This window comes from Leiobunum rupestre, chromosome 1 (genome assembly GCF_980474605.1).
Source record: "Leiobunum rupestre chromosome 1, qqLeiRupe1.1.hap1, whole genome shotgun sequence".
Lineage (NCBI taxonomy): Eukaryota > Metazoa > Arthropoda > Arachnida > Opiliones > Sclerosomatidae > Leiobunum > Leiobunum rupestre.
The window spans coordinates 1,881,794-2,170,151 of record NC_143384.1 but is presented as its reverse complement, the minus strand read 5'-3'; the positions used below and the strand labels follow the sequence as shown (position 1 = coordinate 2,170,151).

The window sequence follows — 288,358 nt, the reverse complement described above, 5'->3', positions numbered from 1 at the left end:
TGATTATTCGCTATTCGAAATATAATTCGCTATTCCAAATATTATTCGTTATTCTAAATATTATTAGCTATTCGAAATGCTATTTGGTATTCGATTGTTCAAATCTAACTATTTTGTCACCTTAAAATTTGGATGTTTAGATGTTTCGACGTTTAACGTATTCGAAATACTATTCGCTATTCGAAAAACTACTCGCTATTCGAAATACTATTCGCTATTCGAAATACTACTCGCTATTCGAAATACTACTCGCTATTCGAAATCCTACTCGCTATTCGAAATACTATTCGCTATTCGAAACACTATTCGCTATTTGAAATATTATTCGCTATTTGAAATACTATTCGCTATTCGAAATACTGTTCGCTATTCGAAATACTATTCGCTATTCGAAATACTATTCGCTATTCGAAATACTTTTCGCTATTCGAAATATTATTCGCTATTCGAAATATTATTCGCTATTCGAAATACTATTCGCTATTTGAAATAATATTCCTTATTCGAAATAATATTCGCTATTCGAAATACTATTTGGTATTCGATCGGTGAAATGTAACTATTTTATCACCTGAAATATTCGATTCTTCGACGTTTTACGTATTCGATTTGATTTTTGATATTGCTAGAAAAATTTATATATGATTCGGTCCCCAAAAAATGGTATTTGCACATCTCTATTAATTTACTTAAAATCACTAGAGGTGTGCCAATACCATTTTTTTTAAATAAATAACTATAAAATAAAAAACGATCCAATAAAAAACCATAACGTCAATAACTATTAAACAAATACTATAATTAAGGGGGAAGACTACAGTGGCCATTGTCTACTTTCGCGCTATTTCAAGCTGAACTCTTTAAAATTTGTATTTTAACTTATAAAATTAATGTTTAAGTGTAGAACAGCCTCTTGTTTAGTTCTTAAAATAATTTTGACAGTTTTAAACTTAAATCGACTTTTGAAAAAGCCTTATTTTGGTTAAAATTGTACCTTTGAGTGCTTATTACAGAGCTTCTGTTCAACCAAATTTATTGAAATTTTAAAATTTACGTTCAACTTAAGTCTATACATTCAGTGAAAAAGTAATTTACCGAAATTCCGAGAGGCGAACGTTTGGCCCACTGGTGGCAGTTACAAGAATATAAGCTATATATTCCTATAGAGCTAATGAATCTGATCAAAAATATACACACATTTAATATATTTTATCATGAATATATCTAGCTATGAATATCCAACCCTACGATATAGCCCTTCTATCATGTCGATTTGATTTGGGTGGCAACTTTCGAGACCAGTGAAGCGTTTTCAGCCAATCAGGAGACTGAAGGAAATGACGGCATGCTCCTCACTCGGTCGGAGAAGATGTGATTGATCACGTGACTAGATAAGACCAACCCAAATTTTAGCGGGAGGTTAGAGAGGCTATTGCTATTGTATATTCATAGCTAGATATATTCATGATTTTATTCATATTTACTTTTGTCCCAAAAAAGTCGATTTCGAAACACTGTGCAAAGACCGTTCCTAGGAAAAACCTGTTAACACCTCTGTAGCACTGTGCTGGGGTAATATTTGGACCCGTGGTAATGGTTAGAAGCGCCACTAGTAACGCAGCTCAAGCTCGGGAAAATTTTGGGCCAGCGTCGAGATGGAGCCACAATCGGTACGAAGTTGAGTCATAGAACACGCCGGTCTAGTAAGCGAAGCTTTATATAGTTTTTGCACAACACGAAGGCATTTTTGAGGACATAAAATTAGAATTACAACTTTAAATAATAATTAAAAATGGAATAAATATCTTTTTACTTTAATCAAATACCATTCAGCGTAACTGATCATCAAGTGTTCGAATTTCCCGCCGCGAAAATGGTTTAAAAAAATTTAAATCCGACAAGGCTTAACTCTTCAGATAAACTATTTTGCAATTAACTATGTACTGAAGTATTTGAGGGGTTATATATGGAGATTATGATATAAATTGTAACCTAAGTATAAAATAACTATAATTTTGCGATTTTTAAATAACTTTCATTACTACGTACTCATCATATTCGAGTTTCGCGCCATAGAAAACCATGTAAAAGTAGATACGTTCAGTGAAGCTCAACGCTCTCAACGTTGACAACTTTTTACCTCTCCGAGGGGACAAAGTCCCCTAGGAGCGGTTATACAACCACCGTGTCTGTCTGTGGGTCAGTGGGTCTGTGAGGCCTGCGAACGCGTTCGCATTTTTGGTGCAAAGTGTAATCACTGCGTACGCAGTTTCTCGAAGGGTTGGCAAAACCACCGTGTGACGGTGAGCGTTAACGGATTAATTTGCGGTTTGGTTTGGATGGTGTTTTTTCGCTCACCGTCATGACGGTTTAGTGTATTACGTTTTTGTAATGTTTATGCGTAGGTTGTGAGTGTTGAGTTTGTGTTCTGAGGGTTGTGCATGTTGAGTCTGTTGTGTTTGTATGGGCGTTTTCTCTCCAACTTTTTCTTAATGACTTTGGGACGGACCGAGTGCTGAGTGTAATGCTACCTCTCAACGTCCAATGGCAGGGTTTCCACCAGTTGTACACGGTATTCGTCTTAGTATCAATTTGCGATCGTATCGGGCGGGATTTGAACCCGAGACCTCCTGCTTGACAGGCGGACGTTCTACCACAGAACCACCGACACTTGTTACGCTTCATTGAAAATTAGACCTTCAGCTTTACCGGAAGCGTATTTAATAGAGTACGAAATTTTGGTTTAATTGAAATAGAATTGAAATTGAAATTATTGCATCGAAGAAATTCTAATTTAACGTTTCTCTATTAATTAAAAACAAATGCGCCACCCAGGTTTCGAACCCAGGCCATTCGACAGAACCACCGATAGCTGCTTAGGTTCACTGAAATTAAGACACGCATCGTAAGCATAATAGGTAATAAAGTCTTTTTTTATTAATGAATTTATGAAGGCCTAATCTGGTTTTTTTACGAATGAAATTTTAAAGGTTAAATCTTGTTTTAGCGCAGTCAGCCGAGATTAGAGGGTTAAAGGGTAGACCCTGTGGGTGGTCCACTTTGTTATTTTTTTTGGTATTATTTACGGGTATTCTTAACGACCTATATATAGTTGTGTTAATTCAAAGGAGATAATTTAACGTTAATTGCTTTAAGAGCTGGCGGTTAGTCAAGTGGCTCTCTGTGCTTTGTTGGTGGTAAGGTTTTTGCTTCTTGTAAATATATTTGGTGTGGATATTTGGATATCTACGATTTCTAAGGCAGTCAATGATTTCCTGGGTGTGCGAGTCATTATATGATATCGGAAATTGGACGGCATTGGTCTTTTTCATGCGGCATGTGTCACAACGTCAACTGGAAGTCTACGAGCGTTGAAATAAAATGAGCGTTAAAGATGCGGCAAGTATTTCGTAAGCGAGAAAAATACAAATACCATCTGTAGATATTTCTTTCATTAAAATTTGCTTAGTATTATATTCAACTGATAAACATGTACTGTAAAAAGGGTTAAATTCAATTGTGCATTGTTTTAGTAAGTCTAACTCGCTGTTGTAACTACTTAATTTATAATATTCTGAATAAATTAAACTCGATCGTTTCGTCTCAATTATTTAAATTAAAATTAAAATTTTACACCGGGCCGGGTTTGAACCGAGAATACGTTTTTCGTAAATAACTCTGAATTGCGGAGACATCTTTGGGGGTCGTGTCGAGAAATTAATACTACTAGGGACCATTCTTCCGAGGAGAGGTATATTTTGGCTTGCCAACTTGTTTTAAATTACCTTGCTCAGAAAACTGTGATGATTTTTGAAAATTTTTATGATATAGATGAATACCTCTTTCGTTAGAAGTATTTTATCTATTTCTGATTTCTTCACTTTTAATTTATTGGTAGTTGACCACTAATTGCTGCCTCAATACGTTTAAATAAATAAAAAATCCTTATTTAATGGTTATTATTAAATAATACAATGTATTTTCCTTAGCCACTCCTCGTGAAGCGAACAGTAGCCTTTTGAAATCTTTGGTGGTTTTGTGGTGCTTGTCAGTCTTAGGTAAGATAAGTATGTTGTGATTATTTTAAATATTTCTTCGTGGTAATTATCACATGGGGAAAAGGGGGAGGAAGGGTCTTACGGGGGGTACCCCGGTAATTATCACATAGGAAACAAGATGTCCCGTACATTTAAGTACACACAATCCCACTGATGTATTAACTTTATTTGAAATATTAAATTTAAATTTGAACAAATTTCCAATCATCTTGAATATGAACTTAATAAACCCAAGAGGAATGTTACAGGAAAAGAATTATTCGAGTTACCTGGTTTTGGAAATAAGGTGGCGAAACGCAAACACGTTCATTTAAATTAATTTGTATAAAAACCAAGCGTTTCGAGATACCGGGTTTTGGAAATAAGGTAGCGAAACGCGAACACGTTCATTTAAATAAATTTCTATAAAAACCAAGCGTTTATCCCAAAAATAATAGTGCCTACTGATTGAGATATCAATCGCCTTTGTACCACTAACGTACCGCAAGCAATCGTGTGTACGGCAGCTGGTCCAAAAAATATTTAGTGGCACACTTATTCTTAACTTCTGGGCATAACAAATATTTAGGGTCACACTTATTTTTTACCCACCTGTTCATACGTGATTCTTATTTCAGACAGGCTTTCAATGGAATGCGAATATAGCTTCAGCGCGTAAAGAATTCAGGTACGACGCGAAATGGCTAATTAACTCGCTTAAAATTAACTTTTTCCAACGCGGCTGCAACCTAAGCTGGAATGGGCCTAGAAGTAACAAAACTGGTGGTTTTTGATCAAATCTTACTTATCTACTTCCTGTCGTACGACGTGCGTAAAAAGGGCGTTAAACGTGCGTAAAACGTTGGGGGTCACACTTATTGTTACTTCTGGGAACACGTTGAAAGCTCGGCGCGAACGGCCTTGAAAAATGCGAGAGGGAAACTGGCGTTTAGAACTCTATAGACACGCGGATTTACGATGTCGGAAGTTGCGGGGGTCCGTATACCAGTGGCGCTGATCGCTTTTTTTCCCAATGGGGGCCGAAGCTCACTAATAAACTTGGAATGAGGCTGCTGGCAACACTTTCTTGCTTAAAAGTAAATGGCCTTTAACATCGGCGGTTTTACCGATTTTTCCCAATGGGGGCTTCGGCCACGCCCCCCCCCCCCCCATGGGATCGGCGCCACTGCCGTATACGCTGTCCAAAAAACCTCACTTAGAATTAAAATTAAGCAACGTAATTGCAAATCTAGGTTTAAGGGAAACCACCGCTATTCAAAAATATAACTCTCATGAAAATCGGACTTAAATTATGGAACGTTATGTAGACTTTTATGCGAAAATATAAAACCGCGAAAATTAACCAGGAAACTATACTCAGAGAGGGTAAAGTCGCTTCGCTACTGAAAGGCGTCTCTCGTTCAAAAATCCGTATTTAATTTTTTCGGCGAAAATGCCCATAGGATCCGAACGTTTGATGGCGCTGCAAGAGTATCCGGAAGTCCTAGCGCGCGATTCAATATTCAGTTTAGGACGACGCAAAAATTTATTAGTTTTTAATTTACATTTTAAGTAGTTTTTAAATGTTTTAAATATGTTCCGCCGTAAATTGTTCTAATACGAAAAATAAGAATTCTCGATTATCATTTTTTAAGTTTCCAAGGGAAAAAGAACGGTAAATACGCGTTTTTACGTAGGTTTATTCTTACTTTAACACTCATATTGAAATTTCAGTTCCCTTTCATAGTTGAATAATGTAAAAAACGAGAAACTGACAAATAAAACAACGGAATACCTACACTTTAACAATAGGTTTTGCTCTAATCATTTCACTGACGATAGTTTTATGAATATTAAAACTAAAAATAGTCTAATACCATCAGCTGTGCCAACAATATTTTATGAACACTACTCATTTTCCAGTACAGTTAGTGAAGTATAAAGAAAAACATCTAAGGGCTCTTAATGTGGTTTAAAAAATTTACTGACAATTAATATACTAAAATGTATAGCATATCCATACGCGACATAAGAACATGGGTTGGAAGAAAGCGCGTTGGTCACAAACGCATCACAACCAATTACAGAGGAAAACACATTGAATGTTCTAGATGAACATAATTATACTTTGTCCAACAGTATTTCATGCGAAAATTCAGAAAATGGTAATTGAAATTTGAAACTGTCTATCTCAATAATAAATAATTTTAATAAATTACATTACTTTAGTTGTTTATCACAATGGTAAAAGAACTTTAGATTTAAACACGCAATTGTCATCATCTTCTAAACACATTCGAACAGAACATATGCAATTCAATTGAGAGTCCAAATCTACTTAAACAAAATGTTCCTAGCTATATATCAGGATATTTAATACATCGCTGTTTTTCAAACCACCAATGCTCCTCTTGCCTCAGCCAACTCAAAAAGAATGATCCAATTATTGATCCTACAAATGTGCTCTTCTTCTTCAAGTTTTTCAAAACAACAAAGAACTCTTCTTTCGGTAGCCTTATAGTACCTACTGACAATTTTTTAAAGTTTATTACAGAAACAAATAAGGTATTTGATACTAGCTTTAAACTACTATCTCACATGACAAATGTCAAAGAGCGTATGGAAAAATTTATTACACGTCGAATTGACAAGACTTGGTTTCAAGCTTCAATAGATTCAACATGTCCGACCGTATTTCAAAACATGGTAAGTTTCTTCGTTGAGTTTTGCATACACAGTGCCCTGAAAACACAAGATCTTGATCATGATTACAAAAAGACACAGAAAAGACTGGACAGGAAATTGATGAAGATACAGCACTAAACACATACCTCATATTCGTCTTTTTTTAACTAATAATAATAATAATAATCAGCTAGGCTAATACCCAAGGCACCACCTTAGGCCTAAGTCATCAAGCGACTTTTGAAGCCTTTAATTCAGGTGGCCGGGTTACAATGCGTAGGAGCGTGGTGGCAAGCCCTGCATGCCACGCGATCGAGCCAACAGCTCCCTACACTAACTATTACCGTTAACCTCGACAAGTTTTTATGGAAGGGGAAACCGAAGCTTTATCTTATATATTTATTTCTTATTTATTTTCATTAAGTTATTTGATCTTATTTCATTTCCAATATATTAATTTCTATTGTTATTGTTTTTAGGCCTTGGCTATTTATGTTTCCCATTATTTTAGGCTTCAATATTCAAATATAATATTTAAAAATAGTTAGTTGTACTTACTTGCGTCATAAATTCACATGAAACAACCATTCCAAATTTTATTTAAATTTTTTAGTATCAGAAATAAGAAAATAATCGGTGCCATATTTCGGATGTAAGCATGTAACAAAAATCTTCTAAAAAAATTTAACACCCTATAGCACCCTGCTAGTGGGATCCTGAACTTCATTTTTAATTTCTTCTATTCGCGCGTGCGTCAAAAACTGGTAACGAAATTTTAACATTGCGGGAATAGGAAGAGACGCCTCTCAGTAGCGAAGCGACCGAGGGGCTGATAACTCCGCGTAATCGGTGTATAGAGCCGTACCTTTGACTGTACTAATGGGATTACGCGTAATCTTTGAAGTCCCTGCCTTTGGTAGTGCTAATCTAAGCGTAGTCCGGTGTACAGACTTTCTAAGAGTGGTTAGCCCCTCGGAAGCGACTTTACCCTCTCTGCTATACTTAAATTTAATATTTACTGATATAACTGAAGATGTAGATCCACTGAATTCTAACCTTACCAAAAATATTTTTTTGACGTTATCAGACTTAATTTTAAATTAAATATCTACCACACAAAGCGAAACCACAAAAAATGGTAAATTTGCGCATTTTCCCAACTTTTCGGGCTCCGATCCCGAAACTACGAAAATCCCGTCGAGGCTATAATAGTGCCTACCGATTGAGATATCAATCGCCTTTGTACCACTAATGTACCGCGAGCAATCGTGTGTACGGCAGCGGCGGCGGCGGCTACACAGTAGGTGATCGTAATACACACAAATCCCTAAGGATTGTGTGTAAAAAGGGGAGGAAGGGCCTTACTGGGGTGGTTCTACTTTGGGGAAAAGGGTACCATGGAAGTTATCGCATAGGAGAAGGGGGAGGGAGCCTTACGGGGGGAGGTCGACTAGGGGGTTTAGGTTGACACGGAAATTCACGCATGGGTAAAAGGGGTTGGGGGGGTGTACTGGGGTGGAGTGCCTCGAAACACCCCACTGGCTAGTTGTAAATACGCGTGTTTATAGAGGTCTACGCACCCGTTTCCCTCTAGCGTTTTTCAAGGCCGTTCAGAGTGCGCAGCGCTTTCAACGTATGACCAGAAGTAACAATTAAGTATGACACTGATCAACCTAGTCTTCGGCGTATGACCATTGACCAGAAGTAATAAGTGTGATCAGAAGTAACAAATAAGTATGAAACTGATCGAACTAGTCTCTGCCTAAGGTGGTGCCTTGGGTATTAGCCTAGCTGATTATTATTATTAATATTATTATTATTAACCAGAAAAAATAAGTGTGACATCCAACGGCTGACTATTAGTAGCAAATAATATTAGAAGTAAAAAATAAGAGTGACACTGATCGAAGAAATCTTCGATGCTTTCAAAGTGTGACTAGAAGTAACAAATAAGTGTAAATATGTATATATGTGTGAGTGTGGATATGTTTTGGTTGTGATACCGGCGTTGCAGGTTGCTGTGAATAGCTCAAACAAACTTAACACATTAGAAGGATTGTGTGTATTCTGACCGTCGTACGCCTTGTTTAAATTCTTTTATGGTCCTCGCCCTCTTCCACACAACAATATATTTTATTCGGAGAGCCAGGCGCTCCTATAACCCTTTGGCGGTCGACTCGCCTTCGGGGAAAAAACGCTCGCAGCTATAGAACAGTAGCTATTATATGTATAAAGCGCAAAAATGTTTTTTTTTATCCCAAAGCCTTGTAAAAATAGCGGAAGAAGCAGGTTCGGTAAATTGGAACTTTAGCCCCGCCACTCCCTTTGCTGGCCTTTCCCGACCCCCCATAAAGTACTTTTTAATGAGATTCCAATGGTGCAAAAACTATTGATGAAAAAATGTGAATCGAAATTCATTGGGGATGAACATTTTAAGTTTGGGATTGAACGGGAATGGTAACTTTTTCGCGTAAATTGTAGCTCTCTTATCAACATTACCAGAGTCTAGCTGATATACCTGTACGGTATTATCCTATTTAAATATTTTTATAATTAAGTTATATTCAAACAAAAACGTATAATGGCCAATTTCACAAATTCGTTGTTTTTTTTTTTAGATTTCCCCACCATTTACCAGCTTTTGATCGAAGCAAGGGATTGAAGAGGTTTCACTTTCTCGGATATTTTCGCGTTTTCTAACATAAGAAAGTTAGTCCCACTTTCGTTTTGGCTATAACTAGCCAAAACTTCAAACTAAAAGCTGTTGGATTACAAAATTTTGCCCACTTATACTTTTTGCCTTCATTTGTTTATTATTATTTGTATTAGTGTTCTATGCGGCTTATTGAACAATATTTTTCTTAAAAGAATGAATAAATAAATAAATATTTGATCCCTTCAGGATATAGCTTGATCCAAATTATGTATTATTTATTTTTTGCAGTAATCTGCAACAAAAAATAAAATAATAATAATAATAAATTTTAAAATTTTAATGTTAATTAGTTAATTAATTTAATTTTAATGACATATTAATAAACAATAAAAATAATATATGTCCCTTTAAGGCTGCACCTATAACGAGCTCTAAACTCTTTTTTCAGTTCGAAGAACTGTTTTTGTTATAACATATGCCCATTTATGAGAAGTGTTGCTTTACAAGAATTACAACCCAATTTTATAATTATTTAAAAATTGGTGCTTTCTAAAACTAAAAATTAAATGTTTGTAGTGTCTCTAATAAAGTTAATACAAATGTGTGGATACTTGAGCCAGTTCTAACGTTCGCAAAAAAGTAAAACAACCTCACTAAAACCTTTTCATAAAGGTAGGCTTCGAACTCACAATTTCTCGGGCACACTTGACAAAAGGATGACCTTCTAGGAAAAAACCCCTGGCTATTTTTGGGGTCTCCAACGATACTGGTTGCCCCACTGCCCAAAACTTCGAAAGGAGGACTCCTCGTCGCAGCGGGACATCAGCAACCAAATATTTCCACAAAAATAGGCCTTCGCTCGCTAACTAAGGCTTCGCTTGAAAATGACAGAAATCACAAGTTTATAAAATTCACTTTTCGCTACAGTCCAGGGATCATGCTACCTTTTAAAACCGTGCGCGCCCGAAGAGACAGAGAGAAACGGGGTCGCTAGCCGCCTACCAAGCAGCTACCGCTCTCTTCGTAATTTTCGATGTTTTAAATACTTAATTTAATTTTTTGACGGTGTTAATAATTAGTAAAATGTTAACATCGATCCTAATGCTCCGCAATGCAAGGAATCCAAATTAAAATCCGTCGAGTGGTTGATTTTATAATCGTGCACAACAAATACACGAATGAGAAATAGGGGGGGCATGAAATGCACAGCCATTTTAAAGTTTTGGGTCGTTTCCGGCGCATATTTCCGGTAGAGTAAACAGTCCATTCCGGAGTGTATTCGTTAGTCTTTGAAATTTTTAGTTGATATCGGAGTAGAGTTCCAGCCGCCCAAAACGCGTATTTCATATTTCTTTAAATTTTGAAAAATAAAAAGATGTCGAGAGTATGTTTTGTTGCGCGATGTCAAGTAAAGTCTAGCTTTGATGAAAACGGCAAAAAAGTAAGTGTTTGCAATTGAAATATGTTAAGTTTTGGTGTGAAAACGATATGTTTATCTTAAGCCTTGGTTTTGTAGGTTTCATTTCACTGTTTGCCCAAAGAGGAACACCTAAGGGCAAAGTGGTTGAGAAATATTCATCGTGATACTAAATATTGTAAAATAACAAAATCTTCGAAAGTTTGTTCACGACATTTCAAGCCTTCCGATTTCCTATCGTTAGAGTCTGACAGATCACGATTGAAAGCAAGTGCTATACCAACAGTTTTTGATTGGGATAGTTCGATTAATGTTTCGCATATCAGTTTAGTGGCTAGTTTAGATTCCCAAGCCTCAGGTAGTAACTTGGTATCAGATTTTGAATCTGTTACCCACGTAAATTCTAAAACCTCAAATGATAGCGGAAATAATAATGATAACGAAACAAGTGATATAATTTTTGATGAAGATAAAATTAATGCAAGTTTAAATACAACTTGTTCTGAAAGTGATACTAGCTTCAAATTAACCTCAACACCTATTACGTCGTTAAAGTGCAAATCTAGGGTTAACGGAAATAAGTTAAATTCCAGTGAGCGTAATACCTCTGGTGAACGTAACCCCTCCGTTGATATCTCTACAACTGAAAAAGCCAACCCAGATACTGTAAAATGTGGTAAATGTCAATCACTCGAAGATAAAGTAAAGGCTCTTTCACTAGAAAACACTCTACTTAAAAAAGAAGTTAATTTAAAACAAGAGGAGATTAACGCTTTTATTAAAACAATTGAAAGTGAAAAAGCCAAAAATTTACATCTCTCTGTGGAGTTGAACAATAAAGTTTTGAATGTAACTTCTATAAAAGACAGTGACAAGGATATCTATTTCTATACTGGTTTACCAAACTATGGTCGATTTCAAAGCTTGTTAACATTCCTAAATCCTGGAGACGATGGAGAAAACATAAAGTTGTGGTATGCGAATAAGAGGAATAAACAAACTGAAAGTGGCTGCGGAAGACCGCGAAAATTATCCGCTGAAAATCAATTATTTTTAGTCCTGATGCGGTTAAGGCTCGGACTATTCACAAGATATCTTGCTCATCGATTTGGCATTTCTGCCAACACTGTGTCCAGAATAACTATTACATGGGTTAGTTACATGTACCTACAGTTGGGCCAGTTATCTATTTGGACTCCTAGATTTAGAGGAAATAAGTGTGCCTATTGATATGCCTGTGAATTGCGATGAAATGTCGCAGTCTATGGATGAAACCATGAGTGATAGCAGCTGCCTGAAATTAAATCAAAGCTTTATGTCAGAAAGGTTACGTTCATTAACTAGGTTACTAGGTAAAGTCAACGCTGAGCATCAGCAATTTTGAACCCTCCAACGCTGACAATTGGCTCTGTTTCCTAGTTACGTGAACGTGCTCAAAATAAAAAATTATTTCAATTTACCATAATTATTTTGTACTGCTCTTCTGGGAGTGGAAAAAAATTACTTGTCAAATCCCAATCCGAGTTGTTGTTCTGACTAGGTATAGTGAAATGGATATTTGCCTTGTGAAAGTTATTCAGATTAATTTCCATTGAGTATTGAAACGCAAAGCCATATTCAACCAATGGCACTTGTAAATTTAACGTTGACGAGCTTGGAGCCCTACCAAACTGTGTTGAGTCCCATTGTATCGTAGTGTAATTTTGCTCAAAACTGCTAGCAAAAGAACTATTTCCACTAGCGCATAAATCAGCTTGGAGTTTTTTCACCGCATCGTTTAATTCAGATTCAGATCTCTCCCCATACCTGCGAGCTTCATAGAGTCTGCTAGTTACGTTGGGTGCCGAACCATGCTCTTTAGGAGCTCCCCAGTTGATATCGTGTAATTTGAGTGGTTTTACGCTCTTTCCTCTTGGACGATTCCACTGCTGCGGTAACTCAGTACACGATAGCGCAGGTGGTGCAATGTTATACCCATTTTCTTTCAAATGAGACAACACCCTTAGCAAAGCTAAAACATGATTACACGTGCCCAGCTTTCCAGCTTTACACTCACAAGCTCCATCAGTTATGTTGAAAGGCTGAGTTTTTATTGCAACCATTGGAGTGTATGGCTCGAGTCGTTTCCTTTGGCTACGGAAGCACTTCGCTTTTCCGTAGACTACCTTTGTCACACTAAAATTAAAGAAATTTAATTAAAGTTCAGAAACTATAATAAATTTTAGAAAAGAATATACATACCTGTTGAATGAGGTTTCAACTGATCCACTGCTTATATAGCTTTCGGTAGCGAACTTGTAGCTTCTTTCAAACTGGCGTTTGGCTTTCGATTTTTTTTGGTAAAAAGCTAAAATGTTATCTAAACTAAATTTTGGTACATTTTCTACAGATTTAGTGTAGCCCAAAATAGGGAAAATTAACCTGTTTTCTATAGAGCCAGGAACTTGTTCATTTAAAATACTAGTTAAGCCTTGGGTAGCCCTCGACGTTAAGCTCGCGTTTTCGTTCGCCGCCATCATTCTTTGAAACACCGGATGTGAAGTTTGCCAGGCAAATTTTGAAAGACGGAAGTCGTTCAAAACTTTAAGATGGCGCTCATAAATTTCGAGCCCCATTTTCTCATTCGTGTATATCGGGTGAATAAGTTTCAATTCGCGGGTCCGTCCCGATCGTGTCTACGTTAAGTTGACGTGTCGCGGATTCCCCCGTTTCGGGCAGTGCTGAAAAGCATCCTATACAATTCAGCGGGTTTTTAAGGCGGAGGGAAAAGTTATTCGTGTTATTCGTGTTATTTCACTCGCATACATTGTTTTATTAACAGAATTTAAGTAATTAAGACGTCAAAAATATATTGTACATCGAGAGAGATAAAATTATCGACCTTCGGAATATCAAGCATTTAAACATTAAAACATACCAACGTCAAAAATCAATTACTTATCATGGGAAGAAATACGAACTGCTTGCGAGCATGCGCGAAATACCCGGCGCGTAATTTCTGTTCAATAAAGGATGTGACTTCGGAACATAATTCTTCGAATCACAGAACGGATTTTGGGGGAAAATGTACTTTTCGATCTTCCGCTTAGTGCGCCATCTAAGTAACATATCTTCTTCCTTTTTTAAGATTAAATCCGGAAATACAAAGCCCTTGAAAACCGCGTTAATGTCGCTTTCAATAGAGGGCAATTCGGAGAAAGCAGCTGTTTTGGTGCTGAAATTAGACCACATATTAATTAAAAAACTGTCAACGGACTCCAAAAAGTTCACATGCCAAAAATATCAAAACGTATAAATTTTTTTTAAACGTATTAAAAACGATTAAATAAATGCAAAACGTATTTTTCGTAAAACTTTTTTTAAAGCGTATTAAAATTTAAATTTCTTTAATAACTTAACAATCACAAATGCGAATTGAAAACTGAAACCAGATGATGTTTCCGAATATGATGACGCTTCGACCACTGGTAGACACGACACATTTTAACCATTTTTTCATGACGTCATTTGGGGTTTGGATATTTTCGGCTTTGCTCGTGCCCTAATGGTGGTAAGGCATTAATTTTCGCCCATATTGTTTTCGTGAGGGTTTTTTTTTCATAGAAGTCCTCATTCAGCTGGGAGTAGTGGCTCACTCCTGTAATCCCAGGCGTTCGGGAGGCAGAGTTTGTGGATGGTCGTGTGAGCACGACTACCAATTCCCCAACGGGTGGTCGGAATACTTCCGCCACGGGTATCCCCACCCCTGTCCCCACGTATCCCCCCGTTGGCGTGGCCGTTACACATATCTCGTCCTGATTAATCAGATGGTGTTTCGCCGGGCTCGCGGTCTTCTCAGACTCAATCAGCCCTTTCTTCCTTGAATAAAAAAAAAAAAGTCTTCATTCGGCTCTCTACCTAAAATAGAAACAAAATGGCTGCCAAGAGAAAACGGCAAGAAACGTTTAATCGCGACTGTACATGGAATTTCCGTCCACGAGAAAGGTTCCCTAGAGGGACCTCGGAACTAGCTGATAATTCGCTCGTTCCGATAAAACACTTCAATCGCATTCTCAGAAACGCTTTAGAATGTTTGTTTGATGATAAAATGTCGCGGCGAAATAAAACTGCTGTTGGCATCGCCGTAGAGGCATGTGGAATCTTTGGTGACCACTTGAAATAAATTTATCAAAATAATTACAAAAAATTACTAATTTCCAAACTCAATTTGCGCGATGGAAAAAGGAGTGTTTAAGCACTTTTCATGCCGAAGATTCTGCATTATTCAAGCTACTAGCATTATTCTTACTGACAACTATCTATACGTCACAAAAACGGACATTAACAGAATTTTAAACAAGGAAACAAACGCTTATAGCGTATACACACTTCAACTTAACTTTAATGGAAATGTTTAATACTTGAAGTTACAAGGTTTTATTTGTTCCTAATTTTTATGGAGGTAAAAATCTATTTATTGAGTATCTATGATGCAAACACTCAAGACACAGCCTATCCCACGAGTAATAATGTTAGGTTTAAACGTTTTCCTGGGATACATCCGACACGTGTAACAAAGGAAACCACGGTTTATAGAATCTACACACGTTGGAGCTCCCTGTACCTTCGTACAAGCTAGCGATTAGGTCCCCTTATTTTCTACTGCCTGCCAACCCTGTTCCAGACTTAGCTATCTATGCGCCACCTGTATGTTAAAAGAGTACTTATGTACTTTATATACAATTTGTTAAAAATTAATTTGAAATATAAATACAACAAAAGCTTCACTTGTTTTTTTATTTAATTTATGTATTTAAAATTTTAATTTAAAACCAAGATTATAGAGAAAAATCCACGTGTCTATCTACGCTAAGGCCTAATAATAATATCATATTTTTAAACAGGAAGCTTAAAACATATTCCAAAAATACTATTTGAAAATTATAAGGCGTTTTAGGATTAAATAATATGAAAAATAAAGAATTAGTATAAACATTATATTTACCTTAGTTAAATATGAAATTCAGAAAACGTCCCGAAGCATTCAGTAAAATGAAATCACTAGTTTTCTCGGGATGACGCTTTCGGCGCCTTAGCCTGCTGATTTCAAACTTGTAAACCCGGGAGTAGCGAGTAAGTGGACCCTCCCATAGCCCAAGCGCTCCGACCTGTACAGATTCTATAAACCGTGGTCTGGTTTTGAAGTACAAAATCACAAAACGTAATCCTAGATGGGTAATTCCACGTCAAATCGTCCGTTTTTGGAAAAAGTCCCCCTCGGCACCACAACCAATTTTGATGAAAATTTACAGGCTATTAACATATATAATTTTTAGTGAGAAAACTAAATTTTTAGCTCTTAATTCCTTGTAGTTTTTAAAATATGATTAAAAAAAAAGCATGTGCAAGGAACGACAATTTTTTTCAATCGAAAATGCCATATTTAGGTCTAAATAACTGTATAACAAATAAAGATAGTCCCGTGAAGTTAAACACAGGTAAACAATATGTGATCGAGAGTCCTCGTGGGAAGTTTGAGCCAAATCAAATAAACAGGTAATTAATTTTAAAATTTTTAAAATGGAGATTTTTGCTCAATTTTCGTTTCGCGAGGTAAATTCAATGGTATGCTTTTCCAAAACTATTGATAAGATATAAGATATGGGATTATATATGCGGTAAAACATACGCAATTAACACGAAAATACCGATAAAAAATATCGTAGAAGTGTAGTTTCTGGGTTATAGTTGCGTGAGTCGACCTGTTTTTGTGAAAAATGAGAATACATGGTACTTTTTCAAGCGAAATTACGGAGTGGCGCCAAATGATTATTATTATTTGATTCTATTATATTACCTTTCAAACTTTTAGTTCTAAACTGTGGCTGCAAAATGTCAACAATGACAAACTATTACATAAAATGAGTATTTTTACACAAACCATACATTTTGTTCTCTCTATTTTTTTGACGATTTTTCATGAATGATAAAACCAGAAATAGACTAACAACTATTTTTTGCAATAATGAATATCAAATTTCAGTTTCCCCTACGCCTATTAAAAGTAGAAAAACATCTACCAGGAGAACTTTCTTCTTAATAATTATTAATAATTCATTATTCCAATAAGAAAACACGTTGGCTACACACAGGGCCAGAGCTAACGGGACATAACAAATTATCCAATTGCCAAACTACGCTTGCCCTAATGAATCGAATTAAAAAATGGTAATTTAAATTTTAAGTCCAGATTTTCTAGAAAATTACTTTTGGTTATATTCCTCAAAGAGGAGGCAATAGAGATCATCTGAATTCTCAACAATTTTGGGCAACATACAAAGCTGCATCAGTCAATAATCTTTTAAAACCTGCAGATTCAAATTACATCGATGATTTGGATAAATTCATTTTAAACAGAGTCCTTTAAGATATCAGCTCCATTACCACAAGAGGATTCATCTGGTTTTGATAAATATGGAGTCTTACAAGTCTTATTAAAAGTCCTAACCTGCTCAAAGAAAATGTCCACTCCTTAGTGATATATTTAGATACCTAATCCATCGCTGCTTTTCAAATAACCAATGTTCTTCTTGCATCAGTCAACTAAGGCAGGACAATCCAATTCTTGAACCAACTAATTTGCTTGCTTATTTTAAGGCATTCAAATGCAAAAAAAACCTTCTTTTGGTAGCATCATTTTACCAACTGCCAATTTCTTGGAATTCGTAACAAAGGTAAATGAGATATTTGACACCAGTTTCCAACTATTATCACACATGACAAATGTGAAAGGACGCTTACAAAGTTTCAAAGCTGAGAAAATTAACAGGAAATGGTTCCCGGCTCCTGAAGATTCAACACGCGCAACTGTGTTTCAAAACATGATGTCTTTTTCTGTGGAGTTCTGCATAAACAGTACCCTTAAAAAACAAGATCTTGATCACCGATATACAAAAGCACAGAAAAGATTTGACAGAAAACTATTAAAAATACCACACTGAACGTTATTTATTCATCCACAGATATTCGTATTGAATAACTATTTAGTTCACATTTACATTACTTATAAAAATTAATTATTTTATTTTAAATTGCATTATTATTATAATTTATTTCACTTCACCCTAATTTATAAAATTACTTGTTAGAATTCTTCAGTTACTGTTCATCTAAGACTTTGCCTCCCTTACAATTTCTCATGATTTTGTTTAATTATTAAAAATATTAGAGTTTTTATTAATGAAATATTGTAATTAGTAAAATGTTTTGTACTTGCATCTCACATTTCTAATGATATCCACCATTATTTTTGAAGAATTCAAAATAACGAGAAGCAAAATTTGTTGCAGCTGTTTGGATTTTTTTTAATAATTGATATTTCCTGGGGCGCCATCGAACGTCTAAGACTATCTTAACGGGTCGTCTGCTTCTTCTTGGCGCTCATGCTTCAAAAACGTACGACAAAATTATAACATTACGAGAATAGGAAGAGGCACCCTCTATACTATACACTCTCTGGTCAAATATGCATTTAGATACGTTATGTTTCGTATTATTGGGGGTTTACTTTAGAGGTTGTAAATATTATGGGTGATCTTTGGGTTTATCTTTTTTTTGGGTTCCTAACGTAAGGCCGACATTTACACAATCAAAACGGGAGGGGCAATTGTTTTAACAATGTCCCTCAACATATTTTTGGTTTATTGGGCTACGGCTTGTTTTGATTCAGGTGATGGGGTTTAGGATTGGTTTTCTCCGTTAAATCTTGGTTAAATGATGGCGAACGCTCCTTGTAATAAGAAACAAATAACGAAATACGTTCTAAGCTTATTTAACGCCAAAAATTCCACGTATTTCGTTATTTGTATCGTATTAAAAATATCATATTATTAATCCAAGATTTAACGATAGTAATCGGGTTTTTCCGTTTCAAAATACGCCGTAGATTAAACCGAGGCTTAAGACTGGGAAAGATTCACCGTCTTCAAATTTCCGTCTACTTTAAAAAATAATTCTGAACGAACCAATGGATGAAAAGTTATGAATCTAGTTTTTAAATACACCTTGAAACTTATTTCAAGTCATATTTATAATTCACTGATGACCAAATTCGTGAAAAGTATTAATATCGTTCCGAATTAGAAACTACTTTCTAAAATCTCATTTTGCTTTCTAATACGCCCGTTGACAACGCAAACTTTACCTAGACGAGCAGTGTTCGATTATCTACATGGCGCATTAAAAATATTATTTTTGAATGTTATAAAGTAATAAACGATATTTCAAGACGATTTTATATTACATTAAAGTTCATATAAACGGGTAAATTTGTATGTTGAATATTTCTTATATCATTTGGTAGGTTGATTCGCTCGCGTTCTACATGTCGAAAAGTCTCATCGGTGTCGTGTTTTCTTTTCAAAGCATTGATACTGGTCTTTTGGATTGATTCCTTACGGCAGTCAATATGAACTTAAATTGACCCATTATTTCGACATTCCCACCATTTTGTCTCACACAACTTTCCCAATAGCTTCGTTTTCAAGCGATTTATTGCAAAAATAACAAGAGTTAGCTGGGTGGTAAATTTTAAACGCGGTTACATGAAGAGCGGCGGATGCGTTTTAAGTCAACGAAGGCGCAAAGTTGTAAGACGCGTTTCGGGTACAACGTTAAAACCGCGAATACGACACCACGATTGCTCGTATGTAAAATGTTCATAGAACATTTTTTGTGGGAAATAGCCAGACCCTAATGTTCATAATTGAGTTAATAGCCGTACATACAATACTAACGTAGATATTCACGATAAACCATTACTGTACACCGGTTTCCCCCATAACCATTGCTCGTAAAACCACTATTTCTAACAGTAACCTGTTAAAAGATATGTTTTTGTTTGAGTAATTTCTCCTAAAATATTTAATTACGGAATTTTGAACCATTCTTAATTTTTTATTTAAAAATATATCTTTCTATGATTTGAGAGAAACGCGTTTTCTAGTGCGTTTTTAGCGATTGGAAATTATGGTAAAAAGAAAACTATTTTTAACACTAACCTGTGAAAAGATATGTTTTCTTTTGAGTATGTACTCTTACACGATTTGATTACGCAGTTTTGAGCCTTTCTTCAACTTTAATTAAACATAAGTTACTTTAAAGATTTAAAAAAAAACCGCTTTAGCGTCGAGCTAAAGTCGGCCATTTAATTGTAGGCAAAATAGAGTTTTAGTTCACCAGTTTGGCAACGATGGCGTCACTTTCGTGGCCAGCCAAACGAAAAGCATGGGCCAAAGGCAGGTTTCTTTAAAAGTTCTAATCGGAACCCACGACCAAATTTCAAAAATCATTCTAGTTTGTTATCCGATTTCTATGATTATAAATAGAAACAGATGAGAGGAGGAACTAACGCCTAAGCTTCTTTTAACTTCTTATCGCCCAAATGGAAATGAAAGTAGGCCTGTGTTTACCAGCGAGTTTGCTGGCCAAGAAATCAAGAATAAAACATTTTTTACACAGAATTGGCTGAGGGGCTAACCACTCTTAGAAAGTCTGATTACACCGGATCACGCTTAGATTAGCACTGCCAAACGCAGGGACTTCAAAGATTACGCGTAATCCCATTAGTACAGTCAAAGGTACGGCTCTGTACACCGAGTACGCGGAGTGATCTGCCCCTCGGAATTGGCAACGATATTATTGTAATTTCCAAAAGGAGCCCAATCAGGCGGCAAAATTTCTTAACTGGCAGCGCTGACTAACAACCCTACACTGTGTATTTTTCTCGACGGACCTTGAACTACCGAACCCGTAAAAGTTTGAAGGAAACGAAACCACTTTCTGACGCCAGATGTCCCCCCCCCTCAAAAAAAACTTTTACCTCTGGGTCACTTTTGCAAACTCCAGCCCATGGAGGATCCTCCCCTCACAGATCCCCCAATATGTCCCCACCCAGCCTAAGCTAGGGGGGGGGGGTTGGGGCAAGTAAATAAATATTTTCTCTCGTTCTCTCTCGGAAAGGGAATCTTGCCGCATTTACCAAACGGGGCTGTTGCTGACTAGTTTCGTTGTGGAGGTACTCAATTTGTCGACGCTTTTTCCAAAATAAGCTCAACAATTGCTCTACAATTTCAAAAGCATTTGTCTTCGACTGTTGCTGTTATCTTAGATAGATTGAAGCTAACACGTCTTCTGTTGGTGAGTATTTTCTGCTTCTCAATTTCACGCCTTCCTGTGAATAGTTTTATTCTAGTTAAAGTATTGTTGATGGAGCTGGCGTAATCGTGTTCGATGTAGTTCCAACAATTGATATTACGCGCTTATTCCGTCCTGACAATTGAGATCGCTTAGCGTATTTGTTCTAGTTGAGGAGGGATGTAGTAGCTTTGCCGAAATTCCGCGGCTGTGCCGAATATCAAATAACGCTAATAAATAATAATTTCTTATTAACTCTACATAGAATCGTCGCCTGAAAGCAAAAACCACGTTACTTTATACTAATTAAACGTATAGTTCAAGTTACGTAGATTTTGTTTTTAGGCGACGAAATATTAAGCCCAAGTTCAAGTGTTGCCAGATCACTCGATAGTCAATATCATAAAGTACGGAATAGTTGATTTTATAGAATGTCTTTACGCTTGCCCAATTCGTTGAAATGTTGCCCTGGAATAGTTCAGCCAATCCCTAAGAATGAGTTCATAAACTCTTTAGTGGGAGAGAAAACGGATCCACAGCTGAAGCGGGGAGGCAACATTTCAACAAGATGTCCAAGGTTATTTTATAAAAAGAACTATTTCTAATCGGCACGCTTTCTATGGCCGATACTGACTACATCCACTCCCCAACAACTTCTAATTAAATGTAATTCATAATATTTTAATATGATATTGCATCCTTTAAGACTTTGAAGGGAACGCTGAACTGGTCTTTCAGTTCGTAGAACTGTTTTTGTTTTGAGAGACGTTCTCGCTGCAGAGAATAGACAAGGAAAATGACGGCCACGTCTTCGACACTCGTCAGTGTGGAATCTGTGATTGCGAAGCGCGTTCACATATCGTGGGAATACAAATATAGGTAATCAATTTTAACCCCTCTCAACATGTACTTATTTTTTTTGACGAGTGACAACTCGGTCGGCGGGTTTGGCAACTCGGTATTAAGTATTAATAATAATAATAATAATAATTAAGTATTTTTAAATATTTGAATATCGGAATTGTATTTTGTTGCATTAAACGTATTGAACTTAGAGTATATACATATATATTTGTACATCGGAATGTAATTTAACGTTTTCGTATAGCCATTTGAAATGAGCTAGTCGAGAGCTTTTTTATTTTCATTAACCCCTCACACGTCTTGTAACCAAAAATGGACCAAAACGGACCGAAAGTACCCTTAAAGCGACCAAAGTCACCATTACCGGCCCTATGTACCCTATTTCGGACCATAAGTACCCTAAAATGGACCTATTAGCTTTCTTGTAATGTTAAACTTCCATAGAGATTCACCTAAAAGAAAAAAAAACTTGCGGTCCAATTTTGGGTACATGAACCACTTACGCGCTAATGATATTAAAATGAAGTTTAAAAATATTCCCATTCTACGTCACTTTAACGAATATTCCATGACGTCAAAATCCGCGCCCCAGGAAATCCACGCACGCGTGCTATCTCCTAGGTAATCACTTTTTACATCATTTTAACTTATTCCGTACGATAAAACGTGATAAGATATACGTTCAAGTGTCACTCGCGATAAGCGGAGATATATGAACAAGCTGGCCTGAACACAATATGTTGATATACGAAAAAACCCCATTTCACCCCTTAAATCCCGGATCCCGACGATCCCGATCCCGGGATCGATGCCACACCCTCACTTTCCTTCTACTGGGCTAAACTAATTTGGGATGAAATGCCAAAAATAGCAAACTTAGAAATTCCTAGAAACTATTTTGGGGACAACGAAAAGGTAGTTTCGCAAGAGCTTCACTGTTTTTGTGACGCGAGTTTGGGAGCTTACGTGTGCGTCCTATATGTCAGATATAGGACCGCTTCTCAAGGGGTGGGGGTATCACTTATCACCACTAAAACTCGGGTTGCCCCCCTCAAAGGCGAACAAACCCTGCCCAGACTAGAATTGATGGGGTGTTATTTAGGCGCGAAGCTTACAGACTATATAAAAGACACATTTAAAGAAAGCCTAACGGGGACATTCTATTGGTCTGACTCGACCATAGCCCTTAGTTGGATACAATATGAAAGGGACAATTTCACTCCTTTTGTATCAAACCGAACTAAAGAGATTAAAAAATTGGCGAACTCCAAAGACTGGGCTCACTGCCCAGGCACCCGAAATCCCGCGGACCTACCTACCCGTGGTCTGTCCGTAGACAAACTAGCAATGAGCGAAATGTGGTTTGTCGGGCCGCCCTAGTTAGCTTTGGATAAATCAAAATGGCCTAACCAAAAACTAACCAATTTAGATTTAAACCAAACAGAAGTCAACAAAGAAAGGCGAAAGGTCACAACCTTAGCGGAAAAAGTTAAACCAATAAGGAGTTTAGAAAACTTAATTAACATAAGCGACTATAGTTCAATCGGGCGCCTGTTACGAGTAACGGCGTACATATTTAGATACTACGAACTAAAAATGGGGATTAAAAATTGGAAAGGCCCGATCACGGCGGAAGAAATGGGCCGTGCCGAACTTAGGTGGATTAAGCACACCCAAGAAAGTGAATTTATTCCCGAGCGAGCGTTAAAAAATGGGCAACCAATAAGCGAAAAATCCAAAATAGTTACTCTGAACCCTTATTTGAACGAAGATGGGATAATGTGTGTTGGTGGGAGACTACAAAAGTCGTTAATGACCTACGCGGAAAAGCACCCCATCATCCTACCTAAAAATAAACTATCAGAGTTAATTATTAACCGAAGTCACTGGCAAATGATGCACGGGGAGTACAAACTACATTGGCACAAACTCGCGAACAATATTGGGTAATCGCGGGTAGGCAATTGACCAAAACGGTCATCTCCCGTTGTATGGTTTGTAGGAAGCCAAAGGCCAAACCTGGTGAAGCTCCAACAGCTCCTCTACCATTAGAAAGAATAAAAGAAGCGCCTCCTTTCCAAGTAACAGCCATCGACTTTGCTGGGCCGCTATACATTAAACGGGGGGAAGACAGATTAAAATGTTACATTTGCTTACTTACCTGTGGGGTAACGAGGGCGCTGCATTTAGAACTAGCACACTCTATGACTACGGGGGATTTCCTTCTGGCATTCAGACGTATGGTAGGCAGAAGAGGCCTACCGCGTACAATTTTTAGTGACAACGCGCTTACTTTTAAGCGCGGGGACCAAGACCTCCGCTCAATTTGGAAAAATTTAAAAACAAATCAATTGAAAGAATTTTTCGGACAAAGGGGAATATCTTGGCTATTTATTGTAGAACGCGGAAGCTGGTGGGGTGGAACGTGGGAAATAATGGTAAAATCAACAAAAACTATTTTGAAAAGGGCGTTGGGCCAAACTACCCTAAACTTTTCTGAAATGGAAACAGTGTTAATTGAAACTGAAGCCGCGATCAATTCCCGCCCCATTAGTAACATATATAATGATACCAAAGAACCTTCCCCCATTACACCCGCACATTTTTTAACTGGAAATAGGCTTACGCGCGTACCACCGCACAAAATAGCGGATATTAGACTCCCAGCTACTAGAGCCGAAATGGCAAAAAGACTAGCTTGCCGTCAATCATTGACCGACCGGTTATTCAAAAAATGGAAAACCGAATACTTGTTAAATTTAAGATCGGCACACCACAATTGCGCTCCAAACAAAGACTCCACACTAAAATTAAATGACGTGGTATTGATCCACCAAGACAATGTGCCTAAGCACATGTGGAAGTTAGGTATAATTACCGAATTAAAAGAAGGTCGAGACGGCAAGATTAGATCTTGTGAACTTAGAGCTAACAACTTTTGTATAATTTACAAATAAGTAATGACTAGAAAACTACTACTTTTTTATTGTATAACTTAGAAATTGAATGGATTGTTATTTGATTAATATTGTAGCGGGGTCATTCCACGTCAAATCGACAACTCATGCAACCATGGGTCGGCCGATCCAAATGAAATTTTTACCACGTAAATAAGGACAAATTAATGAGCAAATACAAAGTTTTAGCAAAAAATATTAAACTGTTGCAAAACTAGAGCAATATGAACAGAAGTCACTTTTTCGAAGTGACGTAAAGCTCATTTTGGTACCCCCAAAGGAATCGTTGAATAAAATATAATATACAAATACGTTTTAAGCAAAATATTCGGTTTTAGTGTAATAAATACTGTAGATTTCAAAAAACACCATAGAAAGTTTATATCTTTAACCGTTTGTTTAATAATAATAGTTTTCTTAGAATTTTTCTGAAATGGGGGGTCACCTTCGACGGCGTATAAAGTCCCAACTTCGATTTTCAAATTCAAGTTATTTTTAAACCAAAAGCTCAAAATAGATAGTCGAACCAATTCAATAACGAAGCGCAAGGCAGTCTCGGTTTCCCTCTGTGCCGCGGGTCGGTTTAACCTCGCCGGCCCGCCTTCGCCTTCGTTACTGACTAACCAAAAGTTCAAAATAGATAGTCGAACCACTTCAGTAACGAAGCGCAAGGCAGTCTCGGTTTCCCTCTGTGCCGCGGGTCGGTTTTACCTCGCCGGCCCGCCTTCGCCTTCGTTACTGACTAACCAAAAGCTCAAAATAGATAGTCGAACCACCTCAGTAACGAAGCGGAAGGCAGTCTCGGTTTCCCTCTGTGCCGCGTGTCGGTTTTACCTCGCCGGCCCGCCTTCGCCTTCGTTACTGACTTACCAAAAGCTCAAAATAGATAGTCGAACCACCATGACACTAAGCGCTGTAGATCGGTTTGTAGGGCTTGACAGTCCTCTCGTTTTGATATAAAATTGTAGATTTTATTATCGTCTTCAAATTGTTTTAATTTAGAAGATCCGATACTGTTTTTCGTATTTTCGCTTTGTGCATTACATACTTTATTCAAAATTAAGTTTAATATATTTGGTAAGGTGAGGATTATTTCAACTTAAACCTGTGGTTATAGCTAAACGGACCCCCATTTTCTTGTAAAACTCTACATTTAGTTTCTTAAATTAAGTCTGATTTTCTCGAAAGTAATATTTATATATTAGCTGGGGCTAAATTTAACCTAGATTTGTTAATGCGTAACTGAATTTTTATGGAGAACTACGGTTTTTTGGACAGCGTATACGAACCCCGGCGTATAAATTGAATGTTATCATAAGTAAGGTATTAATAATTATAGCTACACGTATGTTCATTGGTGAGGTAGGGTAAATTATATTTTTAGTTAGTTCTGATTATTTCTGAACTACATTTTCGGTTGTATTAACTATATTTATTTTTAAGAGAGATTTCTGGCCAATTCGCTAAAAAAAGGGATGCATTGTTATTGTACGTTTTGTAACAGGGCGGCTCAACTATAACAGTCGTGTTAATATTAGCATCTCCGTCGCGAAACGTATTTGGCACTTGAAAAAGCTATTCTAAGCTATACTGAACATTTTCTAACTTGAGTGTTCTCTATTTGTTTTCTTTAGAAATCAACCAGTGATGGGCTTGTTCAAGGCAATCGGAGACGGTCGAGAAGATATGGCGCTGCGGTTCATTCGAAATGGAGTCGACGTTAATGAGCCAGATGAAGCCGGATGTAGTGCCTTGCAGCGGGCGGCTCGGAATGGTCAATACGACGTTTGCAAGGCCCTCCTGGAAAATGGGGCCAAATTAAATAAGGTGGACGACACACAGTTTTCTCCTTTAATAGAAGCTTTCTTTAACGATCACCTTAACGTGATCCGTCTACTACTTCACAACGGAGCTAGTCTGGAAGTTAAGTATAATGGCAAGCTTAGCCCTGTGGACAGGGCTAAGAAATGCAAACAACCTGAAATAATGGAGTTGATCGAACAAGAATTCCCGCTTTCGCTTCGACTCTACCACGCAGCGCGTGAAGGGAACTACGACGAATGCGTGGCGCTTCTGGAACAAAAGGCACTACACGAAACAAGTCGGGATGGTCTCTACTGCCCGATGACCGCGGCTACGGAAAATGGACATGCGCAAATTGTAAAACTCTTACTGCAGAAAGGCGCCAAGATCAACTACGAACACGAGAATAACGAAAGGAATCCGCTGTTTTTCGCTACAAAGAAAGGTCACAAGGACATGGTTATTCTGCTGTTGGAGAGAGGAGGCAATGGAAACTTAAAGGTCAATGGTGAAACCTTGCTCCACGTGGCGACGCGAAACAACCACGAAGATCTGGTGCGCCTCTTTCTCTTAAACCAGGTCCACCCAAATGTAAAAAACAATGACGGGAACACACCTTTGCACATCGCCATTATAAATGGTAATGTAGACATTGTAAATCAGCTAATTCAACCCAGAGCTGATGTCAATCTTGCTACAAACAGAGAAGAGACACCCTTGCATTTGGCCCGCGAAGGTGGTTATAAAGATATTGTAGAAATGCTACTGAAAAATGGAGCTAACGCGGATACCCTTAATGAAGAAATAAATAAACCGATAGATATTCTGGACAGAAAATGCTCAGAAATCGAGGTCGACGCTCAAGTAAAAATAAAAATCCTGGATAATATAAAAGCTCCGTTGATACATCCAGAAGCAGCCAATTCAACAGCAGTTGCAAAGGATGCCACCAGTGAAGGAGGTACAGAAGTCAGACGTGATTCGTCTCAAGGTAAACACGTTATTTCTGATGAAGATTCGGACAACGTCGCCGCGGACGAGTACCCGCTGTCCACGTTTGGCTCAATGAAACCAGATTTCAGCAGTGGAATCTTGGACACTACCGACATTGAAGAGCTGAACATCAAAATGGCCGAACTGTCGGCCGTTGTTTTGGAACTCAACGAGAAGACGTTGAACGTCAAAATAGTGAAATCCGATTTGGCCCTAGAAAGAGGCTCTCTGAAGATCTTGAATCGGAAAATGGACAACGCTAGAATTTTGAAACGATTGAAAGCCAAAGAATCAAAATACGAAGACGCTCTGGAACAATTGACGCGAACATTGGACGAAAGCGAGGGGAAACAGGTGGAACTCAAAGAGGAATTGGAAAAATTACAGTCGGAGATTCCTCTAATGAAAACTAAATTTAAGGACCTTTATCGAGAAATAACTCGAATTCTGAATATATTAGAAGTTCTTTGTAATTGTCAGTAACGATTTAAGTTTGTGTAAATATTACAGAACGTAAATTTTAATGAAAATAGACCCTTAAGTCGGTCTGCAAACGCCATTATTAATTATAAGAAATGTTAACAATTTGATGTCTAATCCATTGGTGTTCCGCTTGCCTACTGCAAATGTTAGAATTAATTTCCAGGGGAAAAGAAATACTCTTTTATTAACGAATTGAGAAGAGCTTTAGTTTTAGATGTATACCAATCTTCATAAATTTATTTTATTAATTAAAGTAAAATATCTTGAACGGAACTGTTCAAATTAAGCCTAAAGTTTTTTGCGTAATTAAAATAACGCAAGCCGCTTTCTTGAAAAACAGAAAATGCGGAGTTTCTGTCTGACTTATTACTTTTAAGCGTCTGTTATAATTTTCATATTAAACCAATTATTACTTTAAGGTATAAATTAAACGCGCCTTATTTTTCAGAATTCTTATATTTGAATAGACCTTTCCATAAAATGTTCGTTACGGTAAAAGGGCGAAGAAAAACGTTTTGCAAGGATGATGTAGATTAACGTATTATTTATTACTCCGTGTTTTAACCCTCGCCGGCTCGCTCGACCAGAGCAACCTCGCTGAGCGAGGTGGGCAGCTCTCATGAGCGGCTTAGTTATTTTGAGCGGAGATGAGCGGTTAAATGTCTTTTTTACATTAGCGCTCAAATACCGCTCAAAAATGCCCATGTATGCCTCGCTCCATAGCGACCAGCCCATTCGTTGGAGTTTCTACGTTCACCTAAAAACCAAAAAAATAACTTGGCGTCGAGCGCCCCTAGCGGAAAATTATTTTTAGAATAGTGTTTGTTTTGAAGCCAATATATAAATATAAAACCGAGCGTGGCTGAACGGCAATAGTTTATAGCGGGAAAATTCTTGTTCATGGAATTTCGGCAAATGGGTTGGCCGCTATTGCGCGCGCGTCGACTCTTGAGCTCGGTATGTCGTTTGCTACGGAGTGTTAAAATTTACAAAACACGGCGGATTAAAATTAATCCAGTTTGAGACGAATAAAAATATTACACATCAGCAGACTGGATTCCGTAAAAACAGATCTGGCTTGGAACATCATTCGCGCATTAAAGAGCGGGCTGCCACAGCCCTACGTAATAAACAGCTTATGAGTTTTGTCTTTCTAGACCTTCAAGATGCATTTGGCAGCATCGGTAGTTCGGTACAGCCAACCTTCTCGAGAAACTACATAGCGCAGGATATTATGGCAATCTATATTATTGGATAAAAAATTTACTCTCCAATCGACGAATTCAAATCTTGGTAAATGGCAGTCTCTCTAAGGAGGTGCTCTTTAACAAGGGTTTACCTCGAGGCAACCCTATGAGCCCTAAAGTATTTAACTTCGCTGTCGATGGTGTATGTGCGGATATAACTGAAGGAGTTTAACAAGGCCTCCATGCAGACGACATTGCTTTGTGGGCTGTTTGTCCCACTTTCCAATCGGTCAAAAGAACAAGATACACTTAATATAGTTGCTCATAATCTAGAATTAATGGAACTGCACCTCCAGTATAATAAATGCAATTATTTAATATTTACACTAAAACGTCGAAAATATACAAATATGACACTTCATATTGATGGAAATGTTATAACAGAAGTTCTATGATATAAAAACCTTGGCATTTGGTTCGATCCGAAATTAACTATACATATCAACAATGTTGCGACGGAATGCAGACGACGCTTAAACCTCCTCAAAGCTATTACTGGTCAGCGATGGGGGGCCAGTAGGAAAGCCCAAACAAAATTATTTACAATATATAAGGTCGAAATTGGAATATGGATCGCTAGTTTTCTCCAGTACCAGTGTCACCAATATTCAAAAACTACAAAAATTTCAAAACGCTGCGCTCCGGATAATTCTTGGTGCTCCTCAATCTACTCCAATCTCAATTACGCATGATAAATGTGGTATTCTTTCCTTGGTCGATCGTTTCCAAGAGAAGGAACTACTATATTTAGCCAATCAAAGACATCACAAGCCACTACATACGTATGAAGAGATATATCTCAAGAATCGGTGATCAGCGATATCTAGATACACGATATCTAGATACGGGTCTAGCTACGTTTTTAGGTACTATTTTTTAGGTACAAGATACAATTGTGGGTAAAAGATTCTACCTTTTTTCAGGCGAACACAGATGAATAAAAAACTCTTACACATACTTTTTTCCGTATCTGTTTGCAAAGAATGTATCTTATGTATCTAAATTATGGCCCTTTGGTATCTTTTTTTTTGAGGGGCTATATCTGCGACGTTCCTTATCTGTATCTTTCTTGTTTTGGAAGTTATATTTTAATGCATCGATAAAAAGATATACCAGGTACAAAGAGTGAAAACGAACGTGATTATGAATTTAGTTTGAATAAGCATTATCTGGGTTTCTTTCAGGCATATCTCTGGGGGGAAAGTCTACCTCCCGGGCGTTAAGAGCTTGCCAATGGACATCACACACACGTTTGTCTGGTAAAAACCACCCTGAGCCTAGTTACCTTCCCCCGAGGAAACGTTTCTGAGAGAAACACTGAGCATGATTAACTTTTGTAGCGTACAAGAGGCATACTCAGGGGCGGACAGGCGCCTTTTTCGTGACGTGGTTACTGCAATAATAATCAATAAAAATCAGGAAGACGACGAAGCAGTCGACGATATGACGTAGGGGAAGTAAGGTCGGCGCTAGGGCATGGCAACAAAGGTGACCACCTAGAGCCCCGCACTCAGCGGCACTTATTGGGGGCCAGCATAAATCCGTCAAGGGGGTGGCCGAAGTCTGGACATAGAACACCCCTCGTCTACGCCACTTGCCCGCACTTAGCGACATGTTTTGGATCTCGCAGTTAGCGACACTTATTGGTGCGCCCCCTCTTTTTTCCTTCAATTGCATTGAGCGAAGGGGCCCCTTCTCACTACTTAGGGCCCCGCACTCTCTAATGCCGGGCCTGAGGGGGAAAATTGGACTTCACTTCATGCAAATTTTCACCCACTGGCTTTCTAAATCTACCTATCGGTCGATTTAACGTCTTGAATTAGCTTTGTTGATGCCTTCTCTTCTTTGAAAAATGTTCGGTTAAATTTCGTGTCGCTACTCACAGTACATAGGAATCGTTATGTATATCTAAGCCTTACCTATTACCTAGATACAGATATTTTTACCTTCAGATAAATTCACTTTTTACTGGGTTCTATAGTTTAAGTTAAGTGTTCGCGGAAATATCCGATACGCGAATATAACTCTCAAATACGTATCAGAAGATAAACAGTGTAGCACGTTTAGATAATTATAGCCGAACTAGATAAAAGTATCTTTCCACTAACAATTAACAGATACGCTACATACTTTAACCTTAGATACAATTATCTTTTAACTAGTATCTTTAATCTGTTACCTAGATACCAAATAGCTGAACACTGCTGATTTGACCGAAGATGAACTCGCCGATATTCCTAATGACGAAACAAATTTGAAAACCATTAAATGTGTCAAACTTAAAACGAAATTGAACACCTACTCATCTTTCCATATCAGCTGTGATGAATGCGAATTTGATGGACTCAAGGACCTCAACCAACTGTCTGAACAACTATCTAATCATGGAATACCGTGGCCAGCGTCTTGACGATAAAAAATTTAACTTCAAACCTCCCAGTAATAATGATGACTAAAAATATTCGCATTGGCTATCAAAATGTTCAAGGACTACGTACAAAATTGCTTTACCGTGATAAGGCGTACTGACTTGGAAAACATCGCGGAATCAATTTTCTTAGAAATTAAAATTAATCATTTAAGATCTCTTTTACTCGGTAATATATACCTCTCTTCAAACTGAAGCGTCAAATTGAACGATGATCTCCACACCCACTGGCAAAAACAAGCGACAGTTTTAGAAACTGACATTATTGTCGTTGGTGATTTCAACCTACCCAAGGTAGACTCTAATTGCCTCTTTTACCCGCGGAAGAAGGCTAGTTACATATTTGACATCTGTGGCGCTAGCAATCTACGTCAAATTAATTTTAAAAAATCACTGTAATAACACTCTCGACCTATGCCTGCGTTTGGATAAAAATTAACCGTTTATTTGGATAATATCCATAAACAAAAATTATCCAACAAATAATCAGTTATTTTTGGATTTTTCCCATATTAAATCGTTTCTATCCGTGGATAATATCCATGGATAAACGGTTAACCGCAATTTTTTTGATTAATTGAAATTTTGCCAGTTAATTTATCTGTTACGCCGATCTCTATGCCTGACGAATGTGAATGACGCTATTGTTCCCCCCCCCCCTCTTGACCCGCTTGTTCCTGCTCATGTTTCTCACCCGCCTTTTAAATGCAAGTACGCCCCTTTAATCGATAAAAACACATCTTCTAGCACTACAAAATGTAATTTTTCTATCTCCGCGATTTTGATTGGTCCGTCTTAAATAACCAAACCGACGTTGATGTGTGTTGAATTAATTACTTGCAAACTTGAATCGGCCATGAATTTAATCATTCCCCAAAAATTGGAAAAGGGCTCGAAACGTTTTCCAGAATGGTACTAGCCAGAGTTAATTGCCGCTTTAAAGCGTAAAAATCACAAAAACTTTAAGCGCGCGGGTAATCCTTCTGATCGGGCGCAATACCGCGATCAAAGTATAAATTATGAATTCAAAGAGATAAAACTATTATGAACAAAAATGTACACCTATGGACATCAGGTTGAAACGAAGGAACACTTTCTTAAGCTCCGCCAAGGATCTGGCCGAATCCTTCCTGGAAAACTTTTCTAATATATGATATTAGATATATATGATACTTCGAAATTTTACTCTAATACATTTAGCAAAGTTACGTGCACCGGTCTCGACATTAAAACCGCAATCATTAAATTAAAACTAACTTTTTCTACCAGAGTCGATAACATTCCTCCTTTTATCGTCAAGGGCTGTGGTGATATTTTTCGGCCTCTACTCTTACATATTTTTAACCTGTCAATTAAAAGTAAAAATTTTCCAACTGGAGCCATGGAAATCGGTGATCGTCAGCGCAATTTTAAAAAGTGGATCGCTGGAGATTCCAAAAACTACCGTCCAATATCTTTGCTCTGTGTGTTTGAAAGATATTTGACAGTATAACGCACGCTCATTTATCAAATTGGTTCGCCTCTTTTCCGAACCTATGTCAACACGGATTTATTAAAAGAAAGAGCGTAGCAACTAACCACGCGACGTTTTTAAATACCGTAGCTCCCGAAGTTGAAAATCTACAGTGGGTAGACGTGATATATTTAGATCTGGCACAAGCTTTTGACCGGGTATCGCGTCACTACCTACCCAAAAAATTCGATCGGTATGGTATTCATAGTGACTTACTGGATTGGGTCGCTGATTATTTAAGACACCGTAACAACATCCTAAAATGTAACGGAGTGGTAACAGACGTGACTTACCCCGTCACTCGCGGGGTCCCTCGGGGCTCCTCCCTCCCTTTTCACATCTATATTTATGATTCAATTCAAGCAGACCCAATTATACCAAATCGCCGACGACAATAGGTTATGTCGAGTAGTGAGCGAGGTTAGTGATTGCGACGCTCTTCAAAATGACTTACTTAAAGTTAACTCATGGTGTAATACTAATAATGTACCTATAAATCCCGCAAAGTCAGCTGCTATTTCATTTAATAAAAAAACTAATTTCATACAATATAATTACGAAATTAAAAATGACGAAATCATTTGGAAAACTAGCGCTAAAGACTTGGGAGGAATCATGTCAAAAAACTACACTACAAAGCACCTATATTTCATGTAATAGGTTATTAGGCGTGACTTTAAACATTAGCAGAAATATTAATTCCAGCCACCCTTTTGTTTTACGTTTAATTGCCTTAGTTAGATCCAAAGCAATGTACGGTTCATTAGCCTGGGGTGGCTGCGATAATTATTTACAATCATAAATAGAAACTAGTCAACGAAAATTTGTCAATCACCTGTATCCATCCTTTTTAAAAAAACCATTGCATGTATAACTAGCTAACCATTCTTAAAGAAATACAATTAAACACTTTATCGAATTTTCGAAAACAAAAAAAAAATAATTTTCCAATATAAATTAGAAAAAAATATAACCTCCTGTTCAAATCTTTTACCCAATATAACTTTGTGTGCCTAATTAAACACTGCAAATACATATAGCAAAAAAAACGATCTTTACAATTGCTCAATTTCCATTTTAAAACAAATGCAATGTTAAAACTGTCCTTTATATTTATAATTCCCTGGAACAGGGCCATTTTTACGCACAGGCTATCTAGGCCGCAGCCTAGGGGCCCGCACCACAAAATGAAAATGTTAAAAAAATATTATTAAAAAAGAAATACGGAAGTGGACGAGTCGAATACATTCGCAAAATTTGTTTAAATAATCGAATATTTCGAATAGGATTATTCGAATTGGCGCATCACTAGGAGGGAGTGAGCGAGACGAGATAGGAGTAAAAGAGCACCGCTTTAAGTTTCCACAACTAAATTTCAAAGATGGAAACAGGGCTCTATACAGTATTTTGGGATGATATTGTTCGTCCGTCTGATAAAACAATATAAATGTAAATAACCGTTTAGGCAAAAATACAAATTGTTCTTTTGAACTTCATATATATACTGTATACATTAGTCGTTATATGCATTCACTTTTCTCTTGTTTCTAATAAACATGTTACGTTGAAATGACTCTCTTCATTCATAGGACTAGTTTGGTCGTCTATTTTCTATCAGATATCTTGGGTCAAGTGAACAAAACTAGTGAAATTCACTCTGCAGAACACTAGATTGGACGTAAATACAGCCACCTCGGCACTGATATCACTAACAAGCTTCATAGGAACCAACCGGGAGAAATTTCAAAAATATGAGGAGAAAGCAGCTGAGTTAGTTGATTACACTGACGAGGAGACCACCCGAGGTGTAACTCACCGATTTGTTCAAACTCGGGGGTTTGATAGACCATCGTGTAACTTGAAAAACGTAAAAGGGAAATGTCTCTATAAGCAACCGTGTTGCCATGGCAACCAAAAATGTTTTTGAAAACACAAAATGGAAATTTACCCATTAAATATAACATGGGAATCTAACCAATTTTAAGGGTACCCCTGTAAAAATTTTAATCAATTTTGAACTTTTTCATCATTTTTTATTTATATTTTCGATTTTTAGCATTTTAAAAAATTCACCAATATAATAATATCGTTTTATATTATAAATAAGTATTATAATAAATATATAAATATAATGATATAATTTGAATTATAAACAAATATAATTATTATGATATAAGTATAGTAAAATAATTTTATTTACAGATAAATATAATAATAATAAATATATAAATATAATGATATAATTTTAATTATAAATAAATATAATTATTATGATATAAGTATAATAAAATAATTTTATTTACTGATAAATATAATAATAATAAATATATAAATATAATGATATAATTTTAATTATAAATAAATATAATTATTATGATATAAGTATAATAAAATAATTTTATTTACAGATAAATATAATAATAATAATTCTATCACAATGACCATTTGGGTCCTCAGGGTCGCTTAACTTTGTGCCTTTGATTTCTGAGGCGACAAATAAGATCGATACGTCCATTAATGGGGCATGAAAAACTCTCAAGGGCGTGGTATATCTTTCGTCGATTTTTGGATATTTACAAATTAAGTTTAAATATATTTCTTATACGCATTTGGAAATATTTATAATTTAGTGACAAAATCTTATTTTCTTGTTATTTTAAATTATATATTTATTTGGTCATTAAATTGTAATAAAACGTTCAAAGTTTATAAATAATAATTAGTATGGTTTAAGAAATCGATTTCTTTCGTGACTCCAGCTGTACTAGAATTGGTTTATCCGCTTTTTGCACTATTTCTGTCTTGGGCAAAACAGAGTCTTCTCTATCCACGGATTCCACGGTGTATTTAGAAAAAATATGCGCCAGAATGGGCATTATACTCCTATACGCAAATGTAGAACCTAAATTGAAAATAAGGCACATTTTGTTATTTTATAGACATACTGATTAGAAGAGTTATTTTAAAACAAGACTAGGCTTAGGCTTTAGAATTTAATATAACCCCTAAAAAATTCCACTCTCAAATATAGTAGAAAAATAAAGCTACTACCAGGGAAATGAAATATTAAAGGAGATCGCACTTGAAATGGCTGTAAAATTGTCCATAGCCAATTTCCCCTAGCTCCCACAGTTTGTCCAGTATGAACTTTCAAAGTTGGAGAAAACTAACAATAGTCCTGTGTGTTAAAACCAATGGTAAATGGGTTCGCGTTGTACTCTCGTGCGTCGCGAGTTCAGGTACACTACCTACTTATTGAGTTTCATCTGCGTAACCGTGACTTTGGTTCATTCCTATCAGTGAATTTCCGAAACGGTTTCCTATTATCACACATATTTGGATTAATTTAGTATATCCTTTTGCGTTGAGTTTACAAGTTATCCCCCCACTGGTTAAAGAGATTTTCCCTGAGTTCTTCGGCTTTTCCTTCCCACACAAACTTGTAGAGGTTAACGGTGATCGACGGTGATAGTAAGCAGCGGCGTAGGAACCGGGGGGGGGGGGGGCAGGGGGGCACACCCCCCCTGGAATTTTGCCTGGGGGGCAACCCATGTAAATGCCCCCCCCCCTGGAAATTTCTTTTATTCATACCATAGTCCATCGGGCGGGGACGTCGTACCTTGGTCAAAATCCAAAAATATACATAATATCATTTAGTATTTTAGTAGCCTACTAAGTCTACTTACTTTTCGTAAAATTATTTCAAAACATAACTTAGACAATGTGGGAGTTTTAAGTCTTTTTCTAAACTAGTATTAGATTAGTTTCATGATATACTTTTTCATATGTGTCAGGTACCCGGTTTTACTACTAATATCAACACTATTATGTAAACAAACGGTTTTATGTATAAGATTTGCTATTTGTGCGATAATGTTTCCCGCTTCAATGAGGTAGCAAAATTATCGCACAAATAACCTCACCTTCGCATAGCAATACAGGTTGCTAACCCCTTTAAATCGGCCAGTTTTAATTAATTGGAGTCGTGAATAGGGTTTAGCGTCGGTACACCAGCGCCACCGCAACATCGCACTGTTCTCGTAATATTGTTAAATAAAACAGGCGCTCTCGAGTCCTGTCTCTCCGGGATTTATACTGTCAGAACTGTCTATGGTCTCTCCTCTGCACCTTGGGAAATATCAAAATTGCGTCACATTTTGTGGAACGGTTTATTTTTAAGTCATACCGACAACGCCTGTGACGTCACGCCACCAAAATTTATCTCTTCTTTCTGGTTTTAGTGGTGGGCATTATGACGTCAAAACCGGAAACGGAAAACGTAGCGCAGCAGAAAAGATGACATCGGTTAACCCAGATGAATAAATGTGGAAATACATTATAAACGGATTACGTCACATATTGGACGTGATAAATTAAAACGGAATAGGCCTATAAATAAACTCAATGTATCGCGGAAGCTACGCGAAAGAGAGATATCTAAAGTGATTATAATTAGTCACGAGAATGCCGATAATGGTTCGTCTCGCGCTAGGAAAGCGATTTAACGAAGACCCGTATACCAAGTGCCTTTCGAGTTATTCGCGATGGTTTTCCGAGATTTTAATCTGTTTTCGAGAAAAACCATTTGTACAAGTTCTGTACTTGAAAGTAATAGGCCTAGCGTAGAACTATTAAAAAGGCTACTTATCGGGTCCATTTGACAATACGGAGCTGCTATTGTCCAATCAACCCGAAATTTTCAGTATAACAGTTTTGGGTGACATAATGCGAAGCACTGACGCGTGTTCCCACTCGGAAGTTTCTTTGAAAATATATCCCCATCCGATTTTACTTCCGCGGATCATTTAAAGTACCTTGAAGTACTGGCACCGACTGAATTGAGCTAAACAAAACAATGGAAGAAGTTGATCTTCAGTTTAGAAGGCTCCGAGTTGCTTAAAAGGCCAAAGATGATAATTAACCGAGCCACTGATACGTCTATTTTCAATATCATTTAAAAATGGAAAAATAAAAATTAGTTACATAAGGGATTGTAAACTAATTAATTTTCGTACACACACACTCACCCACACCAGCGCGCGAGAGTAATTAGGTAAAACAAAAGTTCGAAATGAAACGGGTAAAAAGTACTACATTTTTGAGCGTTAAAAATACAAATTATCTACAACACTGCGTTTAAAGGCTAGCTGCGTTGTCCTTGCGTTTTTTGCTCCTAGAGCGAAATTCTTGATTTGTTAGATTTATTAAAAACCAAACCAATAAAAACAATCGAATTTAATACAAAGGGAATAAATAGCTAAATTATAACTGCTCTAACCACCCGTGTAATGTATTATATAAAAAAAATTCTGAATAACTTATTTCAATAAAATTTACGCTTTTAACATCTCTACCGCCGAATTTAAATAAAATAAATAAATAAATAAATAATCAGATAGGATATAAAGTATTTGGGCATGAAATAACACTGATACGAGGAAGGTGAGGAATATCACGTTTTTTGAATCGGATTCCGACCCCTGACACCTCCTTTGAAAGTCCCTTTAAGAAATGTAAATGATACATCAATCGACTAGAAATCCTAATCCCTCGATATCAATTTACGCAATAAGAATTTCTAAAATATTCAATAAAGACCCGGCCATATGAAAAAGGGCGCCAGAAATCTAAAGATTGTTTGTTAAACGATGCCAAAATGGTATTTCGTATTTAATACATCATAACATATAAACTTGCTTAACATTATTTTAAATAATGTAGTAATTACGTGACTATTTATAACGCGTCAAAGTTCAATTTAACGATATTTACAGAATAGAACATACGTGTCCCACTTCACATAGTATGTAACTTTTACCATTAGACTTTCAAAGTATTAAAAAAAGGGCATGATTTTTCAGCCTCGGAAACCGGAATTAACGTTTGAAAGCTATCTAGAGAGAAAAGTCTTTACAATACAAGGTGCTCACCTAGCTCGCATAGGGCATTTTGTCAGAAAAAAAACGGATTGTTTGATAAAAATTAAGGTTGTAACTTAATTTGTAATTTCACGACGTTTGTAAGAAAAATATTTTTGAAAATTTAAAACATAAACCTGAAATATTTAATGTCAAAAATACAATGATTGAGAAAATATGCACACCCTGTTTACGGTTCCGTCCAGCCCTAAATATTTTTCTGTGCATTAGGAGACTAGAAAACGAGATAAGATTGAATTGCTGGAAGTAATTATCTCGTGAAAAGAGGTGAGTTTTGGGCCCAGTTTATACCTCTTTCACGATAGAAAACTCTTTTCAAGAAGGAATGGACGGAATTATTTTGAACGGTTTCTACACTTTCGCTCGCTTCCAAGAGCCTGTTCACATTGACTGAAACTGTATATCTATTTTAGAATGGGCTCGAGTTTTTTGGGTGACGTTGGACGAGTCTACTGTTTGTTTGCTCTCTAACCTCGTCGAAAAAATTGGTTGGCCATTCGTCCTCGAGTTTTGAAACGGGTAAAATAGAAATGCCAAAATCCCAACAATCAGCGAGCAGTTCGCGGTATGTCCCGTACCAGAACCCGCATAGAAAAAAATGTGGTAATTACTTTTAATTTCGTTTTTTATATAACTTGGATGTGATAAAAATTATGAAAAATTTGGTTTACTTTTTAACGAAAGTCGAAACTACTTCCGATTGCCATTCTTTCTAATATTAGTGCACATAACAAAACTAATTTAAAATTTACAGACATTGGCGAATTAATTTATAAAATATTGGGCTCTCTACACTCATTAATAATAGTAAAACTTTATTTAAAAAAGCCAACATGTGACTACTTTCTTTTTGTTAAATTACTTTTATTAACAAAAGTAATTTATTTGAATTGTGCAAATCTAAAATGATGGGGATTTACAGTATATAAGGTAGCTAATGTTAGCATTCAAACGTGATGAGGGTCCAAACTTTAAAAAAATTTAAAACGCTTAAAACTAAGGTGCACGGTTTATAGTGTAATATTGCTCCATAGCTTTGACTATGGCTGGTATCTGCCGCGCTATTTATCTACAGGGTGTTTCAGAAGTCAGTGCAATAAATTTGAGGTGTTATAGGGGTTGAGTAAAGATGTTTGACTGTCTTTGTCGCGATCCTCCGAGACGAATAGGAAAAGCGCTAGAGAGCGTTAAAGTTTGGCCTAAAAACGCCTAAATGTAAGCTTTCAGCGAACATAAGAACCTAGATAGAAAACCGGTTTCAAAGGGGAGTAGGAAAATTTACTACTACCCCTTTAAAACCGGTTTTCTATCTAGGTTCTTATGTTCGTTGAAAGCTTACATTTAGGCGTTTTTAGGCCAAACTTTAACGCTCTCTAGCGCTTTTCCTATTCGTCTCGGAGGATCGCGATAAAGACAGTCAAACATCTTTACTCAACCCCTATAACACCTCAAATTTATTGCACTGACTTCTGAAACACCCTGTATATTGCAGAAATAGTGTTAGTATTCAACTTGGAGGTAGTTTATGGCCAAAACCGATTAACGCAGGAAGTAGTATTAATTTAATAATTATACTTATATTATTTTTATAATTACGTTATATTTTATACTCTAGAAGCGGAGTCAATTTCTTCCAGTGGTCTATCTAGGTTACGTTACGCGCGCGCGAAAAATTTAGAATGGTGCCACATTTCTGGATAAAACGTTTCAACAGAAATTTACCGCATTTTTTGTTCGACAAAAAGTACTCAGATAGGTTTTCGCCCTCTGCCCCCCGGTCGGTATGATTTACGTGGTCATTTAAAAAATTTGCATAGGGAGAATAGGACGCGTCATATGTAAAGCTTTTTTGTTAAATGTTTTATCTTAGTTAGCGAGGTTAGCCAACCATATGAAGTCGCTGTAAATTAAAGCGAACAAAATTCATTTTCCTTAGTATCTTCGGATGAATCAACCTCCAGCACACCCAGAATCGACACCAAAAACGTTCCAGGTACTGTTTTTCATAATTATATAGTAATTTCTATAAGTTATCAATAATCAATTTGATACGATTTTCTTGGCGGTGAGCCTGAAGAATAGAAGGTGGTGCCTTGGGTATTAGCCTAGCTGATTATTATTATTATTATTATTATTATTATTAACTTATTACTGCGCTTTATCATAAGGAATAGGTTCCGTTTTTCTTACGAGAGGGCCACCCACATGGAAAAAATATGCTTAAATATCAAGTGATAGCAGATATAGACAAACATATTCGAGGATCTTTAGTAACGGTTCAAAAAGAGCTCGCCCTGTTGCGGACTGTCCTTACAATCATAATTAGAAATCGTCTTTTAATCATTTTTAGTCGTTATACATCAAAAACTACAAAATATATTTTAATCGGATTTAATCACGCGAAGGTGTCCTAATACTCTAGAGGTTATTTGCCCATCGGTATACTCTTGATAACAATATTAACATGCCTTATTCGGTGCTATCAGATAAGTCCCCTTCGTGGGGAAGTATCCGACTACCTAAAAATCGTAAAACGTCTTGGTTTCGCCGTGGAGGCATTTGATAAAGTCGCAGGTTTTTACGGCGAACTGAGCAAATTAAAATTTTACGCGCTTAAAAAAGTTTTGATGTACAAAAATGTAATTATTCGTATTTTACAGTAGAAATAACCATATTACTAAAATATAATTAAAGATTTGAGGCGGCGACCTTCTACTAAGATGATAGACACCGCTCACGACATTGCTAGTTCAAACCCGCTCTATTATTTTCTTAAATCAACGGTGAAGGGAAGACGTTTGGAAAATTGAACATTGCGGATACGGCTAGTTAGATACTTCTCCTTGAAGGAGCTCTATTATAAACTTATGGTGCTATATTTTTTAAGTTATTAATGTTGGACCATTTTTGTTTTTTTTTCAGTAAAATGGTATAACCACGCGTTTATTGGTGACAATAATCTCATGGAGATAGTAGGAGCTTATGAAAAGTTTCAAATTCCTAGTATGTATATTCCATGTATATCAAAAGTGTTCTATACGAATATCTTTTTTATAATATAATATCATATGTAACATAATTACTCATAAGTATGCCTCTGTGTAACAAAAAATTCAATGAGACCTTGTTTCACGCGGAACATACATTAAGCGGACCCAAAAATGCAAAAATGCTTATAATCCTTGCGCTATTGAAAATGTTACCAAGGAAACAAAATCTCGTGATCGCGAGACATGAGCTAAACTTGAAATGGGCAAAGCCAGAAACGCGCGAGGAATTCTCACTAACTTCCGTTTCCAATCAGTAAAGTTGATGACGCGTATTTCGTCACGGGATTGTAAGTGACGTAATTTACGTCAAATCCCGTGAACAAGGTTTCATTAACGAAAATACTTTTATGGCATACTTATGAGTGATTATGTTACATATATGATAATATACAACGGAAGACGCAAAGACAAACTGTTTAATACCGATGGGAGCTTTCGCATTTCGCTATCTGATAGCGTTTTCCATTGGGAACCTCCGAGTGTGATCCGGATTTGTTGAATAACGTCAATGCTCTCTGTAGGAGCCGCTCAGAGGATTCGCCCTGGTAACTCCCAATGAAATACGAAACATTTTCGGAGCACTCTTTTGTTTCCCTCTGACTCTTGAGTTGGGGCAGCTGGGGCACTCCGGGAGCACTCTGGGAGGGAGTAGCTTGGTCAATGGAAGACGATCCTCCCTCTCGGAGTTTCCCCTTTTTTCCCAATGGAATACGATTTTGATTTTGGAGCACTCCGGGAGCACTCCGGGAGGGAGTACCTTGGTCAATGGAAGACGATCCTCCCTCTCGGAGTTTCCCCTTTTTTCCCAATGGAATACGATTTTGATTTTGGAGCACTCCGGGAGTGCTCGGAGGTTCCCAATGGAAAACGCTATGAGTGCCAAGGTCAAACAAATTAAAAACCCATTTTGATAAAAAATGTTTTTTGTGTCATATCTATAATAATTGCAATACTAATCGAATAATTAGCCTTTCTATAAAGTCATTACGCTTGCCGAACTTGTTTTAATGTATCGCTTTCGTCACGAAATACGTAGGAGTTTCAGTTCAGTTTTGAAAGTTAGATCTTAATAAAAAGGGCGACTCGTCGAATTTTTATTCGTGTCTTGTTCAACTTGTTAAAATGTTTCACGTGCTCTTTAATATTTTAGCGTAAAAGGCTCGCGCATTTTTTTATTTTATTTCAGGTTGCACGCGCGAAATCGCTCGAGCCCGTTTACGCTAAAATATCAAGACGCGCGTGGAACGTTTTAACAAGTTGAATAAGACATAAAATGCTGGTCACATAGATCTTAAAAGAAATTGATTTGAAAAAATTCAACGGTTATATTGTGTAAATTGGCGCGTGCTTGCTCGGAAGGGATAATCTTATTGGCTAAGACAAATGCCGATAAATATTGCTAAGCCCACGTGATTCTATTTTATTATCAGAATAAATAATTACACGTACGACGAAAAAATGGGCGATATCATCGAGATTCACGCGTTTTTAATTTAAAAACCCTTCCTTTTGACGGTTTTTATTTTGGAGCGAATAATTTCTTTTAGCGTCTATTGAGTCCGATGTGAGAATAACTATTTTTGATCCTTTAAACTTATTTTGTAGTTATATGTACGTAATTTTTATATAATTTAGCGAATTACTCAACTTTTAATACTTATATTTGGAAGCTAGGTTGTTCCCGTTATTTTGTTTATTTGAGATAAGTCAAGCAGTGGCAATAATTTATGGAAAAATCTATTAACTACATGTAGGAATATGATATTCGGATGAAAAATCGTTCTTTTATAAGCATTTTACTCGCGTAAATGTAGGTTCGAGGAACGAAAGACATTTTGGTCTGTTGAAATCGTCTGGAGCTTTAAGAAGTACGAAAAATTTCTTACTAAAAATGGTCGAAAACAAGGACGAGAGGTTTGTATTATCTTTTATTAAAATATTTTCTAAAACTAAAAATATTGATTCTTTTTGCATAAAGTAAATATACAATATTTAAGACGCCTTCATTCTTTCTAGTCTCCCACCTTTGATTTGCCATTTCTACGTTATAGATAAAGCTTTCCTCTAACGCGAATTATTGTTTCGGTAATTTCCAGTTAAATAGCTGATGAAATATGACTCTTAGTTTCTTTAGCTTTGTTGTTTTATAAGTGCTTGAATATTTCAAGCAATTGAAAATTGCCATTTCCAATTTTAGACATAAAAGGGAACACTGCGCCGAAAATATTGTTCAAATATTATTAATATTAATTAATATTATTAATAAGGTATGATTGGTACCTTTCACCCTTAACATAGAAAATTTCAAATTGGCTGTAAAATGATTATTAGAGGCGTTTTTAAAAGTGGGCAAAATAAAGGAACGTACAGCGACGTACCATTTAATGGGGAGCCTCCCCCTATTCATTTTGGTTAGTTCATTTTCCAAATTACGTTTCGTAACTAAACAATGTTAAAAATGTTACAAATTTTAAAAATTAACATTTTTAAATTGGATTTATTAATTTAATTGATCGAAATGTTCGTCTTTGGTACCCGCCCATGAAACTTGTTTTTTCCCGAGATCATTTAAAGGCTTGACACAGTGGTGCCTTAAGAAGGCTGGGTCCCCGGGGCGGCCGTGTTTTGTGACACTCCCCAGGACCGTGCAGAAGTTTTCACGGGTCCGTCTACTTCAACTTTAATCGTTCTGACTTGCACCCCCCCCCCCTCGAGCTTCTACGATGGCACCCCTGGCTACCCTGGTACCCGGGGCGGACCGCCCCCCTCGCCCCCCCTCCCTTACGCCGCCACTGGCTTGACGGTTAAGTCGGGACCCGAAAACGTGTAGGGGGAAATTTCAGGGGTGTGCTCAGCCTGCACCTCGTATGAAATGTTTATGAACCTTGGCCTGCACCTACTACAAGCTCCCCAGCTACACGATTTCGGGTAATTTTCTGTTGCGGGCTTCACCTGTCTATTCTTAATTTCTTACACCGTCGGATGTTCGTTGAAGAGTTTCTATTATTTCATTTAATGAATAGAATCAAAAGTAATGAAGACTACATTTTGTGGACAGGATCAAACGATGTGTTCAAAATTGTAAGCTTTTAAAATAATAATACACTTTAAATAGAGAAAGCGTTTAAACGGATATAGATATAATATTTAGATATTTATGTTTTTATTTAAAAAACGTTTTACAGTTTAACGACGGAAATGAAAGCAATAAACGGGCGTGGAAGAATTTGATCGCGGATATAAGGGACTTCAAGGTGGCGGTCAAAACACTTCCAACAGATAGTAACATCGTTCTGATTACACCATTACCACCCAAAATGAAAACCAAACCAGAAATAATCGTCAATATTGAACAAATCTTTGAAGATGAATTTGAAGATTGTGGTAAGTATTTGAGTAAATGGCTTTAAGACAACTTTTTGAACCCCATATATCTTATCCATGGACCATAGACAATGTCGATGTCATAAAATGTTCATCATATATATATATGACAAACAAAACAAATACATTGAAAACTCGTTGAAAACGTAAGTAATTACTGCCGTATTTCTGCTGTTGATTTTCGTGGTAAGTTAACGCTTTATTCAAAAATTTACCCTACCAGTATTCCTTTCATCTTACCAAAATGCGGCACAAGAACGGCGTCAAAGAACGTCTGGAGTCAAATTAAAAAAAGAGTAGTCAAAATGACATCGGACAGAATAGGGAGGCACAGACTATCTAAATTAATGAGCGGAGAATACGATCTAGAGAAGATATTGTTGGAAATGGAAATTCGAGAATCCGATCAAGAGGACGAAGTAGGAGAACAAGAAAAGCGGTTGTCTGTAGAAATGGAGGGAAAGAAGAAAGCGGAGATTGCCGAAGAGTAAAACTTGTAGCTCTTAGTATAAATCCATATCTGTACATCAATCGATACGTGTCGAAAAAACCAACTGGGGTAAGTAAAGTATTTTAAGGGGGTGTAATTACAATTTGAGTATAAGTAACAGCCAGTAGTATAGGAATCTTCATTTTTCTCCTAAAACTTGGTTTAATGATCGTCGGTTTTGTTTTACCCAAGGGCCCATATAAATCTTTACGCGGCGAAGGACTAAAAAAGCTTTGAGAATTTTTCCCAGTCATTGGAATTGTCATTGTCATGGAATGATGCCCGCGTTTATGACGGATCAGTCGGAGCTTATTAAAAAATGAAATATTTTTAAAAGCAAAAATTACGCTTACTTTGGTAAGATAATTAAGAACTATTAAATTGGAATTTAAATTTGATTAATTTAAACACTAGTTTCGTCTCTAACATACATTATTTTTAAATTTGAAACCTAAAGGCATTCTGGTTCATATTATCGCCATCGAACTAACCTGGTGGAAATTTGGTCAATTAAGAGTAGTTAGGAATGAGATTCTTGTTCCAAAACTTTCGGTCACGCCATAGATCCTATCCTATCATTAACCGAAATCGTACTTCTGGTTACTACGTTACTTATGCTGAAACTAATAATTACATAAATATCTAAATAAGATAGCGCGGTGATGGCGGGAAATGATTCTAGGAGGTGGAGGAGTGGTTACCGCTCTCAGCTCGTGGCTGTCGGTTTTGTAAGCTCTCCGCACAGAGTAAAAGGGGTTTTCACAGAGATCTTCGGTAAAAGTAAATGAATGGAGCTGTTCGCATGAAGGGCTTACTACCACTTAATCAACAACAATGCTAAAAGGATACCGTTATATAATAGAAATAGCGCGGTACTTCGATACATATGCCTTCAGGGCCACGATAAAGCTATTCTTAAAAATGGTATTTTTTACCATGTCGTTATTTGTAATATTTTGATTGTTGGTGGCTCTCCAAAGTTCGATTTTGCTACCACCCTTCTACTCATTGTAAGCCAGCCACCTGGAATGATGTCATCGAACTACATAATTATTCTAAATGTTCGATTTAATCGGTCTTTTAATTGGAAATAGTCTTAACTGAACCGAACAGCCTTAATAGATGGAAATTATGTATAAAAAGAATTATATATGTAATACGCTATAGGAAAATTTATAAAAATCCTCTTAAGCAGAAACAAATTAAAAAATAGATTCTTTACAGCTATATAAAACACTGAACGAAAGATTTCCATCGCGATTCCCCGATGGAGGCAACGAAGGCTAGTCTTGCAGACAGAATTTCATGAATATTACAATTTATCTTTTGCCATATTATTATAATGATATGTCATTGTTATACTCAGTTATACTTAACATTTATCTATTTCCATTCTAATATTATGTAACCGACAAATAACGTGTTGCTCTTAATTTAGTGTTGTTGACTAAATAAAAAAATCACTAAGCACATTCGACTATAGGCGCAATTCTTTCCCATACTATTTAAATAATGAATAAAGTATCCTTCAAATATAAACCCTATATTATAATTGAACAAAGAAACTTTTTTATAACTACACATTATCATTTCCAATTCTCAACACACTAATTGTTAAATGAGTCCGTTTTTACAAAAACCATATATATTCATTACGCAGCAACACTCAGCGAATTGATAGAAGGCTTTGAAACTGCCTTTTAACACTGCCTTAATAATCTCCAATTGAAAACGCATTAAGCGAAATTGGTAAATTACCAATAATCTCCCCTGGAGGTTAGTTTAGCCCGGCATACCAGGGAAACAAATGGCTCAAAGGCACCGGCCACATTAGAACTCTTGATATGGAAAGCATTTGTACCGGTATTTGGTGGTACAATAAAATAAATCGAGGATAACGGTCCATTGATAAGGCTTTAAGCGAAGTTGGTAAATTACGAATAATCGCCGCTGGAGGTTAGTATACCCCGGCATACCAGGGAAACAAATGGCTCAAAGGCACCGGCCATATGGTTAGTCCTGGTATGGAAAGCATTTGTACCGGTATTCGGTCGTACAATAAAATAAATCGAGGAAGGCTTTAAGCGAAGTTGGTAAATTACCAATAATCTCCCCTGGAGGTTAGTATACCCCGGCATACCAGGGAAACAAATGGCTCAAAGGCACCGGCCATATGGTTAGTCCTGGTATGGAAAGCATTTGTACCGGTATTCGGTCGTACAATAAAATAAATCGAGGAAGGCTTTAAGCGAAGTTGGTAAATTACCAATAATCGCCCCTGGAGGTTAGTTTACCCGGCATACCAGGGGAAAAAATGGCTCAAAGGCACCGGCCACATTAGAACTCTTGATATGGAAAGCATTTGTACCGGTATTTGGTGGTACAATAAAATAAATCGAGGATAACGGTCCATTGATAAGGCTTTAAGCGAAGTTGGTAAATTACCAATAATCGCCCCTGGAGGTTAGTATACCCCGGCATACCAGGGAAACAAATGGCTCAAAGGCACCGGCCTCATGATAACTCTTGATATGGAAAGCATTTGTACCGGTATTTGGTGGTACAATAAAATAAATCGAGGATAACGGTCCAATGATAAGGCTTTAAGCGAAGTTGGTAAATTACGAATAATCGCCCCTGGAGGTTAGTATACCCCGGCATACCAGGGAAACAAATGGCTCAAAGGCACCGGCCACATGATAACTCTTGATATGGAAAGCATTTGTACCGGTATTTGGTGGTACAATAAAATAAATCGAGGATAACGGTCCATTGATAAGGCTTTAAGCGAAGTTGGTAAATTACCAATAATCTACCCTGGAGGTTAGTTTACCCCGGCATACCAGGGAAACAAATGGCTCAAAGGCACCAGCCATATGGTTAGTCTTGGTATGGAAAGCATTTGTACCGGTATTTGGAGGTACAATAAAATAAATCAAGGATAACGGTCCATTGATAAGGCTTTAAGCGAAGTTGGTAAATTACCAATATTTGCCCGTGGAGGTTAGTATACCCCGGCATACCAGGGAAACAAATGGCTCAAAGGCACCGGCCATATGGTTAGTCCTGGTATGGAAAGCATTTGTACCGGTATTCGGTCGTACAATAAAATAAATCGAGGAAGGCTTTAAGCGAAGTTGGTAAATTACCAATAATCTACCCTGGAGGTTAGTTTACCCCGGCATACCAGGGAAACAAATGGCTCAAAGGCACCGGCCATATGGTTAGTCCTGGTTTGGAAAGAATGTGTACCGGTATTCGGTGGTACAATAAAATAAATCGAGGATAACGGTCCATTGATAAGGCTTTAAGCGAAGTTGGTAAATTACCAATAATCTACCCTGGAGGTTAGTTTACCCCGGCATACCAGGGAAACAAATGGCTCAAAGGCACCAGCCATATGGTTAGTTTTGGTATGGAAAGCATTTGTACCGGTATTTGGAGGTACAATAAAATAAATCAAGGATAACGGTCCATTGATAAGGCTTTAAGCGAAGTTGGTAAATTACCAATATTTGCCCGTGGAGGTTAGTATACCCCGGCATACCAGGGAAACAAATGGCTCAAAGGCACCGGCCATATGGTTAGTCCTGGTATGGAAAGCATTTGTACCGGTATTCGGTCGTACAATAAAATAAATCGAGGAAGGCTTTAAGCGAAGTTGGTAAATTACCAATAATCTACCCTGGAGGTTAGTTTACCCCGGCATACCAGGGAAACAAATGGCTCAAAGGCACCGGCCATATGGTTAGTCCTGGTTTGGAAAGCATTTGTACCGGTTATCGGTGGTACATTAAAATAAATCGAGGATTAAAACGATCCATTAAAAAGGCTTTAAGCGAAGTTGGTAAATTACCAATAATCGCCCCTGGAGGTTAGTTTACCCGGCATACCAGGGAAAAAACGGCTCAAAGGCACCGGCCACATTAGAACTCTTGATATGGAAAGCATTTTTACCGGTATTTGGTGGTACAATAAAATAAATCGAGGATAACGGTCCATTGATAAGGCTTTAAGCGAAGTTGGTAAATTACCAATATTTGCCCCTTGAGGTTAGTATACCCCGGCATACCAGGGAAACAAATGGCTCAAAGGCACCGGCCTTATGGTTAGTCTTGGTATGGAAAGCATTTGTACCGGTATTTCCTGTTACAGACGAAATATACACACTAAATTTAATAAGACAAATTCGCCCCATTGAAAACGCATTTAGCGAAGTTGGTAACTTACCAAATAACGTAGGGCTCGGCGTTCAGATAATAAATTTTTTGTTTCATTTTTTTATAACCATATACCAAAATTATCCGAATTAAAGTTTATTTGTAGCGTATTAAATCGTATAATAGTGGCGAAAGATATCCATAAATAAACAGTTAATCAAATTTTTTATGATTAATGGAAATTTTGTCGGTTGATTTATCCGTTTCCCCGAGCTCTAAATAAACACTGCTGTTTGTTTGGTATATGTTTGTATTATTAATTGCGATTAAAATTGCATTTATTAATTTATAATTAATATTGAAGTACGTTAAGTAGTATAAATATTAGGTTACTTATGTTAATAAAATTTTGTTTATTACTTATATTAATAAAATTTTGTTTTTTAATTATGGTAATAAAATATTGTAAAATATTGGTTATTACTTAAGGTAATAAAATTTTGTAAAATTTTGTTTATTACTTTGGTATTAAAATTTGTTTATTACTTATGGTAATAAAATTTGGTTTATTTCTATTAGTGTTTCTTACTACTATACATTCTCATCTATTGGAAATCAAAATAATATATGATAAATTTCTCTTCTTATAACTTTACTTATGGTATTACATTCATTTGTAATCATTCTGAAAAAATTAAATTTTGTTGTTCAACCTGGGTGTATCAAAATATAGGTGATTGCTTAAAGGAATGACGCAAAGTCCACATGCGCCAGAGAGAAATTGGAGTTGGTAAAGTATGTTTTCGTATGATCTTGGCAAATTAGGTTTGTCCGCAAGTAGTAGTTTAGTTGGAAACACAAAACTGCAGAATCCAATTACGACAGCATAGCAGACGTCTATACAGGGCTTCCACATTTGATATCTAAAATTTTCCTCTTGCGATAATTTCATTTTCGCGTTTTCGACCTAGTAATTCCCATTTTTTATCCCTCGCTCTTAATACAAAATTTATATAGATATTCAGATTAATTCTTAAAATTATTGAAAATTTAAGGTTTTATTTATTACAAAATTACTTACATTTTAATAATTTTGTAAAAACCTATATTTAGATTGTGACTTTCATTACTTTTATAATGACCCGGCCTTTGTTAAATTTCCATCGCTTTGCCCGTTTCCCCTTTTAAATTTCATTATTCCCTTTCAGCGTTTTTAAAGGTTGAAAAATTCTGGAAAAAGGAAAAATTCCCCGCATATGGAAGCACTGCGTCTATAGCATTGAAAATCAATGCCAGAAATAAGCGTTTCAAAAATATTGTGTCTTATCAAGCAAAATAACTCAGCTCGTAGTATGTCTTTTCTTTAGAATTTTTTATCCCACAGCCTTATTTTATATCCATGGCGGCCGATTTTAAAATTCATTTTAAATATTTCCATTAGAATATACATAATTCTGAACTAAACACGCGTACTCCTTTACAATTTAAAATTTTCTCAGTTTACTGTTACAGTTTCAAGGTTCAAATTTAAGGAAATGGTTTTAAAATATATAAAAGGTGAGGGAAAATTTATGGAAATTATTTTAGAAATATATTTTGCTTTTTAAAATAATTCCAAAAAATAACTATTTAATCTAAAACATTTCAAATATCTGTGCCTTCATAGATCCGAACTACCCCTTAAATCAAACTTCCAACTGCTTTCATAAAAGCATTTTTTATTTATAGTTAAGTGAAGTGAGACGCGTTTTGGCGAAACGAACTTTTTTAAGAAAGTTATTCGTGTAATTCGTGTTATTTCACTCGCAGAAATGGATTTATTAAACATAATTTAAGTAATTAAGACGTCAAAAACCAACTAGTGATCATTGGTAGAAATACGAACTGCTTGCGAGCATGCGCGTAATTCCCCCCATCATCCCCCTAAAAAGGATGTGACGTAGCTCCTCAATTTCGTTCTAACGACAAACATCGTTAAAAGATGGCGCCAGTGAACATCGCCAATTCTTTTGACACGTTTTTCTCGAAGTGCAATAGCCAATATCCATTACTTTCTACATCCATGGTGACGCAGTGTTGTTCCGAGCGACTTAAGAACGTGCTTTTTCCAATCACAGAACGTATTTTCGCGAAATAATTTCGGGGAAAATGTACTTTTCGATTTTCCGTTTAGTGCGCCATCTATGTAACAAATTTTCTTCCTTTTTAAAGATTAAATCCGAAAATTACAAAGCCCTTGGAAACAGCTTTCAATTAGCCTTTTAGGTTTACATAGAGCCATGTAGCGGCCAAAGCGAGAACCTCATAAACTACTGGATTTTCGTCTGCTATGCAGACTATTTTCCTTGAATAAAGACCAAAGCGTCTGCTTAGCAGACGAAAATCCAGTAGTTTTTAAGCTTCTCACTTTGGCCACTACGAGACTCTATGTAAACCTAAAAGGCTAATAGAGGACCATACGAGAGGAATTCGGAAAAAGCCAGCTGCTTTGGTGGTGAAATTATAACACATGCTATTTATAAAACTCCAAAAAGTTCCAACGTACCAAATATATGCCAAAAAATATCAAAAGGTATTTCCATATCATAAATTGTTAGTGTGTGTTACTATTAATATAACGAATGCCTGTTATGTTGTTTGAATATGCCGCCAAAACCAATATTATAGATGGCGACACCTTACCATTGTTTTATTTTGGTTTCTATTTATGTACGTCTACCGTGACGCCAATAAAAACTTTAGCTCGTCCATTTTTGTTCTAACTCGAGCCTCGTTATTTCTACTCATAAATAATTCTAACATAAATTTTTTAAAGGATGATAAAATTCGAGAATTAGTAGTTAAGTCCATAAAAAATGGACTTAACTACTAATTCTCTAATTTTATCATCCTTTGCATACAGTCCATAGGTGGTTCCTTTTAACCATAAATTTTTTAAACGTACTAAATACGGTTTAATAAATCCAAAAACGTCATTTCGTAAAAACAATTTTAAAGCGTATTAAAAAAGTGTTAATGAACCGCTCGGAACAACAATGCTGTGGCATTCTGAATAGCTGGCACCTGGATTGGGGATTATCAATCCAACCAAGCCCGTATTTTAAAATTTCGTCTATACGGGACCATTAATATGAATTTAATGGCTGTTGGTAGCGAAAAGGCAGTCGTCCTTTTGGCGCCTTAAGTAATGACAAAGGCGACCTGCAACCTGACCCCTAGCGGTCGGCGTTTGGATAAAAATTAACCGTTTATTTGGATAATATCCATAAACAAAAATTATCCAACAAATAATCAGTTATTTTTGGCTTTTTCCCATATTAAATCGTTTCTATCCATGGATTAAATCCACGGATAAACGGTTAACCGCAATTTTTATGATTAATTGAAATTTTGCCAGTTAATTTATCTGTTACGCCGATCTCTACTGACACCTGCGCCCAATCGGCCCACGCAATTACTGAAACTGACATCACCTATTTATGATTAGTCTTTACCTAACTAATTTGATAAACATTACAAGAGCTTGGATGCGCAAAACACTTATTATGTGGTCTTTGCAGCTTCTGTTAAATTTGGGCGAGAAAAAAACTGCTTTCGGAAAGGGCTAGAACGCAGCGACGGCGAGCCTCGACGCAAAACCATTTTGTTAACCTCCAACGCGCATCGAAATCCAAGATTAATAATCCTTCACCAAATATATTAAACAGGAATAGACTCGCCTTGAAAACGTGTACGGGAAACTTGTAGGAGTGAAGACGGAGCCTTATCCCGTACTGTCGTACAAACTGCAATCCTACAAATTCAGGGAATCTTTACCTCTCTATTACTTAAGCCTATAACACACATACGTAAAAATCGAACGGAAAACCAAACTGAAACGTAAACGCAAAAAAATACGCAAAATTGGGACGGAATCGCGACGGGAAAGAGAGTTGAACGATGTTCAACTTTTTGGGCCCAAAATATTGTACGTTATCAGCCAGTCAATAGGCAGTCGGTCTCATACACCGTCGCTCTCCGTGATAAAATAAAGCCGAATCAAAGAAAGCTCTGAATAGAAAAAAAAATTAGAACACTTTATAGAAAAATAAAGAACTACCCTTGCCTTTTTTACAAAAAAATCCTTATTATAAGGATACAATATATACAAATAAACCAGTTGGCAAGCCATTGGATCCACTTTTATTATAGGAGGTAAGCGCCTTCTACTCGTAGCATTTAAGCCTTGGCTTAAAGACTGCTAAATGTTTTTTGGACGCCATTATCAAATCATTTATTGTCGTTTGAAGTTTAGCATTTGAGATGGCGCCACGGTGGCCGAAAAAAAAACCAAAATACGTTTTCAAGTGTGTGCCAAAACTGGAAACGTAAACAGAAACGCAACATAATTAAATTTTGCGTTTATGTTTCAGTTTGGTTTTCCGTTAGATTTTGACGTATGTGTGTTCTAGGCTTTAATATCACGTAAGGACGTTGTAAATTGTTTTCGCCAAATCTCCGAATGTTCCATCGGCTGGAAGCAAAATCGACGTAACGTTTTTACACTCATTAAGATAAATATTGATTTAAAAATTTGAAATTTCAATTCCTAAGGTACGCGCATTTTACAACGTGTATATCTCGGCAATCATTTACGAGAAAAGACTGCGCTTGTCGCCATAGATAACAGAAACCATATTAGTATGTAAATAACTTTTTGATACAAAAACCACGTAATTCAAGTTGCGTGTATTTGCTTTCAGCCGACGGTTTGCACTCGGACGGAGCACATGGAATTTCAAAGGTTCCCTGTTGAGACCTCGGAACTAACTGATAACTCGCTTGTACCGATAAAACACTTTAACAACATTCCCCGAAACGTTTTAGATAGAATGTTTGTTTTGTGATAAAATGTCGCAGCGAAATAAACTGCTGTTGGCATCGCTGTAGAGGTATGTGGAATCTTTGGTGACCACTTGAAATAAATTTATCAAAATAAAATACAAAAAATTACTAATTTCCAAATTCAATTTGCGCGATGGAAAAACGAATGTTTAGGCACTTTTCATGCCGAAGATTCTGCATTATCAAAGCAACCAGCATTGTTCTTACTGAAAACTACACCTGTCAAGCCTTTGTATTTTAATTCAATGAAACCAGCGTTGATTTACAGCTCTAATCGTTATTAGTGCTGTAAATCAAAGCTGGTTTAACAGTTGACTTCGGTTAAATTGACCCCCTCCTAATGCCCTGTTACAAATATTCATTAGTTGATGAAAATGCACCCATTATGCACCATCAATGCCCCTTTACGGAAGGAAATGACGATTTTAAAAAGGGGGTCAGATTTATCCGTGCCCCCCATTTCCACTTTTCATGAAACCTTGTTAACCAAACAAACGCACCCATTGCGCACCATTATGCACCACAGTCGAAAGATTACGCACCATTATCTCTAAAGAATTTACTTAAATACTAAATAGGGGGGAGCAGATTAACCCCAGCCAGCCCTTTCACTATTCGCCACGAAAATGGTGCCATTCAAACCAACCCATTTCGCACCATGGTCATTATAGGTTTATTTAAAATACTAAATGGGGCTAGATACACCGTAGCCCCCCCCCTCTTTTAATCTATCCAATTACAAAGGGTGCCATTCAAACGCACCTATTGCGCACCATTATGCACCACAGATAAATTATTACGCACCATTCTTGTTAACGAATTTAAAATTCATTTTAAAATTTTGTCATTTGTGAATTTTTAAAATGAAGCCTGGGGGCTAGATTAACCTCAACCCCGGAGTTATTATCCATGATGCATTTCGCGGTGACGCTCGTGGAAATCCCGCCACTGCAAGTTGTTTATTGAATACACTGGATGCCGGTGCTAAAGTCGTTTCACGTATTTGACCCCACATACGGTTTGGAACTGCCGCGCCACCTAGACCCGTTTTGGCTCCGAATTATTTTTGAGGTAATATTGTATGAAAAATCCAAAGGTTTTTATTTTAGTTATTGTTGAAAATGTATATTTGAAACTTATACGCGAGTAAAGGTCCTTTTCGCGGGCTGGTGTCAAAACACAGGGTGGTCGTCAATGGTATGCAACCGCTTTAGACCTTTAAACAAGGAAAACTACAAAGTGCAGAGGGTGGTGGCGTACGAGCTGCACGCAGTTTGTTAATACGACCTTAATTTAAAAACGACATTGTTTACGATTTTAACCGACTATATAAAATATCCCCGTTTTCTCACTTAACTGAAACCAAACGCGTGTCCCTGTTTTTGCATTTTATGATCACGTGATATTTCCGCTACTAAATTATCGAGAGTTCCCCAAAAACATTAATTTGAACAAAATTTTGAAAGAGACGGTCCTAGCCCCTAATGCGGTAATTTTACTTAACAATTTATTTTCCGAAGTTTGCGATTAAGTTGAATTAACGCGATTAAAATGGAACCCAAGGCCAAATGCAAAGAGGAAATCGATAGAATATTAGACGCCCTGTCTAAATTTAAAGAGGAAACTGGTCAACACAATAGTGTCACGGGCAATTCATTTCCTGTATGGAAAGACGTGAGTGCGGAAATAGGTGGTCTTGCATATATGTCGAAGCTCGGCTTGTACACATTTGTAATGAAAAAGGATAAAGAAACTGATGTAGAATTGTGCTAAGCCTTGGGAATTGATTTAAAAATTGGTGACGAAAGTGCAAGCACTTGGTATTTAGAATCTGAACGTATTTGCCAGAAAGCTCCCCTGCAAGTGCACTCTTCCAGTGATGATTCAAACTCAATTCGTTGCTCATTGGCAAATACAACAAACGACTATTCGAAAATGGCACCAAAAGAAACCGCGTATAGATGTCGGGATAGTTATAAATTGAGCACACATCGTCAATACGTCATATTTCAGCCAAACGTGTGGACGCACGAAGTCCTAAAATATACTTTTGAGAACATGAAACTACCTCGCGTGTTATCTTTCAAGTAGGAGGCGATTTCTATTCAAAAATTGGCGGACATTTTTTGGATTGTGATTTGTGAAGCGGAGTTGTTCGGCTGTGTGAAGGATTAATCAAACTCTTTCAATGCTATGAAAATAGAATGCATGCTGAGGGCTCATTTAAATTATTCTCATGGTAAGGGAATAAAAGAGCTTTGTCTTGGAAAAAGAGAAAGGAATTTGTCGAGAAAATGGTTGAAGAGTGACAAACCCCGGGCATGATTAGATTTACAATGGCCAACTGGCGAAATGATGGAACTAGGTGATAACGAGCCTTGTTTCATTCCATCGGCCAAAGCTTCATAAGTAGCTAAACATCAGCATTTCAAATCACTCCACCTAGAAGATAATCCATTCAATGATGTCCATATCTATTCAGGGACGTACCCCCCCCCCCAAAGCTTTGTAGAGTTGGCAAATTGAGGTGGACTTGGCAAAATGAAAAATATGAAACATGTTTGTTAATTAAAAAACTACTAAATCGATTGTAAACGATGTTGCAACAAATCATTTAGAATTTCCCAGCAATTTTCTTCCTTAAAGTCATTAACTATGTTTGAGATTTCTATGTAGTTGCTTCTCCTTATGTATAACTTACAAGACCTGATTTCTATGCTAGGCAGATAGTGTGTCGGAACTTTAGTTCAGCCTTGTGGAAAAAGCTTTTTAAATAGTCGTTTTTCCTTCAGCACCTTATAAAATTCAAAGGCAGATAGACGCGTGATAGAGAATATCGGTTGTACGTTATTATTTCATTGTTAATTTTCTACGTTACATTTGGCAACCTGTATCAAATTTATAAAAATACATAGTTTTAATTTCTATAGGAGATATAACAATTTTTTTGGCCAATGTGAAGAATAGCCCCCCCCCCCCCCTATTATTTTTCGTTTTTTATTCGATTTATTGGTAGCATTTTTTAATTTAATGGTGTATTAATTATTATCCGCAAACATATAAATTAAAAGTTATCGGGAATGGGATTTTTCAATTTTCACGGGTATTATCCTAAGATTTCACTGGCTGTTCTACCCCGAGATAGAGTAGGGCACATGAAAACAAACTTTTATTTTGGTCTATACTAATTGAATATCAATTAATGATTTGGGCCAATGTGAAGAATTGAACATCAATTAACTATTTTACTTTTCCGCGTATTTGGACAATACTTGATGCGTTGAACATCAATTAATTATTTGGGCCAATGTGAAGCATTGAACACCAATTAACTATTTTAGTTTTCCGCGTATTTGGACAATACTTGATGCGTTATGGCTAGATAATGTCCTCTAGGTCGCGTTATAGACGGCCCATCGTGATAGCAAGAATGGGGTTGGGGTGGCGCCGTCAGACGCCAATATTCTGTTTTCGATTGCACAAGTTGAAATTCAGTCGATAAGAACTTTTCTTACCCTCGCAAATGCTTTGAAATTGTAGATTTTTCACACGTGTTAACGAAGTCCTTTGGGCTATTTTTAACAATAGGTACTTTTTTATGTTTTGTTTATTGTTTTCGGGTTTACGATACTTGATGCGTCAGGCTTGGTGCTGTCCTCTAGGTTGCGTTATAGTTGGCCCATAGCTTTTTTTAGTATGGGGTTGGGGAGGCGCTGCGCGCCCCCAGCGCTCGAGCGAAGTGAGTGCGCGGCGCCGTTAGGCGCCAATACTTAGAGTACATTCGACGTTGTATAAGTCAACATCACACAGAAGTCATAGTATGGTTAAAAAAAACCTTAAGTGCGTTGAAATACGAGAAAAATTCCCAACCCTTAAAAGTTAGTACTGTTCTGCATTTCAGCCTTTTCCTTTTTCGTCATCAGTCCTACGTTCTCCAAAACGTATTAAAATCTAGACATTTAAAGAATCGTCCTCCTCATCAGTCCTACGTCATCAAATAAACAAACAAATCTCGAAATATGTCGTATTTCCCGTTGTAAAAATTGCTGGCAAGTAACAATTTTACATTGATCTGTTTTTGATCATATCTTTTTAAACAATAAATTGCGGTTAAAACTTTTTGCAATGTTAAAAAAATCCTGTTCTTTGAGGTACATATCATTAACATATTCAGTTCCCTCCCAAATCCCTTATTTGTAAGAGTTAAGTACTCCTTAGTACACACCAAACATAAAGTATAGAACTCAACTATTGTCGAAAATGCATTAAAATTGACGGTTTTAAAAACGCGTTAACTTAACTAATTCTCATTTGCGGTTACTAAATAAAATACCTTCGTACTCCTTACACACTGGGCTTTCATCTAAGAAAATAAAAAACCAATAAAAGGATGGGGGGCTGTTCTTCACCCCGATCAGCACGAATGTGTTGGCTAATATGTTGGCCAACAGTTGGCCAGTTGGCTAAGAGTCGGAATATTTGGCCAACCCTGGGCCAACCTTGGGCTAACCAATAGTCGGAACACCTATTTTGGCTCGACAGATATGCCAACTTGTTTTCGGCGTTATGGCCGACGGTGACGTAACAGATGCGCAGTCGAGTTCGCGCAGCTCTTACATGGCGGAACGAAGAAGACGATCGAGGAGAGAATCCGAGAGAGACGGTTAAAACATGTACGTTGTTGTTTCATCGGCGTTGTTGTTCCCGAGGCGTTCTTTGGTCGCCTTTTTTGACTGTGCGCGCGTTGTTGTTGTGGCTACGTTATCGATTTAGTCATTTTACGTCGATTGAATAATCCAGTTTCAAATGAAAAGTAAGCCTTGTTTTAAGGTTTAATAAGATAAAGTGGATGAAAGTGACAGTGACCAGGAATTGAGTGAGAGGCAAATTTATAGAATTAAAAGGGCATATTTAGGTAATGTTGTAGAACAGGTAGCTGAGGCTAGGCCTTTGTCCAAAGATTCTGCTATTCACGTACCAGATATGCCGCATCTAGATGCAACTATTAGCGGTGTAAACCTAAGGCAAAATCCTGTCTTTGTGGAAAATATTGCCATGTGTAATTTAATTAGTGACGCGAGTGAAGACGATGGGGAAACTGACTCAAACATTTCTGACTCAAGCGTATATTTAGTTCAGACAGTTCTCTAGAAAATGATCAGGAATGTTTAAATATTCAATCTGATATAAGAAAATGGGCTCTTGATCACAATGTGACTTTCTCTAGTTTGAATGAATTATTACGTATCCTTACTAAACACGGTCTGGAATTACCTAAAGATGGAAGAACCCTTTTGAATACCCAAAGACAAACTGAAGTAAAATTAATCAGTGGTGGGGAATACTACCACATCGGTTTCGAGAATGGATTGAACCAGCATTTAGAAAGTTATCCTGAATATGAAGAAGACATATCATTTGCGATTAATATTGATGGGTTGCCACTACACAAAAGCTCAGGCAAGAGTTTTTGGCCATTTTTGGTATGCGTGTTTAATTTCACAAATGGTATGATTGGTAAGCCTGTTCCAGTAGGAATATTTTTCGGAGAATCTAAACCCTTATCTCTTAAAGAATATTTAGGGCCTGTCATTAATGAGCTCAAAGAAATACTACGAAGTGGCTTTGTCTTCCAAGGCAGAACTTATAAATGTTTGTTAAATGGTCCATTTATAATGGATACACCCGCTAAGGCGTTGGTCAAAAATACAAAAGGCCATACTGGATTTTCATCTTGTGATAAATGCCTAGTCCATGGAGAACGTCCTGAAAATACAACAATATTTTTGGACCTAAATTGCTCAATATCCGGAACTGCGGGCTTCCCAACAACCAGAACAGCGGGTTATTAAATATCAAGAACTGCGGGCTTCCCCACAACTAGAACCGCGAGCTAACCACTATCCGGAACTGCGGGCTTCCTCACAACCAGAACAGCGGGCTAACCAATATTCGGAACTGCAGGCTTCCCAACATCCAGAACCAAGTTTTCCAGTGTTGTTACAGGTAATAAGTAACGATTTTTTCTCTCAAAAAAAATAAAAATTCCTTATGAATATTAATTTAAGCTATGAAGAATATTTATTTATACTCTTAATGTATTTGTCTCTAAGAACTAATTCTTAAAATTCGATAAATAATATTAATGAATGGACAAGAAGCTTAGGAGTCTACTATATTAAATAAGTTTATTTTAATAGTGCAAATATTGTTTATGGACAATCATCTCATCATCTGAATATCTTCATTAGCTATTTTGCACTTTCGATGTCATGACTAATTTAATTATTTAATAATAAAGTATTAATCTGAAGAGATTTTATTTAAAATTCTTTAAGGCCTTGATGAAGTATCATTCAGGAAATCAGTTCTCTCTTTTTTATGTGAAATCAAAGTTCAACTAAACCAAATCCAAAAAAAAGGTATTGCCAAGAGTAATGTTGTCAATAACGATGACAGTGACGAGTGGGATAAGTTGGAGGGTTGTCCAATGTTTCCTTTAAAAACACATGATGATTTAAAAGCTATATAACCTCTTCTTCTCGTTTTCGTTTATGTTTAACCAATTAACGATCTCAACGATACTTTCTCCAAGGCTAAGGGAAGATGATGGTAATTGCAAGTCGTGGCCTTTGGTGGGGTGAAAGATATCGGAGCGAGAGAATGATTATAAAATTAGGGAAGGGGGAAAAAAGAGGGAGGTTCGGATTTCAGTCTGGTAACACTTTGCCTGCGATTAAATTCCAAAAATCTTTATTTACGTATTAAAATATATATACATACAATGAACAAATATCAGACTGTAAGGATATTATAGCGCGGGAATTAAAATGCAATACAGTAAATTAGGGCGTGGGTTAATATTATACACTCTACGGAACACAAAATAATAAATGAAAGGGAAATGGAAATCTAATTCTGATTTCCTGTCATTAGCGCGGGACATTCAAATGCTCTGACCACAATTTTTAACATTAAATATTTAGATTACTCACAATTATTTATGGGATCAGTCCCAATTTCTCGGGCGAAAGCCATCGGTTTGTTTAGGCGAGGGAAATGCAAATACTAAATACACTATTCTTAAATAAAACTACAATTAAAAATGCTACAATTAACTTCACTACAATTAAGACTTATATAACAAAAAGAAAATACACCACACTGCGAAAAAAGATTTATACATATATATGGGACAGAAAACTATTCGGAACGACCATGAAAATAGTGGGACCTCCTAAGGTATAATCTACGGATAAAATGAGCTCTCAAACTCGGGCCTGATTTTATCCTCTTCGGACCATGGCGAGGGAAAAACCCTTTTTTGCTTCTTTGTATTTTGGGAATTCTTCCAGTCTTACTGGCTACTACAGATTCTGACCCTAGGTATCTACGGGGGGAGGGAAGGAACGGAAAATTGTACTCATCACTGGTTATTTTCGGCTCGTCAAGTTTGATTTTCTCGGGGACGTTGTAGCACTTCGTTACGGTACGATTTGGGTCCGGATTGCGCAAGATGCTCACACACGTGGTTTCGGTTTCGCGGGCGTGGGATTTGACAGTTCGATTCGATTACGGCACGGGACACGGATTACGGCAAGACATGGACCGGATTACGGCAAGGACGTCCGGATTTCTACGTCGAACTTCAAGACGGGGGCGTTGGCGGGCATGTAGATACGTCAAGGGTTTTGATTCTGGAGTTTCCGGCTAGGCGTTGGAAAGGATCTTTGATGTCGGATGGCTTTGGATGGAATCAGCTGATTGGTTTTCATGGGCAATTTGGTTTATCGCCATGGAATTGCGAGGGCCTGGTCCGGTGAGGCGAGGGTGATCTGGGTCCCTTTCTTTCCGGACTTCTAGCGGCGGTACATCATGAGTCCCGCTGGACTTCCGGGTAGCTTATTCGTCTTGTTCCTTTTTCATTCTGGTTCGCAATTCACAATGTCTTTTTTCGGTCTTGTTCCTCGGTTTTGTTTAACGGATATGGGGCGGAGTTCAAATAAAAATAATTGGTGACTTCCCTTTTTCCAGTGGTCATTGGCTGGTTGGTTTCACGTGGTTGCGGGGGTTTCACAGGTCTTTCCATTACTTTTGTTTTTGAAGAAAACATCCGGGGTTGAAATTCGGCCCTTGACAACGGATATAAGCGGGGGTATCGGTTTCTATCTTGGAGTAGGCCAAACTCGCTTCTCTGGTCTCTTTAGGGTTACCTGGTAGCCTGAACGGAGAATAGCCACTCGGAAATATCTCCATGGAGTCGCGGTCCGCTGAGGGTATTGAGAAGTTAAAGTAGACCTTGCCCGGGCGCACCTCGTGATTGTTGAAGGTCTTTTTTGCGTCCGCGCCAGCGAGTCTACGTACGTTGGGAAATACTGAGCCACGAAGAGGAAAGCTTTTAATTAGCACCACCTTGGCGACGGATTAAATATTAGCCTTGTGGAAGGCGGGGATTTAGTTTATAATTTATTTGACCTATACGATTTAAATGATCGACTTAAATTTATGTTTAAGGGCGAGGGTAGATCATTTGCTATGATCCGTATAAATTTCACTTAATTCCAACAGATCGTTCCGAAGTTATTTAATTTTAAGTTTAATGTTAATTGTAAATTAATTTAGTCAATTTAGGATAATTTTTATCGGTTGGGGTGACGATTTCCGTTCTTTTGATGTATCGAGCGTATTGATTAATTAACCATTACTATAAAAAAAGGGGGCTTTTAACATAAATATTGTAACAAGATGGTCAAAACCAGTAATTTTTTAGAAGGCGGGGATTTTTATATATCAGCAATTATGCAGCGTAAGTAAATACCACTAGTAACAAAAGGAAATAAAAAAAAATAGGTATGTCTGAGGAGAAGGTGAGCCTGAAGGGTTACAGCTACTGAATTGCTCCTCTTAGACCTCTAGAAGAGACAATTGGCCGTTAGTAATTTATTTTATTTTAATTTGGGGATAGCACTTTTACTAATTTACTCACCTTAATTGTATTTTGAAAATAGTTGTACAAATTGGCCTCATTTGGCTCCAAAAGCTTGTTGGGGAGTACAAAGAGGATTTTAAATAATACTCTTAAGTCATTCGTTGTCGCTTCAAATGAATTGGTCTGGGGCAAATTCCAAAATATCGTTCAAAGAACTAGAGCTGAAGCAGGTTTTTATTGGTAAGTATCTTAAATTATTCAACTGTTATAATTCAATTATACATGCTGTTCGTCTAAGCACAAACAGTAGGCTTGTGATTGATATGGAAATTGAGGAAGTCATTAAGAAGTGGTTAAAATATAAGAAAGACAGAAATGGTGGACGACAAGAGAGAAGACAAACCTACCTGGATAAAAATAAACGTCAGGAAAGCCAACCAGTGCCATAAGTTTGAATAGTTTACAGGGAAGAAAATTGATATATTTAAATTGAAATTAAATTTAATTTCCAATCTTTTTAAAAAATGTTAGTTTTCTAAAATTTGTTAGTGTAAACTATAGGACTGTGATGAAGTTATAATTTTTTTGAAGGCGTTATACTGTTAAGCTAAGCGTATAAAAGATACCTAGTGACCTAGTCTAAATAATTTTAAAAGACCAAAGACTTTAAGTTACAACAATTTAATTTCTATTTTCTTAATTAGTTACGTTAAAAAATGTTAATTACAAATAGTTTAAAACTAAATTTTAACCTTTATATTACAGTAATTAACTTTATTTAGATCTCCTAAGTTTACTAAAATTGTGATAAATCTTGCTCATTAATGTTTCAAACATTTAAATTTAACCAACCAGGAGAATACCCGAGGTGTTAATTGCCAATTTTGTTCAAAATTGGGCGTAATGTAGACCCATATAAGATATGAAATTTCCCAAAAAGATTCGTTTTGGTTGTTATGGCAAATCGCGTGGGTAGTGCAACTTCTCCTATTGGGAAATTTCATATCTCATATAGGTCTACATTACGCCCAACTTTGAACAAAATTGGCAATAAACACCTCAAGTAAGTGTTAATTATAAATAGTTTCACCATAATAAATTTAGGGTAACTTTCCTTGGATCTCATAAGTGTACACAAGGAGTGTATAACTAAAAAAAAACAAAGAATTGGCCAATTAAGTTCCTAATACAACAATTTATTATTTTGTTTTATTGGATACTTTAAAACAATTGACAAATATTTAGTGTTCCTGTATCATCATTTCTTAGATCTCATAAATACACAAGAAGTGTATTACTAAAATTTTAACAAATCTTAGATTTTGATTATTGTTAGGTTTTATACTGCTAAGATAAGCATACTAAGGCTAAATAATTTTTAAAGACCAAAGAATTGGCCAAATTCCTAAGTGGCAAATATTGAGAGTTAATTACAATTAATATAGCTAAATTTTAAACCTATAACTATAGCAACTTTTCTTAGATCTCCTGATTAAGTTTACACAAAGTGTTTTACTAAAACTGTGATAAATCCTGCTCATTGTTTGAATTGAATTGGTGTAAAATAAAATTACCTAGAACTTACTTTGTATGTTAAATTTTTATAATCCGATAAACTAGGCCTATTTATAATTAGACATAAAACTCCAGCGAATCCAACTCCTAGGCCAACTCTAGGTATGTAAAAAGCGACTGCTGCGCCAACGGAAAAAACTTACTTCTTTTGCAGGTGAGCCAACTGTTTTCCCAACGTCGGCCAACGGCTGGCCATTTGATAAACTTTTACCAGCGGGGCCGACTACTTTTCGGAACAGTAGGTGGTTACTGACATGGGCAACGCGAAAACAGTCACTTTTCCGACTGTCGGACCCAACTGTTGGCCGACTCCGTCGTGGCCGACGTCATCGTGCTGATCGGGACTTTGGCCATTTTTTTGACTTAGGGTAAATTAGGTAAGTCGTGAATATTTTAGTGATATTCTTTAGGAAAATGAAAATTTTACAAGCCAATATTCCTAAAGTTGCGTTGGGTAAAGATAACGTGTGGTACAGTGTCGGTTGTTCTTAAGTTAATATTTCAGTTATAAGTGTTTGAATTGTTTATGTTATATTTGGGTATGAATAATTACAGTTATTCAAAGCAGTTCAGTTAAACAACAACTAGTATTCGTCAGGATGAAATGTATCTATTTTTTACTACAGCGGGATACACGACGAGAAAATAGTAAGCGGGTTCGATGGGATTTTTAAATTGGTGTACATCGTTCAATCTCTTTTTCCTCCTTCGTGTATCTCGCCCCCCATTTTACCCTAAACGTTGAAGGAGAAGAGCCGCGGCGCGAGCAAAGAACTCCCTTTAGAAATGTGAGTTTCAACCCTCCGCCTCCGCCCGCGTCTGAAAGAATTTCACACCGCGAAGATCCCAGTTATTTTAGACGGTAGAGCCAGAGATACTGACAATATAGAGATATGAAACTCCGCCTAAAAAGCGACCCCCAGAATTTTAAAAAATCCTGAGCGGAGCGACGCCTAACGGCCAAGAGAAAGCGTATTTTTCGAAATCCCAAACAGCGGATTTCAGACGCAAAAATTTATATACGCGTTTTGTCTTAGAAATTATCATCTTGAGGGTTTGTATCAATAAAGAAATATGCCTGGAAGTAATTGTTCTGTAAAATTTTGTAACAGTTCCAGAGAAAAGCAAAGGATATTCTTGTTTAAGTTTCCAAAAGATAAAGAACGGTAGGAAAAATTAATTAATAGCTTTTGTTAGGCCTATCTTTAATATGTGGTTTTTCAATAAACTTAGCTTCTTCCGACATTATCAGCCATTTCTCAGAGCTATCTTTATTAAACACGTTTTAAGTATTGTTTATTTATATTTCCCAACGGAATGATAATTTAGCTAGTTGCTCAAACGTAAAGGTTCCGGAGAACTTAGTAGAAAATGATATCAAGGACTATCATAAAACAACTGGTACGATGAAATTTATACATTGGTAACGGGATCATAAGTTAAAACTCAATTTTCAAATAGAATCTAGTAAACGGTCTGTAGAAATGGTGGAAGAGCTTAGGAACCAGAGGGGGGGGGGGCAAGGGAGGCAATGCCCCTCCCTAGAATTTTACTGGGAGGGGCAACTAATGTTATTGCCCCCTCCAACATTTTTGTCAGTTGAAATCTTCGCAAGGCTCAAATTATCATTTTAAAAGCATATAAAGCTTAAAGAACCTCAACTGTGTTTAAATTTCAGTCTTTTCCCGCCAATGTACATAGTAGAAAAATGTACAATTGCATTCGGAAAAGCTACACTCCATTAAAATTTCAAAACCATTCTCCAGACCCCTTTGGGTTTCACTTTGCCCCCTCCAACTTCTAGAACGTTCCTACGCCCCTGAAGAGCGCAATAGTAGACCTACAAAAAGGACCTGTGTTTCAGTTGCAGCAAGTTCCAGCGAAACTATATCTACAGAACAGGATTGTAAACAGTTTCATTCAAAACAACTATTAAGTTTTAACATGATTTTCTTTATCTATGGAAATTCCTACAATTGAAATTCAGCAGGCTACTAAACCTAATATCGAGACAAATTCCTTCTTAACATTGACTTATATAAGACCCATATAATAATTCCAGATGATTATGATGAAAGTCTTCCATCAGCAAATAATTATTATCCCAGCGCATGTTCGGAGGAAGACTTTCAAATTTGTAAAGGTTCACTTGAAAGCCAAGGGCCTGGAAAACAAAACACACTATCTTACATTTCAGGATATGTCTTATCTCGTTGTAATAAAAACCACAATTGTGAATCATGCAAAACCAAACTTGTAGATGAAAAACAAACACTCAACCAGTGAAATATATTAGCATCATTTAAGTCTCGTGATACATCAACATTCAGTGGCTTGACAATACCAACTGAAAGATTCCAGAGCTACGTATCTGAGATCAAGGACATGTTTGATACACTTTTCCTAATGGTAATACAAATGAATAAAGTCAAAGAGAGGATTACCAGAATTATTTCAGAAATAATCGATCAATCTTGGTTTATTTCAAAAGATGAGATGCATCTGCATATTCCATGTGTTGATTACTTGAAAGAAATAATCAATTTTTTTGTACAACTTTCCATTCGTAGTACATTGGAAAAACATAATTTAAACCACAAGTATGACAAAACGCCCGAAACATCTAGATCGCAAATTACTTAAGGTTCAACATTAAAAAATACTTACCAAACATTTTAGTCGTTAACCATTTCGATAATATATACTTGGATTAATAATATTCCAATTATTTATCCCAGAAATACCCTTGAACTAATGATCATTAATTTAACCTCTGGTCCCGATTCAAGTAACAAAGGTCTAAAATAACATAAAAAATAGATAATATATGAACTTTCTTAAAATAATTAAATATAATTAATTAAAAACTTACTTTTTATCTTATCTTAATAAATTATATTGAAAATCCTCTAAGCAATCGTATTTCTTTATTAAAGCTGCACATATGATTCATTGAATTTCATTCAAAACGTAAACCTACTACAAATAAACACGGGAAGAAAAAGCTTTCTCCCAGCTGATAGATGGCGCCGACGTTAACGGAAAAAAAAAAGGGGTCGCAGCGATGTATAGGGAGTTTCATATCTCTATATGGTCAGTATCTCTGGTAGAGCTCTCTAAAACTCCCCGCGATAAAAGTCCGATTTAACGGCAGCGACGGAAGCGACTCCATAGATTTCTTAAAAACCCTATATGAATACGGGATCGCGGCCCACGCTTCAGCCGATGAGTTATTAACCCACCTCCCCATAGTGTTAGAAGGGAAAGCGAAATTATGGTATCGGGAAAGCTATAGCCAATTCCAAACCTGGGAACAGTTTGAAACTCTTTTTAAAGAAACCTTTATGGATGAAACTTATGCCCGTATAATTGGTAGGGATATTTAAAACAGAAAACATAGCCCCAATGAAAATCCCGTAACCTATATAGAGCATATGATGCAATTATATGCCCAATTACCCCACCCACCACCGGGAAAGATAAAGTTACAACAGATAGTGTTTGGATTACGAACCGAATATGAAGCCCTTCTGAACCTTAAAACATGCGAGACCGTAAGATAATTAATGTTAGTTATGACGCAATTACAACCGGTAATGGGAGTCTTAGAAAAAATCCCCAATATCAGGGCCGTCTTTAACTTATTGGGGGCCCTGGGCACATTAGGATGATGGGGCCCCTATGACCTTGACAGAGCACTATTTTGTTAGAATAAATTTTTTTGAATTAATATGTTTTTCGGTAATAAATATCGGTTATCGTTTGATGATCTGGCAGGAACTAGGGGGTCTCTATCGATCGCGGGGCCCTGGGCACGAGCCCAGAGTGCCCAGTGGGAAAGAGGGGCCTGCCCAATATAGAAGTATTCTTATTCTGTAATTATTGTAAAGTAGAGGGCGATCATGTGTTAGAATGTCCAAATAGGAAACCCCGACATCAACCGACAAATCGGCCAGATATTCCAAGACCCCCTTTTCAACCGAGATATACCCCCCTGACCAAGCTAATAGAGGCCCACCACCAAATTTAATAACGTTCAACCCAACCCGTAATTGTTTTTCACGCAACTCTCCTGATCATTATGCCCGAGAATGCCCCACTTATTTAAGTAGATTCCAGACCCTAACCGGAAATCAAAATTTAAGCGACCCCCTTTTCAATTCAGCTTCAGGTCAGAGCGTAAGACCAAAAACCATAGTAGAATTACAGCCTAGCGAAACGAATATCCACATAGTCCAATATCATATCCCCGGTACGACTAGCCTGGCCATTTACTACCCCCAGGGCCGTATTTCGGCGATGATAGATACGGGAGCGGCATGCTCATTCGTAATGTTAGAAGTAGCCCGGAAGTTTTATCCCCCGCACGATATTCGCTCCGCGTCGTATGGCAACCCTGTAAAAGCAAGAGGTCCCATAATGTTACATCTCCAATTGCAAGCTATCATAGAAGAACATGTAAATCAAATGTTAGAAAGCGGGATAATCCAAGAATCCTACGGTATCTGGGCCAGCCCTGTAGTATTAGTCCCCAAGAAAACCGGAGATACTCGTTCCTGCGTAGATTATCGCAAATTAAATAAGATTACCACGAAAAGAACATACCCCTACCCAGATGTAGATGAAATCTTAGATGCCATTGGGAATCCCCTTTATATTACCTCACTCGATCTCCTTAGCGGATTTTGGCAAGTGGGAATGGAATCAAAATCAATAGAAAAAACCGCCTTTATCACCCACTCAGGAAAATATAAGTTTCGCGTTATGCCCTTTGGTTTGGTCGAAAGTCCTTCTACTTTTGCCCATTTAATGGATCAGGTTTTTCCCAACTCCGAAAGAAATAGATTGAATACCAGCGTCTATAGAGATGATATCAATACAGCCTCCCCCTCTTGGGTAAGACACCTAATTGACATAGAATAAGTTTTTACCCGCCTTCAAGCAGCAGGCCTAACTTTACGTTAAGATAAATGCAAATTTGCCCAAATCGAAGTCAGAATTTTGGGAAATATGGTAGGAAGAGACGGAATTAAGCCCGATCCGGATAAAATAAAAGCATTGTTGAAATACCACGCCCCCACAAACGTGGATGAATTGGCTCGTTTCTTAGGTGTAGTCGGATGGTTCCGAAGATATATAAAAAACTTCGCGGATATTGCAGCCCCCCCTTAATGTATTACGTAAGAAAGATACCCCGTGGGAATGGAAAGAGCCCCAAGAAGGAGCGTCCACGCGCCTCAAAGAATACCTCATGGAACCAGTCGGGAGGGAAAATATCAAGTCTTTTGTGACGCTTCAGCCACGGGACTCGGATGCGTTCTCGTTCAAGAACAAGACGGCCACGACCCGCGCTATTTACTACGCAAGTAAAACTCTCCTCCATCGCGAGAGAAACTATTCGAACTATTCGATAACCGAAAGGGAATGTTACGCGGTAGTTTTCGGGATTTACAAATTTCGCTCGTATTTCGAAGGGACCCATTTTACGGTCGTAACGGATCATGCCGCCCTACAGTACCTACTGAATTTAAAAGACCCCCACGGTAGATTAGCCCGATGGGCTTTAAGTTTGCAAAACTTCTCTTTTTACATAGTGTATCGGCCTGGTAGAAAACATACCTTAGCAGACCCGTTTTCCCGAATTCAAATTGAAGATGTAAACGAAAACCCAACCCCCGACTCCGAAGAAATCGCGGATGACCGATTTTTAATAGATGAAGTTCCCCATAGTACAGATCCCGACTTATTTCCGGAACACCTCTTAGCGATACAAACCGACCCCCCCACAAGAGGCAATAATTAGGGTTTTAGATCACGAACAATGGGAAATTAAACAGAACGAAGACCTTGAGTTAACCAATCTCTATAACGACCCTGAGTTAGTTGCGCAACACCCCAAATACGTAAAATCAAACGGATTAATTTATACGAAACCCACCGAGAACGATTTTTATCCCCGACTAGTAGTACCTCCCTCCGCAAAGAAAAATGAGTTCGACACCTATCACGACGCCCGATACGCGGGACATATGGGGATGGATAAAACCTACCATCGAATTAAAGCGAAATATTACTGGGAAGGGATGAGATAGGAAATAGAGGAGTATGTTCGCACATGCGCAATATGCCAGAGAACCAAAACCGAGAGAAGAAAAAAGGCAGGTTTAATGATGAGCTGTATCCTGCATAAGCCGTGGGAATTAGTTAGGTTAGATCTAATTGGACCACTTCCCCCCTCCCCTACCGGTAACACCCAATTATTAGTTATGGTAGACTACTTTACGAAAGCCGTCGAAATTGTACCCCTAGTTCAGGCAAAAGATTTCCTAGATTACGTAATTTGCAGGTACGGAATGCCCCTCCGCATAATTTCCGACAATGGACCCCAATTTATCAGCGATATTTTTGGAGAAGTCAATACCCTATTAGGAATTAAATGTAGTTTTACCAGCCTTTATCATCCCCAAAGTAACGCCACAGAGCGCTACAATCAAGTGGTCGGTCGTTTGTTAGCCACCTATATTGGTAGCGATCACCGTGACTGGATCAAAATATACCCTTATTACGCTTAGCTATGAACAGTAGCCCCAAAGATGGCAGCGGTTTCTCCCCTTGTATTTAAATTTTGGCCGAGAAGCGCGGTTACCTGGTGACCCCCTCCCATTTTAATGAGATGAAACAAACAATACGCGAGAATTGCATGCCGCGTATAAACAAGTTAAAAACAGAGTGAAAAATGCCCAAGATAAAAGTAAAGCGCACTATGACGAAAGAAGACGTCCCCTTACTCTCAATATAATAATAATAATAATCAGCTAGGCTAATACCCAAGGCACCACCTTAGGCCTAAGTCATCAAGCGACTTTTGAAGCCTTTAATTCAGGTGGCCGGGTTACAATGCGTAGGAGGGTGGTGGCAAGCCCTGCATGCCACACGATCGAGCCAACAGCTCCCTACACTAACTATTACCGTTAACCTTGACAAGTTTTTATGGAAGGGGAAACCGAAGAGCTCGGGGAAAAACCCCTTAAACAATTAGTATGGGTAAGAACCCATATACAATCCGTAGCGCGAGCCCATACGTCCCGTAAATTATCTCCAAAATTTGAAGGACCGTATATTGTCGCGACTAGACTCAATAACTTGGCGTAGGTAGTATCAAACCCCGAATCAAAAGAAGAAATTGGGACCTAGAATGATATAGGCGCGTTCGGTAGTCGTGGTTTCGCGAAACCAATTCTGAAATTTCGAGTCGGCGCACTCAGCCGTCAACTCTATCATTATACTGGTGGCGCCATCTATAACTTTCAAAGTACATTAGTACTTTTAATTCAATTGTATAGTATATAGTTCCCGCCGCTAAAAACGGATGGCGCCACCGTTTTTAATTCTAATAAAACATTTAAATTGAAATCTACCGTAACAATCCAAACTTAGACGACTTGAAAACACTTTGTTTTTTACTTGGCAAATTTAAGTTACCTCCCCCCAAACGTACTCTCTTCGATACGCCCCGGTATCTATTTATCAGGGAATTATTAAAGATTCAGTCTCATTTAAATTTCGAGCTGTTTATTGGGTCATTACTCAATTACACGTTTATAAAGCATATTGCCCAACAGATTGCGAACTTACAATCGACGCCACTGGTTTTGATGTAAAACAATCGCGGAGATTAAATGGAAAAGGGGGACATATATTTCTTTGTGAAGCCACGGTGAATGATCTGTCCAGTAAGAAGCGATACTAGGGTGTTTAAAAAAAATGCAAATATCGAAATGTTTTGGTGCACATTGATTTTCTTGTTCATTTTGGTCGGAAAATGACACAGGAAAAATTTTACGTAAATTCATTAATACTTAGGACTGCCTCAACGAGCTAAAGTTTTACCATTATAAACAAACCCATTTAAAAGCAAAAAATAATTATGTCACTCAAATACTTTAACTGATGAAATATTGAATATTTATTACTTACTTAAGTTTACACAGGGTTTATTATAGTAATAAGTACCGGTACACAATAAAATAATTGGCAGAAATCCCCACAAAACCAGGTCCTAACTTGTGATTTTCAGCAGATATGACCTGGTTTAGTGGGGCTTTCTGCGAAATATTTGATTGTGTACCGGTACTTATTTCTATAATAAACCTTATAAAAACTTAAATAAGTAATAAATATTAAATTTTTGGTTCAAGTAAAGTATTTAAGTGACATAACTGATTTTTGCTTAAAAACGGGTTAGTTCATAGTGGTAAAACTTAACCTCGTTGAGGCAGTCCTAAATATTAATTAATTAACTTAAAATATTTCGTGGGTCATGTTCTCATCAAAATGAACAAGAAAATCCATGTGCCCCAAAACATTTCGATATTTGCATTTTTTGAACCACCCTAAGCGATACGCAGTAACTCAAATGTTATCCGAGGCACATGATTCGACGTCTATTTATCTTTGGTTGCAAATGTGGATTAATTCGGGAGCAATGAAACCGAAGGAGTGCGTGACGGATATGTCACAAGCCCTTTTTTACGCTGTGTGTAAAGCCTTCGCTAATTGCCTTCGCTAATTGCCGGTCGCTTTCCGATTATGTCTCGCGTAACTCGGATATTTTGATTTCAAATAAGTCGGAAGTTATTTTGCCGGCCTGTTAAACTTGATGCGACGTTGAGCGTACCATGAAACTCATCGCGAGTTGGCCTTATCTAAAAACCGAAAAGATTAGAACCAGAAAAATATTTCTTCATTCTATTGGTCAAGTTATCCAAAGTGAATCATTGAACGATTTGGAAAAACTTCTATAAGCTATTTTGCCTGTTTCGCAAAGTGAAGGTAAAATTGTCATTTCCAAAAGAGAAATGATATTTGTAGTTAGGAAAATATGGCTTCCAAGAAGAATTTCTTCTCTTTAAGCGCTTAACGTTGATGATCTAGCCACGCCGGAGCCAAGAACCTGGAATGTTTTACACGGAGAAAGTGGAACCGGAGCCGCTTTTGAAAACTGGGTGTCCGATATTATTCGTTAATGTGAGCTCGAAGTGTTTCAATCGGAATTTTCAGAAATTAATACTGAGAAAACCATGGTAACAAAACACTAATGCCAAATTTAAAAGAAATTTGTTAAAATTAGCCAAACTTCTTCCACTTTGGATCGGGCTATTGAGTTCAATGTTTAAAATGGGACTTATCGTGGCTAGTAGTGCGGGAGTAGAAAGCAGCTTCAACGACTTAAAGGCACTATATCACCGAAACAAATCGGTATTGACCACACTTGTTTTCTAAAAAGTATGAGTCCATATTTACGTTCTGCATAGTGGCGACCTCGTATTTTTGCGGGAGTTTTCAAATTACTTTCAAGGTTAGGCAGGGTGTGGAGTTCGGCCGATTTTGTAAAGGGGACCGTGTGAAGATACAGGAACCGAGATACCGAGTAGAGTCCCATCCAAAGGGGGGAGAACTACTGGACGAAAGTTGGGATATGAAAGTTTCCTGGACCGAACAAAGAGCAACTCTTCCCTCGTCCAAATTCATTTCGAGGAATTTTTAAAATTAGCTTATCGCCTATAGAGTAAGAATGGTTCCGCAAATGAGAGATATATCATGGACTAACAAAACGTTTTGTTAGTCCATGCCCAATACCAACTTACGGGGCCGGGGGCCTTGATAGTCTAATGATCACGTCGATCGAAATATTTCTGAATTCATTCGTTTTAACAAAATGTTGCTCGCATTTACCCAAAATGACCCGATTTTAACCAATAATTGAGTTTTCTTAAGAGCCAAAATTTTAAAATTTAAATAAATTATTATCCCGTTAAATCAAAGATTTTCCCATGTTAAATCCCGTAAAGAAATTTTTAAATTGAGTTCTCAAAACAATTCCAGTTGCCATGGCGAAACGGAAGCCTATTGAAAATACTCACGAAACAAAAGGAAGATTTGTTAACCCTCAATCCATCTTAAGATAACAGCAGCAGTCGCAGACCAATGCATTTGAAATTTTAGTGGAATTCTTGAGCTTATTTTCGAAAAAGCGGCGACAAAATGAGAATTTGGGTTAATAGAAGGATCACCTTCAACACGGAACTACTAATATTTTCAATATTACTTTAAATTAAATTTAGTTTTTTAAGACTTTTAGTTGAAAAAATGTTATACTCTTCTACTTGTGTTTAGAGATTTTATGCCCAAAATAAAAGTTTCGGAACTTTTTTCCTAACTGGCAAACCGGTTTCATATTTTGGTATTTTGTAGTCTGCTTATCATATTACATGCTGGGAGCATTTTGTATTTTTGCTAATAATTTGAGAGTTCAAAACTTTAATCTGGAGAAACCCTTTTAAATTTGCAGTGTAAAATTTTGGTAAAATAATTTCTGGATTATAAGACAACATTTAATATATTTTTTTTATGTAAACCTACATAAAAATGAAAGGTTAAGCTCAAGCTTGCTATATAAGCATCAGGGTTCTTTAGTTTAAAAAGATGTTATTTTAGAGCTACGAAAAAATATAGCTTTATTGGAACACCATATTTAACCTCTGTATGTAATGGCGATTGGTCAAGGATTTCACGTGATCCCAAATACCCTACCCCTACACACTGGCCCTGCATTTTGGGGGTAAGTGTGATCAGAAATAGAGTGTGTAGGATTTTAATTTTACCAATTCTTAAGAGGGTGATATTTTTAGCTTAGGAGTAATTTCAAGTGAACTACAAAACAAAATAATTTATCTCACTTACTTCCATTGACCAAATTTAGTCAAAAATAAATAGTTAAAAATAATTTTTTTTTATTTCACTGTAGGTTATTTTTAAACGCAACTCATTTCTGATTGTCTAATTTTTTTCTCTTTATATTAAATGAGAACAGAGCGAATTTCCACCCCTCTTCTCATGAACCCAATTTTTAACGAGTGACAGCTTATCGACATCTGTGACAACTTGATTGTCAGCTCTGACACCTTGAGTGACCAAAGGGTTTTGTATCGACCGACGCAATATTCACAATTGAGCGACCGCAAAAAAAATAGTTTTTCTTTCTACTCCTTTCGATTTTTTATGGAAGCGTTTTAATATATTTTAGGTTAGGTTAGGTTAGGTACCACTGCATGCTGTTCTGGCAGATAAAACCGACTGCTACACCCGGAGAAGTGCGGGTTTATCGGTCGAATGGGATTCGGCGCAATGGAACAGATTCTTAATTTCGACAATATTCCTCTTGGTTATTACGTTTATGTACAATGTGATTTAAATTTAAGTTTAGTGCCCAAAACCTATTTATGACGTTTCGCTAGTTTTTCCGTGCGTTTGATTTTAATTTTATTACATACTTATTATACATTTATTATTTATATAATTTCGCGGAAATTTAAAATGCACAGATTGTTGAGATGAAGACTTTATCTTTTGATGTTAACTAAATAGACGAATTAGAAGTAAACGCTCTTTTAGATGGAAAACGTCAGAGGAACCAGAGCACCGTCAAAATGGTAACTGTAAAATTTCATTTAGCCGCGAAAATTTCGCGGTCCTGGGAATAGTTTAGACTGAAATAAAATTATAATTTGAATACCAAACAACAAAAGAGAGCAAAGAACGTCTGGGAATGGTGCAATAAACAGCAAATTCCACGACGAGATGCACCGTGTAATTGGTCCAATAAAGCCGAGTCGAATGCGAACCGCATCAGTTCCAGAAGGTTAGCAGTTTGATATTATAGAACATCGAGATTTCGAGTGATTTTAAAGATAATTCTTAAGTTCAGCCAGAAACCGTGTCGGAAGAGATCGGGGTTTGGATTAATCTGTAACCCCGAGCTCTACGTGTAGTGGCGGACCCATTTGCTTAAGAGGCTCCAATATATAACTAAAAATTGTTCTTTTGACCAGTCAGGGCCTAAAAACGAGATTCGAGGGTGGGCCCCTGGATCTTTAGTTACAGCAGTGTTCGTAGGAGTGCAGACTATCTATTTAATTCGGTATCACCTAACGCGATGTAACCCGTGCTTTTGAAGACAAATACAAGCCATTTTAATTTATCGATACGATATTAATTATTAAATTTAAAGATACAAATATCATAAAAATTCTAAAGGAATGGTTTTAAAATTGTCTAATTCGCTCTGTAGCTAATATGGCACATGGGTCCAGGAACGCTTATTGCAGATTCCTAAAAGACTGGTGTCAGATCGACTGGCGTTGAGTCTGTTGTTAGATGGCTAAAAGAAATACAAGAAATTTGTATCTTTAAATTTAATAATTAAAATCGAATCAATAAATTAAAATGGCTTGCATTTGTCTTCAAACTAATTTTTCTTCTAAAAGGACATTAATGAACTTTTGCCACTTGTTATTAAAGTTTCTCGCCTCACGGATAAAAAACAATTGATAGTTTAATGAAAACAAAATGGTTCAAGGAAGAATATTGTTTGCCAGATTTAAGGCTGTGTCCGGTTTTTTGGGGTAGTTTTTTGGGAGCCCATATCTCTGAAAAGAAGCTATTTAGGACCCCTGTTTATTGGAGATTTTTTACTCATAGAGACCCATAGAATGCATATAGAAAGTTTCGGTACTCTTATCCTTAACACCCTGTATATTAGTTCTAATTAATTGAAAAACTAAGCGAGGGGCTGTACAATCAAACTTGGTAGGTGATCTATTACGCGCCCTCTCATTATTTTTAATTTGTCTTTACCGAGCGCTAGTTGGTGGTCTTTACCGCTCTCATTGTTCGGTTTTAAAAATCCCTTTAACGCACGCATTGTTTGACCTTGGATGTACAATAGTAGTGCCTACCTGGATATATCACTTGGAAAAACCTGACCAACAAATGGCTTTTGCGTCAGCAGCGCCGCTTCGGCAAAGTTAACGGCGAATTTCCAAAACTCACGTAACACGTAGCCTTCTACAAGGCAGAACCCGTAACAAACACTTAGGAAATGCACGCGGGACGCTAGAGTGATATATCCAGGTAGGCACTACTTTTGTTAATCCAAGGTTTGACTATCGTTTTTACCAGGCCATTAAAAAATAATGCTTTGGATTACCAATGGCTGAATTTGGGTATTAAAATTTACCCAAAATTAATGTCGGATAAATTAAGTGATTCGTTTTAATTCTTTATATCAGAATAAAACATTATTTACGTAAATTAAAATTTCAAATATTTTTTCGCTTATCATAAAATGTCTTGCATTTTGATCGCGCGATAAAGACTCAGTTATATTCATTGAGTTGGGAATATTAATCTAGATATCCAATCAAATCTGCTCCTCGCGAAACAAGTTTTTGAAAATTACGAATGTGCCGTCTCCTCTAAAATGACGAGAAAACTTTCTCATATGACCCGTGGCGCCATCCATTCTTTTGGCCGGAAAACGCGTCTTATTTGAACGAACCATTGACAGATAGACGGCGCCACGGGTAGAATGACCAATTTTTCTCGTCATTTGGGTTCAGACGGCAGTATTCTTATCTTTTATAAACTTGTTTCGCGATATACTGAAATCCGACGTTTTGATTGGACCTCTAGATTAATATTCCCAACTCAATGTTTATATTATTCCCGCGCGGTATCGACCCACAATCCTAAATTTGCCTGTACACCGATTACGTTTTCTGGAATTACGCAAAGATTACGCCGATTACGCTACGACTAAGCGGAGATTTTGCGGATTACGCAGAGATTACGCGGGTTACGTTAAAATTACGCGGATATTATTTGGAGTACGCCAAGATTACGCGGATTACGTTAAAAGTACGCGGATATTATTTGGAGTACGCCAAGATTACGCGGATTACGTTAAAAGTACGCGGATATTATTTGGAGTACGCCAAGATTACGCGGATTACGTTAAAAGTACGCGGATATTATTTGAAGTACGCCAAGATTACGCGGATTACGTTAAAAGTACGCGGATATTATTTGGAGTACACCAAGATTACGCGGATTACGTTAAAAGTACGCGGATATTATTTGGAGTACGCCAAGATTACGCGGATTACGTTAAAAGTACGCGGACATTATTTGGAGTACGCCAAGGTTTCGCGGATTACGTTAAAAGTACGTGGATATTATTTGGAGTACGCCAAGATTACGCGGATTACGTTAAAAGTACGCGGATATTATTTGAAGTACGCCAAGATTACGCGGATTACGTTAAAAGTACGCGGATATTATTTGGAGTACACCAAGATTACGCGGATTACGTTAAAAGTACGCGGATATTATTTGGAGTACGCCAAGATTACGCGGATTACGTTAAAAGTACGCGGATATTATTTGGAGTACGCCAAGATTACGCGGATTACGTTAAAAGTACGTGGATATTATTTGGAGTACGCCAAGATTACGCGGATTACGTTAAAAGTACGTGGATATTATTTGAAGTACGCCAAGATTACGCGGATTACGTTAAAAGTACGCGGATATTATTTGGAGTACGCCAAGATTACGCGGATTACGTTAAAAGTACGTGGATATTATTTGAAGTACGCCAAGATTACGCGGATTACGTTAAAAGTACGCGGATATTATTTGGAGTACGCCAAGATTACGCGGATTACGTTAAAAGTACGTGGATATTATTTGAAGTACGCCAAGATTACGCGGATTGCGTTAAAAGTACGCGGATATTATTTGGAGTACGCCAAGATTACGCGGATTACGTTAAAAGTACGCGGATATTATTTGGAGTACGCCAAGATTACGCGGATTACGTTGAAAGTACGCGGATATTATTTGGAGTACGCCAAAATTACGCGGATTACGTTGAAAGTACGTTGATATTATTTGAAGTACGCCAAGATTACGCGCATTACGTTGAAAGTACGCGGATATTATTTGGAGTACGCCAAGATTACGCGGATTACGTTGAAAGTACGCGGATATTATTTGGAGTACGCCAAGATTACGCGGATTACGTTAAAAGCACGCGGATATTATTTGGAGTACGCCAAGATTACGCGGATTACGTTAAAAGTACGCGGATATTATTTGGAGTACGCCAAGATTACGCGGATTACGATAAAAGTACGCCGATATTATTTGGAGTACGCCGAGATTACGCGGATTACGTTAAAAGTACGCCGATATTATTTGGAGTACGCCAAGATTACGCGGATTACGATAAAAGTACGCGGATATTATTTGAAGTACGCCAAGATTACGCGGATTACGTTAAAAGTACGCGGATATTATTTGGAGTACGCCAAGATTACGCGGATTACGTTAAAAGTACGTGGATATTATTTGAAGTACGCCAAGATTACGCGGATTGCGTTAAAAGTACGCGGATATTATTTGGAGTACGCCAAGATTACGCGGATTACGTTAAAAGTACGCGGATATTATTTGAAGTACGCCAAGATTACGCGGATTACGTTAAAAGTACGCGGATATTATTTGGAGTACACCAAGATTACGCGGATTACGTTAAAAGTACGCGGATATTATTTGGAGTACGCCAAGATTACGCGGATTACGTTAAAAGTACGCGGACATTATTTGGAGTACGCCAAGGTTTCGCGGATTACGTTAAAAGTACGTGGATATTATTTGGAGTACGCCAAGATTACGCGGATTACGTTAAAAGTACGCGGATATTATTTGAAGTACGCCAAGATTACGCGGATTACGTTAAAAGTACGCGGATATTATTTGGAGTACGCCAAGATTACGCGGATTACGTTAAAAGTACGCGGATATTATTTGGAGTACGCCAAGATTACGCGGATTACGTTAAAAGTACGCGGATATTATTTGGAGTACGCCAAGATTACGCGGATTACGTTAAAAGTACGTGGATATTATTTGGAGTACGCCAAGATTACGCGGATTACGTTAAAAGTACGTGGATATTATTTGAAGTACGCCAAGATTACGCGGATTACGTTAAAAGTACGCGGATATTATTTGGAGTACGCCAAGATTACGCGGATTACGTTAAAAGTACGTGGATATTATTTGAAGTACGCCAAGATTACGCGGATTACGTTAAAAGTACGCGGATATTATTTGGAGTACGCCAAGATTACGCGGATTACGTTAAAAGTACGTGGATATTATTTGAAGTACGCCAAGATTACGCGGATTGCGTTAAAAGTACGCGGATATTATTTGGAGTACGCCAAGATTACGCGGATTACGTTAAAAGTACGCGGATATAGTTTGGAGTACGCCAAGATTACGCGGATTACGTTGAAAGTACGCGGATATTATTTGGAGTACGCCAAAATTACGCGGATTACGTTGAAAGTACGTTGATATTATTTGAAGTACGCCAAGATTACGCGCATTACGTTGAAAGTACGCGGATATTATTTGGAGTACGCCAAGATTACGCGGATTACGTTGAAAGTACGCGGATATTATTTGGAGTACGCCAAGATTACGCGGATTACGTTAAAAGCACGCGGATATTATTTGGAGTACGCCAAGATTACGCGGATTACGTTAAAAGTACGCGGATATTATTTGGAGTACGCCAAGATTACGCGGATTACGATAAAAGTACGCCGATATTATTTGGAGTACGCCGAGATTACGCGGATTACGTTAAAAGTACGCCGATATTATTTGGAGTACGCCAAGATTACGCGGATTACGATAAAAGTACGCGGATATTATTTGAAGTACGCCAAGATTACGCGGATTACGTTAAAAGTACGCGGATATTATTTGGAGTACGCCAAGATTACGCGGATTACGTTAAAAGTACGTGGATATTATTTGAAGTACGCCAAGATTACGCGGATTGCGTTAAAAGTACGCGGATATTATTTGGAGTACGCCAATATTACGCGGATTACGTTAAAAGTACGCGGATATTATTTGGAGTACGCCAAGATTACGCGGATTACGTTGAAAGTACGCGGATATTATTTGGAGTACGCCAAAATTACGCGGATTACGTTGAAAGTACGTTGATATTATTTGAAGTACGCCAAGATTACGCGCATTACGTTGAAAGTACGCGGATATTATTTGGAGTACGCCAAGATTACGCGGATTACGTTGAAAGTACGCGGATATTATTTGGAGTACGCCAAGATTACGCGGATTACGTTAAAAGCACGCGGATATTATTTGGAGTACGCCAAGATTACGCGGATTACGTTAAAAGTACGCGGATATTATTTGGAGTACGCCAAGATTACGCGGATTACGATAAAAGTACGCCGATATTATTTGGAGTACGCCGAGATTACGCGGATTACGTTAAAAGTACGCCGATATTATTTGGAGTACGCCAAGATTACGCGGATTACGATAAAAGTACGCGGATATTATTTGGAGTACGCCAAGTTTACGCGGATTACGATAAAAGTACGCGGATATTATTTGGAGTACGCCAAGATTACGCGGATTACGTTAAAGGTACGCGGATATTATTTGGAGTATGCCAAGATTACGCGGATTACGTTGAAAGTACGCGGATATTATTTGGAGTACGCCAAGATTACGCGGATTACGTTGAAAGTACGCGGATATTATTTGGAGTACGCCAAGATTACGCGGATTACGTTAAAAGTACGCGGATATTATTTAGAGTACGCCAAGATTACGCGGATTACGTTAAAAGTAAACGGATATTATTTGGAGTACGCCAAAATTACGCGGATTACGTTAAAAGTACGCCGATATTATTTGGAGTACGCCAAGATTACGTGGATTACGTTAAAAGTACGCGGATATTATTTGGAGTACGCCAAGATTACGCGGATTACGTTGAAAGTACGCGGATATTATTTGGAGTACGCCAAAATTACGCGGATTACGTTGAAAGTACGTTGATATTATTTGGAGTACGCCAAGATTACGCGGATTACGTTAAAAGTACGTGGATATTATTTGAAGTACGCCAAGATTACGCGGATTGCGTTAAAAGTACGTGGATATTATTTGAAGTACGCCAAGATTACGCGGATTGCGTTAAAAGTACGCGGATATTATTTGGAGTACGCCAAGATTACGCGGATTACGTTGAAAGTACGCGGATATTATTTGGAGTACGCCAAAATTACGCGGATTACGTTGAAAGTACGTTGATATTATTTGAAGTACGCCAAGATTACGCGCATTACGTTGAAAGTACGCGGATATTATTTGGAGTACGCCAAGATTACGCGGATTACGTTGAAAGTACGCGGATATTATTTGGAGTACGCCAAGATTACGCGGATTACGTTAAAAGCACGCGGATATTATTTGGAGTACGCCAAGATTACGCGGATTACGTTAAAAGTACGCGGATATTATTTGGAGTACGCCAAGATTACGCGGATTACGATAAAAGTACGCCGATATTATTTGGAGTACGCCGAGATTACGCGGATTACGTTAAAAGTACGCCGATATTATTTGGAGTACGCCAAGATTACGCGGATTACGATAAAAGTACGCGGATATTATTTGGAGTACGCCAAGATTACGCGGATTACGATAAAAGTACGCGGATATTATTTGGAGTACGCCAAGATTACGCGGATTACGATAAAAGTACGCGGATATTATTTGGAGTACGCCAAGATTACGCGGATTACGTTAAAAGTACGCGGATATTATTTGGAGTATGCCAAGATTACGCGGATTACGTTGAAAGTACGCGGATATTATTTGGAGTACGCCAAGATTACGCGGATTACGTTGAAAGTACGCGGATATTATTTGGAGTACGCCAAGATTACGCGGATTACGTTAAAAGTACGCGGATATTATTTGGAGTACGCCAAGATTACGCGGATTACGTTAAAAGTAAACGGATATTATTTGGAGTACGCCAAAATTACGCGGATTACGTTAAAAGTACGCCGATATTATTTGGAGTACGCCAAGATTACGTGCATTACGTTAAAAGTACGCGGATATTATTTGGAGTACGCCAAGATTACGCGGATTACGTTAAAAGTACGCGGATATTATTTGGAGTACGCCAAGATTACGCGGATTACGTTAAAAGTACGCGGATATTATTTGGAGTACGCCAAGATTACGCGGATTACGTTGAAAGTACGCGGATATTATTTGGAGTACGCCAAAATTACGCGGATTACGTTGAAAGTACGCGGATATTATTTGGAGTACGCCAAAATTACGCGGATTACGTTAAAAGTACGCGGATATTATTTGGAGTACGCCAAGATTACGCGGATTACGTTAAAAGTACGTGGATATTATTTGAAGTACGCCAAGATTACGCGCATTACGTTGAAAGTACGCGGATATTATTTGGAGTACGCCAAGATTACGCGGATTACGTTAAAAGTACGTGGATATTATTTGAAGTACGCCAAGATTACGCGGATTGCGTTAAAAGTACGTGGATATTATTTGAAGTACGCCAAGATTACGCGGATTGCGTTAAAAGTACGCGGATATTATTTGGAGTACGCCAAGATTACGCGGATTACGTTGAAAGTACGCGGATATTATTTGGAGTACGCCAAAATTACGCGGATTACGTTGAAAGTACGTTGATATTATTTGAAGTACGCCAAGATTACGCGCATTACGTTGAAAGTACGCGGATATTATTTGGAGTACGCCAAGATTACGCGGATTACGTTGAAAGTACGCGGATATTATTTGGAGTACGCCAAGATTACGCGGATTACGTTAAAAGCACGCGGATATTATTTGGAGTACGCCAAGATTACGCGGATTACGTTAAAAGTACGCGGATATTATTTGGAGTACGCCAAGATTACGCGGATTACGATAAAAGTACGCCGATATTATTTGGAGTACGCCGAGATTACGCGGATTACGTTAAAAGTACGCCGATATTATTTGGAGTACGCCAAGATTACGCGGATTACGATAAAAGTACGCGGATATTATTTGGAGTACGCCAAGATTACGCGGATTACGATAAAAGTACGCGGATATTATTTGGAGTACGCCAAGATTACGCGGATTACGATAAAAGTACGCGGATATTATTTGGAGTACGCCAAGATTACGCGGATTACGTTAAAAGTACGCGGATATTATTTGGAGTATGCCAAGATTACGCGGATTACGTTGAAAGTACGCGGATATTATTTGGAGTACGCCAAGATTACGCGGATTACGTTGAAAGTACGCGGATATTATTTGGAGTACGCCAAGATTACGCGGATTACGTTAAAAGTACGCGGATATTATTTGGAGTACGCCAAGATTACGCGGATTACGTTAAAAGTAAACGGATATTATTTGGAGTACGCCAAAATTACGCGGATTACGTTAAAAGTACGCCGATATTATTTGGAGTACGCCAAGATTACGTGCATTACGTTAAAAGTACGCGGATATTATTTGGAGTACGCCAAGATTACTCGGATTACGTTAAAAGTACGCGGATATTATTTGGAGTACGCCAAGATTACGCGGATTACGTTAAAAGTACGCGGATATTATTTGGAGTACGCCAAGATTACGCGGATTACGTTGAAAGTACGCGGATATTATTTGGAGTACGCCAAAATTACGCGGATTACGTTGAAAGTACGCGGATATTATTTGGAGTACGCCAAGATTACGCGGATTACGTTAAAAGTACGCGGATATTATTTGGAGTACGCCAAGATTACGCGGATTACGTTAAAAGTACGCGGATATTATTTGGAGTACGCCAAGATTACTCGGATTACGTTAAAAGTACGCGGATATTATTTGGAGTACGCCAAGATTACGCGGATTACGTTAAAAGTACGCGGATATTATTTGGAGTACGCCAAGATTACGCGGATTACGTTAAAAGTACGCGGATATTATTTGGAGTACGCCAAGATTACGCGGATTACGTTAAAAGCACGCGGATATTATTTGGAGTACGCCAAGATTACGCGGATTACGATAAAAGTACGCCGATATTATTTGGAGTACGCCGAGATTACGCGGATTACGTTAAAAGTACGCCGATATTATTTGGAGTACGCCAAGATTACGCGGATTACGTTAAAAGTACGCGGATATTATTTGGAGTACGCCAAGATTACGCGGATTACGTTAAAAGTACGCCGATATTATTCGGAGTACGCCAAGATTACGCGGATTACGTTGAAAGTACGCGGATATTATTTGGAGTACGCCAAAATTACGCGGATTACGTTGAAAGTACGTTGATATTATTTGAAGTACGCCAAAATTACGCGGATTACGTTGAAAGTACGTTGATATTATTTGAAGTACGCCAAGATTACGCGGATTACGTTGAAAGTACGCGGATATTATTTGGAGTACGCCAAGATTACGCGGATTACGTTAAAAGCACGCGGATATTATTTGGAGTACGCCAAGATTACGCGGATTACGTTAAAAGTACGCGGATATTATTTGGAGTACGCCAAGATTACGCGGATTACGATAAAAGTACGCCGATATTATTTGGAGTACGCCGAGATTACGCGGATTACGTTGAAAGTACGTTGATATTATTTGGAGTACGCCAAGATTACGCGGATTACGTTAAAAGTACGCGGATATTATTTGGAGTACGCCAAAATTACGCGGATTACGTTAAAAGTACGCCGATATTATTTGGAGTACGCCAAGATTACGCGGATTACGTTAAAAGTACGCGGATATTATTTGGAGTACGCCAAGATTACGCGGATTACGTTAAAAGTACGCGGATATTATTTGGAGTACGCCAAGATTACGCGGATTACGTTAAAAGTACGCGGATATTATTTGGAGTAGGCCAAGATTACGCGGATAACGTTAAAAGTACGCGGATATTATTTGGAGTACGTCAAGATTACGCGCATTACGTTACAAGTACGCGGCTATTATTTGGAGTACGCCAAGATTACGCGGATTACGTTAAAAGTACGCGGATATTATTTGGAGTACGCCAAAATTACGCGCATTACGTTAAAAGTACGCGGATATTATTTGGAGTACGCCAAGATTACGCGCATTACGTTACAAGTACGCGGATATTATTTGGAGTACGCCAAGATTACGCGGATTACGTTAAAAGTACGCCGATATTATTTGGAGTATGCCAAGATTACGCGGATTACGTTAAAAGTACGCGGATATTATTTGGAGTACGCCAAAATTACGCGGATTACGTTAAAAGTACGCGGATATTATTTGGAGTACGCCAAGATTACGCGGATAACGTTAAAAGTACGCGGATATTATTTGGAGTACGTCAAGATTACGCGCATTACGTTACAAGTACGCGGCTATTATTTGGAGTACGCCAAGATTACGCGGATTACGTTAAAAGTACGCGGATATTATTTGGAGTACGCCAAAATTACGCGCATTACGTTAAAAGTACGCGGATATTATTTGGAGTACGCCAAGATTACGCGCATTACGTTACAAGTACGCGGATATTATTTGGAGTACGCCAAGATTACGCGGATTACGTTAAAAGTACGCCGATATTATTTGGAGTACGCCAAGATTACGCGGATTACGTTAAAAGTACGCGGATATTATTTGGAGTACGCCAAAATTACGCGGATTACGTTAAAAGTACGCCGATATTATTTGGAGTACGCCAAGATTACGCGGATTACGTTAAAAGTACGCGGATATTATTTGGAGTACGCCAAAATTACGCGGATTACGTTAAAAGTACGCCGATATTATTTGGAGTACGCCAAGATTACGCGGATTACGTTAAAAGTACGCGGATATTATTTGGAGTACGCCAAGATTACGCGGATTACGTTAAAAGTACGCGGATATTATTTGGAGTACGCCAAAATTACGCGCATTACGTTAAAAGTACGCGGATATTATTTGGAGTACGCCAAGATTACGCGCATTACGTTAAAAGTACGCGGATATTATTTGGAGTACGCCAAGATTACGCGGATTACGTTAAAAGTACGCGGATATTATTTGGAGTACGCCAAAATTACGCGGATTACGTTAAAAGTACGCCGATATTAGTTGGAGTACGCCAAGATTACGCGGATTACGTTAAAAGTACGCGGATATTATTTGGAGTACGCCAAGATTACGCGGTTTACGTTAAAATACGCGGATATTATTTGGAGTACGCCAAGATTACGCGGATTACGTTAAAAGTACGCGGATATTATTTGGAGTACGCCAAGATTACGCGGATAACGTTAAAAGTACGCGGATATTATTTGGAGTACGTCAAGATTACGCGCATTACGTTACAAGTACGCGGCTATTATTTGGAGTACGCCAAGATTACGCGGATTACGTTAAAAGTACGCGGATATTATTTGGAGTACGCCAAAATTACGCGCATTACGTTAAAAGTACGCGGATATTATTTGGAGTACGCCAAGATTACGCGCATTACGTTACAAGTACGCGGATATTATTTGGAGTACGCCAAGATTACGCGGATTACGTTAAAAGTACGCGGATATTATTTGGAGTACGCCAAAATTACGCGGATTACGTTAAAAGTACGCCGATATTATTTGGAGTACGCCAAGATTACGCGGATTACGTTAAAAGTACGCGGATATTATTTGGAGTACGCCAAGATTACGCGCATTCCGTTACAAGTACGCGGCTATTATTTGGAGTACGCCAAGATTACGCGGATTACGTTAAAAGTACGCGGATATTATTTGGAGTACGCCAAGATTACGCGGATTACGTTAAAAGTACGTGGATATTATTTGAAGTACGCCAAGATTACGCGCATTACGTTGAAAGTACACGGATTTTATTTGGAGTACGCCAAAATTACGCGGATTACGTTGAAAGTACGCGGATATTATTTGGAGTACGCCAAGATTACGCGGATTACGTTAAAAGCACGCGGATATTATTTGGAGTACATCAAGATTACGCGCATTACGTTACAAGTACGCGGATATTATTTGGAGTACGCCAAGATTACGCGGATTACGTTAAAAGTACGCCGATATTATTTGGAGTACGCCAAGATTACGCGGATTACGTTAAAAGTACGCGGATATTATTTGGAGTACGCCAAAATTACGCGGATTACGTTAAAAGTACGCCGATATTATTTGGAGTACGCCAAGATTACGCGGATTACGTTAAAAGTACGCGGATATTATTTGGAGTACGCCAAAATTACGCGGATTACGTTAAAAGTACGCCGATATTATTTGGAGTACGCCAAGATTACGCGGATTACGTTAAAAGTACGCGGATATTATTTGGAGTACGCCAAGATTACGCGGATTACGTTAAAAGTACGCGGATATTATTTGGAGTACGCCAAAATTACGCGCATTACGTTAAAAGTACGCGGATATTATTTGGAGTACGCCAAGATTACGCGCATTACGTTAAAAGTACGCGGATATTATTTGGAGTACGCCAAGATTACGCGGATTACGTTAAAAGTACGCGGATATTATTTGGAGTACGCCAAAATTACGCGGATTACGTTAAAAGTACGCCGATATTATTTGGAGTACGCCAAGATTACGCGGATTACGTTAAAAGTACGCGGATATTATTTGGAGTACGCCAAGATTACGCGGATTACGTTAAAATACGCGGATATTATTTGGAGTACGCCAAGATTACGCGGATTACGTTAAAAGTACGCGGATATTATTTGGAGTACGCCAAGATTACGCGGATAACGTTAAAAGTACGCGGATATTATTTGGAGTACGTCAAGATTACGCGCATTACGTTACAAGTACGCGGCTATTATTTGGAGTACGCCAAGATTACGCGGATTACGTTAAAAGTACGCGGATATTATTTGGAGTACGCCAAAATTACGCGCATTACGTTAAAAGTACGCGGATATTATTTGGAGTACGCCAAGATTACGCGCATTACGTTACAAGTACGCGGATATTATTTGGAGTACGCCAAGATTACGCGGATTACGTTAAAAGTACGCCGATATTATTTGGAGTACGCCAAGATTACGCGGATTACGTTAAAAGTACGCGGATATTATTTGGAGTACGCCAAAATTACGCGGATTACGTTAAAAGTACGCCGATATTATTTGGAGTACGCCAAGATTACGCGGATTACGTTAAAAGTACGCGGATATTATTTGGAGTACGCCAAAATTACGCGGATTACGTTAAAAGTACGCCGATATTATTTGGAGTACGCCAAGATTACGCGGATTACGTTAAAAGTACGCGGATATTATTTGGAGTACGCCAAGATTACGCGGATTACGTTAAAAGTACGCGGATATTATTTGGAGTACGCCAAAATTACGCGCATTACGTTAAAAGTACGCGGATATTATTTGGAGTACGCCAAGATTACGCGCATTACGTTAAAAGTACGCGGATATTATTTGGAGTACGCCAAGATTACGCGCATTCCGTTACAAGTACGCGGCTATTATTTGGAGTACGCCAAGATTACGCGGATTACGTTAAAAGTACGCGGATATTATTTGGAGTACGCCAAGATTACGCGGATTACGTTAAAAGTACGTGGATATTATTTGAAGTACGCCAAGATTACGCGCATTACGTTGAAAGTACACGGATTTTATTTGGAGTACGCCAAAATTACGCGGATTACGTTGAAAGTACGCGGATATTATTTGGAGTACGCCAAGATTACGCGGATTACGTTAAAAGCACGCGGATATTATTTGGAGTACGTCAAGATTACGCGCATTACGTTACAAGTACGCGGCTATTATTTGGAGTACGACAAGATTACGCGGATTACGTTAAAAGTACGCGGATATTATTTGGAGTACGCCAAGATTACGCGCTTTACGTTAAAAGTACGCGGATATTATTTGGAGTACGCCAAGATTACGCGGATTACGTTAAAAGTACGCGGATATTATTTGGAGTACTCCAAGATCTTACGGACAATAACTTGGTCTGAGATAAAAAAAAATCATTACTTTTTCAAATCGACGACGCCAGGTGAACAATATAATTTAATTTATTTGTCTTTTAATAAACTAAATACACTTCTTTGATAAGGAAGTCGTTGATGGCAACCAGTATGGCAAAGCCTTTTCGGAGCTGTGATCAAAGACTAAACAAACACCAATTAACAGCTTGGCTAAAAATTAAACACTTAATTAAAAAGATAAGCGTATTTCAATATGAAATAATTTAACTAAACTGAAAATGAGATTGCCATGCATTTAGTCAATCGTGGCTTCAAAAATGCATTTTAATTATATTTCACTTTCTGGAGGGTTATTTGCAGGAATCCTGACCAGGGCACCATACATTTTTTCTGATCCTTTTGTGTCATCTTTTTTAACAGCAATCTCCGTGATTTCATTCTCAACAAATATTTTAACTCGAACATAAGCCTGTAGTCACGCAAAAATTCAAATTTAAGCTATATACGTGAAGGTTCCTAACTTCCTAATATAGTCGTAATTTTCCCAGTAAAGGCATTAGAAATAGCCTCAAGATCCAGAGTTAAAAATACTGCCTCAAAAATCCAATTAGAGGAAATTATTTGAAACCTTCAATTTGAAAATATTTAAGTTCATTGTTAGACAATTTCTGCAGTGTGTTTATTCAAAATACCAATATAGTTCATTGACAAAGCATACTACAAACCTAAAGGCCTTTCTGTAAAATATTAGATTCCACGATAGTGGAATCTTTATAAGGGGCCAACATGCTTCTCCATAGACTTTGAAAGCACTATTAATGCTATCAAAAACGTAAGCTTTTTTGTTCACTTTTAAATTTTAAGCGATTTTCATGCCCAAGATTCAGTATTAGGGAGCTAGCGATAGCTTGACGAGTTTGTTATTACTGTCTACTTAAAATATAAAACACTTCATTATCGCAATACATTGCATGGTTTACTCGACAGTAGGTAAAATCCTACCGAAGGCTTTGCTTTATTGAAACATTTTTGACATGACGGCTTTACTTATCGGCTGAGAAGTTCATGAGCAACCCTGTTCCAAAGTTAGAAAATAAAATTTTTGGTCGGTACCGCCTTAAAAGTTTTAAATCTTCTCAGTGTTAATAAACGTATTATTTGTAATTAAATTTGGTTGTGGTGCATTAAATTATACATAAAGAATTATTTAAAAAAATAAAATAACCATAATCTTGTGTAAATTAATTGTAATCAACATTTAAAAACTTAAGCCTTTGCACCCCTGTACGTATAGGGTAATAGCTAAATTATACAACTTTCTTATATAATAATTAACCATTCTGGATCGATTAGTTTTTACATATTTAATGTTAGCTATCACATAGTACTAACTATTATTACTAAACATTTCTATTAAAGTTGATGGTTTATTTGGTTGAGCTGCTTTGAAAGGAATAGATGATTCGCTGTTTTCAAAGTACATTTTGGCCAATAACTTTTTATTATTTTGCTTTTAGGTTGTATTATTGTTCACTCTCATTCAAGGGTTCACTTAAAGCCCTAATTTATAAAGCAGTAGTTTATTTAGTGAAATTGTAACTCCAAAAGTAAGTTTTGCGGTGGTCTCCTTGAAAAGTAGCGGAACAATCACTGTTTTCAAAGTAAATTTGGGCAATAACTTTTTATTATTTTGCTTTTAGGTTGTATTATTGTTCACTCTCATTCAAGGGTTCACTTAAAGCCCTAATTTATAAAGCAGTAGTTTATTTAGTGAAATTGTAACTCCAAAAGTAAGTTTTGCAGTGGTCTCCTTGAAAAGTAGCGGAACAATCACTGTTTTCAAAGTAAATTTGGGCAATAACTTTTTATTATTTTGCTTTTAGGTTGTATTATTGTTCACTCTCATTCAAGGGTTCACTTAAAGCCCTAATTTATAAAGCAGTAGTTTATATAGTGAAATTGTAACTCCAAAAGTAAGTTTTGCAGTGGTGTCTTTGAAAGGAACGGATGATTCGCTGCTTTCAAAGTACATTTTGGCCATAAATTTTTATTATTTTGCTTTTAGGTTATATAATAATAATAATTCTTTATTTGTTCTCCGTGCGAGGTATACAGTTCTTCATATCCACGGCCAAGTCACAGATGACTTTTAGGCCACAACCACAGACAGGCGGATGTTTAATATATTTTACATATCATAGATAAATAAGTAAAAATATGAGTAATTGTAAAAAGAAAAAAAAAAACCAAAAAAAAAAACAATGACAATAAAAACATATACAGTACTGATCATTATGGCAATGTATATTTGCACTAATTGTTATGGGATACCATACGTTTGATTATTTACTCGTTCTTTTGCCAGTTTCTTAAATTGAGTTACTGTTTTAGTCTCCATAGTTATACATTCATTGAATAGTTTTACTCCTTTATAAAAAATTGAATTTAGTTTTTTGGAAGTTTTTACTTGTGGTACTGTTAATAAATTTTTGCGTCTAATATACGTTTTGTTAACATTATTTAAAGGAAAATTGTTATGATTATAAATTGTTATCGATTTGAATATGTGTATCAAACAACAGTAGTCGTAAATTTGGTGAACGTTTAGGAATTTTAAAATAGAAAATAGCAGTTTTGATGGCGTTATATAATCTTTACGAGCTATTGTTCTTACAATTCTTTTTTGTAATAAAAAAATATGCTTTAAATTAGTTTGAGTTGTGTTACCCCATATGGTGATACAATAGGCAATACGCGAATAGATAAGAGCATAATACAGTTGTTTACAAATATTATCCGTTAATATGGTACGATTTTTTGCTATTGTATATATACTGTGGGAGATTTCATTGGCTAAATTAGCAACATGGTTATTCCAATTTAATTGACTATCAAAGTGTAGACCTAAATATTTATAGTTAGTTACTTTTTCTAGGTTTATATTATTTATCGTTAAATTAACGTTATTTTGTATATTCTTATTTTTATTTACAAATATCATGTACACTGTTTTATCTATATTTAGTTCTAAGTCATTACTTGAGAGCCATATATGGATGTCTTTTAATTTTAAGTTTAAGGAGCTAATTATTGCGTCTAAGTTCGGTCCACCCATTAACCCCAGTGTATCGTCTGCGTATAAGTAAAAGTCTTCTTCCATAGATTATTATTATGGTTCAATCTCATTCAAGGGTTTAAATAAAGTCCTAATTCATAAAGCAGTAGTTTATTTAGTCAAATTGTAACTCCTAAAGTAAGTTTTGGGGTGGTTCACTTTGGCCCATTACATTTTATTATTTTTCACTCTCAGTCAAGGGTTCACTTAAAGCTCAAATTTATAAAGCGATAATTTATTGAAATGCATTAATGAATATATAGCTTTCAAAATTAAAATAGCAGAAAATATGTATGGTTTGCAATATTTTTTGTAATTCACAATTGTATGTATTTCATATTTTAAATTATTAAATAAAGTTTCACTGAAAATTTTAAATTTACTGTGAATAAATTATTTTTAACATTAAATAGTAATTAACGTCCCTAAGACGTCGTAGCTGGCGCAAAATTAATCCAAAATAAAACCCCAGAGGAACTATAGTCTTATACCATGTTCGCACGGAGAAGCTAGGGTAACCTAGGAGGGTCAAAGGACGATTTTGTGTTTGCTGGGTAGACAATTTGGGTTTAAGAAACAGCGTTGCCAGATCTAAAATTCTCGTACATTTCTTTTTAGAAGTCAATTTGACATAAAACAATTATACATTGTTTAGTATAACATATTTAAAACTATTTTAAATACCGTTAATTACATCCAAAAATATCTGTTCTATTTAAAATATTTTTATAAATTAAACTTTTTTTTCCAACTTATGGCTTTCTTTTACAAACATTAATTATAGGCAAAATATGCCCGTTGAGGCAGAGCAAAGGGACAGCTATTAAATTAAAAATGCTTTTATCAAAGCAGTTGAACGGTTGAATTAAGGGGGAGTAGTTGAGATCTATGAAGGCGCAGATATTGAAAATGTTTTAGGTTTAAAGAGTTAAGTTTTTGGAATTTTCAAAAGCGAAATATATTTCTAAAATAATTTCCATCGATTTTCCTCACCTTTTATATATTTTAAAACCCTTCCCTTAAATTTGAGCCTTGAAACTGTAACAGTAAACTGATAAAATTTTAAATTGTAAATGAGTACGCGAGTTTAGTTCTGAATTTTTTCTATTCTAATCGAAATATTTAAACCAATTTTAAAATCACACGCATTTAGCCATGGATAAATTAATAGGGCTGTATGACCAAAATCTAGAAAGAAAAAGACAAAAATACGAGGTAGGCTACATTGCTTGATAGTTGATACGGCACCATTTTTTCAAATTAAAAGCTTATTTCTCACGTTGATTTTCAATCCGATAGACGTCTGCTTCGTTGTTGTAACTAGCTCGTGCAGATTTATTTTGCAAATTAGTACTCGTAATGAGTTATAACCTAATTAATTTACTTTTTTATGTTAAATTAAAAATATTTTATGAATATAAAAGAAATTAAACGGTTAAAGGAGTTGGCAACGTTCTATGTTAGCTAATTATCTTGATGAATTAAATTGATGTTATATATGTCATATACTTATTTCTATCTATCATAGTCTGCATTTTTAAACTTTTAGTTTAAAGTAGAATCATGAATAGAGTAATATCGGCGTGACGTATGTCGACGTCACCCATGCTTTTTCCTATAGATAAAAAACTGTCCTCAAAATGGCGGCCATAGCCCAAAGCTACAGAGCGATACTACTCTATTAATTAACCTCATTAATCCATGGTAGAATTACACATAACAACACGGAGCTTTATACAGTTTTGGCATGCCTAATGAAAATCTGAAGCTCCAAACAAGTCGAGTAAGCGCTGGTAGTAAAAAAAGAGACTTAAGAGGTACATTAAAACGCCATGTTTCTTTCAAGAAAGGCCTATTAGAATTTATTGTTATTGGAAGAAAAACAATGACTTATCTTTTCTAAGCCACAGGGCAAGACACACGGCTCTCTTCGCACTTGCAGGCTCTCTATAGGAAGATAATGTCATCTGTTGATTGTGAAAATAGAAGCTATAGTTACATCAAAATTTTCTCTGTTAACTTGAACACCGTCTTGATTAAAATTATTGCAAATCTCTTTTATTTATGACTTTTTCTAGTTCAGTTTCTGTTATATATGTATTTAGACAGTGATTTCAGTGTCATGTGATACGACGTCACCCATGCTTTTTGAGTTAAACTACTCTATATGTGTATATAGAAAATAAATGTTGTCATTTTACACGTAATCCTTCACAATTAAAAATTTTCTCAGTTTACTGTTACAGTTTCAAGGCTCAAATTTAAGGGAAGGGTTTTAAAATATATAAAAGGTGAGGAAAATCGATGGAAATTATTTTAGAAATATATTTCGCTTTTGAAAATTCCAAAAACAAAACTCTTTAAACCTAAAACATTTTCAATATCTGCGCCTTCATAGATCTCAACTACTCCCCCTTAATTCAACCTTTCAACTGCTTTGATAAAAGCATTTTTTATTTAATTTCTACGTGCTTTAGGTTTTTTCTACGTCACCTAAGCAATAAACAAAAAGTGTTTTTGCATTTCCCGGTAACATTTCCCCAACATTTTGCACGGAGCTCAGTTGATACTGATTTTAATTTATTTTCGAAGCTAATTAAATCAATTATTATTGCAAAACTCTGTGAAAGTATTGCTAATGCTTATATATTTACTAGCTGGTATTTTATGATAAACTACAATCTTAACCTGATACACTACTGTGGCTGTCAATGAAATGTTAAGCCTAAGGATATAAACTGTTTAACATCATCGGAACCGTACTGAATTTTTCAATCTTCTCCTTTTATGACTAGTTAAGTAAATTAAATGCTTTTATACTTTAAATATTTGATATAAAAAATTTATTAATAACACTGGGATTATTTTTTTTATTTATTCGGGACACAGGAGTGGGTGGGCCACAAAAGTCCGCTCACTCGTACATTATTCATAAATAGTGTGTTAAATATAGATCATATCTTGTGATCCACTAAATTGTTAGAAAATATACATATTTGCTTTGATTTCACATAATACAGAATATTAGTTTATTTATTTATTTACTTTTTTTTGTTTTGTTGACGAAATATCTAAATCATGTTCCTGATGAACCGAAGCCACTTGCACCACGAACTGTAGAGGGTACTTCCTCAATTTCCACAACACAGTCTTGTTTGATAATTGGGGTGCATATTATTTGAGCAATTGGGTATGCTATGGCGCAGTAGTTATATTAAAGATCACTCCGGCTCCTATCAGTAGTCCTTGGTTAAGTAGGGCTTGCTTCGCAGAGATATGTCCCGGGAGGGAAAACCATACAGAGATCCAGATTTATAAATGAGCGCATTCGGGGCAAGATTGTATTTGCCTTTGTACTTAACAGATCATATCCGGCGGCATCTAGGCTTCGCTTGATAGGCATCCTCGCGTCCGGTGATGATATGGCTTTGTTAAGTTCGGCTATATTACATGGAGTATTGCGTTTCAGTGTAGTCTGTAATAGGGAGCGTGGCACTGTCAACGTTGGACAGTCAAATACTTTATGATGAGTATCTTCTGTAACATTACAGGTATCGCAGTTAGGTGAAGTTGATTGTGAGACAAACTAATGTAGTATATAATTCGTAGGAAAGCGGCGACACAAAAAGAGGTTTAGTAGTACAGTTTCCATTCTTTTTAGGGAGGAGAGAGTCACTGGATCCTGAATGAAGGTGTAGCAGCCGTCTATAGGTATATCGTCATAACGAGTGCGCCACAAGTGGGGATAGTAGGTTCTATATGAAGATATATACAGTCTTTTAAGGTTTAAACTATTAAAGGCGAGCCAAATGTCTACTTGAGGTTTATGCGCTGCCTTTTTAGCGAGGGCGTTCGCCTGTTCATTGGCAGCAATCTTGAAATGTGATGGTCACCAAATGTAATGCACACTGTGAAATTGTTCCGCACCTTTCTTAATCGCTACTGCAAGGGGATCTTGAGTGGTAAATGACCGCAGAGTAGCTAACGCACTTTTTGAATCTGTACAGATGATAATATCTTTATGGTCCTGTTGTGGTAACTTGCAGAGAGCCAAATATATGGCTAGTAGCTCTAGGCGGGAGATATCATGTGCAGGATTAATAGAGATATCAAGAGTGCACTCAAGGGCCAGGATTACTATTCCGATTTCAACAGAGTCGGTAGCTGCGAGGAATGAAGCGTCAGTTTACACCAGAAGGGGATCTTTTTTTAGGCATATGCTATCCTAAGTCAAAAAGAATCTTTGTTGTAGTTCAGCATTTGATACGTGGGATTTAGAATTCGGAATCGAACGGTCTAGAATGTAGTATGGGACATCCCGAACGTACCATGGAGGTAGGGTGAAAGAGAGAGCCAAAGGTACATTGGACTCACCCATGTCCCATTTGGATAAGGCTAATGTAGATATTAAATGGCGAAGTCTGTTGTTTAGCTGTTGTTTGGATAGCAGTGGTAGATTTTTTAGGTTTATCACTTCATATGTATGTAGTTGCTTGTGATGTCTTTGATTGGCTAAATGTCGTTCCTTCTCTTGGAAACGATCGACCAAGGGAAGAATGCCACATATATCATGCGTAATTGAGATTGGAGTAGATTGAGGAACACCAATTATCCGGAGCGCAGCGTTTTTAATTTTTTGTAGTTTTTGAATATTGGTGACACAGGTACTGGAGAAAACTAGCGATACATATTCCAATTTCGACCTTATATATTGTAAATAATTTTGTTTGGGCTTTCCTACTGGCCCCCCAACGCTGACCAGTTTTAGCGTCGTCTGTATTCCGTCGCAACATTGTTGATTTGCATAGACCAAGTTAATTTCGGATCGAACCAAATGCCAAGGTATTTATACATTAGAACTTCTGTTATAATATTTCCATCAATATGAAGTGTCATATTTTTTTCTTTTCGACGTTTTAGTGTAAATATTAAATAATAGAGCGTTCTATAAAATCGGCCCAAAACCGGACAAACCTTTCATAGATTATAGAGCTAGTTCAGCAGGACTATGAACTTTTTATATTCCTTGGTTTAAGATAATTCGGCTTATGTCCTGTCTTTATATGAATTTTTTACAGACGTACCTTTTAGGAATTGTAGGAGGGGCCCTAGGTGTTGAAGTATGTTTGGGGTTAAGAATATTTTCATGAATGATCTAGGTTTTTTTGAAACCCGTGGATTAGGGACTAGTATTTTGCTTATTTCCCATCATAAATGTATCACAAAAATCATTTAAAATAAGAAAAACTGCGCGGAAAGCCGGAAATTAGTGAAGCCTAGGCTAGCAACTACGCTACTCCAAAAAATCAACTGCTCTCAATTTCTTACGGGTTTGTCAGATAAATATTTTTCTCTCACGCGAAAAACCGGTCAAGCCATCACCTCCTCCGAACTCAAAAGGGGGAAAGCACACCACACCGAATTTATAGAACGCTCTATTGCATCTTTATAATTATTCTAGGTTATAGTGTATCTTGTAGAGTTCTTTGGACTGATTGGAAAGTGGGACAAACAGCCCACAAAGCAATGTCGTCTGCATGGAGGCCTTGTTGAACTCCTTCAGGTATATCCGCACATACACCATCGACAGCGAAGTTAAAAAGTATAGGGCTCATATGGTTGCTTCGAGGTAAACCCTTGTTAAAGAGCACCTCCTTAGAGAGACTGCCATTTACCAAGATTTGAATTCGTCGAAGTAAATTTTTTATCCAATATAGATTGCCATAATATCCTGCGCTATCTAGTTTCTCGAGAAGGTTGGCTGTACCGATGCTGCCAATTGCATCTTGAAGGTCAGGAAGACAATACTCATAAGCTGTTTACTACGTAGGGGTGGGGCAGCCTGCTCTTTAATCCGCAAAGGATGTTCCAAGCCAGATCTGCTGATATGTAATTAAGAATGACCGGTAGGCCATTCTTATTTAATTGGTCAGCGCGATTTCCTATGGATAAAATTAATACAGCCAAGCGCAGGAGAATCAATAGTCGGATCGCTAAAAATTTTAAGACTTTATTTTAAGCTATTTTCATGCCCAAGATTCAGTATTGTGGATGCCTAGCGGGATTATTCTTACTGTCAACAATTATTGTCTGCCAGTACTAGGCTCCCCGCCAGCAATAGGCACAAGTACGCACGTGCCTACGTTGAAAAACTGTAGGCCTACTTTGGGGGCCTCTAAATTTTTGAAACGGTGCCTATTATAACCCTCAATATTTTTAGTTACTAGTTTGTAAAATAAGATTTGATATTTAGCCTTCTGAGAGTAATATAACCGATTGGAAACGAAGAAAATCGAAAGTTAATTTTATCGAAATGTACTATAATTAGAGTACGGTTGGCAACGCTGTCCGTGATTATAGATTTTCCCCTTGAAAAAACTTTTTCTTTTGAATTGACTGATAAGAGATGGTGACGCCGGGAGGGGGAAATACGTCATGCTAGGCCGAAAAGTGCAGGGACACCTGTCTTTCTGCCTCATTGTCAGTGAGAAGCTACAATACACACGACAAAGACGTTTAGTTTCTTGGAATTTGACGACGTCGGTGAAGAGGACCGGAGGGGGGGATTGCCAAAACTGGATTTCTCTCTTTCTCGTCCCAGCAGAGGTAAAGCCCAAGCCTATTGCTTTGATAGGAAGGGGTTATTCTTTCAAATATTGAGGAATTTGGGTTTCCCCTTTTTCCCTCTTTTGCGAAATCACGTGATTTCAGTGACCATCGAACGGGGTCCGTCAGTGATTAGGGCCTCGCGTTTCGTCAATCGTCATTTTGTTTTCGTCTCCTGAGCAAGATAGTTCTCAATTTCGAGTCTCTTTTGGCCAGAATTTAACTAGATTTAATAGTTGATTTTTCAACAGCCTTTTTCAAGGCTAATAAGCTATTGTAGCTTAATTTTCCAAACAGCCTTTTTCAAGGCTAATAAGCTATTTGTAGCTTAATTTTCCAAACAGCCTTTTTCAAGGCTAATAAGCTATTGTAGCTTAATTTTCCAAACAGCCTTTTTCAAGGCTAACAAGCTATTGTAGCTTAATTTTCCAAACAGCCCTTTTCAAGGCTAATAAGCTATTGTAGCTTAATTTTCCAAACAGCCTTTTTCAAGGCTAATAAGCTATTGTAGCTTAATTTTCCAAACAGCCTTTTTCAAGGCTAATTTGCTATTTATAGCTGATTTTCCCACTGCCTTTTTGGTACACTAGATCTGTTCAAAAAGTCTTGACGCGTTGTATTTTTGACCAATTATTGAAATTATTGTAATTTCTAGAAATCATAGAAAAATGGCGTTAAGTGTTTCAGAAAGAGAAAATTGAGGCCTACAAAGTGAATATTTTCGTTTTCTGTAATATGCACGTTTGGACCTATTTTCGTTTACTGATCTATATAACAACTTCTCTATTTTGAGATTCATCACATTTTTAATGCGATTTTCATATTCCTTGGGGTCGATTTATATTGTAAAAGTGTTGGAATATTTGATTTTGGATCAATATTTAAAAAAATACAGCCATATGAAAATTCCACAGATTTTCGGAATTAACTAGTTAACGAAATTAAGAAAATCGGCATATTTTTGTAATTGGTTACAAATGCGACGTAATAGTTTTCTTTTCACAACCCATAAATGTTAAAACATCTAACCTTTGATATCAAATTTATTTTTGTAGCAGTCTATGATGCAGCAGATAACCCATAATTGATATAAACCTTAATTTTCGGTTACGTAAAAATGTCTGGTCCAAAAAACAAATAAGATATTTTTCAATTCGAATTTGGTAGAATGGTAGTAGCTATTATTAATAAAAATAAAACCATTTTGTCGCATTGGCAACGCTACGAGATTTAAACTGGTTATACATTTATTATACTGTATTTTTGTTTTTAAATAAATTTGTTTAGTTTGTATAAGATATTATGGCACTATAAACTATAGCGCTAATTATTTAGTAAATCCAGTATTTTGTTGAAATAAAAAGGCGTAGAAATGCTATTTTCTTACAGATATTGTCGGAAGATGGGCCTTTGTTCTCTCAAAATATTATTTAAATAAACATGCATTCAGTTTGCTGGAAATTGTAAACGGGAGGAGGCATATAGTGACGTCGCGCCGCTCCTCCTCTACTAGTGTTCATCGTTATCGTGGGGTGGCGGAGTGGTTACCACTTTCGCAGCAGGAGGAGCTGGGTTCGATCCCAGCTTGTGGCACTGTTCCTTCTGCGTTGAGTTTGCAAGTTCTCTCCCCACTGGTTTAAGGGGTTTTCCCCGAGTTCTTCAGTGTCCCCTTCCATAAATACTTGTGGAGGTTAACGGTAATAATTTGCTGTTGGTTTTTATGGCGTAAAGGTGTGGCCACCACCCTGATACGCATTGTTACCCGGCCAACAAAATTAATGGCTTTAAAAGTCGCTTGATTACTAAGGCCTAAGGTGGTGCCTTGGGTATAAGCCTAGCTGATTATTATGATTGCCGTCGCTAGGGATATCGCTTGTTTCGTCTTACTCTAGCGCCAATTAGTTTCATTGGACGTAATAAAATATGGAGTACGACACATTTGAACTTAGCGCTAGAATGTGACCGAACAAGTTATACCCCTATTGACGGTAAGCAGAACCATTATGATGCCTATTAGTAGAGGAGTAGGAGTTAAAATGACGTCAAATCGGTTCTTCTGTGTTTATTCGGTCTATTTTCTCTGGACAAGATGCGTCACTCTGCGATGTATCGCGCAATAAATATATCTATAATAGCGGGAAAATCTGTTATAAATACGGTGTATGTTTTAGTTTCGAAGTAATCGAGCAAATATTCTTTTAAAGAAAGTTACAATGCCAGGTCTCTTAAGCGAACAACAACGTTTGCAGGTGATTCAGTTAAGAGAGCGAGGAGAAACATGGGCGAATATAGCAAATATAGTTGGATGTTCCAAACGAGGTGCGCAGCGAACTATGCAAAGATTTCAGGAGCATGGAACTGTAAAGGTAAACAAAAAGTATATTTTTTATTAAAACTTTCAGCATTTAATACGTGATAATTGATATATCTCTATTTTAATTCTTCTCGGAAAAATAGATTTTTTCACTATATCTTTCTTTTGTATTTACCAAGAGGTGGTTGACCCTCCATTTCAAACGCACGTGAAAATCTTCTTGCGATAGACGCAATGGCAAATAAACATCAGTCATTAAGGACGCTTAAGCAACGATGGTTAACTAACTACGGATTAATACTGTCTACAAGTAGTGTTTGGAATAGGTTGAAAATATCTGGATTAAGAAGATACCGTTCATTATGCAAACCCGTTCTTATCAGAGAACAACGGCAATTACGTCTCGAAATGTGCCGCGACCTTCTTCGCTGGCCTTGGGAGCATTTGACACGATTCATTTTATTTTAGGATGAAAAAGTAAGCTTTTTTAAATTGGTATTTTTCTGCAACTTATGTTATGTATGTTAGACTTTCCAAAGTTCTTCATCATCCCCGACCGTTTAGGTAACAAGAAAGCGCGGATATAGAACCGCTGGGAACAAGTTACACAGAAGCAAGACCGATTTTCTGTGAATGTCTGGGCATGCATTGGCGATGGTCAAGCGGGAATTTTACAACGCGTCCAAGGGAGGTTGACCTCTGAAAACTATATTCGAATCCTAGAGGAATCGATGCTACCATCAGCAGCAGAAATTTATGGAGTTCAAAATGGCGGCCGGTAAACATTATTTGCTTTATTTTTATTAAATTTCACTACTTTTTTTAACAATTTTCTGAATGATTTTCATGCGAGGCAATTGCCCTAGTCACAAAGCCAGAGTCGTTGGTGAATTCCTGGAAGAACAAGGCATAGATGTTTTAGATTGGTCGGCCCGCTCTCCAGACTTAAACCCTGTGGAGAACCTTTGGGCTTTCATGACCACAATCATCGAAAAAAGAATACCGGTGTCGCGAGAAGATTTGGCAAATATGGTTCAGCGTGCTTACGAACAGATTCCAGCAGACTGCGTAAGAAATCTAACCAATTCCTTTCGTCGACGATTGATAGAATGTGTAAGGAGGAGGGGAGACGCCACACCGTATTAACGTCTAATATATAAAATCTGTATTTGTTCAAAATAAACATTCTGTCAAATGTCATGTATGATCACTAGTAAAACATAACTAAATTTCATCGTCGGTGTTTAACTAAGCAATATTTGGGGAAACTTTTAAAATATGACACCTTAAATTAACTTTTAAAAACTTCAATGATAAAGTTATAATAAAACATAAATGAACTAAAATATTTTATTTTACTTAAGAATTTTTTTCTTTAAAATCGCATAATATTGGACTTTAGAAGTTCTTGAAAAATTACATGCAAAATCCGTAAACGTGATAATTATTTGAAGTAAAACAAAACAAGTGCAAGGATTTAAGAAAACAATGGGGCACAGTGATCTTCGAGATCACCACGACACCTAGAAGTGGAACCCTATGTGTTACATTCTGTGAAGAATTGAATAATCTCGTTACGGCAGCAGGCATTTGTTCGTAAATACCACCGTTCAAATTAAATTGTTCCCGACGTGGTCAAGTTAAAAACCAATTGTTGTGAAATAAATTAATCGCCCTAAACACCAGTAGGACTCTAAACGTAGCTTTAAAGTGCGCAGTCGACAATCCTAGACGATTTCCGAGAATCCTATTTTTATTAACTGTCGCTAACAATGAGACTACCCGAGGTGGTTATCACCGATTTTGTTGAAACTCGGAGGTTAGGTAGACCTTAGGGTAGTATGAAAATTGCCAAAAGGAAAAGTTGCAATGGACTTTAGTTTTCCCATGGCAACCGAAAATGTTTTTGATCTCTCAAAACAAAAAACTTTCTCGGTTTCACAGGGTACTTACTTACTCAAAAAAATATTTTCAAAACTTACCCAAAAAGATAAATTTGACCTATTTTGGGTAAAATTGATCAAGGATTTTGGGTAAAATTTATCATTTTTGATTAAATTTTAACAAAATTTGGGTAATCGAGAAAATCCCATGCTTTTTTAAATGGAGAGGTCAAAACATTTTCGGTTGCTATAGGAAAACTAAAGCCCATTGCAACTTTTCCCTTTGGAAATTTTCATACTACCATAAGGTCTACTTAACCCCCGAGTTTCATCAAAATCGGTGATAACCACTTCGGGTAGTCTCCTTGTAAGTTTCTATATACATGTTTTATACCAGAACCGTCATTGTATGTCATTAATTGTTTCATCGGTTAAAACAATACAGAACTACAATTATTTTTTCAATTTGCCATATAAGCTTTAAAGCTTATAGGGCCCGTTCCAGAGACGAAAATTTCTCGTTAACTAACGAAAAAGGGGGCGTGTCTTGTTAATTAACGAAACTTTTTCAAAAACGCGTTCCAGAGACATTTGAACGAGACAAAAAGTTTTGTTTTTCAACGAGAGCTAGACGAGAGCTCCGGAGCTCTCGTTTACGCGTTCGGAGGCGAAAATAGTGAAAAAATGGCGGCGGAGTTTCTTCGAGCTAACATGATAAAACAAGGTGTCAACAATATCGAAACAGATGTCCCGCTGAAAATAATGTATCGCGAGTGACCCAATACTATGTATTGAATATATAAAAAGGATTTTTGGCACTACCAATCAAACATTTACCTGAAACCGCGTTTATTGAGCTACAAATGGGAATGGCCAAGGCCCGAATTGAAGACACCCCATAGATTAGATTTTGCTACGCAGGTAAGAATTCGTTTATCATTATTTTTATTTAATATCAAAACGAAAAGAAGAAAGAAATATCTTTTCGTTTTGGTATATTTAAAATGTGACTCTGGGAGCAATTGTATTATAAAATAATCTTATTATAGATCATCATAATCATCTGCTGTATTTGTTTTGGAAAGACGGAAAATTGTTATCGATTCAAAACTGTCAAGTTGAGTGTTTGTCGAATCATTCACAACATCAGTCAAATTATTTTTTTGTACACATTATATAAATAAAAATTATTTCAATTCTTAAAATAGAAGTATTTATTTATTATTGTAGCTATCATTTAAAGAGAATGGGGAACACATCTCCCTTTTGACCTGATACCCAATGATAAAAACTGCCTAATATACTGAATAAAATGTTTATTGAGCCCCTAACTACTTTTATGGGTAAAAAATTACCGGAAGGTGATAACCACCTTTGAAAAATATCCAAATGAAATTCAAATCTACCGCCAAACTGATATTAAGTGAAAAAACCTGCTTGAAGATGGAGACAGCTCCGTTGGACGATGGGTCAGCTGACAACAATAAAGAAATAAGTTTCATTGTCGTGGGAAGTGTTACATCTGAAAGCTAGAGAAAAGGTAATAAGTAATATTCATTAAATTAATTTAAAAGTAGTAGACATACTGCTGGTAAATGTAATTATGTTTCAGGGTTATTAATTATTCGTTCATAAGGCGAGGTCACTGAAATAAAATTTTCAATTTCCTTTTCAGCCCGAACAAAGAGTTGAGTATGGTAACCAGAATTTTATTGGTATTGTACAAATGACTGGAAAAGGAGAGAGAAAATTGCGCATTTCGTTTAGAATAATTTCCTAAAACCCATTCAATCGTTCTTGATTATTTACTACAGACAGAGCAACGTGGTCTAATGTTTCAGCACTGCTAGCAGCAATAGGTTCGGAGGGCACAGGTATGATGTTTTTAGAGCTTCTTTTGTCACCTTTAACAGGTATACCAAATTATTACTTATATCTTAATTAATGTCAATCTATTTTTCAGAGAATGTAGGAAAAGAGCAACGTTAACAATACATAAAACACTTTTGGATTTTTCCTTTACCATTGGCCTAGGCGGATTTTGAAGTGGGTTTTCAGCCCTTGCGTCTATTTAAAAAATGTAACTGAGCTATATCTGCTAGTAAGTAATACATCTAAACTGAGCGTTTCTAAATATACCCATTTTATAGAAAATATCTTGCATTGTCAATCTTTGTTGCCGTTGTTTTGTCATCAATATTGAAATCCTAATTAATTTTCAATTAAATTATGATAGCCTCTACTTAATAGAAATATTTTACCACGTCTCTTTCCAGCCAAATTAAGGGGAGCATTACCGACCTCGCTCAGAGGAGTACTCATAGGAGTAATTTGAAAACGCCCCGTACTTGGCGTACCAATAAAAAAAACACTCGAGGTATGTGAAACTGCTAGCGCTTGTAGAAGGTACGGGGCTTTATTTATATTGTTTCAAATTGTAATGTATATTTAACAATTCAAATTTTATATTTAAAGTACATAAGGTAGAGTTTAATGTACTTGTTTCTTCATTGCTGTACTACCAATGCGATTTTCAACACCTGCTATACCACGAATCATAGTTTCGCCAATTAGTTTCACCACTCTATTCTCAAGTGGTGTCAGCTAATCTCCAGTTGATTTTCTGATCATTATGATATCTTGGGCCAGTGTCTTTGATTTTTAACAAAGACCATTTTGTTCTAATTTGTAGGAGAGTTCTTTTTGTCCCCTTACCAACGGCTGACACTTCTTTTGCCATCTCTTTCCACGCTTTTACTATTTTTTTGTAGGCTTTCACTACTCCCATAACTCTTTTGACCAAACCCATTCTAGCTTCAAGCCCAGCAACAATTGCTTCCATTTGCCTTTCATTCAACCTGAGTTAAACTTCGCCCTTAGCTAACCCCATTTTTAAATAAATAAATAAATGCAAATATTATATAAAAACAAATGTAAATAACCATCAAAAATTGTAATTTTATAAATAAAATTTAATAAATATAATGAAATAACTGATAAATAGCCGAGATTACGTAGTCGAAACTCGAAAATTGCCACTGTTTACAAGAAAGAAATCACAGACAACGCCAAGGCTTAACTGAGCGATTGAAGTGACCCGCTTACCGCCGATATTTTCCGGCGTTTTTATTGGCTACGGACGGGGGCGGAGCTTATTAAAAAAAAGCGAAATAACGAGAGCGGGAGTTTACGAAGTCTCATTAAAATTTCTCTGGAACGCGTTTTTATAACTCTAGTCTAGGTCTCGTTCAATCGGTTTCGTTAAATCGCGAGTCTTGTTTTTAAACGAGACTTTTGAAAACGTCTCTGGAACGGGCCCTAAGTTTCTAACCCTTCTCGTCTAGTAAATTTTGACGATAATTTTTTCCAATTGATTAAAACAAACAGCAGTTTAACGACCGGCATCTGGATACCCACTCTCCACCAGATTTGACCATGCGAATCCCTCTAGTGCTGAAAAAATGAACCTTATTGAGTCAGGCATTGCCTATAGCACCGAACGTTGCACCGTTTTTTAGCAGCCAGAAGAAAAGCCTCCGCTCCCTCCGCGGATCAAATTTTATTCGGTTTTCTCTCACAAGATAACGATAAAGAACAGACCTGGCTTATAATTCAACGGCCTATTCTCGTTTACAAAGAATTATTGTTCGTTTCAAAGTTTGGGAGGACTTCATAGTCTTATGGTAACCCTGTCTGCCTTCTCCCATACAATTTCCACGTTGATTAAATGTAAATTATATTCTGAGAGACCGAAGGCTCATCTTCCGACATTATCTGTAAGAAAATTGCATTTCTACGCCCTTTTATTTCAACAAAATACTGGATTTACTAAAGAATAACTTATACAAACTAAACGTATTATATTTTATAGTGCCATAATATCTTATACAAACTAAACAAATTTATTTAAAAATAAAAATACAGTATAATAAATGTATAACCAGTTTAAATCTCGTAGCGTTGCCAATGAAGACGAAAAGGTTTTATTTTTATTAATAATACCTACTACCATTCTACCAAATTCGAATTGAAAAATATCTTATTTGTCGTATTTTTATTGGACCAGACATTTTTACGTAACCGAAAATTAAAGTTTATATCAATTATGGGTTATCTGCTGCATCATAGACTGCTACAAAAATAAATTTGATATCATAGGTTAGATGTTTTAACATTGATGGGTTGTGAAAAGAAAACTATTACGTCGCATTTGTAACCAATTATAAAAATATGCCGATTTTCTTAATTTCGTTAACTAGTTAATTCCGAAAATCTGTGGAATTTTCAAAATGGGTGTATTTTTTTAAATATTGATCCAAAATCAAATATTCCAACACTTTTACAATATAAATCGACCCCAAGGAATATAAAAATCGCATTATAAATGTGATGAATCTCAAAATAGAGAAGTTGTTATATAGATCAGTAGACGAAAATAGGTTCAAACGTGCATATTACAGGAAACGAAAATATTCACTTTGTAGGCCTCAATTTTCTCTTTCTGAAACACTTAACACCATTTTTATTACAATAATTTCAATAATTGGGCAAAAATACAACGCGTCAATACTTTTTGAACAGAGTGTACAATCTCGACGCTACCTAAAATTAATCTTTTCTTATGTTATGTACATAAAATTCATGTTTTCGAAATAGTTATCGAAATAGGAAATGAGGATTCATAAGAGCCCTTTTAACATGACGAAGAAACTTCAAAAAGCTTTTTAATAATCGCATTTCCCATAATGTAACGTTTTTTAAATTATAGACATGGAACCTTTTGCTTGGATCTTTTGTACTGAAGGTAGCTTTTAGTTGGCACAAATTAGGTTTTTTAAGTATTAAGAATTGTAATTTATTTTTATTTATAATGCTAATTTTATTTTATATATTTTTATTTTTTTATCGTGTATTTCAATCAATCAATCAATTTTAATATTTTATTCAATACATCTTACAGGTGGCCCCAAAAATTGCAAAATTTGCCAGATTTATTTGAAATTGTTTCCAACTTAATTCATATCCTATCATAAATGAAATGTGATTGGAGATACTTTTTCACTGGATTCAAAGTTTTGTTTCTATGAGTGACCGAGTAAAAGATGTAATTGTGCATAGTTTCAATTCTACCCGATTCCTGCTTAACTTTGGATTTCACTTCGACATAACACGAGGAAGATTCTTAAGAAATATAAGTAACAGTAAAGCGTAACCTCACGATTTTCTGATTTAAAAACCTAATTCCCCCGTATCCCTTTCATTGTCAGCTCTTATTAGCCAGAACTATCGAACAGATTGGCTATGGAATCGTTTTTTTATCTTTTAAACTAAAGGTCGTTCTATTTAAAATTTTGTTCTTTGGTTGTTGGTCACATAGTCAAAAATTCAAGTCAGGTATTCCAGCCGAAAAAGTGTTTATCCGGAACATAAAAATAATAGATCAAAGGCGCTACTTCACGTGGTTTTGTCTCCAGGGCTACGTTCAGCAGCAGTCAACGGAAAAAAATCCGATGGATTTGATATTTTCAAACGATGAGCTTTTTCGTAAGTTGCTGAACGCTTTTATTCTGCCATCGGTGTTTTTTAAAATGCCGTAGTTTTTATAGTAGTTTTACGTCAGAAATGACGTCAGTCATCGGAAAAACCGACTCTTCCAGCCGATGACTTCGGTGAGTAACCGATGACTATCGTGACGTCAAAACCGGAAACGCGACAAAGCGTACAGAAGGAAACCGATGTCACCAATTACTAATCGGTGAATCCGATGAGCTCTGCTGAACGTACCCCAGCACTCTCCCGGTGAAGAAAATCCTCCTGCTTGATAAATAGCGGTCGTAATAAATACAAATACTTCAAACTTTGGTTTTGTTTATCGGATATATAAGAATTGTCTCTCGTCTTTTATGGGTTTTTATCGGACACCAAACCGGTTGTCTGAGATCAGGGCCCGAAAAGTCTAATTTAGGAAATCTTTGGATATCCGCGACAAGCGTTATAACAATTATCCCATTTTGAATGACGATAGATTCAAAGGAGCTCTTTCACGTGAGAAAGTCAGCCATCTTGGAAAATGTCTGCAAAAATCATTTTAATTGTAAATTAATAAGTAGTTAACATACTATAACAAGAAATAGCTTAAATGTAGTGTGCTAATTGAAGAATGCACCATTTGCCTTTTTACTAAAAGAAATATGAACTGAATAGAATAAAGTTTGCTAACACACGTTACTACCCCTTTGCATTGTTACTAGCGCCAATCAACCTAGCTTCTGTTAGACCTAGCGGCCAAAATGTAAAATATCTTGATCCCTCAAAAATATTAGAAGTTCATACTCCCTTTAAGAAATAAGCACAACCGTTTTGAGTTTGTATTATTTAATAAAAATGAACTTTCAACCATTATTCACTAGCTTATCAGATATTCTAAATAATTGGATTGAACTTTCAAAGAAAATAAATGAGCCACTGTTTCTTACGTTTGAGAACTGAAACAAGGCATATGATAGTGCCATACGATATTTTTTACTTTAAATATTTAAGGGCTTTCCTTAGTATATGGATAAGCTGATTTTCTTTTGGAATTCGTACCTTATAAAATTTATCTATTTTTACGTTAATTTTGTGTTATTTACCGATGGCCTTCCACCTGATATTGATAACGTACTCCTGCTAAGTATCCACCTGCCTTTGAAGAATATTAGCCTTTTACACGCTGATTACATTGTCCTGTTGGCCAACTTTATTCGGGGGTTTGGGATTCAATACGGAAAAATCCAATGTTACGGTATTTACTGTTCGGTTCCAGCCTGTGAGGGTTACGAGCTCCGCTTGGCGTTAAAGTCATCTCAGTCACAAATAAATTTACTTTTTTAGGAGTGATAATTTCATGGTGCCTACTATTTTTCAGTGAGATGGTTAAGCAGACCCAGGGGATCTAACCAATGGTAACTATCCTAAACAGTGCAAGAGAGGGGTTGATAATGATCCTGTTGCGTTATTTTTCTTACCAGTTAGCCACGTTAATTTATTCATTGCGTGTATTTAATTTTCTTAAGTTTCTTCTTTCGTGCGGATCGAATTAGAATTATTTATTTAAAAAAATGGTTTGTAACAGTAAAAAAAACTTCTTTATATGAAAAAGTTATTTCTCTTCAGCTGGAATTTAATTGAAGCAACATAGCAAAAAAAAGATCAAACATCATAATTGAAAATCAATTTTTAGTTTTGTTTCTGCATACAGTTCTTTCGCTTAATTAACATTTTGAAATATCTGTACGAACTGAAGTCGCTACTGGAAAATACAAACCACTTCAATTTTATTCAGAATTCGACTTATTTCTCGATAAATGTTTTTTAATTTAGTTTTCAAAATTAGAATCTCCGTTTGGAATTTATCCACTTCATCTCCGAGTTCCGTCTGTTTCCGCTCGCTTTCAGCCAATTTTTGCGTCAACTGCTCCAGAGCACCTTCGTAAGCGAGCTGTGATTTTAAATCTTTGGCTTTAAACCGTTTCAAAATTCGATTATGGTCCATTATTCGATTCAAATTCCCAACAGTGTCTCTTCCTAGGGCCAAATTGGATTCGGCAATTACCAAGTTCACCGTCTTCTCGTTGAGTTCCAAAACTACGGCCGACAGTTCCGACACTTTGGCGTTTAACTCTTCCACGTCAGTGTCTTCCAAGATTCGACTACTTAAGTCTTGTTTCACGGAGCCAATTGTGCACAACGGGTACTCAACCGTTGCGTCACTGTCCGAATCGTCACGTTTATTAACTGTCGAATCACCACCTTTTTCTGAGCGTCCTTCATTGGTGGCACCCTTTACAACTGGTTTTGAATTGGCTGCTTCGGGAGGTAACAACAGATCTTTTATCTTACCTCCGATCTCTTGAGTGTCAAAACATTTTCTGTTCACAATGTCCATCGGTGTATTGCTTTCCTCATTAAAGGCATCCTTGTTAGCTCCATTCTTCAGAAGAATCTCTACAATCTGTAGATGACCACCTTCGCAGGCCAAGTGCAATGGTGTCTCTAATTTCATTGTAGTCAGATTTGTATTAGCGCCGTAATGAATAAGCTGATTAACCACGTCTTCATTACCATTGATGATGGCGTAGTGCAATGGCGAGAACCCTTTGCTGTCTTTTGAGTTTGAGTTTAGCCCTGTTTGGAGTAGAAGACGTACCAAATCTTCGTAATTATTTCGCGTCGCCACGTGGAGCAGGGTGTCACCATGGATCTTAAGGTCGGCGTTGCCTCCTTTGTCCAACAGCAGAGTGACAAGGTCTGTGTGACCTTTTTTTGTACCGAGATACAACGAATTTCCTTCGTCATTGTCTTTGTAGATTATCTTCGGGCCTTTCTCTAGTAATAGCCTTACAATTTGAGTATGTCCTTTCTTCGTAGCTGCGGTCATCGGGCAGTAGAGACCATCCCGACTTGTTTCGTGAAGCGCCTTTTGCTCCAGAAGCGCCACGCATTCGTCGTAGTTCCCTTGACGCGCTGCGTGGTAGAGTCGAAGCGAAAGTGGGAATTCCTTTTCGATAACATCCACGATGTGAGGGAGTTCCCATTCCTTAGCAATGTCCATAGGTCTTCTATTGTACGTATCCTTAGCTTCTAGACTAGCTCCGTTGTGTAGTAGTAGACGGACCAGGTTTACGTGATTATAAACGATTGCTTGCATTAAAGGAGTAAAATGACTGGAGTTCAAGACATTGACATTCGCTTTGTTTTTAAGAAGAGCCTTGCAAACGTTGAAATGACCTTTTTCAACCGCCCATTGCAAGGGACTATATCCAGATAAATCTATCTCATTGACGTCGGCACCATTTCGAATTAACTGCAGCACCTTATCTAGATTTTCTGTACCCTTCCAAGTGGACTCTGTCAAGCTCATCTTAAGTAGATTTCTAGAGAAAACAAAAAGGAAAAACTAAATAACACCGCTTAATTTTTTGCCAATGGTTGGGTTCATATTTTATCTCATTTCGAAATTTGTACATAAAGCAAACAAATCCGTGTTTCAGACCGATCACTGGCGTTTTACCAACCCTTTTTATTTCACTTATACATGATCTTTGAGTCTTGGACTGCTTTGATATTAGTTAGAAAAATGAGCCATACTTGTCAAATTTAATTTACCGTGCCGTCTTTCCTGCGCCCATGACCCCGAATTCAAGTGGGGCCCCCTCCAATATAACACAAAACCATTCATTTTTAAATATTGAACATTGCAATAATTACTAAGCGCAGGTTAATCTTTGCCCCTTTTTTTATTTCACTTGGACGTTATATTGCGATGGGCGGACGTTGTCGCATATTTAGTCTGAGCTGATTTCTATTTTCGATAATTTGTTTTTTAATACCAACCGTTTTCCATAAACCCCATACTTTTTAGGGTGACTTTGTGTAAAGCTTAAAGTCAACGTTTAATTTTACTTAAAGAGTGCTTGGCGGGTTATGTTATTTGTAATGCATTTTCTTACTATTTTCATGATAAACTAGGGAACAAACCAAGAGAACTCGAAAATCTCGGTTTGCCTGAAAATTAATTTAAATTAACGTGTTCACGTTTTTCTACCTTTTTTTTCCAAAAACGGGTAAGTCGAAAAATTTATTTTCGATAAAATTACTCGTGAGTTTATTGACTGAATGTACAAGATGATGAAAATGTAAATTTAATATTGTATATATCTTTTTACATCAGGGGATTGTGTGCACTTAAATATCAGTGGCATTGTTTTTAATTTAACATGGATTGCAATGCCATTTAAGTATTGTTAACTATCGCTAACGTTTAACGTGTCAGTAACAAGATAAGGCATTACTATAAAACGTCACCGCAGTAATAGTCAGAGGGTCATTCAGCTTCTGCATTTTCAATAGTAATGTCGCTCACTTATTAACATAATTATATTGTAAATAATTTTGAACATAATGTTTTTAACTTCAATAATAAATTACTAGTTGGAATTGTATTACGTCGTCAGTTTATTCACTCTTCAGTGGCTCTGCTCAGTGTGCGTTGACACAAAACTCAACAGGTTATGGGCCCAGCACGCTCCCACTGCGTCCTGAAGATGTGGATCCGTTTCTGTCGCCGCTGAACTACTGATTTCTGTCGCTGTTTGTTCCTGGTTTTCCGAGTCAGTTCCTGTTCACGAGAGTTCCAGCACCTACCATCGAGAATGGATAGTATACTACGCCATGACGTGGAGAAGTTGACTGGTCCTGAGAACTGGAGGAGCTGGAAGAGGCAATTCATCGACGTCCTTACAATACGAGACGTATTCGAGATTGTGACTGGAGAATGGAACGATCCAGCGTCATCCATAGCAGAGACGACTGCAACTGCAGCTGAGATAAAGAAGTACAGGGTCGCATTCAGTAGTGCCCGCTCAGCACTCTGGACGTCATTAACGAAGCAGGTCCAGAATATGATTATGGATTGCGACACGCCGGAAGAGATGTGGAGGAAGCTACTGGAGATCTTCGAGCAGAAGTCGTCCAACCGCCTGAGGAAGCTGCTCGCCGTACTCATGCGAACAACGAAGTCACCAGAGGTAGATATGGCAACACATCTTGCTCAGATGCGTTCACTCTGGTCGGACATTCTCACGACAGCCCGCAAAGAGAAAGATGTAGTTTTTCACGAGTGTCTCCTGGTCACATGCATATTCGAATAACTGCCGCAAGACGAGTACAAGGAGTTTGGTACCTTATGGGACACATTGCCCGAAGAAAAACAGACCGTCGCTGAACTCGATCGTCTTCTAATTGGTCGAGCAACTAGGGAGAGTAACGCCTTCGAGGAGTCCTCTGGATTTATGGCCCGTCGAAAAACGAAGAAAGCTTCTGCCGGTAACCGACCAACCGAGAAGGAGCCGAATTGTTACAACTGTAACAAGGTCGGTCACTTCTCTCGGGACTGTAAAGCGCCTAAGAAGAAGAACTCGGCCACCAATAAAGCTGGAGAGACGTCGAAGTCAGCCAGTAACGCTCTAGGAGAAGGTCTCTTTGCATCCGGCAGTTTCCTTGCAAATACAACACCTTCGACTGCGTGGTATTTCGATTCCGGAGCAACCCAACTCATCACAAACGATGCTACGAACTTAATCAGTTACCAGAAGTTCGAGAAGCCAGAGAGGCTCCAGGTTGGAAACAAAGCCGAGATGCTAGCAGATGGTGAAGGGGATGTCCAGATTGCCTTCAGAATCGGAAAGCGAACTGTGAGAGACGTCATACATCATGTTTGGTACATCAGCGAGTTTGCCTGAAATGTCTTCTCTCTGAAAGCATCGATGAGTTGTAATACGAAGCTAAAGTTTGAAGCGACATCATCATCGTGTGGTCTCTATGAGGTCATCAAGAGAGGGCGTAGAAGACTACGGGTTCCTGGCAAAGTCGAAAAACTTTATCGCTTAGATGTCAAGATCGAGAAGCCTGGAGACTCAATCCTCGTGGCCGCTGATCGAAACAACGACAAGAAAGCCGATCTGCAGACATGGCACGAACGTCTGGGACATCAGGATCGTCGTCATGTCGCATCAACCTTGAAGAGACTCGGCTACGAAGTCGTTGATCACTCCGCTGGCCGTCAATGCGAAGGGTGCATATACGGAAAGATGTCTCGTCATACGTTTGGCACTCGCCTCGATAAAGCAACGATTCATTCGGATCTATGGGGACCGTCGCCGACTCCGTCATTGAGTGGACAGAGATACTACGTACTGTTCAAGGACGAGTACTCAGGCTTTCGCATCGCGTATTTTCTAAAGCAGAAGTCAGAAACCGTCGATCGATTGAAGGACTTCCTGGCAAGGTGCAAAACCTATGAGCATACCGTCAAGGAACGTGTCACTGATAATGGCACCGAGTATGTTAATCACGATTTCCATCAAGTAACACGAGAAGCCGGTCTCAATCATCGAACGTCGATGCCGTATACGCCTGAGCAGAATGGAGTGGCGGAGCGAGACAATCGGACGATAATGGAAGCCGTCAGAGCGATGTTGTTGTCGAAGCCAGATCTTCCGCCAAAACTTTGGGCTGAAGCCGTCTGGGGTGGCGGAGTGGTTAGCACTTTCGCCTCGCAGCAAGAGGAGCCGGGTTCGATCCCAACTTGTGGCACTGGGTGAAAACTCTTTGGTTTCCCCTTCCATAAAAACTTGTTGAGGTTAACGGTAATAGTTAATGTAGGGAGCTGTAGGCTCGAACGCGTGGCATGCAGGGCTTGCCACCACCCTCCTACGCATTGTAACCCGGCCACCTGAATTAATGGCTTCAAAAGTCGCATGATGACTTAGGCCTAAGGTGGTGCCTTGGGTATTAGCCTAGCTGATTATTATTATTAACACTACGACGTATGTCTTGAATCGCACAGCACCTACCCGAGTTAAAGGGAAATCACCTTTCGAACTCTGGACTGGCAAGCCCCAGCCATCGATAGCGCACCTTCGAGTCTTCGGCACCGAATGCTACGTCCATATTCCAAAAGAGAAGAGACGATAACTGTCAAGGAATAGTGCGTGGCGTTATGTTTCTCGTGTGCACGTAAGTGAAAGAGTATGGTGGGTGGTACCCAAATTTTCAGAAAAATGAGGAGAATCCGAATATCGATGGTACAACTTTGGGGGGCGCGTCTGGGGGGCGGTAGCCCACTCAATAGCTTTGTAGGGATTAATAATTAGTAATTAATTAAGTAATTAATTAATTATTATTGAAATGCTTTAGAACTTACATATATACCCTAATAACCACCCTAGTTAAGCAAAACCTAATATATGTTAGGTATTTTAGATAGGGGGCGCTATATACTCCGCCCCCTTCGCACATTTGAAGTTAACTCAGTGATTGAAATAAACCACGTGATGTAGGGTATCAAATGAAAGCTTATAACCTCAAGACTAACACTATGTAAACTAGAATAACCCTGGGTGTATTTATGCAAAGTATTAAATATAGGTGGCGCGTCAAACCATAACCCCAGATACTTTGATGTCGCCGTTTGGAATATAACCGCACGGTGTAGGGTATCAAATGAAAGCTTTTACGTCAAAAAATATAATATATAGAGAGCAGGCTAAGAGCGCATTAGTTAAGGCAATTTTTCAGGTTATAAAAGGGTTTTTTATTACAGAAAGATAAATATTTATTAAGCTATTTTAATACAACAATAATGGATAAATATATTTGATATCACATTTTTAAAGAAATGAACATTTTTAAAAGGGAATGCACCTTTTAAAAAGAAAGTTCCGTTTCACTGTCATCATCTTCACTATAATCTTCAAGGTCTTCGACATTTTCATTTTCTATGTACGAATTGTCACAGTTTTCTGAGTCGCCCCCACACGCGCACATTTCAGTACATTTAATTCGAGGAGCGTGGGAAGCACATTTACAGGGGGGTTTGCAACGGCCACGTCCACAATTGCACTTAATAAAATCCAAAACGTCCTCTGGAGCGCAAGGAAGGTCGCACAGAACTGGTTGATAGGTACCATCTCGAACGAACCACCCGTAATTCTCTGGTGGTGGTAATCGGGGATGCGGTGTTATATCTCTTGGCCATTCCATGCTTTGATAATGCGCCCTGCGTATTGCAGGTCTCATTGCTGCGGATGTAGGTGGTAGCATTTCTCCTTGCAAACCTTTTTTTGAAAAAAGCCACCAACGAAGCTCGCCCGGTGTTGTTTTCGATACATTCTTCGTAGATTTTAGATATACGAAGCAAACAAACTTCTCCAATAAACTGAATATTTCTTCTGTAATGTTTTCGCCTTCTCCAAGTGACGCTAACGCGTGCAGAATGTCCTCATCCGCGTCCAAAAATGCTTTCCAAAATGACGTTTTAGCTTTTCCCGCGAACCAGCCAGTCACATCAGAACCGGATACGGCGTGAAATCCTGGAAAAGCCGACGACCTCAGTGGCCCTAGTGCATTGTAATAGTCTTTCAAGCTTATTACAATTTTTTTTACACCGGTTCGAATAAATGTGCTTTGAGGACAAAGTAAAGGGTAGCGACGTATAGCCAAAATTAGAACATCGGTGTCCGGAGAGAATATGGACAATCTAGTAGCACCTCTCCTCGAAGAATATATAGCGTGGAGTATTAATTTAGTGTCTGTCTCTTCGTGAGAGCTTTTTAAATCGGAGACATCAATGTTTGTAGATTTGGCTTCTTCTTTGTACGACACTATTACGTTTTTGTTTAAGATTTTTCCTTCTTGTATTAAGGCATTTCCAATGAAAACTGTAAGTTCGTATTTGGTTTTAACGTGAGACAAAAGTTTCTTTAAAGAAATATTTCGAATTTGGGTGTTGTTTTCAATTTTATATTGCACAGGCGTTGTTACTTTTTGTCTCCTCAAATGTGTAGCGTTTTTTAACGAGTTCTCTAAGTAAGTGTCGAATACTACTTGAATCTCTGAGAATGTTCCATATTTAGTAAAGATACGATGGCAGAACTCTCTGGCTAGGTCAGCGCAAGTGTTCAGATTTTTGGAAGTTAATGATTGAACTTCGGCCATTCCATCTACTATCGCTTACTCAAATACTTCCATAATATTTGTAGCGATATTTAGCTCGACTTCAGGACAATCACTCTGACTTTCACTCGATTTGACTAGTGATTGGAGGAGGTTAACTACTTTGGCTTTATCACCACTGTGGCTTAAAGAACCATCCGCTCCAAACAATGCCCGTGGGACCACAGTCAATTCAAAAGTACTGACTACATCTTCTAGTTTTAGATCTTGTCGAGACCGACACAACAGAATCAGCCGCTGAAATAGACTTCGGTCTTCTTTTAGTACTACCTCTCCAGCTTTTGTTTTCAACTTTACGCTCTTGGCCGTTGTTTTCCAGAGTTTCAGGTTGATGTTGCGTAACGGATCCCAGAGGTTTTTACTTCCATCTATAATGCGTTCCTTTGCGAATTTCTGATATTCTTTCGAACCAATATCTAACATATCGCAGACATCTTTGCATACGACTTTGGGTGCAACAGATTTGGTGACAAGATTGATTAGATCACTACCTTCGTATCTAAAGGGGTTAGTGAATGTCTCAACGGTAGATATAAGCTTTGTCACGTTCTTCAATTTCCGGGACGATACTGATTCTTTATTTTCGTGGTGTATCGTTTCTTTTTGACAAGTAATCAAATTAGTTACAACCATGGCTTTAGCTTCTTCTGAGAGTCTCGAAAGGTGTGGAGCAACTAAGAAGAATTTCGTAATACCAACTAAACCACCAAGAACTTTCATCTTCCTATTCTCCTGTTCGAGAGCTTCATCGCCACCTAAATTGCAAAATGGAGCAACACTTTTGTTCGGGCTCCATTCACCTCTCTTAAGCTCGTTCCAAGTCTGACTGTCGTTATGTTTTAATTCGTTCATTTCTGCCAAATGCCACGCGGACATCGCCGAATAGTTTCGCAGATCCATCGAGAAAAAATATTTCGTAAAATTGTCTAGCGCTGACAATCTAAGCTCCCGGTCAGCACTACGAATGGCTCGAATGAATGCGAGCAAGGAATGAACCATATTCATTTACTGTTTCACGAATTTGAATGTTGGATTTTTAAATGAAAACTTATCGCAAAACGATTCTATTTTTTCGGCCAATTTCATCGATTCTAACTTTTTACTGAACTTTTCGGCTTCGAAGGCGACATTTTCCGGAATATTACTTTTCCAGGAGTCCGAGAGCTGTTTGCGCAGTGTTCTACATTCTTCTTCTTCCGCTGGGTGGTGTTTGAAAAAGACTTCGGTGAGTAATTTTGTTAGAGCTTGAAGAGTTGTTAAATGAGCGTCAATTGATCTCCCTAGAGGTTTTCCTTCCAGAATACGATTGACAGTGTGCGGTCCATACAGTCCAGATTCTACCCATAGCTCTGAAATACCAGAAAGTTCGAGGAATTTTCCAATAGCCCTTAATTCCGCCATTTCGATGTGAAGTTCGCCGGGCAAAAATACCCATCCTTTCGTATTTATCGCCATTTCTAGTTGTTTGATTGGACGGTAAAGCCCCATATCTAAAGAAACGATACGCTTTGTTTCGGAGCCACGTAGAAGATTGCTTGTTTTTCCTAGAATGTCTAACACAGTCACTTGAACTGATCGTTCGGTAGGAGAGAATCCAAGTAGTGGTAGAACAGCGATGCGTGTAATTTCTTTGGTATTATACACAAGGGAATTGTGTGCTGACCAAGTGAGTCCATGGTATAAACCATCTTGTTTTCCACTACCTATTCTTGAAAGAATCCACATGAAATCGTGATTGAAAGCTTTTTCCATTTGACTTGAAACTCCAACACCTTGGGTATAAGTGGGAAATACTGCGCTTTTAGGGCGTATTGACTTCGAAACTGAGCATGTAATTTGAAAATTGACGGTGGAATTTCTATATTTTGTGCCTCTTCTTTAAAGAGAAATGATTCGTTTGCATCAGATGACTTGACTTTTTGGTAAATAACCATAACTGTTCCGTGCATAGTACGTTGACCATCAGGGGTATCCTCTTGGAAGTCTAAGTTGTCAAAAGCGAGCGATATTGCTCTTCCAAATATGAAATTCGGTGGAAGATAGATACCACCGTTTTCGTTTATTCTACAAAGCACATTTTTAGCTATTAAATTCTCAACGTCTTTTACTCTTGAATAATTGACGCTCATTCCTAAATGACTTAGTATTTCAACTAGTTTTGAGCTTCGTGACTCCTTGTGAATGGATAGTCCGACCCCCAACTGCAAAGGCATTTCTCGGGTTCTTCTTATACTTTGCGATTTCGTGACAGATGCTTGACGAGGAAATAAACATTCAAAAATTAGCGTCTGAGCCAATCTTAATGATCGTTGGTCGATTTCGCTTTCGCGTTTTTCATTTGAACTAAGAGTAGCTTTCCCGATCATACACCATTTAAAAAAAAAGTAATATTTATTACGTCACTCTCCATGTCAAGAGACCCATTAAAACACCACTTTTCTGACGACAAAATCAACTTCCGTATTACTGATGACACTTTGAACAGACTCCTGACCTGAGACTCTTGGTTATCTTCGTCTTTCAAAGTGGTTAAAGCCGCGTCTTTAGTGCCTCTCAAAGACACTAATTCCGAGGAGCACTTTTGTTTTGGTTGAGAAAACTCGATTCCGAGTACTTCATCTTTTAAAAAATCTTTCAGTTGCCTTCTTGACATAATTTCGTCTTTAGTTTGGTCAAGACCATTTGAAATACAAATATTTAAGTACAAGGCATGAAGTTCAGCCATAGATATGACTTTCATTGTATTCTTTGCAAAGTCCTCTTCAACTAGATTAAGGAACTCGATGCCCGAAGCTACCACTGCCGCCTTTTTAACTTTCTGTGGAGCTGCCATTAACGTCTTGGATCGTAAAGCGTTAGTTACGTTTTTTAACCAACACTGCAAGTGATACATAATATCTACTGCGTGTGCGTCCGTTTCATTTATACATTCATTTAATCGTACCCTCCATGTGTCGTTCCCACTTAATTCAACTGCTTCTCTTAAAGATGCACCGCTTGAATCATAAGATATAATATGTAAAGGGTGCCGTTTAGTTTCTTTGTTATCACAAAAGAAGCAAAGAAGTTTAGAGTACTTTGGGGTTTTGCTTCTCGTAAAGGGCAATGGTACACTCTCAGTCTGACCCCTGCTAGTAGAAGCGGCTAGCTCTAAAGACTCTTTGCTAGCTTCAGATTTCAATTTTTCTCGATAACGTTTTTTAATTTGACTTCCACGAGACTTCAGAGAATTTTTTTTATAACAGGTCAAATGCCACTTTACCTTTCGCTTCTTTAAGTTTTCAACTGTTACATTTCCATCCAGGAAATTTAGAAGTTCTTGGCTGTCAATGTCTTCTTGATCTGCATATTTCGTCAATAAAGAAGATAGATATAGTCTCGTAAGTAGAATTTGCTGGATTTTCCACGAGGTTTACTCTGGTATCCTTTTTACAAAACACACAGCTATCACGTTTAGGCGCCCGTGACATCTTAAAAGTAAATTTCAATTCCCAGAAAACGAACGTTTCCTTAGCTGACCGAAACTCTTTGCTAAATAAATCGAGGTTCTCGAAGTCAACAAACGCTATCGATCTGCCCATCCACATGACTCTAAATAATAGCCCTGAAATTTGGTTTTTCATTCGTGTAACAGTTAGGTGTTATAACCGGAGACCTTTGCCTTATTCGCCCGCTTATCTCTCTCCCGTTCTATGCGAGCCCGCTAATTACGCATGGTTTCATTTAACCTTTCTAACTTTATGGCTCTGGAAACTTTTTATTTTGGTTAATTATACCCCTTGAAACTACAATTTTAAAAAAATAATACTTTTTGACGTAAAAGCTTTCATTTGATACCCTACACCGTGCGGTTATATTCCAAACGGCGACATCAAAGTATCTGGGGTTATGGTTTGACGCGCCACCTATATTTAATACTTTGCATAAATACACCCAGGGTTATTCTAGTTTACATAGTGTTAGTCTTGAGGTTATAAGCTTTAATTTGATACCCTACATCACGTGGTTTATTTCAAAAACTGATTTAACTTCAAATGTGCGAAGGGGGCGGAGTATATAGCGCCCCCTATCTAAAATACCTAACATATATTAGGTTTTGCTTAACCAGGGTGGTAATTAGTGTATATATATAAGTTCTAAAGCATTTCAATAATAATTAATTAATTACTTAATTAATTACTAATTATTAATCCCTGAAAAGCTATTGGGTGGGCTACCGCCCCCCAGACGCGCCCTCAAAAGTTGTACCATCAATATTCGGATTCTCCTCATTTTTCTGAAAATTTGGGTACCACCGACCATACTCTTTCATTTACGTGCACACGAGAAGGTTTTTTTTTACATAACACCACGCACTAGAAAGCTCGCAAGGGGTTTCTTGTTGGATATGAAGAAGATGGCGATGGGTACCGAGTTTACATATTTTTTAATCATTTTCCGAAATATTAACCTTTAAATTTCTTTGTTTACATGTTTTACCGAAAAAATCAATTTAAACATGGATAATGATTAACCGTCCCCGACCTCTAAACTGATAAGTTACTCACTTATGACCGATTAAACACAACAATAGAATTATTCGATGGAGTGTTTGTTTTGTGATAAAATTTTCGCTACGCTGCGAAACAAAACTCCTGTTATCTTAGCGCTGTAGACTGTAACCCTTCAGGTTCACCTTCCCCCGCACACTTTTTTATTTTCTTTTGATATTAATTTTTTTCCTGTACTCTTGACCAATATTTAATAAGCCCTCGAAGAGTAGAATCGAACTGGTTTTGACCATTTTGTAGAGTGTATACAGGGTGTCTTCTTTTGATCGGCCCAGGCATTTTTCTCAAAAACTATACCTTCAAGAAATGTGCAATTTTCAGTATGTACTCTTTCGGGGGAGATCGTTGTTATTTGTGAATTTCAGAAAAATCGTGAAATATTTCACGGTTTTAGACTTTGTAGTTTTTGAACGTTAGATGGTAGACGAAAAGTTTCAATGAGTAAGTGGTAGAGCATACTCGAAAACCTTTAATGGAGTTGGTATGGTCAAAATCGTACATTTTGTCACTGAAATAATAGGTCATGGAAAATAACAAGTTGGTACTACCCAAATGTTTTTACGCCTCATGTTATGGTAATGATTGTCTGTGAAAAATGTTTTGAGCCAAATCATTGTTTTATTTTTACAAATTAAGTGATAGAACAAGTGCAATTATAATAAAAAGGAATTACAGAAAGTTTTTTTACAAATAACGTTCAATAATGCCACCGTCCGCTGCTATACAAATCCGTACACGATGATGCATATTCTGGAACGAACCACGGACCATATCTGTAGAAACGAGTTGGCCCGCTGCAATGATTATCTGGCGCAAGTCGTCTTCGCTAGTGATGGCGTATTGTATTCTTCCTCCTTGACGAATCCCCACAGGTAAAAGTCCAGCGGGGTCAAATCTGGGGACCTAGGAGGCCATCGCACTGGACCATTCTCCCCAATCCAACGCTCAGGGAACTCGGTGTTAAGGTATTGCACCACATGTCGTTCCTGGTGAAGAGGTGCACCGTCATCCAAGAACCAAAGGCGTGGCAGGTCGACTAAAGGGACATCTTCCAATGCTTCTGCTTCTTCATTTCGTAGAAACGCCAAGTAGATCACCCCATTAAGCCGATTCGGAAGAAAAAAAAGGCCCAATGTCGCGATCTCCTAGTAGACCTGCCCAGACGTTTAAGCGGAATTGTACTTGATTGTGATGTGGAAATCCCTAGTGCGGATTTACATCTTTCCACATATGGTTATTCGGGTGGTTAAATGGGCCATCCCTTCCAAATGAACACTCGTCGGACGCCAGGATCAAATGGAGGAAATCTTCGTTGGCATCCGCCATGGTACTGAACTAGTTTCCGAAATCCAAACTAGGACGCTGATGACCATCGTGAAGTGCTTGGTGGAGTGTGGCACGAAATGGGTGAAATTTATGGTGGTTAAGGACACTCCAGACATAATATTTTGACAAGTCCAAATCGGAGCATGCCATTCTTATACTTGATCGAGGGTAAGCGCCAAAGAAGCCGATGACTGTGTCTTCCATATTAGTGTTATGACGTCCAGGTCTGCGGAATCTGGGATTCACATTGCCGTCTCCTTCGAAGTCGGCAACAGCTCGGAGATTAGTGTGGTGATTTGATTGACTGTCAGGATATAACATTTGAAACAATCGACCATCACCGTAGTATAATTCAAACCATGCTGGAACGCTGTTCACGAGTATAACGATTCATACTTTTTTACCGGATTACGTAGAGATAATGTTTTTCAAACAAAGCGGTGGCACTTTAAATACTAAAAAGGACCCACATTTTAAACGAATCAGAACATGTTCATTTTTCACAGACAAGCATTACAATAACATCAGGCGTAAAAACATTTGGGTAGTACCAACTTGTTATTTTTCGTGACCTATTATTTCAGTGACAAAATGTATGATTTTGACCATACTAACTCTATTAAAGATTTTCGAGTATGCTCTACAACTTACTCAATAGAACTTTTCAACTACCACCTAGCGTTCAAAAACTACAAATTCTAAAACCGGGAAAAATTTTACGATTTTTCTGAAATTCACAAATAACAAGGATCACCACCGAGAGAGTACATACTGAAGCTATAGTTATTGAGAAAAATGCATGGGCCGATCAAATGAAGACACCCTGTATAAGGTACTAATTTAGCTATTTATTGATAGTTATTATTAACCATTCTTAAAGTTTGATATATCCAATGTCTAGTAAATAAAAATAATCAAACTTGTTAAATAATAATTACAATTAACTTGAAATAAAACCTTAAATCGATTTCGAATACCATACAAATTAAATATAGTTTATAAAGATTATAGAAAGTGTTCTACCCTCATTATCTAATATATAAAGATGAGTTTGTTTGTATGTATATATCATAAATATAAAAAAATACTTGAATTAATTGAGTTACTTTAATAATTATTTATATACAAGTACTTCTCTTAGATCTTAGCCTAAAGACCGAGTTTTTTAGTTCTTAAAGCAAACAAACGAAAAAAGCTTAAATTATTGCAATTTCTTTAAAACCTTCTTCTATAGACACTAGGCCGTACCGTATAATAAAAGGCAAATTATTATGCAATCAACGACATAATTGGTTAATATTGTCATTAACCAGTTGGTTATATTGGGTACGGTGCTGTGCGTGGAGACAGTTATTGCTGCTTTCTATTTTCGTGTGTAATGTATCGCTTTTAACTTGGTTATACAAAGAGGTATATTTCCCCGGGACATACCGGGTACCTCAGCTAGTAAAATCTAATATTAAATTAATTTTTAAAGCTGTGTTCGTAAAAGAAATGATAAACTAAATCCCGGTCTAAAATTAAATCCCACCCAATATAGTGCTAATTAAAGTGTTTTTCTCTCAGTCATATGACCGTGGTATAATACTCCCCCCCCCTCTTCCAAAAACTTTTCCGAGGTATGCGCTGGATAAAAGACAAATTTTAATCAGTAACATTCCCTCACAGCGATCCCATAGAAAACAATTTTCATGTTCGCGGGCCTCAGACCTACTACCATGATTGCTAGCCTCATTCCTTCTAGTGATAGAGGGATTGTTAGCCTCATTCCTTCTAGTGATAGAGGGATTGTTAGCCTCATCCCTTCTAGTGATAGATGGATTGTTAGACTCATCCCTTCTAGTGATAGAGGGATTGTTAGACTCATCCCTTCTAGTGATAGAGGGATTGTTAGACTCATCCCTTCTAGTGATAGAGGGATTGTTAGACTCATCCCTTCTAGTGATAGAGGGATTGTTAGCCTCATCTCTTCTAGTGATAGAGGGATTGTTAGCCTCATCCCTTCTAGTGATAGAGGGAATGTTAGCCTCATCCCTTCTAGTGATAGAGGAATTGTTAGCCTCATCCTTTCTAGTGATAGAGGGATTGTTAGACTCATCCCTTCTAGTGATAGAGGGATTGTAAGACTCATCCCTTCTAGTTATAGAGGGATTGTTAGACTCATCCATTCTAGTGATAGAGGGATTGTTAGCCTCATCCCTTCTAGTGATAGAGGGATTGTTAGCCTCATCCCTTCTAGTGATAGAGGAATTGTATACTTGGAAGGGTCATGGCTTATACGGGACATTGGCTATTACCTAGAGCCTTGGCTAATGAGACCCATCCCTCATACATAAAATCAGGCTCAAGAGAGGTTCAACCATTGCCTCAGTAAGACTAGGAGTTGCATTGTAAGGTTTAATGGCTTATTCTATTCAACTTGGCGTCCGTTGAGTGATTGCGGAGGCAATTTGGTAAATGCCCTAGGTAAGTTTTGCAAATTTGTATTCGCTTGTGCCATCTTGTACAATTTGTACCTTGACGAGGGTGTTGAAATTCCCGAACCAGTAGTAGAAGAATGGGATGGCCCAAGGGAACCGGATCCTCCATGTCAACCCACTAATGCTCAATTACACGCTCGGGCTAATCAAATTTAAATCAATTGGTAGAAAACTTGAATCGACAAAGAAATTTACATCAAGAATAATTTCAGTTTTCTACGAATTGATTTGATTTGATTTTTAAAATTAAAACCACTTTCTCCCATTATTAACTTTAACCTTGGGGACTAAACTTGTAGAACAAACGTGCTTATAATGTAATCACTGGACTGGTCTTTCGTGGTCAAGGATTCTCTTTTTGGAAATTCGGAATTTATTAGAAACTCTAGTTTATCTAATAGCATTTTGTTATCTTGTGATATTATTCTTGTTTATTAAGATTCCACGATAGTGATTTTCATGCCCAAGATTCAGTATTGGGGAGGCTAGCGATAGCTTAACGGGTGTGTTATTACTGTCAACTTAAAATATAAAACACTTCATAATCGCAATACATTGCATGGTTTACTCGGCAGTAGGTAAAATCCTATAGAGAGAGCCTGCAAGTGCAAAGAGAGCCGTGTGTCTTGCCCTGTGGCTTAGAAAAGATAAGTCATTGTTTTTCTCCCAATAACAATAAATTCTAATAGGCCTTTCTAGAAAGAAACATGGCGTTTTAATGTAACTCTTAAGTCTCTTTTTTACTAGCAGCGCTTACTCGACTTGTGTGGAGCTCCGTGTTGTTATGTGTAATTCTACCATCGATTAATGAGGTTTATTAATTCATGATTCTAGTTAAACGTAAAGTTTAAAATTGCAGACTATGATAGATAGAAATTAGTATATGACTTATATAACATCTATTTTATTCATCAAGATAATTAGCTTACATTGAACGTTGCCAACTCCTTTAACCGTTTAATTTCTTTTATATTCATACATTTTTAATTTAACATAAAAAAGTAAATTAATTAGGTTATAACTCATTACGAGTACTAATTTGCAAAATAAATCTGCACGAGCCAGTGTGAGAAATAAGGCACTATCACAGGCCAATCGCCATTTTAAAAATTAGCGGGGCCAGTTTAAAAATTAAATGCTTGGGGTGTTAGTGGCCCTAGTGACCACTTCCCTAGTAACACAGGCCTGTAGGCTAAGTGCCGGGCGCGAGCCGCATAGTTGGCAAACTGCCGTGAGTTGGCAAAGTGCCGCATATTAACTTCATACCGGCACATGAAAAATATGCCCTCAACAAACCTACAGTTCCCCACCGTTAGCTGGCCAACTTCCGCATATCTGCTTCTAACCGGCAGGTAAAACAATTTTCGGCAGTTAACCTACATTTATCCACCACTAAAGGACCGCGAATCTACTTTAAATCATCTTCTTAAATTATGAAATATTTTAAATGAAGCTGTTAAAAAGATAAGCCCATGATGAATTGCGGTAGAAATTATTGGTAAAATAGGTGTTGGTCGTGAAAACGTCTTTTTACGGAATAAAACAAAAGGAAAATATTAATTGAAATTCTTAGCCACTTGTTTTAATTTAGTCGCACATACCTTAAAAAAATTGAAAATGGCGGCATTTCTTTACAGCGAGTATAAAAATATTATTTTTAAAAACTTGAAAAGTAAAATTTTTTCTTAAATTAATTTTTTTTTTTTAGAGGCTCGTTATGAGCGATTGTAACGGGTGGGACAATTCAGTCCGCTCGTCCATTTGATTAATCAGGTGCGAGATATGTGTTACGGCCACGCCAACGGGGGGATACTTGGGGATAGGGTTGGGACACCCGTGGCGGAAGTATGACAACCACCCGTTGGGGGATTAGTGGTCGTCCTCACACGACCATCCACAAACTCTGCCTCCCGGACGCCTGGGATTACAGGAATGAGCCACTACTCCCGGCTTAAATTAATTTTATTTTAGTTAATTATATAATCATATTGAATGAAAAATAATTTTGATAAATGATTGTTGTCAATGCCAACTTAAACTCCAAGTATTCGGACACTCGATAACGTTGAGTTGGCTGCTGATACGGGTTTTTACAAAAGCAGAAGAAAACTGACGCCGTTTTCATAAAGAAGCAAGCATCGTGGTCACAAACTCAACTCACTCAGCTACCGTGTATTCATTTCATATTTTATTTAAAACGTTTAAAGTCAAGGTGTTCGTTTCCAAGAATCTTAAAGTACTAGTAAGTTATATTAATAATAAGCTTTTAAAATATTACATGAAATTAGCATACGTTAAAATATTAGACGGAAGAATCTATGTTGATAATAATAAATAAGGAAAACCAAACCAAAGCTTAGCAACTTCTATCAAATTCATTAAAATTCATAACTATTATAGGGAATTTGGAACGAATTAAAATTTCCCGCCTTAAATTTCAAGTTTTCCGCAAAGAATATGAGTGAAATTATTGACCTTGACTACTCTCAGTCTTTGAGGAAGAGTGAACTCGGCGGGTGCGAAAAGCGAATGTGGGAAAGAGCGAAGATTTTTATTTGGTGGCACTGTCACTTTTGAGTGAGAGTGGAACTTCTAAAATCACGCGATTTTGCCCATGTCTGCGTGTGTATCACATTTATTTTAGCTCGAACTGGCCAAGATATTTTTGGATAACCATAGATTAACGCCAAAATACTAGAATTTATTTAAAACAATTATTGTTTATTGAACAAATAGGGCACCCTGGATGTATTAGTTTTACTGATAACAGCAGATTCCCTAGGACAACCAGAGTTCCTACATAGTATTTTTGACCTCTCTGGCCTAATTTTAGCTTTTGATAAACAATGATTTAATAAAATACCTCCCTTCTACGAAAATGGGAGAGCTACTAAAAGGCCAACTGGCCAACTCGGCCAACTTGGCCCACTAAATAGCTAAGGTATGTGGGAACTTGGCCAACTTCGAAAACTTTGTTTATATATGATTTTCACGCGACATTTAAATGTTTTTCGTCATAAATGAATTTTTACCTCTCCGAGGGGACTAGGAGGGGTTATACAACCACCGTGTCTGTCTGTCTGTCTGTCAGGCCTGCGAACGCGTTCGCATTTTCGGGGCAAAGGGTAATCGCTGCGTAAGCAGTTTCTTAGAATTAGGGAAAAGGTTTTTCCAAAAGGGCCTGTTTTTGTTGTCATTGGGTGTAGTATAAAAAATTTTCAATTAGCGTTAGTACCGGGCGGGATTCGAACCCGAGCCTTCCTGCACGTCAGGTGAGCATTCTACCACAGAACCACGGATACATTGTACACTTCACTGAAAATTAGAAACTCTTCCGAGGAGAGGTATATTTTGGCTTGCCAACTTGTTTATTATAATTTCATTTAAATTATACGTATTTCAATAACTTTTTATCGTTTGGGAAACTTTTTTGTACCTTTTGGGTAAAAGACTACCTTCCAGTTGGCCTTTTAGTAGAGAAATGGCCCACCCTCTGTTTACGTCCCTTTCGGACGTTTTAGGAAAAAGCCAACCGCGCCATACCATGGACTAATTAACAAAAGGGACGGCCCAGATCTATAACATTTCCCTATAAAGACTCAAATAAAAGTGTTAACGCGTTCAGCAGCGTTGCCAGGCAAATATTTTTATATTTATATTTTTCCCGGGCCGGACCGTCCCTGTTGTTAATTAGTCCATGGCCATACCTAGTTAATAACGCGAAATACGTTTTTAGTCCTTTTTGGACGATTGAAGAAATGGCCAACCCGGAGTTTACGAGCCTTCCGGACGTTTTGTGAAAAAGACAACGACGTCCATTCGCCGAAATAGTTTACAAAAGAGATATCTCTGAGATACGGTTAACGGTAATAGTTAGTGTAGGACACTGTAGGGAGCTGTTGGCTCGCGTGGCACGAAGGGCTTGCCACCACCCTCCTACGCATTGTAACCCGGCCACCTGAATTCATGGCTTTAAAAGTCGCTTGATGACTTAGGCCTAAGGTGGTGCCTAGGGTATTAGCCTAGCTGATTAACTCGCGACGGAGGAAATACATAAGTTTAAACTGTTGCACATAACCTTCCTATATTAAATAGTTATAAATTGCAATAACTTATTTAAATTATTTTTTATATTATAAATATTGTTGATTCATATTGAATTTTATATTAGAAATGTTGTTGATGAATTTTGTATTAGCCAACCGCGTTTTGACATATCAAGAAATGGCCTACCCGGTGTTTACGTCCATTTTGAACGCTTTCGGAAAAAGCCAACCGCGCCATACCGAGTGAATATTACTTCCATGTCCTTTTTCGACGACTCAAGATATGGCCATGTTTACTAGAGGTGGGAACCCGTAGTCCGAATACTGGGTACCCCCAAAAAAACCCACCCGTTCGTGGGTGGGTGTGGGTAGGTAGGAAAAATTTAGGGTAGGTATTACGGGTTTTTTAGACCAATTTGTACTGCGGGTACGGGTAGGGTGGGTGGGTATCGAGGGTACCCGCCAAAACCCGATATTTGATCTACAATTTTTTTCCTAAATTAAAACGTATTGAATTTTTGCATTCATGTTTTAATATTTTTAGGATTGCTTTTTTAATGTTGAGTCACGTACGAGCGAGAAACTTAATATTATTTCCAGCAGTTGATCGCTGTGCGAGGACACTTGATTCTATATGTACGGTACAAGACTGATTATATAATATATTTATTATCACTTGTTATTATTTATGGCTACAGCTTGTTCTTTGGACGTTTTCAATTGGGCCAAGAAGGAACTTAGGGAATTAATCAGGAATAACTCCGTAACTGATCGCGTTTCGTTTCATTCTAACGTAAGTGGAAAATCTCTAGTTTGGCGAAGCTTCCTAATTATTTCTGTCGATGGAAAAGAAACAAGCTACGTTTAGTGTAAGACGTGTTTGAATATTTTATCGTGGGAGGAAAAGAATGGCACGCATTCCTTGTTGAACCATTTAGAATCATGCGGAAAAAATCGCGCTACCGTTATAGCCGAGTCCAATTCAACCAGTGCAATCGGAATTGATGTACCGCAGAAATCCGTATCGGAAAGTGCCGTTGATGAGTTGAATAAGACCATTCTGATCGGGTTGGCGGAAGACTTACGACCATTATACAGTGTTCAAGGAAAAGGATTTCAACGTATTGCGCAGGCGTTTACGAATTTTGGGGCTCACCATGGAACCATAGACGTTTTGCAACATCGTAAGACTTTAAAGGAGAAACATCTTTGTGATGTGGTTAGGGATTGCAATCCAGCAGGGTTTTCAATCCAGCTGGATTTTTGCTGGACCGACATCTATCCAGCTGGATCCAACCTACTGGTTAGCTATATATTGTATAGTACTTTTGTTTAATTAATATTAGCTATTTTTACCATTAACTGTTAATAAAATAAAGCAAAATACAAATCAACGAAAACTTTAATTCTTAAAAAAGGTTGCTTTATAATGTAGTAGTATTTAAATGATTTTTAAAATACGTGTTTGCGCGGGAATTTCTACCTCAACATTATGGAGTTTAAATAACCTGCAGTTTATACACTGAAATGGCGACGTGCTTCACGTGAAACATTAGTTTTTATACCTCAATAGCTCTTTCATTAATGGAAATATTAAGTTTAGTCAATTTTAGTGCAAAATTTTTTAAAATAGTAAACTAGCAATTGCTATAAATAATATAAATTCGCAAAAAAGAAAATTAAATAATGATAAATGAACACTTTAAAAATATATGTTGCTAACACAAGAAAAAATAAACTAGTAATGTGAGACGCAATTGATACTTCAATAAATAAATTCAAACGCTGTTTAGACTTTATAAGCGACCTGGATCAAGCCACGCTTTCACAAGACCAGTTTCCAATTGTACGTTTATATATCTGCGATGTAGTCGATTACTAGTATCGTAGGCCACCGAAAGCTAGTGGTTTCTCTACTCGGTCGATTTCAGCTTCCACTGAAAACTGGAATCTTCGTAGAGTTTGTAAATCACTTTAATGCTCCCAGGCTTCACCACAATCGAAAAAGGAAAGGTACAGTTGTCAATAACTAGAATCATTAGTCCACCGAAAACTAGTTATTTTTCATCTTGGACGAATGTAGTTTCTGCTGAAAACGTAATATTGTACAGGTGTCGGTAACTAGATTCAAAGGCACTTTAAAGCCACGAGGCTTCGCTACAATTTGCATTCGTTCGTTTACGTCGAAGTTGACTTAAATGCTTTCGGTTCAATAGCTGACTCGCTTATATCCCCAAAAAAACGCATTTATCGAGTCGGGAGCGTCAGTGTACGTATAGTCATAATCGCCACGTTTTGGGGTTTTCCTTCCTGTTCGATGTTTGTTTTTTTCGAAGTTCGGAAAGATGATACTCTGGAATCTTCAGTTTCGCTGGAGGCCGGTTGTCTAATAATATTTCCACGGCCTGAATGTGGTCACAATTTTGTCCACCATTACATCCGCACCTAGCGATAGTAAGTCTCAGATTTTTTTATACGGATTTCTAACGATGTAACACTGCGCGTCCGCCGAATAGAAAACATCTCCGTTATTGAAACAGATTGATGCTATAGAGCGCGGTCAGATAGAATTTTATTTGGTTGGTCATTTTCTTCTTGCTCCAACACGCATTGAAATTATCCTTTTCGAACAGAGTCAACAATATCGCTTTCTGCGCGTAGCTTGATATCCGGTAGTTTTAACCCGGAAGCGTTTTTATACGCGGGCTTTACTTAGTAATTACCCAAATTTCGGTAACCCCTGTTAAATTCATTTAAAAGGTATATTTGATATATTACGAAAACCAGGACTAGTTGATCTTCCTTCAACTTGTAATCCCACCTGGCGTCTTTAAGTTGTTTATATACTTTCTAGTAAATTAATTGTACATAGGTACTTGTTTACCATCTCGGAAAATTGCAAATTTTTTAAACTTTGCAAGTATAGGTCTTTCCTTTAAATCAGTTTTCAAATGCTTGTCAGCGTTAGTAAGAAATGGCTCTAACCAGGAATCCCGAAATTCTTCGTATTGCGCGTCAAATTCTTCGTCCGACTCGCACTTTAATACCAACGGTGCAGTGGCGGCTTAAGATGGCTGGGTCCCCGGGGCGGCAATGTTTTGTGACACCCAGGACCGTGCAGAAGTTTTCACGGGTCCTTCGTTTTCCACCCCCATCCCCTCGAGCCCAAAAACATTCTTCAAGTTTAATCGTTCTGATTTGCACCCCTTTCCTTCGAGCTTCTCCGGTGGCACCCCTGGTACCGGGGACGGACCGCCCCCCTTACGCCGCCACTGCAACGGTGGAGACGTAGAAGTTTCCCAGTTCGAAAGTCGAATCGTAACTGATCAATTGTTCGATATCTGGGTCTTCATTTGATTCAATTAGAAGACGTCTCGCCAAAGCTATAGCTTCCGGGTGACCAAAAACTACATAGAATTCATTCCAGTATTGAATGTTGTCAATTGTTCCATTTAGAGGACCTTGAGCCAAAGTCATAAGGTTGTATAAACCATCTTTGCTGATTATCCTCTGTTGATCAGCCACGTATTTGAGCTTGTTTGCTGTTTCGAGGGCATATATCTTCGACTTCGGAATATGGCGGAATTTTATCATTGGGACCATCAAACTCCTTTGTTCTTTGAATTATGTTTTCTCTGCAAGCTGATTGAGGTCGTGTATTCTTTCCGATTGTACCTTTCAATTCACTCGTGACAGATGGGAGAGTTCGAAACCATAAACGGTCGTGCATTTTGTCATTACCGTGTGGTCTTTTTCCCCATAAGGTCTCGTCACCCAAATATTGAACGAAGCTCACTATTTTATTACGATCCGCAGGATTTCTTACTACTTGAGTAATTTTTCGGAATGACTTGCAGAATTTGCCGTCGGACGTTTTCATGTATCTATAGTACTTTATAACAGGCGTATCGATAGCGGATTTGGTATTTTTTCCAACCTTCCACCTGATTCGATCGCATTCAGTATTCCTTAAAGGCCGAGAACAGAGATTCCATTTTCTCGTGCGCGAATTTAGACCCCCGCTAAATTGAGTGACAGCGTCGACAGCTTGACCGATGGCTCTGACTGGTTTTGAATAGAATATATACAATGGGCATAAAAAAAGAACTAAGCTACAATACATGGAATTGTCCAGGTGGTCACTCAAGCTGTCAGAGCTGTCACTTAAGTTGTCAGAAATGTCAATCAGTTGTCACTCGTCAAAAAATTAAGTACAGGATAAGAGGGCTGGAAATTCGCTCTGGTCTCGGTCTTTAATTTTTTTCGGAAACGCAATACACAAAAACATCGCCACCGTGAATTTCATCAAGTAAAGGGGGTATTTCTTAAATTTGACCTTCAAAGGTATTATTTTCTACTTTTGCTATAATTTCTAGCACTCTTTCCAGTGGCAACGATTCATTTATATTTTTCTTGTAAGCCTTTCCCGTACCGGTTTCACTTAACGTTACATCCATTTGATCGTCCATTTTTGTAGAAAAAAATATTATTACTATTATTGTTACATTAGTAGTTTTAGTATTTGTAAATTAACCTTAGATATCGCCGAGGGGCAGATCACTCTATTGAGGAGTGTCATAATAAAGCTACAGATTTAATTTCAATCGGATTTAATTATGATTTAAACACGCGAGAGGGCAATAAATAATCAAATCTGCCAGTCGGATATTTTGCAAACAAAAACCTATAATTATTAATTTTGGGAAGAACCTATCGCAAATAGGCTTGACGCATCCGAAAAAATCTTTCGCAAGACCATCGCTCGCGCACGTAGCCTTAAAGGGCTTCACCGACGTTTAAATAATTATTTAAACCACTGAAAACCCCCAAACCATTTATAGGTATTTAGGAAATTCAACAGTCGATTTTTAGGTGAATATAGGAGTATTTTATTTGATAATATAGGAACATATAGTAGTATTAACATATGGGAAAATTTGCATTAATTAAATTTAAATTTGTTTTAATATAGAAGGAACTTTTATTAATACCATGAATCTATTTAACCCATGAATATTCAACTCTACCATTAGCCACAGTATACTCTGAGGGAACGCGGGGCGGGGCCTATTTTCTCGCCGTACGAGTTATTTACTTTTTTTAAGCCAATAAGAATGAATTTAGAAATGATGTCATTTTTGGTCTAGAATAGATAGTTTACAAAAAGCAGAGGAACCGCGAACTGATTTCTTATGTACGAAGTTCGCGTTATTTTGCTAAAAATAAGTTTTAAGTAATAATTAATTTCTAGAATAAAAACGCAAAATGAAGGACTGTAACTCCAATCTTTTGAAAGCGATTCTATCGAGTGCCTGCGAAGGTTTTTAACAATTTAAAAATGGAAACTATCTTTGAAAAGCTAAGCCTCGGTGATACTTTGGAAGAAAACCTGAGTTTGACAACTTTTGTTTTCAGTGTTTGCCATATTTATTATTGTTAAATAAATACAACTATTTCTGCATAAAGGAAAGCTAACCATAACCCACTAATGCTTAATCTGTTTATAAATAACAGCTTTTTCCTCCGTCACTATAAATTGGCTCCGCCCCACGCGTCGCCGGAGGTGACCTAGGGTATTCAAGTTGAATATTCATGGCTTAAATATCTTCATGTTAATACTTTAAATACAACACCGATTCGTGCATTAGGGACTAGTTAGACATTTTCAATGGACCGAAAAAAATTACCCTGTAAATGTCTCTTCTCTTCTACAAACTGGGATTTTAAAAAGGGGGAGATTAGTCACGTGTTCGTTGCTGCTAGCACCATCTAATTGAATTCCAGTCTAAAACGTTCAGCTTGATTTTCGTTGGCTCGATAGGTCGGTTTACATTTCGTTCGACGCAGAGTTCGCTTTACAGGGGTAAGCAAAAACTCTGATTTTTTTAGCTTCTTTCAATCGAGAGATGGCGCCAATAGTTCCTAAATTGTAGCGAAAACGTACTAGTGGAGCCATCTCAAGAACCTCTGAAATTAAAAACAAAATCCTAACATCGACCTGCCCCTGTGACTTACTACCCAGTTATACATCAGTAAACCCACCTATAAATACATATACCTAGGCCTAGGTTAGGCCCGAATCGTATTAACAAGACCAGAAAACTGTCTGCTATAAACAACAAATTTCTAAGAGTTCGTTGCGCCATTACGGCAATTCTCTAAAACTAAATAGAGGTGGGAACTCGCATATCAAAAAGATACCATTACCCACCCGCAATATAAAAACCCGTTAAAAATACCCACCCGACCCGTCAATAAAAATACCCTACCCAAACCCGACTGGGTATACCCGCTAAAACAACACCCAGCAGCGGGTTACCCTTGGGTACCCACGAGTAATTTTTTCAATGTTATTGTATAGAGTAGTTCTACACCCCCACGCAATTAAAGTAATTTTTACAAATTGGTGACTATGAACAAAAGCTATTTAATAATAGGTCGTTGCATAAGTAACAAAATAGTCATAAGTATGACAAAGAACTTTATCAGTAAGTGAAAGTCCGTCGGAGGTAATTGGAGGATTCGGAACCAGAAAGTTCAACCAGCGCAGAGTTAGCCACATATCAATATATAGTCGTTGGCGATACAGATTATCAAAACACAATAGCGTTTGGAGAATAGGAAGTCCCATACTGCCATACTTATTTATTATGTTACTTATGATCGTTGTATATTGGAAACCAACGAAAAAGAAATGTAAACAATTTTATGAAATTAATTTATTTTTAAACCTTTGGGTAATTAGCGATGTTTTTATGTACAAATGTTAAATCGGACAATGTACCAAATCGCTACAATATTAATTGTCGGACTTTTCTCGGCGTTCAATTTCTCCGAACAGGTTCGAAAGGGACTTAAAAGTTTAATTAATTCATCAAACAGATTATCATTGATATCGGTAATTCTTGGCAGTTGGTTCATTTTCAATAGAGTTTCCTTTACCGGTTGCGAATTTTTCTGGTAAGACTGGAGCGTAATTAACTCGCTGTTCTAGCGGGTAGTGACGTCTTGTTTCAAGGTATAAGGAAGCTTGGAATTTAAACCCGATTTTTTAAAATAGGTAGCTAGTGACTTTAGACTGTCGATAGTACTTTTAATAGTTGCAAACTTTTCAGCAAGTAAGTTATCCTTAAATGAATGTTCCAGGACCAAATCAAGTTTATGGCATGGACAGGGTAAACGTCGTGGGAAACACTGATCATATTTGAACCTCCGTCGGTGACTGCTACGGATTGACTCATTACTTCAGACACGTCATCCGACGGAAAATAACTTTGCAAAATCTTCGTACATTGACCTCTATTATTTACCATTGTTTTTTCTCATCAGGAAACTCTTCCACTGTTAGAAGATTGTTATTAACCGAAAAATCGTTGACAATAAAGTTAATATTTAATGATAAAAAATGGCGTTGTTTATATTTTTCAGTCCACATGTCCGTTGTATACGCAAATCTTGGGTAAGATAGCAGCCCCTCTAACGATTCCACGAGTTGACTCTTAATATTCTTAACCACATCTAGGGATTGCAATTGCTGGATCCCTCATCCACCAATCCAGCTGGATCCAGCACATTTTTCGGTCTGCAAGTAATTAACTTTTAAATAATTGGCACGTGAATCACGATTCGCGTGACGCGAATGGCACAAAAGTGAACGTTTCCGCTTTGCTAGGGGCGCCAGGGCCGTGCATGAGACAAGGCCATCAATACCATTTGTTTCTTAAAAGTAAAAAAAAGCCTCTTGTATTTATGTATGTGGTTTAATAATTAATAAAATGTAGCTGTTGCCAGTATTTACAGTATGGTTTATTTGTAATCGTCTGCCTTATTCTTCCAAGATGTCAACAAGAATCTAATTAACTAGTTGGTGTAAAGAGATACCTCCAACCCACGTGCGTTACAAATTATACAAACGTGATTGATTTAATCCTTTAAAATACTTCAAGACTAATATTTTATAACTCCTACTTCTAATAAGAATTTTCCATAACAGAGCTCTCACGAGGGGTTTTAAAATTGTTTGGTGTGTCTGTTGGCAAAGTGTATTCACCGCGTCGGTAGTTTCATGAACTTTGGAAAAGGTTCACCAGGGCTAAACCGGTGTAACGGCTAAACTCCCCGTTACGTCTGATATTTTTTTAACTTTAACGCCCACCGTAAAGACGGTTTTGATTTACTAGTTAGTGTAAACCAACTTTCGAACGTTTGTATTCAAATTCGTGTTTTTTTAATGTTTTGTGTACTGTGTGTTTGTGTTCAGACATGGGTGAATGTTGTGTGTTTTCTGTATGTATGGGGCTTCTTCTCTCTTTTTACTTTTGGGACGGGCCGAGTGCTTAGGGTTACGGTAAATTATGTTGCAACGATATTTATACAAACAACTTTGGGAAAAGTCCGTCTTCCTTTACGCTGAGCCAATGACTGCCACGTCTACTAATTGAATATAAATAATATCATAGACATACCATGGAGGAATAACAGGATAAGTTTAATTTGGTCACGCTATTTAGTACAGTACTACAGCCATGTGATGCTAGCATCGCCTTTCAAAAAAACGCCTGTCCGTTCTCCATGCAAAACTTCCGAGGAGAGGTATATTTTGGATTTCCAACTTGTTGGTCATTTTTGATAAAATTGTTTGGTTTTTTGAAAAATATAACAATTGCTGGATCCGCGTTGGATCCAGCTGGATAGATGTCGGTCCAGCAAAAATCCAGCTGGATTGAAAACCCTGCTGGATTGCAATCCCTAACCACATCACAAAGATGTTTCTCCTTTAAAGTCTTACGATGTTGCAAAACGTCTTTTATGTCTATGGTTCCATGGTGAGCCCCAAAATTCGTAAAAGCCTGCGCAATACGTTGAAATCCTTTTCCTTGAACACTGTATAATGGTCGTAAGTCTTCCGCCAACCCGACCAGAATGGTCTTATTCAACTCATCAACGGCACTTTCCGATACGGATTTCTGCGGTACATCAATTCCGATTGCACTGGTTGAATTGGACTCGGCTATAACGGTAGCGCGATTTTTTCCGCATGATTCTAAATGTTTCAACAAGGAATGCGTGCGATTCTTTTCCTTCCACGATAAAATATTCAAACACGTCTTACACTAAACGTAGCTTGTTTCTTTTCCATCGACAGAAATAATTAGGAAGCTTCGCCAAACTAGAGATTTTCCACTTACGTTAGAATGAAACGAAACGCGATCAGTTACGGAGTTATTCCTGATTAATTCCCTAAGTTCCTTCTTGGCCCAATTGAAAACGTCCAAAGAACAAGCTGTAGCCATAAATAATAACAAGTGATAATAAATATATTATATAATCAGTCTTGTACCGTACATATAGAACCAAGTGTCCTCGCACAGCGATCAACTGCTGGAAATAATATTAAGTTTCTCGCTCGTACGTGACTCAACATTAAAAAAGCAATCCTAAAAATATTAAAACATGAATGCAAAAATTCAATACGTTTTAATTTAGGAAAAAAATTGTAGATCAAATATCGGGTTTTGACGGGTACCCGCGATACCCACCCACCCTACCCGTACCCGCAGTACAAATTGGTCTAAAAAAAACCCGTAATACCTACCCTAAATTTTTCCTACCTACCCACACCCACCCACGAACGGGTGGGTTTTTTTGGGGGTACCCAGTATTCGGACTATGGGTTCCCACCTCTTAAACTAAAGGCTAATCGCGCCGCGAAAAAGGTGGCCGTTGACTCCCGTAATAAACAAAAAATAATAATAAGCAATCAGAGTGATCCAGTCTTTTTGAGTTTTAGGGAGGGGGAGTATAAATGAGAAGTGGCGATTTAGGATAATATTTTTATCGGTCTATTGCTTATTTTCGAACTTATTTAAGGTGGGTTCTGTGGCACCTCTGATGACACGAAACACACCGCGCGAAATCAGTAACGGATACAGAAAAAGCTCAAGGAGTGGGGGTGGCGCTACCATGTTATGGGTGTAATAACAAATCATCAAGTCGCATTCAAAGCTAAAGAAAACCACGCGTCAAGGGAGGCACAGAGGCACCACTGCGCGGAATACAAAATAAAATCTAATTATAGGACAATATAGGAAAAAATGTAGAAATTAAAGGGAAAGCATTGAAATATATGAGATATTTCAAAATAAAGGAAGAATGGTCACCCTGAATAATCCATCCCTAAAATCAAGTAGCAGAGGACTTTTCGTTATTTTCCCTTTACCCGAAATTCACGTGGGAACGTGACGAAATTGAAACGACGGTGGGACCCTTTAAGGATGTATAAACTAGCGACTTTGGAGAGCCGCTAAAACAATAAGGCGACGTAACCCCCTTTAATTTCTACTTCTAGAAAGGCTTATTGTCAGTGGCGACGTCAGCAATAGGCCGGAGTAGGCCCAGGCTTACCTGACATTTTGGTTTTAGCACTAAGAAATGATTTACGAGGCTTTAGCATTAAGTAATGAGTTACGTGATTTTGCCCGAGGGGTTACCCACTAGAATAATCAGGTGTACAAACATTCAAGTAATGGATTATTTAAATTCGGTAATCATTGAATTTTTGGCAGAAAATCAAAAATCAATAGAATTCCCCGGTAATCACTGGTAATCACTGGTATTCGAAAATAATCACTAATAATCATGTGGTATTCAAGCATAATCACTAATAATCATCTATTAGCAAATGTAGTTATTATTATAGGCGACTTCTTAATCTATAACATAATTGTATCGCTCGTGTTTTCTACCAAAATACAAAGCAAACCAGAGTTGTATCCAAAGTGAGAGCACGTTCCCCCGAACAAAGTTTTATATTCCCTTTTTGCCCCCTTCAAAACAAAACCGTGGCTACGCTATTGACTCAAAAAGGGGTGTAATTAAAAGGTCTGTAGCGCTGTCTAGCCCCCGAAGAAAACTTGGTAACTGTAATAAGAAAAGACAGTAAACCGACTGACGAGCGCTAACATTAAGTTTAAAATGTTTTTGGAAAATAAATAGCATGAAAAAAACATGCAGCCTTAGTTCCAAACAAGTTGGCAAGCCAAAATATACCTCTCCTCGGAAGAATTGTCTCTAGTGGTATTAATTTTTCGAGATAACCCTTAAAGATATATCTCCGCAATTCAGAGTTATTTGCTAAAAATGTTATCCCAGTTCTATCCCGCCCGGTATAAAATTTTAATTATAATTAAAATAATTGAGACGAAACGACCAATTTTAATTTATTCAGAATATCATAAGTTAAGTAGTTACAATAGTGAGTTAGACGTACTATAACAATGCACAATTAAATTAAACCCTTTTTACAGTAAACGTTTATCAGTTGAATATAATACGAAGCAAATTTTAATGAAAGAAATATCTACAGAGGGTATTTGTATTTTAACGCTCATTTTATTTCAACACTTGCCCTTGATGAAGATACCGTAGAATAGCCATTTTCGACATCTGGTAGTGGACGACTCGTAGACTTCCAGTTGACGTTGTGACACATACCGCATGAAAAAGACCAATGCCGTCCAATTTCCAATATCATTTATTGACTCGCAAACCCAGGAAACCAATGACTGTATAATGAATCGTAGATATCCAAATATCCACACAAGAAGCAAAAACCTTACCATCAACAAAGCACAAAGAGCCACTTGGCTAAACGCAACCTCGAATATCAATAAACGTTAAATGAACGCCTTCGCTGTATAGCAACTATATTTAAGACGATTAGAAAACCCGTAAATAAATAACAAAAAACTAACAAAGTGGATCACCCTTTAACCCTCTTATCTCTGCTGACTGCACTAAAACAAGATTTGACCTTTAAAATTTCATACTTAAAAAATGTAGACTTTAAAAACCATTAATATACTGTTCCGCTAAGCTGAGTTTATAATTTTCAAAAAACGTAATGTGTAACGGTGGTTCTGTGGTAGTACATTCGCCTCTCATATAGATGGGCTCGGGTTCGAAACCTGGGCGGCGCATACTTTTTAATCAACAGAGAAGACGTTACATTAGAATATCTTCGATGCAATAATTTAAATGGAACACGAAATTTCGTTCTATTTCAAAAACCGAAATTTAATACTCTGTTAATTTGCAATAAACGCTTCCGCTTAAGCTGAGATTATAATTTTCTTTGAACCGTAACATGTCATGCAGGAGGGCTCGGGTTCGAGTCCCGCCCGATGCAACCGCAAATTGATACTAAGACGAACTAGCTTACAGGCGGGCCCTCAGCTAGTGGTGTGTTTTGAGGCACTCTTTTCCCCATATTCGAACCACCGCAGTAAGGCCCCCGACCCTTTTTTCACGCGATAATTTCCGTGGTACCCTTTACCCCATAGTCGAACCTCCCCCCCCAGTAAGGCCTCATCCCCCTTTTTCTCAGGGGATAATTTCCATGGTACTCTTTTCCCCATAGTAGAACCACCCCAGCAAGGCCCTTCCTCCCTTTTTCCCCATGTGATAATTACCGTGGTACTCACCTCTCCCTTTTTCCCAGGGGATAATTTCCATGGTACTCTTTTCCCCATAGTAGAACCACCCCAGTAAGGCCCTTCCTCCCTTTTTCCCCATGTGATAATTACCGTGGTACTCACCTCTCCCTTTTTCCCAGGGGATAATTTCCATGGTACTCTTTTCCCCATAGTAGAACCACCCCAGTAAGGCCCTTCCTTACCTTTTTCCCCATGTGATAATTACCGTGGTACCCCCTCCCCCCTTTTCAAATGTGATAATTTCGTTAGTACCCCCTCCCCCCTAGAGGTCGGTAACGGTTAATCATTATCCATGATTAAATTTATTTTTTTTTGGGAAAAAATCTAAACAAAGAAATTTACCGGTTAATATTTCGGAAAATGTTTAAAAATATGTATTATTCGTAAAATTTGAGCTTTTTATCGAAAAAAACGTCGTTTTTCCGATTAATTTTACAAATTTATCAAAACATTAATCAGATAATACAGAAATATAATATTACTTGATCAAAACGTTTTACGAATAATTTTGAGAGCTTTATCTATTGAATAAAAGTTAACCATCCCCGACCTCTACTCCCCCCTTTTCCCATGTGATAACTCCCGTGGTACCCGCTCCCCTCTTTTCCCATATGATAATTACCTTGGTACTCCCTCCCCCCTTTTCCCATGTGATAACTACCGTGGTACCCGCTCCCCTCTTTTCCCATGTGATAATTACCTTGTGCGACGCTAATTTCAGACACTTCTACTATAAGTGTATTTAATTATTATATATTTAATTTCGGTTCTAGGGTTTCCCTAGCGTCAGCAAAAGCAAGAAGGATTCTCGTTTTGGTCGTTTAACGTTATTCCTGGTATAAGAATGTCTAGGGGTATGATTACACGTTAAAGAAATAAATAAACAAATGATCGGGTGTCAAAGTAATATAATATAAAACCAATGCTAACGAATACACTAAAATAAAAATATCAACACTTCAAATAAAAATATACACCACACTAAAATAAAAACAACATGCAAATTAAGTTCGTTTCGCGGAATCACGAGGGGGGACAACGCGGGCTCTCTCTCTCTCTCTTGGCAATATTAAATGGAAACCGTTCTACCAATTTTGTGGTTAGTCTGTTGGCTCAAACTTGAGATGGCTGCTCGAGTCTTTGGATGGGTACTAATGTAGTTGGGCCTTTGGTCATACTCCGTTGGATAACTTCCTTACTTGTTAAATTAAACTTGGCCTAATACTGGGCCTGAACTCTTTAGTGTAATTCCGAACTCCTCGCTTTATCCCGGGACTAACTGTCTCCGGACTCTTCCTTCTACTTGAGGGGAAAAACTTCAACCCATTTGGTGCAATAATCTATTACCACCAACATTTGCGTATGACCCCTTTTACTTGTGGGGTAAGGACCTTTCAAATCTATTCCTATAACTTCCCAAGGTTTGGAAGGCGCGGCGGGTTTCATTAGCCCGGGTGGCTTGGTTTGGGGATTTTTAAATCTCTGGCAAACCTGACAAGACTTAATATAACGGGTAATGTCGGTGTTCATACCGTCCCACGTATACATTTCTTTGATTCGCTTGTTTGTTTTGAACCTACCCAAATGTCCTGACGTTTTGCTGTCGTGGCAACAATGCATAACTACCGGGCGTAGGAATTGAGGTACAAGAACTCCATAACCACTGTAGGCTTTATCCTCGTATTTTGGGATAAAACGGCAAACCAGTCCATTTTCTAAGGCGTAGCTAGAAGCTAATCTTTTTAACCAAGCTTCCGGTGTTGCTAGGGGCTTATGATCAGTTAAGTACTTTTTAAAGAGGGAAATCTTTTCATCTTTGTCCTGTTCCCGAACAATCGTATCTAAATCTAATACAGCGATGGAATTTTCCTTAATTGAGGGAACCATTGCGGCCGACAAGGTAACCTCGATAGGTAAACTAGTATTAGACTCGTCTTTATTTTCCGGAATGCGTGAAAGCGCATCGGCTACCAAATTAGATCTACCGGGGATATATTATATTTGAAAGGGTTCGAAAGCCTGCAATCTAAGCATCCACCTCGTGAGTTTACCGGTGGGGTCTTTGGCTCGGTGTAACCATTCCAAACTCTTATGGTCGCAGTAAACTTTAAAATTAAAGCCTTGAATGTAAGGTCGGAAATGTTCAATGGTTTCCACAATCGCGAGACATTCCCTCTCAGTGGTAGGATATTTTCGCTCTCCCGTGCTTAGAGCTCGACTAAAATATTGAATCACCCCTTCCTTTCCGTCGATTTTCTGACTCAAAACTCCCGCTATCCCGACGTCGGACGCGTCCGTCCTAACCGTGAAGGGAAGATCGTGTCTAGGGGTAATCAGAAGAGGGGTCGAAGATAGGGCATGTTTCAATTGATCGAAGGCCAGCTCCTGGTCAGCTTCCCAAGCCCACCTTCTAATCCTCTCCTTGTGTAGAAGTCGGGTGATTGGCTCTGCGATTTTAGCGAAGTTTGGTATGAATTTTCTATAATAGGACGCCATTCCCAAAAATCTCCTAACTTGCTTTACATTTCTGGGGCGGGGGTATTCTCTAATTGATTTTACTTTGTCGGGGTCTACTTCTATTCCCGCTTTAGATATTATATGCCCTAGGATACGGGTTTTACTTTGACAGAAACGGGCCTTAGAGGCTTTACCGGTTAAGCCATGTTTGCCAAGAATACCCAGAACCTCATCCAATAGTCTTAAATGGTCTTCAAAGGATTCTGTGGCAATTATTAAATCGTCTAAATAGGCGAATACACCTTGTTTTCTTAATTTAATAAACAATTTATTAATTAGCCGTTGGAAAGTTCGAGGGGCATTGGTCAGCCCAAACATGAGAACTTTGGGGCGGAATAAACCTTTGTCAGTAACAAAATGCGGGGGCACACCAATCACTATCACAGGGTTCGATAGAGCCTTTTTCCACCATATCTTCAACGATGGCGTTCACTTTATTTCGAATTGGGGGGGGGGGCATAGCGATAAGGTTAGCAAGCAATGGGGAGACTAACACCTGTATCACATGTTGGGATAATAAAAACTTTCGCTAACGAGAAAACACCTTTTGTAAAAATAATACACTAATGATAAACATTTGGGCTTGGACACCCGTACGGGGAAAGAAAATATAAAGGGGCTTAAAGTAAAATAGCTAATGGATAACGAGAATGCTTTCCGCGTGTGAAAACGAAAAGATAAGAAATTTTACAAAGAGCGAAATAAAGTGCTGCCAGATGTTTTAAGAAATGAATGGTAACTTTAAGAATATAGGATAATTAAAAATTATTGTAATAAAGTAAGGATTATAAAAATTAAGCGTCGCACTTGGTACTCCCTCCCCCCTTTTCCCATGTGATAACTACCGTGGTACCCGCTCCCCCCTTTTCCCATGTGATAACTAAGGTGGTACCCCCTCCCCCTTTGTCGCATGCGATAATTACCGTGGTACCCCCTCCCCCCTTTGTCGCATGCGATAATTACCGTGGTACCCCCTCCCCCCTTTTCCAATGCGATAGTTACCGTGGTACTCCCCTCCCCTTTTCCCATGTGAGAATTTCCGTGGTACCCTTTTTCCCGGAAAAATAACTCAAAAACTCGCCGCCGTCCCAAACCCCTCTGTACTCCTTTAAACCCCCTGTGTCCAATGGCTGATTTATTCTCATGACGAACAAATAAAAATACGCTCGTCCTTGAGTCCCGATTTACAGTGCGAAATTCGAGCCAGTGCGAAATCCGATCTGAAATTCCAAAAACAAACTTAATGACCAAAATATACCTTCAGCGACGCCACGTTAGAGGCGCGAATTAAAGTCAGAAAAAATTATGTAGATGACCTAGTATTAAGGCGAAGCGCTAGGCATACCTTCGGTGTGTACCTCCGTGTACCCGCGGCGATGCCACGTTAGAGTCGCGAATGAAAGTCAGAAAAAAATGCGACGAAAGGGGCTTAGAGTTTTATTATACAGGGTCTTTTTTTTTGCTCGGAAAAATGTTTTTTTTTCAAAAACTATTTATAGTACCGATTTCAAATTTGGAAGGTCAATTCTCTATACCGGGGGACATCAGTTTGAGAAATTTGAGCGTTTTCGGTAATGTTTTTCACCAATTTTGAAAAATTATTTTTCGACCACTAGGTGCGAGATAAAAAATTTCTATTATAAAGTTGTAGGCCGTCATCGAAAACCCTTAAAAATTGTTCACTCGACGAAAAACAACTTATTTATCAGTGAAAATTCGAGCTTGAAAAATTTACAAGTTGGTGAAGCCAAATTACGATTGTTTGAAACGATAATTGAAAAGGGAACAAGTCTAATACAAACGTAGTAGAGTTTTCACACTTGAAAAAATGTACACGTTTGGTTTTTAAATGCAGATATTTTATTCACATAAATTTTTACAAAACATTTTCAATAATATCACCATTGGCTGCAACACAGGTTTGTGCGCGGACAATTAAGTTCTCAAACGCTTTCTCTACCATTTCTGGTGTGACGTCTCGGCAAGCACTGATTATTCGTCTAATGAGTTCCTCCCTAGTTTCAATGGGCGTGGCGTATACCTTTGCTTTAACGAATCACCAGAGAAAATAATCCAGCGGTGTTAGGTCAGGTGACCTTGCTGGCCAATGCACTGGACCATTTCTCCCTATCCACCTTTCAGGAAACTCGTTGTTGAGGTGCTCAGTTACTTGCCGGGAAAAATGCGGAGGGGCGCCATCTTGCTGAAACCACAACTGACGTCTTTCAGCCAATGGAAGGTCGTCGATTGCGTCACTCAGTTCGTTCTGTAGAAAATGTAAATACCTTTGGCCGTTGAGGTTCGTCGGCAGGAAAAAGGGACCAATCAAACGGTTTCCAACAAGTCCAATCCAAACATTGACCCGTTCAAATTGAACCTGGTGATGATATTCAAAACCCCAATGTGGGTTGATGTCAGACCAAAGATGGCTGTTTTGATGATTAAAGGGCCCATCTCTAGAAAATGACGCTTCGTCGGAGAACAAAACATGGCACAAAAATTGTCTATCTTCTTGGACAGCATTTAGTAACCAGTTGCTAAATTCATAACGTCTTTGATGGTCTCCGTCAATTAGTCCTTGGTGGAGCGTAGCTCTGTATGGGTGATAGCGATTCTTACGAAGAATTTTCCACACACGATTTGCAGAACAACCCAAATCAGCAGCGGCGTTAGCGCAACTGTGACGAGGATATGCCACAAAGTACGCGAGTACATTGTTCTCGAAGTCTAAATCCGGTTGACCCAATCCGCGAAACCTAGGTTGCAAGTTACCAAATTGATTGAAATCGTGAATTGCTCGTCTTACTGTATTTACAGATGGTGCTCCATTTGGATGTCTTTCTGCGAAGATTTCAGTCACTCTTCTAAGGTTTTGCGCTGCTTCTCCATAGTAAATGGCAACTATCTCGGTACGCTCAGCTACTGAATAACGAGGCATTGTTCGAAATATTATCAAACACTGATAAAAATCTCCCAAAGTTTTCCTTTAAATACCCAATGCATGTTTAGGATTGACCTATAGCCTCGTGTTTTTTAAATCCGGTCGTTTTTTTAACCAAAGTTTCAACTGGATTAGGTAATTCGGTTTCAATTATCGTTTCAAACAATCGTAATTTGGCTTCACCAACTTGTAAATTTTTCAAGCTCGAATTTTCACTGATAAATAAATTGTTTTTCGTCGAGTGAACAATTTTTAAGGGTTTTCGATGACGGCCTACAACTTTATAATAGAAATTTTTTATCTCGCACCTAGTGGTCGAAAAATAATTTTTCAAAATTGGTGAAAAACATTACCGAAAACGCTCAAATTTCTCAAACTGATGTCCCCCGGTATAGAGAATTGATCTTCCAAATTTGAAATCGGTACTATAAATAGTTTTTGAAAAAAAAACACTTTTCCGAGCAAAAAAAAAGACCCTGTATAGATACCGTAAACAATTGGTGGAAACCCTGTCATTTGGACGTTGAGACGTTTATCGTAACCCTCAGCACTCGGTCCGTCCCAAAAGTCAATAAGAAGAGAGTAAACACCCATACATACAAAACGCAAACACAACAAACTCATCACCCACAACCACCATAACACAAACTCAACATTCCCACACTACACATAAACATTACAATAATAAAATTTCCAATGGAACTGAGTTGAAAACCGTCACGACGGTGAGCGTTAACGAAAAAAACAACCGCACCAAACGCACATTTATCCGTTAACGCTCACCGTCTGACGGTGGTTTTTCCAACCTTTAAACTGAAAAAACGATTTTTCAACTTTGCTCCGGTAACGCGTTTTGGACTTTGCCCCCGGTAACGCGTTTACAGAATACACACACACACACACACACACACATACGGCCATTACATACAGCACTGGGACCCAACACGTCGTCGGTTTTCAGACGATTTTGTCGGGACTAACTTTGACAGTTGATATCTTCTTTAATAATCAATGAAAAATAATTTGAAAAAACACCTATATAGATAAACCTCTTCCAATAACGGAAACCAAAAAAAAACATCAAAATTTAAACCTTTTTAAAAATCGAAACTTACTATACATATGAGGACATTAGGTCAAATGACGTAGTTCCGTTTTAACTACTTTACCACTCTGCCAGTTTTCCGCAGCAATTGCCGGGACCAAATGACACTTTTACGATATTAACCATCCTTATGACGAACAATTAACACTCGGTACGTTCCGCACCTTAATTATAGGGACCTTATTTATAGACCATAATTATGGGGACTGAACAAAAAATTTGAAATAAAAAATCTAAAGAGAAAAAAAACCGATATAAGATAACGTTTGTGTAATATCGTTTAGGGCACAAGGTTCTCAGAAGTATTTTAGAGACATACGTAAGGTTCTCACAAGTGTTTTAGAGACATACGTAAGTTTCTCACAACGTCGTTTGACACACGATTAGAAAATAAAAGTTAAGGACCTCATATGTATAGTTCGTTCCAGACACTCGAAAGGTACTAACAACGTCGATTAAAGACCATTTCACATACTATATGAAAATCAAAGTTAAAGACCTCATATGTGTAGTTCGTTGTAGACACTCGTAAAGTACCCACAACGTCGTTTAACACACGATTATAAAATCAGAGTTAAGAACCTCATATGTATAGTTCGTTGTAGACACTCGAAAGGTACTCACAACGTCGTTTAACAAACGATAAGATAATCAAAGTTTAGGACCTTATATGTATAGTTTGTTCTAGGCACTCGAAAGGTACTCACAACGTCGATTAAAGACCAAAATTACACACTAATTTAAAATTTAAGTGTAGGACCTCATATGTATAGTTCGTTGTAGACACTCGAAAGGTACTCACAACGTCGATTAAAGACCAAAATTACACACTAATTTAAAATTTAAGTGTAGGACCTCATATGTATAGTTCGTTCTAGACACTCGAAAGGTACTCAAAATGTCGATTGAAAACCAATGTTACACACTATATGAAAATCTAAGAGTAGGACCTCATATGTATAGTTCGTCGAAGACAAACGAAAGGTACTCACAACGTCGATTAAAGACCAATATTACACAATATATGAAAATCTAAGTGTAAGACCTCATATGTATAGTTCGTTGTAAATACTCGAAAGGTACTCACAACGTCGTTTAACACACGATTAGAAAGTCAAAATTAAGGACCTCATATGTAAAGTTTGTTCTAGACACTCGAAAGGTACTCACAACGTCGATTAAAGACCAATATTACACACTTTATGAAAATCTAAGTGTAGGACCTCATATGTATAGTTCGTTGTAGACACTCGAAAGGTTCTCACAACGTCGATTAAAGACCAAAATTACACACTAATTTAAAATTTAAGTGAAAGACCTCATATGTTTAGTTCGTTGTAGACCCTCGAAAGGTACTCACAAGGTTGTTTAACACTCGATTAGAAAATCAATGTTTAGGACCTCATATGTATAGTTCGTTATAGACACTCGAAAGGTACTCACAACGTCGATTAAAGACCCATATTACACACTATATGAAAATCTAAGTGTAGGACCTCATATGTATAGTTCGTTGTAGACACTCGAAAGGTTCTCATAACGTCGATTAAAGACCAAAATTACACACACACTTATTTAAAATTTAAGTGTAGGACCTCATATGTATAGTTCGTTCTAGACACTCGAAAGGTTCTCACAACGTCGTTTGACACACGATTAGAAAATCAAAGTGTAGGACCTCATATGTATAGTTCGTTGTAAACCCTCGAAAGGTACTCACAACGTCGATTAAAGACCAATATTACACACTATATGAAAATCTAAGTGTAGGACCTCATATGTATAGTTCGTTGTAGACACTCGAAAGGTTCTCACAACGTCGATTAAAGACCAAAATTACACACACACTTATTTAAAATTTAAGTGTAGGACCTCATATGTATAGTTCGTTCTAGACACTCGAAAGGTTCTCACAACGTCGTTTGACACACGATTAGAAAATCAAAGTGTAGGACCTCATATGTATAGTTCGTTGTAAACCCTCGAAAGGTACTCACAACGTCGATTAAAGACCAATATTACACACTATATGAAAATCTAAGTGTAGGACCTCATATGTATAGTTCGTTGTAGACACTCGAAAGGTACTCACAACGTCGATTAAAGACCAAAATTACACAATAATTTAAAATTTAAGTGTAGGACCTCATATGTATAGTTCGTTGTAGACACTCGAAAGGTACTCACAAGGTTGTTTAACACTCGATTAGAAAATCAATGTTTAGGACCTCATATGTATAGTTCGTTGTAGACACTCGAAAGGTACTCACAACGTCGATTAAAGACCAATATTACACACTATATGAAAATCTAAGTGTAGGACCTCATATGTATAGTTCGTTCTAGACACTCGAAAGGTTCTCACAACGTCGATTAAGGACCAATATTACACACTATATGAAAATCTAAGTGTAGGACCTCATATGTATAGTTCGTTGTAAACACTCGAAAGGTACTCACAACGTCGTTTAACACACGATTAGATAGTCAAAATTAAGGACCTCATATGTATAGTTTGTTCTAGACACTCGAAAGGTACTCACAACGTCGATTAAAGACCAAATTTACACACTAATTTAAAATTTAAGTGTAGGACCTCATATGTATAGTTCGTTGTAAACACTCGAAAGGTACTCACAACGTCGATTAAAGACCAATATTACACACTATATGAAAATCTAAGTGTAGGACCTCATATGTATAGTTCGTTGTAGACACTCGAAAGGTACTCACAACGTCGATTAAAGACCAATATTACACACTATATGAAAATCTAAGTGTAGGACCTCATATGTATAGTTCGTTGTAGACACTCGAAAGGTACTCACAAGGTTGTTTAACACTCGATTAGAAAATCAATGTTTAGGACCTCATATGTATAGTTCGTTGTAGACACTCGAAAGGTACTCACAACGTCGATTAAAGACCAATATTACACACTATATGAAAATCTAAGTGTAGGACCTCATATGTATAGTTCGTTGTAGACACTCGAAAGGTTCTCACAACGTCGATTAAAGACCAAAATTACACACACACTAATTTAAAATTTAAGTGTAGGATCTCATATGTATAGTTCGTTCTAGACACTCGAAAGGTTCTCACAACGTCGTTTGACACACGATTAGATAATCAAAGTGTAGGACCTCATATGTATAGTTCGTTGTAAACCCTCGAAAGGTACTCACAACGTCGATTAAAGACCAATATTACACACTATATGAAAATCTAAGTGTAGGACCTCATATGTATAGTTCGTTCTAGACACTCGAAAGGTTCTCACAACGTCGTTTGACACACGATTAGAAAATTAAAGTGTAGGATCTCATACGTATAGTTCATTGTAGACACTCGAGAGGTACTCACAACGTCGATTAAAGACCAATATTACACACTATATGAAAATCTAAGTATAGGACCTCATATGTATAGTTCGTTGTAGACACTCGAAAGGTACTCACAACGTCGATTAAAGACCAATATTACACACTTTATGAAAATCTAAGTGTAGGACCTCATATGTATAGTTCGTTCTAGACACTCGAAAGGTTCTCACAACGTCGATTAAAGACCAAAATTACACGCTAATTTAAAATTTAAGTGTAAGACCTCATATGTATAGTACGTTGTAAATCCTCGAAAGGTACTCACAACGTCGATTAAAGACCAATATTGCACACTATATGAAAATCTAAGTTTAGGACCTCATATGTATAGTTCGTTGTAGACACTCGAAAGTTACTCACAACGTCGATTAAAGACCAATATTACACCCTATATGAAAATCTAAGTGTAGGACCTCATATGTATAGTTCGTTGTAGACACTCGAAAGGTACTCACAACGTCGATTAAAGACCAAAATTACACACTAATTTAAAATTTAAGTGTAGGACCTCATATGTATAGTTCGTTGTAAACACTCGAAAGGTACTCACAACGTCGATTGAAGACCAATATTACACACTATATGAACATCTAAGTGTAGGACCTCATATGTATAGTTCGTTGTAGACACTCGAAAAGTACTCACAACGTCGATTAAAGACCAAAATTACACACTAATTTAAAATTTAAGTGTAGGACCTCATATGTATAGTTCGTTGTAGACACTCGAGAGGTACTCACAACGTCGATTAAAGACCAATATTACACACTATATGAAAATCTAAGTGTAGGACCTCATATGTATAGTTCGTTGTAGACACTCGAAAGGTACTCACAACGTCGATTAAAGACCAATATTACACACTATATGAAAATCTAAGTGTAGGACCTCATATGTATAGTTCGTTGTAGACACTCGAAAGGTACTCACAACGTCGATTAAAGACCAATATTACACACTATATGAAAATCTAAGTGTAGGACCTCATATGTATAGTTCGTTCTAGACACTCGAAAGGTACTCACAAGGTTGTTTAACACTCGATTAGAAAATCAATGTTTAGGACCTCATATGTATAGTTCGTTATAGACACTCGAAAGGTACTCACAACGTCGATTAAAGACCAATATTACACACTATATGAAAATCTAAGTGTAGGACCTCATATGTATAGTTCGTTGTAGACACTCGAAAGGTTCTCACAACGTCGATTAAAGACCAAAATTACACACACACTAATTTAAAATTTAAGTGTAGGACCTCATATGTATAGTTCGTTCTAGACACTCGAAAGGTTCTCACAACGTCGTTTGACACACGATTAGAAAATCAAAGTGTAGGACCTCATATGTGTAGTTCGTTGTAGACACTCGAAAGGTACTCACAAGGTTGTTTAACACTCGATTAGAAAATCAATGTTTAGGACCTCATATGTATAGTTCGTTGTAGACACTCGAAAGGTACTCACAACGTCGATTAAAGACCAATATTACACACTATATGAAAATCTTAGTGTAGGACCTCATATGTATAGTTCGTTGTAGACACTCGAAAGGTACTCACAACAACGATTAAAGACCAATATTACACACTATATGAAAATCTAAGTGTAGGACCTCATATGTATAGTTCGTTCTAGACACTCGAAAGGTTCTCACAACGTCGTTTGACACACGATTAGAAAATCAAAGTGTAGGACCTCATATGTATAGTTGTTGTAAACACTCGAAAGGTACTCACAACGTCGTTTAACACACGATTAGATCGTCAAAATTAAGGACCTCATATGTATAGTTTGTTCTAGACACTCGAAAGGTACTCACAACGTCGATTAAAGACCAAAATTACACACTAATTTAAAATTTAAGTGTAGGACCTCATATGTATAGTTCGTTGTAGACACTCGAAAGGTACTCACAACGTCGATTAAAGACCAATATTACACACTTTATGAAAATCTAAGTGTAGGACCTCATATGTATAGTTCGTTCTAGACACTCGAAAGGTTCTCACAACGTCGATTAAAGACCAAAATTACACGCTAATTTAAAATTTAAGTGTAAGACCTCATATGTATAGTTCGTTGTAAACCCTCGAAAGGTACTCACAACGTCGATTAAAGACCAATATTGCACACTATATGAAAATCTAAGTTTAGGACCTCATATGTATAGTTCGTTGTAGACACTCGAAAGGTACTCACAACGTCGATTAAAGACCAATATTACACCCTATATGAAAATCTAAATGTAGGACCTCATATGTATAGTTCGTTCTAGACACTCGAAAGGTTCTCACAACGTCGTTTGACACACGATTAGAAAATTAAAGTGTAGGACCTCATATGTAGAGTTCGTTCTAGACACTCGAAAGGTTCTCACAACGTCGATTAAAGACCAAAATTACACACTATATGAAAATCTAAGTGTAGGACCTCATATGTATAGTTCGTTGTAGACACTCAAAAGGTACTAACAACGTCGATTAAAGACCAAAATTACACACTAATTTAAAATTTAAGTGTAGGACCTCATATGTATAGTTCGTTGTAAACACTCGAAAGGTACTCACAACGTCGATTGAAGACCAATATTACACACTATATGAACATCTAAGTGTAGGACCTCATATGTATAGTTCGTTGTAGACACTCGAAAGGTACTCACAACGTCGATTAAAGACCAAAATTACACACTAATTTAAAATTTAAGTGTAGGACCTCATATGTTTAGTTCGTTGTAGACACTCGAGAGGTACTCACAACGTCGATTAAAGACCAATATTACACACTATATGAAAATCTAAGTGTAGGACCTCATATGTATAGTTCGTTGTAGACACTCGAAAGGTACTCACAACGTCGATTAAAGACCAATATTACACACTATATGAAAATCTAAGTGTAGGACCTCATATGTATAGTTCGTTCTAGACACTCGAAAGGTACTCACAACGTCGATTAAAGACCAATATTACACACTTTATGAAAATCTAAGTGTAGGACCTCATATGTATAGTTCGTTCTAGACACTCGAAAGGTACTCACAAGGTTGTTTAACACTCGATTAGAAAATCAATGTTTAGGACCTCATATGTATAGTTCGTTATAGACACTCGAAAGGTACTCACAACGTCGTTTAAAGACCAATATTACACACTATATGAAAATCTAAGTGTAGGACCTCATATGTATAGTTCGTTGTAGACACTCGAAAGGTTCTCACAACGTCGATTAAAGACCAAAATTACACACACACTAATTTAAAATTTAAGTGTAGGACCTCATATGTATAGTTCGTTCTAGACACTCGAAAGGTTCTCACAACGTCGTTTGACACACGATTAGAAAATCAAAGTGTAGGACCTCATATGTATAGTTCGTTGTAAACCCTCGAAAGGTACTCACAACGTCGATTAAAGACCAATATTACACACTATATGAAAATCTAAGTGTAGGACCTCATATGTATAGTTCGTTGTAGACACTCGAAAGGTACTCACAACGTCGATTAAAGACCAATATTACACACTATATGAAAATCTAAGTGTAGGACCTCATATGTATAGTTCGTTCTAGACACTCGAACGGTACTCACAAGGTTGTTTAACACTCGATTAGAAAATCAATGTTTAGGACCTCATATGTATAGTTCGTTGTAGACACTCGAAAGGTACTCACAACGTCGATTAAAGACCAATATTACACACTATATGAAAATCTTAGTGTAGGACCTCATATGTATAGTTCGTTGTAGACACTCGAAAGGTACTCACAACAACGATTAAAGACCAATATTACACACTATATGAAAATCTAAGTGTAGGACCTCATATGTATAGTTCGTTCTAGACACTCGAAAGGTTCTCACAACGTCGTTTGACACACGATTAGAAAATCAAAGTGTAGGACCTCATATGTATAGTTGTTGTAAACACTCGAAAGGTACTCACAACGTCGTTTAACACACGATTAGATCGTCAAAATTAAGGACCTCATATGTATAGTTTGTTCTAGACACTCGAAAGGTACTCACAACGTCGATTAAAGACCAAAATTACACACTAATTTAAAATTTAAGTGTAGGACCTCATATGTATAGTTCGTTGTAGACACTCGAAAGGTACTCACAACGTCGATTAAAGACCAATATTACACACTTTATGAAAATCTAAGTGTAGGACCTCATATGTATAGTTCGTTCCAGACACTCGAAAGGTTCTCACAACGTCGTTTGACACACGATTAGAAAATCAAAGTGTAGGACCTCATATGTATAGTTGTTGTAAACACTCGAAAGGTACTCACAACGTCGTTTAACACACGATTAGATAGTCAAAATTAAGGACCTCATATGGATAGTTTGTTCTAGACACTCGAAAGGTACTCACAACGTCGATTAAAGACCAAAATTACACACTAATTTAAAATTTAAGTGTAGGACCTCATATGTATAGTTCGTTGTAGACACTCGAAAGGTTCTCACAACGTCGATAAAAGACCAAAATTACACACTATATGAAAATCTTAGTGTAGGACCTCATATGTATAGTTCGTTGTAGACACTCGAAAGGTACTCACAACGTCGATTAAAGACCAAAATTACACACTAATTTAAAATTTAAGTGTAGGACCTCATATGTATAGTTCGTTGTAAACACTCGAAAGGTACTCACAACGTCGATTGAAGACCAATATTACACACTTTATGAAAATCTAAGTGTAGGACCTCATTTGTATAGTTCGTTTTAGACACTCGTAAGGTACTCACAAGGTTGTTTAACACTTGATTAGAAAATCAATGTTTAAGACCTCATATGTATAGAACGTTATAGACACTCGAAAGGTACTCACAACGTCGATTAAAGACCAATATTATACACTATATGAAAATCTAAGTGTAGGACCTCATATGTATAGTTCGTTGTAAATCCTCGAAAGGTACTCACAACGTCGATTAAAGACCAATATTGCACACTATATGAAAATCTAAGTTTAGGACCTCATATGTATAGTTCGTTGTAGACACTCGAAAGGTACTCACAACGTCGATTAAAGACCAATATTACACCCTATATGAAAATCTAAGTGTAGGACCTCATATGTATAGTTCGTTGTAGACACTCGAAAGGTACTCACAACGTCGATTAAAGACCAAAATTACACACTAATTTAAAATTTAAGTGTAGGACCTCATATGTATAGTTCGTTGTAAACACTCGAAAGGTACTCACAACGTCGATTGAAGACCAATATTACACACTATATGAACATCTAAGTGTAGGAACTCATATGTATAGTTCGTTGTAGACACTCGAAAGGTACTCACAACGTCGATTAAAGACCAAAATTACACACTAATTTAAAATTTAAGTGTAGGACCTCATATGTATAGTTTGTTCTAGACACTAGAAAGGTACTCACAACGTCGATTGAAGACCAATATTACACACTATATGAAAATCTAAGTGTAGGACCTCATATGTAGAGTTCGTTCTAGACACTCGAAAGGTTCTCACAACGTCGATTAAAGACCAAAATTACACACGATTAGAAAATTAAAGTGTAGGACCTCATATGTATAGTTTGTTCTAGACACTAGAAAGGTACTCACAACGTCGATTGAAGACCAATATTACACACTATATGAAAATCTAAGTGTAGGACCTCATATGTAGAGTTCGTTCTAAACACTCGAAAGGTTCTCACAACGTCGATTAAAGACCAAAATTACACACTATATGAAAATCTAAGTGTAGGACCTCATATGTATAGTTCGTTGTAGACACTCGAAAGGTACTCACAACGTCGATTAAAGACCAAAATTACACACTAATTTAAAATTTAAGTGTAGGACCTCATATGTATAGTTCGTTGTAAACACTCGAAAGGTACTCACAACGTCGATTGAAGACCAATATTACACACTATATGAACATCTAAGTGTAGGACCTCATATGTATAGTTCGTTGTAGACACTCGAAAGGTACTCACAACGTCGATTAAAGACCAAAATTACACACTAATTTAAAATTTAAGTGTAGGACCTCATATGTATAGTTCGTTCTAGACACTCGAGAGGTACTCACAACGTCGATTAAAGACCAATATTACACACTATATGAAAATCTAAGTGTAGGACCTCATATGTATAGTTCGTTGTAGACACTCGAAAGGTACTCACAACGTCGATTAAAGACCAATATTACACACTATATGAAAATCTAAGTGTAGGACCTCATATGTATAGTTCGTTCTAGACACTCGAAAGGTACTCACAACGTTGATTAAAGACCAATATTACACACTTTATGAAAATCTAAGTGTAGGACCTCATATGTATAGTTCGTTCTAGACACTCGAAAGGTACTCACAAGGTTGTTTAACACTCGATTAGAAAATCAATGTTTAGGACCTCATATGTATAGTTCGTTATAGACACTCGAAAGGTACTCACAACGTCGTTTAAAGACCAATATTACACACTATATGAAAATCTAAGTGTAGGACCTCATATGTATAGTTCGTTGTAGACACTCGAAAGGTTCTCACAACGTCGATTAAAGACCAAAATTACACACACACTAATTTAAAATTTAAGTGTAGGACCTCATATGTATAGTTCGTTCTAGACACTCGAAAGGTTCTCACAACGTCGTTTGACACACGATTAGAAAATCAAAGTGTAGGACCTCATATGTATAGTTCGTTGTAAACCCTCGAAAGGTACTCACAACGTCGATTGAAGACCAATATTACACACTATATGAAAATCTAAGTGTAGGACCTCATATGTAGAGTTCGTTCTAGACACTCGAAAGGTTCTCACAACGTCGATTAAAGACCAAAATTACACACGATTAGAAAATTAAAGTGTAGGACCTCATATGTATAGTTTGTTCTAGACACTAGAAAGGTACTCACAACGTCGATTGAAGACCAATATTACACACTATATGAAAATCTAAGTGTAGGACCTCATATGTAGAGTTCGTTCTAAACACTCGAAAGGTTCTCACAACGTCGATTAAAGACCAAAATTACACACTATATGAAAATCTAAGTGTAGGACCTCATATGTATAGTTCGTTGTAGACACTCGAAAGGTACTCACAACGTCGATTAAAGACCAAAATTACACACTAATTTAAAATTTAAGTGTAGGACCTCATATGTATAGTTCGTTGTAAACACTCGAAAGGTACTCACAACGTCGATTGAAGACCAATATTACACACTATATGAACATCTAAGTGTAGGACCTCATATGTATAGTTCGTTGTAGACACTCGAAAGGTACTCACAACGTCGATTAAAGACCAAAATTACACACTAATTTAAAATTTAAGTGTAGGACCTCATATGTATAGTTCGTTGTAGACACTCGAGAGGTACTCACAACGTCGATTAAAGACCAATATTACACACTATATGAAAATCTAAGTGTAGGACCTCATATGTATAGTTCGTTGTAGACACTCGAAAGGTACTCACAACGTCGATTAAAGACCAATATTACACACTATATGAAAATCTAAGTGTAGGACCTCATATGTATAGTTCGTTCTAGACACTCGAAAGGTACTCACAACGTTGATTAAAGACCAATATTACACACTTTATGAAAATCTAAGTGTAGGACCTCATATGTATAGTTCGTTCTAGACACTCGAAAGGTACTCACAAGGTTGTTTAACACTCGATTAGAAAATCAATGTTTAGGACCTCATATGTATAGTTCGTTATAGACACTCGAAAGGTACTCACAACGTCGTTTAAAGACCAATATTACACACTATATGAAAATCTAAGTGTAGGACCTCATATGTATAGTTCGTTGTAGACACTCGAAAGGTTCTCACAACGTCGATTAAAGACCAAAATTACACACACACTAATTTAAAATTTAAGTGTAGGACCTCATATGTATAGTTCGTTCTAGACACTCGAAAGGTTCTCACAACGTCGTTTGACACACGATTAGAAAATCAAAGTGTAGGACCTCATATGTATAGTTCGTTGTAAACCCTCGAAAGGTACTCACAACGTCGATTAAAAACCAATATTACACACTATATGAAAATCTAAGTGTAGGACCTCATATGTATAGTTCGTTGTAGACACTCGAAAGGTACTCACAACGTCGATTAAAGACCAATATTACACACTATATGAAAATCTAAGTGTAGGACCTCATATGTATAGTTCGTTCTAGACACTCGAAAGGTACTCACAAGGTTGTTTAACACTCGATTAGAAAATCAATGTTTAGGACCTCATATGTATAGTTCGTTATAGACACTCGAAAGGTACTCACAACGTCGATTAAAGACCAATATTACACACTATATGAAAATCTAAGTGTAGGACCTCATATGTATAGTTCGTTGTAGACACTCGAAAGGTTCTCACAACGTCGATTAAAGACCAAAATTACACACACACTAATTTAAAATTTAAGTGTAGGACCTCATATGTATAGTTCGTTCTAGACACTCGAAAGGTTCTCACAACGTCGTTTGACACACGATTAGAAAATCAAAGTGTAGGACCTCATATGTGTAGTTCGTTGTAGACACTCGAAAGGTACTCACAAGGTTGTTTAACACTCGATTAGAAAATCAATGTTTAGGACCTCATATGTATAGTTCGTTGTAGACACTCGAAAGGTACTCACAACGTCGATTAAAGACCAATATTACACACTATATGAAAATCTTAGTGTAGGACCTCATATGTATAGTTCGTTGTAGACACTCGAAAGGTACTCACAACAACGATTAAAGACCAATATTACACACTATATGAAAATCTAAGTGTAGGACCTCATATGTATAGTTCGTTCTAGACACTCGAAAGGTTCTCACAACGTCGTTTGACACACGATTAGAAAATCAAAGTGTAGGACCTCATATGTATAGTTGTTGTAAACACTCGAAAGGTACTCACAACGTCGTTTAACACACGATTAGATCGTCAAAATTAAGGACCTCATATGTATAGTTTGTTCTAGACACTCGAAAGGTACTCACAACGTCGATTAAAGACCAATATTACACACTTTATGAAAATCTAAGTGTAGGACCTCATATGTATAGTTCGTTCTAGACACTCGAAAGGTTCTCACAACGTCGATTAAAGACCAAAATTACACGCTAATTTAAAATTTAAGTGTAAGACCTCATATGTATAGTTCGTTGTAAACCCTCAAAAGGTACTCACAACGTCGATTAAAGACCAATATTGCACACTATATGAAAATCTAAGTTTAGGACCTCATATGTATAGTTCGTTGTAGACACTCGAAAGGTACTCACAACGTCGATTAAAGACCAATATTACACCCTATATGAAAATCTAAATGTAGGACCTCATATGTATAGTTCGTTCTAGACACTCGAAAGGTTCTCACAACGTCGTTTGACACACGATTAGAAAATTAAAGTGTAGGACCTCATATGTATAGTTTGTTCTAGACACTAGAAAGGTACTCACAACGTCGATTGAAGACCAATATTACACACTATTTGAAAATCTAAGTGTAGGACCTCATATGTAGAGTTCGTTCTAGACACTCGAAAGGTTCTCACAACGTCGATTAAAGACCAATATTACACCCTATATGAAAATCTAAATGTAGGACCTCATATGTATAGTTCGTTCTAGACACTCGAAAGGGTCTCACAACGTCGTTTGACACACGATTAGAAAATTAAAGTGTAGGACCTCATATGTATAGTTTGTTCTAGACACTAGAAAGGTACTCACAACGTCGATTGAAGACCAATATTACACACTATATGAAAATCTAAGTGTAGGACCTCATATGTATAGTTCGTTGTAGACACTCGAAAGGTACTAACAACGTCGATTAAAGACCAAAATTACACACTAATTTAAAATTTAAGTGTAGGACCTCATATGTATAGTTCGTTGTAAACACTCGAAAGGTACTCACAACGTCGATTGAAGACCAATATTACACACTATATGAACATCTAAGTGTAGGACCTCATATGTATAGTTCGTTGTAGACACTCGAAAGGTACTCACAACGTCGATTAAAGACCAAAATTACACACTAATTTAAAATTTAAGTGTAGGACCTCATATGTATAGTTCGTTGTAGACACTCGAAAGGTACTCACAACGTCGATTAAAGACCAATATTACACACTTTATGAAAATCTAAGTGTAGGACCTCATATGTATAGATCGTTCTAGACACTCGAAAGGTTCTCACAACGTCGATTAAAGACCAAAATTACACGCTAATTTAAAATTTAAGTGTAAGACCTCATATGTATAGTTCGTTGTAAACCCTCAAAAGGTACTCACAACGTCGATTAAAGACCAATATTGCACACTATATGAAAATCTAAGTTTAGGACCTCATATGTATAGTTCGTTGTAGACACTCGAAAGGTACTCACAACGTCGATTAAAGACCAATATTACACCCTATATGAAAATCTAAATGTAGGACCTCATATGTATAGTTCGTTCTAGACACTCGAAAGGTTCTCACAACGTCGTTTGACACACGATTAGAAAATTAAAGTGTAGGACCTCATATGTATAGTTTGTTCTAGACACTAGAAAGGTACTCACAACGTCGATTGAAGACCAATATTACACACTATATGAAAATCTAAGTGTAGGACCTCATATGTAGAGTTCGTTCTAGACACTCGAAAGGTTCTCACAACGTCGATTAAAGACCAATATTACACCCTATATGAAAATCTAAATGTAGGACCTCATATGTATAGTTCGTTCTAGACACTCGAAAGGGTCTCACAACGTCGTTTGACACACGATTAGAAAATTAAAGTGTAGGACCTCATATGTATAGTTTGTTCTAGACACTAGAAAGGTACTCACAACGTCGATTGAAGACCAATATTACACACTATATGAAAATCTAAGTGTAGGACCTCATATGTATAGTTCGTTGTAGACACTCGAAAGGTACTAACAACGTCGATTAAAGACCAAAATTACACACTAATTTAAAATTTAAGTGTAGGACCTCATATGTATAGTTCGTTGTAAACACTCGAAAGGTACTCACAACGTCGATTGAAGACCAATATTACACACTATATGAACATCTAAGTGTAGGACCTCATATGTATAGTTCGTTGTAGACACTCGAAAGGTACTCACAACGTCGATTAAAGACCAAAATTACACACTAATTTAAAATTTAAGTGTAGGACCTCATATGTATAGTTCGTTGTAGACACTCGAGAGGTACTCACAACGTCGATTAAAGACCAATATTACACACTATATGAAAATCTAAGTGTAGGACCTCATATGTATAGTTCGTTGTAGACACTCGAAAGGTACTCACAACGTCGATTAAAGACCAATATTACACACTATATGAAAATCTAAGTGTAGGACCTCATATGTATAGTTCGTTCTAGACACTCGAAAGGTACTCACAACGTCGATTAAAGACCAATATTACACACTTTATGAAAATCTAAGTGTAGGACCTCATATGTATAGTTCGTTCTAGACACTCGAAAGGTACTCACAAGGTTGTTTAACACTCGATTAGAAAATCAATGTTTAGGACCTCATATGTATAGTTCGTTATAGACACTCGAAAGGTACTCACAACGTCGTTTAAAGACCAATATTACACACTATATGAAAATCTAAGTGTAGGACCTCATATGTATAGTTCGTTGTAGACACTCGAAAGGTTCTCACAACGTCGATTAAAGACCAAAATTACACACACACTAATTTAAAATTTAAGTGTAGGACCTCATATGTATAGTTCGTTCTAGACACTCGAAAGGTTCTCACAACGTCGTTTGACACACGATTAGAAAATCAAAGTGTAGGACCTCATATGTATAGTTCGTTGTAAACCCTCGAAAGGTACTCACAACGTCGATTAAAGACCAATATTACACACTATATGAAAATCTAAGTGTAGGACCTCATATGTATAGTTCGTTGTAGACACTCGAAAGGTACTCACAACGTCGATTAAAGACCAATATTACACACTATATGAAAATCTAAGTGTAGGACCTCATATGTATAGTTCGTTCTAGACACTCGAACGGTACTCACAAGGTTGTTTAACACTCGATTAGAAAATCAATGTTTAGGACCTCATATGTATAGTTCGTTATAGACACTCGAAAGGTACTCACTACGTCGATTAAAGACCAATATTACACACTATATGAAAATCTAAGTGTAGGACCTCATATTTATAGTTCGTTGTAGACACTCGAAAGGTTCTCACAACGTCGATTAAAGACCAAAATTACACACACACTAATTTAAAATTTAAGTGTAGGACCTCATATGTATAGTTCGTTCTAGACAATCGAAAGGTTCTCACAACGTCGTTTGACACACGATTAGAAAATCAAAGTGTAGGACCTCATATGTATAGTTCGTTGTAGACACTCGAAAGGTACTCACAAGGTTGTTTAACACTCGATTAGAAAATCAATGTTTAGGACCTCATATGTATAGTTCGTTGTAGACACTCGAAAGGTACTCACAACGTCGATTAAAGACCAATATTACACACTATATGAAAATCTTAGTGTAGGACCTCATATGTATAGTTCGTTGTAGACACTTGAAAGGTACTCACAACAACGATTAAAGACCAATATTACACACTATATGAAAATCTAAGTGTAGGACCTCATATGTATAGTTCGTTCTAGACACTCGAAAGGTTCTCACAACGTCGTTTGACACACGATTAGAAAATCAAAGTGTAGGACCTCATATGTATAGTTGTTGTAAACACTCGAAAGGTACTCACAACGTCGTTTAACACACGATTAGATCGTCAAAATTAAGGACCTCATATGTATAGTTTGTTCTAGACCCTCGAAAGGTACTCACAACGTCGATTAAAGACCAAAATTACACACTAATTTAAAATTTAAGTGTAGAACCTCATATGTATAGTTCGTTGTAGACACTCGAAAGGTACTCACAACGTCGATTAAAGACCAATATTACACACTTTATGAAAATCTAAGTGTAGGACCTCATATGTATAGTTCGTTCTAGACACTCGAAAGGTTCTCACAACGTCGTTTGACACACGATTAGAAAATCAAAGTGTAGGACCTCATATGTATAGTTGTTGTAAACACTCGAAAGGTACTCACAACGTCGTTTAACACACGATTAGATAGTCAAAATTAAGGACCTCATATGGATAGTTTGTTCTAGACACTCGAAAGGTACTCACAACGTCGATTAAAGACCAAAATTACACACTAATTTAAAATTTAAGTGTAGGACCTCATATGTATAGTTTGTTCTAGACACTAGAAAGGTACTCACAACGTCGATTGAAGACCAATATTACACACTATATGAAAATCTAAGTGTAGGACCTCATATGTAGAGTTCGTTCTAGACACTCGAAAGGTTCTCACAACGTCGATTAAAGACCAAAATTACACACGATTAGAAAATTAAAGTGTAGGACCTCATATGTATAGTTAGTTCTAGACACTAGAAAGGTACTCACAACGTCGATTGAAGACCAATATTACACACTATATGAAAATCTAAGTGTAGGACCTCATATGTAGAGTTCGTTCTAAACACTCGAAAGGTTCTCACAACGTCGATTAAAGACCAAAATTACACACTATATGAAAATCTAAGTGTAGGACCTCATATGTATAGTTCGTTGTAGACACTCGAAAGGTACTCACAACGTCGATTAAAGACCAAAATTACACACTAATTTAAAATTAAAGTGTAGGACCTCATATGTATAGTTCGTTGTAAACACTCGAAAGGTACTCACAACGTCGATTGAAGACCAATATTACACACTATATGAACATCTAAGTGTAGGACCTCATATGTATAGTTCGTTGTAGACACTCGAAAGGTACTCACAACGTCGATTAAAGACCAAAATTACACACTAATTTAAAATTTAAGTGTAGGACCTCATATGTATAGTTCGTTGTAGACACTCGAGAGGTACTCACAACGTCGATTAAAGACCAATATTACACACTATATGAAAATCTAAGTGTAGGACCTCATATGTATAGTTCGTTGTAGACACTCGAAAGGTACTCACAACGTCGATTAAAGACCAATATTACACACTATATGAAAATCTAAGTGTAGGACCTCATATGTATAGTTCGTTCTAGACACTCGAAAGGTACTCACAACGTTGATTAAAGACCAATATTACACACTTTATGAAAATCTAAGTGTAGGACCTCATATGTATAGTTCGTTCTAGACACTCGAAAGGTACTCACAAGGTTGTTTAACACTCGATTAGAAAATCAATGTTTAGGACCTCATATGTATAGTTCGTTATAGACACTCGAAAGGTACTCACAACGTCGTTTAAAGACCAATATTACACACTATATGAAAATCTAAGTGTAGGACCTCATATGTATAGTTCGTTGTAGACACTCGAAAGGTTCTCACAACGTCGATTAAAGACCTAAATTACACACACACTAATTTAAAATTTAAGTGTAGGACCTCATATGTATAGTTCGTTCTAGACACTCGAAAGGTTCTCACAACGTCGTTTGACACACGATTAGAAAATCAAAGTGTAGGACCTCATATGTATAGTTGTTGTAAACACTCGAAAGGTACTCACAACGTCGTTTAACACACGATTAGATCGTCAAAATTAAGGACCTCATATGTATAGTTTGTTCTAGACACTCGAAAGGTACTCACAACGTCGATTAAAGACCAAAATTACACACTAATTTAAAATTTAAGTGTAGGACCTCATATGTATAGTTCGTTGTAGACACTCGAAAGGTACTCACAACGTCGATTAAAGACCAATATTACACACTTTATGAAAATCTAAGTGTAGGACCTCATATGTATAGTTCGTTCCAGACACTCGAAAGGTTCTCACAACGTCGTTTGACACACGATTAGAAAATCAAAGTGTAGGACCTCATATGTATAGTTGTTGTAAACACTCGAAAGGTACTCACAACGTCGTTTAACACACGATTAGATAGTCAAAATTAAGGACCTCATATGGATAGTTTGTTCTAGACACTCGAAAGGTACTCACAACGTCGATTAAAGACCAAAATTACACACTAATTTAAAATTTAAGTGTAGGACCTCATATGTATAGTTCGTTGTAGACACTCGAAAGGTTCTCACAACGTCGATAAAAGACCAAAATTACACACTATATGAAAATCTTAGTGTAGGACCTCATATGTATAGTTCGTTGTAGACACTCGAAAGGTACTCACAACGTCGATTAAAGACCAAAATTACACACTAATTTAAAATTTAAGTGTAGGACCTCATATGTATAGTTCGTTGTAAACACTCGAAAGGTACTCACAACGTCGATTGAAGACCAATATTACACACTTTATGAAAATCTAAGTGTAGGACCTCATTTGTATAGTTCGTTTTAGACACTCGTAAGGTACTCACAAGGTTGTTTAACACTTGATTAGAAAATCAATGTTTAAGACCTCATATGTATAGAACGTTATAGACACTCGAAAGGTACTCACAACGTCGATTAAAGACCAATATTATACACTATATGAAAATCTAAGTGTAGGACCTCATATGTATAGTTCGTTGTAAATCCTCGAAAGGTACTCACAACGTCGATTAAAGACCAATATTGCACACTATATGAAAATCTAAGTTTAGGACCTCATATGTATAGTTCGTTGTAGACACTCGAAAGGTACTCACAACGTCGATTAAAGACCAATATTACAACCTATATGAAAATCTAAGTGTAGGACCTCATATGTATAGTTCGTTGTAGACACTCGAAAGGTACTCACAACGTCGATTAAAGACCAAAATTACACACTAATTTAAAATTTAAGTGTAGGACCTCATATGTATAGTTCGTTGTAAACACTCGAAAGGTACTCACAACGTCGATTGAAGACCAATATTACACACTATATGAACATCTAAGTGTAGGAACTCATATGTATAGTTCGTTGTAGACACTCGAAAGGTACTCACAACGTCGATTAAAGACCAAAATTACACACTAATTTAAAATTTAAGTGTAGGACCTCATATGTATAGTTTGTTCTAGACACTAGAAAGGTACTCACAACGTCGATTGAAGACCAATATTACACACTATATGAAAATCTAAGTGTAGGACCTCATATGTAGAGTTCGTTCTAGACACTCGAAAGGTTCTCACAACGTCGATTAAAGACCAAAATTACACACGATTAGAAAATTAAAGTGTAGGACCTCATATGTATAGTTTGTTCTAGACACTAGAAAGGTACTCACAACGTCGATTGAAGACCAATATTACACACTATATGAAAATCTAAGTGTAGGACCTCATATGTAGAGTTCGTTCTAAACACTCGAAAGGTTCTCACAACGTCGATTAAAGACCAAAATTACACACTATATGAAAATCTAAGTGTAGGACCTCATATGTATAGTTCGTTGTAAACACTCGAAAGGTACTCACAACGTCGATTGAAGACCAATATTACACACTATATGAACATCTAAGTGTAGGACCTCATATGTATAGTTCGTTGTAGACACTCGAAAGGTACTCACAACGTCGATTAAAGACCAAAATTACACACTAATTTAAAATTTAAGTGTAGGACCTCATATGTATAGTTCGTTGTAGACACTCGAGAGGTACTCACAACGTCGATTAAAGACCAATATTACACACTATATGAAAATCTAAGTGTAGGACCTCATATGTATAGTTCGTTGTAGACACTCGAAAGGTACTCACAACGTCGATTAAAGACCAATATTACACACTATATGAAAATCTAAGTGTAGGACCTCATATGTATAGTTCGTTCTAGACACTCGAAAGGTACTCACAACGTTGATTAAAGACCAATATTACACACTTTATGAAAATCTAAGTGTAGGACCTCATATGTATAGTTCGTTCTAGACACTCGAAAGGTACTCACAAGGTTGTTTAACACTCGATTAGAAAATCAATGTTTAGGACCTCATATGTATAGTTCGTTATAGACACTCGAAAGGTACTCACAACGTCGTTTAAAGACCAATATTACACACTATATGAAAATCTAAGTGTAGGACCTCATATGTATAGTTCGTTGTAGACACTCGAAAGGTTCTCACAACGTCGATTAAAGACCAAAATTACACACACACTAATTTAAAATTTAAGTGTAGGACCTCATATGTATAGTTCGTTCTAGACACTCGAAAGGTTCTCACAACGTCGTTTGACACACGATTAGAAAATCAAAGTGTAGGACCTCATATGTATAGTTCGTTGTAAACCCTCGAAAGGTACTCACAACGTCGATTAAAAACCAATATTACACACTATATGAAAATCTAAGTGTAGGACCTCATATGTATAGTTCGTTGTAGACACTCGAAAGGTACTCACAACGTCGATTAAAGACCAATATTACACACTATATGAAAATCTAAGTGTAGGACCTCATATGTATAGTTCGTTCTAGACACTCGAAAGGTACTCACAAGGTTGTTTAACACTCGATTAGAAAATCAATGTTTAGGACCTCATATGTATAGTTCGTTATAGACACTCGAAAGGTACTCACAACGTCGATTAAAGACCAATATTACACACTATATGAAAATCTAAGTGTAGGACCTCATATGTATAGTTCGTTGTAGACACTCGAAAGGTTCTCACAACGTCGATTAAAGACCAAAATTACACACACACTAATTTAAAATTTAAGTGTAGGACCTCATATGTATAGTTCGTTGTAGACACTCGAGAGGTACTCACAACGTCGATTAAAGACCAATATTACACACTATATGAAAATCTAAGTGTAGGACCTCATATGTATAGTTCGTTGTAGACACTCGAAAGGTACTCACAACGTCGATTAAAGACCAATATTACACACTATATGAAAATCTAAGTGTAGGACCTCATATGTATAGTTCGTTCTAGACACTCGAAAGGTACTCACAACGTTGATTAAAGACCAATATTACACACTTTATGAAAATCTAAGTGTAGGACCTCATATGTATAGTTCGTTCTAGACACTCGAAAGGTACTCACAAGGTTGTTTAACACTCGATTAGAAAATCAATGTTTAGGACCTCATATGTATAGTTCGTTATAGACACTCGAAAGGTACTCACAACGTCGTTTAAAGACCAATATTACACACTATATGAAAATCTAAGTGTAGGACCTCATATGTATAGTTCGTTGTAGACACTCGAAAGGTTCTCACAACGTCGATTAAAGACCTAAATTACACACACACTAATTTAAAATTTAAGTGTAGGACCTCATATGTATAGTTCGTTCTAGACACTCGAAAGGTTCTCACAACGTCGTTTGACACACGATTAGAAAATCAAAGTGTAGGACCTCATATGTATAGTTGTTGTAAACACTCGAAAGGTACTCACAACGTCGTTTAACACACGATTAGATCGTCAAAATTAAGGACCTCATATGTATAGTTTGTTCTAGACACTCGAAAGGTACTCACAACGTCGATTAAAGACCAAAATTACACACTAATTTAAAATTTAAGTGTAGGACCTCATATGTATAGTTCGTTGTAGACACTCGAAAGGTACTCACAACGTCGATTAAAGACCAATATTACACACTTTATGAAAATCTAAGTGTAGGACCTCATATGTATAGTTCGTTCCAGACACTCGAAAGGTTCTCACAACGTCGTTTGACACACGATTAGAAAATCAAAGTGTAGGACCTCATATGTATAGTTGTTGTAAACACTCGAAAGGTACTCACAACGTCGTTTAACACACGATTAGATAGTCAAAATTAAGGACCTCATATGGATAGTTTGTTCTAGACACTCGAAAGGTACTCACAACGTCGATTAAAGACCAAAATTACACACTAATTTAAAATTTAAGTGTAGGACCTCATATGTATAGTTCGTTGTAGACACTCGAAAGGTTCTCACAACGTCGATAAAAGACCAAAATTACACACTATATGAAAATCTTAGTGTAGGACCTCATATGTATAGTTCGTTGTAGACACTCGAAAGGTACTCACAACGTCGATTAAAGACCAAAATTACACACTAATTTAAAATTTAAGTGTAGGACCTCATATGTATAGTTCGTTGTAAACACTCGAAAGGTACTCACAACGTCGATTGAAGACCAATATTACACACTTTATGAAAATCTAAGTGTAGGACCTCATTTGTATAGTTCGTTTTAGACACTCGTAAGGTACTCACAAGGTTGTTTAACACTTGATTAGAAAATCAATGTTTAAGACCTCATATGTATAGAACGTTATAGACACTCGAAAGGTACTCACAACGTCGATTAAAGACCAATATTATACACTATATGAAAATCTAAGTGTAGGACCTCATATGTATAGTTCGTTGTAAATCCTCGAAAGGTACTCACAACGTCGATTAAAGACCAATATTGCACACTATATGAAAATCTAAGTTTAGGACCTCATATGTATAGTTCGTTGTAGACACTCGAAAGGTACTCACAACGTCGATTAAAGACCAATATTACAACCTATATGAAAATCTAAGTGTAGGACCTCATATGTATAGTTCGTTGTAGACACTCGAAAGGTACTCACAACGTCGATTAAAGACCAAAATTACACACTAATTTAAAATTTAAGTGTAGGACCTCATATGTATAGTTCGTTGTAAACACTCGAAAGGTACTCACAACGTCGATTGAAGACCAATATTACACACTATATGAACATCTAAGTGTAGGAACTCATATGTATAGTTCGTTGTAGACACTCGAAAGGTACTCACAACGTCGATTAAAGACCAAAATTACACACTAATTTAAAATTTAAGTGTAGGACCTCATATGTATAGTTTGTTCTAGACACTAGAAAGGTACTCACAACGTCGATTGAAGACCAATATTACACACTATATGAAAATCTAAGTGTAGGACCTCATATGTAGAGTTCGTTCTAGACACTCGAAAGGTTCTCACAACGTCGATTAAAGACCAAAATTACACACGATTAGAAAATTAAAGTGTAGGACCTCATATGTATAGTTTGTTCTAGACACTAGAAAGGTACTCACAACGTCGATTGAAGACCAATATTACACACTATATGAAAATCTAAGTGTAGGACCTCATATGTAGAGTTCGTTCTAAACACTCGAAAGGTTCTCACAACGTCGATTAAAGACCAAAATTACACACTATATGAAAATCTAAGTGTAGGACCTCATATGTATAGTTCGTTGTAAACACTCGAAAGGTACTCACAACGTCGATTGAAGACCAATATTACACACTATATGAACATCTAAGTGTAGGACCTCATATGTATAGTTCGTTGTAGACACTCGAAAGGTACTCACAACGTCGATTAAAGACCAAAATTACACACTAATTTAAAATTTAAGTGTAGGACCTCATATGTATAGTTCGTTGTAGACACTCGAGAGGTACTCACAACGTCGATTAAAGACCAATATTACACACTATATGAAAATCTAAGTGTAGGACCTCATATGTATAGTTCGTTGTAGACACTCGAAAGGTACTCACAACGTCGATTAAAGACCAATATTACACACTATATGAAAATCTAAGTGTAGGACCTCATATGTATAGTTCGTTCTAGACACTCGAAAGGTACTCACAACGTTGATTAAAGACCAATATTACACACTTTATGAAAATCTAAGTGTAGGACCTCATATGTATAGTTCGTTCTAGACACTCGAAAGGTACTCACAAGGTTGTTTAACACTCGATTAGAAAATCAATGTTTAGGACCTCATATGTATAGTTCGTTATAGACACTCGAAAGGTACTCACAACGTCGTTTAAAGACCAATATTACACACTATATGAAAATCTAAGTGTAGGACCTCATATGTATAGTTCGTTGTAGACACTCGAAAGGTTCTCACAACGTCGATTAAAGACCAAAATTACACACACACTAATTTAAAATTTAAGTGTAGGACCTCATATGTATAGTTCGTTCTAGACACTCGAAAGGTTCTCACAACGTCGTTTGACACACGATTAGAAAATCAAAGTGTAGGACCTCATATGTATAGTTCGTTGTAAACCCTCGAAAGGTACTCACAACGTCGATTAAAAACCAATATTACACACTATATGAAAATCTAAGTGTAGGACCTCATATGTATAGTTCGTTGTAGACACTCGAAAGGTACTCACAACGTCGATTAAAGACCAATATTACACACTATATGAAAATCTAAGTGTAGGACCTCATATGTATAGTTCGTTCTAGACACTCGAAAGGTACTCACAAGGTTGTTTAACACTCGATTAGAAAATCAATGTTTAGGACCTCATATGTATAGTTCGTTATAGACACTCGAAAGGTACTCACAACGTCGATTAAAGACCAATATTACACACTATATGAAAATCTAAGTGTAGGACCTCATATGTATAGTTCGTTGTAGACACTCGAAAGGTTCTCACAACGTCGATTAAAGACCAAAATTACACACACACTAATTTAAAATTTAAGTGTAGGACCTCATATGTATAGTTCGTTCTAGACACTCGAAAGGTTCTCACAACGTCGTTTGACACACGATTAGAAAATCAAAGTGTAGGACCTCATATGTGTAGTTCGTTGTAGACACTCGAAAGGTACTCACAAGGTTGTTTAACACTCGATTAGAAAATCAATGTTTAGGACCTCATATGTATAGTTCGTTGTAGACACTCGAAAGGTACTCACAACGTCGATTAAAGACCAATATTACACACTATATGAAAATCTTAGTGTAGGACCTCATATGTATAGTTCGTTGTAGACACTCGAAAGGTACTCACAACAACGATTAAAGACCAATATTACACACTATATGAAAATCTAAGTGTAGGACCTCATATGTATAGTTCGTTCTAGACACTCGAAAGGTTCTCACAACGTCGTTTGACACACGATTAGAAAATCAAAGTGTAGGACCTCATATGTATAGTTGTTGTAAACACTCGAAAGGTACTCACAACGTCGTTTAACACACGATTAGATCGTCAAAATTAAGGACCTCATATGTATAGTTTGTTCTAGACACTCGAAAGGTACTCACAACGTCGATTAAAGACCAAAATTACACACTAATTTAAAATTTAAGTGTAGGACCTCATATGTATAGTTCGTTGTAGACACTCGAAAGGTACTCACAACGTCGATTAAAGACCAATATTACACACTTTATGAAAATCTAAGTGTAGGACCTCATATGTATAGTTCGTTCTAGACACTCGAAAGGTTCTCACAACGTCGATTAAAGACCAAAATTACACGCTAATTTAAAATTAAAGTGTAAGACCTCATATGTATAGTTCGTTGTAAACCCTCAAAAGGTAATCACAACGTCGATTAAAGACCAATATTGCACACTATATGAAAATCTAAGTTTAGGACCTCATATGTATAGTTCGTTGTAGACACTCGAAAGGTACTCACAACGTCGATTAAAGACCAATATTACACCCTATATGAAAATCTAAATGTAGGACCTCATATGTATAGTTCGTTCTAGACACTCGAAAGGTTCTCACAACGTCGTTTGACACACGATTAGAAAATTAAAGTGTAGGACCTCATATGTATAGTTTGTTCTAGACACTAGAAAGGTACTCACAACGTCGATTGAAGACCAATATTACACACTATATGAAAATCTAAGTGTAGGACCTCATATGTAGAGTTCGTTCTAGACACTCGAAAGGTTCTCACAACGTCGATTAAAGACCAATATTACACCCTATATGAAAATCTAAATGTAGGACCTCATATGTATAGTTCGTTCTAGACACTCGAAAGGTTCTCACAACGTCGTTTGACACACGATTAGAAAATTAAAGTGTAGGACCTCATATGTATAGTTTGTTCTAGACACTAGAAAGGTACTCACAACGTCGATTGAAGACCAATATTACACACTATATGAAAATCTAAGTGTAGGACCTCATATGTATAGTTCGTTGTAGACACTCGAAAGGTACTAACAACGTCGATTAAAGACCAAAATTACACACTAATTTAAAATTTAAGTGTAGGACCTCATATGTATAGTTCGTTGTAAACACTCGAAAGGTACTCACAACGTCGATTGAAGACCAATATTACACACTATATGAACATCTAAGTGTAGGACCTCATATGTATAGTTCGTTGTAGACACTCGAAAGGTACTCACAACGTCGATTAAAGACCAAAATTACACACTAATTTAAAATTTAAGTGTAGGACCTCATATGTATAGTTCGTTGTAGACACTCGAGAGGTACTCACAACGTCGATTAAAGACCAATATTACACACTATATGAAAATCTAAGTGTAGGACCTCATATGTATAGTTCGTTGTAGACACTCGAAAGGTACTCACAACGTCGATTAAAGACCAATATTACACACTATATGAAAATCTAAGTGTAGGACCTCATATGTATAGTTCGTTCTAGACACTCGAAAGGTACTCACAAGGTTGTTTAACACTCGATTAGAAAATCAATGTTTAGGACCTCATATGTATAGTTCGTTATAGACACTCGAAAGGTACTCACAACGTCGTTTAAAGACCAATATTACACACTATATGAAAATCTAAGTGTAGGACCTCATATGTATAGTTCGTTGTAGACACTCGAAAGGTTCTCACAACGTCGATTAAAGACCAAAATTACACACACACTAATTTAAAATTTAAGTGTAGGACCTCATATGTATAGTTCGTTCTAGACACTCGAAAGGTTCTCACAACGTCGTTTGACACACGATTAGAAAATCAAAGTGTAGGACCTCATATGTATAGTTCGTTGTAAACCCTCGAAAGGTACTCACAACGTCGATTAAAGACCAATATTACACACTATATGAAAATCTAAGTGTAGGACCTCATATGTATAGTTCGTTGTAGACACTCGAAAGGTACTCACAACGTCGATTAAAGACCAATATTACACACTATATGAAAATCTAAGTGTAGGACCTCATATGTATAGTTCGTTCTAGACACTCGAACGGTACTCACAAGGTTGTTTAACACTCGATTAGAAAATCAATGTTTAGGACCTCATATGTATAGTTCGTTATAGACACTCGAAAGGTACTCACTACGTCGATTAAAGACCAATATTACACACTATATGAAAATCTAAGTGTAGGACCTCATATTTATAGTTCGTTGTAGACACTCGAAAGGTTCTCACAACGTCGATTAAAGACCAAAATTACACACACACTAATTTAAAATTTAAGTGTAGGACCTCATATGTATAGTTCGTTCTAGACAATCGAAAGGTTCTCACAACGTCGTTTGACACACGATTAGAAAATCAAAGTGTAGGACCTCATATGTATAGTTCGTTGTAGACACTCGAAAGGTACTCACAAGGTTGTTTAACACTCGATTAGAAAATCAATGTTTAGGACCTCATATGTATAGTTCGTTGTAGACACTCGAAAGGTACTCACTACGTCGATTAAAGACCAATATTACACACTATATGAAAATCTTAGTGTAGGACCTCATATGTATAGTTCGTTGTAGACACTTGAAAGGTACTCACAACAACGATTAAAGACCAATATTACACACTATATGAAAATCTAAGTGTAGGACCTCATATGTATAGTTCGTTCTAGACACTCGAAAGGTTCTCACAACGTCGTTTGACACACGATTAGAAAATCAAAGTGTAGGACCTCATATGTATAGTTGTTGTAAACACTCGAAAGGTACTCACAACGTCATTTAACACACGATTAGATCGTCAAAATTAAGGACCTCATATGTATAGTTTGTTCTAGACCCTCGAAAGGTACTCACAACGTCGATTAAAGACCAAAATTACACACTAATTTAAAATTTAAGTGTAGGACCTCATATGTATAGTTCGTTGTAGACACTCGAAAGGTACTCACAACGTCGATTAAAGACCAATATTACACACTTTATGAAAATCTAAGTGTAGGACCTCATATGTATAGTTCGTTCTAGACACTCGAAAGGTTCTCACAACGTCGTTTGACACACGATTAGAAAATCAAAGTGTAGGACCTCATATGTATAGTTGTTGTAAACACTCGAAAGGTACTCACAACGTCGTTTAACACACGATTAGATCGTCAAAATTAAGGACCTCATATGTATAGTTTGTTCTAGACCCTCGAAAGGTACTCACAACGTCGATTAAAGACCAAAATTACACACTAATTTAAAATTTAAGTGTAGGACCTCATATGTATAGTTCGTTGTAGATACTCGAAAGGTTCTCACAACGTCGATAAAAGACCAAAATTACACACTATATGAAAATCTTAGTGTAGGACCTCATATGTATAGTTCGTTGTAGACACTCGAAAGGTACTCACAACGTCGATTAAAGACCAAAATTACACACTAATTTAAAATTTAAGTGTAGGACCTCATATGTATAGTTCGTTGTAAACACTCGAAAGGTACTCACAACGTCGATTGAAGACCAATATTACACACTTTATGAAAATCTAAGTGTAAGACCTCATTTGTATAGTTCGTTTTAGACACTCGTAAGGTACTCACAAGGTTGTTTAACACTTGATTAGAAAATCAATGTTTAAGACCTCATATGTATAGAACGTTATAGACACTCGAAAGGTACTCACAACGTCGATTAAAGACCAATATTATACACTATATGAAAATCTAAGTGTAGGACCTCATATGTATAGTTCGTTGTAGACACTCGAAAGGTACTCACAACGTCGATTAAAGACCAAAATTACACACTAATTTAAAATTTAAGTGTAGGACCTCATATGTATAGTTCGTTGTAGACACTCGAAAGGTTCTCACAACGTCGATTAAAGACCAAAATTACACACTATATGAAAATCTTAGTGTAGGACCTCATATGTATAGTTCGTTGTAGACACTCGAAAGGTACTCACAACGTCGATTAAAGACCAAAATTACACAATAATTTAAAATTTAAGTGTAGGACCTCATATTTATAGTTCGTTCTAGACACTCGAAAGGTTCTCACAACGTCGTTTGACACACGATTAGAAAATCAAAGTGTAGGACCTCATATGTATAGTTCGTTGTAAACCCTCGAAAGGTACTCACAACGTCGATTAAAGACCAATATTACACACTATATGAAAATTTAAGTGTAGGACCTCATATGTATACTTCGTTCTAGACACTCTAAAGGTTCTCAGAACGTCGTTTGACACACGATTAGAAAATCCAAGTGTAGGACCTCATATGTATAGTTCGTTGTAAACCCTCGAAAGGTACTCACAACGTCGATTAAAGACCAATATTACCCACTATATGAAAATCTAAGTTTAGGACCTCATATGTATAGTTCGTTGTAGACACTCGAAAGGTACTCACAACGTCAAATAAAGACCAATATTACACACTATATGAAAATTTAAGTGTAGGACCTCATATGTATAGTTCGTTGTAGACACTCGAAAGGTACTCACAAGGTTGTTTAACACTCGATTAGAAAATCAATGTTTAGGACCTCATATGTATAGTTCGTTGTAGACACTCGAAAGTTACTCACAACGTCGATTAAAGACCAAAATTACACACTAATTTAAAATTTAATTGTAGGACCTCATATGTATAGTTAGTTGTAAACACTCGAAAGGTACTCACAACGTCGATTGAAGACCAATATTACACACTTTATGAAAATCTAAGTGTAGGACCTCATTTGTATAGTTCGTTGTAGACACTCGAAAGGTTCTCACAAGGTTGTTTAATACTCGATTAGAAAATCAATGTTTAAGACCTCATATGTATAGAACGTTATAGACACTCGAAAGGTACTCACAACGTCGATTAAAGACCAATATTATACACTATATGAAAATCTAAGTGTAGGACCTCATATGTATAGTTCGTTGTAGACACTCGAAAGGTTCTCACAACGTCGATTAAAGACCAAAATTACACACACAATAATTTAAAATTTAAGTGTAGGACCTCATATGTATAGTTCGTTCTAGACACTCGAAAGGTTCTCACAACGTCGTTTGACACACGATTAGAAAATCAAAGTGTAGGACCTCATATGTATAGTTCGTTGTAAACCCTCGAAAGGTACTCACAACGTCGATTAAAGACCAATATTACACACTATATGAAAATCTAAGTGTAGGACCTCATCAGTATAGTTCGTTGTTGACACTCGAAAGGTACTCACAACGTCAAATAAAGACCAATATTACACACTATATGATAATTTAAGTGTAGGACCTCATATGTATAGTTCGTTCTAGACACTCGAAAGGTTCTCACAACGTCGTTTGACACACGATTAGAAAATCCAAGTGTAGGACCTCATATGTATAGTTCGTTGTAAGCCCTCGAAAGGTACTCACAACGTCGATTAAAGACCAATATTACCCACTATATGAAAATCTAAGTGTAGGACCTCATATGTATAGTTCGTTGTAGACACTCGAAAGGTACTCACAACGTCAAATCAAGACCAATATTACACACTATATGAAAATTTAAGTGTAGGACCTCTTATGTATAGTTCGTTGTAGACACTCAAAAGGTACTCACAAGGTTGTTTAACACTCGATTAGAAAATCAATGTTTAGGACCTCATATGTATAGTTCGTTGTAGACACTCGAAAGGTACTCACAACGTCGATTGAAGACCAATATTACACACTTTCTGAAAATCTAAGTGTAGGACCTCATTTGTATAGTTCGTTGTAGACACTCGAAAGGTACTCACAACGTCGATTAAAGACCAATATTATACACTATATGAAAATCTAAGTGTAGGACCTCATATGTATAGTTCGTTGTAGACACTCGAAAGGTACTCACAACGTCAAATAAAGACCAATATTACACACTATATGAAAATTTAAGTGTAGGACCTCATATGTATAGTTGTTGTAAACACTCGAAAGGTACTCACAACGTCGTTTAACACACGATTAGATAGTCAAAATTAAGGACCTCATATGTATAGTTTGTTCTAGACACTCGAAAGGTACTCACAACGTCGATTAAAGACCAAAATTACACACTAATTTAAAATTTAAGTGTAGGACCTCATATGTATAGTTCGTTGTAGACACTCGAAAGGTACTCACAACGTCGATTAAAGACCAATATTACACACTTTATGAAAATCTAAGTGTAGGACCTCATATGTATAGTTCGTTCTAGACACTCGAAAGGATCTCACAACGTCGTTTGACACACGATTAGAAAATCAAAGTGTAGGACCTCATATGTATAGTTCGTTGTAAACCCTCGAAAGGTACTCACAACGTCGATTAAAGACCAATATTATACACTATATGAAAATCTAAGTGTAGGACCTCATATGTATAGTTCGTTGTAGACACTCGAAAGGTTCTCACAACGTCGATTAAAGACCAAAATTACACACACAATAATTTAAAATTTAAGTGTAGGACCTCATATGTATAGTTCGTTCTAGACACTCGAAAGGTTCTCACAACGTCGTTTGACACACGATTAGAAAATCAAAGTGTAGGACCTCATATGTATAGTTCGTTGTAAACCCTCGAAAGGTACTCACAACGTCGATTAAAGACCAATATTACACACTATATGAAAATCTAAGTGTAGGACCTCATCAGTATAGTTCGTTGTTGACACTCGAAAGGTACTCACAACGTCAAATAAAGACCAATATTACACACTATATGATAATTTAAGTGTAGGACCTCATATGTATAGTTCGTTCTAGACACTCGAAAGGTTCTCACAACGTCGTTTGACACACGATTAGAAAATCCAAGTGTAGGACCTCATATGTATAGTTCGTTGTAAGCCCTCGAAAGGTACTCACAACGTCGATTAAAGACCAATATTACCCACTATATGAAAATCTAAGTGTAGGACCTCATATGTATAGTTCGTTGTAGACACTCGAAAGGTACTCACAACGTCAAATCAAGACCAATATTACACACTATATGAAAATTTAAGTGTAGGACCTCTTATGTATAGTTCGTTGTAGACACTCAAAAGGTACTCACAAGGTTGTTTAACACTCGATTAGAAAATCAATGTTTAGGACCTCATATGTATAGTTCGTTGTAGACACTCGAAAGGTACTCACAACGTCGATTGAAGACCAATATTACACACTTTCTGAAAATCTAAGTGTAGGACCTCATTTGTATAGTTCGTTGTAGACACTCGAAAGGTACTCACAACGTCGATTAAAGACCAATATTATACACTATATGAAAATCTAAGTGTAGGACCTCATATGTATAGTTCGTTGTAGACACTCGAAAGGTACTCACAACGTCAAATAAAGACCAATATTACACACTATATGAAAATTTAAGTGTAGGACCTCATATGTATAGTTGTTGTAAACACTCGAAAGGTACTCACAACGTCGTTTAACACACGATTAGATAGTCAAAATTAAGGACCTCATATGTATAGTTTGTTCTAGACACTCGAAAGGTACTCACAACGTCGATTAAAGACCAAAATTACACACTAATTTAAAATTTAAGTGTAGGACCTCATATGTATAGTTCGTTGTAGACACTCGAAAGGTACTCACAACGTCGATTAAAGACCAATATTACACACTTTATGAAAATCTAAGTGTAGGACCTCATATGTATAGTTCGTTCTAGACACTCGAAAGGATCTCACAACGTCGTTTGACACACGATTAGAAAATCAAAGTGTAGGACCTCATATGTATAGTTGTTGTAAACACTCGAAAGGTACTCACAACGTCGTTTAACACACGATTAGATAGTCAAAATTAAGGACCTCATATGTATAGTTTGTTCTAGACACTCGAAAGGTACTCACAACGTCGATTAAAGACCAAAATTACACACTAATTTAAAATTTAAGTGTAGGACCTCATATGTATAGTTCGTTTTAGACACTCGAAAGGTTCTCACAACGTCGATTAAAGACCAAAATTACACACTAATTTAAAATTTAAGTGTAGGACCTCATATGTATAGTTCGTTGTAAACACTCGAAAGGTACTCACAACGTCGATTGAAGACCAATATTACACACTTTATGAAAATCTAAGTGTAGGACCTCATTTGTATAGTTCGTTGTAGACACTCGAAAGGTACTCACAAGGTTGTTTAACACTCGATTAGAAAATCAATGTTTAAGACCTCATATGTATAGAACGTTATAGACACTCGAAAGGTACTCACTACGTCGATTAAAGACCAATATTACACACTATATGAAAATCTTAGTGTAGGACCTCATATGTATAGTTCGTTGTAGACACTTGAAAGGTACTCACAACAACGATTAAAGACCAATATTACACACTATATGAAAATCTAAGTGTAGGACCTCATATGTATAGTTCGTTCTAGACACTCGAAAGGTTCTCACAACGTCGTTTGACACACGATTAGAAAATCAAAGTGTAGGACCTCATATGTATAGTTGTTGTAAACACTCGAAAGGTACTCACAACGTCATTTAACACACGATTAGATCGTCAAAATTAAGGACCTCATATGTATAGTTTGTTCTAGACCCTCGAAAGGTACTCACAACGTCGATTAAAGACCAAAATTACACACTAATTTAAAATTTAAGTGTAGGACCTCATATGTATAGTTCGTTGTAGACACTCGAAAGGTACTCACAACGTCGATTAAAGACCAATATTACACACTTTATGAAAATCTAAGTGTAGGACCTCATATGTATAGTTCGTTCTAGACACTCGAAAGGTTCTCACAACGTCGTTTGACACACGATTAGAAAATCAAAGTGTAGGACCTCATATGTATAGTTGTTGTAAACACTCGAAAGGTACTCACAACGTCGTTTAACACACGATTAGATCGTCAAAATTAAGGACCTCATATGTATAGTTTGTTCTAGACCCTCGAAAGGTACTCACAACGTCGATTAAAGACCAAAATTACACACTAATTTAAAATTTAAGTGTAGGACCTCATATGTATAGTTCGTTGTAGATACTCGAAAGGTTCTCACAACGTCGATAAAAGACCAAAATTACACACTATATGAAAATCTTAGTGTAGGACCTCATATGTATATCTCGTTGTAGACACTCGAAAGGTACTCACAACGTCGATTAAAGACCAAAATTACACACTAATTTAAAATTTAAGTGTAGGACCTCATATGTATAGTTCGTTGTAAACACTCGAAAGGTACTCACAACGTCGATTGAAGACCAATATTACACACTTTATGAAAATCTAAGTGTAAGACCTCATTTGTATAGTTCGTTTTAGACACTCGTAAGGTACTCACAAGGTTGTTTAACACTTGATTAGAAAATCAATGTTTAAGACCTCATATGTATAGAACGTTATAGACACTCGAAAGGTACTCACAACGTCGATTAAAGACCAATATTATACACTATATGAAAATCTAAGTGTAGGACCTCATATGTATAGTTCGTTGTAGACACTCGAAAGGTACTCACAACGTCGATTAAAGACCAAAATTACACACTAATTTAAAATTTAAGTGTAGGTCCTCATATGTATAGTTCGTTGTAAACACTCGAAAGGTACTCACAACGTCGATTGAAGACCAATATTACACACTTTATGAAAATCTAAGTTTAGGACCTCATTTGTATAGTTCGTTGTAGACACTCGAAAGGTACTCACAACGTCGATTAAAGACCAAAATTACACACTAATTTAAAATTTAAGTGTAGGACCTCATATGTATAGTTCGTTGTAGACACTCGAAAGGTTCTCACAACGTCGATTAAAGACCAAAATTACACACTATATGAAAATCTTAGTGTAGGACCTCATATGTATAGTTCGTTGTAGACACTCGAAAGGTACTCACAACGTCGATTAAAGACCAAAATTACACACTAATTTAAAATTTAAGTGTAGGACCTCATATGTATAGTTCGTTGTAAACACTCGAAAGGTACTCACAACGTCGATTGAAGACCAATATTACACACTTTATGAAAATCTAAGTGTAGGACCTCATTTGTATAGTTCGTTGTAGACACTCGAAAGGTACTCACAAGGTTGTTTAACACTCGATTAGAAAATCAATGTTTAAGACCTCATATGTATAGAACGTTATAGACACTCGAAAGGTTCTCACAACGTCGATTAAAGACCAAAATTACACACACAATAATTTAAAATTTAAGTGTAGGACCTCATATTTATAGTTCGTTCTAGACACTCGAAAGGTTCTCACAACGTCGTTTGACACACGATTAGAAAATCAAAGTGTAGGACCTCATATGTATAGTTCGTTGTAAACCCTCGAAAGGTACTCACAACGTCGATTAAAGACCAATATTACACACTATATGAAAATTTAAGTGTAGGACCTCATATGTATACTTCGTTCTAGACACTCTAAAGGTTCTCAGAACGTCGTTTGACACACGATTAGAAAATCCAAGTGTAGGACCTCATATGTATAGTTCGTTGTAAACCCTCGAAAGGTACTCACAACGTCGATTAAAGACCAATATTACCCACTATATGAAAATCTAAGTTTAGGACCTCATATGTATAGTTCGTTGTAGACACTCGAAAGGTACTCACAACGTCAAATAAAGACCAATATTACACACTATATGAAAATTTAAGTGTAGGACCTCATATGTATAGTTCGTTGTAGACACTCGAAAGGTACTCACAAGGTTGTTTAACACTCGATTAGAAAATCAATGTTTAGGACCTCATATGTATAGTTCGTTGTAGACACTCGAAAGTTACTCACAACGTCGATTAAAGACCAAAATTACACACTAATTTAAAATTTAATTGTAGGACCTCATATGTATAGTTAGTTGTAAACACTCGAAAGGTACTCACAACGTCGATTGAAGACCAATATTACACACTTTATGAAAATCTAAGTGTAGGACCTCATTTGTATAGTTCGTTGTAGACACTCGAAAGGTTCTCACAAGGTTGTTTAATACTCGATTAGAAAATCAATGTTTAAGACCTCATATGTATAGAACGTTATAGACACTCGAAAGGTACTCACAACGTCGATTAAAGACCAATATTATACACTATATGAAAATCTAAGTGTAGGACCTCATATGTATAGTTCGTTGTAGACACTCGAAAGGTTCTCACAACGTCGATTAAAGACCAAAATTACACACACAATAATTTAAAATTTAAGTGTAGGACCTCATATGTATAGTTCGTTCTAGACACTCGAAAGGTTCTCACAACGTCGTTTGACACACGATTAGAAAATCAAAGTGTAGGACCTCATATGTATAGTTCGTTGTAAACCCTCGAAAGGTACTCACAACGTCGATTAAAGACCAATATTACACACTATATGAAAATCTAAGTGTAGGACCTCATCAGTATAGTTCGTTGTTGACACTCGAAAGGTACTCACAACGTCAAATAAAGACCAATATTACACACTATATGATAATTTAAGTGTAGGACCTCATATGTATAGTTCGTTCTAGACACTCGAAAGGTTCTCACAACGTCGTTTGACACACGATTAGAAAATCCAAGTGTAGGACCTCATATGTATAGTTCGTTGTAAGCCCTCGAAAGGTACTCACAACGTCGATTAAAGACCAATATTACCCACTATATGAAAATCTAAGTGTAGGACCTCATATGTATAGTTCGTTGTAGACACTCGAAAGGTACTCACAACGTCAAATCAAGACCAATATTACACACTATATGAAAATTTAAGTGTAGGACCTCTTATGTATAGTTCGTTGTAGACACTCAAAAGGTACTCACAAGGTTGTTTAACACTCGATTAGAAAATCAATGTTTAGGACCTCATATGTATAGTTCGTTGTAGACACTCGAAAGGTACTCACAACGTCGATTGAAGACCAATATTACACACTTTCTGAAAATCTAAGTGTAGGACCTCATTTGTATAGTTCGTTGTAGACACTCGAAAGGTACTCACAACGTCGATTAAAGACCAAAATTACACACTAATTTAAAATTTAAGTGTAGGACCTCATATGTATAGTTCGTTGTAAACACTCGAAAGGTACTCACAACGTCGATTGAAGACCAATATTACACACTTTATGAAAATCTAAGTGTAAGACCTCATTTGTATAGTTCGTTTTAGACACTCGTAAGGTACTCACAAGGTTGTTTAACACTTGATTAGAAAATCAATGTTTAAGACCTCATATGTATAGAACGTTATAGACACTCGAAAGGTACTCACAACGTCGATTAAAGACCAATATTATACACTATATGAAAATCTAAGTGTAGGACCTCATATGTATAGTTCGTTGTAGACACTCGAAAGGTACTCACAACGTCGATTAAAGACCAAAATTACACACTAATTTAAAATTTAAGTGTAGGTCCTCATATGTATAGTTCGTTGTAAACACTCGAAAGGTACTCACAACGTCGATTGAAGACCAATATTACACACTTTATGAAAATCTAAGTTTAGGACCTCATTTGTATAGTTCGTTGTAGACACTCGAAAGGTACTCACAACGTCGATTAAAGACCAAAATTACACACTAATTTAAAATTTAAGTGTAGGACCTCATATGTATAGTTCGTTGTAGACACTCGAAAGGTTCTCACAACGTCGATTAAAGACCAAAATTACACACTATATGAAAATCTTAGTGTAGGACCTCATATGTATAGTTCGTTGTAGACACTCGAAAGGTACTCACAACGTCGATTAAAGACCAAAATTACACACTAATTTAAAATTTAAGTGTAGGACCTCATATGTATAGTTCGTTGTAAACACTCGAAAGGTACTCACAACGTCGATTGAAGACCAATATTACACACTTTATGAAAATCTAAGTGTAGGACCTCATTTGTATAGTTCGTTGTAGACACTCGAAAGGTACTCACAAGGTTGTTTAACACTCGATTAGAAAATCAATGTTTAAGACCTCATATGTATAGAACGTTATAGACACTCGAAAGGTTCTCACAACGTCGATTAAAGACCAAAATTACACACACAATAATTTAAAATTTAAGTGTAGGACCTCATATTTATAGTTCGTTCTAGACACTCGAAAGGTTCTCACAACGTCGTTTGACACACGATTAGAAAATCAAAGTGTAGGACCTCATATGTATAGTTCGTTGTAAACCCTCGAAAGGTACTCACAACGTCGATTAAAGACCAATATTACACACTATATGAAAATTTAAGTGTAGGACCTCATATGTATACTTCGTTCTAGACACTCTAAAGGTTCTCAGAACGTCGTTTGACACACGATTAGAAAATCCAAGTGTAGGACCTCATATGTATAGTTCGTTGTAAACCCTCGAAAGGTACTCACAACGTCGATTAAAGACCAATATTACCCACTATATGAAAATCTAAGTTTAGGACCTCATATGTATAGTTCGTTGTAGACACTCGAAAGGTACTCACAACGTCAAATAAAGACCAATATTACACACTATATGAAAATTTAAGTGTAGGACCTCATATGTATAGTTCGTTGTAGACACTCGAAAGGTACTCACAAGGTTGTTTAACACTCGATTAGAAAATCAATGTTTAGGACCTCATATGTATAGTTCGTTGTAGACACTCGAAAGTTACTCACAACGTCGATTAAAGACCAAAATTACACACTAATTTAAAATTTAATTGTAGGACCTCATATGTATAGTTAGTTGTAAACACTCGAAAGGTACTCACAACGTCGATTGAAGACCAATATTACACACTTTATGAAAATCTAAGTGTAGGACCTCATTTGTATAGTTCGTTGTAGACACTCGAAAGGTTCTCACAAGGTTGTTTAATACTCGATTAGAAAATCAATGTTTAAGACCTCATATGTATAGAACGTTATAGACACTCGAAAGGTACTCACAACGTCGATTAAAGACCAATATTATACACTATATGAAAATCTAAGTGTAGGACCTCATATGTATAGTTCGTTGTAGACACTCGAAAGGTTCTCACAACGTCGATTAAAGACCAAAATTACACACACAATAATTTAAAATTTAAGTGTAGGACCTCATATGTATAGTTCGTTCTAGACACTCGAAAGGTTCTCACAACGTCGTTTGACACACGATTAGAAAATCAAAGTGTAGGACCTCATATGTATAGTTCGTTGTAAACCCTCGAAAGGTACTCACAACGTCGATTAAAGACCAATATTACACACTATATGAAAATCTAAGTGTAGGACCTCATCAGTATAGTTCGTTGTTGACACTCGAAAGGTACTCACAACGTCAAATAAAGACCAATATTACACACTATATGATAATTTAAGTGTAGGACCTCATATGTATAGTTCGTTCTAGACACTCGAAAGGTTCTCACAACGTCGTTTGACACACGATTAGAAAATCCAAGTGTAGGACCTCATATGTATAGTTCGTTGTAAGCCCTCGAAAGGTACTCACAACGTCGATTAAAGACCAATATTACCCACTATATGAAAATCTAAGTGTAGGACCTCATATGTATAGTTCGTTGTAGACACTCGAAAGGTACTCACAACGTCAAATCAAGACCAATATTACACACTATATGAAAATTTAAGTGTAGGACCTCTTATGTATAGTTCGTTGTAGACACTCAAAAGGTACTCACAAGGTTGTTTAACACTCGATTAGAAAATCAATGTTTAGGACCTCATATGTATAGTTCGTTGTAGACACTCGAAAGGTACTCACAACGTCGATTGAAGACCAATATTACACACTTTCTGAAAATCTAAGTGTAGGACCTCATTTGTATAGTTCGTTGTAGACACTCGAAAGGTACTCACAACGTCGATTAAAGACCAATATTATACACTATATGAAAATCTAAGTGTAGGACCTCATATGTATAGTTCGTTGTAGACACTCGAAAGGTACTCACAACGTCAAATAAAGACCAATATTACACACTATATGAAAATTTAAGTGTAGGACCTCATATGTATAGTTGTTGTAAACACTCGAAAGGTACTCACAACGTCGTTTAACACACGATTAGATAGTCAAAATTAAGGACCTCATATGTATAGTTTGTTCTAGACACTCGAAAGGTACTCACAACGTCGATTAAAGACCAAAATTACACACTTATTTAAAATTTAAGTGTAGGACCTCATATGTATAGTTCGTTGTAGACACTCGAAAGGTACTCACAACGTCGATTAAAGACCAATATTACACACTTTATGAAAATCTAAGTGTAGGACCTCATATGTATAGTTCGTTCTAGACACTCGAAAGGATCTCACAACGTCGTTTGACACACGATTAGAAAATCAAAGTGTAGGACCTCATATGTATAGTTCGTTGTAAACCCTCGAAAGGTACTCACAACGTCGATTAAAGACCAATATTATACACTATATGAAAATCTAAGTGTAGGACCTCATATGTATAGTTCGTTGTAGACACTCGAAAGGTTCTCACAACGTCGATTAAAGACCAAAATTACACACACAATAATTTAAAATTTAAGTGTAGGACCTCATATGTATAGTTCGTTCTAGACACTCGAAAGGTTCTCACAACGTCGTTTGACACACGATTAGAAAATCAAAGTGTAGGACCTCATATGTATAGTTCGTTGTAAACCCTCGAAAGGTACTCACAACGTCGATTAAAGACCAATATTACACACTATATGAAAATCTAAGTGTAGGACCTCATCAGTATAGTTCGTTGTTGACACTAGAAAGGTACTCACAACGTCAAATAAAGACCAATATTACACACTATATGATAATTTAAGTGTAGGACCTCATATGTATAGTTCGTTCTAGACACTCGAAAGGTTCTCACAACGTCGTTTGACACACGATTAGAAAATCCAAGTGTAGGACCTCATATGTATAGTTCGTTGTAAGCCCTCGAAAGGTACTCACAACGTCGATTAAAGACCAATATTACCCACTATATGAAAATCTAAGTGTAGGACCTCATATGTATAGTTCGTTGTAGACACTCGAAAGGTACTCACAACGTCAAATCAAGACCAATATTACACACTATATGAAAATTTAAGTGTAGGACCTCTTATGTATAGTTCGTTGTAGACACTCAAAAGGTACTCACAAGGTTGTTTAACACTCGATTAGAAAATCAATGTTTAGGACCTCATATGTATAGTTCGTTGTAGACACTCGAAAGGTACTCACAACGTCGATTGAAGACCAATATTACACACTTTCTGAAAATCTAAGTGTAGGACCTCATTTGTATAGTTCGTTGTAGACACTCGAAAGGTACTCACAACGTCGATTAAAGACCAATATTATACACTATATGAAAATCTAAGTGTAGGACCTCATATGTATAGTTCGTTGTAGACACTCGAAAGGTACTCACAACGTCAAATAAAGACCAATATTACACACTATATGAAAATTTAAGTGTAGGACCTCATATGTATAGTTGTTGTAAACACTCGAAAGGTACTCACAACGTCGTTTAACACACGATTAGATAGTCAAAATTAAGGACCTCATATGTATAGTTTGTTCTAGACACTCGAAAGGTACTCACAACGTCGATTAAAGACCAAAATTACACACTAATTTAAAATTTAAGTGTAGGACCTCATATGTATAGTTCGTTGTAGACACTCGAAAGGTACTCACAACGTCGATTAAAGACCAATATTACACACTTTATGAAAATCTAAGTGTAGGACCTCATATGTATAGTTCGTTCTAGACACTCGAAAGGATCTCACAACGTCGTTTGACACACGATTAGAAAATCAAAGTGTAGGACCTCATATGTATAGTTGTTGTAAACACTCGAAAGGTACTCACAACGTCGTTTAACACACGATTAGATAGTCAAAATTAAGGACCTCATATGTATAGTTTGTTCTAGACACTCGAAAGGTACTCACAACGTCGATTAAAGACCAAAATTACACACTAATTTAAAATTTAAGTGTAGGACCTCATATGTATAGTTCGTTTTAGACACTCGAAAGGTTCTCACAACGTCGATTAAAGACCAAAATTACACACTAATTTAAAATTTAAGTGTAGGACCTCATATGGATAGTTCGTTGTAAACACTCGAAAGGTACTCACAACGTCGATTGAAGACCAATATTACACACTTTATGAAAATCTAAGTGTAGGACCTCATTTGTATAGTTCGTTGTAGACACTCGAAAGGTACTCACAAGGTTGTTTAACACTCGATTAGAAAATCAATGTTTAAGACCTCATATGTATAGAACGTTATAGACACTCGAAAGGTACTCACAACGTCGATTAAAGACCAATATTATACACTATATGAAAATCTAAGTGTAGGACCTCATATGTATAGTTCGTTGTAGACACTCGAAAGGTTCTCACAACGTCGATTAAAGACCAAAATTACACACACAATAATTTAAAATTTAAGTGTAGGACCTCATATGTATAGTTCGTTCTAGACACTCGAAAGGTTCTCACAACGTCGATTAAAGACCAAAATTACACACACACTAATTTAAAATGTAAGTGTAGGACCTCATATGTATAGTTCGTTCTAGACACTCGAAAGGGTCTCACAACGTCGTTTGACACACGATTAGAAAATCAATGTTTAAGACCTCATATGTATAGAACGTTATAGACACTCGAAAGGTACTCACAACGTCGATTAAAGACCAATATTATACACTATATGAAAATCTAAGTGTAGGACCTCATATGTATAGTTCGTTGTAGATACTCGAAAGGTTCTCACAACGTCGATTAAAGACCAAAATTACACACACAATAATTTAAAATTTAAGTGTAGGACCTCATATGTATAGTTCGTTCTAGACACTCGAAAGGTTCTCACAACGTCGATTAAAGACCAAAATTACACACACACTAATTTAAAATGTAAGTGTAGGACCTCATATGTATAGTTCGTTCTAGACACTCGAAAGGTACTCACAACGTCGATTAAAGACCAATATTATACACTATATGAAAATCTAAGTGTAGGACCTCATATGTATAGTTCGTTGTAAACCCTCGAAAGGTACTCACAACGTCGATTAAAGACCAATATTACACACTATATGAAAATCTAAGTGTAGGACCTCATAAGTATAGTTCGTTGTAGACACTCGAAAGGTACTCACAACGTCAAATAAAGACCAATATTACACACTACATGAAAATTTAAGTGTAGGACCTCATATGTATAGTTCGTTCTAGACACTCGAAAGGTTCTCACAACGTCGTTTGACACACGATCAGAAAATCCAAGTGTAGGACCTCATATGTATAGTTCGTTGTAAACCCTCGAAAGGTACTCACAACGTCGATTAAAGACCAATATTACACACTTTATGAAAATCTAAGTGTAGGACCTCATATGTATAGTTCGTTCTAGACACTCGAAAGGATCTCACAACGTCGTTTGACACACGATTAGAAAATCAAAGTGTAGGACCTCATATGTATAGTTGTTGTAAACACTCGAAAGGTACTCACAACGTCGTTTAACACACGATTAGATAGTCAAAATTAAGGACCTCATATGTATAGTTTGTTCTAGACACTCGAAAGGTACTCACAACGTCGATTAAAGACCAAAATTACACACTTATTTAAAATTTAAGTGTAGGACCTCATATGTATAGTTCGTTTTAGACACTCGAAAGGTTCTCACAACGTCGATTAAAGACCAAAATTACACACTATATGAAAATCTAAGTGTAGGACCTCATATGTATAGTTCGTTGTAGACACTCGAAAGGTACTCACAACGTCGATTAAAGACCAAAATTACACACTAATTTAAAATTTAAGTGTAGGACCTCATATGTATAGTTCGTTGTAAACACTCGAAAGGTACTCACAACGTCGATTGAAGACCAATATTACACACTTTATGAAAATCTAAGTGTAGGACCTCATTTGTATAGTTCGTTGTAGACACTCGAAAGGTACTCACAAGGTTGTTTAACACTCGATTAGAAAATCAATGTTTAAGACCTCATATGTATAGAACGTTATAGACACTCGAAAGGTACTCACAACGTCGATTAAAGACCAATATTATACACTATATGAAAATCTAAGTGTAGGACCTCATATGTATAGTTCGTTGTAGACACTCGAAAGGTTCTCACAACGTCGATTAAAGACCAAAATTACACACACAATAATTTAAAATTTAAGTGTAGGACCTCATATGTATAGTTCGTTCTAGACACTCGAAAGGTTCTCACAACGTCGATTAAAGACCAAAATTACACACACACTAATTTAAAATGTAAGTGTAGGACCTCATATGTATAGTTCGTTCTAGACACTCGAAAGGTTCTCACAACGTCGTTTGACACACGATTAGAAAATCAATGTTTAAGACCTCATATGTATAGAACGTTATAGACACTCGAAAGGTACTCACAACGTCGATTAAAGACCAATATTATACACTATATGAAAATCTAAGTGTAGGACCTCATATGTATAGTTCGTTGTAGATACTCGAAAGGTTCTCACAACGTCGATTAAAGACCAAAATTACACACACAATAATTTAAAATTTAAGTGTAGGACCTCATATGTATAGTTCGTTCTAGACACTCGAAAGGTTCTCACAACGTCGATTAAAGACCAAAATTACACACACACTAATTTAAAATGTAAGTGTAGGACCTCATATGTATAGTTCGTTCTAGACACTTGAAAGGTACTCACAACGTCGATTAAAGACCAATATTATACACTATATGAAAATCTAAGTGTAGGACCTCATATGTATAGTTCGTTGTAAACCCTCGAAAGGTACTCACAACGTCGATTAAAGACCAATATTACACACTATATGAAAATCTAAGTGTAGGACCTCATAAGTATAGTTCGTTGTAGACACTCGAAAGGTACTCACAACGTCAAATAAAGACCAATATTACACACTACATGAAAATTTAAGTGTAGGACCTCATATGTATAGTTCGTTCTAGACACTCGAAAGGTTCTCACAACGTCGTTTGACACACGATCAGAAAATCCAAGTGTAGGACCTCATATGTATAGTTCGTTGTAAACCCTCGAAAGGTACTCACAACGTCGATTAAAGACCAATATTACCCACTATATGAAAATCTAAGTGTAGGACCTCATATGTATAGTTCGTTGTAGACACTCGAAAGGTACTCACAACGTCGATTAAAGACCAAAATTACACACTAATTTAAAATTTAAGTGTAGGACCTCATATGTATAGTTCGTTGTAAACACTCGAAAGGTACTCACAACGTCGATTGAAGACCAATATTACACACTTTATGAAAATCTAAGTGTAGGACCTCATTTGTATAGTTCGTTGTAGACACTCAAAAGGTACTCACAAGGTTGTTTAACACTCGATTAGAAAATAAATGTTTAAGACCTCATATGTATAGAACGTTATAGACACTCGAAAGGTACTCACAACGTCGATTAAAGACCAATATTATACACTATATGAAAATCTAAGTGTAGGACCTCATATGTATAGTTCGTTGTAGACACTCGAAAGGTTCTCACAACGTCGATTAAAGACCAAAATTACACACACACTAATTTAAAATTATGTATAGTTCGTTCTAGACACTCGAAAGGTTCTCACAACGTCGTTTGACACAGGATTAGAAAATCAAAGTGTAGGACCTCATATATATAGTTCGTTGTAAACCCTCGAAAGGTACTCACAACGTCGATTAAAGACCAATATTACACACTATATGAAAATCTAAGTGTAGGACCTCATAAGTATAGTTCGTTGTAGACACTCGAAAGGTACTCACAACGTCAAATAAAGACCAATATTACACACTATATGAAAATCTAAGTGTAGGACCTCATATGTATAGTTCGTTGTAGACACTCGAAAGGTACTCACAAGGTTGTTTAACACTCGATTAGAAAATCAATGTTTAGGACCTCATATGTATTGTTCGTTGTAGACACTCGAAAGGTACTCACAACGTCGATTAAAGACCAATATTACACACTATATGAAAATCTTAGTGTAGGACCTCATATGTATAGTTCGTTGTAGACACTCGAAAGGTACTCACAACAACGATTAAAGACCAATATTACACACTATATGAAAATCTAAGTGTAGGACCTCATATGTATAGTTCGTTCTAGACACTCGAAAGGTTCTCACAACGTCGTTTGACACACGATTAGAAAATCAAAGTGTAGGACCTCATATGTATAGTTGTTGTAAACACTCGAAAGGTACTCACAACGTCGTTTAACACACGATTAGATAGTCAAAATTAAGGACCTCATATGTATAGTTTGTTCTAGACACTCGAAAGGTACTCACAACGTCGTTAAACACACGATTAGATAGTCAAAATTAAGGACCTCATATGTATAGTTTGTTCTAGACACTCGAAAGGTACTCACAACGTCGATTAAAGACCAAAATTACACACTAATTTAAAATTTAAGTGTAGGACCTCATATGTATAGTTCGTTGTAGACACTCGAAAGGTACTCACAACGTCGATTAAAGACCAATATTACACACTTTATGAAAATCTAAGTGTAGGACCTCATATGTATAGTTCGTTCTAGACACTCGAAAGGTTCTCACAACGTCGATTAAAGACCAAAATTACGCGTTAATTTAAAATTTAAGTGTAAGACCTCATTTGTATAGTTCGTTGTAGACACTCGAAAGGTACTCACAAGGTTGTTAAACACTCGATTAGAAAATCAATGTTTAAGACCTTATATGTATAGAACGTTATAGACACTCGAAAGGTACTCACAACGTCGATTAAAGACCAATATTATACACTATATGAAAATCTAAGTGAAGGACCTCATATGTATAGTTCGTTGTAGACACTCGAAAGGTTCTCACAACGTCGATTAAAGACCAAAATTACACACACACTAATTTAAAATTTAAGTGTAGGACCTCATATGTATAGTTCGTTCTAGACACTCGAAAGGTTCTCACAACGTCGTTTGACACACGATTAGAAAATCAAAGTGTAGGACCTCATATGTATAGTTCGTTGTAAACCCTCGAAAGGTACTCACAACGTCGATTAAAGACCAATATTACACACTATATGAAAATCTAAGTGTAGGACCTCATAAGTATAGTTAGTTGTAGACACTCGAAAGGTACTCACAACGTCAAATAAAGACCAATATTACACACTATATGAAAATTTAAGTGTAGGACCTCATATTTATAGTTCGTTCTAGACACTCGAAAGGTTCTCACAACGTCGTTTGACACACGATTAGAAAATCCAAGTGTAGGACCTCATATGTATAGTTGTTGTAAACACTCGAAAGGTACTCACAACGTCGTTTAACACACGATTAGATAGTCAAAATTAAGGACCTCATATGTATAGTTTGTTCTAGACACTCGAAAGGTACTCACAACGTCGTTTAACACACGATTAGATAGTCAAAATTAAGGACCTCGTATGTATAGTTTGTTCTAGACACTCGAAAGGTACTCACAACGTCGATTAAAGACCAAAATTACACACTTATTTAAAATTTAAGTGTAGGACCTCATATGTATAGTTCGTTGTAGACACTCGAAAGGTACTCACAACGTCGATTAAAGACCAATATTACACACTTTATGAAAATCTAAGTGTAGGACCTCATATGTATAGTTCGTTCTAGACACTCGAAAGGTTCTCACAACGTCGATTAAAGACCAAAATTACGCGCTAATTTAAAATTTAAGTGTAAGACCTCATTTGTATAGTTCGTTGTAGACACTCGAAAGGTACTCACAAGGTTGTTTGACACTCGATTAGAAAATCAATGTTTAAGACCTTAAATGTATAGAACGTTATAGACACTCGAAAGGCACTCACAACGTCGATTAAAGACCAATATTATACACTATATGAAAATCTAAGTGAAGGACCTCATATGTATAGTTCGTTGTAGACACTCGAAAGGTTCTCACAACGTCGATTAAAGACCAAAATTACACACACACTAATTTAAAATTTAAGTGTAGGACCTCATATGTATAGTTCGTTCTAGACACTCGAAAGGTTCTCACAACGTCGTTTGACACACGATTAGAAAATCAAAGTGTAGGACCTCATATGTATAGTTCGTTGTAAACCCTCGAAAGGTACTCACAACGTCGATTAAAGACCAATATTACACACTATATGAAAATCTAAGTGTAGGACCTCATAAGTATAGTTCGTTGTAGACACTCGAAAGGTTCTCACAACGTCGATTAAAGACCAATATTACACACTATATGAAAATCTAAGTGTAGGACCTCATATGTATAGTTCGTTGTAAACACTCGAAAGGTACTCACAACGTCGTTTAGCACACGATTAGAAAGTCAAACTTAAGGACCTCATATGTATAGTTTGTTCTAGACACTTGAAAGGTACTCACAACGTCGATTAAACACCAATATTACACACTATATGAAAATCTAAGTGTAGGACCTCATATGTATAGTTCGTTGTAGACACTCGAAAGGTACTCACAAGGTTGTTTAACACTCGATTAGAAAATCAATGTTTAGGACCTTATATGTATAGAACGTTATAGACACTCGAAAGGCACTCACAACGTCGATTAAAGACCAATATTATACACTATATGAAAATCTAAGTGAAGGACCTCATATGTATAGTTCGTTGTAGACACTCGAAAGGTTCTCACAACGTCGATTAAAGACCAAAATTACACACACTAATTTAAAATTTAAGTGTAGGACCTCATATGTATAGTTCGTTGTAGACACTCGAAAGGTACTCACAACGTCGATTAAAGACCAATATTACACACTTTATGAAAATCTAAGTGTAGGACCTCATATGTATAGTTCGTTCTAGACACTCGAAAGGTTCTCACAACGTCGATTAAAGACCAAAATTACGCGCTAATTTAAAATTTAAGTGTAAGACCTCATTTGTATAGTTCGTTGTAGACACTCGAAAGGTACTCACAAGGTTGTTTGACACTCGATTAGAAAATCAATGTTTAAGACCTTATATGTATAGAACGTTATAGACACTCGAAAGGCACTCACAACGTCGATTAAAGAGCAATATTATACACTATATGAAAATCTAAGTGAAGGACCTCATATGTATAGTTCGTTGTAGACACTCGAAAGGTTCTCACAACGTCGATTAAAGACCAAAATTACACACACACTAATTTAAAATTTAAGTGTAGGACCTCATATGTATAGTTCGTTCTAGACACTCGAAAGGTTCTCACAACGTCGTTTGACACACGATTAGAAAATCAAAGTGTAGGACCTCATATGTATAGTTCGTTGTAAACCCTCGAAAGGTACTCACAACGTCGATTAAAGACCAATATTACACACTATATGAAAATCTAAGTGTAGGACCTCATAAGTATAGTTCGTTGTAGACACTCGAAAGGTTCTCACAACGTCGATTAAAGACCAATATTACACACTATATGAAAATCTAAGTGGAGGACCTCATATGTATAGTTCGTTGTAGACACTCGAAAGGTACTCACAAGGTTGTTTAACACTCGATTAGAAAATCAATGTTTAAGACCTTATATGTATAGAACGTTATAGACACTCGAAAGGCACTCACAACGTCGATTAAAGACCAATATTATACACTATATGAAAATCTAAGTGAAGGACCTCATATGTATAGTTCGTTGTAGACACTCGAAAGGTTCTCACAACGTCGATTAAAGACCAAAATTACACACACACTAATTTAAAATTTAAGTGTAGGACCTCATATGTATAGTTCGTTCTAGACACTCGAAAGGTTCTCACAACGTCGTTTGACACACGATTAGAAAATCAAAGTGTAGGACCTCATATGTATAGTTCGTTGTAAACCCTCGAAAGGTACTCACAACGTCGATTAAAGACCAATATTACACACTATATGAAAATCTAAGTGTAGGACCTCATATGTATAGTTCGTTCTAGACACTCGAAAGGTTCTCACAACGTCGATTAAAGACCAATATTACACAATATATGAAAATCTAAGTGTAGGACCTCATATGTATAGTTCGTTGTAAACACTCGAAAGGTTCTCACAACGTCGATTAAAGACCAAAATTACACACTAATTTAAAATTTAAGTGTAAGACCTCATATGTATAGTTCGTTGTAGACACTCGAAAGGTACTCACAAGGTTGTTTAACACTCGATTAGAAAATCCATGTTTAGGACCTCATATGTATAGTTCGTTATAGACACTCGAAAGGTACTCACAACGTCGATTAAAGACCCAAATTACACACTAATTTAAAATTTAAGTGTAGGACCTCATATGTATAGTTCGTTCTAGACACTCGAAAGGTTCTCACAACGTCGTTTGACACACGATTAGAAAATCAAAGTGTAGGACCTTATATGTATAGTTCGTTGTAAACCCTCGAAAGGTACTCACAACGTCGATTAAAGACCAATATTACACACTATATGAAAATCTAAGTGTAGGACCTCATATGTATAGTTCGTTGTAGACACTCGAAAGGTACTCACAACGTCGTTTCACACGATTAGAAAATCAAAGTGTAGGACCTCATATGTATAGTTCGTTGTAGACACTCGAAAGGTTCTCACAACGTCGTTTGACACACGATTAGAAAATCAAAGTGTAGGACCTCATATGTATAGTTCAATGTAAACACTCGAAAGGTACTCACAACGTCGATTAAAGACCAATATTACACACTATATGAAAATCTAAGTGTAGGACCTCATATGTATAATTCGTTGTAAACACTCGAAAGGTACTCACAACGTCGTTTAGCACACGATTAGAAAGTCAAACTTAAGGACCTCATATGTATAGTTTGTTCTAGACACTTGAAAGGTACTCACAACGTCGATTAAACACCAATATTACACACTATATGAAAATCTAAGTGTAGGACCTCATATGTATAGTTCGTTGTAGACACTCGAAAGGTACTCACAACGTCGATTAAAGAAAAATATTACACACTATATGAAAATCTAAGTGTAGGACCTCATATGTATAGTTCGTTGTAGACACTCGAAAGGTACTCACAACGTCAAATAAAGACAAATATTACACACTATATGAAAATTTAAGTGTAGGACCTCATATGTATAGTTCGTTGTAAACACTCGAAAGGTTCTCACAACGTCGATTAAAGAACAATATTACACACTATATGAAAATCTAAGTGTAGGACCTCATATGTATAGTTCCTTGTAAACCCTCGAAAGGTACTCACAACGTCGATTAAAGACCAATATTACACACTATATTAAAATCTAAGTGTAGGACCTCATATGTATAGTTCGTTGTAGACACTCGAAAGGTACTCACAACGTCGATTAAAGACGAATATTACACCCTATATGAAAATCTAAGTGTAGGACCTCATATGTATAGTTCGTTCTAGACACTCGAAAGGTTCTCACAACGTCGTTTGACACACGATTATTAGAAAATTTAAGTGTAGGACCTAATATGTATAGTTCGTTGTAGACACTCGAAAGGTACTCACAACGTCAATTAAAGACCAATATTACACACTATATGAAAATCTAAGTGTAGGACCTCATATGTATAGTTCGTTGTAGACATTTGAAAGGTACTCACAACGTCGATTAAAGACCAATATTACACACTATATGAAAATCTAAGTGTAGGACCTCATATGTATAGTTCGTTCTAGACACTCGAAAGGTTCTCACAACGTCGATTAAAGACCAATATTACACACTATATGAAAATCTAAGTGTAGGACCTCATATGTATAGTTCGTTGTAAACACTCGAAAGGTACTAACAACGTCGTTTAACACACGATTAGATAGTCAAAATTAAGGACCTCATATGTATAGTTCATTGTAGACACTCGAGAGGTACTCACAACGTCGATTAAAGACCAATATTACAAACTATATGAAAATCTAAGTGTAGGACCTCATATGTATAGTTCGTTCTAGACACTCGAAAGGTTCTCACGACGTCGATTAAAGACCAATATTACACACTATATGAAAATCTAAGTGTAGGACCTCATATGTATAGTTCGTTGTAGACACTCGAGAGGTACTCACAACGTCGATTAAAGACCAATATTAATCACTAATTTAAAATTTAAGTGTAGGACCTCATATGTATAGTTCGTTGTAGACACTCGAAAGGTACTCACAACGTCCATTAAAGACCAATATTACACACTATATGAAAATCTAAGTGTAGGACCTCATATGTATAGTTCGTTGTAGACACTCGAAAGGTACTCACAACGTCGATTAAAGACCAATATTACACACTTTATGAAAATATAAGTGTAGGACCTCATATGTATAGTTCGTTCTAGACACTCGAAAGGTTCTCACAACGTCGATTAAAGACCAAAATTACACACTAATTTAAAATTTAAGTGTAAGACCTCATATGTATAGTTCGTTGTAGACACTCGAAAGGTACTCACAAGGTTGTTTAACACTCGATTAGAAAATCCATGTTTAGGACCTCATATGTATAGTTCGTTATAGACACTCGAAAGGTACTCACAACGTCGATTAAAGACCCAAATTACACACTAATTTAAAATTTAAGTGTAGGACCTCATATGTATAGTTCGTTCTAGACACTCGAAAGGTTCTCACAACGTCGTTTGACACACGATTAGAAAATCAAAGTGTAGGACCTTATATGTATAGTTCGTTGTAAACCCTCGAAAGGTACTCACAACGTCGATTAAAGACCAATATTACACACTATATGAAAATCTAAGTGTAGGACCTCATATGTATAGTTCGTTGTAGACACTCGAAAGGTACTCACAACGTCGTTTCACACGATTAGAAAATCAAAGTGTAGGACCTCATATGTATAGTTCGTTGTAGACACTCGAAAGGTTCTCACAACGTCGTTTGACACACGATTAGAAAATCAAAGTGTAGGACCTCATATGTATAGTTCAATGTAAACACTCGAAAGGTACTCACAACGTCGTTTAACACACGATTAGATAGTCAAAATTAAGGACCGCATATGTATAGTTTGTTCTAGACACTCGAAAGGTACTCACAACGTCGATTGAAGACAAATATTACACATTATATGAAAATCTAAGTGTAGGACCTCATATGTATAGTTCGTTGTAGACACTCGAAAGGTACTCACAACGTCGATTAAAGACCAAAATTACACACTAATTTAAAATTTAAGTGTTGGACCTCATATGTATAGTTCGTTGTAGACACTCGAAAGGTACTCACAACCTCGATTAAAGACCAATATTACACACTATATGAAAATCTAAGTGTAGGACCTCATATGTATAGTTCGTTGTAGACACTCGAAAGGTTCTCACAACGTCGTTTGACACACGATTAGAAAATCAAAGTGTAGGACCTCATATGTATAGTTCGTTGTAAACACTCGAAAGGTACTCACAACGTCGTTTAACACACGATTAGATAGTCAAAATTAAGGACCTCATATGTATATTTTGTTCTAGACACTCGAAAGGTACTCACAACGTCGATTGAAGACCAATATTACACACTATATGAAAATCTAAGTGTAGGACCTCATATGTATAGTTCGTTGTAGACACTCGAAAGGTACTCACAACGTCGATTAAAGACCAATATTACACACTATATGAAAATCTAAGTGTAGGACCTCATATGTATAGTTCGTTGTAGACACTCGAAAGGTACTCACAACGTCGATTAAAGACCAATATTACACACTATATGAAAATCTAAGTGTAGGACCTCATAAGTATAGTTCGTTGTAAACACTCGAAAGGTACTCACAACGTCGTTTAACACACGATTAGATAGTCAAAATTAAGGACCTCATATGTATAGTTTGTTCTAGACACTCGAAAGGTACTCACAACGTCGATTGAAGACCAATATTACACACTATATGAAAATCTAAGTGTAGGACCTCATATGTATAGTTCGTTGTAGACACTCGAAAGGTACTCACAACGTCGATTAAAGACCAATATTACACACTACATGAAAATAAAAGTTAAGGACCTCATATGTATATTTCGTTGTAGACACTCGAAAGGTACTCACAACGTCGTTTAACACACGATTAGAAAATCAAACTTAAGGACCTCATATGTATAGTTCGTTGTAGCGACTCGAAAGGTACTCACAACGTCGATTAAAGACCAATATTACACACTATATGAAAATCTAAGTGTAGTTCCTCATATGTATATTTCGTTGTAGACACTCGAAAGGTACTCACAACGTCGTTTAACACATGATTAGAAAATGAAAGTTTAGGACCTCATATGTATAGTTCGTTGTAGACACTCGAAAGGTACTCACAACGTCGTTTAACACACGATTAGAAAATCAAACTTAAGGACCTCATATGTATAGTTCGTTGTAGCGACTCGAAAGGTACTCACAACGTCGTTTAACACATGATTAAAAACTCTAAGTTAAGGACCTCATATGTATAGTTCGTTGTAGACACTCGAAAGGTACTCACAACGTCGTTTAACACATGATTAGATAATCAAACTAAGGACCTCATATGTATAGTTCATTCTAGAAACACGAAAGGTACTCACAACGTCGATTACAGACCAATATTACACACTAAATGAAAATTTAAGTGTAGCATCTCATATGTATAGTTCGTTCTAGACACTCGAAAGGTACTCACAACGTCGATTAAAGACCAATATCACAGACTATACGAAAATCAAAGTTAAAGACCTCATATGTGTAGTTAGTTCAAGACCCTCGTAAAGTACTCACAACGTTATTTGACACACCATATGAAAATCAAAGTTAAAGACCTCATATGTGTAGTTAGTTCAAGACCCACGTAATGTATTCACAACATCGTTTGACACACGATTAGAAAATCAACCTCATATTTATAGTTGTTGTTTCCTTTAACCATAAGAAACATTATATCCACAAGTATAACCGAATACCGAATTATAGCCAAATTCTGAACACAAAAGAGCAGTTCTCACACTTTCACCAGCTTCTATAACGGCCGACTTTGAAAGATAATTCGGGACCTCCACTCCTTTCTTGTGCCAGGGTCTCCACACTTTTAATCTGACCCTGCAAATGGAATAACTCTTGGAATGTCAAAGGTTCTACTGGCACGATGTTAAAAAAGGCAGAGTTATGACTATGTAGACGTTACACGAATTTAGGTGATACAGGGTTGCCACGCGTCAGGGTAAACATGGAAAACAGGGAAAAGTCAGAAAATTGAAAGAGGGAAAAGCAGTAGCGGCTGTAAGGTTTTACACAGGTGGTCTAATTATTTTGTGGCCCTAACAACTTAAATAATCACTTGTAATTTGGTGGCAGCTGTGCACTACGTTTTATAAACCCGTTTAAGAAAACTTAGCTAAATTAGTTTTACCGGAGGTCGGCTGTCTGTAAAGCACGCGTGCCATGCAGGCAGCCAAATTCCCGTGAAAAGACAGAGCTCGATTTATCTATACAGGTTAGAGCTAGGTGTATTTTCGCCTGTACTAAAGAAGGGGGGCCGTTACTTACTGCAGCTTTTATCCCCATTGGAATTATAGGTTTCCATGCGCCACCTTCATTGTGAAAAAATTACTAATTATTATTAATGTTATTTTCAAGGTAAGCATAATTTAATAATAGCTAAAATTAAAATTTCTGTTTTAAAATACAATTTTATTACTCATTAAAATTATATTTTAATTATCAATAATTAAAGTTAGAATGCAGGTGGCGCTACTAACGGGCCCCTATTCATAAGGGGCAAATAGCTCGAATTTTAAAGAAATAATTGAATTATTCAAAATTTTAAGACCTAAACATTTGATGTGTTTTATATTATTACAAATAATTAATAATATTTACAGAAAACTGAAATGATAATGTAAATTAAAAGAAACCAAGATAAAATAATAGTTTCAACAATTCATAGATAGATGGTGCGTCGAGCGGCATAATTTCCCTGGGCCGTGGGATTGCAGTTCATAACGGTCCCCCTTATATTGCTTTTGAGTTCTAACCTGTGTAGATAAATCGTGGACAGAGTAAACCGTAAAAGGACATAGCCCGCCTTCAAAGTGTCACACTGGCCTTTGAAAATATCCTGTACTGGTTATCACGTGGTAATTTCGGGGCGAATTCTTCTTGAAGACTATAACGGAAAAAGTCACTATTTGAAATAATGAATTTAAAAGCTTCATCCAAACCGACGAATAAATCACGCGAAGCCGATTTAATAAAATATTAAAACGGTCAAATGAGTCGGAAAAGGTTTGATGAGAATTTCGAGGGGGGGGGGGGAGAACAAAGGAACAAACACAAAATACGAGATAAATAAACATCAATAGGCCCGACTGACGAAAAAACGTCTACCCGCGGCGAAAAAAAATTATCCCAGCCAGGTTGAACGCGGCCGGGAAACTACAGGAACAGAAAACTCTACAAACGCCCAACCTCGCTAAATATTTTTCATATAAACCCGCCAGAAAACTTAGCTAAATTGAAAATTTGACTGTTTTCTTGTTTTTGACGGTCATCGCTTTACATCCCTTTCACTCGCTGTATAACGCGTCACCCTCGAACCCAGAATCAAGACTTTGCCCTTTGGTTGTTTCGGACCGAAGCTTTTGAAGTGTAGATTTTTACCTATCACCTATATTCGGCTCTCTGTTCTACAGAAACATTTCCACAATTATTTTAGCCTACATTGAAATTTCACCTGCAGTAAATATATTATTTATAGAAATAATTAGTTCGGTAGGTTAAAATATTAACAAGACGTGACAACCCACCCAAAAAATAATCTAGAGCTACTTCGAAGCGCTAGATAAAAAAAGGAAGGCTCTGTGAAATTTGGATGGTTACAAAGGTGTTGTGTTTAAAGGGACTTTCACGAGACTCCTCTGGTCAATTTAAAATACGTCATTCGGTCGCTTCTCGTTGTGAAGTCAAAATAACGACCGAATGAGGGTTTTTAAATCGAGTAGGTCTCTCTTCAATGTCCCTTTTAATGAAAACAGAACTTTGTGGGAGACCAACGGTTTTCCAATTTAAATTCTAACAGCCGCAAATGTATTTTAAGACAATATGTTACTTCTAAGGGTGATTTTTGACATTCTTCATTCCAATTTTTCCCCATTTTTCTTCAAAATTTATGATAACTTAGCAATATAAAAAGCCGATTATGTAAATTAGCGTTGAAGCATAAGTAACATAATAACTGTTAAGTAACGATGTCGGCTATTGAAACTGTGTCGCCGGGGGTTTGGGCAATCGGAGAATCCAAAACCGGAAATCCGTTGATAATTTTTTTAATTCATGTCATTATATACGCGCCAAAGCGCGTTTAGTGTTCAAATAGGAACACAATTACCTCCAGAAACAAAAAAAATAATGATTCAACTAACAAATAGCTGCTAGTTCTTAGGATGTAATGATTTATACGGTCATTGCCGAGACAGACTATCAATAATTAATTTAGCGGTGGGATAATACTGAGGGCCCTACTTACAATGATAGTGGGTGATGTTATAGTATATAAAATTTATTTTATGCCATGCTTAATTAGGATTAATTAAGTTCTTCGTAATTTTGTTTACATTTGATAACCATTTTTTTTAAATATTATTAGTTTCATTTAACCATAAGTAACATACGATAAGTAACATGAACGTTATTACGTTAATAGATGTAAGTTTATGATAGTGTGCCGCTGAAAGGGCCACGTCATCGGAGCGTTCAAAAGTGACGTAGCTACGGGGAAGCAGATTCCGCAATGCGGGCGAGCCCATGGGCCTAGGGGACCCATTTGAATTTATGTCCATAGTTTACATATATTTCTAAACGGTAAATGGGTAAGGGTCCATGGAGTCTAGTTGCTGGCGGGCCCGAAATCTGAAGCTACGCCACTGGCATTCAAACCTGAAATTCTTTAAAAAAATATTATATTTATACGAGAACATTTATTGGTCGCATAAATTTGGGTTAATGTTGAACGAAAAAAGTATAGAATGCAGTGGCGTAACTATAGGAATTTGGGCCCGGGGTTAAACTTGAAAAAAAGGGCCCTCAATCAACACATTTTTAAGCTGAGCCTTTCCATGAATTTAAAAAATAAATAATCACTTTCAAGAATAGCAGAAAACACGAAGTAAATAAATGTGTGGTGCTTGTGTGGATGAAAATAAACATATGATGAACTGTAGGGCTATGTTAAAACAAAACCTCCCCCCCTTTTATTTTTACTATTTTTCTTTTATAAATTTCATTTGTTAATCTAGATATATATATATATATACGTGTAAAGGGTGATACATTTATATATATATATATATATATATATATATATATATATATATATATATATATATATATATATATATATATATATATATAAATGTATCACCCTTTACACGTTTGCGACAAAAGCCTACACCTTGTATTTTACAAGCGTGCATTTTCCAACGCCGATTTTCGCGGGAACATTCTTCAGCCGACTGTGACGATCAGACGCTCGTTCCCCTTTACCAACCGGAGTGTTAGCTCAGTCGAGCTTCAGTCGCGTTCACTCCGGCTTGGGTTTTTTCCCCTTCGCTTTTCTTGAAAATATTGCCCCACCTTTTGTAAAGCATCTTTCAAGAGCTAGCTTTTGTTAAATTGGAGGGAAAAAGGCAGAATCACGCTAAAACAGCAACGGACCAACAGCGCCCAAAATTATCTCCCGTGAACTCGGAATGACAACTGCAACTACTATTATTGTTCGTTAATAAAACCAGTCGCGGCGAATATTAATTTGTAGACATCCTTTTGTAACATTTTACTTTTTTCTTTTTGTAAATAAAGTTTGTATTAATTGTATCTCACATTCGTCATTACGCGTTGTTACATCAACCGAATTCAGTTAGAGATAGACCTTTAGATTTTTTCAGTTCAAAACATTCCCCTTAGTTATCACAGGCTACGTGTTATGGGATACGAATAAAAGACGATTGTCTTTATGTATTTATATTTAGAAGAAATTACTTTCTAACACTATAGATTTTTGGGTCCCTAATTTTGGGGGGCCCAGGGAAACGTGTCTGCCAAACCCGGTGGTATTTACGCAACTGATAAAGTGTGGCTCGTAAAATGATGGAATTCGAAATGACGTTTTGGCGCGCGAATCTACCGCTACATGTGTAAATAAAACCGACTTATTTGGATTCGATTTGGGGGGGGGGAGGCGATGGAAACAAAATAAAATGGTACCTAAAACCATCGTTTCATGGAGGGGGACACGGTCGGAGCTTCCTCCGCCGCCTTGGTTACGGCGCTGCTTATTTGCATGATATTTCCTTCACAAAATGTAGCTGTGTTGTCACGCGCGAAATGAAATTGTAAAAGCTGCCATTAGCCTAATTTTGAGATTTACAGGTGGTCTACGTGTGCCTTGAAACTGCATATTCTACGTGGTACTTTGCTTATACGTAAATCGTTAGCCCCTAAGTTATGCTTAAATATTTTAAAATAAACGTTTTTTGTGAAGTGGCGTAGCCAGGGGGCACCATGCCCCCCCCCCCCACGAAACGTAAGGTCGTACGTACAAATATTTTTATTTTTTTACTTTTTTTTCAATGGCGCCCTCCGCCCGAATCAAAATCCTGGTTACGCCACTGAGTTTGTGTAACCATGAAAACGTGAAAAAATGAAAAGACACTAATCTTTATTAAAGAAAATACGCTTCATTAGGCCTTCTCGGCAAAAAATTACTTAAAGGCCGATTACATTATTGGTCAGTGTACTCCGTCTCTTTACTGGAAGTCGGCTGTCTGTAAAGCACGCGTGCCATGCAGGCAGCCAAATTCCCGTGAAAAGACAGAGTAAACCGTAAAAGGACATAGTCGGCCTTCAAAGTGTCACACTGGCCTTTGATTTTATCCTGTATTGGTTATCACGTGGCAATTTCGGGACGAATTCTTCTTGAAGACTATAACGGAAAATGTCACGATTTGAATATAGGAATTAAAACGCTTCATCCAAAACGACGAATAAATCACGCGATTTTTAGGTGTGTGCAAAATTTTTGGTAAGACTAAATAATTCGATCGAAATACCAAATCGAATATTCGATTCGTCGACTCGAATAGCGCTTGGAAACGTTCGCGAATATTCGTTTTTCCTGACCAAATAGTCGAATATTCGAATAGCGAAGGAAAAAGTATTTGATATTTTCAAATAGTTTTGCAAACTGGTCGAATAACCGTGGGTCTTTTTCAAATTTGTTGAGTTTCAAGACCATCAAAGGAGAATGTAATGAAAATTTCGTACTACTCTTTATTTCTGACAACTCTTTAGGCCACAGCGGCAAGGATTATGTATAAAGAGTACCTTGCAAGTCCATAGTCTGTGTATTAACACTTCTTGGCGAAAGGAAGAAGCTATTTATTTTAGCACCTATAATTGGTTAGATTATTGACGTGTTTTTTGTTTTCGAATTTTCTAGAATAACGAAGTAAAACTAAAACGAAACTGGGCGAAAGGTTAAAGTAACTTTGTGATTAAAAATTGCATTTTGTTTAAAATTTTGAACTTATTTGAATGGTAAAGTCAAGAATTTACAGTAGCGTTGCTTCCACGGGGCTAGGCGGATACTTTTTCATGGGCCCCTCAAGGTAAAGACCCCGAAAATCTATGAACGATAATTAATCTACTGTATAAATTTCACTAAATAAAAATAACATAATTCTACAAATTCGAGGGCGTCAACAACCTTGTAATTTCTCGTTTTTCACCAATTGAAGTAACGATAGATACATATTTTCTATCTACCTGTGTGGATAAAACTAAATACATTGGATTACGTATAATACGTCATTTGGAGGGAAACGAATAAAATTGGGATCAGTTACAGAATCACTTTAGTACACCTAGTATACGTAATCAATTTAGTACAGACGAAGCTCTACTTGTACACTTATTACGGAGAATACTCAGCCCTCTGATTTTAGTTTGAAAAATGTTTGGATGAGGCACCTTTATCAAATTCCACCCTGGTCCTCAATATAGTTACGCTACTGAGCATTTAATAAATAAAATAAAAATTATACTTTTGGTTTAGTATTTTGCTATTTGCTAGTAAAACGTCCTGTGATTTCAATAACTTTTTATTTTTTTTTGACAAATGTGCAAACTATTTGGGTATTTGAAAACCCAATAAGACGAATTATTTGATATTCGAAATATTATTTGGTATTTGATCAGTTAACTGGCCTGGATTTGTGACCTAAAAATATTCGACCAAATCATTTGACGGTTTAAATATTCGATTTGGCATTTGACTGACCTCGGAAAAACATTTTTGATATTCGATTCGATCCCCAAAAAATGGTATTTGCACACCTCTTGCGATTTTATAAAATATTAAAACGGTCTAACATAAACGAGTCGGATAAGGTTTGATGAGAAGTTCGAGGGGGGGGGGGGGGAACAAAGGAACAAACACAAAATACGAGATAAATAAACATCAATAGGCCCGACTGACGAAAAAACGTCTACCCGCGGCGAAAAAATCTCCCAGCCAGGTTGAACGCAGCCGGGAAACAAAAGGAACAGGAAACTCAACAAACGCCCAACTTCTAAATATTTTTCATATAAACCCGCCAGAAAACTTAGCTAAATTGAAAATTTGACGGTTTTCTTGGTTTTGACGGTCATCGCTTTACATCCCTTTCACTCGCTCTATAACGCGTCACCCTCGAACCCAGAATCAAGACTTTGCCCTCTGGTTGTTTCGGGCCGAAGCTTTTGAAGTTTAGATTTCTACCTTTCACCTATATTCGGCTCTCTATTCTACAGACAATGTTACACAATTCATTTTAGCCTACATTGAAATTTCGCCTGCAGTAAATATATTATTTATAGAAATAATTAGTTCGGTAGGTTAAAATATTAACAAGACGTGGCAATCCACCCTAAAGAATAATCTAGAGCTACTTCGAAGCGCTAGATAAAAAAAGGAAGGCTCTGTGAAATTTGGATGGTTACAAAGGTGTTGTGTTTAAAGGGACTTTCACGAGACTCCTCTGGTCAATTTAAAATACGTCATTCGGTCGCTTCTCGTTGTGAAGTCAAAATAACGACCGAATGAGGGTTTTTAAATCGAGTAGGTCTCTCTTCAATGTCCCTTTTAATGAAAACAGAACTTTGTGGGAGACCAACGGTTTTCCAATTTAAATTCTAACAGCCGCAAATGTATTTTAAGACAATATGTTACTTCTAAGGGTGATTTTTGACATTCTTCATTCCAATTTTTCCCCATTTTTCTTCAAAATTTATGATAACTTAGCAATATAAAAAGCCGATTATGTAAATTAGCGTTGAAGCATAAGTAACATAATAACTGTTAAGTAACGTTGTCGGCTAATGAAACTGTGTCGCCGGGGGTTTGGGCAATCGGAGAATCCAAAACCGGAAATCCGTTGATAATTTTTTTATTTTATGTCATTATATACGCGCCAAAGCGCGTTTAGTGTTCAAATAGGAACACAATTACCTCCAGAAACAAAAAATAATAATGATTTAAATGCGTTTCGATTCAACTAACAAATAGCTGCTAGTTCTTAGGATGTAATGATTTATACGGTCATTGCCGATACAGACTATCAATAATTAATTTAGCGGTGGGATAATACTGAGGGCCCTACTTTCAGTGATAGCACATGTAACATAGTTACTCATAAGTATGCCACAAGCTCTATTTCTTCACTAACGGTTTGTTTCCCAGATATTGCGTCATCCGTACTCTACGTAATATTTGACGTCATATTTGATGTAATATTTGACGTCATCGAATCTCAAATGCCGATAATGCCGTCGTATAATTAGCTCTACGTCTGATAAATCGACGGCCATTACTTTAGTTAACAACCTGTTTGAACAACCAAGGCTTAGGAGCTAAAATGAGATACAATATAGTGTTCGGTGCTGTTAATGCAATGAATTGCAAATTAATGACGTTTTCGGAGACTCACGTTCTAAAATAAATTTGCATTGTCAAATAAAAGAAGCAGGTTTATTGGAAAAAATAGTTGAAATTCAGGTTGAGCTTTTCTGAGGCATCTACAAGGTTGGAGTCTTTGCAGATTCTTTTGAGCCTAGGCTTAATCTTCTAGGCTCGGTATGGGTTTTAAAAACGCTGGTGCAATATCCCACTTCGACTACTTGTTCCATTTTGGAAAGCGATCACTGAACCGTATTGGTCATTTTCCCCACCCTTTTATTTTTCTTAACTACTCATTATTTAGCTTCATCCGCACAAACCGAGCGAGTTTATAAATTTCAATAAAGCTACATTGGGCTGACTAAAATTCCGACGCAAAAAATTCCTTCTCAATTTAGAGGTTTTCCATTGGCTGAAATAAATATGTTAGTAGCCAACAGTGTGACTTCCAAAATTACTAGGATGAATAAAAAGGTTAAAATCTAACGTAGTTCACCTTTTTACTGGTTCATAGTGAAACAAACCGTTAGTGAAGATTTTTGAATGTAATAAAGATACTGTGGCATACTTATGAGTAATTATGTTATATATGGTGATAGTATATAAAATTTATTTTGTGCAATGCTTAATTTGGATTAATTAAGTTCTTCGTAATTTTGTTTACATTTGATAACCATTTTTTTAAATATTAATAGTTTCATTTAACCATAAGAAACATACGATAAGTAACGTGAACGTTATTACGTTAATAGATGTAAGTTTATGATAGTGTGCCGCTGAAGTGGCCACGTCATCGGAGCGTTCAAAAGTGGCGTAGATACGGGGAAGCAGATTCCGCAATGCGGGCGAGCCCATGGGCCTAGGGGACCCATTTGAATTTATGTCCATAGTTTACATAGATTTCTAAACGGTAAATGGGTAAGGGCCCTAGGAGTCTAGTTGCTGGCGGGCCCAAAATCTGAAGCTACGCCACTGGCATTCAAAACTGAAATTCTTTAAAAAATTATTATATTTATACGAGAACATTTATTGGTCGCATAAATTTGGGTTAACGTTGAACGAAAAAAGTATAGAATGCAGTGGCGTAACTATAGGAATTTGGGCCCGGGGTTAAACTTGAAATAAATGGCCCTCAATCAACACCTTTTTAAGCTGAGCCTTTCCATGAATTTAAAAAATAAATAATCACTTTCAAGAATAGCAGAAAACACGAAGTAAATAAATGTGTGGTGCTTGTGTGGATGAAAATAAACATATGATGAACTGTAGGGCTATGTTAAAACAAAACCTCCCCCCCTTTTATTTTTACTATTTTTCTTTTATAAATTTCATTTGTGAATCTAGATATATATATATATATATACGTGTAAAGGGTGATACATTATATATATATATATATATATATATATATATATATATATATATATATATATATATATATATATATATATATATATATATATAAATGTATCACCCTTTACACGTTTGCGACAAAAGCCTACACCTTGTATTTTACAAGCGTGCATTTTCCAACGCCGATTTTCGCGGGAACATTCTTCAGCCGACTGTGACGATCAGACGCTCGTTCCCCTTTACCAACCGGAGTGTTAGCTCAGTCGAGCTTCAGTCGCGTTCACTCCGGCTTGGGTTTTTTCCCCTTCGCTTTTCTTGAAAATATTGCCCCACCTTTTGTAAAGCATCTTTCAAGAGCTAGCTTTTGTTAAATTGGAGGGAAAAAGGCAGAATCACGCTAAAACAGCAACGGACCAACAGCGCCCAAAATTATCTCCCGTGAACTCGGAATGACAACTGCAACTACTATTATTGTTCGTTAATAAAACCAGTCGCGGCGAATATTAATTTGTAGACATCCTTTTGTAACATTTTACTTTTTTCTTTTTGTAAATAAAGTTTGTATTAATTGTATCTCACATTCGTCATTACGCGTTGTTACATCAACCGAATTCAGTTAGAGATAGACCTTTAGATTTTTTCAGTTCAAAACATTCCCCTTAGTTATCACAGGCTACGTGTTATGGGATACGAATAAAAGACGATTGTCTTTATGTATTTATATTTAGAAGAAATTACTTTCTAACACTATAGATTTTTGGGTCCCTAATTTTGGGGGGCCCAGGGAAACGTGTCTGCCAAACCCGGTGGTATTTACGCAACTGATAAAGTGTGGCTCGTAAAATGATGGAATTCGAAATGACGTTTTGGCGCGCGAATCTACCGCTACATGTGTAAAGAAAACCGACTTATTTGGATTCGATTTGGGGGGGGGGGGGGGAGGCGATGGAAACAAAATAAAATGGTACCTAAAACCATCGTTTTAAAGGCCGATTACATTATTGGTCAGTGTACTCCGTCTCTTTACCGGAAGTCGGCTGTCTGTAAAGCACGCGTGCCATGCAGGCAGCCAAATTCCCGTGAAAAGACAGAGTAAACCGTAAAAGGACATAGTCGGCCTTCAAAGTGTCACACTGGCCTTTGAATTTATCCTGTTTATACTCCAGAACGTGACTGTTCGTATTGGTTATCACGTGGTAATTTCGGGCCGAATTCTTCTTGAAGACTATAACGGAAAAAGGCACTATTTGAAATAATGAATTAAAACGCTTCATCCCAAAACAACGAATAAAATACGCGATTTTATAAAATATTAAAACGGTCTAACATAAACTAGTCGGAAAAGGTTTATAAGAATTTCGAGGGGGGGGACAATGGAACAAACACAAAATAGGAGATAAATAAACATCAATAGGCCCGACTGACGAAAAAACGTCTACCGGCGGGGAAAAATTCTCCCAGCCAGATTGAACACGGCCGGGAAACAAAAGGAACAGGAAACTCTACAAACGCCCAACTTCTAAATATTTTTCTTTTAAACCCGCCAGAAAACTTAGCTAAATTGAAAATTTTACGGTTTTCTTGGTTGTGACGGTCATCACTTTACATCCCTTTCGCTCGCTGTATAACGCGTCACCCTCGAACCCAGAATCAAGACTTTGCCCTTTGGTTGTTTCGGGCCGAAGCTTTTGAAGTGTAGATTTTTACCTATCACCTATATTCGGCTCTCTGTTCTACAGAAACATTTCCACAATTCATTTTAGCCTACATTGAAATTTCGCCCGCAGTAAATATATTATTTATCGACATAGTTCGGTAGCTTAAAATATGAAAAAGTAACATTCCACTCTAAAAAAAATTTAATTGTGCATCTCTACTAATGCATGTTTTATGGCTATAGCATGTAGTGGTACTTTTACCAAGGATTCTATACTTTCGCGCCGGGAAGAAAACGCGCGACTGCTCAGTAGCTCCTTCCAAATATTACCGACCCAAGGTCAAATATCTCTATTCGTGAAGGCGCCAAAGCCCATTTCGCGTTAGGGGAAATAAAAGCGTTAAAAGTTACGTCACTCTTTTGTAAAACTCCACGCTCTTCCCGCCAGGCCATTTAAACAGGGGAACCTAGTAACTTCCTATCCTTCTAAAATATAGAATCCTTGCTTTTACCCGAAAAAAAGCCGTTAATAGACAGATTCAGCCAACACAAACGTCTGCAACGTTCTAGAGATTGGTCGACGTTCGCGTAAACACCTAGAAATGGGTTTGCAGAATTTGTCTATTATTTTAACTTTTAGATTTTTAGTTTGTACCTTAAAAATTCGTGTGACTTACAAAGTTACATATTAATTGTACGCGGTACTATAATTGTAAATAAATTAGTGTACATTCGCGAAGGTTTGCTTATTAAGTTAAAATATATTTAAAAATATGTAATAATAGAAACCAGTGGCGCACCCAGAAATATTTTCTGAGGGGTGGGGGGTGACAACTTCGACGTCCACCCGTTAGTCGGAAAACTGCTTTGTAAATTAATTTCTTCTCTCTGAAGGGGGCCCGGGCCCCTTGCACCCCTGGGTGCGAAGATGATATTTTATTGATTTAACTAAATAAATCAATATATTTATGTCAATATCAAAAATGGTGGGCTTTAATACAGGTGGTTAATTTTCAAACCGTAGTTACACTCATACTATTTTGAGTGTATGAAGCAGAGGCGTAGGAACCGGGAGGGGCAGAGGGTGGGCAATGCCCCTACCTAGAAATTTTTTGGGAAATTTTCAAAAGGCTCAAATTATCATTTTAAAAGCATATACAGTTAATAGAACCTCACTGTGTTTAAATTTCAGTCTTTTCCCGCCAATTTAAAAAGTAGTAAACAGTACACATGCATTCGGAGAAGCTACACCCCATTAAAAATTCAAAACCATTATCCAGACCACTTTTCGTTTCTCTTTGCCCCCTCAAACTTCTAGAACGTTCCTACGCCCCTGGTATGAAGACCCCTAAGTTTGAAATTATTGTTATTTTAGCGTTAAGCTAGTCACTGTTCAAACCAACAACACGAAACCACATGGTGGGAAAACTGATCAATCCGTACAAATCCGTTGATGTATGCCACCGGAAACAGCTTCGTAGAGAGGGGGAAGGCACAAAGCGATTGGTTCTTTTTCTTTACCAGGTAGCGTCGATTATAACTTTGATTCCTCACTAACTACACATATGAGGTTCTTAAATTTGATTTTCATATAGTGTGTGTATTAATCTTTAATCGACGTTGTGAGTACCTTTCGAGTGTCTAGAACGAACTATACATATGAGGTTTTAAACTTTGATTTTCTAATCGTGGGTCAAACGACGTTGTGAGTACCTTTTATGTGTCTACTCTACAACGAACTATACATATGAGGGCCTAAACTTTGATTTTATAATCGTGTGTCAAACGACGTTGTGAGTACCTTACGAAGGTCTTGAACTAACTACACAAATGAGGTCCTTAACTTTCATTTTCGTATAGTGTGTAATATTGGTCTTTAATCGACGTTGTGAGTACCTTTCGAGTGTCTCGAACTAACTATACATATGAGGTCCTTAATTTCGATTTCATATAGTGTGTGATATTAGTCTTTAATCGACGTTGTGAGTACCTTTCGAGTGTCTCGAACTAACTATAAATATGAGGTCCTTAAGTTCGATTTCATATAGTGTGTGATATTAGTCTTTAATCGACGTTGTGAGTACCTTTCAAGTGTCTCGAACTAACTATACATATGAGGTCCTTAAGTTCGATTTCATATAGTGTGTGATATTAGTCTTTAATCGACGTTGTGAGTACCTTTCGAGTGTCTAGAAAGAACTATACTTATGAGGTCCTTAACTTTGATTTCCATATAGTGTGTGATATTAGTCTTTAATCGACGTTGTGAGTACCTTACGAGAGTCTCGAACTAACTATAAATATGAGGTCCTTAAGTTCGATTTCATATAGTGTGTGATATTAGTCTTTAATCGACGTTGTGAGTACCTTTCGAGTGTCTCGAACTAATTATACATGTGAGGTCCTTAAGTTCGATTTCATATAGTGTGTGATATTAGTCTTTAATCGACGTTGTGAGTACCTTTCGAGTGTCTAGAAAGAACTATACATATGAGGTCCTTAACTTTGATTTCCATATAGTGTGTGATATAAGTCTTTAATCGACGTTGTGAGTACCTTTCGAGTGTCTCGAACTAATTATACATGTGAGGTCCTTAAGTTCGATTTCATATAGTGTGTGATATTAGTCTTTAATCGACGTTGTGAGTACCTTTCGAGTGTCTAGAAAGAACTATACATATGAGGTCCTTAACTTTGATTTCCATATAGTGTGTGATATTAGTCTTTAATCGACGTTGTGAGTACCTTTCGAGTGTCTCGAACTAATTATACATGTGAGGTCCTTAAGTTCGATTTCATATAGTGTGTGATATTAGTCTTTAATCGACGTTGTGAGTACCTTTCGAGTGTCTCGAACTAACTATACATATGAGGTCCTTAAGTTCGATTTCATATAGTGTGTGATATTAGTCTTTAATCGACGTTGTGAGTACCTTTCGAGTGTCTAGAAAGAACTATACATATGAGGTCCTTAACTTTGATTTCCATATAGTGTGTGATATTAGTCTTTAATCGACGTTGTGAGTACCTTTCGAGTGTCTCGAACTAATTATACATGTGAGGTCCTTAAGTTAGATTTCATATAGTGTGTGATATTAGTCTTTAATCGACGTTGTGAGTACCTTTCGAATGTCTAGAAAGAACTATACATATGAGGTCCTTAACTTTGATTTTCATATAGTGTGGATATTAGTCTTTAATCGACGTTGTGAGTACCTTTCGAGAGTCTCGAACTAACTATACATATGAGGTCCTTAAGTTCGATTTCATATAGTGTGTGATATTAGTCTTTAATCGACGTTGTGAGTACCTTACGAGTGTCTAGAACGAACTATACATGTGAGGTCCTTATGTTCGATTTTATATAGTGTGTGATATTAGTCTTTAATCGACGTTGTGAGTACCTTTCGAGTGTCTAGAACGAACTATACATGTGAGGTCCTTAAGTTCGATTTCATATAGTGTGTGATATAAGTCTTTAATCGACGTAGTGAGTACCTTTCGAGTGTCTCGAACTAACTATAAATATGAGGTCCTTAAGTTCGATTTCATATAGTGTGTGATATTAGTCTTTAATCGACGTTGTGAGTACTTTTCGAGTGTCTCGAACTAACTATACATATGAGGTCCTTAATTTCGATTTCATATAGTGTGTGATATTAGTCTTTAATCGACGTTGTGAGTACCTTTCGAGTGTCTCGAACTAATTATACATGTGAGGTCCTTAAGTTCGATTTCATATAGTGTGTGATATTAGTCTTTAATCGACGTTGTGAGTACCTTTCGAGTGTCTAGAAAGAACTATACATATGAGGTCCTTAACTTTGATTTCCATATAGTGTGTGATATTAGTCTTTAATCGACGTTGTGAGTACCTTTCGAGTGTCTCGAACTAATTATACATGTGAGGTCCTTAAGTTCGATTTCATATAGTGTGTGATATTAGTCTTTAATCGACGTTGTGAGTACCTTTCGAGTGTCTCGAACTAACTATACATATGAGGTCCTTAAGTTCGATTTCATATAGTGTGTGATATTAGTCTTTAATCGACGCTGTGAGTACCTTTCGAGTGTCTAGAAAGAACTATACATATGAGGTCCTTAACTTTGATTTCCATATAGTGTGTGATATTAGTCTGTAATCGACGTTGTGAGTACCTTTCGAGTGTCTCGAACTAATTATACATGTGAGGTCCTTAAGTTCGATTTCATATAGTGTGTGATATTAGTCTTTAATCGACGTTGTGAGTACCTTTCGAGTGTCTAGAAAGAACTATACATATGAGGTCCTTAACTTTGATTTTCATATAGTGTGTGATATTAGCCTTTAATCGACGTTGTGAGTACCTTTCGAGAGTCTCGAACTAACTATACATATGAGGTCCTTAAGTTCGATTTCATATAGTGTGTGATATTAGTCTTTAATCGACGTTGTGAGTACCTTACGAGTGTCTAGAACGAACTATACATGTGAGGTCCTTATGTTCGATTTTATATAGTGTGTGATATTAGTCTTTAATCGACGTTGTGAGTACCTTTCGAGTGTCTAGAACGAACTATACATGTGAGGTCCTTAAGTTCGATTTCATATAGTGTGTGATATTAGTCTTTAATCGACGTTGTGAGTACCTTACGAGTGTCTCGAACTAACTATACATGTGAGGTCCTTAAGTTCGATTTCATATAGTGTGTGATATTAGTCTTTAATCGACGTAGTGAGTACCTTTCGAGTGTCTCGAACTAACTATAAATATGAGGTCCTTAAGTTCGATTTCATATAGTGTGTGATATTAGTATTTAATCGACGTTGTGAGTACTTTTCGAGTAACTCGAACTAACTATACATATGAGGTCCTTAATTTCGATTTCATATAGTGTGTGATATAAGTCTTTAATCGACGTTGTGAGTACCTTTCGAGTGTCTCGAACTAACTATACATATGAGGTCCTTAAGCTCGATTTCATATAGTGTGTGATATTAGTCTTTAATCGACGTTGTGAGTACCTTACGAGTGTCTCGAACTAACTATACATGTGAGGTCCTTAAGTTCGATTTCATATAGTGTGTGATATTAGTCTTTAATCGACGTTGTAAGTACCTTTCGAGTGTCTCGAACTAACTATACATACGAGGTCCATAAGTTCGATTTCATATAGTGTGTGATATTAGTCTTTAATCGACGTAGTGAGTACCTTTCGAGTGTCTCGAACTAACTATACATATGAGGTCCTTAATTTCGATTTCATATAGTGTGTGATATTAGTCTTTAATCGACGTTGTGAGTACCTTTCGAGTGTCTCGAACTAACTATAAATATGAGGTCCTTAAGTTCGATTTCATATAGTGTGTGATATTAGTCTTTAATCGACGTTGTGAGTACCTTTCAAGTGTCTCGAACTAACTATACATATGAGATCCTTAATTTCGATTTCATATAGTGTGTGATATTAGTCTTTAATCGACGTTGTGATTACCTTTCGAGTGTCTAGAACGAACTATACATATGAGGTCCTTAAGTTCGATTTCATATAGTGTGTGATATTAGTCTTTAATCGACGTTGTGAGTACCTTTCAAGTGTCTCGAACTAACTATACATATGAGATCCTTAATTTCGATTTCATATAGTGTGTGATATTAGTCTTTAATCGACGTTGTGAGTACCTTTCGAGTGTCTCGAACTAACTATTCATGTGAGGTCCTTAAGTTCGATTTCATATAGTGTGTGATATTAGTCTTTAATCGACGTTGTGAGTACCTTACGAGAGTCTCGAACTAACTATAAATATGAGGTCCTTAAGTTCGATTTCATATAGTGTGTGATATTAGTCTTTAATCGACGTTGTGAGTACCTTTCGAGTGTCTCGAACTAACTATAAATATGAGGTCCTTAAGTTCGATTTCATATAGTGTGTGATATTAGTCTTTAATCGACGTTGTGAGTACCTTACGAGTGTCTCGAACTAACTATACATATGAGGTCCTTAAGTTCGATTTCATATAGTTTGTGATATTAGTCTTTAATCGACGTTGTGAGTACCATTCAAGTGTCTCGAACTAACTATTCATGTGAGGTCCTTAAGTTCGATTTCATATAGTGTGTGATATTAGTCTTTAATCGACGTTGTGAGTACCTTTCGAGTGTCTAGAACTAACTATACATATGAGGTCCTTAAGCTCGATTTCATATAGTGTGTGATATTAGTCTTTAATCGACGTTGTGAGTACCTTTCGAGTGTCTCGAACTAACTATACATATGAGGTCCTTAAGTTCGATTTCATATAGTGTGTGATATTAGTCTTTAATCGACGTTGTGAGTACCTTTCGAGAGTCTCGAACTAACTATACATTTGAGGTCCATAAGTTCGATTTCATATAGTGTGTGATATTAGTCTTTAATCGACGTAGTGAGTACCTTTCGATTGTCTCGAACTAACTATACATATGAGGTCCTTAATTTCGATTTCATATAGTGTGTGATATAAGTCTTTAATCGACGTTGTGAGTACCTTTCGAGTGTCTCGAACTAACTATACATATGAGGTCCTTAATTTCGATTTCATATAGTGTGTGATATTAGTCTTTAATCGACGTTGTGAGTACCTTTCGAGTGTCTCGAACTAACTATAAATATGAGGTCCTTAAGTTCGATTCCATATAGTGTGTGATATTAGTCTTTAATCGACGTTGTGAGTACCTTTCAAGTGTCTCGAACTAACTATACATATAAGGTCCTTAATTTCGATTTCATATAGTGTGTGATATTAGTCTTTAATCGACGTTGTGAGTACCTTTCGAGTGTCTCGAACTAATTATACATGTGAGGTCCTTAAGTTCGATTTCATATAGTGTGTGATATTAGTCTTTAATCGACGTTGTGAGTACCTTTCGAGTGTCTAGAAAGAACTATACATATGAGGTCCTTAACTTTGATTTCCATATAGTGTGTGATATTAGTCTTTAATCGACGTTGTGAGTACCTTTCGAGTGTCTAGAACTAATTATACATGTGAGGTCCTTAAGTTCGATTTCATATAGTGTGTGATATTAGTCTTTAATCGACGTTGTGAGTACCTTTCGAGTGTCTCGAACTAACTATACATATGAGGTCCTTAAGTTCGATTTCATATAGTGTGTGATATTAGTCTTTAATCGACGTTGTGAGTACCTTTCGAGTGTCTAGAAAGAACTATACATATGAGGTCCTTAACTTTGATTTCCATATAGTGTGTGATATTAGTCTTTAATCGACGTTGTGAGTACCTTTCGAGTGTCTCGAACTAATTATACATGTGAGGTCCTTAAGTTAGATTTCATATAGTGTGTGATATTAGTCTTTAATCGACGTTGTGAGTACCTTTCGAGAGTCTCGAACTAACTATACATATGAGGTCCTTAAGTTCGATTTCATATAGTGTGTGATATTAGTCTTTAATCGACGTTGTGAGTACCTTACGAGTGTCTAGAACGAACTATACATGTGAGGTCCTTATGTTCGATTTTATATAGTGTGTGATATTAGTCTTTAATCGACGTTGTGAGTACCTTTCGAGTGTCTAGAACGAACTATACATGTGAGGTCCTTAAGTTCGATTTCATATAGTGTGTGATATTAGTCTTTAATCGACGTTGTGAGTACCTTTCGAGTGTCTCGAACTAATTATACATGTGAGGTCCTTAAGTTCGATTTCATATAGTGTGTGATATTAGTCTTTAATCGACGTTGTGAGTACCTTTCGAGTGTCTAGAAAGAACTATACATATGAGGTCCTTAACTTTGATTTCCATATAGTGTGTTATATAAGTCTTTAATCGACGTTGTGAGTACCTTTCGAGTGTCTCGAACTAACTATACATATGAGGTCCTTAAGTTCCATTTCATATAGTGTGTGATATTAGTCTTTAATCGACGTTGTGAGTACCTTTCGAGTGTCTAGAAAGAACTATACATATGAGGTCCTTAACTTTGATTTCCATATAGTGTGTGATATTAGTCTTTAATCGACGTTGTGAGTACCTTTCGAGTGTCTCGAACTAATTATACATGTGAGGTCCTTAAGTTAGATTTCATATAGTGTGTGATATTAGTCTTTAATCGACGTTGTGAGTACCTTTCGAATGTCTAGAAAGAACTATACATATGAGGTCCTTAACTTTGATTTTCATATAGTGTGGATATTAGTCTTTAATCGACGTTGTGAGTACCTTTCGAGAGTCTCGAACTAACTATACATATGAGGTCCTTAAGTTCGATTTCATATAGTGTGTGATATTAGTCTTTAATCGACGTTGTGAGTACCTTACGAGTGTCTAGAACGAACTATACATGTGAGGTCCTTATGTTCGATTTTATATAGTGTGTGATATTAGTCTTTAATCGACGTTGTGAGTACCTTTCGAGTGTCTAGAAAGAACTATACATATGAGGTCCTTAACTTTGATTTCCATATAGTGTGTGATATTAGTCTTTAATCGACGTTGTGAGTACCTTTCGAGTGTCTCGAACTAATTATACATGTGAGGTCCTTAAGTTCGATTTCATATAGTGTGTGATATTAGTCTTTAATCGACGTTGTGAGTACCTTTCGAGTGTCTCGAACTAACTATACATATGAGGTCCTTAAGTTCGATTTCATATAGTGTGTGATATTAGTCTTTAATCGACGCTGTGAGTACCTTTCGAGTGTCTAGAAAGAACTATACATATGAGGTCCTTAACTTTGATTTCCATATAGTGTGTGATATTAGTCTGTAATCGACGTTGTGAGTACCTTTCGAGTGTCTCGAACTAATTATACATGTGAGGTCCTTAAGTTCGATTTCATATAGTGTGTGATATTAGTCTTTAATCGACGTTGTGAGTACCTTTCGAGTGTCTAGAAAGAACTATACATATGAGGTCCTTAACTTTGATTTTCATATAGTGTGTGATATTAGCCTTTAATCGACGTTGTGAGTACCTTTCGAGAGTCTCGAACTAACTATACATATGAGGTCCTTAAGTTCGATTTCATATAGTGTGTGATATTAGTCTTTAATCGACGTTGTGAGTACCTTACGAGTGTCTAGAACGAACTATACATGTGAGGTCCTTATGTTCGATTTTATATAGTGTGTGATATTAGTCTTTAATCGACGTTGTGAGTACCTTTCGAGTGTCTAGAACGAACTATACATGTGAGGTCCTTAAGTTCGATTTCATATAGTGTGTGATATTAGTCTTTAATCGACGTTGTGAGTACCTTACGAGTGTCTCGAACTAACTATACATGTGAGGTCCTTAAGTTCGATTTCATATAGTGTGTGATATTAGTCTTTAATCGACGTAGTGAGTACCTTTCGAGTGTCTCGAACTAACTATAAATATGAGGTCCTTAAGTTCGATTTCATATAGTGTGTGATATTAGTATTTAATCGACGTTGTGAGTACTTTTCGAGTAACTCGAACTAACTATACATATGAGGTCCTTAATTTCGATTTCATATAGTGTGTGATATAAGTCTTTAATCGACGTTGTGAGTACCTTTCGAGTGTCTCGAACTAACTATACATATGAGGTCCTTAAGCTCGATTTCATATAGTGTGTGATATTAGTCTTTAATCGACGTTGTGAGTACCTTACGAGTGTCTCGAACTAACTATACATGTGAGGTCCTTAAGTTCGATTTCATATAGTGTGTGATATTAGTCTTTAATCGACGTTGTAAGTACCTTTCGAGTGTCTCGAACTAACTATACATACGAGGTCCATAAGTTCGATTTCATATAGTGTGTGATATTAGTCTTTAATCGACGTAGTGAGTACCTTTCGAGTGTCTCGAACTAACTATACATATGAGGTCCTTAATTTCGATTTCATATAGTGTGTGATATTAGTCTTTAATCGACGTTGTGAGTACCTTTCGAGTGTCTCGAACTAACTATAAATATGAGGTCCTTAAGTTCGATTTCATATAGTGTGTGATATTAGTCTTTAATCGACGTTGTGAGTACCTTTCAAGTGTCTCGAACTAACTATACATATGAGATCCTTAATTTCGATTTCATATAGTGTGTGATATTAGTCTTTAATCGACGTTGTGATTACCTTTCGAGTGTCTAGAACGAACTATACATATGAGGTCCTTAAGTTCGATTTCATATAGTGTGTGATATTAGTCTTTAATCGACGTTGTGAGTACCTTTCAAGTGTCTCGAACTAACTATACATATGAGATCCTTAATTTCGATTTCATATAGTGTGTGATATTAGTCTTTAATCGACGTTGTGAGTACCTTTCGAGTGTCTCGAACTAACTATTCATGTGAGGTCCTTAAGTTCGATTTCATATAGTGTGTGATATTAGTCTTTAATCGACGTTGTGAGTACCTTACGAGAGTCTCGAACTAACTATAAATATGAGGTCCTTAAGTTCGATTTCATATAGTGTGTGATATTAGTCTTTAATCGACGTTGTGAGTACCTTTCGAGTGTCTCGAACTAACTATAAATATGAGGTCCTTAAGTTCGATTTCATATAGTGTGTGATATTAGTCTTTAATCGACGTTGTGAGTACCTTACGAGTGTCTCGAACTAACTATACATATGAGGTCCTTAAGTTCGATTTCATATAGTTTGTGATATTAGTCTTTAATCGACGTTGTGAGTACCATTCAAGTGTCTCGAACTAACTATTCATGTGAGGTCCTTAAGTTCGATTTCATATAGTGTGTGATATTAGTCTTTAATCGACGTTGTGAGTACCTTTCGAGTGTCTCGAACTAACTATACATATGAGGTCCTTAAGCTCGATTTCATATAGTGTGTGATATTAGTCTTTAATCGACGTTGTGAGTACCTTTCGAGTGTCTCGAACTAACTATACATATGAGGTCCTTAAGTTCGATTTCATATAGTGTGTGATATTAGTCTTTAATCGACGTTGTGAGTACCTTTCGAGAGTCTCGAACTAACTATACATTTGAGGTCCATAAGTTCGATTTCATATAGTGTGTGATATTAGTCTTTAATCGACGTAGTGAGTACCTTTCGATTGTCTCGAACTAACTATACATATGAGGTCCTTAATTTCGATTTCATATAGTGTGTGATATAAGTCTTTAATCGACGTTGTGAGTACCTTTCGAGTGTCTCGAACTAACTATACATATGAGGTCCTTAATTTCGATTTCATATAGTGTGTGATATTAGTCTTTAATCGACGTTGTGAGTACCTTTCGAGTGTCTCGAACTAACTATAAATATGAGGTCCTTAAGTTCGATTTCATATAGTGTGTGATATTAGTCTTTAATCGACGTTGTGAGTACCTTTCAAGTGTCTCGAACTAACTATACATATAAGGTCCTTAATTTCGATTTCATATAGTGTGTGATATTAGTCTTTAATCGACGTTGTGAGTACCTTTCGAGTGTCTCGAACTAATTATACATGTGAGGTCCTTAAGTTCGATTTCATATAGTGTGTGATATTAGTCTTTAATCGACGTTGTGAGTACCTTTCGAGTGTCTAGAAAGAACTATACATATGAGGTCCTTAACTTTGATTTCCATATAGTGTGTGATATTAGTCTTTAATCGACGTTGTGAGTACCTTTCGAGTGTCTAGAACTAATTATACATGTGAGGTCCTTAAGTTCGATTTCATATAGTGTGTGATATTAGTCTTTAATCGACGTTGTGAGTACCTTTCGAGTGTCTCGAACTAACTATACATATGAGGTCCTTAAGTTCGATTTCATATAGTGTGTGATATTAGTCTTTAATCGACGTTGTGAGTACCTTTCGAGTGTCTAGAAAGAACTATACATATGAGGTCCTTAACTTTGATTTCCATATAGTGTGTGATATTAGTCTTTAATCGACGTTGTGAGTACCTTTCGAGTGTCTCGAACTAATTATACATGTGAGGTCCTTAAGTTAGATTTCATATAGTGTGTGATATTAGTCTTTAATCGACGTTGTGAGTACCTTTCGAGAGTCTCGAACTAACTATACATATGAGGTCCTTAAGTTCGATTTCATATAGTGTGTGATATTAGTCTTTAATCGACGTTGTGAGTACCTTACGAGTGTCTAGAACGAACTATACATGTGAGGTCCTTATGTTCGATTTTATATAGTGTGTGATATTAGTCTTTAATCGACGTTGTGAGTACCTTTCGAGTGTCTAGAACGAACTATACATGTGAGGTCCTTAAGTTCGATTTCATATAGTGTGTGATATTAGTCTTTAATCGACGTTGTGAGTACCTTTCGAGTGTCTCGAACTAATTATACATGTGAGGTCCTTAAGTTCGATTTCATATAGTGTGTGATATTAGTCTTTAATCGACGTTGTGAGTACCTTTCGAGTGTCTAGAAAGAACTATACATATGAGGTCCTTAACTTTGATTTCCATATAGTGTGTTATATAAGTCTTTAATCGACGTTGTGAGTACCTTTCGAGTGTCTCGAACTAACTATACATATGAGGTCCTTAAGTTCCATTTCATATTGTGTGTGATATTAGTCTTTAATCGACGTTGTGAGTACCTTTCGAGTGTCTAGAAAGAACTATACATATGAGGTCCTTAACTTTGATTTCCATATAGTGTGTGATATTAGTCTTTAATCGACGTTGTGAGTACCTTTCGAGTGTCTCGAACTAATTATACATGTGAGGTCCTTAAGTTAGATTTCATATAGTGTGTGATATTAGTCTTTAATCGACGTTGTGAGTACCTTTCGAATGTCTAGAAAGAACTATACATATGAGGTCCTTAACTTTGATTTTCATATAGTGTGGATATTAGTCTTTAATCGACGTTGTGAGTACCTTTCGAGAGTCTCGAACTAACTATACATATGAGGTCCTTAAGTTCGATTTCATATAGTGTGTGATATTAGTCTTTAATCGACGTTGTGAGTACCTTACGAGTGTCTAGAACGAACTATACATGTGAGGTCCTTATGTTCGATTTTATATAGTGTGTGATATTAGTCTTTAATCGACGTTGTGAGTACCTTTCGAGTGTCTAGAACGAACTATACATGTGAGGTCCTTAAGTTCGATTTCATATAGTGTGTGATATTAGTCTTTAATCGACGTAGTGAGTACCTTTCGAGTGTCTCGAACTAACTATAAATATGAGGTCCTTAAGTTCGATTTCATATAGTGTGTGATATTAGTCTTTAATCGACGTTGTGAGTACTTTTCGAGTGTCTCGAACTAACTATACATATGAGGTCCTTAATTTCGATTTCATATAGTGTGTGATATTAGTCTTTAATCGACGTTGTGAGTACCTTTCGAGTGTCTCGAACTAATTATACATGTGAGGTCCTTAAGTTCGATTTCATATAGTGTGTGATATTAGTCTTTAATCGACGTTGTGAGTACCTTTCGAGTGTCTAGAAAGAACTATACATATGAGGTCCTTAACTTTGATTTCCATATAGTGTGTGATATTAGTCTTTAATCGACGTTGTGAGTACCTTTCGAGTGTCTCGAACTAATTATACATGTGAGGTCCTTAAGTTCGATTTCATATAGTGTGTGATATTAGTCTTTAATCGACGTTGTGAGTACCTTTCGAGTGTCTAGAAAGAACTATACATATGAGGTCCTTAACTTTGATTTCCATATAGTGTGTGATATTAGTCTGTAATCGACGTTGTGAGTACCTTTCGAGTGTCTCGAACTAATTATACATGTGAGGTCCTTAAGTTCGATTTCATATAGTGTGTGATATTAGTCTTTAATCGACGTTGTGAGTACCTTTCGAGTGTCTAGAAAGAACTATACATATGAGGTCCTTAACTTTGATTTTCATATAGTGTGATATTAGTCTTTAATCGACGTTGTGAGTACCTTTCGAGAGTCTCGAACTAACTATACATATGAGGTCCTTAAGTTCGATTTCATATAGTGTGTGATATTAGTCTTTAATCGACGTTGTGAGTACCTTACGAGTGTCTAGAACGAACTATACATGTGAGGTCCTTATGTTCGATTTTATATAGTGTGTGATATAAGTCTTTAATCGACGTTGTGAGTACCTTACGAGTGTCTCGAACTAACTATACATGTGAGGTCCTTAAGTTCGATTTCATATAGTGTGTGATATTAGTCTTTAATCGACGTAGTGAGTACCTTTCGAGTGTCTCGAACTAACTATAAATATGAGGTCCTTAAGTTCGATTTCATATAGTGTGTGATATTAGTCTTTAATCGACGTTGTGAGTACTTTTCGAGTAACTCGAACTAACTATACATATGAGGTCCTTAATTTCGATTTCATATAGGGTGTGATATAAGTCTTTAATCGACGTTGTGAGTACCTTTCGAGTGTCTCGAACTAACTATACATATGAGGTCCTTAATTTCGATTTCATATAGTGTGTGATATTAGTCTTTAATCGACGTTGTGAGTACCTTTCAAGTGTCTCGAACTAACTATACATATGAGGTCCTTAAGCTCGATTTCATATAGTGTGTGATATTAGTCTTTAATCGACGTTGTGAGTACCTTACGAGTGTCTCGAACTAACTATACATGTGAGGTCCTTAAGTTCGATTTCATATAGTGTGTGATATTAGTCTTTAATCGACGTTGTAAGTACCTTTCGAGTGTCTCGAACTAACTATACATACGAGGTCCATAAGTTCGATTTCATATAGTGTGTGATATTAGTCTTTAATCGACGTAGTGAGTACCTTTCGAGTGTCTCGAACTAACTATACATATGAGGTCCTTAATTTCGATTTCATATAGTGTGTGATATTAGTCTTTAATCGACGTTGTGAGTACCTTTCGAGTGTCTCGAACTAACTATAAATATGAGGTCCTTAAGTTCGATTTCATATAGTGTGTGATATTAGTCTTTAATCGACGTTGTGAGTACCTTTCAAGTGTCTCGAACTAACTATACATATGAGATCCTTAATTTCGATTTCATATAGTGTGTGATATTAGTCTTTAATCGACGTTGTGATTACCTTTCGAGTGTCTAGAACGAACTATACATATGAGGTCCTTAAGTTCGATTTCATATAGTGTGTGATATTAGTCTTTAATCGACGTTGTGAGTACCTTTCAAGTGTCTCGAACTAACTATACATATGAGATCCTTAATTTCGATTTCATATAGTGTGTGATATTAGTCTTTAATCGACGTTGTGAGTACCTTTCGAGTGTCTCGAACTAACTATTCATGTGAGGTCCTTAAGTTCGATTTCATATAGTGTGTGATATTAGTCTTTAATCGACGTTGTGAGTACCTTACGAGAGTCTCGAACTAACTATAAATATGAGGTCCTTAAGTTCGATTTCATATAGTGTGTGATATTAGTCTTTAATCGACGTTGTGAGTACCTTTCGAGTGTCTCGAACTAACTATAAATATGAGGTACTTAAGTTCGATTTCATATAGTGTGTGATATTAGTCTTTAATCGACGTTGTGAGTACCTTACGAGTGTCTCGAACTAACTATACATATGAGGTCCTTAAGTTCGATTTCATATAGTTTGTGATATTAGTCTTTAATCGACGTTGTGAGTACCATTCAAGTGTCTCGAACTAACTATACATATGAGGTCCTTAATTTCGATTTCATATAGTGTGTGATATTAGTCTTTAATCGACGTTGTGAGTACCTTTCGAGTGTCTCGAACTAACTATAAATATGAGGTCCTTAAGTTCGATTTCATATAGTGTGTGATATTAGTCTTTAATCGACGTTGTGAGTACCTTTCAAGTGTCTCGAACTAACTATACATATGAGATCCTTAATTTCGATTTCATATAGTGTGTGATATTAGTCTTTAATCGACGTTGTGATTACCTTTCGAGTGTCTCGAACTACCTATACATACGAGGTCCATAAGTTCGATTTATATAGTGTGTGATATTAGTCTTTAATCGACGTAGTGAGTACCTTTCGAGTGTCTCGAACTAACTATACATATGAGGTCCTTAATTTCGATTTCATATAGTGTGTGATATTAGTCTTTAATCGACGTTGTGAGTACCTTTCGAGTGTCTCGAACTAACTATAAATATGAGGTCCTTAAGTTCGATTTCATATAGTGTGTGATATTAGTCTTTAATCGACGTTGTGAGTACTTTTCGAGTGTCTCGAACTAACTATACATATGAGGTCCTTAATTTCGATTTCATATAGTGTGTGATATTAGTCTTTAATCGACGTTGTGAGTACCTTTCGAGTGTCTCGAACTAATTATACATGTGAGGTCCTTAAGTTCGATTTCATATAGTGTGTGATATTAGTCTTTAATCGACGTTGTGAGTACCTTTCGAGTGTCTAGAAAGAACTATACATATGAGGTCCTTAACTTTGATTTCCATATAGTGTGTGATATTAGTCTTTAATCGACGTTGTGAGTACCTTTCGAGTGTCTCGAACTAATTATACATGTGAGGTCCTTAAGTTCGATTTCATATAGTGTGTGATATTAGTCTTTAATCGACGTTGTGAGTACCTTTCGAGTGTCTAGAAAGAACTATACATATGAGGTCCTTAACTTTGATTTCCATATAGTGTGTGATATTAGTCTGTAATCGACGTTGTGAGTACCTTTCGAGTGTCTCGAACTAATTATACATGTGAGGTCCTTAAGTTCGATTTCATATAGTGTGTGATATTAGTCTTTAATCGACGTTGTGAGTACCTTTCGAGTGTCTAGAAAGAACTATACATATGAGGTCCTTAACTTTGATTTTCATATAGTGTGATATTAGTCTTTAATCGACGTTGTGAGTACCTTTCGAGAGTCTCGAACTAACTATACATATGAGGTCCTTAAGTTCGATTTCATATAGTGTGTGATATTAGTCTTTAATCGACGTTGTGAGTACCTTACGAGTGTCTAGAACGAACTATACATGTGAGGTCCTTATGTTCGATTTTATATAGTGTGTGATATAAGTCTTTAATCGACGTTGTGAGTACCTTACGAGTGTCTCGAACTAACTATACATGTGAGGTCCTTAAGTTCGATTTCATATAGTGTGTGATATTAGTCTTTAATCGACGTAGTGAGTACCTTTCGAGTGTCTCGAACTAACTATAAATATGAGGTCCTTAAGTTCGATTTCATATAGTGTGTGATATTAGTCTTTAATCGACGTTGTGAGTACTTTTCGAGTAACTCGAACTAACTATACATATGAGGTCCTTAATTTCGATTTCATATAGGGTGTGATATAAGTCTTTAATCGACGTTGTGAGTACCTTTCGAGTGTCTCGAACTAACTATACATATGAGGTCCTTAATTTCGATTTCATATAGTGTGTGATATTAGTCTTTAATCGACGTTGTGAGTACCTTTCAAGTGTCTCGAACTAACTATACATATGAGGTCCTTAAGCTCGATTTCATATAGTGTGTGATATTAGTCTTTAATCGACGTTGTGAGTACCTTACGAGTGTCTCGAACTAACTATACATGTGAGGTCCTTAAGTTCGATTTCATATAGTGTGTGATATTAGTCTTTAATCGACGTTGTAAGTACCTTTCGAGTGTCTCGAACTAACTATACATACGAGGTCCATAAGTTCGATTTCATATAGTGTGTGATATTAGTCTTTAATCGACGTAGTGAGTACCTTTCGAGTGTCTCGAACTAACTATACATATGAGGTCCTTAATTTCGATTTCATATAGTGTGTGATATTAGTCTTTAATCGACGTTGTGAGTACCTTTCGAGTGTCTCGAACTAACTATAAATATGAGGTCCTTAAGTTCGATTTCATATAGTGTGTGATATTAGTCTTTAATCGACGTTGTGAGTACCTTTCAAGTGTCTCGAACTAACTATACATATGAGATCCTTAATTTCGATTTCATATAGTGTGTGATATTAGTCTTTAATCGACGTTGTGATTACCTTTCGAGTGTCTAGAACGAACTATACATATGAGGTCCTTAAGTTCGATTTCATATAGTGTGTGATATTAGTCTTTAATCGACGTTGTGAGTACCTTTCAAGTGTCTCGAACTAACTATACATATGAGATCCTTAATTTCGATTTCATATAGTGTGTGATATTAGTCTTTAATCGACGTTGTGAGTACCTTTCGAGTGTCTCGAACTAACTATTCATGTGAGGTCCTTAAGTTCGATTTCATATAGTGTGTGATATTAGTCTTTAATCGACGTTGTGAGTACCTTACGAGAGTCTCGAACTAACTATAAATATGAGGTCCTTAAGTTCGATTTCATATAGTGTGTGATATTAGTCTTTAATCGACGTTGTGAGTACCTTTCGAGTGTCTCGAACTAACTATAAATATGAGGTCCTTAAGTTCGATTTCATATAGTGTGTGATATTAGTCTTTAATCGACGTTGTGAGTACCTTACGAGTGTCTCGAACTAACTATACATATGAGGTCCTTAAGTTCGATTTCATATAGTTTGTGATATTAGTCTTTAATCGACGTTGTGAGTACCATTCAAGTGTCTCGAACTAACTATACATATGAGGTCCTTAATTTCGATTTCATATAGTGTGTGATATTAGTCTTTAATCGACGTTGTGAGTACCTTTCGAGTGTCTCGAACTAACTATAAATATGAGGTCCTTAAGTTCGATTTCATATAGTGTGTGATATTAGTCTTTAATCGACGTTGTGAGTACCTTTCAAGTGTCTCGAACTAACTATACATATGAGATCCTTAATTTCGATTTCATATAGTGTGTGATATTAGTCTTTAATCGACGTTGTGATTACCTTTCGAGTGTCTCGAACTACCTATACATACGAGGTCCATAAGTTCGATTTTATATAGTGTGTGATATTAGTCTTTAATCGACGTAGTGAGTACCTTTCGAGTGTCTCGAACTAACTATACATATGAGGTCCTTAATTTCGATTTCATATAGTGTGTGATATTAGTCTTTAATCGACGTTGTGAGTACCTTTCGAGTGTCTCGAACTAACTATAAATATGAGGTCCTTAAGTTCGATTTCATATAGTGTGTGATATTAGTCTTTAATCGACGTTGTGAGTACCTTTCAAGTGTCTCGAACTAACTATACATATGAGATCCTTAATTTCGATTTCATATAGTGTGTGATATTAGTCTTTAATCGACGTTGTGATTACCTTTCGAGTGTCTCGAACTAACTATACATACGAGGTCCATAAGTTCGATTTCATATAGTGTGTGATATTAGTCTTTAATCGACGTAGTGAGTACCTTTCGAGTGTCTCGAACTAACTATACATATGAGGTCCTTAATTTCGATTTCATATAGTGTGTGATATTAGTCTTTAATCGACGTTGTGAGTACCTTTCGAGTGTCTCGAACTAACTATAAATATGAGGTCCTTAAGTTCGATTTCATATAGTGTGTGATATTAGTCTTTAATCGACGTTGTGAGTACCTTTCAAGTGTCTCGAACTAACTATACATATGAGATCCTTAATTTCGATTTCATATAGTGTGTGATATTAGTCTTTAATCGACGTTGTGATTACCTTTCGAGTGTCTAGAACGAACTATACATATGAGGTCCTTAAGTTCGATTTCATATAGTGTGTGATATTAGTCTTTAATCGACGTTGTGAGTACCTTTCAAGTGTCTCGAACTAACTATACATATGAGATCCTTAATTTCGATTTCATATAGTGTGTGATATTAGTCTTTAATCGACGTTGTGAGTACCTTTCGAGTGTCTCGAACTAACTATTCATGTGAGGTCCTTAAGTTCGATTTCATATAGTGTGTGATATTAGTCTTTAATCGACGTTGTGAGTACCTTACGAGAGTCTCGAACTAACTATAAATATGAGGTCCTTAAGTTCGATTTCATATAGTGTGTGATATTAGTCTTTAATCGACGTTGTGAGTACCTTTCGAGTGTCTCGAACTAACTATAAATATGAGGTCCTTAAGTTCGATTTCATATAGTGTGTGATATTAGTCTTTAATCGACGTTGTGAGTACCTTACGAGTGTCTCGAACTAACTATACATATGAGGTCCTTAAGTTCGATTTCATATAGTTTGTGATATTAGTCTTTAATCGACGTTGTGAGTACCATTCAAGTGTCTCGAACTAACTATTCATGTGAGGTCCTTAAGTTCGATTTCATATAGTGTGTGATATTAGTCTTTAATCGACGTTGTGAGTACCTTTCGAGTGTCTCGAACTAACTATACATATGAGGTCCTTAAGCTCGATTTCATATAGTGTGTGATATTAGTCTTTAATCGACGTTGTGAGTACCTTTCGAGTGTCTCGAACTAACTATACATATGAGGTCCTTAAGTTCGATTTCATATAGTGTGTGATATTAGTCTTTAATCGACGTTGTGAGTACCTTTCGAGAGTCTCGAACTAACTATACATTTGAGGTCCATAAGTTCGATTTCATATAGTGTGTGATATTAGTCTTTAATCGACGTAGTGAGTACCTTTCGATTGTCTCGAACTAACTATACATATGAGGTCCTTAATTTCGATTTCATATAGTGTGTGATATAAGTCTTTAATCGACGTTGTGAGTACCTTTCGAGTGTCTCGAACTAACTATACATATGAGGTCCTTAATTTCGATTTCATATAGTGTGTGATATTAGTCTTTAATCGACGTTGTGAGTACCTTTCGAGTGTCTCGAACTAACTATAAATATGAGGTCCTTAAGTTCGATTTCATATAGTGTGTGATATTAGTCTTTAATCGACGTTGTGAGTACCTTTCAAGTGTCTCGAACTAACTATACATATGAGGTCCTTAATTTCGATTTCATATAGTGTGTGATATTAGTCTTTAATCGACGTTGTGAGTACCTTTCGAGTGTCTCGAACTAATTATACATGTGAGGTCCTTAAGTTCGATTTCATATAGTGTGTGATATTAGTCTTTAATCGACGTTGTGAGTACCTTTCGAGTGTCTAGAAAGAACTATACATATGAGGTCCTTAACTTTGATTTCCATATAGTGTGTGATATTAGTCTTTAATCGACGTTGTGAGTACCTTTCGAGTGTCTCGAACTAATTATACATGTGAGGTCCTTAAGTTCGATTTCATATAGTGTGTGATATTAGTCTTTAATCGACGTTGTGAGTACCTTTCGAGTGTCTCGAACTAACTATACATATGAGGTCCTTAAGTTCGATTTCATATAGTGTGTGATATTAGTCTTTAATCGACGTTGTGAGTACCTTTCGAGTGTCTAGAAAGAACTATACATATGAGGTCCTTAACTTTGATTTCCATATAGTGTGTGATATTAGTCTTTAATCGACGTTGTGAGTACCTTTCGAGTGTCTCGAACTAATTATACATGTGAGGTCCTTAAGTTAGATTTCATATAGTGTGTGATATTAGTCTTTAATCGACGTTGTGAGTACCTTTCGAGAGTCTCGAACTAACTATACATATGAGGTCCTTAAGTTCGATTTCATATAGTGTGTGATATTAGTCTTTAATCGACGTTGTGAGTACCTTACGAGTGTCTAGAACGAACTATACATGTGAGGTCCTTATGTTCGATTTTATATAGTGTGTGATATTAGTCTTTAATCGACGTTGTGAGTACCTTTCGAGTGTCTAGAACGAACTATACATGTGAGGTCCTTAAGTTCGATTTCATATAGTGTGTGATATTAGTCTTTAATCGACGTTGTGAGTACCTTACGAGTGTCTCGAACTAACTATACATGTGAGGTCCTTAAGTTCGATTTCATATAGTGTGTGATATTAGTCTTTAATCGACGTAGTGAGTACCTTTCGAGTGTCTCGAACTAACTATAAATATGAGGTCCTTAAGTTCGATTTCATATAGTGTGTGATATTAGTCCTTAATCGACGTTGTGAGTACCTTTCGAGTGTCTCGAACTAACTATACATATGAGGTCCTTAAGCTCGATTTCATATAGTGTGTGATATTAGTCTTTAATCGACGTTGTGAGTACCTTTCGAGTGTCTCGAACTAACTATACATATGAGGTCCTTAAGTTCGATTTCATATAGTGTGTGATATTAGTCTTTAATCGACGTTGTGAGTACCTTTCGAGAGTCTCGAACTAACTATACATTTGAGGTCCATAAGTTCGATTTCATATAGTGTGTGATATTAGTCTTTAATCGACGTAGTGAGTACCTTTCGATTGTCTCGAACTAACTATACATATGAGGTCCTTAATTTCGATTTCATATAGTGTGTGATATAAGTCTTTAATCGACGTTGTGAGTACCTTTCGAGTGTCTCGAACTAACTATACATATGAGGTCCTTAATTTCGATTTCATATAGTGTGTGATATTAGTCTTTAATCGACGTTGTGAGTACCTTTCGAGTGTCTCGAACTAACTATAAATATGAGGTCCTTAAGTTCGATTTCATATAGTGTGTGATATTAGTCTTTAATCGACGTTGTGAGTACCTTTCAAGTGTCTCGAACTAACTATACATATGAGGTCCTTAATTTCGATTTCATATAGTGTGTGATATTAGTCTTTAATCGACGTTGTGAGTACCTTTCGAGTGTCTCGAACTAATTATACATGTGAGGTCCTTAAGTTCGATTTCATATAGTGTGTGATATTAGTCTTTAATCGACGTTGTGAGTACCTTTCGAGTGTCTAGAAAGAACTATACATATGAGGTCCTTAACTTTGATTTCCATATAGTGTGTGATATTAGTCTTTAATCGACGTTGTGAGTACCTTTCGAGTGTCTCGAACTAATTATACATGTGAGGTCCTTAAGTTCGATTTCATATAGTGTGTGATATTAGTCTTTAATCGACGTTGTGAGTACCTTTCGAGTGTCTCGAACTAACTATACATATGAGGTCCTTAAGTTCGATTTCATATAGTGTGTGATATTAGTCTTTAATCGACGTTGTGAGTACCTTTCGAGTGTCTAGAAAGAACTATACATATGAGGTCCTTAACTTTGATTTCCATATAGTGTGTGATATTAGTCTTTAATCGACGTTGTGAGTACCTTTCGAGTGTCTCGAACTAATTATACATGTGAGGTCCTTAAGTTAGATTTCATATAGTGTGTGATATTAGTCTTTAATCGACGTTGTGAGTACCTTTCGAGAGTCTCGAACTAACTATACATATGAGGTCCTTAAGTTCGATTTCATATAGTGTGTGATATTAGTCTTTAATCGACGTTGTGAGTACCTTACGAGTGTCTAGAACGAACTATACATGTGAGGTCCTTATGTTCGATTTTATATAGTGTGTGATATTAGTCTTTAATCGACGTTGTGAGTACCTTTCGAGTGTCTAGAACGAACTATACATGTGAGGTCCTTAAGTTCGATTTCATATAGTGTGTGATATTAGTCTTTAATCGACGTTGTGAGTACCTTACGAGTGTCTCGAACTAACTATACATGTGAGGTCCTTAAGTTCGATTTCATATAGTGTGTGATATTAGTCTTTAATCGACGTAGTGAGTACCTTTCGAGTGTCTCGAACTAACTATAAATATGAGGTCCTTAAGTTCGATTTCATATAGTGTGTGATATTAGTCCTTAATCGACGTTGTGAGTACTTTTCGAGTGTCTCGAACTAACTATACATGTGAGGTCCTTAAGTTCAATTTCATATAGTGTGTGATATTAGTCTTTAATCGACGTTGTGAGTACCTTACGAGTGTCTCGAACTAACTATACATGTGAGGTCCTTAAGTTCGATTTCATATAGTGTGTGATATAAGTCTTTAATCGACGTAGTGAGTACCTTTCGAGTGTCTCGAACTAACTATAAATATGAGGTCCTTAAGTTCGATTTCATATAGTGTGTGATATTAGTCTTTAATCGACGTTGTGAGTACTTTTCGAGTGTCTCGAACTAACTATACATATGAGGTCCTTAATTTCGATTTCATATAGTGTGTGATATAAGTCTTTAATCGACGTTGTGAGTACCTTTCGAGTGTCTCGAACTAACTATACATATGAGGTCCTTAATTTCGATTTCATATAGTGTGTGATATTAGTCTTTAATCGACGTTGTGAGTACCTTTCAAGTGTCTCGAACTAACTATACATATGAGGTCCTTAAGCTCGATTTCATATAGTGTGTGATATTAGTCTTTAATCGACGTTGTGAGTACCTTACGAGTGTCTCGAACTAACTATACATGTGAGGTCCTTAAGTTCGATTTCATATAGTGTGTGATATTAGTCTTTAATCGACGTTGTAAGTACCTTTCGAGTGTCTCGAACTAACTATACATACGAGGTCCATAAGTTCGATTTCATATAGTGTGTGATATTAGTCTTTAATCGACGTAGTGAGTACCTTTCGAGTGTCTCGAACTAACTATACATATGAGGTCCTTAATTTCGATTTCATATAGTGTGTGATATTAGTCTTTAATCGACGTTGTGAGTACCTTTCGAGTGTCTCGAACTAACTATAAATATGAGGTCCTTAAGTTCGATTTCATATAGTGTGTGATATTAGTCTTTAATCGACGTTGTGAGTACCTTTCAAGTGTCTCGAACTAACTATACATATGAGGTCCTTAATTTCGATTTCATATAGTGTGTGATATTAGTCTTTAATCGACGTTGTGAGTATCTTTCGAGTGTCTCGAACTAACTATACATATGAGATCCTTAATTTCGATTTCATATAGTGTGTGATATTAGTCTTTAATCGACGTTGTGATTACCTTTCGAGTGTCTAGAACGAACTATACATATGAGGTCCTTAAGTTCGATTTCATATAGTGTGTGATATTAGTCTTTAATCGACGTTGTGAGTACCTTTCAAGTGTCTCGAACTAACTATACATATGAGATCCTTAATTTCGATTTCATATAGTGTGTGATATTAGTCTTTAATCGACGTTGTGAGTACCTTTCGAGTGTCTCGAACTAACTATTCATGTGAGGTCCTTAAGTTCGATTTCATATAGTGTGTGATATTAGTCTTTAATCGACGTTGTGAGTACCTTTCGAGTGTCTCGAACTAACTATAAATATGAGGTCCTTAAGTTCGATTTCATATAGTGTGTGATATTAGTCTTTAATCGACGTTGTGAGTACCTTACGAGTGTCTCGAACTAACTATACATATGAGGTCCTTAAGTTCGATTTCATATAGTTTGTGATATTAGTCTTTAATCGACGTTGTGAGTACCATTCAAGTGTCTCGAACTAACTATTCATGTGAGGTCCTTAAGTTCGATTTCATATAGTGTGTGATATTAGTCTTTAATCGACGTTGTGAGTACCTTTCGAGTGTCTCGAACTAACTATACATATGAGGTCCTTAAGCTCGATTTCATATAGTGTGTGATATTAGTCTTTAATCGACGTTGTGAGTACCTTTCGAGTGTCTCGAACTAACTATACATATGAGGTCCTTAAGTTCGATTTCATATAGTGTGTGATATTAGTCTTTAATCGACGTTGTGAGTACCTTTCGAGTGTCTCGAACTAACTATACATACGAGGTCCATAAGTTCGATTTCATATAGTGTGTGATATTAGTCTTTAATCGACGTAGTGAGTACCTTTCGATTGTCTCGAACTAACTATACATATGAGGTCCTTAATTTCGATTTCATATAGTGTGTGATATAAGTCTTTAATCGACGTTGTGAGTACCTTTCGAGTGTCTCGAACTAACTATACATATGAGGTCCTTAATTTCGATTTCATATAGTGTGTGATATTAGTCTTTAATCGACGTTGTGAGTACCTTTCGAGTGTCTCGAACTAACTATAAATATGAGGTCCTTAAGTTCGATTTCATATAGTGTGTGATATTAGTCTTTAATCGACGTTGTGAGTACCTTTCAAGTGTCTCGAACTAACTATACATATGAGGTCCTTAATTTCGATTTCATATAGTGTGTGATATTAGTCTTTAATCGACGTTGTGATTACCTTTCGAGTGTCTAGAACGAACTATACATATGAGGTCCTTAAGTTCGATTTCATATAGTGTGTGATATTAGTTTTTAATCGACGTAGTGAGTACCTTTCGAGTGTCTCGAACTAACTATACATATGAGGTCCTTAATTTCGATTTCATATAGTGTGTGATATTAGTCTTTAATCGACGTTGTGAGTACCTTTCGAGTGTCTCGAACTAACTATAAATATGAGGTCCTTAAGTTCGATTTCATATAGTGTGTGATATTAGTCTTTAATCGACGTTGTGAGTACCTTTCAAGTGTCTCGAACTAACTATACATATGAGGTCCTTAATTTCGATTTCATATAGTGTGTGATATTAGTCTTTAATCGACGTTGTGAGTATCTTTCGAGTGTCTCGAACTAACTATACATATGAGGTCCTTAATTTCGATTTCATATAGTGTGTGATATTAGTCTTTAATCGACGTTGTGAGTACCTTTCAAGTGTCTCGAACTAACTATACATATGAGGTCCTTAAGCTCGATTTCAGATAGTGTGTGATATTAGTCTTTAATCGACGTTGTGAGTACCTTACGAGTGTCTCGAACTAACTATACATGTGAGGTCCTTAAGTTCGATTTCATATAGTGTGTGATATTAGTCTTTAATCGACGTTGTAAGTACCTTTCGAGTGTCTCGAACTAACTATACATACGAGGTCCATAAGTTCGATTTCATATAGTGTGTGATATTAGTCTTTAATCGACGTAGTGAGTACCTTTCGAGTGTCTCGAACTAACTATACATATGATGTCCTTAATTTCGATTTCATATAGTGTGTGATATTAGTCTTTAATCGACGTTGTGAGTACCTTTCGAGAGTCTCGAACTAACTATACATTTGAGGTCCATAAGTTCGATTTCATATAGTGTGTGATATTAGTCTTTAATCGACGTAGTGAGTACCTTTCGATTGTCTCGAACTAACTATACATATGAGGTCCTTAATTTCGATTTCATATAGTGTGTGATATAAGTCTTTAATCGACGTTGTGAGTACCTTTCGAGTGTCTCGAACTAACTATTCATGTGAGGTCCTTAAGTTCGATTTCATATAGTGTGTGATATTAGTCTTTAATCGACGTTGTGAGTACCTTTCGAGTGTCTCGAACTAACTATAAATATGAGGTCCTTAAGTTCGATTTCATATAGTGTGTGATATTAGTCTTTAATCGACGTTGTGAGTACCTTACGAGTGTCTCGAACTAACTATACATATGAGGTCCTTAAGTTCGATTTCATATAGTTTGTGATATTAGTCTTTAATCGACGTTGTGAGTACCATTCAAGTGTCTCGAACTAACTATTCATGTGAGGTCCTTAAGTTCGATTTCATATAGTGTGTGATATTAGTCTTTAATCGACGTTGTGAGTACCTTTCGAGTGTCTCGAACTAACTATACATATGAGGTCCTTAAGCTCGATTTCATATAGTGTGTGATATTAGTCTTTAATCGACGTTGTGAGTACCTTTCGAGTGTCTCGAACTAACTATACATATGAGGTCCTTAAGTTCGATTTCATATAGTGTGTGATATTAGTCTTTAATCGACGTTGTGAGTACCTTTCGAGTGTCTCGAACTAACTATACATATGAGGTCCATAAGTTCGATTTCATATAGTGTGTGATATTAGTCTTTAATCGACGTAGTGAGTACCTTTCGATTGTCTCGAACTAACTATACATATGAGGTCCTTAATTTCGATTTCATATAGTGTGTGATATAAGTCTTTAATCGACGTTGTGAGTACTTTTCGAGTGTCTCGAACTAACTATACATATGAGGTCCTTAATTTCGATTTCATATAGTGTGTGATATTAGTCTTTAATCGACGTTGTGAGTACCTTTCGAGTGTCTCGAACTAATTATACATGTGAGGTCCTTAAGTTCGATTTCATATAGTGTGTGATATTAGTCTTTAATCGACGTTGTGAGTACCTTTCGAGTGTCTAGAAAGAACTATACATATGAGGTCCTTAACTTTGATTTCCATATAGTGTGTGATATTAGTCTTTAATCGACGTTGTGAGTACCTTTCGAGTGTCTCGAACTAATTATACATGTGAGGTCCTTAAGTTCGATTTCATATAGTGTGTGATATTAGTCTTTAATCGACGTTGTGAGTACCTTTCGAGTGTCTAGAAAGAACTATACATATGAGGTCCTTAACTTTGATTTCCATATAGTGTGTGATATTAGTCTGTAATCGACGTTGTGAGTACCTTTCGAGTGTCTCGAACTAATTATACATGTGAGGTCCTTAAGTTCGATTTCATATAGTGTGTGATATTAGTCTTTAATCGACGTTGTGAGTACCTTTCGAGTGTCTAGAAAGAACTATACATATGAGGTCCTTAACTTTGATTTTCATATAGTGTGATATTAGTCTTTAATCGACGTTGTGAGTACCTTTCGAGAGTCTCGAACTAACTATACATATGAGGTCCTTAAGTTCGATTTCATATAGTGTGTGATATTAGTCTTTAATCGACGTTGTGAGTACCTTACGAGTGTCTAGAACGAACTATACATGTGAGGTCCTTATGTTCGATTTTATATAGTGTGTGATATAAGTCTTTAATCGACGTTGTGAGTACCTTACGAGTGTCTCGAACTAACTATACATGTGAGGTCCTTAAGTTCGATTTCATATAGTGTGTGATATTAGTCTTTAATCGACGTAGTGAGTACCTTTCGAGTGTCTCGAACTAACTATAAATATGAGGTCCTTAAGTTCGATTTCATATAGTGTGTGATATTAGTCTTTAATCGACGTTGTGAGTACTTTTCGAGTAACTCGAACTAACTATACATATGAGGTCCTTAATTTCGATTTCATATAGGGTGTGATATAAGTCTTTAATCGACGTTGTGAGTACCTTTCGAGTGTCTCGAACTAACTATACATATGAGGTCCTTAATTTCGATTTCATATAGTGTGTGATATTAGTCTTTAATCGACGTTGTGAGTACCTTTCAAGTGTCTCGAACTAACTATACATATGAGGTCCTTAAGCTCGATTTCATATAGTGTGTGATATTAGTCTTTAATCGACGTTGTGAGTACCTTACGAGTGTCTCGAACTAACTATACATGTGAGGTCCTTAAGTTCGATTTCATATAGTGTGTGATATTAGTCTTTAATCGACGTTGTAAGTACCTTTCGAGTGTCTCGAACTAACTATACATACGAGGTCCATAAGTTCGATTTCATATAGTGTGTGATATTAGTCTTTAATCGACGTAGTGAGTACCTTTCGAGTGTCTCGAACTAACTATACATATGAGGTCCTTAATTTCGATTTCATATAGTGTGTGATATTAGTCTTTAATCGACGTTGTGAGTACCTTTCGAGTGTCTCGAACTAACTATAAATATGAGGTCCTTAAGTTCGATTTCATATAGTGTGTGATATTAGTCTTTAATCGACGTTGTGAGTACCTTTCAAGTGTCTCGAACTAACTATACATATGAGATCCTTAATTTCGATTTCATATAGTGTGTGATATTAGTCTTTAATCGACGTTGTGATTACCTTTCGAGTGTCTAGAACGAACTATACATATGAGGTCCTTAAGTTCGATTTCATATAGTGTGTGATATTAGTCTTTAATCGACGTTGTGAGTACCTTTCAAGTGTCTCGAACTAACTATACATATGAGATCCTTAATTTCGATTTCATATAGTGAGTGATATTAGTCTTTAATCGACGTTGTGAGTACCTTTCGAGTGTCTCGAACTAACTATTCATGTGAGGTCCTTAAGTTCGATTTCATATAGTGTGTGATATTAGTCTTTAATCGACGTTGTGAGTACCTTACGAGAGTCTCGAACTAACTATAAATATGAGGTCCTTAAGTTCGATTTCATATAGTGTGTGATATTAGTCTTTAATCGACGTTGTGAGTACCTTTCGAGTGTCTCGAACTAACTATAAATATGAGGTCCTTAAGTTCGATTTCATATAGTGTGTGATATTAGTCTTTAATCGACGTTGTGAGTACCTTACGAGTGTCTCGAACTAACTATACATATGAGGTCCTTAAGTTCGATTTCATATAGTTTGTGATATTAGTCTTTAATCGACGTTGTGAGTACCATTCAAGTGTCTCGAACTAACTATACATATGAGGTCCTTAATTTCGATTTCATATAGTGTGTGATATTAGTCTTTAATCGACGTTGTGAGTACCTTTCGAGTGTCTCGAACTAACTATAAATATGAGGTCCTTAAGTTCGATTTCATATAGTGTGTGATATTAGTCTTTAATCGACGTTGTGAGTACCTTTCAAGTGTCTCGAACTAACTATACATATGAGATCCTTAATTTCGATTTCATATAGTGTGTGATATTAGTCTTTAATCGACGTTGTGATTACCTTTCGAGTGTCTCGAACTAACTATACATACGAGGTCCATAAGTTCGATTTCATATAGTGTGTGATATTAGTCTTTAATCGACGTAGTGAGTACCTTTCGAGTGTCTCGAACTAACTATACATATGAGGTCCTTAATTTCGATTTCATATAGTGTGTGATATTAGTCTTTAATCGACGTTGTGAGTACCTTTCGAGTGTCTCGAACTAACTATAAATATGAGGTCCTTAAGTTCGATTTCATATAGTGTGTGATATTAGTCTTTAATCGACGTTGTGAGTACCTTTCAAGTGTCTCGAACTAACTATACATATGAGATCCTTAATTTCGATTTCATATAGTGTGTGATATTAGTCTTTAATCGACGTTGTGATTACCTTTCGAGTGTCTCGAACTAACTATACATACGAGGTCCATAAGTTCGATTTCATATAGTGTGTGATATTAGTCTTTAATCGACGTAGTGAGTACCTTTCGAGTGTCTCGAACTAACTATACATATGAGGTCCTTAATTTCGATTTCATATAGTGTGTGATATTAGTCTTTAATCGACGTTGTGAGTACCTTTCGAGTGTCTCGAACTAACTATAAATATGAGGTCCTTAAGTTCGATTTCATATAGTGTGTGATATTAGTCTTTAATCGACGTTGTGAGTACCTTTCAAGTGTCTCGAACTAACTATACATATGAGATCCTTAATTTCGATTTCATATAGTGTGTGATATTAGTCTTTAATCGACGTTGTGATTACCTTTCGAGTGTCTAGAACGAACTATACATATGAGGTCTTAAGTTCGATTTCATATAGTGTGTGATATTAGTCTTTAATCGACGTTGTGAGTACCTTTCAAGTGTCTCGAACTAACTATACATATGAGATCCTTAATTTCGATTTCATATAGTGTGTGATATTAGTCTTTAATCGACGTTGTGAGTACCTTTCGAGTGTCTCGAACTAACTATTCATGTGAGGTCCTTAAGTTCGATTTCATATAGTGTGTGATATTAGTCTTTAATCGACGTTGTGAGTACCTTACGAGAGTCTCGAACTAACTATAAATATGAGGTCCTTAAGTTCGATTTCATATAGTGTGTGATATTAGTCTTTAATCGACGTTGTGAGTACCTTTCGAGTGTCTCGAACTAACTATAAATATGAGGTCCTTAAGTTCGATTTCATATAGTGTGTGATATTAGTCTTTAATCGACGTTGTGAGTACCTTACGAGTGTCTCGAACTAACTATACATATGAGGTCCTTAAGTTCGATTTCATATAGTTTGTGATATTAGTCTTTAATCGACGTTGTGAGTACCATTCAAGTGTCTCGAACTAACTATTCATGTGAGGTCCTTAAGTTCGATTTCATATAGTGTGTGATATTAGTCTTTAATCGACGTTGTGAGTACCTTTCGAGTGTCTCGAACTAACTATACATATGAGGTCCTTAAGCTCGATTTCATATAGTGTGTGATATTAGTCTTTAATCGACGTTGTGAGTACCTTTCGAGTGTCTCGAACTAACTATACATATGAGGTCCTTAAGTTCGATTTCATATAGTGTGTGATATTAGTCTTTAATCGACGTTGAGAGTACCTTTCGAGAGTCTCGAACTAACTATACATTTGAGGTCCATAAGTTCGATTTCATATAGTGTGTGATATTAGTCTTTAATCGACGTAGTGAGTACCTTTCGATTGTCTCGAACTAACTATACATATGAGGTCCTTAATTTCGATTTCATATAGTGTGTGATATAAGTCTTTAATCGACGTTGTGAGTACCTTTCGAGTGTCTCGAACTAACTATACATATGAGGTCCTTAATTTCGATTTCATATAGTGTGTGATATTAGTCTTTAATCGACGTTGTGAGTACCTTTCGAGTGTCTCGAACTAACTATAAATATGAGGTCCTTAAGTTCGATTTCATATAGTGTGTGATATTAGTCTTTAATCGACGTTGTGAGTACCTTTCAAGTGTCTCGAACTAACTATACATATGAGGTCCTTAATTTCGATTTCATATAGTGTGTGATATTAGTCTTTAATCGACGTTGTGAGTACCTTTCGAGTGTCTCGAACTAATTATACATGTGAGGTCCTTAAGTTCGATTTCATATAGTGTGTGATATTAGTCTTTAATCGACGTTGTGAGTACCTTTCGAGTGTCTAGAAAGAACTATACATATGAGGTCCTTAACTTTGATTTCCATATAGTGTGTGATATTAGTCTTTAATCGACGTTGTGAGTACCTTTCGAGTGTCTCGAACTAATTATACATGTGAGGTCCTTAAGTTCGATTTCATATAGTGTGTGATATTAGTCTTTAATCGACGTTGTGAGTACCTTTCGAGTGTCTCGAACTAACTATACATATGAGGTCCTTAAGTTCGATTTCATATAGTGTGTGATATTAGTCTTTAATCGACGTTGTGAGTACCTTTCGAGTGTCTAGAAAGAACTATACATATGAGGTCCTTAACTTTGATTTCCATATAGTGTGTGATATTAGTCTTTAATCGACGTTGTGAGTACCTTTCGAGTGTCTCGAACTAATTATACATGTGAGGTCCTTAAGTTAGATTTCATATAGTGTGTGATATTAGTCTTTAATCGACGTTGTGAGTACCTTTCGAGAGTCTCGAACTAACTATACATATGAGTTCCTTAAGTTCGATTTCATATAGTGTGTGATATTAGTCTTTAATCGACGTTGTGAGTACCTTACGAGTGTCTAGAACGAACTATACATGTGAGGTCCTTATGTTCGATTTTATATAGTGTGTGATATTAGTCTTTAATCGACGTTGTGAGTACCTTTCGAGTGTCTAGAACGAACTATACATGTGAGGTCCTTAAGTTCGATTTCATATAGTGTGTGATATTAGTCTTTAATCGACGTTGTGAGTACCTTACGAGTGTCTCGAACTAACTATACATGTGAGGTCCTTAAGTTCGATTTCATATAGTGTGTGATATTAGTCTTTAATCGACGTAGTGAGTACCTTTCGAGTGTCTCGAACTAACTATAAATATGAGGTCCTTAAGTTCGATTTCATATAGTGTGTGATATTAGTCCTTAATCGACGTTGTGAGTACTTTTCGAGTGTCTCGAACTAACTATACATATGAGGTCCTTAATTTCGATTTCATATAGTGTGTGATATAAGTCTTTAATCGACGTTGTGAGTACCTTTCGAGTGTCTCGAACTAATTATACATGTGAGGTCCTTAAGTTCGATTTCATATAGTGTGTGATATTAGTCTTTAATCGACGTTGTGAGTACCTTTCGAGTGTCTAGAAAGAACTATACATATGAGGTCCTTAACTTTGATTTCCATATAGTTTGTGATATTAGTCTTTAATCGACGTTGTGAGTACCTTTCGAGTGTCTCGAACTAATTATACATGTGAGGTCCTTAAGTTCGATTTCATATAGTGTGTGATATTAGTCTTTAATCGACGTTGTGAGTACCTTTCGAGTGTCTCGAACTAACTATACATATGAGGTCCTTAAGTTCGATTTCATATAGTGTGTGATATTAGTCTTTAATCGACGTTGTGAGTACCTTTCGAGTGTCTAGAAAGAACTATACATATGAGGTCCTTAACTTTGATTTCCATATAGTGTGTGATATTAGTCTGTAATCGACGTTGTGAGTACCTTTCGAGTGTCTCGAACTAATTATACATGTGAGGTCCTTAAGTTCGATTTCATATAGTGTGTGATATTAGTCTTTAATCGACGTTGTGAGTACCTTTCGAGTGTCTAGAAAGAACTATACATATGAGGTCCTTAACTTTGATTTTCATATAGTGTGTGATATTAGTCTTTAATCGACGTTGTGAGTACCTTTCGAGAGTCTCGAACTAACTATACATATGAGGTCCTTAAGTTCGATTTCATATAGTGTGTGATATTAGTCTTTAATCGACGTTGTGAGTACCTTACGAGTGTCTAGAACGAACTATACATGTGAGGTCCTTATGTTCGATTTTATATAGTGTGTGATATTAGTCTTTAATCGACGTTGTGAGTACCTTTCGAGTGTCTAGAACGAACTATACATGTGAGGTCCTTAAGTTCGATTTCATATAGTGTGTGATATTAGTCTTTAATCGACGTTGTGAGTACCTTACGAGTGTCTCGAACTAACTATACATGTGAGGTCCTTAAGTTCGATTTCATATAGTGTGTGATATAAGTCTTTAATCGACGTAGTGAGTACCTTTCGAGTGTCTCGAACTAACTATAAATATGAGGTCCTTAAGTTCGATTTCATATAGTGTGTGATATTAGTCTTTAATCGACGTTGTGAGTACTTTTCGAGTGTCTCGAACTAACTATACATATGAGGTCCTTAATTTCGATTTCATATAGTGTGTGATATAAGTCTTTAATCGACGTTGTGAGTACCTTTCGAGTGCCTCGAACTAACTATACATATGAGGTCCTTAATTTCGATTTCATATAGTGTGTGATATTAGTCTTTAATCGACGTTGTGAGTACCTTTCAAGTGTCTCGAACTAACTATACATATGAGATCCTTAAGCTCGATTTCATATAGTGTGTGATATTAGTCTTTAATCGACGTTGTGAGTACCTTACGAGTGTCTCGAACTAACTATACATGTGAGGTCCTTAAGTTCGATTTCATATAGTGTGTGATATTAGTCTTTAATCGACGTTGTAAGTACCTTTCGAGTGTCTCGAACTAACTATACATACGAGGTCCATAAGTTCGATTTCATATAGTGTGTGATATTAGTCTTTAATCGACGTAGTGAGTACCTTTCGAGTGTCTCGAACTAACTATACATGTGAGGTCCTTAAGTTCGATTTCATATAGTGTGTGATATTAGTCTTTAATCGACGTTGTGAGTACCTTTCGAGTGTCTAGAAAGAACTATACATATGAGGTCCTTAACTTTGATTTCCATATAGTTTGTGATATTAGTCTTTAATCGACGTTGTGAGTACCTTTCGAGTGTCTCGAACTAATTATACATGTGAGGTCCTTAAGTTCGATTTCATATAGTGTGTGATATTAGTCTTTAATCGACGTTGTGAGTACCTTTCGAGTGTCTCGAACTAACTATACATATGAGGTCCTTAAGTTCGATTTCATATAGTGTGTGATATTAGTCTTTAATCGACGTTGTGAGTACCTTTCGAGTGTCTAGAAAGAACTATACATATGAGGTCCTTAACTTTGATTTCCATATAGTGTGTGATATTAGTCTGTAATCGACGTTGTGAGTACCTTTCGAGTGTCTCGAACTAATTATACATGTGAGGTCCTTAAGTTCGATTTCATATAGTGTGTGATATTAGTCTTTAATCGACGTTGTGAGTACCTTTCGAGTGTCTAGAAAGAACTATACATATGAGGTCCTTAACTTTGATTTTCATATAGTGTGTGATATTAGTCTTTAATCGACGTTGTGAGTACCTTTCGAGAGTCTCGAACTAACTATACATATGAGGTCCTTAAGTTCGATTTCATATAGTGTGTGATATTAGTCTTTAATCGACGTTGTGAGTACCTTACGAGTGTCTAGAACGAACTATACATGTGAGGTCCTTATGTTCGATTTTATATAGTGTGTGATATTAGTCTTTAATCGACGTTGTGAGTACCTTTCGAGTGTCTAGAACGAACTATACATGTGAGGTCCTTAAGTTCGATTTCATATAGTGTGTGATATTAGTCTTTAATCGACGTTGTGAGTACCTTACGAGTGTCTCGAACTAACTATACATGTGAGGTCCTTAAGTTCGATTTCATATAGTGTGTGATATAAGTCTTTAATCGACGTAGTGAGTACCTTTCGAGTGTCTCGAACTAACTATAAATATGAGGTCCTTAAGTTCGATTTCATATAGTGTGTGATATTAGTCTTTAATCGACGTTGTGAGTACTTTTCGAGTGTCTCGAACTAACTATACATATGAGGTCCTTAATTTCGATTTCATATAGTGTGTGATATAAGTCTTTAATCGACGTTGTGAGTACCTTTCGAGTGTCTCGAACTAACTATACATATGAGGTCCTTAATTTCGATTTCATATAGTGTGTGATATTAGTCTTTAATCGACGTTGTGAGTACCTTTCAAGTGTCTCGAACTAACTATACATATGAGGTCCTTAAGCTCGATTTCATATAGTGTGTGATATTAGTCTTTAATCGACGTTGTGAGTACCTTACGAGTGTCTCGAACTAACTATACATGTGAGGTCCTTAAGTTCGATTTCATATAGTGTGTGATATTAGTCTTTAATCGACGTTGTAAGTACCTTTCGAGTGTCTCGAACTAACTATACATACGAGGTCCATAAGTTCGATTTCATATAGTGTGTGATATTAGTCTTTAATCGACGTAGTGAGTACCTTTCGAGTGTCTCGAACTAACTATACATATGAGGTCCTTAATTTCGATTTCATATAGTGTGTGATATTAGTCTTTAATCGACGTTGTGAGTACCTTTCGAGTGTCTCGAACTAACTATAAATATGAGGTCCTTAAGTTCGATTTCATATAGTGTGTGATATTAGTCTTTAATCGACGTTGTGAGTACCTTTCAAGTGTCTCGAACTAACTATACATATGAGGTCCTTAATTTCGATTTCATATAGTGTGTGATATTAGTCTTTAATCGACGTTGTGAGTATCTTTCGAGTGTCTCGAACTAACTATACATATGAGATCCTTAATTTCGATTTCATATAGTGTGTGATATTAGTCTTTAATCGACGTTGTGATTACCTTTCGAGTGTCTAGAACGAACTATACATATGAGGTCCTTAAGTTCGATTTCATATAGTGTGTGATATTAGTCTTTAATCGACGTTGTGAGTACCTTTCAAGTGTCTCGAACTAACTATACATATGAGATCCTTAATTTCGATTTCATATAGTGTGTGATATTAGTCTTTAATCGACGTTGTGAGTACCTTTCGAGTGTCTCGAACTAACTATTCATGTGAGGTCCTTAAGTTCGATTTCATATAGTGTGTGATATTAGTCTTTAATCGACGTTGTGAGTACCTTTCGAGTGTCTCGAACTAACTATAAATATGAGGTCCTTAAGTTCGATTTCATATAGTGTGTGATATTAGTCTTTAATCGACGTTGTGAGTACCTTACGAGTGTCTCGAACTAACTATACATATGAGGTCCTTAAGTTCGATTTCATATAGTTTGTGATATTAGTCTTTAATCGACGTTGTGAGTACCATTCAAGTGTCTCGAACTAACTATTCATGTGAGGTCCTTAAGTTCGATTTCATATAGTGTGTGATATTAGTCTTTAATCGACGTTGTGAGTACCTTTCGAGTGTCTCGAACTAACTATACATATGAGGTCCTTAAGCTCGATTTCATATAGTGTGTGATATTAGTCTTTAATCGACGTTGTGAGTACCTTTCGAGTGTCTCGAACTAACTATACATATGAGGTCCTTAAGTTCGATTTCATATAGTGTGTGATATTAGTCTTTAATCGACGTTGTGAGTACCTTTCGAGTGTCTCGAACTAACTATACATATGAGGTCCATAAGTTCGATTTCATATAGTGTGTGATATTAGTCTTTAATCGACGTAGTGAGTACCTTTCGATTGTCTCGAACTAACTATACATATGAGGTCCTTAATTTCGATTTCATATAGTGTGTGATATAAGTCTTTAATCGACGTTGTGAGTACCTTTCGAGTGTCTCGAACTAACTATACATATGAGGTCCTTAATTTCGATTTCATATAGTGTGTGATATTAGTCTTTAATCGACGTTGTGAGTACCTTTCGAGTGTCTCGAACTAACTATAAATATGAGGTCCTTAAGTTCGATTTCATATAGTGTGTGATATTAGTCTTTAATCGACGTTGTGAGTACCTTTCAAGTGTCTCGAACTAACTATACATATGAGGTCCTTAATTTCGATTTCATATAGTGTGTGATATTAGTCTTTAATCGACGTTGTGATTACCTTTCGAGTGTCTAGAACGAACTATACATATGAGGTCCTTAAGTTCGATTTCATATAGTGTGTGATATTAGTTTTTAATCGACGTAGTGAGTACCTTTCGAGTGTCTCGAACTAACTATACATATGAGGTCCTTAATTTCGATTTCATATAGTGTGTGATATTAGTCTTTAATCGACGTTGTGAGTACCTTTCGAGTGTCTCGAACTAACTATAAATATGAGGTCCTTAAGTTCGATTTCATATAGTGTGTGATATTAGTCTTTAATCGACGTTGTGAGTACCTTTCAAGTGTCTCGAACTAACTATACATATGAGGTCCTTAATTTCGATTTCATATAGTGTGTGATATTAGTCTTTAATCGACGTTGTGAGTATCTTTCGAGTGTCTCGAACTAACTATACATATGAGGTCCTTAATTTCGATTTCATATAGTGTGTGATATTAGTCTTTAATCGACGTTGTGAGTACCTTTCAAGTGTCTCGAACTAACTATACATATGAGGTCCTTAAGCTCGATTTCATATAGTGTGTGATATTAGTCTTTAATCGACGTTGTGAGTACCTTACGAGTGTCTCGAACTAACTATACATATGAGGTCCTTAAGTTCGATTTCATATAGTGTGTGATATTAGTCTTTAATCGACGTTGTGAGTACCTTTCAAGTGTCTCGAACTAACTATACATATGAGGTCCTTAATTTCGATTTCATATAGTGTGTGATATTAGTCTTTAATCGACGTTGTGAGTACCTTTCGAGTGTCTCGAACTAACTATAAATATGAGGTCCTTAAGTTCGATTTCATATAGTGTGTGATATTAGTCTTTAATCGACGTTGTGAGTACCTTTCAAGTGTCTCGAACTAACTATACATATGAGGTCCTTAATTTCGATTTCATATAGTGTGTGATATTAGTCTTTAATCGACGTTGTGAGTATCTTTCGAGTGTCTCGAACTAACTATACATATGAGATCCTTAATTTCGATTTCATATAGTGTGTGATATTAGTCTTTAATCGACGTTGTGATTACCTTTCGAGTGTCTAGAACGAACTATACATATGAGGTCCTTAAGTTCGATTTCATATAGTGTGTGATATTAGTCTTTAATCGACGTTGTGAGTACCTTTCAAGTGTCTCGAACTAACTATACATATGAGATCCTTAATTTCGATTTCATATAGTGTGTGATATTAGTCTTTAATCGACGTTGTGAGTACCTTTCGAGTGTCTCGAACTAACTATTCATGTGAGGTCCTTAAGTTCGATTTCATATAGTGTGTGATATTAGTCTTTAATCGACGTTGTGAGTACCTTTCGAGTGTCTCGAACTAACTATAAATATGAGGTCCTTAAGTTCGATTTCATATAGTGTGTGATATTAGTCTTTAATCGACGTTGTGAGTACCTTACGAGTGTCTCGAACTAACTATACATATGAGGTCCTTAAGTTCGATTTCATATAGTTTGTGATATTAGTCTTTAATCGACGTTGTGAGTACCATTCAAGTGTCTCGAACTAACTATTCATGTGAGGTCCTTAAGTTCGATTTCATATAGTGTGTGATATTAGTCTTTAATCGACGTTGTGAGTACCTTTCGAGTGTCTCGAACTAACTATACATATGAGGTCCTTAAGCTCGATTTCATATAGTGTGTGATATTAGTCTTTAATCGACGTTGTGAGTACCTTTCGAGTGTCTCGAACTAACTATACATATGAGGTCCTTAAGTTCGATTTCATATAGTGTGTGATATTAGTCTTTAATCGACGTTGTGAGTACCTTTCGAGTGTCTCGAACTAACTATACATATGAGGTCCATAAGTTCGATTTCATATAGTGTGTGATATTAGTCTTTAATCGACGTAGTGAGTACCTTTCGATTGTCTCGAACTAACTATACATATGAGGTCCTTAATTTCGATTTCATATAGTGTGTGATATAAGTCTTTAATCGACGTTGTGAGTACCTTTCGAGTGTCTCGAACTAACTATACATATGAGGTCCTTAAGTTCGATTTCATATAGTGTGTGATATTAGTCTTTAATCGACGTTGTGAGTACCTTTCGAGTGTCTAGAAAGAACTATACATATGAGGTCCTTAACTTTGATTTCCATATAGTGTGTGATATTAGTCTGTAATCGACGTTGTGAGTACCTTTCGAGTGTCTCGAACTAATTATACATGTGAGGTCCTTAAGTTCGATTTCATATAGTGTGTGATATTAGTCTTTAATCGACGTTGTGAGTACCTTTCGAGTGTCTAGAAAGAACTATACATATGAGGTCCTTAACTTTGATTTTCATATAGTGTGTGATATTAGTCTTTAATCGACGTTGTGAGTACCTTTCGAGAGTCTCGAACTAACTATACATATGAGGTCCTTAAGTTCGATTTCATATAGTGTGTGATATTAGTCTTTAATCGACGTTGTGAGTACCTTACGAGTGTCTAGAACGAACTATACATGTGAGGTCCTTATGTTCGATTTTATATAGTGTGTGATATTAGTCTTTAATCGACGTTGTGAGTACCTTTCGAGTGTCTAGAACGAACTATACATGTGAGGTCCTTAAGTTCGATTTCATATAGTGTGTGATATTAGTCTTTAATCGACGTTGTGAGTACCTTACGAGTGTCTCGAACTAACTATACATGTGAGGTCCTTAAGTTCGATTTCATATAGTGTGTGATATAAGTCTTTAATCGACGTAGTGAGTACCTTTCGAGTGTCTCGAACTAACTATAAATATGAGGTCCTTAAGTTCGATTTCATATAGTGTGTGATATTAGTCTTTAATCGACGTTGTGAGTACTTTTCGAGTGTCTCGAACTAACTATACATATGAGGTCCTTAATTTCGATTTCATATAGTGTGTGATATAAGTCTTTAATCGACGTTGTGAGTACCTTTCGAGTGTCTCGAACTAACTATACATATGAGGTCCTTAATTTCGATTTCATATAGTGTGTGATATTAGTCTTTAATCGACGTTGTGAGTACCTTTCAAGTGTCTCGAACTAACTATACATATGAGGTCCTTAAGCTCGATTTCATATAGTGTGTGATATTAGTCTTTAATCGACGTTGTGAGTACCTTACGAGTGTCTCGAACTAACTATACATGTGAGGTCCTTAAGTTCGATTTCATATAGTGTGTGATATTAGTCTTTAATCGACGTTGTAAGTACCTTTCGAGTGTCTCGAACTAACTATACATACGAGGTCCATAAGTTCGATTTCATATAGTGTGTGATATTAGTCTTTAATCGACGTAGTGAGTACCTTTCGAGTGTCTCGAACTAACTATACATATGAGGTCCTTAATTTCGATTTCATATAGTGTGTGATATTAGTCTTTAATCGACGTTGTGAGTACCTTTCGAGTGTCTCGAACTAACTATAAATATGAGGTCCTTAAGTTCGATTTCATATAGTGTGTGATATTAGTCTTTAATCGACGTTGTGAGTACCTTTCAAGTGTCTCGAACTAACTATACATATGAGGTCCTTAATTTCGATTTCATATAGTGTGTGATATTAGTCTTTAATCGACGTTGTGAGTATCTTTCGAGTGTCTCGAACTAACTATACATATGAGATCCTTAATTTCGATTTCATATAGTGTGTGATATTAGTCTTTAATCGACGTTGTGATTACCTTTCGAGTGTCTAGAACGAACTATACATATGAGGTCCTTAAGTTCGATTTCATATAGTGTGTGATATTAGTCTTTAATCGACGTTGTGAGTACCTTTCAAGTGTCTCGAACTAACTATACATATGAGATCCTTAATTTCGATTTCATATAGTGTGTGATATTAGTCTTTAATCGACGTTGTGAGTACCTTTCGAGTGTCTCGAACTAACTATTCATGTGAGGTCCTTAAGTTCGATTTCATATAGTGTGTGATATTAGTCTTTAATCGACGTTGTGAGTACCTTTCGAGTGTCTCGAACTAACTATAAATATGAGGTCCTTAAGTTCGATTTCATATAGTGTGTGATATTAGTCTTTAATCGACGTTGTGAGTACCTTACGAGTGTCTCGAACTAACTATACATATGAGGTCCTTAAGTTCGATTTCATATAGTTTGTGATATTAGTCTTTAATCGACGTTGTGAGTACCATTCAAGTGTCTCGAACTAACTATTCATGTGAGGTCCTTAAGTTCGATTTCATATAGTGTGTGATATTAGTCTTTAATCGACGTTGTGAGTACCTTTCGAGTGTCTCGAACTAACTATACATATGAGGTCCTTAAGCTCGATTTCATATAGTGTGTGATATTAGTCTTTAATCGACGTTGTGAGTACCTTTCGAGTGTCTCGAACTAACTATACATATGAGGTCCTTAAGTTCGATTTCATATAGTGTGTGATATTAGTCTTTAATCGACGTTGTGAGTACCTTTCGAGTGTCTCGAACTAACTATACATATGAGGTCCATAAGTTCGATTTCATATAGTGTGTGATATTAGTCTTTAATCGACGTAGTGAGTACCTTTCGATTGTCTCGAACTAACTATACATATGAGGTCCTTAATTTCGATTTCATATAGTGTGTGATATAAGTCTTTAATCGACGTTGTGAGTACCTTTCGAGTGTCTCGAACTAACTATACATATGAGGTCCTTAATTTCGATTTCATATAGTGTGTGATATTAGTCTTTAATCGACGTTGTGAGTACCTTTCGAGTGTCTCGAACTAACTATAAATATGAGGTCCTTAAGTTCGATTTCATATAGTGTGTGATATTAGTCTTTAATCGACGTTGTGAGTACCTTTCAAGTGTCTCGAACTAACTATACATATGAGGTCCTTAATTTCGATTTCATATAGTGTGTGATATTAGTCTTTAATCGACGTTGTGATTACCTTTCGAGTGTCTAGAACGAACTATACATATGAGGTCCTTAAGTTCGATTTCATATAGTGTGTGATATTAGTTTTTAATCGACGTAGTGAGTACCTTTCGAGTGTCTCGAACTAACTATACATATGAGGTCCTTAATTTCGATTTCATATAGTGTGTGATATTAGTCTTTAATCGACGTTGTGAGTACCTTTCGAGTGTCTCGAACTAACTATAAATATGAGGTCCTTAAGTTCGATTTCATATAGTGTGTGATATTAGTCTTTAATCGACGTTGTGAGTACCTTTCAAGTGTCTCGAACTAACTATACATATGAGGTCCTTAATTTCGATTTCATATAGTGTGTGATATTAGTCTTTAATCGACGTTGTGAGTATCTTTCGAGTGTCTCGAACTAACTATACATATGAGGTCCTTAATTTCGATTTCATATAGTGTGTGATATTAGTCTTTAATCGACGTTGTGAGTACCTTTCAAGTGTCTCGAACTAACTATACATATGAGGTCCTTAAGCTCGATTTCATATAGTGTGTGATATTAGTCTTTAATCGACGTTGTGAGTACCTTACGAGTGTCTCGAACTAACTATACATATGAGGTCCTTAAGTTCGATTTCATATAGTGTGTGATATTAGTCTTTAATCGACGTTGTGAGTACCTTTCAAGTGTCTCGAACTAACTATACATATGAGGTCCTTAATTTCGATTTCATATAGTGTGTGATATTAGTCTTTAATCGACGTTGTGAGTACCTTTCGAGTGTCTCGAACTAACTATAAATATGAGGTCCTTAAGTTCGATTTCATATAGTGTGTGATATTAGTCTTTAATCGACGTTGTGAGTACCTTTCAAGTGTCTCGAACTAACTATACATATGAGGTCCTTAATTTCGATTTCATATAGTGTGTGATATTAGTCTTTAATCGACGTTGTGAGTATCTTTCGAGTGTCTCGAACTAACTATACATATGAGATCCTTAATTTCGATTTCATATAGTGTGTGATATTAGTCTTTAATCGACGTTGTGATTACCTTTCGAGTGTCTAGAACGAACTATACATATGAGGTCCTTAAGTTCGATTTCATATAGTGTGTGATATTAGTCTTTAATCGACGTTGTGAGTACCTTTCAAGTGTCTCGAACTAACTATACATATGAGATCCTTAATTTCGATTTCATATAGTGTGTGATATTAGTCTTTAATCGACGTTGTGAGTACCTTTCGAGTGTCTCGAACTAACTATTCATGTGAGGTCCTTAAGTTCGATTTCATATAGTGTGTGATATTAGTCTTTAATCGACGTTGTGAGTACCTTTCGAGTGTCTCGAACTAACTATAAATATGAGGTCCTTAAGTTCGATTTCATATAGTGTGTGATATTAGTCTTTAATCGACGTTGTGAGTACCTTACGAGTGTCTCGAACTAACTATACATATGAGGTCCTTAAGTTCGATTTCATATAGTTTGTGATATTAGTCTTTAATCGACGTTGTGAGTACCATTCAAGTGTCTCGAACTAACTATTCATGTGAGGTCCTTAAGTTCGATTTCATATAGTGTGTGATATTAGTCTTTAATCGACGTTGTGAGTACCTTTCGAGTGTCTCGAACTAACTATACATATGAGGTCCTTAAGCTCGATTTCATATAGTGTGTGATATTAGTCTTTAATCGACGTTGTGAGTACCTTTCGAGTGTCTCGAACTAACTATACATATGAGGTCCTTAAGTTCGATTTCATATAGTGTGTGATATTAGTCTTTAATCGACGTTGTGAGTACCTTTCGAGTGTCTCGAACTAACTATACATATGAGGTCCATAAGTTCGATTTCATATAGTGTGTGATATTAGTCTTTAATCGACGTAGTGAGTACCTTTCGATTGTCTCGAACTAACTATACATATGAGGTCCTTAATTTCGATTTCATATAGTGTGTGATATAAGTCTTTAATCGACGTTGTGAGTACCTTTCGAGTGTCTCGAACTAACTATACATATGAGGTCCTTAATTTCGATTTCATATAGTGTGTGATATTAGTCTTTAATCGACGTTGTGAGTACCTTTCGAGTGTCTCGAACTAACTATAAATATGAGGTCCTTAAGTTCGATTTCATATAGTGTGTGATATTAGTCTTTAATCGACGTTGTGAGTACCTTTCAAGTGTCTCGAACTAACTATACATATGAGGTCCTTAATTTCGATTTCATATAGTGTGTGATATTAGTCTTTAATCGACGTTGTGATTACCTTTCGAGTGTCTAGAACGAACTATACATATGAGGTCCTTAAGTTCGATTTCATATAGTGTGTGATATTAGTTTTTAATCGACGTAGTGAGTACCTTTCGAGTGTCTCGAACTAACTATACATATGAGGTCCTTAATTTCGATTTCATATAGTGTGTGATATTAGTCTTTAATCGACGTTGTGAGTACCTTTCGAGTGTCTCGAACTAACTATAAATATGAGGTCCTTAAGTTCGATTTCATATAGTGTGTGATATTAGTCTTTAATCGACGTTGTGAGTACCTTTCAAGTGTCTCGAACTAACTATACATATGAGGTCCTTAATTTCGATTTCATATAGTGTGTGATATTAGTCTTTAATCGACGTTGTGAGTATCTTTCGAGTGTCTCGAACTAACTATACATATGAGATCCTTAATTTCGATTTCATATAGTGTGTGATATTAGTCTTTAATCGACGTTGTGATTACCTTTCGAGTGTCTAGAACGAACTATACATATGAGGTCCTTAAGTTCGATTTCATATAGTGTGTGATATTAGTCTTTAATCGACGTTGTGAGTACCTTTCAAGTGTCTCGAACTAACTATACATATGAGATCCTTAATTTCGATTTCATATAGTGTGTGATATTAGTCTTTAATCGACGTAGTGAGTACCTTTCGATTGTCTCGAACTAACTATACATATGAGGTCCTTAATTTCGATTTCATATAGTGTGTGATATAAGTCTTTAATCGACGTAGTGAGTACCTTTCGAGTGTCTCGAACTAACTATACATATGAGGTCCTTAATTTCGATTTCATATAGTGTGTGATATTAGTCTTTAATCGACGTTGTGAGTACCTTTCGAGTGTCTCGAACTAACTATAAATATGAGGTCCTTAAGTTCGATTTCATATAGTGTGTGATATTAGTCTTTAATCGACGTTGTGAGTACCTTTCAAGTGTCTCGAACTAACTATACATATGAGGTCCTTAATTTCGATTTCATATAGTGTGTGATATTAGTCTTTAATCGACGTTGTGAGTATCTTTCGAGTGTCTCGAACTAACTATACATATGAGTTCCTTAATTTCGATTTCATATAGTGTGTGATATTAGTCTTTAATCGACGTTGTGATTACCTTTCGAGTGTCTAGAACGAACTATACATATGAGGTCCTTAAGTTCAATTTCATATAGTTTGTGATATTAGTCTTTAATCGACGTTGTGAGTACCATTCAAGTGTCTCGAACTAACTATTCATGTGAGGTCCTTAAGTTCGATTTCATATAGTGTGTGATATTAGTCTTTAATCGACGTTGTGAGTATCTTTCGAGTGTCTCGAACTAACTATACATATGAGATCCTTAATTTCGATTTCATATAGTGTGTGATATTAGTCTTTAATCGACGTTGTGAGTACCTTACGAGTGTCTCGAACTAACTATACATATGAGGTCCTTAAGTTCGATTTCATATAGTTTGTGATATTAGTCTTTAATCGACGTTGTGAGTACCATTCAAGTGTCTCGAACTAACTATTCATGTGAGGTCCTTAAGTTCGATTTCATATAGTGTGTGATATTAGTCTTTAATCGACGTTGTGAGTACCTTTCGAGTGTCTCGAACTAACTATACATATGAGGTCCTTAAGCTCGATTTCATATAGTGTGTGATATTAGTCTTTAATCGACGTTGTGAGTACCTTTCGAGTGTCTCGAACTAACTATACATATGAGGTCCTTAAGTTCGATTTCATATAGTGTGTGATATTAGTCTTTAATCGACGTTGTGAGTACCTTTCGAGTGTCTCGAACTAACTATACATATGAGGTCCATAAGTTCGATTTCATATAGTGTGTGATATTAGTCTTTAATCGACGTAGTGAGTACCTTTCGATTGTCTCGAACTAACTATACATATGAGGTCCTTAATTTCGATTTCATATAGTGTGTGATATAAGTCTTTAATCGACGTTGTGAGTACCTTTCGAGTGTCTCGAACTAACTATACATATGAGGTCCTTAATTTCGATTTCATATAGTGTGTGATATTAGTCTTTAATCGACGTTGTGAGTACCTTTCGAGTGTCTCGAACTAACTATAAATATGAGGTCCTTAAGTTCGATTTCATATAGTGTGTGATATTAGTCTTTAATCGACGTTGTGAGTACCTTTCAAGTGTCTCGAACTAACTATACATATGAGGTCCTTAATTTCGATTTCATATAGTGTGTGATATTAGTCTTTAATCGACGTTGTGATTACCTTTCGAGTGTCTAGAACGAACTATACATATGAGGTCCTTAAGTTCGATTTCATATAGTGTGTGATATTAGTTTTTAATCGACGTAGTGAGTACCTTTCGAGTGTCTCGAACTAACTATACATATGAGGTCCTTAATTTCGATTTCATATAGTGTGTGATATTAGTCTTTAATCGACGTTGTGAGTACCTTTCGAGTGTCTCGAACTAACTATAAATATGAGGTCCTTAAGTTCGATTTCATATAGTGTGTGATATTAGTCTTTAATCGACGTTGTGAGTACCTTTCAAGTGTCTCGAACTAACTATACATATGAGGTCCTTAATTTCGATTTCATATAGTGTGTGATATTAGTCTTTAATCGACGTTGTGAGTATCTTTCGAGTGTCTCGAACTAACTATACATATGAGATCCTTAATTTCGATTTCATATAGTGTGTGATATTAGTCTTTAATCGACGTTGTGATTACCTTTCGAGTGTCTAGAACGAACTATACATATGAGGTCCTTAAGTTCGATTTCATATAGTGTGTGATATTAGTCTTTAATCGACGTTGTGAGTACCTTTCAAGTGTCTCGAACTAACTATACATATGAGATCCTTAATTTCGATTTCATATAGTGTGTGATATTAGTCTTTAATCGACGTAGTGAGTACCTTTCGATTGTCTCGAACTAACTATACATATGAGGTCCTTAATTTCGATTTCATATAGTGTGTGATATAAGTCTTTAATCGACGTAGTGAGTACCTTTCGAGTGTCTCGAACTAACTATACATATGAGGTCCTTAATTTCGATTTCATATAGTGTGTGATATTAGTCTTTAATCGACGTTGTGAGTACCTTTCGAGTGTCTCGAACTAACTATAAATATGAGGTCCTTAAGTTCGATTTCATATAGTGTGTGATATTAGTCTTTAATCGACGTTGTGAGTACCTTTCAAGTGTCTCGAACTAACTATACATATGAGGTCCTTAATTTCGATTTCATATAGTGTGTGATATTAGTCTTTAATCGACGTTGTGAGTATCTTTCGAGTGTCTCGAACTAACTATACATATGAGTTCCTTAATTTCGATTTCATATAGTGTGTGATATTAGTCTTTAATCGACGTTGTGATTACCTTTCGAGTGTCTAGAACGAACTATACATATGAGGTCCTTAAGTTCAATTTCATATAGTTTGTGATATTAGTCTTTAATCGACGTTGTGAGTACCATTCAAGTGTCTCGAACTAACTATTCATGTGAGGTCCTTAAGTTCGATTTCATATAGTGTGTGATATTAGTCTTTAATCGACGTTGTGAGTATCTTTCGAGTGTCTCGAACTAACTATACATATGAGATCCTTAATTTCGATTTCATATAGTGTGTGATATTAGTCTTTAATCGACGTTGTGATTACCTTTCGAGTGTCTAGAACGAACTATACATATGAGGTCCTTAAGTTCGATTTCATATAGTGTGTGATATTAGTCTTTAATCGACGTTGTGAGTACCTTTCAAGTGTCTCGAACTAACTATACATATGAGATCCTTAATTTCGATTTCATATAGTGTGTGATATTAGTCTTTAATCGACGTTGTGAGTACCTTTCGAGTGTCTCGAACTAACTATTCATGTGAGGTCCTTAAGTTCGATTTCATATAGTGTGTGATATTAGTCTTTAATCGACGTTGTGAGTACCTTACGAGAGTCTCGAACTAACTATAAATATGAGGTCCTTAAGTTCGATTTCATATAGTGTGTGATATTAGTCTTTAATCGACGTTGTGAGTACCTTTCGAGTGTCTCGAACTAACTATAAATATGAGGTCCTTAAGTTCGATTTCATATAGTGTGTGATATTAGTCTTTTATCGACGTTGTGAGTACCTTACGAGTGTCTCGAACTAACTATACATATGAGGTCCTTAAGTTCGATTTCATATAGTTTGTGATATTAGTCTTTAATCGACGTTGTGAGTACCATTCAAGTGTCTCGAACTAACTATTCATGTGAGGTCCTTAAGTTCGATTTCATATAGTGTGTGATATTAGTCTTTAATCGACGTTGTGAGTACCTTTCGAGTGTCTCGAACTAACTATTCATGTGAGGTCCTTAAGTTCGATTTCATATAGTGTGTGATATTAGTCTTTAATCGACGTTGTGAGTACCTTTCGAGTGTCTCGAGCTAACTATACATGTGAGGTCCTAAACTTTGATTCTCTAGTCGTATGTCAAACGACGTTGTGAGTACCTTACGAGGGCCTCGGACATAATTAAAATTAAGGTCGAACATAAAGATTAAGTTACTTTTTAAAAGGTGGCGTTCTCAAAATTAACCAACCGTGTGAGGACCCATTAAAAGCGAACATAATGCTTTCGTCAACTTAATACATGTATGCGGTATTTTCGCAAAGGCATATTTTTTAACATGGAATTAACTTATGGAGAATAATTAACATACAAAAGAATAGTCAATAGCCGTATGTCACATCAATAATATTTATATACGTTGTGAGGACTCATTAAAAGTGTCTTTTACCGGATGTGACGTCATAATATTTATATACCTTGTGAGGACTCATTTAAAGTGTCTTTTACCGGATGTGACGTCAAAGCAATTGAGTTACCTTGTGGGGACCCGATAATAATTAGTGTCTTTAACCGGAAGTGTCTTTTTCAGTTGCAGTAGGCCTCGTTTGGAGCGCCACTTATCGATCATGGTTAATCGAAGTGTGTCTAAAGAATGTTATTGGTGTTTAACTCTAAACACACAAATCTCTTTTTGACGTAGAAATGAGGACATTCGATTTTTATTGATAAATCTATTAAAATCAAATTAATTTTGTTTTTTCTTTTATGGAAAATCTTTGAAAATGAATATTATGTGTTTTGTACGTCAAAAGTTTTCAATTTAATTAAAATATTTAATTTTATAACAATTTATAAGGTTTGAATTGTGGGGACCATCATTTTTGTCCCCATAAGTGGCATAAGTCCCAGTGCTGTACGGAAAAATCTGGTCGATGTCCCCACTTGTAATGTAGTGCTTACACACACACACACACACACATACACACACCCCCACACGATGACTGTAAAACCCCTCCTAGAGAGGTAAAAAGTATACAAAGCAATGCATAATTTCCGAGCGATAATACCATAAGTAACATAAATCTATGAGTATGACACTTGCTATTCAAACGGAACCTTTTTTCGACACTGACTATCTCGACCAGCTTCGACTTGAACTGAACTGGGTAGTAAATTATCGCACTTTGTCAATGGTTAATTTCTTTTCTTTCGGAAACTAAATAGTCGCCATTTAGACGTAAACACCGGGTTTACGATTTCTTGAAATGTCAAAACGCGGTTGGTTAAAACAATATTATCAATAACATTTCTAATACAAAATTCAATGTGAATCAACAATATTTATAATATTAAAAATAATTTAAATATATAATTTTACTAAAACATTGTGCTAAATACGTTTTCATGGTGAAGTTATTGCAATTTAAAACTATTTAAAATAGGATAGTTATGTCCAACACTTATTTATTTCCTCCGTCTCGAGTTCTACCGTATCTCAGATATATCTCTGTTGTAAACCATTTCGGAGAATGGACGTCGTTGGCTTTTTCCTAAAACATCGGAAAGACTCGTAAACACCGCGTTGGCCATTTCTTCAATAGTCGAAAAAGGACTAAAAAAGTATTCGACCGCATAAAAAATAATTAGTAATAAATTAATTACCTTAGTTTCGCGATATTAACTCGGTATTTGGCGGTTGACTTATTCATAAAACGTCCGAAAGGGACATAAACATCGGGTGGGCTATTTCTCTACTAAAATGCCAACTTTTCCCTAAAAGGTACAAAAAACGTTTTCAAACGATAAAAACTTATTGAAATACGGATAATTTAAATGAAATTATAATAAAATTTAATTTATAATGAAAAACATTTAAATCTCGCGTGAAAATCATGTATAAACAAAGTTTCCAAAGTTGGCCAAGTTCCCACATACCTTAGCTATTTAGTGGGCCAAGTTGGCCAAGTTGGCTAGTTGGCCTTTTGGTATTTGCCGAAAATGACGCAATAGACACTGGATAATTTATCCCGAAAAACAGGCCAAATAAAAGACCAGGCCTAAAATTTCACCCCACTCATGAAGGCGTGAAATTATTAAACTGAAAATATCCACGAAAAAAATAGAACGCGTGTTAGCCCAAAATCTATCTTAGTAACACTATTTACCAACCTTTGATCAGTTTTGGAAATTGTAGCGCAAGTTTCAGGTTGATTTGTGGAAAAGCGTGGACCAAGGCGGAATTTCGATTAACAGAAAGATGAACTGCGTTCGAAAAAGCTCTCTCGGCTGAAATTCCTTTCCGAGAGAGGATAAAAGGGTTTTTAGTTTTACTTTTTCTTCTGACGCGGCCGAGGTCGCAGCGGATCATTCATGAAATGAGATAACAAATTTGTTTTACTTCTACCGTAGGAGTGAATCACAAAGGAGTCTGGTTCGCTACCTTTCGCTGAACTGCGCTCAATGGGATTCTGTGACGCGCCTAAAATTTAAATTTTTCCGTTTATAGCGCCGCCAAATGTCCGAATTTGTACTAAAAATTTAAGCCAATCGAAGCGCGAGAATTTCTACCGATGCATTCTGGAATTTCTGGGACATCATTAGACTCTTCCCTTTATTTCGTTCGAGCATCGTCTGCTTATAGTTGACAAGGCTTATATCTCTCATCAAAGACAGGCAAAGACTATATAGTAGCTTTCATAACATTACATCATAAGTGAAATCTAAAATCAGGTGTACAAAATTTTGCAACAGTGAATAACCCCTTGATTGAACCACGGCCCACTGCGCATGCGCTCGCGTTCTCTCGCCCCATAGCGGCCCGCTCAATCAGCCCAAAATAGAGAATGCCATTTGTGGCCGCTACGTAGGCTGGAGCGCTATAATCTGACCCCTCTTTAACATTGAATCCTACGGAGATATGTTGTTTTTTGATTTATTATGAAAAAGATTAAGAATTAATAGGCATTTTCAAGGAAATGAAAGGTAAATCAACTCTTTTTATACGTTTTAATCACTTTTTCAAAATTTTTACGTTTGTTTTTCCCGCCGAAAATAATATTTTAAAATCACCAGATGTCAGATGCTCTCGCTACTGAGTCAGCTGTTACAGTTGACAACACGTCGATGAAAAAGACTACTGGGATAATCACAATTAACGCTTGTAGCTAAGCCAATAGCAAATATTTTAATAACTGGGAAATGGAAAGTAAGTTATTATTTAAATATTTACAATCCATAATATGGAGAAGTTTAAACAAAGTTATTATTTATCTGTTTCCAGGAATGACTGCCGTAAATGTTGTATTGGACGTTTCACTTTTGGAGAAACTTTATCGTTTGAGGCTTAAAACTAAGTTCTTTAAGTTTCTCGTATCAGCCTGAAATTTAACCGTGTTATATTATCAACTAAAGGTGGAATTATTTTGTCACAGATAAATTTTGCAGAAGTTGGAAGCAAGAGTGTCATTGCAATCACATTGTAAAAGATGACATTTAGAAAGCTTCGGCAAATTGTTACAAATTCCAGGAGTTTCTCGTAAATATGGAATCGCTCCCTCTATGAAGGTCAAAACAATTGAGATAATCAAACAAACTTCTGCTTTGGATATTTTAAACCACCTCTGTCTGATAGTTAAATTAAATCAAGGAGCGGAGAGTAGTAAATCCCAATTCGAAATTTGATTCGTTTAATCAATAAATCTAATATTTGTTTGAATTTGGTTACTTGATTTTAAGAGGCAAGAAAATGACTAAACATTATTTACATTTTTGAGGGACTACTAATTTTTAATTTCAGGTCAGTATATCCCACCCCCAAGGGTCTAGAGACGCCAGTGCATTTATAACCAAATTGTTTACAGGTTCTTTGAAAATGTCAAGCCCCACAATTGTCTGTTAGAGATGAATTCTGTACCTTTATCTGTGTCACTAAAGTGTAAACTGCATACTACACTTGATGCTGATGTGTCATTTATTTTGTAATTATCACGTGATGTGATATGATTTTCAGCCATCTTTCTCACAGAATTTCATCACTTTTTTAGATTTGCAATAAGGAACGCAAAAGCATTTTAATCTTGTTAAGTAAGGGTAACTAAATTGTTGAATAAAAATTATTTAATTTCTAATTACCTGTAAACTGTATTATTACATTTCAATAGTTTGTATAATCTAGTGAATCCATTGACTTATTGATAAATGAAATTCGAAACCATATAAATATATGTTGGAACTTATTCTTAAAAGGGTTTCAAACAATGTAAATCTTAGAACATGTTTATAATAAAAATGAACAAATTCCACCTAAATAAACATTTTATTTTCTTTAGAAGATAATGAAAATTATATAGTTATATCAGAAATGCATGTATTTCTGGTTATATGTATGGAAAAATGGCTACAAGACAAGGTAAAAGTTGTAAATAAAACTAACTAGGGTTAACTTTCTTGCTAAACAATTGGAAAAAAACTGAATTATAACCTAATTTTTTAAATTATAAATGGAAATATAACTTTCAATTACAAAATAAAAATGAAAAAAATTAGCTTTAAGAATATTTAGGTACTTTTTAGCAGCACGTACTCATCAGTTGTTGAGTTTCCCACCATAGAGTATGATGTTAAATCGGTTGTAAAAAGACGCGTTTTTAGGGTTGGGACGAAGCGCTCCCGGCGGACGACGATGACACTAATCGCTAAACTTTTGATTCGCGCCAATACATGGATTTGAAATTCTTTGAGCGGGCCGCTATGGGGCGAGAGAACGCGAGCGCATGCGCAGTGGGCCGTGATTGAACCGTCATTAAAAACAACCTTCTCCAAGTCTGACTAGCTGTGTAGGTTAAAAAATTAAGTGGTAACATATTTTTGGTGAAAAATTTGCATTAATTAAAGTTATTGTGTTGAACGTGCAGATTCATTGTTTTCAGAATTAAATCTAAAGGAAGTTGTTATTGAATATAGTTGCTCCAGCTATTTTTTCCCATTCTATTTGAAACATCACTTAAAATAACCTTCCCCAAGTCTGACAGGCTCTGTAGATTAAAAATAAAGTGATAGGCCATTTTCAAAGTGTCTATTTTGGCCCGTTTCCCGGGCGAAAATATCCACTTTCAGGTGGTAGGCTATTTAGGCCCGGGAAACGGGCTAAAATAGTATGCAAGTGTGAGGCAGCTAATTTGGCCAGTTTTTTATGATTCATACGGCTAAGGCGAAAATAACTGTAGCTTGATCGATCACTATTTTCGCCCGTTTCCCGGGCTTCAAAATTAACGGGCCAAAATAGTGTCCGCCACGCGGGCACTACTATTTTCACCCGTTTTTCTGACCTCGAAATTAACGAGCCCGATTCTTACCCGCGGACACTTCGTAGTGCGTGCGAAAAGATACATCTAGTGACGTAATGGGTACTGCGAGCAGCACGATTGGCGTCTATTAGTCCCAGAGCCCATGGCAAAATAAGCGACCGATAATGACTCTATATATTTTCGAATTGCCATAACGAAGAGTAACCAATAAATGTTTGTCTTACGGGCCGGAGTGGGGGCTTTTCACAATGGCAACCAAAAACATGTTTAACTACAAACATTTTGTACGGGATTTTACATGGGAAGTCAAAAGAGTGTAAGGGTCGAGGGGTTACTCAAATTCTTGTTTTAATAAAGAAATTATTCATATTTAGTTAGTTTTTTATTTCAGAATGTATAGGGTAATTATTAGGTACAGCATTTGCTTTCAAATGGTGCCTTTCATTTTGAAGAAAATGTTTACTACACACAAAGTCATATGAAGTAATTGAAGATGGAGTCCAATTTTCGCGATTTACCGCTAAAACCCATTTTCCTAGTAATTCAGCATTTCTCAGAGGAAATCTTAGTGTAAAAAAAATCTCTTATTCCGAGATTATTATAAAATATTTACTATAATATTACATACTTATGAAATGATAATTTTATTTCTTTCCCAGATCTTTCTTTACAATGTGAAAAAGCGCAGTTTTTAATCATTTTTGCGGATATGCATTTAGACGCAAAAATTTAAACACGAAAAGACCGCCGCTGCGCACGACGTGATGCGCATTGGATCGCCTTTTTCTCCCTATTCGAAATTCGCGCCGTAGCCATGGCGACAATGATTTATGCGTTTGTCAGATGGCACGTACATCGCGATTCCACCCTAATGTCAGCCTTCTAGCTCGCCTGTTTCCCTTGGGATTGACGGAAAGGGCAGTGCTTCTAGTCTAATTTCTATTTCTATGGTATTTTATAATATCACACATAATCATTTGTAACGCTAGATCCCGCTCTCGTATAGGGTAGGAAAACAGAGTTTCAAAAACGGCGTACAAATCATGTTCCAGAAATTTCCATAAGATGTTTAATAAATATTTTTTAATTAAATTGAGAGCCCCGGTGGCCCGCAACCCCCGTTCGAATGATTTATTTTAAGAGCCCACTGATTTTTATTAAGAGCCATTGGCCCCAAGACTCCCGCTAATTCCAAGTCTGCCTGGTAACGCAAAGCCAAGCTTAGCAGACGAACTTAGGAGATGATGGAGGACGGATTGACGTTTTGTACTGTGTTTATTACTCCTTGGTGTCGTTACCGACTCGCTGAACTTAACATCTTTCGCCGTAGCTTAAAACGTATAACCGATTGAAATGTCTCCTTTGGAAGGCCACAATGGGAGCCTAAAAAGAAACTGTACATACCAAATTTTATTTAAATCGGTTCAGTAGTTTTTTGCTGCTGAGCGGTCTACGAGGAAAAGATGGAAGAACAAGAAAAATTAAACCTAACTTGGACTCATTGCTACAAAAATGCTCGTCAACCCTGTTCGATGGAATTAGTAAATGTTTGTCGCTTGGCTGTTACCTCACAAACGATAGATCACTTGTTTAGATATGACCTTCAGTTTTTGATATACGAGGGGCTGAAATAGGCTTCATACTGGTTCGAGATAATATAGCAAGTTCTTGGGTAGCTACACTAAACCCGGAACTTATTTTCCTTATGATCGAATACATTATTTGAATCCACACTTTCCAGTCCATATAAGCCTAGCACCATAAGTGGCATAATTATCCTAAGTGTGCCATTAAGAGCCTTTCCCATAGAAAATCTTCAATGAGAGCTTGTTCTACACAGACCAAAGAAACGTTGGACTTGCGAATTGCGTTCTATTACTATATATGGTTTTTGTAATGTTCCCGTCTCAGAATTCGTCACTATAAAAGTGACGTAAATTTCATCATTGGAAAAAGAGACGTCATATACGTTAAACAAGGTATCATTATAAAATTTATTTTTTTGACACACTTAGGGTAATTATGCCACTTATGCTAGAACTAATGTTAGCTCTGGTGTTAGAAATTATAACATTTTTGAAAAAATAATCTGATAACTTTATACTCAATATAATTAAGTGCGGCTGGTGATGAATTTTTTCAATTCCATACTTAAGTTTTACACGCATCGTCGGCGGCGAAATATATGGGGATGTAGAATGGGGAAAACAAATATCGGTAAATTTGTATAGCAGGCGAAGCTGGGCAGGAAGTTCGAATATTTTAAAGATTTCCCAAAAGTATGGTACTACTTTTAGAGATTTAAGCCGTACTCCTTTTACTGCTCTCGGAGCGCACCTAGACCTCTCAAATATTTTAATTTGATATAGAAATGGAACACTTAATGCCATTTTGTTAAAGGAAAACGCCATTATTTTTAATATATATAGTGCTGGGCTACTTTTTTTTTTGGAAAAACGCCATCTGATTTCTAACTTGTGAACTAGAGGTCGGCGTTCAGTTAACTTTTATCCATGGATAAAACCAAATTAAAATGGTTCAAGTAATTGAGCTGCGGATAATTTACCCCCTTTCCTTTTGAGATAAAATACTATCCGCTGTAATTTATTCAGTATAAACATAGCCACAATGTTTACATATGCACAATATTAAATTATGTTTTAACTGCTCGGAAAATAATTTATTACGACAAAATAAGTCCAATGAATGAGTTAAAATAATATTCGAAAGGATACGATTTTTGTAAATAATAGCAGAGGTGGCATCTTTAAAAATAAAATTACTTCACCAGATTATTGAGATCAGCGGTCATATTCGATTTATTTGGATCTTTATTTTCTTAACAACAATTAGGACGGGCAGTAGTGTAGAAAAACGTTAGCCATCTTAAGATAGGTTTATGTTATATAAAAAAACGGACCACCAGATGGTGCTAACGTTTCGATTCTTAAATTTTTGAAATCATCTCACAAAAACAAAGCCACCTATGTGTTATAGCATAAGTTTATTATCATGTTTACATAAGTGTGTCACTTACTTATCTTCCGTGTGTAAAAAGTTTACTGAGAGTCATTTCTAGAATGACCACACATTTTCGTTGGACTTCAAACTACGTTTTTAGGCCTAATGTGCTCTTTTTGCGTCGTCGTCATGATGGGCGTGCGCCGGGAGCCTATGCGAAGCGTAGAACCCACGCGAGATAATTGTTTTAAGTTGCGTATTTTTCTCGCTAGAGGCGCTTATCTTTTCGGGTATGACGTCAATTCTACGTCACTCCACACATCACTTTCAGTAATTATTTCGACTAACTGATACACTAATGAAACATAATTATAAACTTAAGGTTATAGGTAGATACGCTATAGATTTTCGCCCAAAATTTTGATTTGTAAGCACAATGTAGATAAAAAAGTTTAATGAAAACCACAATTTTCTATAATAAGTGATTATATAAAGTTATCCTCAACTGTTTTGCCTCCTAGCCAACAAACTGCCAAAAATTTGACGAGAAAAATTATCGGCTTTGTTAGTTTAAAGAGTCCAGTCACGATAGCACAAACTCTAAATTTGATTTTGATAAGGATATTATCGAAACACCAATAAGAGTGTAAAATTTCACTCCTCCAAACCAAATCATGGCTACGCTAGTGCCATCGGGGAAATTTTAGTCTCTGTTCTCCAGTTGTATTGCAAGATATGGTCTTCGGACTTCAGTCCATCAGTCCCGCTATGGGACATCCAGCGCCGGGCGGCCTAAGCGACTGCCCCGAAAGCCTATTTCACCACTAGTATCTCAAAAACTATAGGTAACATCCAACCTACTCAGGGATCGTTTGTGAGGTAACAGCCAAGCGACAAACATTTACTAATTCCATCGAACAGGGTTGACGAGCATTTTTGTAGCAATGAGTCCAAGTAATTAGGTTTAATTTTTCTTGTTCTTCCATCTTTTCCTCGTAGACCGCTCAGCAGCAAAAAACTACTGAACCGATTTAAATAAAATTTGGTATGTACAGTTTCTTTTTAGGCTCCCATTGTGGCCTTCCAAAGGAGACATTTCAATCGGTTATACGTTTTAAGCTACGGCGAAAGATGTTAAGTTCAGCGAGTCGGTAACGACACCAAGGAGTAATAAACACAGTACAAAACGTCAATCCGTCCTCCATCATCTCCTAAGTTCGTCTGCTAAGCTTGGCTTTGCGTTACCAGGCAGACTTGGAATTAGCGGGAGTCTTGGGGCCAATGGCTCTTAATAAAAATCAGTGGGCTCTTAAAATAAATCATTCGAACGGGGGTTGCGGGCCACCGGGGCTCTCAATTTAATAAAAAAATATTTATTAAACATCTTATGGAAATTCCTGGAACATGATTTGTACGCCGTTTTTGAAACTCTGTTTTCCTACCCTATACGAGAGCGGGATCTAGCGTTACAAATGATTATGTGTGATATTATAAAATACCATAGAAATAGAAATTAGACTAGAAGCACTGCCCTTTCCGTCAATCCCAAGGGAAACAGGCGAGCTAGAAGGCTGACATTAGGGTGGAATCGCGATGTACGTGCCATCTGACAAACGCATAAATCATTGTCGCCATGGCTACGGCGCGAATTTCGAATAGGGAAAAAAAGGCGATCCACTGCGCATCACGTCGTGCGCAGCGGCGGTCTTTTCGTGTTTCAATTTTTGCGTCTAAATGCATATCCGCAAAAATGATTAAAAACTGCGCTTTTTCACATTGTAAAGAGAGATCTGGGAAAGAAATAAAATTATCATTTCATAAGTATGTAATATTATAGTAAATATTTTATAATAATCTCGGAATAAGAGATTTTTTTTACACTAAGATTTCCTCTGAGAAATGCTGAATTACTAGGAAAATGGGTTTTAGCGGTAAATCGCGAAAATTGGACTCCATCTTCAATTACTTCATATGACTTTGTGTGTAGTAAACATTTTCTTCAAAATGGAAGGCACCATTTGAAAGCAAATGCTGTACCTAATAATTACCCTATACATTCTGAAATAAAAAACTAACTAAATATGAATAATTTCTTTACTAAAACAAGAATTTGAAAGAGCTCCCAAAAATATCTATTCCAGAACAAAGCATATTTACATCTTCTAGAGTATGGCAATTTATTGATTTTAGTAATTGTTGTTTAGTTTCCCTATTTATCAGAGGTTATTTCAGAAAACGTACGGAAAAAGTGAACTACCGGAAACCACTCAATTTGACTTGACTAATACTGATGATAGTTTAAAAGACACTTAAACCAAGATTTTGGAATCTGATGTAGGCATATTTTAAACCACACTGAAATAATTAAAATTTAGTTAAACTGTGATGATTTGTGGTATTTCAGACTTACAATGACTTTAAGGATGACACGGTAGATATAGTAGATTCTTGAGATTTTTATGATTTTCCTAAAGCTGTTTAAATAACTTAATATAATGCCAGATAAATAAAAAAAAGTTTTAAATACGTTGCCTACGATCTGTTTTATGTTATTCCACGTGACCATATTTACTTCTTTAGTTTAAATTGTTTCTATGAGATGGCGCGACTATCGCGATTCCACTCTGATGGCAGCCTTCTAGCTTGTACGTCCCCGCCCAATCCAATCGTGCTTCTAGTCTAATTTCTATTTCTATGTAATATACTTGCTTGTTTTAAAGTTAATGAATGTTATGTAAGTAACGTAACCAATTTTTATTTTCCTATTTTCCCTACCTAATTTTAATTTTTTTCGCCAATTTCCCCCCCGCTTGGGCCAGTGGTTCTCAATAAAAATAAACTTAAGGGGGGGGCCCCCATAAAAAAATCACTATTTCCAAGTCTGCTACCAGGCGATAATAAAAAAGTATCTCGCCGAAGGAATAAGAAAATATCCGACTCGGGTAGCGCTCCTTATTTTGATTGGCTTCTCAAGCAAGCGTTTTCTCTTTAGAGAAGCAACGTCGCATAATTAGTGCATTTAGGCATAGCCGTGGATTTAGGCAATTTAGAATAATTAAAACCAGCATTAATTGAAATAATTATTATTTCAATTAATGCTGGTTTTAGTGGTTTTCGGTACGAAATTATTATTACATCCATATCATTTGGTGGCTTTCAACGTGAAAATTTTAAAATGTTGTGCTGCGCAATACAAAAATAGTTGTAATTTTACAAACGTTTAGTGCAGTAGCAATCACAAATAATACATTTCAATGGTTTAAATCCTTCTAAGCGCCTGGTTTACTAATATTTTTGAATTCTTGGTGCAGTGGGTAGTCAGGAAAAAGAAGTCTATTATATGGCGAGCCTTTTGGTTCTCTTTCGTTTCACAATTTGTTTTTGCACGATTTTTGTTTCCATTTCATTACGCACAATTTCACTTGTTACGATTTCACTAGTTTCGAATTTACGATATCACTAGGTACCGTTGCAGATGGCCCACCGTGTATTATAAGAATGGGGCCCGGGACGCCAATACTTAGTTGGCGAGTCTATTGGTTCTCGTTAGTCACACTAGTTTTAACTCATTTTCGATGGTGGAACAGGAAAAATTTTGGCTCTTAAATAACGACTTTTCCGAAGAAACAAAATACTCGATAATTAATAAGTGATCGCTATGGTATCGACTATAAACGTTTTTAGTCGTCATACCCGGCGCACCAATAATATCACATTTGTTTCTAAAATAGGCGTTTACTATATTTTACTATTTATGCGACGCAAGGTCAGCCAATAAAAATAAGGAGCTTTACTCATAACGACACGACGTCGTTAGCATTCGAAAATAAGTTTGTCTGCTGAAAATAAAGAAAGTTCGTAATGTAATATATTTGGAATACACATTTAAATAAATTTCAACCAATTTAGTAAAATTAGGCGCCGCAACATCATATGCTTTGATGACTTTCAAAAAAGTTGGAAAATGTCAATTGAAATTTCATAATTTCACTGAAATTTAGCAATATTTACTTGATTTTAGTTGAATACAAAGTTTTGAAACAATTTCGAGGAATAAACTTCATGGGGCTGAATTTTGAAAAATAAAATTCAAAATGGAGACCCTTACCTCGACCCTTACACTCTTTTGACTTCCCATGTAAAATCCCGTACAAAATGTTTGTAGTTAAACATGTTTTTGGTTGCCATGGTGAAAAGCCCCCACTCCGGCCCGTAAGACAAACATTTATTGGTTACTCTTCGCTATGGCAATTCGAAAATATATAGACTCATTATCGGTCGCTTATTTTGCCATGGGCTCTGGGACTAATAGACGCTAATCGTGCTGCTCGCAGTACCCATTACGTCACTAGATGTATCTTTTCGCACGCACTACGAAGTGTCCGCGGGTAAGAATCGGGCTCGTTAATTTCGATGTCAGAAAAACGGGTGAAAATAATAGTGCCCGCGTGGCGGACACTATTTTGGCCCGTTAATTTTGAAGCCCGGGAAACGGGCGAAAATAGTGATCGATCAAGCTACAGCTATTTTCGGCTAAGCCGTATGAATCATAAAAAACAGGCCAAATTAGCTGCCTCACACTTGCATACTATTTTAGCCCGTTTCCCGGGCCTAAATAGCCTACCACCTGAAAGCGGATATTTTCGCCCGGGAAACGGGCCAAAATAGCTCAAGACTAATTTGGCCCAGATAACGGGCCAAAATAGACACGGCCCACAATTTTTTGGTTTAATAATTTTATTTTTGGATGAAAAATTTTCATTTATTAAAAGTATCGTGGTGAGCTTCAGTGTTTTCAGAATTATATGTAAGGGAAATTGCCTTTAAATATAGTTGAAAATAGGCATTGGTAGTCTGTGTTCACCCTTTGATTATGGTAGGAGATGGGAAATTTTCATTTAGGTAGTTTTTTTAAATTTGAGTTTCAAATTTTGATACCCTGCACCTTATACCATTTATTTAAAAGCTCAAACAATTTTTTTTCAAATGCGATTGAACCTTAACTAAAAGCCACCTTCCCCAAGTCTGAATCGCTTTGTAGTTTAAAAAAAAATTGTTAAATATTTTTGGGTTCAATAGTTATATTTCTGTGTGAAACATTCGCATTTATTAAAGTTATTGTGTTGAACGGAGCTTCAGTGTTTCCAGAATTATATGTAAGGGAAGTTGCCTTTAAATATAGTTGAAAATAGGCATTGTTGATCTGTGTTCACCTATTGATTAAGGTAGGAGATTGAAAATTTTAATTTAGGCAACTTTTTGAAATTTTGATACTTTGCACCATATATTATCATTTATTTAAAACTCAAATTTGAAAAAGTGGTCGAAATGGAAATTTTCCATTTCTTACCATAATCAATGGGTGAACACAGACTAATAATGCCTATTTTCAACTATATTTAATGGCAACTTCCCTTACATTGAATTCTGAAAGCACTGAAGCTACGTTCAACACGATACCTTTAATAAATGCAAATTTTTTACCCAGAAATACAACTATTGAAGCTTAAAAATTAAAATATTTAGCCACTTCATTTTTAACCTACACAGCCTGTCAGACTTGGGGAAGGTTGTTTTAAGAAATGGTTTAAATAGAATGGGGTATAATAGCTTCAGCTTTTAGATAAGTTATATAGGTACTTTGCTACCAAATACTGGGAAGCTGTAAAATATTGAAATCACGAATAGCATTAGAAGCAGCTTTGCTACGGGTGTAGATGGCCAAAGCTATTCTAAATGTTATCGTATTCCACCGGTTCTGTTTTGATCCAGTTCTACATCTCATTTTACCTTCAAAATTGTTTATCGTATCTTCATTTTGTTGTATCGCTGAGTCTCTATTCCAAATTTTCTTTAACGCTTCACCACTGGATGGTAGACCGTTACACTTTTCAGCTATTAGTTCATATACATTCTCAGCACACTTGGAATTTATCGTGGCTATTAGTTGTTTCATCTCAGATGATTGGTCTTAATTTAGAGTTACAGCAGCTGTCAATATCAAAGGCGTATAGTTTTCTTTTACTGGTTTACTAATTTTCAAATCGTCTGTATCTGTTGAAACGCTTTTAATTACTTTTCTAGTTACTTTAAAATTACGCCCGACTGATTTTTCTTTCTTTAAAACCGTATTTTGAAGATAGAAATTGCATTGAGTTGATTTGTTATTAAAGGGAAAACACACTGGACGCTCCTAACCCGCCATTTTAGTAATACCGAGCGTGCCTCGGGAGAAGCTAGAGCCTACGATATTATAACGACCGAATCTCTCCCTCTTTTTAACGGTTTTTGATTCGACCTGATGACTTGGGCCTAAGCTGGTGCATTGGGTATAAGAATAGCTGATTATTATTTATTTTATTATTATTTTATATTTCAAATTCGGATTTCGTATAATCGACTGACTATTAGTTAGTATTGTCCATAATGAAAATCTCGAACCAAACGGATCTTCGAACTAGTTTTTCACTGGAAGATCTATTTGGTATGAGATTCGCGTCTTTGTTTGCTCTTAGACCTATTGGTATGAGCTTTTTGTAAGTTTTTCAAATTTGTTTAGGGTTCAGCTTTTTTATACTATTTCATAATGGACTATTCTATTCATGCGCAATTTTATCCCTCTTTGCCAAACAGTCCATAGCCGTGGTTCCTCTTAACTTGACTAATAGTTAATTTGTGAATCTTCAAGCTACTTTGAGACAGTGGGGTCACTATGATTTACATTTGGGGGAAAATGTTGTAAAACATTTTTTGAGCAAGGCGTTATTTGGAAAATATTATCGTATTATTAAGTTTGTGTGATTATTTTGGTCGTTGCATTTAAGAACTTATCGTAAGTAATACGCACTACTCAAAGTAAGACGTCACCCGCTTCGAGTGCGTTTGAAGATTGCCCCCCTCCTTTTGAAAAGCCCAATTTTAACGTTGTTATACAGTAAGCCTTACTGTTGTTTGACCTTAAATAGAAAACCATCCGCACTTGCTTGAGTCCAAGTAAAAATTTATATAAATATATAGTTTGCCATTTATCAAAACTTGGTATGGATCGTTGTAGTTAAATTCTATAAGATAAATATTCTTCTTCCGTCACAAAAATTGTCGAAATTCTGCCAAATTTGATGGTGCTTTGTATTCTAAATGTAGAAAACGTATCGATAGAAGTGGTTCTGGGGCCTTAAGAGCTTTCTTAATGTTCAAAAAGATCATTTCTGACATTAGTAGACAGTGACCCAGTGTGTATCGGAACCCTCTCTTTATTTACTCTAAATACATCGTTTCTTTTACAAGTCGTTTCGGGTCGCTCACTTAGACATCTTAATCCAAGGTTTCGTGGGCAGGGCCATCGCAACATAGAACTGGAAGCGACCGCCCTCACGTATTTCGTTGATAACCCTCGATCAAGCGTTAGATCTTGTCTGTAAATAACTACATCTTAGCAACATACTAGTTAAAATTAAATTTTCAACTATGAAGGAATATTTTTCGAAGTTTCCTTACTTATTAATATGTGGTAAAAATTTTTAATTTCTAAAATAAAATGGGTTTTTAGAATAAATCGTTGTCCCAAACCAAAAACACCCTCAATAGCCTGGAAAGAAAAATACTCCTTTTCCGAAATTGTTGGATGCTGTTCAACTGATTGATTATTTTATTTCATTTTAAAAAAACGCATGGATTTTACCAAAACACGAAGTTTTCTGCTATCAGGTGTTTGCGAACTGACTGAAATTTCCTCGTGACGTCCCAAACCCCCGCATTCACACCCGCTTTTTCAGGCTAGAGTTGAAGTGAGCGCTTTAAGATTTTGGGCCCATGAGAGTTCATGTGGCGCTTACGAGATCTAGTGGCAGATAATAAATTTAACACGCTTGTTGAAGGTTAACATTAGGAAAACCTGAAAACATTTATCGACAAATACTTTTTTCGAAAACAAAGTTTAATATTGGTCACCTTGTTCTTTTAAATTGGACTCTAGCTAACGGTCAGCTGAGGTTTAAACTAGAAATCGACCGAAATAGAAAGAGCCGCAAAATTTGACTACAAACACCTGATCAGGACATAACAAAACTTTGCGTTCTTTGTATTTTAATTTCGTTTATTATGTATATAAATAGTAACGATATTATATAATAGCTCGGATAAAAAAAAACTTCAAAAAGCCTCTGCTTAGCAGACCAAAACCCAGCATTTCATGAGCTTCTCACGGTGGCCGCTTAGTGGCACTGTGTACAGTGTAACGGGTAATAGTCCTTGGTATAAAGTTACATTGGCCTTCTTGTTTTGATGTTGCTATGGCGTCACGGGCGATGTATCGATGACGTTTTACGAAGAACGAAATGATAATTTTCCAAAGTCACTAACGGATCTATGGCCTCGATTAAAGGTTATTCTTCTCGATGGTTTTCTTTGGGAAAAAATATCGAATCATTCGAGCGCATTCAGTCAGCAACTTATTCCGAAGCCGTGGCGGTTTCATACCATCGGAAGTGCTACAAGTTATTTTGTAACAAACAAAACTTGGAACATTACGAGAAGCAACGTGAAAATGTCATGGATTTGACTGTCACAAGCAAAAAGAGAGGAACACCAAGGTACAGTGAACAAGAAACGTTTGATCTAAATATCTTACCGTCTAAAATTCCAAAACGCGTTAGAACTTCTTTCGACGAGAATCTGTGCGTATTTTGTCAAAATAAAACCAACACGGAAACTTTTAAAGTTAGCTCTGCTGATATGGGAAATAACTTCCTATTAATAAAATAATATAGTGCGAATATATCTGTCCGTGCGAGATTAGCGTTTTTGACCGAAGAAAAATACGCTTTTGCGCAAAACATGCGATATAATCGGGATTGCCTTCTTAGCGAAACGCGGAATGTGGAATTATCTACAAACTCATCAGAAACCACACCGAAATTAGCAGTTGAAAAAGCCATATGTGATTTAGAACTAATTAACATCGTCAAACATAGTCTGTCGCCAACCAGAAACTGTCCTAAGTCTCATATCGATATGAATACCTTAGATTTGAAGTACAAATCATTACTGGGTGAACAACGAGTTCCATACTCAGAAGATAATAATTTCAAGCGTCGTATTAAATCAGTCTTATTGTAGACCATCGATGGACTTGAGTTTCTGAAGAGAGGACCAAAACCAGAAATTGTTATCTGCCCGAACACCAAAAACCTAATTTTAGAGGAGTATTACAATGAAGGTCCAGACAAGGGCGTATTTAAGCGGGGAGGGGGTTGGGGGTTCAAACCCCCCCTGGAATGCTGATGACCGGTGAGGGGAGTGCCTAATAAATATCAGTGCAACTTCCGTCAGCACCCCTCCCCCTTGAAATTTTCCCTCAAAACGCCCCCTGAAATAAAATCCTAGATACGCCCTTGGGTCCAGACAACGCTATGGCGTGTATTATGAAAGCTGCAAGCATAATCAGACATGAAATATCCGAAACGAAAGAGTGGAAGTTTAATGGATCCTTCGACGACTTTGAAACCCCGATCAAACTGCAACAACTAATGGAATGGATAGTGGTTGGGGTAAAAAATACCCTAACTGGAAAAAGAAGCGATGAAGCATTTCTATCTTCCGAAAATTTGGCTCAGTTCGTGGTCTCCTGCTTTATATCTAATCGGCAAGCTCAATATCAGTCATCATCAAGCACGACAGCTTTTCAAAAACACCGTGAAACTCCATTAACCATTGGAAACGCATTGATGCTTTACCAAAGAAATAGGTCGAAGCAAGATCTGGAAATGTTTCATAACCTACATCTTTCAGTGAGTTACGAGAACGTGCAAAGGATAACGAAAAAATGGTCCAATTTTATTGTCACCGAAACGAGACTTAAAAACAGTGGCGTAATAGTACCGCCTTTTGTTAAAAAGGGAATCAGACCAATTTTTGCGACTGACAATGTAGACTTCGGCAGTGACGCTGGCTCCTTTTATGGAGCTGATCTATTAATAACTCAAAAACGAAGCAATTTGACTCAATCTCAATTTCTTGGAAAGAAATTTAGCTTTTCCAAAACACATAAATCAAAAGACATGTCAAGTTCCCTGAAAATTAATTATTTACCGTGCCCTAAGCCAATTAATCCAGAGATCGACAAGGTGAAGTCAAACTATGAACTGTCTGCATTGTGGTTAATGCTCGCATATACAGCGGTAAAGAAATCAGCCCGCCGCCCGCGAATAAAAGGAAGTAACCGTGGATAAACACAATAGTAACAACTTAAGTAACGTCTCGATCTCTACTGTAGAAACCGACAAGAAAATGCTACCTACTTGGGGAGCCTTTCATTCGAGAATCAGAGATCCTGTAGGTCAAAGTTATGTTGGAATTGTCGCTCCCTTATATGATAAAAGTCCAACCGATTGGTCGGTTCTACGAACAATCCTCGCACATGCCCAAGAAATAAACGCAGATGTAACAGGAACTAATTGTAGGCCAATAATTACTCTTGATGGTGATTTATACGACCGGGCCGTTAAGATAGCAGACTACAAAAAGCATTGGATAATTCGCTTAGGTGCCTTCCACGTAATAATAGCCGCCTTAAAATGTTTGGGGAAGTATATTGAGGGCAGCGGTATCGACTTAGCGTGGGAAATAGCTGGTGTGTATGGACCTGCAACAGTTCGACAAATCATTGAGGGTCGTCACGTGTACAGAGCCGTAGAAGCCCACATTTTGACTCTTCTCTCTGTTTACAGCTTGTTTATTGAATATGCGCTTACTGAAGAAGAAGAATCGCAATTGTCGAAAACAATCGATGAGTTACAGGCTATTTACGAGAACAGAAGTGAAAATACCAGAACTAAAAGAATCGGGAAAAATATTGCTATTCAATACCACGTAAACGACAATACGAAAATTCTAAATGTGAAAAGTTTTTTAATGCATTCTAAAACCAAATCTGAATTAACAAGTTATCTTTCACAAACACTAATGCATCGATACAAGAAAAGCAGACAAACACTAATAGTATCATATCAAGATATATTAAGGTCTGAAGTCTCTTACAACGAAGAGAGGACGTGTGGTATACACAGTTTGGAAGAAGCCGACCAACAAATCATTCTTCATGCCATTGATGTTGCCAGGAAACATCCACAAGCAATACTTGACGTATATTCCGTAGACACGGATATTTTAGTCTTTCTGACAGGCTACTACAATGAAATACCCTCTAATACAACGTTGATTCGAAACAAAAATAAATTCAAAATACGTGACGTATATTATCAACTTGGACCTAAACGCGCATCAGCTTTGATTGCATGGTATGTTTTTAAAGGTTGCACCGGATGTTTCGCCACCAAGGGCCTTAAGTCTAATTTTAAAGCATTTCTCCAAAGTGACGAAGAAATATTAAGAGCGTTTGAAATCTTGGGGTCTACAATTGATTTATCTGAAAGCGTAATGAACCAAATGTCTGGTAAAGAAGGGAGGCAACTTCCACCAACTTCCGCTACACTATGTCCTCACACGAAAAGAGCTCATTATCTAACATGGATTTTGAAGAATTCAAGGGAGCCCTTACGAAATTTCCGTCCCCAGCCGAATATGGATGGGAAGAATTAAACGGTGTGTTTTTACCACAAAAATGTACTTTACCTCCTGCACCGGAAGCCCTGTTGGAACTTAGGAAATGCGCTTGTACCAAAGGATGTAAAAGTCGGGCCTGTGGTTGCGTGAAAAATAATTTAACGTGTACAGACCTCTGGGGCTGTGGCGATATTTGTCAGAATAGAAGAGATCTTCACTCTACGGATGATGATGAACATTTAAATTTCTAATTTTAAAATTTAATTACGTCACTTCGTTTGTTATACAAATAATAAAATATATTACGTGTAATTCATGCCTCTAATTATTTTAAGTTTAAGGTTAAATTTAATTTTAATTTATTTTTATTATTATTAAAATTAATTATGCATTAATCGGCAGTTTGTGTAACATAATTTTAACTAGTAATATTAAACTACTTCCACACGAAGTGAAATACCGTAGTCTAGGAAATAATGATGATTAAATATGGTGCATTTTATAATTATTTCACTTTCCTACGATTGTTTCAAACGTACACGCCGTGTTGACAACAAAAATGCAGTTTTTCTTCTTAATTAAAATGCTAAAAATTAATTGAAAATTCCTCGAAATTTTTTATGACAAGGCTAAATATTTTCATTAGGATGAGTTAAAGCTATTCTACTGGAAAAATCAAACTTAGCAAATTTTCCGAAGTAAATAACAACTGCCTCCTGACTATTACGAATTTTTGTCGTTTGATAAAGATAAGTTATTTATTTTATTTTTTTATACTTGCACTTTACTTGGAATAAGATTAAGAGTAAAATTTATTTCTATCGTTTTTCCCCCGAGATATTTCCCCTAAGACTTGGCATATAATGCATGATGAAATAGAGTTATTAAAGCCACTATAAAACCCTTTTCGTCTTATTCAAAATCGCACATTTAGTTTTTTTTAAACTACGCGTGTAGCATTAGG

The 288,358-nt window shown here is 36.6% G+C and overlaps 3 protein-coding genes across 5 annotated transcripts; 2 read left to right on the top strand and 1 right to left on the bottom strand.

Moving 5' to 3' along the window:
* Positions 1-40,973: 40,973 nt before the first annotated feature.
* Positions 40,974-47,540, top strand: LOC149960394 (uncharacterized). Of its 3 annotated transcripts, none has more exons than XM_090174300.1 (8): positions 40,974-41,188; positions 42,118-42,198; positions 44,060-44,159; positions 45,269-45,326; positions 45,431-45,629; positions 45,698-45,775; positions 45,853-46,188; positions 47,344-47,540. In XM_090174300.1, exons 2-6 carry the CDS (start codon positions 42,159-42,161, stop codon positions 45,769-45,771), a joined length of 471 nt encoding a protein of 156 aa, XP_090030426.1. In that variant the 5' UTR covers positions 40,974-41,188; positions 42,118-42,158; the 3' UTR covers positions 45,772-45,775; positions 45,853-46,188; positions 47,344-47,540. The 3 variants fall into 3 exon arrangements, with proteins under 3 accessions (XP_090030426.1, XP_090030427.1, XP_090030428.1); XM_090174301.1 differs by lacking the exon at positions 47,344-47,540 and adding an exon at positions 46,312-46,421; XM_090174302.1 differs by lacking the exons at positions 40,974-41,188; positions 42,118-42,198; positions 44,060-44,159 and adding an exon at positions 44,985-45,173.
* A 65,103-nt stretch (positions 47,541-112,643) lies between these two features.
* Positions 112,644-269,896, bottom strand: LOC149960392 (uncharacterized). The gene is made up of 2 exons (XM_090173972.1): positions 269,735-269,896; positions 112,644-114,270 (listed from the first exon to the last, which is right to left on the bottom strand). The coding sequence occupies exon 2, from the start codon at positions 114,255-114,257 to the stop codon at positions 112,644-112,646; it is 1,614 nt and encodes a 537-aa protein (XP_090030098.1). The 5' UTR covers positions 114,258-114,270; positions 269,735-269,896.
* On the top strand, positions 115,549-116,637 carry LOC149960393 (uncharacterized). Its single transcript, XM_090172866.1, has 3 exons — positions 115,549-115,747; positions 115,789-116,001; positions 116,057-116,637. The coding sequence occupies exons 1-3, from the start codon at positions 115,549-115,551 to the stop codon at positions 116,635-116,637; spliced, it is 993 nt and encodes a 330-aa protein (XP_090028992.1).
* Positions 269,897-288,358: the final 18,462 nt, after the last annotated feature.

Bases quoted from the DNA above. Each gene is read 5' to 3' on its own strand.
- LOC149960394 (XM_090174300.1), top strand. From the start codon at position 42,159: ATGGAGATAGTAGGAGCTTATGAAAAGTTTCAAATTCCTA. The intron at 44,160-45,268 runs GTTTGTATTATC...TTTAATGAATAG, and splicing joins GTCGAAAACAAGGACGAGAG to AATCAAAAGTAATGAAGACT. The intron at 45,327-45,430 runs GTAAGCTTTTAA...AACGTTTTACAG, and splicing joins CAAACGATGTGTTCAAAATT to TTTAACGACGGAAATGAAAG.
- LOC149960392 (XM_090173972.1), bottom strand. From the start codon at position 114,257: ATGAGCTTGACAGAGTCCACTTGGAAGGGTACAGAAAATCTAGATAAG.
- LOC149960393 (XM_090172866.1), top strand. From the start codon at position 115,549: ATGGATAGTATACTACGCCATGACGTGGAGAAGTTGACTGGTCCTGAG. The intron at 115,748-115,788 runs GTAGTGCCCGCT...TTAACGAAGCAG, and splicing joins GAAGTACAGGGTCGCATTCA to GTCCAGAATATGATTATGGA. The intron at 116,002-116,056 runs GTAGTTTTTCAC...AACTGCCGCAAG, and splicing joins CAGCCCGCAAAGAGAAAGAT to ACGAGTACAAGGAGTTTGGT.